Below are 256,023 nucleotides of genomic sequence, written 5' to 3' on the forward strand. Positions count from 1 at the left end.
CAAAAGGCAGCACAAGTTAAAAGTGTCATCTATGTTTGAGCTGTTCCGGCTAAAAGTTGGAAACTCAGCTGCTCACATGATAAGGGGCTGTTAATGTGTTACATATCGATTTGTGACATACATTCCTGTAAAACACAAACTTTGGATGGGACTCTTATTAAAAAGTTTGATGTCTATCAAACAAACTCTTCAGAAACATGAATTTCACATTGTTAAATGGAGAAATACCTTCTGAACTGACTTAAATACCACATCTCTGGAGAGTGGTCGTGTTAACATGTGAATTTATTCCTTAACTGTGTATCATTACAAACTGAACAAACCCAGGACATGTATTAGAGATATTCAGCCGGGAAAGCCTGACAGTATAATGTAATGCAGAGCAGCACCTTGACCTATGGCCTTATAAACTAGCTTAAACAGACCATTACAAGCTTATAAAAGCTGGTATTTATTGTGTCAGATTGTGTTGTTCCCCCTGTTGTGCCTGTTATTTTGTCCACCCCGTGAAGCTGCACAGGTTGATCAGCGCAGTGGGAGAGACCCATGGAAAAAGGGTGCCTCAGTGGCCGTGTTTCTGGATGCAAAGCACTGAGAGAACCCGCTCGGGTGAGGCTGAGGACTTACTGTGCTGCGGTGTCTGTCCTCAGGGGAGGCGTTTGTGTGGCTTTGTGGTTGGAAAGTTGGCGAGCCCAGCTGGAACACCTACCTGTTGCAGACTTATTTCCTCGACTGTGAGCTGGGTCACGTGGGTGAGGCCTGCGGCGTCTGTCGACAGGTCGCGCCGTTGGATCTCTTTGACTGCAGTGTCCTGGCTCCTTTGCATACAGGGATTCCATGGAAGCGCAGGCTCATTTTAAAGCACAGTGGAAAACTAACCAGGCACCGTGGATATATAGTCAAATTAGTTTTGTTTTTCCAAGCTCCATGAGGAAGGCTGAAATTGTTGTTCCTTGCTGTTGGCTCAAGAGCTGGAAAAATAAAATGTTGCCAAATATACCAACAGGTACTTTGCATTCTATATTTTACATAACTTTTTAAAGCTAATGCCTTCATTGTTATTATAATCATGTGTACTGAGAAATACCCTCCAATCAGGCCTAAAAAACCCACATAATGATCCAAAAAAAGACCTCGTATCTCCAAATTATGAGTTTTTCAAGCACTACCAGCATTTTATTTAAGATTATCAGCAACAAATAGTGACAGCATACAGTGGTGAATCTGCTTTAAACTGCTTGATAGAAAGGTTACGTGTGATCACATCATCCATAAAGGCATGTTTATGTAGTTTTACAAACACAGTATTCTTACAATTGGGTTCAAACTGAACATCATTAAGCCTGTGCCCCGTCGCTGCTATCTTCTGCATATGTGCAGAGTCTCATTTATCAGTTAACAGAGGAGATAAAACGTGTATTTAAGTCACAAGGCCAGCGCAGACACCTTGGAAAAACTGCACCTTTTCCAGGTCAAACGGTTGTAGGCGTTTAACAGAGCCTAAAAATAAGGACATCCGTGTGGATCTCTTCAGATGCAGGATTCAAATCTCCAGGTGCAGCAAATAACACTGAATCTCTGCAGTCCGATTTGCAGAACAATACCAGTCTGCCGGGGTCAAACGGACAGAAAATAAATGCTGCAAAGCGGTCAGCAGTCCGTACTGTTGACATGCACCGAACAGACGTTTCACCACTGCTCCAAACGAGTGACGAACTGCACAAATTCTCCAGTGAAACGCGTCTCCTGCACCTCCTCAGCAGCAGATAGCAAAGAAAAAAGGAGACTCAAGTCATCATATGCATATTAGATCACTTAGTGCCGGTTAGGCAATTGAATTGATTATACAAATTCCTTTTAATTAATGTAAGTTTGAATACATTAAGAAAATATTAAATGCCTTTCCCATATCGTCAGGGGATGTGAGAAGTTATTTTTTTCACAGAAGGCAATATACTGTGCAGTGTTGAACTACAGCTGTCAGTTTTTCTTAATCAGAATATTTCAACTCTCCTGACATTTGGAGTAAAAATAAACACATTCAAGGAAGCTGAGTGGCAAAACCCAGCTGTTTTGGCAGAATATCTCCAAGATATAAAGGAGAGAAAAAAATGCACAGTGTATTTGGAAGTACAAATCTTGGCATTTCAATGGTGCACTGATGGATTCAAGTAGGTGGTTTTTTGGAAGAATGCTCTCCCACTTGGCATGCTTCACAATGAGTGTGGAATTACACTCCACTTGCCAATTGTTAAAAATGTGATTTAATAAGTCAAATAAGATGGGTAAATCAAGGTCAAGAGCGATATTCCAACTGACGGATACTTAACATTTGCTTCAAAGCAGCGGACCGTCTGTCTAACTGTGTGCTCATGTGCATTTCTTTGCTTGTTTGGTTTGTGGACGCGGCGGCTTTGACTGCTAAGTCGGAGAAACAAACAAAGCAGAGGCAGGACAATTTGATCAATGATCTCCGAGAGTTCATCGAGGGGGCACATAGGGGTTTACCAAGGCTGGCTTAACCACCAAAGGAACAAAAACCTCCATTACCTACTCCTGCCTAGCCCGCTGATGAGACACCAAATCAGGGTCAATGAAACCACCAACTAAAGATTGATCATCAGAACATCAAAGTCCCTCATGTAAATCCAGCCTTTTTCAGACATCTGGGGTATTGATACAAACCCCTCCCAGAGGAGAGTTGCTGGTTAGAAACCAATATTCCTCATGGGGGGTACTCTGACCCACCCTCTACAAAGACTCGTGAAGTCTGAAAAATATCTCCTCGTGAAAGGGTTGAAAAGTTTATCCTCGCCATCCTCTGCAGACGGCCAGGTGGGCCTCTTACGCAAGTGTCCAAAGTTCAAAACGGGTTCATCGTCCCAAAGTTACATTCAAGGACACTTCAGCATGTGTTAGAGCAGCTTTCACTTCAGAAAAAAAGATCAATGAAAGACCTGAAAGAAGCTCAATGTTTCCAGCTGGGGTGAGAGTGGTCAATGGAAATATGATAAACAATTACAGCAACTTCCCTTCACCCAATACAGCACAGGCCCTGCAGCCCCTCCCCCTGCCCTGTCACTCTGTTGAGTATTTTGGTTCAAGTTCCACTGCGGCATCCGGCTGTGTTGCGGTCTCGGTTTCACCTCCTACTTCCTTTTTTTGGCCCTGACGTGTTTCCGTCCCTGAATTAGAATCAACTCTTTCCACACTGAGTTGTGATATCAGGCCGTCTTCCTTCTCTTGCCGACAGTGTTCGGAAACTAATAAGAAATCCCCAATGAGGTCAAAATCTATCTCCCAAATCCTTCGCTGCAGACCACGTGACAGAGATACAGAGCAACATCAAAACCCAGCAGCTGGCGTAACACAAAGAGGAAATCTCTTTCTAACTCAGCGATAAGATAGATGCAAAGAGGGCTGACCTGTTGCAAGCTTTGAAGAACTGATGCTGTTTAATTCAGGGAAAGTCTTTTTTCTATCTATGTACTGACGGACTCCTCTTCCACAACACCATTCAGGCATCTTCAGTCTTTGTAGTTTTGGGTGAGAAACTGGAGTGTGGCCACAGGTTCTCCCAGATGAAACCTCCTGATGAAGGCCTCAAGATCCCATTTACCTGTGGGAGCGGGATGACACACAGACAGAAATCTATCACTGTTCAGAGATATTTGCAGGTGGAATGAACTTAAAACCCAGGTTTGTTTTCAGTCTGATGCATGACCTGTTTTGCAGATAGATCCAAATAACTAAAAGCATTGAAATCTCACAGGTTTATTACATGATATTTGTTTATCCTAACAATATCCTACATAAATTTAGTCCAGTCTGAGCGCAATCTCTGGTGCATTACACGAGTATTTCTCATGACCGCTCAGCCCATGTTCAAGGGATCTGAGGCCTAACTGAGCAGCACATGGCTCTGGGATGTGAGTCACTGAGAACAGCACTGCTGAAAATAAAACATGTTGCTGTAATGATGGAGGTGGGAACGCAAGGACGTATTGGCAAGAAGATATGATTCAATCGCCTGGACTGTTTTTTTTTTCTTCCCTCCCCTTTTAAACAAACACCAGACGGCCATCCGGCTGGTATGACAATATCACTTCTTCGATTTTGACAACCGCTGATTCCCTGCAGCTTCCCCTCCCTTTAGAAAAAAAAAAAAAAAAGAGAGAGAGAGAGAGAGAGAGAGACAAATTCACAATTATCATTCCAAGGCAACAAAACCCTGCATGCTTTAAACTTGCAAACTTCAACAGATTCTAGAGAGAATGTTTGGGTGTACATAAGACAATACCATGCTCCGTAATCCAGGGAATGGCTGACATTCTGGTATTTCCGTATGTGGAGTAATTACATTAACAGATGCTCAAGAATAGGGTAGGAAAGTTAATCTTTTGAAAAGAAAGCCAACTATTGAAATGGTCCAAATCTGTAGAGAGAATGGTCTCACAGTTAGGGTTCAAGTCTGACTCTGGCTGGATAGAAACATTACTGCTTTTCACCTCTGGCTGCAGATGCTTTATAGGCCTTCGCTGTGTCTGTTTTCACCATCAAGGAGCCACATTTTGTATCCTCCGTCATCGTGGAGGAGAGCTGGGAGAAGAAATACACTTCGCCGCTGCCAAGCACATCAAGTGCACTCACCTTCCATCAATGCAGGAACAAATCAGAGGGATTCATTTACATTTCAGACAAAATGTCTTATTCAAGGCTCTGATTTTTAAGGCTTTTTACAGGTGACTGTCTTCAACTCTTATCAAATCTCAGAGCATTTATTTGCACATGTTCAAACTGGAAAGTTTTCCATAAAAATACCAAATTATTACTCAACTTCTTTTGGGCCGACGCACCCTTCCACATCCTCTCTACATGTTTAGTTTATGAGACTGACACCTCTGTGTGTCCAGGCTTTGCCATGAGGTAAGGTCAGGTTCTGAGCTCAGCTGGGGAAGATGATGAATAATAACCGGAAGACGAGCAGATGAGTACCTGAATCTTGCCAGGTCTTCTCTGTGAATGAGGACTGCCTGCAGAAAGGGCTCCAATAATCAAGTGAGGGCAATGGAGTCAAGTGACCTGTCTGTATGGTAGGGCATGGCCCCAGTGGCCCCTCTGGCCTGTGCTTCAGTGGGAGATAATGCACCGCCTCTGCAGATCCCCAAACTCCCCTGCATGTCCAGAACAAGGTCCCTCACCCCTTAGAGGTAGTACTTAGTGGAGGGGTGAGGCAGCTGGGGGACAGCAAACTTTACACTATATGGAGATATACTTCACGAGTCATGTGGCAGATTTGACTCTCGTGACAGTCATGCATTAATAAGTCAAACTTTCTCTTTCCTTTTCTGAGGAAGAACCTGCCTTACAGTGGTATTAGGCAACATTTCCTCAAACGGAGAATGTCACACTGAAGATCATTTTATTGTAGACTAACGATCAGACGGAGAGTCAAAACCAGGCGCTGCTTGTAAGGCTTTACACACATAATCCTGTCTAAAGCTGTGCAATCATTGGGCGCAATCCAAAATGAGGCGAATTCACAATATCTGGTGCTATCACGCTGGCTGGTACCCTGCAAATGCCTAGACTTACAAGTGACCTTAAAATAGGCTGGTGTGTGTTTGTAGTGCAGAGACGTGTTTCCACCTCTCCCATCTGCCTGCTCATGGAAAGGACAGATAGTGTGGGACCTGAGGGCGATGTTAAAGTCTTCCTGCCTTCCCTTTTGTTTCCACCTTGCATCTCCGTCTGGGTATGGCAGGAAAATCAGGACTGCTGTGAGGTGACACAGAACTGCTACATTTAGTGGTGTGGGCGGTGTCCCTGTTAAACCTCTTATAGTCTCTCAAAAATACTCAAAACCAAGTGATCCTGTTCATCGCTGTAGAGTAAGAGGAGCCATATCAGGCTAAGAGCTGCAGCGAGCTTTATCACATCAAACTCATAGTCGTGATAATACGATGTTAATATCACGAGGAGGAATTTCTTTGTGCGCGTCAGAGGTCAGGGGTCACACACAGAACGGTCTTGTCTTGCTCGGAGATGCTGATGACCTGGGTCGAGGATCGGTCTCACACTGTTTGGCGGCCCATTTCAGCTCTCAGCGTGCCGCCATTATAGCCGCCGCCATTGTTAACGAATGCTGTCGCCTTGCCGGGGACGCCAAGGGATGTGTCACATGTTGGATTAAATTTGGTTAATATTCTTCAAATAGTCACGTTGCAGGAAAAATGTTTTGTTTTTGTCCTTCGATTGCCGCTTCGCTCAATAAACGACCCCCAAAAATGAATCAGTTATCAGAATAGTTGCTCATTAGTAACTAACTAATTAATCGACGAACCGTTTCAGCTCTTCCGGTAACAAATTGTTATGTTCATTTCAGATTAATTTGTGATTATTTTCTTGATTAACTGACTAACCAACTGGTCTATAAACTGTGAGAAAATAGTGAAAATGCTCATTACAATTTCCTACAGTCCAAAGTGACGTGATCGGATTCCATGTTTTATTTGTCCCAAGCGTCCAAAACCAAAACAATATTCAGTTTATCACATATGACAAAGAAAAGCAGTAAATCCATCTTCTCAAAGGATTTGAGATGCTGGAACGAGGGAATATTTGGCATTTCCCTTAAAAAATGATTAAAGAATGATTAACTGGTCATTTTCCTGTGGATCGACAAACTGATTAATTTTTCTGCTGTACTTTGAGTATCAATTCCAGGAAATAATTAATATCATGAAGCTATTTATGGATGAGTGGAGTTGAGGAAAAATCTAGAAACTTTTACCCCGAATCTGACGAGCGTCTGTTATAAAAAAAAAACAAAAAAAAAACGAAACACAACCAGCCAAAAATTTGAAACGTCAAAGTGTTCCTTTAAGGCAGCCGACTCCTGGCTGAAACTCAGGCCTGCTGTAGCAACCAAATCCTGGCTCTCTTGACTCCACGCAGCTCTGATTAATGGTAGAGGCTGTGGGTGGGTGGTAGACATGGATCTGCCCATTACCACACTGCAACATTGCAAATGGCTTCAATTACTGTGGAGTGTGCTGAGCTGGCAGTCGGGGTTCTAGGAGGCAAGATGAGCAACGTGCACCATCCAGCAGCTAACTCCACTGTGATCCATTCATTCACACAACACGCTCGTCACGTACGTCCTCTCCCTTGTAATTTACTGGGGGGAAAATTACGAGAATTGATCAATTTTCAATTTTCAACTTTTCCCTCAGTTTTTGTTTCTGATCAATCTGAAGTGTCTGTTGAGGTCCCAGTCCTGGCACGGGGGGCTGGATGTGCGAACAGTGGATGTGCAAACCACCGTGTAGGCTGAAACAACACCAGATAGCCTCTCTCAAGGCCTCGGCGGCTCCCTCCCCGGCCTTGTAACACTGTTTCCCTTGACAAACTGACTCGGCGGCACAAAACAGTAGCAGGACATATTGAGGGCTTGCCAAGCGGCTAACAAGTATCACGAGGGCCTGTGTGCCCACGCTTGCCCCCCACCCTGGCACAGGGGCAGCCTCCAGTCAGGGACAGCCTTCCTGAGCCAGAGCGAAGGGGATTCCCTACGATCACGCCCCTGTGCCCGGTGCCAAGAGCGCAGCCCCCCTGTAGTTCGTCGTGTAACAAACCAGCTGTCTCCATCAGTTCACTGACCCACATTCATAACCTTAACACAGGAGGCGCAGCAGACTCCCACGGTTCCTCACAACAGCCCTGCTCCACCTCTCATTGTTCACCCCCGCTACTGCTCAAGTGATGGTCAGAGATGAAAAGAAAAAAGACAACAAATTTGCGATAAAATTGAGTCAACGACTGCGCTACTGGAAGTGGAAAACGATCATTAGGAGTCTCCCACCCACGACTAAATGCTCTCCCTTCGCAAATCACATCAATTAATGTCATGGGCTATGAAAAATGCTCTCTGTGTCATACCACATGGAGGGAGGACAGACGCTAATAAGTGAACATACTTAACGGAGGAGGTGGGGAGACATGGGATTCCCTCTGCTCCTCTTGTCTGTGCGGGAATACCGTGCTGATCGTGGCCAAGCAGAGGCCGATAATAATGCAGCAGGTACACCGCTGATTTCAGCCAAAGCGATGATAACTGTGAAAATCAAACATTTTTCTATTCATAAACCATGACCGGGCTTTCATTCTTAATATGTCACGCAGAATCTATTTCCATTACCCTCTTTACAAGGGCAGTTATCCTCTCCAGAATTGACCCATCAAATGAGACATTTGATTATCCAAGAGTGAATTTCTTAATTTAATTTCCCTTGAATATAGAGAACAGTTTGCAGGAGAGAGGAAGTACGACAGCGGGAGTTAAACTCATCCAGTAGATTAAGGATGGGTGGATCCACTCAGTTCAATCGCTTCATAATGTGGGGGCAACTACTGAATCGGATCTGGAAGCAGAAAATGAGCGCGCTCCAGTTTATTTTGCACAAAAAATATATTCAAATATTCTAAATAGCAGGCTATTATTCATGCTATTATTTTCTTCAGCTTAACCAGCTCTGACACAGTGAATACCCTTTCAATGTGATACGAGTTCATCTCAACCTCCCCAAATGTGAGTCTGAATACATAAAATACTCCAAAGTACATCTCTTTTGACATTTCTTTTTCCAGAGGTTTCAACATCAAACAGACCTCAGCCTAATGTGCCTGGATTGTTTGCTGACATAGCTGTCAAAACTTCAAACAGCGCAGACTGGCAGCTCCACTCATTCACGGCCGCAGCGGCTTCAAGTCTCAAACCGCCCTGATCTCCCCTCAAATCACCGGCTGTGACCCGAGTAGAACAGACAGGCGGGCACGCCTCCTGCGACGTACCGTACTGTACATCCAAGTGCAGTTGCCCACCTTCACGAGACGTTTCTTCAGGGGGAGGAAAAGTCTGAAAACCCAAAGTATAAACAAAACAACAACTCTGCTTTCTGCAAGACAAACACGGCTGTCTTCTCAGAGGCAAACTAAGAAAATGATCTGCCGATAATATGAACAGAAATCAAGGTTGTGAGGAAATCTGCACTGTTCACGTGTGCAGCCACGGCTGATAGGGTTTCGTGTTTGGCTGAGGTTAACAAGACGTGGTCAGGCAGACTCGTGCAGGTGTGTGTGGGAGCCAGCAGTACTTGTCTTGACCCTGCAGGCATTAACACTGCAGCAGACTCACTCACTAACCTCATTAACATTTCCCTTTTTAAGTTCAAGCACTTGGAGTAAAAGATCTTTCTAAAGCAACTCCGAATGCTTCCATTAAATGCTCATAATTGTTTGTGGATTATGCGTAATGATTTGTGTCCAGATGAAACACAGCCACAGACCCAAACCTGCGCTTAAAGAGGGTTAGATTATATAATAAATCAAATCACTAATAATAGCAGCTTCAGTAGTGTCACGGATCCATTTGTCGAAACCTAATATGCAAACATTTCACCCTAAATAAAGGATTAAGCCCACTCAAACAAATGATGCAATGCCTAAATCAATCTAATGTTGTAAAATGACACAACTTCCTACTGTATGCCAGGAAATAGAATAATCTACTCGCTAATGCTTAAAAATATAACTACCGTAGCCTGTAAAGGTTCCTAAAACACAAAACCTACATCCACAAAAACATCTCATGTGGTTAATTTGAGAGGAAATGTTTGGGCCTCGAGTTTTAACGCCTTGGTGCAATCTTTCTATTGCTGATTCAACAACTGTTGGCAGGTGTGTTGATCAGTGTTGGTATATGATAGATGATACCGCAGAGGCCAACAGTGCTGTGGAGTCATTACCGCGGGACGACTTCTCCCGCTCGGTGAGTGACACTGGTGCGTCTGGAAGCTGCTCAAACAACATGAACTGGTAGCGGTGAAAACCAGACTTCTGTGGCGGGGTTAGAGGAGCGTATTCTGCATGGACAAACAAAGAGTCTGAATAAGGAGCACTGATATCACACAGCAATGTTACACAGCAGTATGCTGTATATGATCATCACAGTGAAGCAACTGAAATGTAACGCTGGGCTGAATCCCAATTGTTGTCATTGTAAAAGGTTTTTAAGCGACCCCAAAACCTCTTCATGCATGTGGATTTTTTTTAGGTTACAATAAACCAGTGGGAGCTGTAGATCCATAAAACCGTAACCCTGAATTAGCATTCTTCAGTCACTCTGGGCTGTTTTTTCTTTGGATGAACGTTTTCGTAGCGTTTCAACATAAATGTGTGTCCCCGGTGTGTCTAGAGACCCACAGAACAACAGAGAAGAGCTTCCTCTTCCTTTTTTTCTTGCTCCATCTATCAGGAACTGTGTGTTCCAAAAAGTCAGGCTTTGCCTCTCCATGTGACGTCCTGTGGGGCTTGTTTAGCATAGCACCACCTCCAGCTAGGTGTCCATCGGCGCCCACGTAATTCTTAGTGAATCTACCTCGCTGTCCGCCATTGTTTCATTTCATGGCCACTGCAGGCTTCATTCAATCTTCATGTCTTCCCATCATCACAGAATGTGAAGACCCAGTGGGTTAAGTGTATTTTTGATGGAAATGTTGGAAAACTCCTTCTCATCGAGGGACAGAACAAAGGTTTAAAACTGAAGCTCGAGGATGAATCGATACCGACTGTCCACGATCCAAGTTCAGATTTGAAAGCTGTTCTGTATGTTTGTCCATTATTTATGTTCTATTGTCCATTTTGCAGGTTAGCCTGTTGTATGTTAGCATATTGCACGTGTGGCTAGCTTCGACTGTGCCAGAGCAGTGTCGGAGTATGTAAAACTGAGGTAATGTCCAAGAGAAACTGTGTGAATGTGAACTGTTTTCCAGGCTGCTTTTTGTGGGACACTGTAGTGTAAAGCATGCTCAGCTGGCTTTGTTGTAACATGAAAGCTCCTTCTGCTCCATGATCCTCGCCAGTAACTGTGTGTATTTACTTCATAGACACGCGATGAAGATACACGTGACAAAAAAAATCATCAAACTGCAAAGAATGTCGGAAACAGTAATTCCTTTGCTTGGCAATGTTGTGCAGCTTTGATTAGCACCAAGTCGCTAACAACACCAACATCGAGAACACTGCAAGACAGTGAACACAACCAACTTCACTCTCTCTGGGTTCACATCCGACTCTCAACTTAAATTTTACACGACAGTAAAGTTAGTTTAAACCTGGAGTGTGACTTTTGCCAGAGTTTTGTCATGGCGGCGCCTTTACCGTCATTAGCGAGTCAACAGTGTTTGTGTAATTACCCTCACTGCCAGAAGGGGGAGACAAAAGTTGCGCACTGCAGGTTAAAGTTAAATTGCTGTTAAATCCAAAATAATATTCCAACTAAAAAATATAATTTACCAAAGTACATTGTACAGCTTACACAACATAGATAACATGCAATGAGTGAAGTGACGATGGTTACAAAATGAATGGTCAACTGAAAACCATACTTACCTGTGAGTGTCGTCCCTTTCATATGTCCTTTCTTCAGTGCGCTGCCCTGGTAATTCAAGCACAGAGTCAGTCAGGCAAAGTCGTTTGAGAGATTTAAATCTGAAATGACAAACTAACTAACAATTTGACAAGAAAGGCAGTACAGTGGGCCATTACATTGCTTCCTACAACACCAACATAATGCCACTCTTCCTTAGTTTTGTGCTCTCGCAGCCAAGTATTTGCTTAGCTCAGCGGTCAGTCCTTGAATTAGCACCCACTGTACCAACCAGAGAGAGGCTGGAGACGCTATGTACTTCCCAAGCCAATTTCATTCACAGCCAATTTTGTTATAGTCTAATTAGACATATATTGTGATAGCAAGTGATTGTAGCATTCATAGATGCAATAAACATTGAGACTTAAGTTCAGATTGGGAAAAGACAATCATTTGTCAGTAATAATTAAAAAAATCAACCTTACAGGAAGCTGCACTACATCAAAACTGTTGGTTAAAATACGTCAATGTTAAATATATAAAAAGCCCATAATATTAATATCTGAAGACAAGACACAATTCTCAGCCAAGAGACAGGTCCTAAGCAAATTAAACCACTGAGTGGATTTCAAGCAGCAATTTCCCATATTATTAATTGTATATTAATTTCCTGTTGCCTAGAAACAGACATCATGTAACCCAATGTGAAGCGTAGATATTTTTCATCAGCGTTTTCTACTGTATATTTGTCAGGTTAAACTCCCTCATCCCCAGGAAGCACACAGTCAGGCACCTCGCACTGCAAATTGCACACAGGGATGTTTGTTTAATAGACTTGGCTGCTTACTGCAAGACGGCTGCATCCTTGAGTGGGAGGAAAAAGGACTAAATATGTTGTCTGTGAAATGGCCCAAAACCCACTTGAGGTAAGCATGGAAGTCCCCATCACAGGCATCAAATATCTGGTCTCAGCACCTATTTCTGTCCTCTGTTCTCCACACACAGGCTCCCCCCACAGGGTGACAAAGGTACTGTGTCACTAGACAGCATGTGAGGACAAAAGACGGGCAGGACGAGAGGCTTTTTTATAGAAAAACACCAAGCAGAACAGTTTACAGCCGTAGAGATTTTAATCCACATCTATTATTTAAGGATGTGGATTTAACAGACGCAGAACTAATATCTTATACAACTTGGGAACAGTGCGAACAGATTTTTTAAAAGGTGATGAAGCTTCACACTGCTGGAAAGAAACCTGATGGCCATATTTCAGAAATCTAATAAATATCTACAGTGTTTGTGTTTAGTTTTCAAGGAACGGAAAGATTTTGTTTACTTTCTAGTCAAATGTGGAACAAAAGACCAGCAAGCTGATCACAGTCTGACTTTTTCTGATGGCTCCTGTCACCCGGCAGCTGATTGGAGGTGACCGTGGTGCATAATGTTAAACATCTCTAACTGAGATACACTTTGTAATGACTCATTTCTTCATATTAATATACCATTTATATTGTACTCTTTCAGTAAAAACATGTAGCAGTAGCAAAGCATGTGTCCTCTGTTGAGCATCATCTCATCTATAATCCTGTGACTGCTGTTCAGGAGGTTTAGCGCTAAGCATTAGCGCGCAGAGCATCAGTGTTTACACAGACTGCTAAAATTCAGTAGATTAGTTTCAACTGTGAGTATCTTCATCCACTGATCAGTGAGAAAAAAAGCTTTATTTAGAAATAGCAAGAGTCCTGCAGCCTGCAGGATCCAAACCCATTGCCATAGCAACAGGTAGTCAACATTTGAGCGTGCAACGTTTTCCCACATCTTAATGCTCGGCGCTCGCTCGCTCTCCACGGCACCCTCTGCCCTTTTAATTTCATTATAATACGTCGAGTAAAAACAACAGCAAATGAATGCAATATTGAAAATCCAGCCAAACAATAAAAGACAGTCAATCATATATAGAGCTCACATAGAAAAACATTCATTTTCACAGGACGACACTGGTTTGTCTACTCCTGCGCTGGTATCACGGTAGTTATGACAGGGCAGGGCGGTGCTGAGGTCGCTGACTCCTGATGCTCAGTGGGGGGTTACGGACTCGCTCACACTAATCTACAGGACATTCTCACATGGTGGGCGGCCTCCCTTAGGGACCCTGCTGTGGGGGCGGGGCACAGAGCGTGAAAAGTTCTGACCGCTAAATGATTGACAGCCGCGCGCTGTGTTAATTGTGTGTATTAAGAAAGGTTAGGCTTAAAGCACGGGCTTTCATGTGTGCATCACGGTATTATTGCTGCGTTTTATACCATTAGAAACACACATGCTAAGTCTCTAATCAATGTTCAGTTTTATGGCTAAATCTGTGGGAAAATGAAATGCAGCGATGACACATAGAATAAAATTGAAACGATGACTCCAGTGAGTCAAGCGTTACTTGATAGGTTGGAAATCAGTGTATTTTGACTGAAATAAATTCACCTCGACCCTGTTGAACGTCATGAATGAGATATTTTGTATTGATTACAAGCTCACACAATGAGCTGGTGAATAAGAACTAGATCTCTCTCATTCTTTGCAAGCACAGCTTTGCTGCATGGATGATAATGTTATGACTGCTACATGTTTTTACTGAAAGAGCAGAATATAAATCATATATAAATATTAATAACTCATTGCAGTGTGCATCTCGGCCAGTCTGGCAGACACAACCCTAGCCCAATGCGCTCGTGACTATAGAGTTGTAATATTTTAACACCATGTACCACAGTCACCTCCAGACAGCTGCCAGGTGACAGCTTCAGTCAAAAAAAAGACCCACTGTAGCTTGGAGAAAGTTTCTCATACAGTAAATTCATTACAGCTTTGTTAGGAGGAATCAAAAGCCACACAGTGCATTGATGAGGTTAATCTTGGATCAATGATACCCTCAGCTAGGCTGATACCCTGAGATCAGGGTTAGAAAAGTCAAAAGCATTGAGACTCCACACCTCAGATGCTGCAAAGCTCCCCAATAAAGTGAGGAGTATGTTTGTCATACTATGGTCCACAAGCATTTTACATCAATTTTACAAAATCTCAAACATAAACAGTGAAAATAAATGGTGTAACTCTCCTGCAGCACAATACTGACCAAGTGCAAACAGTTTTATTTTTGGTTTAGCTGTGCCGGCTTCAAGCTGGGGATAAAAGTTTCATTACATAATGCAGACGTCAGAGAAAACAGTAGCTCGGACAGACGTAATTGTGTGTTTACGCATAATGCTCAACCACGGCCGTACTGTCACGCCTTTTAATCATAAACATTAACATACAGATCCACCGGTCACTGGTTGCTTAATCTGAAGCAAAGCATTCAAAATGTGCATCTTTACCACGGGAGCCCAACAGAACACTCGACGCTGCTGTGTCAGTGTTTCAACTGTTGGAAATTTGCAAGTTATGTCATTTCAACAGCTGAAAGTCGAAAACGACCAAGAACTGCTTCATTATCTATGCAGTTACCAAGGAACACACCGTCAGAGTTTCTTCTCATCGAGGCGTGCCACGTTTTAAATTCACATGTTCACGAAAAGTCATCCCTTCTTCAATATTCAACAGAGCTGAATACACGAAATACAACCTAATGTTAAGTCATACTGTAGATTTCTCACTGCCCTGCACACAAATATCTATACTGATTGATTTACATTTAAGTAATATTTGTACCATTTACAAGAGTTGAACGCATGCTGTTTAAACTCCTCCTGTGTGGCAGGTATAAAAGCTGCAATTAATTAGACAGAGAGAAGATCTGTAGTTTAAAATCCGTCGCAATGACAGAAATACTACACTTAATTAACCTAAATAATATATAAATCACTACAAATCACTGTGATGAGATGAAATAAATAATGAATAACTCCTGACACCAAACCTTAAACCCTGACAATCATCAAGCTGTCATCTATCACAGCAGTCATGATAACAGCATGGAGGTTTGGTGATCATCTGACAGCGCTTGAAGAAATGACTCAGTCATTTAATGTATAGTTACCACAAAGTAATACTCATTTCATTCAAATGCTGATGAAACAGAGGATTACCTTGAGCACTGAGTTTATGTGAGAGTTATCAAGTCAAACAAAATGCGACTACGCTTTGCATCCTCTTGCTAGGGGAATACCCATTCTTGTAGCTGTGATGGTGAATCACACGCTGAGCCGTGTGGGAGAGGCAGAAGCTGATAGAGAGATAAAAACTGAGTGTCAAAATGGCTGTTGACTATTTTATATACTTAACAGAAAAGACAGCAGCCTCTGAGGCTTAAAGGTGTGTCAAACTTTCAAGAGGAGAGCTTTATATCTGAGGTAAGAGAGTAAGACGCGGGAAAGAAACGATGGCTGCTGAGTGAGGGGAGGCCTGGATTTGACTGGGTGTAATGCTTTGTCTCAGCTGTCAATTCACTCCTATACATCAAATTGAAAAGTAAATATGAGCAACACCAGTGGAATATCTGGCAGCAACAGATTTATGGCTTGTAATTAAAACTCACCGAAGCAATGAGATGTCTTGAAAATGTCCCCACGGTTGTTAATCCAGTCACGGGGATCATCGATCAGCTGAATATTTGCTGTACTGTGTTGACATTGCTGGAGACCATCCAGACATCCACTGATGGATTTGTGGCAGCAGGGGGTGCAGTGAGTAGGGACACCACCCTTCAAATGGAGGGTTCATGACTCAGTAACAGGAAGCATGTGGCCTGGTGAATGGGCCATGAAAAAGACAGAGTCACTACAAGCTGTTGTACAGCTGACCCTGATCTCTGATCTGCCTGTGGAGGGCAATCATGGGAAACTGCACTGTGGATTTAAATATGACAATTAACATAAGAAGAACTGGTTAAAAGTATTATCCAAAAACCAATTTGGTAACACTTAACAAGGTACACATATTCACAATTAACTTCTGGTATATTAGCATCATATTAGTAGCATATTGACACTTTATTAGTCATTATAAAGCACTTATTAATGCCTTAAAACAAAAAGGTTTTCCCTGAATAAGCTCATAATTAGTTTATTGGTAGTAAGCAAGAAAGTTATTGTACTTGAAATACAATCTAAATAACATAACTTATTAACCCAAACCCTCAGAATGAGACATTATAATGACTAATAAACAGCCAGTATGCTACTAATATGCATGCTAATAAGCAACTAGTTATTGGTGAATGTGTGTATCTCAGTATAAAGTGTACAGATGTCTTCTATTCAAGTGTAAGAGTCAGTTACATCTTTAGATACCAGATGTAACTAATATTAGTCCAGCTGTGGTGTTACGGACGCTTCATCCTGCCTCTCCCTGTTGTTCATCGTGGCCCAGCTTGCCTTCATGTTTTACTGACTCCATTTCACACTCTGACTCAGACAAAAGCAGAAAGGATCCCGAACTGCCTACACGTTATGAGCAATGAATAATTCTGAAAAATCTGGAAAAAGCAACGCAGCAGAGCTTTTTCTGTGGGTCACGTAATAGCCTGATGCTCCAACCACCAAAATTCAGCGCAACGATTCTGGCTCTCTCTTCCAAGTGAAGCACAATCACGGCTGATCCAGACCAACTAATTTATCATGATCCACACAATGAATCTGAACTAGTTCACTGTTGAAGACAAGACAATTCATCACGAAATTCCTGAAAATGACTACTGATGGGATGCCACTGCACCTCCTGCAGCTCTGAAAGTGGCGAACTAAAACAGGTGCCTCAGGTATCACCAGGCTAAACTTGCTAAACATTTTGAAATTAAACTCAACATTTACACACGAACTGCTAACTCCCCCAGGCCTTAGAAGAGAAGATGAGCAGTGTGTTTGTATAACGTGTCTACATAACTTCCGCTAGGAATCCTCTGACAAGACCCAATAGGTAGGAGTCCGTGAGGAGGTGGTGGGTGGGTGCAGGGGTGCGGTTTCATCAGGAATACCCACTTGCCCAACAACCCTTCTCCTTCTCTGTGTGGGTGAGTGCTTCCCTTTGTCGGTTACTCATGCACCTCCTTGTATATCCACCGCTTCCCTCCCCCTCCCTTGCACACCCTGTAAACCCACACCTACGACAATCAGCACCCACGTCCTTCTAAAGCAGTTCTGAGAGCAGCATTCTCCCTTTTACTTGCAGTCAGGCTAACAGACGGGGAGAGAGAGCATGACAGATGGTGTTCACAGCTCTATTTCTGAGGCTGGACTTGTACCGCCACAGCCACCCCTCCCCTCCCCCTCCCGCCTATTCCACTCAAGCCAAGTGCTTATGACTGCCTCCTCATCTTCGCCTCAGTAATCAGCCCATTCATTTGCAGGGTGATTGTGAATTAAAAGTCTGTGTCTCACAAGGAACCTCACCGTTTACAGGTTAAACAGTATTTTTTTTTTTCCCAAAGTGGAAGAGAGAATTCACATGACTGCTCAACTCGGGGACTTAGTTATCTCAAGGTAGTAAGAAATGGACAGTTTCAGACTACAATCTGTCACTTCTGAATTCAAAATGCCCGGGTGACAAGATTCTCTGTATATTGAGTGAAATGATTCCAGTGAGATCACCTGATTTTTCAGTTTACTGACATCGTAGGCAACAATTTACTGACAAAAGCCAGTCAGTCCCTGCTCAAGCCCAACATACGTGGTCATCCAAACACATGTGCTACTGCTGACCTTCAGAAGAGGATAGAAACAGACATAATTAAGCAATTTCTCTAGATTTGGTGGCCAGGAAGAATCCAGACATTTGGCTTCCACCACCACAGCCACACTGTGTATCTCCTGTGTTCAGCCCTTCCAGTCTTATAACCACATCAGGCGCCAGCACAGTCCACTCAGGATTCATTGCCGGTTATTAAGGCTTCTTCACTCCCATGTCACTCCTCATCCATCCATAATTTTAGTCCCAGACACAACTAACTTAGACACCATGCAGATGCTCTTCTCTCCACTTTAAAGTTACTCTTTCTCTCCACCACTTCCAACTCATCTTTGAACAGGACCCTATTCTGTCCTAGCTTTGCAAGGTGGCCCTCAAAGATCTGAAAAGAGCGAGTCAACTTCTGTCCAGTTCAGGTGTTCAATCACTGAAGGAAAATCTGCACAGGTAGTCTGCGCCACTGATGCAGCTGCAGACAAGCATGCATTCTCGTCATGGCTGACGAGGATCACCGTGCCAAGGCCATCGTGAGGAACCACTTTCCCACCAGCCAGGACCTGGAAGCACATCTGGGATCACATCTAAAGGGAGCTCTATGGTGCAACATACCATCAATGCGTGTGGTGGTCTATATCTTTCATTCACAGAGGGGATAGAGGGTCTCGGTGGAGTCTATTACAACCTGCTTCCGAGAGTTGCTCTTTGCTCTATGGTTTATATTACCATAGACAATGGCCTACAGTTCATCCCAGTGAAATTCACTGAAGAAAGCGGCATCTAACCTATAAATATGGCTCTATAACTGTGGAGTGTGAAGAGACTGAACCAGGTGCTGAGGAAGGGCAGCTAACAGATGGCTTCACCTTTTCAACTGCACTGCAAGCTCAAGCTACTCTATATTCCTCTACTGGAAGCTTTCCGACGCTCTTCAAAAGCTGGTGTGTATGGCCTATGCAGGTCACAATCTTCTTCTTCTCAGATAGAACAAGATGGCATACAAACAGACCTTGGCAAAGCCCAGTGCTGCTTGAACTGGGAGTAATGCCAGCCTTGCTTCTTGGTTGAGCAGTTGGTAGAGGTGTATGGCAGTTACAGCATGTGCAAGGTATGTTTTACTGTTTTTATTCATGTTTTCCAAAGTACAAGCAGAGATGTAGTTGTAGTTACTCCCACCCCTCATCAAAACAGAGAGAATGCAAGCATACCAATAAATCAGTTAACACATGAAGTGAATAATACTGTATTGGTTAAATTTTCACAGATTTTTTTCATGCATTTTTTTTTAATCATCAACATAAACAGCTACATTTTTAATAAAATGGAAAATAATGACCCTGTTAAATAAAACACAACCCCAACAATCATTTTCTCTGGAGTCCCCAGTAATGGTAAATGCGTCTGTGTGAGTCTAATGGGCTTGAGTCTGGGGTGACTGGTTGGTAGAGCAACCTAATGGTGATCAGCCTAGCGGGATGGATTGGCCTCAGCAGGACAGGGTGAAAGCCAGTGGGGGAGTCACCCACGATCTGCCTCAGTGCATCGACAAATTAACCCACTTAGCAATAGCTAATGGCTTTAGTAACGAAACTCATTTGGCTTTGGTAATGAACTGAGTTGGAAACATAAACAGTCCAGTTATTAAGTGAACTCCAGACATCAGTGACACCACCCGACACACTGTGATGTATAAAACCTACACTACATTGGCCCTGCTCATTAGCAGGGAAGCATACTATTACTCAAATCACTGACTTAGGAAACTGGCCACCCAAACTCATTATCACGCTCATCTATTCAGTCTTAATTTGCATACATTACAAATTCGCCTTAACAAAGTGGCCGTGTTGGGGTGGTCATCTGATGCTCAGAGAGCAGATTGGGCCTAACAGGGCAGAGTACAGGACAAAGTGAGACTCTTTTAATGAGGTAATTTCATCCAACCTGGGTGCTGCTTCCGAGCCCTTACAGCTCCTGTGTGTGTGTTCGTGAGTATGGGTGCTGATGAGTCTGTACTTAACTACTGTTGAGGGAAGCCCAAGCCTGAGTTCCCAAGGTAACAGCCAGTTTGAGTGGGGGCTGGCTGACTCATTTCAAGGGAATCCTGGAACCTGAACAAGGCTGCCCACTCGCCCCACCCCCAGCTTCATCAGCACAACAAGCAAACAAGGCGCTGACATGTCCCCATATAGGGCTTCCCACTGACGGGGGTGGCACTGGAAAATCCCAGCCTGAGCTTGCCTACAAGTAGCATCAGAAGACACACACACACAAACACGAGGCCTCACTGCACAATGGCTACAGCGGTTTCCGGCTGTAAGACCAGAAATCCATGGAGATAGTAAACTGATAGGTATAACAGAGCTGTATTAATGTATGCCAACAGATACATCCAGGCACGTGCTGGATTTTGATTAATACATGAGAGAAAGGGGGTGGGAGAGAAGAGGAAGATTAAGCTTATTAAAACAGTCAATGGCATAGAATTAAAATAGTTTTTGAAGTGTGAACGGTGACACAAAATAAATGAGTATAGAAACCTTGTGGGCCTGGGCGTGGAGGAGGAGGAGGAGGAGGAGGAGGAGGAGAAAAAGACGTGCGACGAAGAAGTGGAGGATGAAGGAGTAGGTGGACAAGAGAACGAACTCTTTGCCCACACAATTAATGTAATTATTAGGAAATTAAAAGCGATCAACAGGCGTGTAATTGACCACTTAATTAGTTCAAGGTCAGCCTATTCTTTTGACTTTGGAAGGATGGCGGGCCATGGCGCGAGTAGATGTGACATTTTTGGTGAAATATCCTGCAATTACCAATGATTAATAAACAGCCACAAGTGTTTCCACACAGATGTGTTCTCCAACTCAATAATTACTGTTGTATGTACTATTAATCCAATACTGTGTGATTTGCAGAAAACAAAGGCAAGCTAGCATTTAAAAAGCAAATAATAATTTTTACAAACACTAAAATATGGTCATCGAACAAAAACTGCACATGCCTAGTCAGTAATCCTGCTGTTAAGAGTAGCCATTTGATATGCCTCTGTCCGCGGTTATATCTGTTGATAACTCTATAGTTCATTCAGTGTCTTTAGTCATTAACAACCGAGAGCTGGTACAAAGGGATTTAAGAGGCAGCATTACTGTTTTGAATCACTGGATGTTTAATTCTTCTATTATAATTGAGGTAGGAGCGAGACAGAGGTTATGGTAACTGCTGGAAACCTGTCCCACTTCACAGAAAGGTTAATGAACCTTACAAGTCCTATGGGAGATGGAGTATGCTGTTAATTTGACAAACGTGGGAAATAAATGCTTTTATGCTTTTATTGACGGTGACCAATAGCGGCCTTTGCTGAAATGAAAGGTTTTAGTCTTTTGGGTGCTTTGCTATGAGGCAAAACAATAATGTGGAATGCATTTGTTGGAAGAAACTAAGTACATAATTGTTTGAATAGCAATTTCAGGCCAAAAAGCATCTTCATTATTAATTCCTACTTTTGGGGAACATATACTGTGAAAAATGTACAGTAACCTGATGTTATGAAACATCTGCCTTTATTCTGAATACATTTGTGGGAATGAGGGATTTTAAAAAGCTGTACTTTAAAATCTACATATTTCCACATTCGATTTTATGCACCATTGGTCTGGGTTTCATTTTAACAGGGCACCGAGGGTATAATGTACTGACAGCTGGAGAGGAACATGTGTAACAGTGTCAGCGCTAACCTGAATTAGTCTGTGGGTTTGAGGGAATCATCGCAAAAGGTGGCTTTGATACATCTGATCAGGACAGAGGTTTTAGGCACAGGACCAACTATGTATACAGTGCACATGATTAAGAGATTAAATGGATAATCTCCTTCCCATTCAAAGAGCCCGACGGAGGAAGGGATCTGGTTTCACAAAGATAGACTTTCACTATGGCTTAAATCTCACCAGCAGTCAGAGTTCAGACAGACTTCCAAGTTCATCAGCTTCTCAAAAATGTGGATTTTTCGACGATTTCTCTGTATATGGTTGGATCTGGGTGAATTAAGTCTTCAGTTTAGGACATCTTACAATTAAAAGGACATTTTACAACAATAAATGTATTCTTAAATTAATTTCCAAGCATCTTGAACGACTCTATTTCTTGTTAGCCTGTGACATTGACTACATTTACATGAACACTCATTTTCCGCTATTATTCAGATTATGTCGATATTCCAGATTTGATACAGGTCATGTAAACAGCATATTCCATTTGGATATTCTGAAATGGGCTTTATTCCAAAAGGAGAATTTTCCAATTAATGCATGTGGAATACGCTGATATTTTTCGGGTTTTCAAAGCGATCTTTGTGTCTCAATTTGGGTTTTTACCACAGTTTGCAACACAGAGCCCCTGATTCGAACTCTTACTATCAGATGAGAAAACTCCACAGGTCAGTTAAGTTCAGACTTGGGAAAGACTGCTTTCATGGCTAACGGACACCTTCACCTTTTTACTTACAAGACCAGCAATCAGGTTGAAACACCTTCCATCCTGTTAGTTTTTGTGCTCATTGAAGGAGGTCACACAAACATGGGTCATTTTAACTGGTTTGAACAAACCACCAGTGCTGCCATTTTCAGTCTCAGGTTGTCAGCCGGTGTTATTGTTACAGCTCTTTTTAAGCTTAATATATCTGTCTTTATTTTTGTGCAGCTGTCTAACTGGTATGAGACTAGTCTACGAGCAAAACGAAGACCGTCTTAACCTTATAGACCAGTCCAACATCTTCATGAAACCGACCCTGGTCTTGCTTGTTTTGATACCCCCTCTCTGCCGAGCCAACTCGCTCTCTCTGTCTCTCACTCTTTCTGTCTCCCAGCAATACTATGGGCACTGTTTCCTGTGCCTGTGTGCACAATGTTTGCCAGAGGAACACACAAGAATCCGAGCTCCACAATCCCTCTTAACCTTTGACCTTGGCTTATTGTTACCTGTGAGCAGCACTGTGGCAAACATGTTGTACAAGTACTGTACAGCCCTGCAAGCTGTTTGTGTTCTGCAAGTATGGAGGGCAGGGGAGGAGGGAAGGAAGAGAGGGAGCTATTTAATCCCCCCCAAAGGAACTCCCCTCTCAACCCGTATCGTGAACTCACAGGCAAATCGCGTTGCTGGAAGGCACACCACACACACACTGCTGTCTTTTTAATTTCATCAGCTGAAAGAAATCTATACAGTGCTTTGGAATCCGACTGAGCTGCAGAGAGAAGTGAACTATACAGCACCCTGGAATGTAAACAGGTTTCTCACCAACTGTAGCATAAAAATACCACATTGTAACAAACCTCTTGGCTATGATAATGGTCAATAGTACAGATCAGAGGTCTTAGTAGATTTTATGGTTGTTAGTCCTACAGCATATCAATAAGAACAAGTTGAACAAATCCAGAGAACAATTCAGAGGAAATGCAGCAATCGTACACAAATTATTCAAGTCTAACACGGATAAAATATTGGCTTCTACTGAACACATTGTATTGATGGTGGCTTTTCGCTTGCCATTATGAAAAGCATTATCCTCTGAGCATATTAGGAACGCTGTCATTAAATCCCATGCAGTCAGTTGCTTGGTTAGGAACAGACATGGGCTATAATCTGCACAGAATGGACAATTTTTGTAATTGTCAAGTACTCAAAAATACTCACAAAAATAGGAGCAATTATTTAATATTCATCAAGCATAAGGCTCTGTTCTCCAATTTCTATCCACAGTCATCGACAGATAACTGTCAAACCTCCATGAGCAAGCTTTGCTAACAATGATGGATAGACTTCACATTTTGTTTAGAAAATCATGGGATTCATGTTTCTGCCATGTGAGTGCAATTAATTTTATTATACACGATTTCTCTCATACCACTTCTAATTATTTGTTCATTATACAGTATAGCTCTTTGCCCTATACTGCAGCTTTCTAATTTTATAGTTTAGTATAACTTTTGGAATACAATCATAATCAGTATGTAGAGTTAGACAGGCCACTATAATATCTGCCAACTTTGCATTCATAGCTGTCACACTTAATTATCATGCCAAAATACAAGAAAATACATTGGCTGCAGGAGGTCTTTTGTGAAGTCTTTGTTTTTGTGTACAATTAACTGGCAAGCATGCTATATACTTAAGTAAGGGCTATTTTAGGTGAGCATAATTGTTAGTGAGTTGTTTTTATCAGCATGCCTCACTCCCCTTCACCGTACCCTATCAGGAGACACCCCTGAGAGGAAGCATTTTCCACAGCCGCGGCCCCAGCAACCCCCCACTAACCCTGACATTTGTTCATTTACCCGCCCCTCTCTCCCCCCTTCTGGTTTCCATGCTCGTTCCATCCACGTCTGTCAAAAATTGACCAGTTTGCAGTGGAACAGGTAGGCAGACTCCAGCGAGCCCCCCACCTGTACCCTGAAACACACGAATTCGCACGCGGGGCCGACTGCCAGAGATCCTGCTTTACTGACTGAAGTGGAGAGGGGGGGGTATGACAAAGACGACAGCTTGTGTGGGGGAACATTGTCTGCGGCTGCGACTAGAAATCTTTTCAGGAAAAACAGGATTTTATACACAATGGTCGTGGGTGTGAAGAAAGGGGGCACATATTAAAAGAAGCGCCTTTATGTGTGCAGAGCTACTGGTTTTTAAACTGCATTTGCATGGAGAAGGTCCAATCTGTTCTTTTTTTTCCCCTGCTAGGCTATAGTGTGACAGACTGGATCAAAAGGGGCTTTCCAGGTTGTCCTTGTTTTCTTAGAGTAATCGTGATACATCCAGGACAGCGTGCAGGGAAAAAATGAATGTAGCACACTGACACACAGCAGGCCTACGTCCTTAAATTAATAAGAAATGTAATATAAATGTCTTTCTCTGGAATTTGGTTTTCCTAGAAAGAGACAACATGTGAAAAAGTCTAATTTATGGATGGTTATTCCCAAACAGCATTCGCGGCTTCTGATAGGAAACCATAGCAGCTCATGTTCTTCATGCAGTGAAACCTCCTCAATCATCTCACCACGGCAACCAAAGCAGGGAGGTCAGTTGTTATAGAGATGGCAAGAGGCTTGGTAGGTTATCAGCTACAGTACTGCGTGTCTGTGTCTATGTGTGTGTGTGTTTGTTGTATGTGGACGGGGGATGGAGCTGACAATTGAGCGGAGGATTCTTATGTAATTCTCCCTTTAGGTGGCGGAGAACAGTGAGAGCAGCAGCCCACACTGAAGAAGAACCTGTTTGTTAATAAGCTGCAAGTAAGATAAGATCAATAGTGTTATTACAGGCTGTTTGTGCACAAGACCGGGGGGGTCCGGGTGTGGCAGAGTGATGGGGAAAAGAGCCAGAGTGGCAGGTATGAAGTGGCCGTGTCCCGCAGGTCACCGGTTCATGATCTATTAGCCTCTTTTTAACTCTTTCAAACATGCACATGAGTCCATGCAGCACAAACATACAGACACACATGATGAAAGTGTGTAAGCTTTGGAAAGGCCACGCTCCAAAAGCTTAAAAAAAAAAAAAAAAAAAAAAAAAAAAGCCAAACTAAAGCTAAAAAAAAACGGCAAACTAACAAACACTAACATCCTAATCTGGCTGAGAGGCTGTGAGGAGAGTCTGATGAGATTTAGTGAGGGAATGACTTCCAAAAGCTGAACTCCATGTAGTACCACCTCTGACATTTGTCTGGCTGTAGCTGACAGCAGGATGAGCACCGCTCTAAATGTTAAGCACCTCCAGCTGGGCCTCCATGTTAAGGGCTATTGTTGACTTGTACCAAGGGAGGTTTTGGATTGCTATGAAAAAAGATGAATGACCTGCATGTACACTTTATCAGGGTCAAGCTAATTCAAGCCGCAATATAAAATATACACTGCGAAACACAATATTGTTTTCTTCTTCTTCTAAAACCTAAAAAAAATCTTTAAGTTGCAGCATAACTCTTAATCATGTACAGTAGACAGGTGCTTAGTTTACTTACTTTTCACGTATATATCATCGACAGCAATCTGTTCACATTCTTTAAGGCACTTCACACAAAGAACATGTGTTTATGCTGTCAGTTTAGGTTTAAACAAAGGATGACAACAGGTGCACCGAGTGGAGTTTAGATTGGATAAAGTTGCTTCACATGACTCGGAGCCAGGAGGCATTTCTGTGTAAAAGTTTGTGAAACCATAAACAAGCAAACTGTTAACCTGGGTTATGAGCATGTTTAGCAACTTTGGAGGGAAAAAAAAAAAATCACATTAAAAAGGAAAATTGTTCAATTCCTTTGCGCCCACCCCCTTATCATAAGATATGGATGTCCCGTAAGGTTATTTGTGTTTGCTGGGAAATGAAGTGCTCAACTGGATTAAAAACATACTGCATATGTTTGGAAATCTGTTTCCCTGGGCGTATGAGTGGAGTGAGCGAGCGTGAAGCAGCAGCTTGCGTCTCCTCCAAGAGAGAGGGCAGACACTCTCATCATTAGCTGGGCTACAATGTGCTCCTCTACCTGCTCCAATCTGCACAGCCAGGCTCCACTCTGACGCCAGACAGATGTTCCCAGCACGAGGTGCAAAGTACCGAGAGGGGAAACGAGAGTGAGCAGGAGAGACGCACAAGAATGGAAATATTCAGCACAGTACACAATAAGAGTTTAATTATGAATAATACCAATGGTTCTTTGTTCTCACAATGAAGCTAGCTATGGTTCGCCTGGCCTTTGGGAAATTGTTTTTGGCTTCCATATGGGGGCAGCTGTCTGTCAAAAATAAACGCTTAAAATCATAACATGCCACAGCAGGGATAATTACAGGATAAAGAACAATGCAATTATGTATGTTTATTTGCAATATTGGATAGGTATTTTGCTAAAACAAACTCTGAGGCTATTGCAGAGGTTAAAAACGTAATTTCAACACTCAGTACTGTCATTTGCTGCTGCTCAGATACTAATGATTGGTGACTGAGACCGTTTTTTACAAAATGACATCGACTGTAACTCAAAATAAAGACAGACTGTATACTCTAGTCACTCATTGTGTATGCAGAAATGTTCCTGTGACAGGACAAAGAGGGAGCGTTGATCGTTTTATTACCGGTGTTATTCAAAAAATAAACTCATTTATCTTATTTGCAAGTACTGCCTGTGCAACCACAATGTCACATAGCTTACTGCTCTGTGACATGAACAGTTGGAATGCTAATGAAAGAGCCATATCATTACAGTGCTTGACACACAACTTAAACAAAGCAATATGTTTTGGGTTTTAGCCTGTTGAGGTGAGCGGCTGATAAAGAGACAAAAAAACACCAGTATCATCCTTTTTGAATGAAATGCAGTAAGGAGTTAACACGCCTAATAGTTTGCAGTTAAAGGACATCTTGAGGTGTGGAGCAGACGATCTCTGCAGGCCACAGAACTCACAAACACAAAGCCAGCTGGTCTGATACAGTCACAATACTTCACTGTTTGTATTTGCCTGACCAGCAGTGAACACAGGCTCTGTCCACCTTTGGGAGCTGCTACAAAAGAGATGGATGCTAAAGCATTCGTATCCCTCGTGCCCCATAATAATGAGCACAGCATGCTATGTGCTGAACTGTCCAACTGGCTTTCAATTATCCAGGGAGAGGAAGTTAACAAACATATGATGGCTTCCAATCCAAAGGCCTCAATGAAGTGAATCTGGAAAGAACTATACTGACCTAATAGGACACTGAATGACCACAGCTGGAACAGATCACGATGGGTCATGATTCCCATGTAGCTTGTTGATATGAAAACTGCGATTCAAACAACAAAGCTGACAGCCTTCATGCTTCAGCTTCTCGTGAATATGCGCAGTACTTGCACAACTGACTAGAATCACTGTACAAATAAATATAATTTGACACAGAAAATCCAATAATTACAACAGTCAGTAGAGGAAAAAGTTAAGTATTTCAGACTACAGCCACCTTTCATGAAGACAAACCCTCAGCAGAGAAACTTCATAGCTACATTATAAAAAGTAAGAAAAAAATCCATAAAAACCCAAGGCTATATATCGCTGTTTAAATGGGATTTTACAGCGATAATGAACACCTTGGCTTTTCTCAGAGTAGGAAAGAGCCTTAAGTGAAGCACTCTTTTGCAAGTTCATATTGCATCATGTTGACTCACAAACCGCCAAAACTATAATGAGAGAATAAGTATTAACAAGTAAACACCCAGTGCTGTATTTATATAAGCTGCCTCTATTCACATACTAATGATTTGCTTGTTACAGTAATTATCGCTGCGAGACCATACCGGAACATCTGCATTGATTTACACTCTGGGAGAGCAGAGAGAGGGAGGGAGAGGCTCACAATCTGGAATTCGACTTCGAGAGCTAGACAACAATCTGTTGATGGTTATTTTGGTAATTGTCCATAATTGATGTAAAACACAGAGAGTGTTGCAGAAGATTCTAAATTACGGATTCTGTAGCTCGGGGGGTCATTGAAAATGGGCAGTTGCAATGAAAATGCACATACAGCATCTAATAATGTGAGTCCTAAAAGAAACTGGACAGCTGGTGGGAGAAGACGAGGTACCCAGGCACACAGCTTTCACTTGACTGCTGGAGTAAATTGTTCTTGGCAGTCAAAAGTAATGATGTGATAAATGATACAGTCAGTTAAATAAAAGAACTGACACCTGACATGAAAATTAAAATACGATTGTCTTACACAGCCATTTGGGCGTTTATTCTGCATATTTCTAAATGTGTGTTGGTGCTTAGTGGATGAAGTAAAGTACACATGTAGTCAGTTAGTTTTGCTTTTTACTGCACCGTGCACATGCAAGCACCCAGCACCCATACACTGATAACACACCAAAAAATACTGTTATAGTAGGGAAACATTTCTTGCTTAGAAAGCCAAAATGTTAAGAATAAGTCTGCCTTGTTGACATTTGTTCTAACATATGATTATCTTTCTGCCGCAGAAAAGCATGAAAAGAAAACAGCTAAAAAACAAACAAATCAAGAAGCAAAGTCCAGTAAGTGTTGATGGAGAAACAGACGAGAGCAGCACATCATCATGACCCAGCTCCTCTGTGTTGACTGGTGGAAAATGCTAATTCCAAGGTCTTTGCCAATTTAATTGCTTAAATGAGAACACTGTGTTACTTTTTAAACATTAAGATCCAGTCAGGATAGAAATGATGTCATTGCCGATCAATGATTGGTGTTGTTATATAGAAAAAATTAAAGCTACAGGGTTGATGAGCGTCCTTTCAGTTTGCCTCATCAAAGCAAACAAACCTGACATACACCACCTGACTGAATCTCCAGGTAACGTATTTCTTTTGTTTTGGTTTAATGTGACGTTACTGCAAGCTAATTACAACCGTACTAATTGTGCCTATTACTGGAGAAGAAGGAGAAAACAGGTCGGTTCCAGCCCCACTTCCTACTTTACTTTATGCTGTTTACGCTCATTATTTGAAGATAGGTCAGTTCAATTTATGCAGCATTAAAAGACCCCCTGCCCCCTGTGGTCTTTCAAGTGCTCAGACTGCTGAGCCAAACTCCACTCTGAAAACAGGTCTATTATGGTTGGGTCATATTTTCCTCAGTAAAAACTTTATTTACACCATCACTCTGGCTCTTTCTGATTCGGTTCGATCTACAGGCACAGTCAGTGCACATATCATTTACTGAGTGACATCATCTAACCTGTGATGAAGTGTCTGCCACAGACATACACGTATTGACTGGCCGGGTCCCCCGTTTTGCCATTTTCATCCTCTCTGCGAATGACCCGCAGCCACATATCTCCTCTGTTAGTGTCCAATGCACCAAATGATTTTTGTTGCAAAGTAATCAGTCAATACGTAAAATGACAGTATTCCATCCTATGCAGCCTGGAAACTTTCTCTCTAGCTCTAGTTGCTCTCTGTATTTCTAAGGGCCAACACCATAACTTATTCAATATACCATAAAAATGCAAAAGAAAAACACAATTCAAGTTTTTACAATCATCCATCCAGAAGAACTCATCAGAAATTAAGTGTAACAAACCTTTTTCTCCTCTGGAAGACCATTAAATCTGCCTGATTATACATACATATATATATATATATATATATGTATTATATAGCTAATGCTAAATTCTGCTTCAGATAAGGCTTCACACTGTAGCTGGTGATGAATGCTGCATGTATGTGAGGCACCGCACTGTACAAATATCAGGCTCTCAAACACCTCTCTCTGTGGTTCAAGAGGGTTTTGGCGTGGCTGACACACAGTGAGGAGATCCTCAGCACGTGTTTTGACAAGTGAAGAGCTCGCTACATAATGCAGCTCAAAGCAAGGTGAGCGGTGAGTCTGCAACACACGGGGTAGTCCAGCGCGTCCTTGTTCTGCTACCACCGCATCTCTAATGAGACCCGAACAATCAGCGTAAATCTACGGCGCCGCGTTGCTCAGTCCAGCCTGACCTCACTTCACTCTCGGCTGAATTAAGGGAAATCTTTTACCTTCATAGCTGTGGATAAAGAATACACACTAATTATGGAAACATCTACGAACTAGGGCAAGCCTGCATGACCTTGGACTAATGAATATATATGAAAAGAATATGGCTGCTGCGGCTCGTACTGTTTGACGAGTGCGGATAAAAACACTGATCCATTTGACATTTGAAAGCATGACCTCTGACTTCAGCTAAAGAAACTACTTTGCTTTACAAAACAATCTACCATCAAACACATTGCCAGAGAGAGCAGTTTAAATGCCAGACATGTTATAGTAGAGTACTTCACTCTCTTTACCTTATATAAAGACGAAACAAACTGACAGCGAACAAATGAAGCACTTCTCAATCAGATTTCCTCCATAGTTTCATCTTTCCGGCTGAATTATATATATTTAAGTGCATTAATGCATAAATTGGCCTTCTTTGCTGTCAAAATCACAACGGCGCTGTAACAAAATCCAACACATGCACATCAACACTTGAAAAAACAAAGGTTGTGTGATGTCACCTAGCCACCCTGGTCAATTAAACACCTCCCACTACGGGTTGGCATCACTCAAAAGGCTCATTAACCCTTCTGACCAACCACCAGTCACAATCAGAAAAGCATCCCGTCACATTGGCCAATCCCTACATGGGCAACGCAGGTCAACACCCACACAAGTGACAGGAAATTGAATTGCTGGAGAGAATGTGGTCTGTCTGAGCACTTGAAAGACATTTGTTTATTCACAGCTGGTCACACGGCCAGACAGACTTTATGGGCTTAAAAATAAAAGCAAAGGTGATGCCTAATGTAATTTTATCAAGTGGAAATTACTTGTTTTTTGTACATCAGTAATGTATGAGAGTGATATGAGGTAAATATTCTTCCAGGCGGTGGTTGCATAAATCATCTCGAAAGCGCAGCACCGATGAGCTGAATCACAAAATTCAGAATTTCTACCCATTGAAAGATTGAGAGATTTACTGAAATATATATCCCAGATACATCACATTTGGATCTTTGAATCAATGTGGCATTAACTTGAGCGTACGAGCACGCCTCATAAAATGAAACCGGAGCGGCGATACATTGCTGAAGCGTCTTTGTGTGCTTGTTTTTCAGACCACTAGTCTTAATCTACTGGGTTGATCTCCCAGTTCCCGCGGGATTATAAAATGTCTGCAAACCTCCAAATATTTGAGGCAATCAACAACTCAACACGCATTTGGCGTTAGAATGCAAGACTGTGAAAACACACAAACGAATGGATAAAAAGGAGTGAAATATGAAGAGAAATAAGGGGATCGGAGCCGTGCCCATTTCGGGGGTGTAAAATATGGAGAAGTGTGGATCATTGGGGGAGCTGCTCTGCCTGGGGGAACAGATGAAGGGAGGACACTCTGCCAAGATCTCTCCACTGGAGGGGGAGCTGAGGGACTGGAGCTCTATGGGAGAAAGAGTGTGCGCCTCGCATGCTGCTCTCCTCAATCTCAGTCTCACACGCCTGCATTGACACGTCCCAGGCTCTCTGCAGCGGAGGGAAATTGCTGCTGACAGGGCCTTGCAAACTTTCACAGCCATTTAGAAAGACTTACTCCCACACTTTTGTCACAGGCATTTATTGCACAAGATACATGATATGAAAAATTAACATTTTTTGAACTTGGCATCCTTTTTTTCACCAAGTTAGGCTTAAAAACCATTCATAATTTTTCAGCCTTGCGATCGGCCCCAGTGCAGATGTAAACACAAGACATGCCAAGTGAGACCCTGAGATTATGAAAATGCACAATTTTCAAGAAAAAAAAAAATCAAACACTACTTCATAAATTCGTACCATATGAGTTCTTAATCCAATAACAAATGCTGCCCGTGTCGCCATCGCCAAAACACACAGTGCTGTTTCTAAGCGCGAGCAGAGGTTACTGCAGACTTACTGTACCTGCACGTCCACGACCAGCCAGTGCCTCCAGTGAGCAGATGTTGGTTTGGTGCGGCTTGGAGCATCAGGATCAACCATGACCAGAACATACATCTTTTTCTGCAAAACGAGGGAAATCCATATATTATTACTTTTAATACAAGTGCGTTACTACAGCACCTCACACGCTGTGATTGGCCCAGAGGCAGTTCCAGTAACAGCGGAACCTGATCCCTTTCGCTTTCTAAATGCAGCCATGAGCTGTTTGTGCATCACATTGCCCAAGGCTTGACAGCCATCTCTGCAGCTCACAATACTCAGTTTAAATACTAAAAAACAGATGCTTCACTTTGCTTTTTGGCTTTAACTTATTGTACCTAAAAATGCTGCAAAGTGTGAACGTTATTGTCGTCGTAAAACGTGTGGCTTTGTTTATTACAGACACTTGATTCGTTGACTGCACAAAGCTGACAAACCCAGTTCATACCAGAAGGTTGCGTTTGCCTTTTGTTGGCTTGACACATAATCTTAACACAGCCGTACTTCAGCTGTCAAGGCTAAAATGACATGAGACAATATTGTTGTAAAATAGCGTGAAATAAAACAGTTATAAAAAGACATGAGAACATGTTCTGCAGCCATGCTAATCACCAACACACACACAGCAAAAGTACAGCTCTGTCTGTTATTCCTTCAACTTAAAATCATTACTGTGACATCAATAAAATGACAACATTTTGGATTCGATACCAAATCCTCTCGTTAACATATTCACAGTAACTTTCTGCCACTTACCCAGTATCTTTGTACCCCTCAATCTGTCAATAGATAAAGTGAGAGAAAAAGCATCCTAACTAACACTTGATCACAGTTATTGGACGTTGACTTGGCGGCTTAACTGCCGGAAAATTTTTCATTCTGTCTGTCCCTAAAAGTTAGAGAATTATGAGAGCAGATTGAATTATTGCGAGAGCACATTTGTCATCCCTGGTCTTGTGCCCAAAATCTGCCAGACCATATGATGGGCTTTTTTTATTTTGTTCACTTCCTCTACAAACAGAGACATTAATCGAGGCTGCTTCAATCCACGATGTCCTCTTACTGTATATGTACTTTCAAGTGAAGCAAGACCATAATGATATCGGCTTTAATACGTATAAAACAGATGCAGCGTTTCTTACATCCTTACACTGACTGCCAAACAACGCTGTCTGTGGTGCAGCTTCATATCAAATCAAACGCTCGCATGTAAACATAAACCTTAAATTTCTGTTTGTTGGGTCCTATCAAGACATTCTTAAAGGCCTCTGAAAATTATCGTAAGCCGATGTACTTGAATGAGATAAAGAGGTAGTCATGTATTTTTCTGCAGATGCTCATTTTCAGAAGGATTCTCTGCCTACCTGACAAGCAGTAATAAGCGTAAACAACTAAGCCTAATAATAGGATAATACTGTAGTCTCAGCGATAGTGCCTGCAGGTAACATCCAGACACACCAGCAACAATAGAGCCTCCTCCACAGCCTGTCAAAAGTGACTCTATATCAGTGACCCCCCCGGGCAGCTTACCAACCATGACCTGTTGCCTTCTGAAGAGTTGTAATCCTCATTTGTACATGTTTGCTACCAGGCAAAGACACTGTGATAATGTAGTTACACTAATATTTAAGTCAGACCCTGATGCATTCACAAATAACATGGTTGCAAACAACAGCATGCGCACACACTCACACACACGCATATACACACACACACACAGACTAAAAGGCAATTTAAAGCATTTAAATTAAAAATGACCTCCAGTCACAATTATCACTGAAAGGAATAGCACTTTATTGGATATTTCACGAAAGTTACCATGGATAGAGATACAGTGTATAGGACGAGCTTGATTTTCCCAAAGCCAAATTTAGAACAACATTAAGAGCATTTCACATTCATTTCCAACTGTAACAACAAATAACATGGCCTACTTATGGTGGGCACTGAATTTCAATGATTTCTGCACATATTTACTGCTTGAATTTCTACCTGTAAGAATGTGGTTGGTCCAGCTGGCACGGGCAGCAAATAATACAAGAGGCTCCCTCCATGGTTGCACTTCACACATTGTGGCATGTACCCTTCTCTCTTACAAGGACATTTTTTTCTCCATCTGTCAAAATCCACATTAATTACACACAGATATGTGTGAAAGACTCCAGGGAAAAACAGATGCATATTCTGCCATCTGAAATAATTTATCAGGGCTCGAACAAACTAAATGTATATCAAAACATGTTTTAATGGGGCTAATTCTTGTCACTGGATACTGGAAGGCACACGTTTTCCAAAAATATGTTATCAGTGGTAATAAGTAGCACTAATGAGGAAACTTAACATTTGAGCCTTGATGGTAATTTGAAATTTAGATTTACTTCTACGCTGCAGCCACTCAAATCTGTCACTGATTGACAGTTCATGTATTTCGGAGGACACACAAAGCTATCGGTAAATTGTTTTAATGTTCCTTTGTTTAATCTCATGAATCTAATTCATTTAGATTATTGTAAAGGTGAAAAGTCATCTGCCCACTCTGGTACGCTCTGTAATGTGTCTACAGGATATTAAAAATGTCATAGAATCTCAGGGCGCAGAGCAGAAGTGAAATCTGGGTAGGTGTCGACCACAGACCACAGAGCTCCATGAGGCCATTATACAGGGGGGGATGCGAGGCTCCTGGGTGTGGGCTGGAGGTGGGGGGAGATTGAGCCTGCATTCTCTTGGGATTAACCTCCCACTGCCTGCTGTGATCACAGCAAAACGGCCCACTGGGACCACACCTCAGACGCCGGGCGGCTGGAATAAACCCTGCAGCCGGCTGGCCGCCTTTGTCACGGCTGCTGGTCAGCGGTGGAGAGGAAAGAGGGAGGCGCACTCTTCTGTGGCACCTATGGAGACTGAGTGGGGGAGTCATTTACTGAACACATGAACTCAATAGCTCTGTATTATTATATATCATAGAAATGCAGATGTATCTTTTAAAATACATTTTATATTGTTGTATTTTCAAGTGATGACATGAAACTCCCACTCCATGCCAATAGCATCGCAGATACAGTATTTGCAAAACAGAAGACAGTGAAGAACAAAGGCAGAGGAAGACGAGTGTCTCTGAGGACGTAAACTACTGGCTTACCTTTGAGTGAACTCTGCTGGGGATGAGAATCAGAGAGATGTCTAATCGCTGCTCTCGTAGAGCTGCCTGGGCTATCGAGCCCGGCTCTGCTAACTGATGACACCACGAAGGGCGAGAGTGAGTTAGCGAGAGGGAGGGAGGGAGGGAGGAGAGGCCCCACTGTGAGTTTACAAGTTCAGGCTTTATCCCTGACCCAATACCCAAACAGTGTCGTCCGTGCAGCTGCCTATTAATATACCCATTGCTTTATCCTCCCAGTTCTTCATCTCCTTCAACCTCTGTGCACAGAACCCACAATGATTCATTAAATGGTCAACTGCGCTCACCGCCCGACCCGGGGCAAAGCAACGCCTCGATCTCAAATCCCTGTGTAAGTAGCAAAAACACTTGAACTCGCTCGGTAATTAACAGGTATCTGTGTTGTGATTAAGAGACGGTGATGGCTTAACAACCATCGACTGCAGCTTAGAGCAAGGTTGAAAGATCGATCCATAAGTGCAGAAAAATAAAAACTGTAAGAAAACAGCAGTGGATTTTTCCTGATGATGAAAAAAAAATCTAATTTCTCTCATTTCATTGTTTTTGCATCCAAACGGTATTAAAAAAGACTTCAAATTAAGCCGATTATATAATCTAGTATCAAGTGATTTTGTAGAACATATGTGTGGACATTTATATGAAGGATACAGCAAGAGAAGCAGAAGAGCGAGTGATGCAGAGGGTTAACAGTGGCACCGCTGTCAGGGTCAGATAAGGAGGTTCATCCTGGTGGAGGGGAGGTCAGGGGTCAGCCAGGCAGGAGTAATTGAATCCTGACCAGAGAGTGGGGGGGGGGCGTGGACCCAAAGATGAGATGGAGACAGAAGGGGGCTATGGCACCCACCTAGAGGTCACCAACCTTACAGGTGAGAAGGTCCTGGTTGTCATTAATAACAGCTGCCCCCCACCTCTCATCCGCAGAAGCTTTGAAACCTCATTGTTTCTCACTGCAAGCAGCATTAGAAAACCTCCTTCATAAAGGCCAGATCGGTAATCTGCCACAGGGGAATTGGGTGAGGGAAAAAACTACGAATTTTGGGGAATACTGATGCACAGTATCTTGTCCCATGTACAATACAAATAAAACAGGGACCCATTTGTAAAAACACTGCTCCGTAGTGCTACCAGTGGTCAGAACATGTAAAGGTTTAAGGTCATGACTCATCGCACAAAGCACTTGGTTAAATGTAGGGAAAGTTAAAGGTCTTGATTAAATACTTGGTTACTTCCTTAACATTTAACTGAAGCTTTCCAAGGCCTAACCTTAACCAGAGGCTTTTGTTGCCTCAACCTAAACAGCCTCCTTTATTTTAACCAGTCTCTTGCACGTTCCCCTATATTATTTAAAAAAAAAAAAAAAAAAAAGCGCCATTAAGATAGAATATTAGAGAAATGTAGATATTAGGGAAGCACACTGTACATTTCAAACACATGCACATAAGGTCAATCAGCTAAAGGTGGTGTTTCGTAGCTGAAGCAACATGACGTTTTAGATGTTGTATTTCAGCAGAGAGCAGAGTAGCATCTATTATTAAATTCCATAACACACAATCTTAGTGCGCCTTGCCACTCTGGCGCAACTTGAGTGCTACTGATGCTTCTGAGACTATTAAATAAGACGATTTGGGGTACTACAGCTACTGGTTTAACATTCAGATTGATTATTGACACATATAAATGATATGCAAAGAGAATGCCAATACTCCTCAGTGTGTTCTTAAGCGCCTCACACAGTGCGGGCTGCTCACTACCTCCAAACCTGCCTATTTTTAACTCAGCCTCCCTCCCACACAGGAGTGGAGTGTGAAGTGGCTTATAAATCCACACTTCGAGGAGCCACATGGTCAAAGGAAAGTCACATGTGGATAGAAATGCATAGTCTAGGCCTAAAGACAACACAGCTACTAGATTCCCGCTGGGTAGCCAAACACAGGAGTGAGCTACAGCATGAGGAGGCAGCGGTTCAAGAGGAATCACAGCGGAATATGAAGCACAAGTTTACATAATTACATAATCACATTAACACTTTTTCTGTTTAAACATAAAAACATGTACTACAATGCTACATTTTAATCAAATTAACACATGACGGAAGGTAAGACGAGACCAGGCAATATTGTATTAGCCTATGGATTCTGCACGTTCAATGTAAATGTTGTCTGTCTGTGTGCCAGTAGCAGTTTCTCGACACACACATTCGTTTTGGCCTCTAAAACCACAAATAAACAGCTCTCTGATACACTGATAAAACGTCTGAATGCAGTCTGTCCTGAACTCTGTTTATAAAGCCTTGTACTTTCATATTGCAGTTTGGAACTGCCATGAAGCCACAGCTAACAGTAAGATGGTTCACAGTCTGATTGAAGCTTGAGGGGGGTGAAGGAATTAGTAGCAGCCTAGGGAACCATTTCTGCATTTCTCTCAACATTGAGGACTTCTTTCACTGCACCATGCTTGCGAACACAGCCGTGCTCATGTTAAGCTTATTAGTCACCCTGGATGCGATCTTGCTAGCTGAGGCTTTCAACACTTTCTAGTTGTGGCTTTACACACATACACCTACTCACTGCCATGAAAGCATTTCTGCAAATGCACATGCTCAAACACAGTAACTACCACTAACAGGTACTCTGAAGTAACATGCAGCCAGGCGCTGGAATATGAGCCTCAGATCCAGCCCGTGCTAAATGAGGCAAGAGGGAAATATTTTTGTCATGTAGTTTGGCTGCTGAGAACACAACACAGTCAAACAGGGCAAATTACAGCACTGGACTCATATCCATAATTAGTCTGTCAAGCATGTCACACACTGAAAAACATAGATCTGCTATTTTACCACCAAGTGCAGCCTATAAAAGTTAATGGTGAGCACATTCTAATTACTTCACCAGGATTTGGGAATCTAAATCAACTATTTTGATTCTAAAAGTACTAAGGGGAATTTGGAGAAAAAGAGAGGAAAGCAATAAAGATCTACTGGGATTAGAGGATGTTTTGTTATTGTACTATATGTGCAACTGAAAAGAGCGAGTTTATACGGGGCATGACATGAAATTTCAAAGCTGTAAACACCTAAAGCTCATATATATATACCTAAAGCCATTTTTCTTCCCATTTGTGCTTTATTTTTGCGACAGTGACAGGTGGAGAGATGAGAAAGGCAGGAGAGGCAGAGGGGATGACATGCAGCAAAGGGCCTCAGGCTGGAACTGAACCTGGGACTTGGTCCGTCCTCTTCCAGGTGAGCTACTGGGGCGCGATAAAGCTCATATTTAACATGTGTTCTAAAAATGAAAATTATCTGGGCCATCAGATTGTATTTTGGCAGCTATTTCGTTCTTATGGAAACCAACTGTTCCATTTTCTTATTTGGAATGAGAAGGGTGATAGCTTGAGCAAAATGATCAGTCTTGTTTATTTTAATAGGAGAATAACTGCTATTGTTGCATCTATTTTGAGACACATTTTTAAGGACCCAAGACTTTATTTAAATGAAATATATGAAAGGCTTACAACAGGTCCACTTAGAATCATCACACAGCCGACACAATTCTGAAGACGATGGGATGCATGCTGCCATGAAGGGAGCTTAGTTGTAAGCACTCTGACACCCATTCCTATTTGGCCATCAGAGCTGTTAAAGGTGTCAGGCCTGTTCACAGGCACTGTGTGTTTCACCAGCCAAGATGGCTTCCACATTTTTTCTATCATGATTAATTATGGTTTCTGATGGTAGTACAGTGAGAAAGTGTAAATTATTCCCACATTTTCTTGTGCCCTCCGTTCAGTCACTGTTGTGTAGGAAGATGCTATTGACGCCATCCATGGATGGCGACCAAAAGGCATCTACATGGGGTGGCAAACTCTAGTGCCTATTAAGGGGTGGAAGTGGTGGTGGGGGGTGCTTGGCGTGTGGGCTGAACCTAGTCAAGACTGCCAGTTGACAGGGCCAGATTTTCCAGTATGGAAGAGTCTTGTTTCAGTGGGCGATGCTGGGTGTTGGGAGACTGGGAGAGAGGACTGCCCAGGGCTTGGAAGCTTGAAACAGAATATTTCAAACAGACAAGCACCGTCTGTGTTCCAGTGTCACCAGCCCACCCGTCTGACAATCAGGGCCATGTCATCACACGGGCTCTGAGTAATTCAGGGAGCATTCTTATCACCTTAGAAGATGTGGCAATCTTAGACGTCAGAGCAGTCAGAGGTCCCAGCAGCAGAAATAGCATTGAACGAAATACAGCGCATGGTATGGAGGACAAAAAAAGAGGTACAGTAAAAATGTTCAGCTACGGGCAAAACATTAAGAGCATGAATAGCAAAGCTTGGTGAAATGCAGCCACAATACTGTGCTTTGCTTTGAATCCTTTACAAAATCCACAATATGTCTTTAAAAACACACACTGCGCATGCAGCACTGAAAATCCTTAGTTTTGGAGAACTGGTTGAAATAAATGATTCGTCTGACAGATCATTTTGTGTATGTTGATATATTTAGCGCTGTCAGAGAGGACATCACAGAGAATGGCACTTATATCACAATGCAAAAACTGTTATCAGAGGAGGTACAGGTTTATGGTTCAAGGGCTCGTCCATTCATAGAGAACAAGCTCAGCCTCTCTGCCTGACACACTGATAAAGACAGCACAAATGAAACAGCTCCACAGCTCCATCTTTGCCTCTCCCCAAGGGAATAATATATCACCCATCTGAATGTGGCACATATTGAATCATTTCCAGCGTTGATGATTCATTTGAATAAATCAGCCTTTTTTATTTTGCCAACTTGAACTGATACTGAAATAAGGAAAACTGAAGTCACATTGTTAGATATGAGGAAGGACAGGTGTTAGAGTGTTCTATAGGACTGCTAATCCTAATCCCCTTTCAAGCAACAATTAATGACTACAGCAATAATCTTCCCGTATATGTTGTTGCAATTCCTTTTTGACTGTCAACCATAACCTGCCTAACTCACATAGACCAAATCCAGGGGGATATGTCGCTGCAGGCAGATAGGATCTTATCCTGGATTTGCATAGATAAATGCACAGCAATAATTCAAGAAGCACATGGGACAGACGTAGTTTTGACCTGAGATATATTCTCGACCTGACCATACACTATTGACAAGACCTGCTCTCAAGAGCTTAATTTTCAAATCCGGCTGATCCACAGAAAGAGGTCAACATGTTATCTGCATTAACTCGTAACAAATATCAAATATTTAAGGAGAAAAACATTAAATATGGAAGCTTCCTAAACAAAAACTTTCAATGTCTTCCACAAAAAGCTACGGATGCACAGGATCAGCCTATCGGCAAAAATGAAAAATCAGCAGCTTGTGCAATGAAAGGGTTATATCCGCATTCAAGCTAAGAGACATACTCTAACATACACAGACACAAATCCTGTTGAGCTGAGCCGAGCAGAGATACCCTACCAGCCCTCCAAGGCACAATTAGGATTTCACGGGGGGAAGAAATCTACATTCCTGCACACATGAAAAAAGTCCTTTCTCCCTCCCCACAACAATATCAACTTTTTACTCAAGGAAAAACCTGAAGCACCACTCGATAGGATTTGGACAAAGAAATAAAAAACAAAGCCAGAAAAAAATCTAAATTTAAGCTGCAGTTGTTAAAGAAAAAATATTATGGTTGAGGAAAATCCAGTCCTAAGCCTCCCAGTTCCAATCAATTTCTCCTATTCTCTGTGATATGAAGAGAAGCAACCACTCATAGTTTGTTTGAAGTGCTCGTCTGTGTGGAGCTGTGCTATGTTCAACAACATTTTGTATGGACAGCCTCAGTGTATGATTTTAACACCTGTCAGACATTCATAGAAGTACGAGAGGTCAAGTACCTGCCAGTCTGAATAAAGGAAGGGACAGAGAAAAACACTACATTTCATTTCATGATGTACCCCAATAAGTGAACACATTTACAGAAACACATCCTAGTTAAATCATTATGCCACAACACGTATAGGACAATGATTATATGTTCTCTGCAGGAGAGGGAGGGAGGAGTAATCACTGTGTTGTCACTCTTTCGCAGGTTAATTGCATTGAGCGTTACAATAATTTCTATCATAAATCTAATACAATAATATTCTCTACTTTGCAGCAGAAACATTTCCTGCAAACTGTACTTGTATGTTATGCAAACTTTCCGATGCAGAGTAAATTATCTCATTATCTTCTAAGGTTTGGGACATTACAGATAATAACAAACTGTGTTAATTCAGTGATACAAAGGCAGATTTAAACTCTTTTTTCCGTGTATAGGGAAAACATTCAATTTTTTTTTTTTATATTATTGTGCATCATGTTTTATATTGTCATCTAGTTTAATCATTGCGTAGTAAAACAACTTTGTTTAGTCAGAGGACAACAACCTTACATTCTTTTGATGTATGTATTACCAAAACAGCTTATGTAATGTTCATTTCACTCATAAAGAAGTTGGACCCATATGCAGCAGACAAATGATGGCAGTCAAAATCACAGAACTTGTACTGGATCAAGTATTGGAGGCCAGACAGTCCAAGTGCTGCTGAACCCAGTAAATAAGGTTCCGGAGGAGAAACAAAGGCAGGGGACAAAGGGCAATAATGCACAGGTTTCAGCAAGGAACCTGAAAATTTGGACAAACCAAGTCTGTAGGTTACCAGATTGATGTATTTGGCAATCCTGAAAGGACCAATGAAGCAAAGGGCAAGCTATTATGACTGTACAATTGTCACAATTAAATGGTGAAATACCGGTGGAAGAGATCATGAATGTACTGTGTACAAATTTGGTTCATGTGAACCACTTATCTCCCTCACAGGGGTGGTGTCAAAGTCCGCTGGAAACGTCCATGGGTTTTGAACACATCCCTCATCATCATCTTTGCTGTCAGCTTCACAGTGAGTACCTTACCCCTGGCTTCATGGTTGGCCACCAGAACACTTTGATGAACTTTGGTGCATGACATGCCTGGGTGTACAGTCAGTGTCTGGGGTGGACCAGGAGTGATGCTGCTGACAATTTACTTTACAGATGGTCAAATGCTTTCTGCACCTCTGGAGTCCATTGTAAGTTCCTGAGAGAACCTTGAGTCAAAGTTGCAATGGGTGCTGCATCAGAACTGAAATTTCATATGAATTAGCAATTGAGACTGATGAACCTCAAAGACTGTTGCACATTTTAGTGGGGTAGGTTGAGACCACTCCTACACTGTTTTCATTTAGCCTGAATCCAGCTGAATGCTTGAAGAGAAGATGATATAGGCCAGAAAAAGGCACACTGGTGGTGTGGAAGTGACATTTCTCCAGCTTCACTGCAAGATGATGCATCTGGACATGATGCAAATGTTCCTCAAGTTTCCTTGAATTCCTTGAGATTTCATCCAGGTAGACAAGCACAAATCTGTTAAGCATATCCCTTAGAATAGTATACAAAGCCCTGAAAGACAGCTGAGCATTTACTAACCTGAAAATTATTATTCCACTCTCTTGTATATACTTATTGTTTTTAATTTGCATACACTTATTACACTACTCTATCCGCTTTATCAGTGCTGCTGTAAACTGGAATTTCCCCTTGCAGGACTAATAAAAGGAATATTGAATTGAATGACCAGATACTTATAATGGCCACTTGAGATGTTGGAGTTGTCTACATTGTGCAAATCCAGATTAGTGAACACTGTGGGTTTATGGAAATAAGAGGTAAAGGGTACCTGTTCTTGACTGTAACCTTGTTGAGTCCATAATAGTTAATGCAGGGACACAGTCCTCAGTCCTTTTTTTCCACAAAGAAAAACCCAGCTCCAGCAGGTGAAGTGGAAGGATGGATGGAAACTATATTGGAGAGCCTCCTTGATGTAAGTTTCTATGGCTTTAGACTCTGGCTTAGAGAGGGACAACAATTTAACTCTTGGTGGCAGGGCTCCAGGGAGGAGGTCGATGGCACAGTGTGAAGGCCATTGTGGTGGCAGAATGGTAGCTCCCTGCTTGTCAAAGAGATCGGCCAGGTGTTGGTATTGTGGAGGTAACCTGGAGAGCTCAGAGAGATCCTTGGAAACAACAAATGTAGACTGGCTTGTTATGACTGTTGAGATAGAGACTGGAGGGTAAACACAGCAGGTAAGAAAGAAAAAAGACTCTAGACAGGCCTGGATCACCAGCATACCGTTAGGGAGTTCGAATCAAGGGTTTGTGAAACCTGGGATTGGCCCCAGGTGTAAGAGAAGCAACTAGCCACGACAGTGTTGGGTCTCCAGGAGGAGAGACTGCAGGTGCTGAGCTGAAATGCTCTAAAAGTCTGTAAAACTGTACTTTCTGTGGTAAGGCATGGTGCATCCCAAGCATGGCTCCTTGATTGGCAATTGCTTCACATTATCTCTCATGATTGGCTTGTTTTTGTTGTATTGTTCATTTCACTCAAAAGAAGAAGTTTGAGTGAATGCAGGAGACAGAAGACTGCAGTCAAAATCACAAGGTCTTTACTTGAAAAGTTTGGAGGCAGTAATAGAAATTAAGTAAAGTTCTCAGGAGCAAAATAAACAGAGGCAAGGCTATAAAAACTAAAAAGGCAACAGAGCACGTGTGAATAGAGTGACACAGTGTCACCAAGCAGAATCAAAACCAAGCACTGAGCAACAAAAACTAGGGCTTCAAATTCAAGGCTGAACAAGACTGGGTTGAGATGATGTGGGGACTTCTCCATTCTCTGTGATGCTGGTCAGCCCCACTACCTGCTGCCACCCTCTGTTCTGGCTGACCCATGACAAGTCCGGGACAGAGCGTAGTAAATGAAGTCAGAAAAACATAACTGCAGTTAGTTAGTGCAAGAAACTAGAGTTGAAATAATCAATTGATTATTTGATTTAGCACAAAATGAATCAATGAATCCATTTGAAAACCTGTTATTGTTTAAGTTTTCAAGCATGAGTAACAAAAATTCTCAAGCTCTCCCTCTCAGCTCTGACAATTTCCTGCATTTCTTTATCCTGTGTGATTGTAATTGAATAATTTTTGATTTTGGATTGGTTGAACAAAACATAAATTGTTATAGACATCTTAATCATTTTATGATATTTTGTCACTATGTAGGGCCATAGTGGACTAATGTACATGCCTGTTTTCAAGATGTAAAAAAAAAATGTTTCAGTAACAATTGAGCCAAAGATTGTGAAAAAGTGAGAAAACCTGCTATGAACAGCACAGTGGCAAGTAAGCTACTGAGTACAGGCATTATGTTACAAAGGAAAACCTAAACCAAAGCAAGGCACACAACACATTTAAGATAAACTTGAAAACAGAACAGACTTTTAAAGGTTTTGTGGTGGTCAAGCCTAAGTGTTGATGTCCTTGACAAAAGTGGTACATTGCTGTTGCTTTGGCTGCCTTAATTTGGTGACTAATATAACAATCCTTCACCAAAAACTCTGTTTATCATAAAAAAAGATATTTATCCATGAAAAGGACATTTTTTTAAAAAAATGCCTTTATATTTCAGGCAACTCTTTAAGCTCTTATAATAAAATTAATTATGCTTGTAGCACAGCCACATTTACTTTGACCCCATCATGTCTGATTTAACTTTGACAGACATGAAGCTAAATACCACGAAGACAATAAATGGACTCAGGCTTCAGCTACAATGAATTTCTCCAAGTTTAAAATTACAGTTCTACTGATGTGATGTGGCAAGACTAATGCCCTAAAGCACATCCATAGAGCATTATGCCAAATAAGGACATTAGCGGTACTTGAGTTTGACCAAGACCTTTTAGCTGCCCGGCCTGTGAAGTGGTGTTTTAAGGAAAAACACATTGTAACCGTCACTACTGATTCTCAGATTTGTGTCGCGTCTGAAGAAAAGGTTAAGCACATCGTCTATCTGAAAATGCCCAGATCTGCAGTCAGGCATAAAGTTGGCACCCAGATAAATCATGCCATCACTGTGCTTCAGTTTTCTCATTATCCATACCTCTCATGACATTCACAGAAAGAAACAAAGCATCCTGCCAACACCTACTCTGTGAGAGAGCTCTTTCAGTTCAGCTCAAAAGCTGAGAGCTCCAAACCTCCACACCACAGTGTGGGCAGTTCTGGCAGAGCCATGTGCCTAAGAACACTGACTGAGTGCAACAGTTGGACTAATAACAGAACAAAAAAAAATAAAATGGACGCACAGCGGGGACAGCCACAGCTCCACAGCTGAGAAGCAGGTTGACTTCTGCCCACCTCTCTCTTATTCAAGAGCGTAAAGATGTCCACAATGCGTCTCAGGTCTTAGTGCCATGAGGGGCGGTGAGCTCGCAGCTTCAGCCACTTCAGGGTAAAGCAAATCACTTTAATATGTTAAGAAGATTAAGCTGGATAAATGTCTAGATACATTTTTTGAAAAGCCACGTAAATCTGTAGTGTTTTTATTTGGGGAGGGGCGGGATGTGAGTCAGTTGAGACGATCAACACAAACCCACCAAAATGCAACGCGATTGGCTAGGGAAAATTGGGCTTATTTGAGATTTTGCATTTTAAGCTTCTTGAATCTAAGACCATCCCACCTCTTTCTTATTATTTTTAACACCAACCTTTGGGACAACAAAACTATAGAAAAAAAAACACTGGTCACATGTGCCACTGCTCTCTCGGCTTAGACTTAAGTCTCGTACACAAAGAAGAAGAGAAAGAGGTTAAAGTTGAAGGTATCTAAAGTGAAGTACTTCAAGGGCTTTCAGGATCTCTGTGCATTTTTCAGGTAAATCATTCAAGTCAAATTAATTAATTGAATCAAGTATATTCTAAATACAAAATGGGTGGCTGACTTCTTTTTTCTATCTTAAGAATTAGCAATCTGAGGGTGTCCGCCTGTCAGCTCGCTGTGCTAGAAATTGAGTGTGAAAACGAAAGGGAGAAATGGAACAAATAACGTAAAGGGATTAACAAATCATTTGCATAACATTTTCTCTGCTTCCAAACTACAGGATCAGGAAAATGACAAGGAAGGCAGTTTTATCATCCCCTGTTCTCAGATCAATCAACACATCAATGGACCCCTGATTGCTGCTACCATTAGCGACAGCCTTTTAATGTCAAAAGCAAAATGAATCACTGGTAATATATCTTAAAAACCAGGCCGACGAGGGAACTAAACAAGTTGGGAGAAAAAGGAATCATCTGATGGAAAAACATTCTCCAAAGAAGAACTTGAATAGAGTGCATCTTTGAAAAGATACTTTACTTTCAGTGTGCCAAACGTGTATTAACCTGTTTTTCTTAACACTGTTTCTCCATCCAGAGTTAAGACAATAAGACCACTGGGGAGATGAAGGGGATGGCATTATGGAGAGTTAAGCATTGTGAGCAGCCCTGAAGCTGTTCCTAAAGAAGGTGAATCAGAGGATTGGGACACAACTGTAACTAAACCCTGTGCCTGACCACAAATGAGAAGCACAAAACATTTTGGGCAAAATGCCACTAAGCCAAGCATCTGGGTCTTAAGTAAACTTCACGTGATCACTTTTAACTTTGTGATTACTTAGTTCTAAAAGAAAAGAGGCTGTCAAAGAAAAAAAGTCAATTACCTCAGTTTCAAACATAAGCACCACAGTAATCCTGTCTGTAAAGTCCTGAGGAGTGTCTACATTAAAACACTTTTTATTTCATTTAAATTACTGAACAGCTAAGAATCCAAATGGAAGTTTATATTTCAATATCTGTCCTCAAACATCAAGAGATGGAAGGCCGGGAGATTCCTTGAGATCACAAAAAACACAAGGTAAGACGGCAAAATAGAAAAAGCTCAAAGGAGCTGAAGATTTTTTCAGGTTGAAATTTTTGGGATCGCGAGGCTGCAGACATCTCCCCACTGGACAGATCACATTAATAAAAGGTACAAGTTTCTTACTGTGCCAAAGTGCGACCCAGTCGTCTCCAGATCTTACAATGATTCCCTGGTAAATGTTAGGTTTCTGTGGCTCATATAAATAGAAATTTAATCTTGTATGTTTGTCTTAGTATCCACAGCAGCAGATGCACTTCCCATGCAGATTATGAATGTCTGTTTGAACAGATCTTGCCGTCAATGTATATGAACTGACAAGATAGAATTTCTGTGTGAATACTGAATAATAATCAGGAGGCACAGGTTCAGGCGGTATTTTTATTAAAGACCCGTTTCTTCTCTAAGTCTTTGCTATTGCCTCTGTGCTGAAGCCTCCTTGCAAATTTAGATCTAATTAATGAATTTCATAATTGTCACGTGTAGTGCCAGGTGGGAAATTTGCACATGATTCTAACGTGGAAATTAACTTGCACATTTTTTAATAATGGATGGTTGCATATTTACTACTTTAGTTTGCTATGTAAAAAAAGTTGACCTCTCTATCAGCACTAGAACAGTTCCGATGTATTAAAGCAAATAGCCTTGTCTTAAACATATCAGGGTCGGTTGAGTAGGCTTTACACGTTGAACCACCTCCTTTCCACAGAGCTTTTGTGAAACGGTGAAAATCTATCATTTCCTCCAATACCGCTGCTTGCATAGAAACCTGACCATTGTCATCTGTAAGAGCATCCCAGAGCTTCCTTAATCTGTTCTTATCCTCCCATTGATAACACAATACATTTTCATGGTAATTGAAATCATATTTTACTCATAGCCACAGAGTAAAAGTATTGCTGCCTACGCTCTTAGACCAAATGTAAGGTGAAGGAATACCATGCTACTGCAACAACAGGGTACAAAAGGGTAGCTTCAAAATACAAAATAGGCTGTCAGTATACAAGTGAAGGCATGGGTGAGTCGAGGGAAGAAGAAAACAGGAAAGGGAGGTGAGAGAAAAAAGAAAATATATAAATACTGGTTATGAGACATAAATGTGTCAGGTGCAATCTCACTTATGCATGAGAGACATCTGCACATATCCTTCAGTCCTGCCAACTGAGGGCAAAACTGAAACCTTGTGGCGCACCAGCCTGTAAGAGTACTTGTGCACCTGTAGTGGTCTGCATGCCACACACATGCTTCACAAGGTGCAAATTATTCTTCGTCTGTGCGGAAAGGTGGCTTAGGAGGTTTATTGCCTCACTTCATTCCACTGTATATGCATAATCAATCCAGTGCTCCTGGTAGCAGAAGGTTGTAATTCTTGCCTCTTCAGAAGCCTGCATGAATCATATATGTTGTGTAGTAATGGGCAATGACTGAATGGAGAGGGACACGGGTCAGCTTAACAGGGTGTTATGATGACAAAGGGGAACATTAGCTAAGGAAATAAACTCTCTGAATCTCGGCCAAACGCGCTCATTTAATCCAGCAGAGCCAAAAACACCCACCTGATGACACTGAATATGCAATTAGATGGATATTACAGAACATGTTTCACTTGTTGACCCTTGCTGTCAAATGAAGGCTCAAGGAAGTGCCTTGTCTTTTCATCTAAATATACATCCTTGACTCTTCGCTGAATGAAGGCGATCGCCTACTGAGAAAAAAAATCCCTATCTTTGCGCTCTCACATCCCCAACATGAAGACCTATCAGGAATCCTGCATGGGTGGACATGTAGGCTTTCCTAGGAATGACAGGGTCTGCTAAAGAGGAACCCCACCCTCGCTTTCTCCGGCATGCCAACACAGAGGAGAGTGGGCAGCGCTGAGACGGCAGCCTGCCGTGGGCACTGCCAGGCTTAAAGCTGCCCTGTCGTCATCAGAGGCTTGCAGAAAAGAACGCTGAGATTCACCAAAAAAAAGAGGAGGGGGATCGTTGCATTTAAATCCTCTCTCAACGCCCCCACATGTTTTAGCAAAGCATAAAAATCATTCACAGAGAGAGAGAATGCGAAAAAGAAAAAAGATAGAGGGAAATAGAGAGGTAACAGCTATTAGCAGCAGTAAGCAAGCTCAAGAGATCATAGTGAGGCAGCTCTAATCGCAGTAATGGTTTAAACCCTCATTCCATCCACCAGATGCAAGAAATGTCTACCCAAAAACAAGGCTTTGAAATCCCCCATGTCTAAGAATGTGCCCTGTGGCTATGGTCCTTACTGAAAAAAAAAAAAAAAACTCCAAAACTGTCTCCACTTTTGGAATAACTATAAGGTTAAGATAGCTCCAGTGGCCTGCGCTGTTTACACCGGCTGCATTGAGCAAAAACAAACATGCTCATATCAAAATAAAGGTAATTATTTGAAATAATATGTCGGATGGATTAATCTCAGTGAGCTCAGCTGAGAAATCAAAGGAAAGAATACTCTCAAAGATGGACATGAGACCCAACTCTCTGCCCTCTATGATAAATATGTTAATCAGATAATTGAAAAAGACCAGGGGCATCGCTTTTCATTGAGGTGGCTTCATTCGGTTAAATGTGTACCGATGTGAAGGGAAATTTATCCTGGAGTAATACAGGTATTAGTGATAAATATATATACCTCTAAATAACTGTACAGCCAAGTTACTCTGTGTGCATTATTAGTAGGAAACTACTCTGCAAATAAAAAAAACAAATATTGCTCACAAAATGCATTAAAAGCTCAATTAAACACAAAGTTTATGATGGTTTAAGAAGGTGGAAACCTGCCAAAAGCACACCTGGATGAACTGCCACGTATCCAAATACATACACAGCTTTTAATCCTTTCTAGTTCGGAGGTCTTTGGTTATTTTGGGAGTCGTCTTAATTTTCACTATTCTTTTCTGCAGGCAAAGCTTGATCTGACAGGCTTTCTTTACTTTGGCCAAGTTTGCTGGTTTTCCAAAGAGCCTCTATCAACATGAAAAACTTGTGTTCTCCGAAAACAAAATTCCTAAAAGCATTTTGGCATTTAAAGCAGATAATGCTGAACTAAGACCCTGAGAGTCTGGATTTTAAACAGGACACGGGGGTTGATACAACTTTTGACCTTTAGAAACTATTTTCAGCTGTCCATAATCAATCTGCGCCGTTATTAAACAATTGATAATTAACACAGAAATGCTGTTGCAGTCTAATGTATAAAAAGATCTTTTGTACAGGTACTAGGATTTTATTAAAAGTGAAATTTGACTGTGATCAGTGCCAAGCATTTTTTATTGATATAATTCAAGAGTGAGCTGACCTCTTGACCTCTGAGACCCCATTTTAACAACACAATAAGACGATTTTAAAAGTTGAATCTTTCAATTACAGCTTGGCTTGGTGTCGTCAAAGACACTGTATGCAGCCAGGTGTCAGTGAAGATCAAATATAAGAGCTGTTCGGAAAACCACGATTGATGACAGCTTTGCACAGGCTCTCATGTTAAACCTGCTGAGCTACTTTCCTAATCCAAGTGTAACTCCCAGAGGTCAAATTCTGATTGGGATCCTTGTTATGTGGCTGTGTCAGGAGTCATTCCTACAGTATACATGTCAAACATGATATAGTTTTGGTAGTTTGGTTTATACAAACAGGACACTCTTAAATTAGCATATTAGAGTCTTTTCTGTCTGTCATTCTAATTGTTTGACAGTTATTCTTGATATCACTAAAGCTAACAGATCCTTCTGGTTCCTACTACAACCTCAATTCCAAAAAAAGTTGGGACAACAGTTTTAGTGTTCCTGAGCCCATATTGTAATCTCTTTCATCCAATCATGTGTTCACAAAGTGGTGAACCTCGCTTCATCCTCACTTGTGAACGACTGAGCCTTTCCAGGATGGCCCTTTTCTACCCAATCATGATACTGTCACCTGTTACCAATGAACCTGTTTACCTGTGGAATGTTCCAAACAGGTGTTTTTGGAGCGTTCCACAACAAATGATCACCATCATTTGTAGCTCTGTGTGGGTATAACCCATTTAACATGGTGTTGTTTAACATTTAGTGGAACTAAATTCTAATCGGACTCATAATCTGTAATAACTCCCCTTGAAACACCGGCTTTGTCCTGAAGGGCAAAACTTTTCTTTCTATATATTGTGAAATCATGGTACAGTATTTGAAATCCATCAACAGGAAGTGAAGCAGATGACAGTTTCAATTTCTACTGTTTTTCTTCGTAGAGATCAGAGGTTAATTCATAAAAGTCTGTGTATTTTGAAACTTACATCCCGACCTTCAACAATCTGTACCTCAAACTTATTACAATAATTTCTAAACATGTACCCATGAAAGAACATTGTCAGGTCTGTTTAATTTCCAATGCTTGTTATCACTTTGCACTAACTTTATTTATGAAACTGTAACCAAGTCACATTGTTATAGTTTCGTCCCATTAGCCAGAACATATCCCACTTGCTTCAAACTGTAGATGCTTTTGAGGCTTTTGAATGTAATTAGGATTTCTAAAAATGCTTCATCAACACACATGCCAGGTTTTGCTAACACATAAGTTCAAGTGGTGAATCGCTGCTCTGAAGTTTGAACACAGAAATCTACAGTTTCTGTGGCCCTTTGCTTTTGTTTTTGGTCATGAGCACCTATTTAGAGGCGGGTTTATGGGACTACTGCCCATTGCGCTCCATTACAATTACTCAGCAGGCATGCATCCCGTCCCAGTAATGAAGTGGGTGTTACTGTGGGTGGATTTGAGCAAGAGCGGCCACCGTTCTGTATTCCTACTACTGGGTACAAGGGCTGAGTGGCAGAGAATAGCAGCAGTGCTGGCAGCATGGCACGGTGACAGAAAGCGTGGTGGACCAGCAGACCAACCACAGAACCACAGGCAACAATCTGATCCTTCAATAGTGCGTGTTTACTTAAGTGTCAAGAGAAATGGAGAATTACATTTCAAAGCCCAGTAAATAAAGTTTGTATTGATTTAATCCAACATGTAATCTGTTTTGCTGTCTGACACTGATTCTGGCAATAAAAGAGAATCATGTAAGACAGCATTATAGATAATACGACCATAGATCAAATGGAGTTTGGGCAAGAGGAGGGCAATAGATCATGTTCAAGCTAGACTGCTTAGCTGTGGAATTCATAAACTAGCTCCTAAATCGAGGTGGCGTTCAATTTAAGTTTTCAATTTACAGATATAGGATTTGCTGTGCGCTTGATGTAATTTCATTGTCAACTTCAGCAGGGGTTCTGTGGATATGGAACTCTCTCAATTTGTCGCTCAACAAGAAAACCACACTGAACATGATCCACTTAAAAATACACACAGAAATAAAGGAATACTACACAGATCATCTGAATAAGCCTTTGTGATGATGTTCTATCTGGCACGACAAGAGGAAGTATTTTAAGAGGAACATACAATACGTCATTTAAGGCCTACTTCATGTACTATCAACCCATTTTCTAAACTTGCTTTTCACTTCAGTTTATGTGCTGTAGAAGTTATTTAAGGGCTGTAACATTAATGTCATTCTTTGTTTTATCATCAGCACTTCATTTAAATCATATTTAACACAAGCACAGTATGAATGCATCTAATATCATAACGCAACACACAAACTTCAAACTGTAGTTTTACTGCATTATTTTCAATTACAGACTAATCTTTTAGAGAAATGATTTCCATTAATAATCGATTTAATCGATTTCAGTCTTAGGGTGATGGTTTGAGTTTTTACATAAACATTATTAATATCAAACATGAGTTACCATTAAAAAATACTGGTTCTTACTCTGGTGCTCTAACGCACACACAGCTTTCTGTCCTGTCTCCTGAAATTCAATTTAATAACTGGAATGACACCTGACTGAGCAGGGATTTCTTCTTCGTAGTGTCACAAGGATGAAACAGAGATGAGAGCATTTACCCGTCAAAATCAGTGACTGAATTAAGGACGTCAATGGCAGTATTACCTACCTAACAATTTATGATTTCTGACATTCTGAATAGTATAAAGTGTAGACGGGGCATTACCTTGAGTAAACACAATTGTTCACACAGGGGCTTACAAGTATGATGTGCTAGCACCACTCTCTGGTGACAAAGAGTATTGCAGCGTATCAGTTGTCAGTACAGGCAATGTAGATAATACAAAGTGGCATAGAAGCTCAAAACTGGAAAGCAGTCACCCATTTTTTAAATATGAGTGAATTTTAATGTCAGAAAATTCTTCAAAATATTGTGAAACGTTTGCTTCTTGTGAAAATAACTTAAATTTCGTTCTGCTTAGGTGGAGAGGCAGCTTGTCTTATCTATTACTGCACTCTAGTGTTACAAATGAGCATGTGCATGACAACGTTTCACACACACAGTACAATGTACACAATGTTCCCATGAATACACAACAACAAAAAAAACATAATTCAGACCTCTTTGTCTGAGGTATGAGGAAGATGCTTTTGTTCAGTGAGAGACGAAACACAGACATGAACAGAAAAACCTGCAGTACATAGCTTTAGTATTCAAAAGATACGAATGTAAAAATGCAGTTAAGAACATGTAAAATACTTGTAGTTTGCACATGTAAATACAGGCTTACCAGAACTATTTGATTAGTCAGGAACCTGCTGAAACAACATGAGCACAGTGTCTGACACACACCCACACACCTCTTACCTTTTGTGCTCCGGAGAAGTAAATCTGTGGGCTCTTCCAAACTGTGCTGACCTTTTCTCTGAGTTTCAGGTCCTTTGGAATTATGAGGCATTTGTCAATGTCCAGTCCTGGATAGATCACTTCTAGTCCACCACTTTATTGTAGAGAGATAAAAGATGAGATTCACTCTGCACAATTTTGTATTATATTCTGAACTCAGAGAAAGGTGAACGGGCTCACATCCTGATATTAACACAGGCAACTTTCTTAAAAATGTTCTTATACTATAAAAGAGCAAATTACGCTTCAGTTTAGACTCTTCTGACTTTACCATGTTTTGTGTATTCTTTAGCTGTCATTGCAAGTACACTATGACCACAGCCCAGTGAGGTGTTATGGGATACTTACTGACAGAAAGAAGAATCCTGAAAACTCAGGGTGTCTGGTGTTGCTTCCACATGGTAAAACCCCAAAACACAAGCACATAAGACCAGAAACGATGCCGGCATAGTCTGCAGAACAACAGACAAATACGCTTTATACAGGAATTGTTTTATTTCTAGACCTGTTAGTTTGATTTTAGTATTGTTCTTTCACCAAGCAATAAAGGCTGACTGAAATACAGCCAATTATGTCCTGACAGTCAAGGTCAAAGGAGGCCTGCCCATGCTGACCGCTTGTCATTTCTAATAAATGACAGCTCAGTAGCAGGTTAGGTTGCATGTCATTCATCTGTCATTCACCTGTCAAGTCGTACAGCTCTTAAAAAGTAAATAAAAGATGTGTTTGTCAGTGGTGGAAAGTGACTGTAACTCCAGCATCTCTAATTTACAGCTTTAATGCAGGCCAGCAACTAACTAACTTATCATTACTAACAACAGTCTGCCAAACTTCAAATCATTTGATCCATAAATTGTCAATATAATTTAAAATGCCACTTCCCAGAGCAAAAGATGACTTCCGCGAAATCTTGTTTAGTCCAAAAAAGACTTTAAAAAATTAGTTTGCTCTAAAGAAAGAAGGTAAAGAGAAAAATTTAAATGAAAATTAAAGTAATATAAAAATGAAGTGTGAATAATTCCAAACCTAATCATATTCAGTGTGATATCAGACAAAGAAAAGCAGGAAGTCTTCACACTTCAGAGGCTGGATGCTGAAGATTTTGGGCATTTTTTCTTCAAAAAATACTCAAAATGTCTAAACTCTAATTCACCTGCTGCTCAGTCAGACTTCGCTGAGAAACACCAGCAGCACCCTGGTTTACCTTAAAACACTGGTCACAATCAGTACTTCCCAATTTCAGTATTAAAGTATGTGTCACGCCCGTCAACTGCTCAAACTGGACGGTGCACGCGGCACACTGTAAGAAATGTATGGCGTGCAGCTGAAGCGTTTCTCTATTTAAACTTCTTAGCTTCATTTGGCGACATCCTGCCTCAAGGCGGATACAGCCGGCATTACTTCCAGTTGTTTCCTGATAACAAACGTACCTATACATACATTAAAATGACTTTCACGTGACTCGTGAGGGCAATTTTAGTTGAATTTGCGGTACAATACTCACATCAGCGCGAAGTTAGCTTTGACGTGTTTAAGCTAGTTTATATTTAAGCTGTTTATCAAACTGAAGGCTAACGTTTCACGTCGACCCGGTTCAACGTATCAGGTGTCTGCCTGCTGAGACAGAAAACAGACTTTAAATATCACTGCGCTCAAACTGAAGTGTCCGCAGGTCAGCTATATTAATTTGTGGTAAACATTACCATCTCTGAAGTTGTTCACTTGCGTTTAGCGGCGGGTTACTTCTTCTTCTTCTTCGTCTCTCCCGGTTCAGGTCGGGGTTGTGACTGCCGCCTCTGCACACGGCACCGTCCTGCTGACCTGTGCGCTGCGAAAAGTTTCATATGTCACCTTAAAAAAAAGAGGGCTTTAAAAGAGGACTGGCGCCGTACCCAAACTGTACTCATCTTCTTTTTTATTTAGTAAATATTATTTACACATTTGCAAGAACACATGCTACAGAATTTCAGATTTACAGCTCCCAAACAATAAAAACAGCTCTTGAGAACAAAAATACCTGATGACTAAGGAAAATGTCATCTAGGCTTTGAACACTGAGAAAACATTCAAGTTTTTTTCTTTCAATTTGTTGTTTTTTTATACGTAATTTTCAACCATATCTGAACAAGGCCTCTTAAACTATGCAGTAGTGATTGTGCAGCATATATATATTCCTGGTGCTGCTAAAGCTCCCTTTGGTTTGTGCTTCTCTGCAGCGGTGATATTAGCACCCAAACATATGGAAAAGGGCCCAGTGACAACTTCTTTGTAATTTACGATCTAATCTGTTTTTTTTTTTTCTGTTTTTTTTTTTATTATTATTTTTTTACCTGATGTTGTCTAGTATCTAATGATGTTGCTATACCCTCTGATGCAATTTGAATTGAACCTGGTGCTACAAAGCAGTGCAAGTTTGTAGTTTCAAAGTCAGACATTTCAGTATGCATAGTACAAAAAACAGTATCTATGTTAAACTATGCAATAGCTCGTATCAATTGCTATGCCAAGTTTGAATTGCAAGTCATCACACAATTACTATTTACATGTTTGAGTAACAATACAACTTCCAATGGCTGCAATGTCTCAGCATCTTTTAATTATGCAGACTCCAAAATCGGAGTTCATCAGCATAAAGCAACTTTAAAATAATAAAACGAATTTGAAATCCCTGCATTCATTTCATGGTTAATGTCACGAATTGATGGTTTGTCATCATGTTAGTCTAGTGTGGCCTTGATAGTCTTAATTAGTTTTGTGTTTACGGCTTTAAAGGAACATAAAACCTACGCAGTGTTCAAACTAAAACACACACCGAACTCCCCGAATCATACGTCGACTGCTTTACATCCAAGTGATGAATTATGTACATTTACGAATACACACACAACCTAGAGAGCACCATGGTAACTGAACATATAGCAAATAAACAAGTAACCACAGTAAAACTACTTTACATTCGATACCAGACACTACACTGTACATTAAGGCATGAGGTGTTGTTGATGCAAAACATCAGCAGAAGATTCATTGATAAATGCAATGTACTGAGCAATGAAATGCATGTGTATGAAATTCATCAATCACACCACCAAGGCAAATTAGAACAATACTGACCCTCCTGCTGTCAAACTATTATAATAAAGTGGATTTTGAGTGAAAACTGGACATCCAATGAATTAAAACTTTCAGAATTAGGATAAAGATGGCTCTTAAAGAGTGCCATACTCCCGGAGGCCCATCCCTCAGGCTAATGTCTGACCATGTGTGCCAAAATATTGATCAATTAATATATTCAAAATGGCAGGTCTTATGTTTACTGAGCAATAGACAAAAGGTAATGTAATTGAGAACAATTTAAAGCTACTGCTTAGAGCACCAGTACCACTACTAATCTATATCTTACGCTTTAAATGACAGTGAATAAACTTCATCTATTTCGGCGAGCCCTGTTCATGCAGTGTGGTTATTAAGTCAGGAGTTAATGCAAGCAGGAAATTGGTTTTGTCACTGAATCGATTGATACCACTTTGTGGGGCTCTAAATATCTGTCTAGTCAAAAAGTGTATGGAAAAGAAGAACCAATCATACGCAGGATTAAAGCAAGCCTTTGTTGAACATATACTGCAAAAGCAAATGCTGCAATCAGAATTTACCTTTTTTAGATAACAATGGCATGTTTTTTTTTTTTTTTTGGATGCACCATAAGTAATTAATGTAATTTATATAAACATGTGTCTACTTTGAACTGTAATCCTATTTTATTATTAGTCCACTGTTCATTTGAACTGCCCGTAATTTGCATGTATACTACAGTATATAATAGATGTAACTGGAGGTCAGCACAATGAGTATTCAGGTATTTTCAACAACAGTTTGTAGCTGCACAGTAACTAAATGCAAGTCGGATAAGTCAAGTCTATATTAAGTATATGTATTACTCAGTAATACTGTATGATTCTGCTCACTGCCTGCAGTGCACAATATTAGGTAACTGCACATTAGAGTGATGCAAGTTACTTGCAGTTCATCTGATATTCTGTACAATTTACAATACTACCCATCTTCACTGAGCACCACGCTTATAAGTCCAACCTACAATCAAGTACAACAGTAGATGACAATCTTGAACATATACTGTGAGGTATGCAACACAAATCATGGAAAATGATTTGATCTAAACCTCTTCACGGCATTTCTTGAAACATTTAAATATCACAGTCTTGGATCCACACCAGTTCCTTTCTTTAATTTGCCACAGTGCCTCATGACACCATACTGTCTTTAGTGCCGTTCACCAGGATGCTGCAACTGGAGGTTCTTGTGTGTGTCTCTGTGGAGGAGCGTCCAGAAAGTGCTCGAGGTGTGGAGAAGAGTATGGATGACTTCACCCAGGCACGAGGAAGCCTCCTGCATGTACAAGTCTTACATAGCCAACTGCAGACAGTCAGGGGGCATCCTCTGATCAACTACGTTAAATCTCTAAAGGCCAAATCACCACCGGTGGCAGATGCATCAAACACACCATCAGAGAGGGAAGCTAATGTACATGTGGTCACTTCAGCTCTGGAAATGTTGCTATTGGCTCTGAGATGCATCATGTGTTGTTTGACAGTGATCGAGCTGATGGAACCATTCAAGGTGAACCTGAAGGATTCAGGGAAAGTGTGCTAACAAGCCTCATCAAGCAACACATAGGAAATAATACTGATCTGGTTTGTTTTTTGCTGGCATTTTTACAGAAAAATACATTTATTTTCCTTGATTTGGGATCTCTTGTGTCTCAGGACACTGAATGCATTGATGTAAACTAAAGCCCTTTTGTGACAAGAGGCCACAGATCACACGATCACAATACGTAAATGCTGAGTGTGGCCAGACTCACATCGCTTTAACTGAGCAAGCCGTACACAAACATTCAGAAATAGAGTGACTGAACAAAAACAAACAGGATTGGAACGTTACAGTATTTTCATTTTTGCAATCATGATCAGCATGGTTTGGGTGAATGTCTTCAATAACTGATTCCTGGCAGGCTATATCACTGTTACATCCTGTTGATGAGATCGTACTGTACACATAGTTTGGTAGATTGTACAAACACTTAAGGGCAAAGTGTTATATCTCTGAGACTGAGAAGTTCTGTGTTGAATTGCTGGTTGTTGCAGCTGATAAGCAGCACTTGGTTATCAGTTCAGGTTAATTGATGATAACTATGATCATAGGTGGAAAATTCTGTGCCAGCAGAGTCCTATTTTTAAAACATAAAACTTAGTGGAACACATAACAATCGATATGAGTTGTTATTTGCGCCAGTTACACTGTGCCATTTGTCAGTGAGGTTCTTATCACTGAGGTTTGAGTCTCATGTACACCAAGCTAAAAATCTAAGGAACAAAACTCATTTCTTTAACTGCCAGATTGAGCTGACCTTGCAAACCTGGAGGAGTGCCGTTTGACTGCAGAGGCAAACAAACAGGAGGAGAAACTGTGCCTGAATAATTGGGGCATACCAAGCCAGCAGTGCTTATCTTCTACTGTATCTTTTACAAGTCGCATCCACACTGATGTTCTTCACTCCAGAGTGGACCTGGCCTTACCACTTGGTCAGATGACAGCGGACGAGCCAGAAGAAGGAGAGTTTGAGTTTGGGGAGGAAGGAAGGTTCCAGAAGAGCCACTTGCGTTTGCATTGGCGTCTCTGGTACAGGTAGTCCTCCTTGTCGCGCTCTTTGCGTGCTCTTTGGTAGTGGTCGTCCTCTTTCAGGTACCACACAGGTGGCCAGCGGTGTTTCTCAAAGTACTCTTGGTTCTCTGCATCGGAATAAACTGTTTTAGGAATTTCAAAATGCTATGTTGGATTTAAGTGACATTTGCACATTTTTCTCACAATTACAATTGTGCTAGCAATACATCACTGAGTAAATTTTATATACTGCATAAACTGTTGCACTAAACCGACAAGCAATAACCAGCAACACATGACACACTGTATTGTTTCCAATTCCAGTTTCCAAACAATCAACACCACTTTGGAAATAAGAGAGAGGAAAGAAACACGTTCACTGAAGGACTAAAGCGAAATTGTCAAAATTTTATATGGAGTAATAACATAGTGTGACTACAGCAGGGGTTGGCGTTGGGATGGAGGAGGAGGCCGTAGTAGAAAAGGGTGAGTTCATTCATTCATTCATTGAGTCTATAATGGAGACATGAAAGCAGACAGAAATGGTGCCAGCCTGACTGGGTCACCAATCAGCCTTCATTTCCCGAGAGATCCTACCAGACAGAGCTGCGTAGTGAAATCAAGGCTTACAGGAAACCAATTTAAACGCTGATGGTGTCATTATCTTATAGCTATTACACTGTACAATCAGCATTTACTTCATAATGATACGTTAAAGCAAAAAATGTTTTCCAGTTAACTATAAAAAAACTGCCTGAATTCCCATCATGTATGGCAGTGAAAATAATAGCATCCATAAAGGAAAGTTAAGAAGCTATTGTACAAGAGTACTGTAATTACTGATTTTGCAGCACTATAAACTGGCTGCACAGTACAGTAATGGACAATTTTAGACAGCGGTGCAATGTAAAAACCAGATGATACAATCATCTTTCTGGATTATTGATGAAACAGTATAGTGTGGGCAATGATGACTCAGTTTTCGGTGTCCTTGATGATATACTGAAATAATTATTTTGCTTCTGAAGTGCTAAAAACTGCACTGAACTCTGACTGAAGTGGACTGGGTCCCCTGAGGTTTATCTGCTTTTACAAATTTTATTTAAAATGGCAAATTTTCGCTAAAGCCCATTAAACATCTTTATTTCATGCTGTTATGATCCAAACGGCCAAATGGCAAAAAAACAGTGTGCCAGGTTAGTGTTTGATATGAATGAGAGGGCATTAAAATTTGCTGGCGTGTCACCAGATCACAGTGTGTTACCTGTAGACTTGGCCTTCATGTCTCGGGGAAACTTGCGGCAGACACTGTTGTAGTTGGTGCAGATGTGGTGAAGACACCAGCCGGTGAGCTGCTGGGCGCCGTGAAACTGTCAAAATAAAAATGTGTTAATGGTCATTTTTGCATTTGTGAACTGTTTTTGTACATGCTAAGCATTGTTGTTGTGGAGTTTTATTTTCACTTTGGATGCAGACACCTCATTATTTGAGCTAAACCTAAAAGGGCAGAACTAAAAAGTCGAGGTCATTAATACATGAATGAAAATTGTTCTTTTATTCATATGTGACAGCAGTGCAGCGGCCATTTTATATGACCTCAGGTTCAGATCGTCATGTTTACATCTGCTCTGCTGGGCTTGGCTTTAGCTTTATACATATTTTGTGAGAGTTCAAGAGTTTAAGTTGTTGCTCATCAGCTGTCCTCAATTATACTTTAACCTTAATACTTACATTATCATATTAGAATTAGCAGGCTAATTTTAGCATGCTGACATTAGTATGGCAACTAAGAAAGTGCAGCTGAAGGTGACAAAGTATGCTTGAGCTTGACCCAGTAGCTACATAGGACCAGGGCAGCGTTGACCACCCTGCTCCTCTAAAAGACTGGGCCTCAAGATTAGCTACAAAATGCATGAAACAAGCTAATTCACATTTTACTTTTGCCCTTTAGAGGTGCACATTAACGATATAAGCAGCAATTAATCAAACTGCCACAAGATGAGCATGTGGCCTCTGAGGGTCTTTGCCCGGTTGGTAATCCAGCCTTGCATATGACGCTGATGAGGTCGAGCTGAGGCGAAAATACAGCTGAAGCAGAAGCACATCTGAGTCTGAATGATGAGATGAACTTAAGTGCTGAGCCTGCACGCTGACACTCCCATGTCCTAAATGCCCACTGCCCCAAAGATGCCTTTCATTTCGCCAAACAGCTGACTTGCACTCTGAGAAACTCTTTGGCTCCACCTACTAGGTGTAAAGATTATTTCAGCCTGCAGAGCAGTTTTCCATGAGAAATGCCCTCATTAATAAAAATCCAATTTGCCGAAGCATTATATAACAGCTCTAAGTGCCGTCCCTGTTTAGTGATGACTGTCAGGTCACACTACCTGGGCCATATCCAAGTACACCAGCACATCTCCATCAATGTCAGCCCCCATCATCGCTGCCTCCGTCAATACTGTCACTGTGTAGAGCTCTGAAAGAAACACAGAGGCAAGTCAGCACAGGAATCACACAAAATGACTTTATGTAATACAATCCTCTGGTTTAATAATATGCCAAATGTAATACCTGTAAGCGCAACCAGGTGGGGGAGGCAAAGACGATTGGCAAGAACAATAAGCTCCATTGCATCCAGGTCAGGCCGGGAGCAAAACCGCCCCGTGTACAGATATTCCAGCACAGCCCTCATACAGCTGCGAGTTGTGTTGGGAAACAGCACCTTACAAACAGGAACACGTGACACAGTCATGACTTCAGGGGTGTTTTGCATGCACTAGGAAAGCGAGAGGAAAATTTCACTTCTGTGTTTATATGACGTAATGAAAATAAAATTGTTCCTCCTCTTTGTCAGTTCTGCTTTGGCTTGGTCAGAACATCTAAAAATAGTCATGAAGAGCCATATGATATTCCACAGTTTGAAATGAAAGTATCTAAATCTCAAACTACCCGCAGGTGTACTTACTCTATCCTCTTTTAGCAGTATTATTATCTGTTTTGATAGAAAAACAAAGTACTTGAGCTCACATGACTACAGTACGTTTGAGCTTGTGTAATTGTTACAGAAAAGACTTGAAATCCTTGAATTAAATTATCTTTTGTGCACAGACCACATTCATATCATTGGCACTCTGCTTGGGTCAGTACACGTATTGATCTTTGCTGCGCTAGTGTGCTTTGTGTAATTATAAAGTAATTAAATTTTAAATGGAATCGCTTTATAAATCTACCGGTAATAAGAATGCCACTGAAATTATGAGCAACGTAGAATAAATGTTCCACCCAGTGCTGACTCTGGTCTGAACTTGAGCTCTGCTGGTCTTATTTCACAGCCAAACAAGCCAGTGATGCAGGCTCACTTACCTCTTTGGTGCAGCTCTCCACAAAAGGCCCACCAAACATAGCTGCCATCCAGTCACAACTAGAGATGAGTAACGGCTTGTGGGCCATGATCGTCCCATCGTCTAGCTTGAATACTACATCTGCAACACAGAGGTGAGACCCTGATGACACCTCACGTCCACCTGCATCCACTATATGTGAAGAACACATGAACAAACGTGCACTAATGATTTCCACTCACCAGAAAAGGTGCCTTTGGCCAAGCACTCTTTGACTCTGTTTGTGCGGCGTACATGGAAGGCTTTGGTGATTTCTTGGTTCATGAAGGCTTCATTGTTAAGTATGTTTGCCACCATCATCCGCAGGTCAAAAACCTCCAGCAGCTCAGCAATGTGTGCAATGTGCATTAGCTCTTTCTCATTCTCGTCAAGCTGACCTGTGTACAGGTAGCGAAGCACAGCTCGGAAAGGGCCAAGCTGCATGGACTGGTCCATGTGCACTACAGTCATGGGCCTGGGACTGTAGGTAACAGGGTCATCTACCAGCTCCTCCTGGATGCTGACGAAAGCTCGGCTCCACGAGGAGAGCATTCTGCCCCGTCTGCCGCCCTCGGAGTCCTTCAGGGTCCCATCGCTAGTGCAGGCCCTCAGGTTGGCCCTGTCTCCATCATCGCTGCTCTCACAAACATCAAAGCTAGCAGCACGCATCAGCAGCTCTCGACCGGACAGAGGACCACGAGCGGGCCTTTCAGTCTCCTCAGTTTGTGTGTCCATAATAAAGAGGTCGTAGAACTTTGAAGAGGATGTCGCTAAGTATATCTTGTGTGCAAAGATTTTCTGACGCTCCTGCAGGACCAGGATGACATCAGCACAGTGTGGGTCCTCCAGAAGCCCGACTGGATGCTCCTCTGTGGTGGTAGGGGGAGGAGGCACAGTGATTATAGGTGGGGGAGGTTTTGGTGGCAGGAAGGGCGCCTGAAGGAGAGGCCGCTGCACATTTCTGAGGTGAGATTTCCAAAACTGCAGGTGGCGGCGTGAGATGAGTGCAGCTCGGATAGCATTATCAAAGACGTCCTTGACTCCAAATTGAGCAACAACACTGGTTTCATAATATGGCACTCCCAACTCTTTGGCCACCTCCCGGCCTCTCTCTGGAGGCAGAATCTCATTGGACTTAATGGGTCTGAAAAACAACAGAATACATCAAAGACAATTCTGGCTCTGGAAAAGAGTAAATCAAAACAAATATCAAACAATCACTGAATCTCAGTTAAAAATTCTTGTGTTCAAGCAGAAGTCTCACTACCTTGCTAAAGGCCTCCGTGCCCTGTTCACTGCCTCCAGGTCTGCATATCGCAGGTCCAGCTGACAGCCCACCAAGATGACAGGAGCACGGGGGCAGAAGTGCTTGATCTCTGGATACCACATGGTCTTCACATGGTATAGAGAGTTGGGGTTGGCGATTGAGAAGCACAGCACCACCACATCAGACCTGACGGGAAGGCGCAGGACAAACTATGTCAGCTCAGGTAACATCAGGACAAGCGTCGGTAAACTTACCTTTACAACACCTCACCTGCCATATGCAAAACGCCGGTCCTTGTGATGGTCTCCGAATGTGTCCCAGAGGCGAAGGGACACACTAACGTCATCCACAACATCTCTGGAGCGCTCTAATACCTAAAAGATGACACATTCAGGGATGTGCAATCATCAGTTTCTATAACACTTATGAGGCACATTTAGTGTGTTTTGAGTTTTATCCATGCATAGATTTATTTTATATTTAGAGATTTAAATCCTCAAAAACATTCACATTTTGAAAACATGCTGGTAAAATATTATGAGCTTGCACACTCACCTCCTGGCATACTCTGTACTGGTCAATAGCCCAGACTGTGGGCACATGTGTAGCGAGTAATTGGTACTGAGTCAGTGTGGCATTGCAGGCCCGGGCGCAGATAAGGCGGGTCTTTCCAACGGCATTGTCTCCGACCACCACACACTTGATAGTTTCAACGTTTGGCCTCTCATAGTCCATATCAGAATCTGTCAACTGGGACCTGTCCAAGCACAAAGAAGCACAGAAAGCTGCATCAGTGCCTGAAATCCTAAACTATTGTCCCGAACAGTACAGGAACATGGATCAATACGGATATTAGACACTGACTACTCCTCATCTGCACTGCTTGTTCTGCCTGCAGAGCTATCAATGGATGGTCTCGTGACTTCCCCGTGCCCATTCACAAGTTCCCTGTCCTTGTTCCTGATATAGAACAAAATTTAAAGGGACAAGCAAGCAAAAAGGGGGCGATGTTTAGGGGGGAGGGGATCCACAGAGTTTACAACATGTCCAGTACAAAAATAGTCACAAATAAACCAAAGCAATTATTTCAAAAGAAAAGCGGTCTCTTTGTTAATAAAGGTTGATATATCCAGATATTTCTGTAATCCTTTCAACCATCTGCAAGCCTAAAATACCTTTCCCTATTTATGGTTCCTGCATCACAATCCAAACAGCCTTACTGTGAAGCGTCAGTCATCAGAGGCCTAATTCAAAAAAATGAGCACAAGAAATCTGGCATCCACAAATAAACCCTAATTAAATGAAATGGAGGGAATAGGTAGATAGACTATTTCTGTCTGTTGAAAATGGTGGCTGATGAATATCTTAGCCAGACTGGTTTCCAAGGGAACTGTAGCCTGTGTGTCACAGCCTATATCAGACAATCCATGACACTGATGCATTTTTTTCTTATTCAGAAAAAACATCAGCAGCAGATTCAAACGCCATCAGGCCACTGTCATGCTTGCGTAGTCCAGCTCCATTTCTAGTTCTTACATGTGCCACCACAGCACACGAGATCCCCAGGTCCACAGTCTGTATACTCAAACACTAGACCAGCTTTGACCCTGACAGAGAATCACAACCTTTAATCAGAAGAGTCATTCATATTCAGACTCCCAGACAAAGCTAACTCCTCATGAATGAGGTCAGATACCCCTGGTGTTCCTGCTGTAAGGACACAACTGCCTCCCCTTCCTCCAGCATCACTTCTGCACTTCAACCATGTTTCTGCTTCTAGAGGATGACGATCAGAAAACAGTATTTATCTGTTAGAGCAAGAGTTTGATGTTGGATGTGCAGCTTCTCTACAGATTACTATAACGGATTACTATGATGTCTTTCCTCACGGTCACCTGCCGTTTGCAGTCATTCATGAAATCAGCCTTTCATTGACTGCCCAATCTGCATCCCTATAGGCTCTTCTCAGCTCCATGAAGTCATATGCACAAACACATCTGACAGTGTGACCTTAGGCTGGGCCTGCATGACACTATGGAGATACACCTCTAATACTGCTCATTCATATCCCTTTCCCGTTACAGTCTACACTGCGCAACTCCCGAATTAATTAATCATTTTTTCTTATGGGCAGATGTTGTACACAACCCCAAACAGCGCCGCCAGACTATCCCCCGACACAAATTACGGTGAAATAAGCTCGCAGCCTCAGTTATCATCCACAACAAAGATGATCAAATTGTGTATATCCTACCAGAAGGACCGAACAGTCCCTCCACCACCGAGACACTAGTCATGAGGCTCTGCTGCATTACGCGTTATGTAACACCCCGTCACCGACTCTTGAACCTGCTTTTCTGGCTTCGCATTCAAAAAACAGCGATTATAAGATAAAAACCAGTTTTATTCTCTTGCAGGAAACATGTCATTACCGCAACATAAGGAAGTGCTGCATGGACTTGGTCGACGAACGAGACAAAAAGCAGGGCTCCATCGGATGCGGCTTGCACCTGACGGCAGCTCGCGTTTAACTTCATCTTCAAGGTAAGGTGATCGAGGCTTGGAAATAGACCGGCCGAGCGCAGATGTTTCAGGAGAGGTCCTCTGGATCAGTGCGACGAGTCCGAATGCATTGCTCAAAATACGACCGCTGATCTGAAGCCTGTCGGCGCGTTGCAGAGCTGCAGCTCTGACCGTCATGGAACCACCTCCACTTACTGTAAGGCCTCCGTAGCTAATAATAGGCAGGCGCACCGACGAAAAAAAAAAAAAAAAAAAAAACCCATTCATTACAAAACACTGATCCACTTTAAAGTCGCACAAATCTCATTCCGCAGCTCCTTAGCAGCTCAGATAAACCGGCTTGCAGTCCAGCACATGCTTTTACCTCTCCTCTAAAAGAATCTGGATTGCACTGTGCACAGTTTACAGCGTGTTCATGTGAGCTTAATAAAATACTTTATCCCCCCCCCCCACCCCCCCATGCAGTCAGGGTGGGTGAAATAAAGCGTGCACGGTGTTTCACTACAGACTTCAGCATGAACGATCAGCTCCTTTAAGCGTTAGGGATGGTCAGCTTCATAAGGACAGGAGGGACTCATTCAGCACTGATTCATTTGTGCATGTGTGGGTCTATGTATGGTGTATCACAGTGTATAAGCTATTCACTGTATATGTACACAGTATGGTTGCAGGTATGGCAGGTGCATGACACAGATTCAAGAAACAAGGACATGGCTGGCACACAAATAACAATATTGTTTGTTTGGATCCATGTATCATTGTATTATTCAAGAGCACTCCAAAAGGGAAAAAATGTGCATGAGTCATCATAGCTGTGGAGCTTTATATAAACGATCTATTGTTCCCTGGTACTAAATTAACTCCTCTGGTTCTTTTAAACTGTGCATTATGACTGTGCATGAGATCCTCTAAATTCTTTTTTCCCACTATCATAAAGCTGCAGGACTGGTGACAAATTTTAGACAAAATGTTGCCGATGTGGAGAAAAAGTATGATTGGAATTTAACTAGCGGCTGAGATATCTTATGTCAAGCTCAAGAGATAATCACTCCTTTACCCCTAATTATGCAACCGACCAGCACCTCTCTGTTAGACCCTCCCTGTCTGGTAGATGCTTATTAAAGCATTTAATCTACTGCAGTATATCAGAAGGCAGTTACTGCACTTTTTTTTTTTTAACAGTAAATGTTATTTCTTGCATATGAGCACAATCTCAAACCATTGTTTTGGCTAATAATGCAGCTTCTTACTCCATATGTAAGACCAACAAGGTACAGTTTTTGTAACAATAAGCATGTCCCCAATACTATAAATGTGCTTTCAAATTCTGTCAGTGCCACCTTACAATTACTGAGCAGGATACTGAGATCAATGTACTCAGTGGCATTCAGGTTAGTTGCTGTTTACCACTTTGGGACAATGCAGTTACTGGTCAGATAACTCATGGATAGCCCGAGGCTGATTGTCATGTTTGGTCTGTGATAGGTAAAAGCTACTTACCACTCACAGGTACTGACAGCCATGGTGCACAGACGGGAGGTTTTCACCGCTAAACAGACGTTATTTCCAGCCTAGTTTAACCCAGTAATTCTGTCCTCACAGTCGATGCAGTTCAGGAAAGACTTTAAATACACAATAAACCAGATTCTCATGAGTCAGTTTATCTTTTACTTCTGTCATTCCGTCACGCCACTCACATGACCCGGCATCCAGTGTTTGTAATCTTAACTTTGTTCCAGGACCAAGAAGATCAAATTACAGGTGACCTTTAGAGTTTGAGGAAGCATGAGATTGTTAAGCTTGTTAAAGCTGGTTAACACATGCATCATCCTGTGAAAACAATTTTGCAGATTTATATCCTACTGCATTCCTATTTCATTGAATAAATTGCCAAAGTTAGCACAGCACGTCAGCTTTCCAGAATCACACCAAACAGCTCAGGCAGTAAAATGCAATTTTGGTGTTGTGCTGGAGGACTGACTGATACCGATTCCCCTTCGCTTTGGTGTACAGCCCTTTTCACTGTAACTCCTGCAGTGTTCAGTGTGCTCCACCAGGTGAGGCTGACAGTCTAACTTTATGTAATCCTCTCTTCAATACTGAGCCACAACGTAGACAGAGCAGAGGGTGGAACATGTTCCTTCTAAACAAAAATCTGCAGAAACTAAAGTAATGCGTTGTACTGCAACACATATTATATGTAGCTTTGTGCATAACATAAATAAAATGGTGAACTTAAAATGAGGCATGAATGAAACCATGTATTTGGTGTCAGTATGTGGACAGAGAGGAGGACATAAAGTGGGACTGGATTTGTAAGGCGGAGATAACCTTTGATATTTATCTTTTACCTGTGTTCCTAGAATTGAAGGTTTTTTTTGTGTGTGTGTTTTGGTCTTTCAGCCACTTTTCACTTCTGTCTGTTGTCCACATACTGTTTATATGAAGCAGCATGCTTTAACCACTGTAAAAGCAACTAAAGATTGATTGATTGCTATTTTTATACATGCAGCATTATTGCACATTCATACCTGCCTGATACATTGAAAAAGTGGTGAAATAAGAGTGCAGCATTTCACATAGACAGCACAGAAATGATCATTCCTGTCATTTTCATTGTATAATGTCCACATAATGAATTAATTCATGCGACAAAAAAAAGAACACAGAGCAGCACAGCAGTATAATTGAACAGGAGCTGGTCAAATGCAGCTATAATCTTATCTGATGTGCATTTTCTTCTCATCAAGTCTGCAGTTCACAGAGCACCCAGCTGTGGGAACTGCAGACTTGATAACCCTAAACTTAATGATTCACTAAGTGAAGCATATAGATACAGATTTGCCAAACATTAATTAGAATTGTGCAATAGCTGACAATAACTGAGAGCTGTTGTGTCAGCAATTGTGAACATTCCTGACAACAGCTTTAAAGTGAACTCTGTGCCGGAGTCCAGACACAGGGTTTCTTGAACAACTCAGATAGTCGGACAGTCATCGCTGGGTTTCCGCCGCATTCACAATGGCTGCTGCTGATTCAGGCTCCAAATCTCTTTTCTCTCTGGATGCTTACCATGTCTCTGAGGAGCTAGGCTTCATCCTCCCTGATCCTCTGGTGGGTGGAACGCTTTTTACATTTTACCTTATGCATACTATGTCTATGCAGTCCTAATGAAATATCCGATTATCAGGACCTCGATCTTGGAAATGTATTATAAACATGAGTTCAAGTGAAGTGAAGTCTTACATATGCAGTCATTTAACTGAAGCTAAATTTAAGCCACGTTAGATGAAAATGGTGCACATAGCTTAGCAGTTATAACTGCTGAAAGTGACTGGAGGTATTGATTGAGACCAATTGATTGGTGGAAGCTGAAATTTGGCTTTGTTCCTGTTTGTTTTGTGTAATGAACTTTATTCCTACAGTTGTGTGTTTTTGCTAAATCACATTTTGTTTAAACACTCTGCCAGGTCCAAAGCTACTGTGCATGTAGCAACATTAAACACTGAAAGAAAAATTAGGGAAGAGCTCTTCAAACTAAAAATGAAAAGGCTTCAGCCTGTTCCATCATGTTGCACCTTCACATCTGTCGTGCACAGATGAGCTGTTTCATTTTCATTTGCTGTGATGATCAACATTTTTCACTGATAAACACGGTGCTTCCACTTTACTTTCAAAGAAAGAGCTTCCATCTTACTACCAGCCATGGATGGATATTGCCCTGCGAGTCCCAGAACTTGTGCAGTCTCATGAGTTGCGCTCCCATATTAACAAGGTCAGTGCGAACAACGGCAGGTCACTGTGTTTATGGAGCCACGGCTCAGTGTTGATCTTCTATCTGTCCAGATGCCGCTGCTGAGCACAGAGTTTCTGCAGAAACACCGTGAGTTACGGCTGGCCCACCTGGCCCTCAGCATGATGACCATGGGCTACACCTGGCAGGAGGGAGAGAGCAATACAGTCAAGGTATCGCTGTCTTTCAGGTTTCATTTATGTCATACTGACATGACCCTTTTCCCTGATATCAGCTTCTCTACAGTCTACTCATTTTATATGAAAGACTTTCCACCTTTGATAATCTTCCTCTAAGATGTTGCCACATAACCTGGCTGTCCCATACTGGGAGGTGTCACAACGTTTAGGACTCCCTCCAATCCTCACCCATGCAGATGCAGTGCTGGCTAACTGGAAGAAGAAGGATCCAGAGGGGTAAGGCCATCTATCTTCTGCATGTGCTTTGGTTGCCTCCTAAACAAATGTCAGGTATAAATCTATTCTCTTTCTTTTCCATGTCCACCTTTATGACAGACCTTTTAACATTGAGTAAGTGCATTTTCATTTGAATTCTCATCATTGACACATACTGAAGCATAATATTCTTGTGTACACAAAAGTTACAGATTTACTTGTGTCATTCAGGAACCTGGAGCTGCTGGTCAGCCTTCCAGGCGGAGACAATGTGCGAGGTTTCTTCATAGTTACTTTGCTGGTGGAAATGGCAGCAGTCCCTGCACTGAGGGTGAAGATATGTTCAAAAATAAGTCGATTCTTCTCTGCATGTGAAGATAACAATGCAAGGATTCATTCTGTTGGAGATGTTGACTGAAAATCAATTCAACTGAGGAAATTTCTGAAAAGTCTGTAACCGGACCTGTGTTGCAGAACATTGCCACTGTGATCAATGGCGTCAGGAGTGGTGACACTCAGGCTGTGGCCGGAGCCCTGGAGGGTATCAGCCAGTCTATACAGGACATGACAGATGCACTCAAACTGATGCATGGTAATCACTCAAACATAAGTTTTAAGTTTTCTTTTTTCCCTGTCAACAAGGATTTTGATGGATGTGGTTTTTCTCTAGTGTACGTGGAACCTTCGGTCTTCTATGGCATTATGAGGATATACCTGTCTGGGTACAGAACTCTGTTTTTATTTGACTTATTGTTCATGTATTTGTGAAGTGAAACATGTTTTTGAAATGGTTGTGTGTGTTTGTGTCCATGCAAACATGCATAGGTGGAAAGACAACCCCTGTATGCCAAACGGGCTGATATATGAAGGAGTCCAGAAGGAACCAATGGAGTTTTCAGGAGGGAGCGCTGCACAGAGCAGCCTGCTGCACTGCTTTGATGAACTTCTTGGAGTCAAGCATGAAGGAAAAAGTGGTAAGATGGCTGATTTTTTTTTTCCCTTTGATTGATTACAAAAGTGCCAGAGAGGAATGAGAAGAACTCAATGTGATGATAACACCCTTATGTAGGTGCCTTTCTAACCCGCATGAGGGACTACATGCCACCTGCACACAAGCAACTGATCCAGGACATCTCGTTGGAATCCTCCCTAAAGAGCTTTGTCCAGCAGCAGGCAGACGAGCGGCTAAACCAGGCCTTTCAGCACTGCGTCACAAAACTGCTGGAGTTACGCAGCTACCACATCAACATCGTCAGCCGCTTCATCACTGTACCCGCTGCCCGCGCCCGACAACTGCGTAACCAGAGCCAGAACTTGCAGGCGGAGATGATCAGCAGAGCACCCACAGCATTAGAGGAGAGGGGCACCGGCGGCTCCGGCATCATGAGCTTCCTTAAAACTGTGAGGGACCAAACAAAAGATATCTTACTGCCTGAGACGAAGCTGAACTGATGCGGACTGTCATCACTCAAGTGTCAACCATCACATAAAACAGTCAGTAAATCACCTCTGATAACTTAGCACACTACTTTATATGTCTCTCAAAGGATGCTTTTTGGCAGTATGAGAGTGAGAGGCCTTAATCGCTTGTCTTACACGTTGCTTTGTTGTGTCTGTAAACAAACCTCAGCTTAATAGACATGAGTGATACCCATCATTCAGTCCAAACCAAAATTCAAACCATTACTTTTACTCTCCATTAAGTTTGACCACTAATTCCTTCTTTAATCTGAACTGGAATGCAAAAAATGCATCAGACATCTGCTCCAGGCCCATGTATCTACAGGACATTTGGACATCAGACAGCTTAAGTCATTACTAAACACTCTTTGAGAAAGTGATTTTGAGATTCAGGTCAAGCAGTTTAGAAATAACAAAGATGGTTTGTCTTTCTGTAACTTGAACATGCAGCTGTTGTTGTTTTGTTTTTTTTTTTTTTTCAGTTTCTCAAACTGAGGTTACTGGAACTGGTTTAAAAAGCAAAAATAGTAGCTGAGAGATGTTTTCAGCTGTCAGAATTTTAAAAACTTCAATACTGCAATACTTAATGAAACCACGGCAGGGCACTAAAGGGCAGCATTATAATCCACACCAAAGGATTTCACAGGGTTTGCCTTTAAAAAACTGAAACAATCAGCTGTAAGTGAGTGCACCAAAGGCATGCAGGCCACTGATTTAGCCTCACCACAAACAAAACTGTCCTGATGTAGCAATGTATTATTCATCATTAATAGTAGTCATTCGAAGAGGTGTGAAATCCACACGATCTAAAATCCTCCTGACACACTAAAGCATCGGCAGGCTGGAACCTGACCTTTCCCCCTCAGAAAATAATCAGCCTTTGTTGCGTTTTTACTCCACAGCGTGTCCTCACAATGGGGTTGTCATATCGAAGCACAATGCACAATGCAGTGCAGAGATGCATCACTTATCAGAGTGGTTACCTCAGCACTCCTGCCGTCCTCCTCCAGCCCACATCCAGCCCTCACATGCCCCACTATACTGTACTTCCTGGACTGAGAGTGTGGAAAACCCAGAGCAATGAAGGGATGGATTGTGCCATGAATGGCTCACCCTGTGTAATCTTCACCTTTCCTGGCTCATCTCCGCTGGTGTTTTATTACAATAGCAGCCTTGCAAGATCAGATAAGAAGGCCGATGTGGCAATTAGACATGACAATTCCCTCCAACCTGAGCAATATACTTCACCTCTTTTTTTTCACATGCAAGGCAGAAGGCAGTTGTGGCAAGTAACTACATACATTCAATCCGTGTTGAATTTAAGCACAGTTTTGAGGAACTTGTGCTTTATTTGAGTATTTCCAGTCTACTACTACCACTCTACTATATTTTAAATGCAATTATTGTACTTTTACCCCACTACATTTATTTAAAAGCTTTAATTACTATTTGCGTTGCATTCAGATTATTAATACAGAACAAAATTAGCAAATCAGTGATGCGATGTTATCATAGATTAAAGTGTCTTGAGCCATTAAAATGAGCACCACTTTTACCAGCTGCAACATTAAAGAAATAAACAAATTAATACATACTTTAACATTTTGAGTGCAAAACTTTTACTTGAACAGCATTTCTATAATGTAGTTTTAGTACTTTTACTTGAGTGAAATATCTGAGTACTTCTTCAAGCACTAGTAGCAGGAAAGACAACGAAAATGAGAGAGAAAAGAGGTACACAGTTTTAACTCATTGCATTCTGAGTGATGTACAATAAATACATTAAAAGTGTATATATGAGCAATCATTGGACTTTTGGTCATCCACGCTGTTGTCCACTGCAAACCGTGCACTCACACATGTTTCACAACTTGCATGTAAAACATGAAAGGACGACCTGAGGTGAGGAGGCGAAAGGTGAACAGAAACTACGCAGGGATGGAGAGAGATGGGTGGTGAGGAGCACAGTGTGTTCACATGTCACAGAGATCTGATTAGAAGCTTTTTCCTCAGCCAAAGCAAATAATACCCTTCCTTATTGCCGGAGTGCGGAGGACTCCCTGACAACCCGGCTGTAAACACAGGTCATCTCTAAGGATGTCTTCATTGTGTAGTCGGGGCCGGGCCTGCTCGGCCACTGAAGTTTCACCTCGTGTCACAACAGTGGCTGATTTCAGTGTAGGACATGACACACACACACACACACACACACACATCCATGCACACACCCACTTACGAATCGTTTGTGTTGTAATGACCATGCTGTGAGATGTATTACAAAACAAACTGTGTAAGGGTCAGTTTTTATCTTTATATACTTATATGTTGGCTTAAATGTTCCAAAGTAATCAACTTAAGCCAAACTTGCCAAGCAAGGAGTCGACTCTGAAAGCTAAATCAGTGATTTTCCTCAGAGCAGAGGGCATCTGGAGTCACTCTTGTTTTCATGAAATCTACTCAAACATCCATATTCCATCTATCAGAGCCGACAGGATTACAGGCGTGGGTTAGACAATCGGATATCTTGCCTTGGTGGTTAACCACAGGATATCCTGGATTCTGTTATTTCAAAATTGAATTTATGATGCTGCTGCTTACCTCAAGCCAAGCAAAGCCAGGACCTTTTCTCACCCTGCGAGCGAGCAGCCACGATGGCAGCAGCTCGGGATTGATTGTCTTTGGCGTGCACATGACGGGCGTAGCTGGGAATTATGGGCTGCACAGTACAGTAGGTGACTCTGGGCGTTTGACCATTTTCTACTCATCTGGACCTCACTAGCTTTATCAACCACACCCACAGGTCACACACGTCATCGTGATTCAGTTACCGATCAGTTTGGACACACCCTGAGTAAAATTCGAGCTCTATATATGCTAACAATCATCTGTCATCAGCCCCACGGGATGTCCAATTAGTGGCCTGAGTAAAAGAATTTAAAGAAATGTGTGACAGTTCACCCCAGGGGCAAGCTTTCTCTACCTACTCTCCTAATGCCACGATCACCTCCAGACTGGTGAATCATCCTTTCTATAGTACCTCCGTTTGGAAGGTTTCCATAGAAGCCCCTCTAAACACAACCACACGTAGCCGACATGCTCTGTGTTGTGGCTTTCCAGACTTCACTTTCCGGCCTACTAGTCACCTTTAAACAACACATCAAGCTCATCTTTCACTCACTCCGTCTTTCAAATCTTTTTTTTTTAACCCTGGCTCCTCTTTGTACATCACTTGTGCGGTCTGTTAGAGCAGGTTAAAGGCTTTTGATGTAGTCATCTCACAGCAACTTTATCACTTCCTCCCCGGTGACTCGACTGAAACGGCGTGCCCACATGAAAAATGAAAAGAAGCTGTCACAGGCAGCTTGAAAGGCTGCTTTTTCAGGTGTAGAATTACTGTTGCTGCCGGTGTTGATGATCCAGCCCAGATGATGTCACTGACTTGACAGGAAAGCACACGTCACACTGCAGCCTTTGTTCTTCCAGGGAAAACTTGTGACATTTTGGTGATCAAGATACTGCATCATGCTGTGCTGTACGTCATAGATATCCGGCTCTGCAACTGATGGATAGTTATGCTCCAGTCCTCCAGTCAGTTGCAGCCCTCTGAGTTATAGTGTTAAACTGGATAAAGGCAGGAGATTGTCAGCACGTGTTTGCTCAAATGACTCTGCTGTGCCCATTTCGATGAGTCACCTGTGATGCTCTCTGAGCCCACAGCCATGCTAGTGGCTCTACTTAAACACAGTGGTGCTTTGAGCTAAATGTTAGCATTTTTAGCATGTATAATGTGCACCATCATCACCATCTTAGTTTAGCATGTGGGCATGATAACATCAGCTCTTTGGCACTAAACACAAAGCACAGGTGAGGCAGGTGGGAATGTCTTTAGTTTTGCAGGTCATACAACAAAGTATTGGACAAATTGAGATTTTAACCTGATGATAATACTAAATGGAAAATGATTCACAATTCTTCCTGAGCCACGAATGTCTGAACCAACAGTCAAGACATTTCACCAAAACCCACAAATGTGAACCAGTGTGAGTCAGAAGATCATTGAAGTTGTTAGGATACATTATCAGAGGACCACAAATTTCTGTATAAAATTTCTTGGTAATAGAACCAGCAGTTTTGTAGATATTTCATTTTGGACCAAAATGAACCAACCGACTGATCAACATTTCCATTCCTGAAGGATGCTGCAAGTTTGGCTAGAAAATGTCGGCTTAATTGACTGAATCAAAGTTTTCTCCTCTCTGAGAAAGTTGTTCTTTTCTTCTTTGGGCTTCTCTTTGTCTTCAGCACTTAAGCATGGCACTTTTGTCTGTGCTCAAAAACTGTCCTGCAAGGCACTTGGACCGTAGTGACCTCCAGCACAGCCAGCTTATTGACCTGTACCCGTTTCCCTCATGTTTGTGGCAAAGATTTGGCCTGTTTCAAGTGAATGCACTTATGCAATAGAACTGTAAAAACTCTTGTGTTTTTCTCTTTTGTATAAACTGTGAAATATGCTTTGACAAGGTTAATGAAACAAAGTAATGTGGCCACCACAAACTATAACTACAGTGATCTGCTTCATGCTTTCATTGTCTTCTTGCTTTGTAGTGGCTGCTGGCCAGACGGTGAATTCAAGGGCAATATATATTTTAACACATTATCGAAATCTGTAGAGCACTGCACACTTTTGGCACTGTCAGTCTTATCTTGCTTAAAGTCTGTAAAGTAGATAAGTGAGAAGTTGAAAATAAGTCAAAAGAGATGTTAAAAGCACAGATGAGTATGATTCTCACTCATAATTATTTCAGTGTTTGTAATTTGTTCCCGTGCAGTTTGTTTTCAGATTTTTAGCTGCGTGTCCTGCAACAAACAGTCTCAAAACTCGAGGAAACTCAGAGCAACACTTTGCAGGAGGACTCACCGTGACCAACATGCCCTTACAATTCAGTTAGACTTGCTGAATGGTTTCCTCAGAGACCTCAACCACACATTTTAAATCAGATTTTGATGGCAGCTAGAAGAATACATGACATTCAGATGGCTTTCCTCACAGGATCAGCAGAAGCCCACACACGTCATAGCCTTTTGTCTTAAAGGTTAACACAACTTTGAGCTGTGTGACAGGGAATACAGCTCAACCTCTCACCACTGCTGACTCACTACTGGCCCGGCCAGGTGCGAAACAGACAACTGTGTGATCCCACACACACACACACACACACTCATGCTCCCACACGCGCATGCACGCAGGCACACACACACACACACACACACATGCAAATGCACTTAAGTGCACAGACACACGCCATGCCCAAATGAGAACGCATGCATGCACGTGTAGATGCAGCTCCTCGTTCCCTCTGACCTGCAGACAGAGATACCTCGTGTGTGTGTTTACTCCCACTTTCCCCACTTGGCTTTCCTCTCATGCCACACAGCTATTGTCCTCCTCCCTCTCGCTCTGCTGATTGACTTCCTCTTCCTCTGAGTTGTCGCTAATGTCACCTTCCCCGCTGGCGCCCACACACTCATGTTATCAACAGCTTCTCATCCGGGTTACAAAAATACAGGAAGTTCCCCGGGGGTCTCCTGCATGGAAAAGAAGTGTCCATCTCTCCCCGTCACACTCTCACGTGTTCCATGCTAAATACAGGGACGTTGTGCATGATAAGGAGGCAATGAATGAGCTCAGGGGTAGATTACACAGTAGGTGTTCGAAGATAATGCCAATAACCTCAGGAGCTGGAGATAATATCTGCACTGAGATGTGCACACATCCAACACAGCTTTGCCACAGGTTGACTGACATGTCAGATCTGAAGCAGAATTGATATATTTTGTGGTTATACACTGTAAAAGGAACAAGCACTGGCAGATCAGATTTCACTGATTAACAAAGGCTTACAAGCATTGAAAAAGTCACTACAAAATTGTTTTATGGCAGATAATCAATGGGCAGCAGAGAGAGACGGGTCTGGGAATAACCCAGACTCTGCTGCAGTTCAGTCATGGACACTCTGTACTGCAATTTTTGGACACACAGTCTAGTTTGCTTTTTCTGCATGGGATAAAGCTCATTAATCCACATTGGCGATGGCTTACTTATGTAAGAAAAAAAAGGGGGGGCTTCCTTTGGAGTGCAGCTACCGAGAGATGGAATGAAAATCCTGCAATGGTCGTCTAATCCCAAACTTCCCAGTAAAAACATTCCACTTCCTCCCAGGCGAGATCCGGACTTGTTCGCATGCAGAGCTGAGGCAGGCAGAGGGTGGGCTGCTCAGACCAGGGGACAAGCTGGAGACAGACAGGGTCAGGCAGATGGGAGGAGCGGTCAGGTGCAACTTACAGGCCTGGGAAGACCACTGACGTGAGGCGCTGCGCTGATCTCACGTGGACCGGAAGAAGTATGAAGTGACTTCTTCTGACAGCTAAAGAGCTTCAAATTGGTCAAAGTGGAGGACAGGATAACTCGAGATCAAAGGTCAGATCTTCAGAGAATCATAGCAGTAATAGTTTCGGCAGACATCTCTCACTGTCAGTGATTATGCCCGGAGCACTTCAAGAAGGCCAAAGACCGCTAGCATCTCAGAGACTGAAGGAAACCATATCTGTTCTGTCACGCATGATCACTTTACAGGCATTAGGAAGGCTTTAGTGGCAACACATGCTGTAAGACCTGTTTAACCCCCTGTCAGAAAAACTGTAGTCTGGTGTCCTTGAAAAGCTTCTGGTTGGCTGTTCTAAAAGGCAGCGTTGGAAACATTTAGTCGAGAGGCCGCGGTTGTCCAAGTATGTCTCTTCTTTGCAGCATCACATGAAACTGATGTTTTTTACAGACTTGTTTCAAAGTAATGTTGTTTTATTCACTGTTTTGTGAGTTCTCTTTGCTTCTGCTGTTGTTTATTTCATTAATTTGTGCTTTGGGAATGGCTGTCCCTTTATGGCTGGAGGTTATTAAAAATGCATGTCTGTATGCTAACATGCTGATGTTTAGCAGGCCTGTTCAGTATGTTTGCCATCTTAGCATTAGTTAGCTTTGATAATTAGCACCAAAGACAGATTACAGCTGAGGCTGATGGAAATGTCACTATTTTTCCAGGGATTTGGTCATAAACAAAAGTACTAAAGGTCTGACCTGATGATGGCACCAGAGGAAAAACTGAGGTATCACCAAAGCTCCAGCTAAATTCCAATTCCCCCTGAGGAGGACATCAATTTTAATACCAAATTTAATGGCAATCTATCAAGTAGTAGTTGAGATATTTCAGTCTGGACCAAAGTTTTGGACCAGCCGACAGACATCATCATCATCATCATCATCATCATCATTTGTGGCTAAAAAGCAATGATCTGGTTTGGTTGTCTTGGAAACTAACATCACTATAGATATAATTTCATGTGCAAATTGTGTGAGGACAATATTTAAGAATGAAGTGAACAGAAATATCAGCTGATTAACATCACAGTCAGTAAATAGCTGGACTGAAAGGCTTCATGCACTGGTTCATGTAAGACATTTTGTCCCATCCGGAGGTCAGCTCTGTGCTGCCCACACAGCATGAGCTTACTTTGCTCGTCTCTGCTCCCAAGGCACCGTGTCCTGAAAAACTGTATTCATAAAACAAACTATTACAGTTTGTTCTGCCAAAACATGTTCACCTAAGCCAACAACAACCAAATTTAGATTTAAGACCTTTTACTTTCTGCCATGTAATTTACAAAATTGGGGAAGCCAGTATTGTTAGTTTCCGCAGTGGGCTTAATGCAAAACATACAAACAGATGCTTGCCAAATGTACTTGTTCAGTATTTTCGTGGATAAAATTAGTTTCTCAGAACTAAAATATTTTTCATTGCAAAAATCAGGAAACCCCAAAAATATTCTTTCAGCTCTGGGAACCTCTCATGTGGTGTCATCTGGATTACTACTGTGGAGAGCAAATATACAGTAGCAGAGTGAAAAGTTCTTTCTCAGTTCTGTTGTGTAATTATATAATCGAGTTTGCTGCTATATAAGCAAATAGCTCAGCTTGTTTTACATACTCTGAGAGGGTCTTTGTGCTCAGATATTTATATTACCCATTATATTGCAGAGCTGACACACAGGGCCACAGTGAACCAAGTCTGGTAGGGAGAAAAAAGTGTTTGGGACTGCACAGATTCAGCCATTTCAACCTCAGCTGCCTGACTAGTCACACATCCATGTTAAAAAAAAAAAGTCACATTTTGTTTACTTAAATAAATTGCTCTACAATTGTTCAGGAATCAGGTTGCACCTTGGCAGCTTTGTGCGCTCACTCACGCTTTTTTCAGCATTTGTTTTCATTCTTACTCATTCTTACTCATCTGTATGTCAGTAACTTCCAGGAGTTTCATTCTGGCTTCCCATGTCTACAATGTCTCCATACACCATTTTCATTCTTCCTCCCATCGTCTGCATTGCGCACTAACGGTTATTACTCTCCACTAAATGAAACCTTTCTCCAAAAATAATTCAGTGAAATGATTCTCTTCTGTGTCAAGACAGTGTGTCTGGCCAAAGCTAATTCAATAACTTTAAATTGACTTGACTGTAAAAATTAGTTGACAAATTGCAGTGTTTGGCATTTTCTCTTTTTCTTATTCCGAGACGTATATTAAAATCAGCTGTGCAAGCACCAACAGACATGAAAGTGAAGGGTGAAGAGTGTTTTTTGGCACGCACATGCATACACACACGCACACACACTCACACAGGAAGTAAATCCCTCACAGCAGGGCTGAATCTTCACTTTTCAACACCAGTCTCTAAGCAAGAGAGGTCCATAAAAAGTAATTACCCTGAACAGACTGTGGTAACACTGCAGTTCCCTGTGACCTGTTTAACACATCCAAATATTCAAGATTACTGTAGTAACATAAAATGACTGTGATGTAACCTGCGAGTAGCATTACTGGTAGTAATTCTACATAGACGAGGGGTTGTAGTGTAGCTGTCTGGCGCTGGAGGTGAGTGAAATGGCTCAGCAGGCAGAAGTCCATGCAAAAAAAGGCAGCGTTTTATCAACCAAAAATTACAATGAAAAAGAGGAGAAAAACAAAAGTCCCAGGAAAATAAAACAAGGAGTAAATAAACTAAATAAATAAATAAATAAATAAAAAATAAGTGAAATACCACAAGCTCACAGCAAGCTGCTACCAAACAACAACTCTCCCACGGTCAATTCCTAAGTGGCTTTATATACCCCCCCCCCCCTCCCTGGTCCTACCCTAATTGGACTAAACCACTGCATGGGGTAAACCAGAGGGGGAAATCCCCTCTGAAACCTTAAAGTATCATAGCAAACAGTTGAGACATAGCAAACATTTAAACAATACAACAATAATTCAAGGTGGGCGATCATTAATAAACACTTCCCCCTTGGATGAATCTACGCTCCCCCACCCTTATGGCCGACAGTGTCTGGTCACACACAAAGAGGAAGAGACTCCTAGGCCCTCCCCTTCCTCTTCAGCCCAGTTTAACAATGACCACAACTCACTCGCAGAAAAAGGAAAAATCACAATTAGAAGAGAAAACAAGGGTAACACACACTGCAGTGACTGGTTTCATTTTGTCTCTCACTAATTAAATTTGAATTAAACCAACTAATTGATGGCTCCACCCTGTGCCTCCTGGCCTCACCAAGCCTGGCAGATGGTGATTACTTTAGGAAATGAAGGAAATGTGAAAAGTATGCAGAGGGGACCTTTTCACAGTGTGATCGTACAGATTTTCTTTGTAAATAGCGAAAAACTATGACTGATCAAACCTGAGAGAGGTATTATACTGATGTTTGTGTTTTGAATGTAAAGGTTCATTATTGATTGGATCCACTTCTGACCCTTATCAATGGGTGAAGTTTGCTCAGTTGTCATGACTGAAACAGCTGAAATGCATGTTTTTAATGTCAATTTGATTCAACAGACACAAGATATTAAAGGCTATTAATTCACTACCCTCTCAAGTTTTATCAACCAATAATGCTCAACAAGCCGGATCCCCAAGCTGAGGAGCACCAGAGGGACACTTTAAACACTGACCAGCACTCGGCTGTAATGTGATAAAACACACAGGGAGGAAGATTTAACTTGTCTTCTTGTGCTGATGAAGGCCAAAAGATGCAAGCAACAGCTATTTCTTTAAAATTAAAACTGTGACAGTACAAACTGTTTACACACAAGTTAAATGCTCATCAATAAAATAATTTTTCATAAAAGAGGCAAAACTGTGCAGGACAGCAAACATAATTTCTTCCAAATCTCTGAAATACACTTGGCTTTTCCCTCCAGCGAACCCAGCGCTGAGCACCATCCCAGGAGAATAGTCTCATGTACAGAGGGGTTAGATTAATGTTCACCCTCTAGCATGAAATTATTTGTCAAGAGGAGCGAAGTATAAAAAAACAACGGGACATTGTGTCCCTGTGCAGTGCCTGTATACAGCAGTGAGAAAGGCAGATGTACTTTTATTGAGCTGATTATCCTCGAGCACATTGTCCCGCTGTGAGGAATGCTTGTGCCTCAGCTCCACTAAAGAGTGTCGGCACTGTAGCAGTATGCTGAGTGATGTTTATGAGGTTCAGTGACTTTTTGTCTCCCTCTTGGTTCAGCACATACTGTACCGTGTACCAGCGCAGTGGTGAGTTTGATTCCGGCTGACAACCTTTGTTACATCGTTTTTCGTCTTCTACATCTGCTGCAGAAGGGCTGCAGAATGCATTTTTTAAAAACATGACGATTTTATGGGATTGTGATATATAAGATACAACAATGCAACACAGTTTTGTTGCTTTTGTTTAAAATCTGAAACACAAGCCACCGTTTTATCCTGTTTAATCCAGCTGCCCAGAATTTCAACAAAAATCACAAACAGACTTAATAGCTGTATGTTTTCTTTATGAATAGAAATAAATGAAATCCATACTACCTGTGTGTTCTGACAAATGAGCCAAATTATAAAAGAAAATGTTGTGGGAACCAGAGTCGAGGTCCTCTGTGGATAATGGGGCAGGATGCTCTGGCTGTGTAGTCCTCACCTGCTGGCCTGGCACCAAGCAGGCCCACAAGAAATTATCACACAGCAACGTGAATTAAAAGGTCTCATGCAGACAAGCTTGTTCCATTAACAGAGAACCACGGAGACAGGCATGTTCCACCATCCTCCTGTTGTGTCTGAAGTTTTAGGGTGCAATGCTGGATGCCAATTAGAGGCTTTGTAATATGATTTAGGTGGAAAGGATCTGGCGTTTGAGGTGAAGTGTGGCGCTGCACAGAGCGGCATAAAATTCATTAAAAGCAATGGAAATTATGCAACTGGTTTCAAGTATTTTTTTTAGTTAGCTAATCTCAGCTTTCTTTGCCAGCTTCTACATCAGTTTGATGTCCCACAATGCCTTGTGACAATCATGAGAAATTTCCAGAATTGCACAGAATATCATAAGTAATAGCGTCATGAATATAAGGTAGATCCTTTGTAAAGCTGCAATGCATTCAATGCATTCAACACAACTCCCGTAAAACAAAACTGAATACATTTCAGTTATATTTCAGTCTGTGGCTCAGTTGTTTTAGCTCAAGCAATCTCATTTCTTACAATATTCAGAGCAACAGTTCAGTTATTAGTTGAATTTCTTTACAATATGACCACCGTATAAAGTAGCCGACATAGCAACAGTAGTTTTCATCTGGACTCCAATATATACTCTCCTTTTAGCTCAGTTTCAGTTTCATCCAACTCCTGAACACCACTGGCTGCTTTGGCTGGAAAAATGCAGGACAGAGCGGAGAAAGTGATCCAAAAAGAGAAGTTAAAAGACGTGAAAACGCTCTGTGAGTCTGTGCATTCACACAGTAATTTGATGTAGAGTCAATACAAAACTGCTAACAAATACATGTATGTATTTAACGCTGTTAGAAGGGAATCCAAGCAGCCCACTGAGCACTGAAACGCAGGTATCTCCTACTGTCCTCTCATACTGTGTATAATTTCCACTTTAGTGTTTTTCTGCCTAATGCAAGCCATGAGAACATCCGACAATACACATGTGAGATAAAACCCAGACCCCGAGGAGCCAGTCCAGGTACATACGGCTCAAACAAGCACCAACATGTACAAGCAAAGAGGTCCGGGCTGATGATTAAGTTCTTGAGGATGACGTGATGATGTCAGTTTTTCCCGCAACGATCCTCCATCCTCACACAGTCAGATTACATGTAAAGACTGAGCTGTAAAAATAAATCGATATCTCTGCAGGGGAGGTGGAATGGATGCCGAAAACCTTGATGTGAACCGAGAGTGTAAAGGTCTGTAAAAACCTGAGACCTTGGAGATAATCTGCATGATAAAACACTATTCTCGTTTGTCACAGTCACTTTATGACTGGGTTTTTGTATCCGCGCCTGAAGAGCTGAGCTTGCTCTTCTGCCACAGAAGCAGTGAATGGACTCATACTGAAAATGGAGTCATTGAATCTCGCAGCTGATGTCAAGAGTAAGATAGAAGGCTATTAAATCTCTCAAGGGAAAATAATGCAAGTAAAGAGTCTGCAGCACTGAGGGAGCTGATAGCATTTTTCCTGTGGATAGGAAAATGGAGCAGCCTCTGTCCTACACCGCTGGTGGGAACGTCTGTCAGCAAGCCACAGCCGGGTCACATTAACTACCAGTTTTCCCACAATCTGGCCTTTATTAGAAGGGCTAATAGCAAGCCTTGAATCAGGTAGATCTGAACTGCCCCACAGAGAGAACACTGAACACTGCCTAATTCATACAGGACGGCCTAAAAATATCTCCCTGTGTGTGACATGATGCCAAGGAAAGCAGTCAGTTCCTCAACTATCACAAAGGATGTTGTTGATCTTCAGTGCACGGAAGGTGGTGGGGCAGCAATCTCCAGTTAGTGTCAGCCAGGTTAATAAAAGGCTTGACTTCTTTAAGCTGGAAGCGCTGATGCAGAGCTGATCCCAGCAATGAGGTGATACAGAGCTGCAAGGTGGGCCAGAGCGAGCCTTTGAATCTCATGTGTGCAGCAGTTTTAAGATGTAACGTGGCCTCGGTCCAGTTTGGTTTGGAAACGGATCTGTGACTCAACAAGAACACACACCAAACTTTTGCACTCATAACCCAGAGGAAAGCACCGTTCCCTGTTGCCTTGTACCGCTTCCACCTTATTCATGTTGAGTCACAAAGCAGCAGCAGGGAAGGATATTTCCCACTTTACAAATAACTCATTGTAGTTTTCTTGGAAGCAGTGTCTGAATAAGATAAAGTGAGGCCCAAACTGTGTCACTTCCACACTTCCTTTATATGAGGCGCCAGTTGTAAAGTGGTGAATGCTCAAATTAACAGCTCCACGTTGCCACATTACGACTCTGAACAGCTTTTAAAAAACCCTGACATCTACCCACTGCCACAGCGTGAGTTTGATGGAGATGTAACGAACAACTGAGACTGGACTTTTCACAGTCTGAAGTGAAGTGCACTGCTCTGTGGAGTTAGCATGTTAGCATGGCCCAGACGCCATTAAATATATCCTAATATTTGGATTCGTGTTTTGTAATCAAATTGAATATTTATAATATATCATCTGTTTAAGACTGAGTTTTAACACAACGACAAGAAAAAATATCAGCTACACAAAGTTCAAATTTCTGTACAAAGTCATTGTTTTTGATGGTGGTTTGGAACGAAATGTGGCCAAATGGAGCTGTTTATTTCAGCATTCAGGACTTAGCAAATAGTGACTAACAGTTTACAATTACGGTACACAAAATGCTGAGGTGGTAACCAGGGAATGAGTAAGTAAGAAATCAGAAAAATCTGATAACTGGCTTGACTTGAAACTTTGTGCAGTGCAGACATTTTTAAATTCAGGACCTACTGACATGCATCTCATTACAAAACCTCAAAACAAAGGCTATTTTTTTAAGAATTGTGCAGTCATGCAACTGATCCCTTTGGCTTCTATCAGCTGCACGCTCAGTCAACAAGACGGTCAGTATAGTGAAAGGCTTGATTTGTTAATTTTGAGCATTTTAGAGCACATAACAATGTCAGCTTATATTTCTCACGGATCTCATTCCTTCCCTGCAGTTACACCCATGGAGTCACTGTGCAGGTAGAACTGTGTTATCCTTCATCTTTGAGGGAATCCTACGCCCTTTACACTGTCTGCCTGTAACCATGACTCTGAGCCACCAGGGACCCTGACTGCTCCACATACAATGGTTCAGTTTTCAGCATTGAGTAAACAGGGGATGTAGCTAATATTATCTGCACAGAAATAGACTTTCCAGCTAGTGGAGCGCGAAAAGCAGCTGCGCGTCCTGGGAAGACTGGAGAGAGAGTTTCTGGGATGCTGATGTGTCCCAGTATGAGCAAGTGAGGATTGAATGGCTCTCCAAACACATGGGAACCGACTTCAGCGTGCAAGACTGAAGGCGGGCGAGTCGTTTGAAGCGTTCGTGATGGATAGACGCGTAAAGGAAGAAGCACAGGATAAACAACACAGTAACAGCAACAGGAGGAAATGCAGTCAAGTGAACAGGAAACTGGTCCAGCTTCCCGTTCAAGATGTGAATAATTGGTGTTAATGATTTGGAGTGCTGAGAGGGCAGTCGTTCACAGCTTCTCGGTACATTTATCAGCAATGCTCTCAAACATAACAATGCAACACTACGTCATTTAAGCCTCTTTCACACATAATCGACACGCTGACTGTTTCATAAGGAAGGGTGGGCTGCTGCTACGCTTTGTTTCCTCACCTACACTTTTGCTGTTATTTCTCCTTCTTCTTCTGCCATTGGATTTTTTTTTTTTTTTCTTTTTTTGCAGGAATCATCTTTATTCTCCATCATAAAAGCCCAGACTTTCCACAGAACACAAATAAAGTGTATGAGAGGTACTAAAGTGAGTAACAGCAGGCCTCATATTTAGCAAAATAACCAATACGTTCCAGGAAGGTTAACATGAAAACCTCTGGCACCACATATGGCGATGGGGGAACACAAAATGAATGCCAGACTTTTGCACCCAATTAAAGGTATAAAAAAAGAAATAAAATATAGTATAAAAAAATATCCACTAGAATAAGTAATTACTGTGTAACGCAGACTGGTTTTGGTTCCAGAGTATGGCCTTGTGTTATCATGCTTTATAGAGCTATATTTCTAATGGGCCAACATGGCATTTGTTAGTAATAACTTTCAGTGCAGGCTATAAGCATGAAGACATGGTAAGACCTATTTAGGCTTTTTCATTGACTACCATTTTCTTGTCAATTAGCTTTATTTTACGCCTGGCACTTTGCTCCATTTAGTTGTATTTTTAATTAATTTAATTATTCTCCACCTGAATCAAATTCTGACGAGCTCATTTTACATCTCAAATTTCTAATCTATTGCGTGCAAGCCCTGAAGACGTCACCCAGGGGCGAGGGGATTTTCACTGTTAGCATCAGTCACAGCGAGCAGTGTCAAAGAAAGAGACATGAGAAATCTGCTCAGCATGGCAAAATGATGTGACTCAGCACACGCCGGGTCGGCACAATGGCAGCTTTATGGCTGCTCACAGGTGGCCCTTTAAAGTTTACAAACATCCCCTATAAAGCTGCTAAGTGACTTTGTACTGACTCATCTTCACCAGAGCAGCTCTGTGTGCACCTGCATGCTCACACGCAGGCAGAGGTTGCCAAGCACTGAAAGAAAAGCAGCCATGAACACACACAGTAACACTCCCTTAATCTATAATCTACTCAGGAAAGGTTTGAAAAAGATGTAAAAATGTTGGAGCGGAGGTAGAGGCCAGGAGCATCTACACAGTTTCCTACAAGATTAGTGTCGGGCTTATTGCAAAGTGAGCCGGGAGCTATTCTTGTGCAGAAAAACAGAAAAGTGTATGTCAGTGAAAACAAAATGAGCGGTAGTATTTCTCCAAACAGGCTGGTTATCATCCCAGATGTAACCGTGCTTCCCAGGACCTGAGCTGTTTACAAGCTCATGAATTTCTTAATGGAAAATATTCGCCCCCAACAAAGTCACCGCCAGTGTTGTTGGACGTGTTGCTGAGTGCACGCCTCTCCTTTTCCACATAAAACCAACGTCTCTAAATTGTGCAGATTTCAGTTAAACCTCTTTTTGAATTATCATGTCTCCTCCCCAGTCAGGGCACTTGGGAGGTGCAGAGGAGAGAGGAAGAGGTGAAGAAGAAGAAAAACAGGAGAAAAAAAAAATGCTTCTCTTCTTCTGAATTCCCCAAAAAAACAAACATTGCTTGACTTCTTAGGTTGCATGACTTCATTTTGTACCCGTATTAAGCTGTTTGAGAGAGAATGTAAGTCTTTTTCTTTAAGACAACAGTATCATTAAATCTTTTACCAGTAGTTTGAACATCAGGAGGGTAATTCGCAAAGTTTTGTGGGACTTTATGTTCAGAATCCTCTTTTCCTTTCCTGAGTTGATTCAACAGAGTTACAACCACTAAAGAGAGGGCCAAACTGAAACAACTGCACCACTAATTTGCCTGGGCTACTAATCAAAAGCTTATTATATGCTATTTGAATTAAATACTTTCACATTAACCTCTACAAGGTCTTTTTTCACAACATTTCAAAAGAGACAAACAAAAATAGACACGGATGAATATCCTCTTCTGACAGTCTCAGTCTGCTTTTTTTGGTATTCAGATTATGTGATACATATTATAAAATCTCTGTTAACCCCCACACTGCTGGAAATGAGGAATCAGATTTATGGTGGCTGTAAAATCTGTTTGCTTACTTACATGATAATTATTTCACCAGCACAAATATTGTGGGAAGATGTTCTCCTGATCAGAATTTGTGCCAGATGTGTCCCACATGCAACATGGTGAGCCTTAATAAAAGTGCTGAAAAATCAAAATGTGTTTATTTCCTCTCTGGTCTGCTACACATACTATAGGCTGCAGGGTGAAAGTATAAATGTTTGACAATCCTGATATTTAGAACAGTGGTATAAACCCTTGCTGTCAGAAACGCAAAGAGATTATTATCATTATACCATAAATACCAAAGCCTCCAGCCAAAAACAGCCATGTATAAATAACATGAAGAAAATATACTTGCCTCAAATCAAATATAACTATGAATGATGGCCCGCTGCGCTGCCAGCTGTGTATGTAAACCATTACATCTTGAAACTGCAGGGACCTCACCGGGGTCCAGTGAGGACATTTGCAGACACTGTGGTTTACGCATTCCCCACTGTGCACAAAGCCATTCTTCAATTCTGCTGTCCATGCAAGCAAAGCTGGTTTATCTGTCATCCTAGACAAGAATGCAAACACACTCGCTAACAAATACCAGGAGAGAACGCCATGAACATTACTGCTGGAGCCTGTTGAACTCTAATAATTAACCCAGGATTTTGAATGCACTCAGAGTTTGGTCCGAGTTAAGACCCTTTCTGGACACGTTTGGCACGAAGGAGCAAAGGAAGCACACACACCTGCCTAATGCTGGCTCAAACACACCTAACAATGCAGAACGTATGATTAGGAATATTAAAGCACACTGACAATAGCGCTACCCACGTGCTCCTGAGCAATCTGTGTGCATCACAGCTCCAGCCCTTTCAAGATTGGCAGCTGAAATTTTAAATGTCTCAGGGAAGTGGACATGGATTTGCCAAGAATGCTCACATGAAAGGTTACAAGGATCCGTCTTGTTTTCGTTATTCGTCCCACTCACTGTGAGCGTTCGATGTGGTTTATACTCCAAAGTTATATAAACCCACGGGACCAAAGTGCTACAGAGAAGGAGTCATAAAAACAGCACTCATTTACTTTCCCTTTGACTCACACGTATACACCAGCCACGCAAGAAAATACCTTCAGCAAGACTTTCTTGTCCCCTTTCTTCTAAATCTAATGACTGTGGACAGTAAGGAGTAAACTGGTCTCAAACTTTCCAAAACAGGTCTAATGAAACCACTGAAAGATGTTGTGAATATGAGCCAAAGCCAGTGGACTCTGGTTTTAACTCCCCGATCGAGCACGTCTGCTGGACACGGCACGTCTGACTGAGAGATGATAAATCTCTAAACAATGAGACGTTCGCTAATTATGACTGTGTGTGCAGAACCTTTCACCATTCAACAGACGACCCTGCATGTTGATCTAAACACTGAAAGCTGCTCTAATAAATAAATCTCCAGCTCTGAGGACGCAACGTCTGTTGCTTCAACACTTGGGTCCAAACTTTAACATCTCAACAGCTGTTGGATTATGAAATTTGGTGCTTGCATTCATTCATCCACAGGTCAAAAACACAAAGTTCAACACTTTCGTTTATGACCAAATACCTGCAAAACTTGCCATCAGCCTCACCTGTATTTTGTGTTTGGGGGGTAATTAGCAAATGTTAGCATGCTAACGCTCTTGACTTAGTTGGTGAACATGGTAGATATTTTCCTGCTGCAAGTTTCTTCAAATATACACTTGAAGGTCTCTGCGGACCTATGGAGAGAAAGGTGTTATGGGTAACTGTAGGTCGCAGAGGCTCGCAGAAGAGCTGGCGTGCATGACTCCCAAAACTCAACAAGATGTCGTGCGGAGCTTTTTAGCGTTAGCAGCATCACTGTTTTGGTTCAGTCTCATCAAAGCTCTGGTAAACCCACTGTACTTTACACCAACACCAAACATCAGACAGAAAAAGTTAGCAACTAGGTGGTGAACATAGTGGAGCATTTAGCTGCTAAACATCCAGATATTTTCTCAGGAGCTGGTGGAGACCAAAAAAGAGCTGAAAGCTGAGTTGATAGTGAACATTCTTCAGGTAGAGAGTAGAGAGATACATGTACAAATGAACGCTAATGCTCCTCTGTGTTTGCTGGATATGTAAATAGATAACTTCCTCTAACATGTTTGAATCAGCTTTATAAAGTACGAGCACATCAGTGTGGCACAAATCAATAGCACTGCTCAGCACCATCGCAGCTGACTCAAAATGCAGCAGCGATATGTGCTTAAACAACTCTTATCAGCATGCATGCAATAATGTGTGGAGACGATGCTTCATTTTGACGCCCCGGAAAATATTCCACCGCTTCAACAATGGATATTAATCTCGTTTAAGAGTAATTGTTTTCACAGAGATGAGTGATAAGAGAAAAAATAACCGAGCGTGTCTTTCCTGGATGTATCTTTTCTCTTTCTGTCACCTTTTAATTTATCTGCCTTATCTCCTATTTGTGGATTAATATCCGCCTTCCTGCTAACAGAGACAAAGAGGAGAGGCTGTGACCCGGCCTTGTCTTGTTTGCACATCCCTGCCCCGCACAGTTTGATGCAGTTCTTGATGGATCAGTGGAAAATGCACGGCAACTTCACCATCTTTGCCAATTGCACAGAGATGCAGGATATATTTGGAAGTTGTTAATGGCATTTCTGTCAGTGGACTTGACACTGAATATACTGAGGAAAACTCCCCATACTGTCCACAGACAGCAGCCATTACGTTTGAGGCTTTTAGCTGACTTAGCTTATACGGATGGATCTACGAAGAGAGGAAAAGCACTGTCTGGCTCTAAAAGACAGTTTGACAGGACACGTGGTCGTTGATGGACACAGTGCTGGCTCCTGCAGGGATTAAGCCTGCACCTTCTTGGATTTATCTCTCAACTTCATCCATTTACAAGGGGACAATTTCATAATATCTTCTCCCCATATGACTCTAAGGATTAACAGATGTTTTGTTGAACATTGCTTTCACTGTGTGCCTTTGAGACAATGCACAACTGTCCCTCCCCATAAACCCCCAGAAGAATCTGTCCATCCATATCACTGATGTGGCAAATCTGCGTTTGTGTGACGTCAAGTAGAAATTTAACTTGTGTGTATGAATCTTACATAAATGTGTTGATGGATTTGCAGTTCTGGGATCACCTCAGACCCATACTTTATATTATCTACAGAGTTCAGAATGGAACTCAAGTGAAAGCATACGGTAGACAGATAAAATACATAGATATAAATGGATGACGAGGTTAGTTAGTGAGACAGCAGCGAGCAGTAATAGGTGGCATTGTACAGCAGAGCCTTGGATAAGAGAGAGAAAAATGTTTCTATTGAAAGATTTTATTTATAGACTAGGGAATGAAAGTCGATGATATAAAAGATAAAAAATAATTTTAACCAAGTATGCTAAATTAAAAGGCTTTTGATGGGGATTAATAGATGTTAGATCAGTTCCTTTTTCTACTGAATAAAATCTTTATTAAGGACAGTGAATGGAAATTACATAACGCCTGAAAAGCTAAAAGTGAGAAATTTACATTTTATAGTTTTGCATCAATTCGTTGAAATATCGCTCTGGCATCCATCTACGAAGATGGAGACTTTAGTCTGATTCAGCCGATCAAATCTTGCATAAAGCAGTAATCACACACAGCAGCCTGCTACAAAACACAAGCGCTCTGAACATTAGCATTGCTGCTAAAACTTCCTTCTTATCTAACGTACCAACACGAACACGTCTTGTTGTTGTTGAACGAGCCGCCAAGCAAATATTCACTGCGGAAAAGTGCACCGCTTACGTTTGCAAGCTAATTACCTGCTCAGCAGCAGCACATTAAACAGCATGTAAACATACCTGCAAATGTCACTTTGTTCGGGTTTGATGCTGCAGTGGTCCTGAATCTTCAGCACCAGTACAACAACACACCGTCTGCCCAGGACTTGTAGCCCCTCCGGCCTGTTGAGATGAAAAAGATCAGTTCCAACAGTTCCTCAAAGACCTTTTTCGCTTAAATAAAACAAATGCAGACTAAATATGATTTCTGTTGGACATGAAGAAAAAGTTGATGAGCTTACTGAGGAGAAAGTGTTGGGCTGGTCGGACAAAGGCTGAGCAGGCGACACTTTCTGTCAAATATTAGATAGGAAATTACATAAAGATCTATTACATTAGTTCAAACTGCAAATGTTTGTGGAGGGGCATGTGGAGGAATCTAAATCAATGGGTCCAATATTCAGTCTACTCTTAACTCTGTTATGGTCTCCACCAGCTCTTTCTAGAGCTTAAGCTGCTATTTTCACCTGGCAGCTAAATTTGTCTTTATGCTGCAGGTCATTTTTCTGCTTTTCAAAACAGACACATGACACAAATCAGCAGTTGTAGTTTACATGTTGCTCATGAGACGCGGCACCCATCTGTTAGCAAAGGTGACAGTAAAACATCCAACTCAAGACTCGTAAACAACAGCAACTGCTTGGAGGCATTATCCTTGAAATAAACAGAAAATCAATATCAGGTAAGAGTTGCACACAACCTTGAACAGCTGGGAAATATATTGGTGAGCTGAAATTCTGAACTGAACAGCTGATGCCGAACATCAGTCATGTAGCTCGAGAAAAACACAACTGCTGTGTCTCTTCTGTAGCAAAAAATAAAGCATGAGTCTTCAGCCTTTTTCTCCTGACTCCGTCAAGGACATTGAATGCAGATGCAACTCAATCCACAATAGACAAGCTTGGGCCGCTGCCATTCTCAACTAAGCATCTAATTTTCCTGATATGGTACTTAGTACCTCAGGGCCTAACCTGTAACATGGCGTATCAGCTTTCTGACTGCTCCCAGGAGGGGCTGTATGGTGAGGGAGTGGACTGCCATGAGCCCACAGAGGGCCAACAGAGCTCCTGGATCTAGGCAAGCTTCCAGCCCCCAGCACGCACACCAGCCCATCTTCCTACCCCCGGGGCATTCTCACTGATGGCTTAGACTGGCTTTTCACTGTGCCATGATGCTTTCATTAAGCTAGTTTATTCCCCCGTTTTCCACTGCTGGGCATCTCTCCCATCTGCGTTCACTCACAGCGATCGGCCAAGCTGCTGAGGCTCTGGAAGACATGGACGCTGTGTTTCAGTGAGGATGCACAGCGCTTTTACTACAAATCCCATTGCTTTCTCCATTATCCATCGCGGTGGTTGTGTGGTTAGGGTGTCTGCCATGAAACTAGTGGGCTGTGGCTTGGTAAGACGCTTCTTGCTTTTCTTTTTGCTTCGAGCACAAGTCAAGGCTGTGCTGTACAGGCCCAGATCACTGTGGCAGTGTATACAAGTAGTTTATGTTGCCGTTGAGTGAATAATTGCCCTTTTGTAATTACTAGCATTGTTGCTATCAAATTCTCCTCTCATAAGCACTTTGCATAATCCAAAATGTGTTATGTAATCAATATTAATTGAGCATTGGGAAAGTGAAACCCACACATTTAGCTCAAGCAATTCAGACACATAAACAGAACAATGAGAATAAATTGATAATGGCAACAGTTTGAAAAACAACTGGGTGCAGAGGTGGCTGCAGAGTCAGTTCATGTGGGTGCAGGATTGGTATACGCTGGTTTCGGAACGACGTGTTCCTTATGTTCTGTGTCCAGCTCGCTTGTCCCTGTTTGTGAAAAGTTTGCTTGTGTTGATTGTTTTATGTTTTTGCTTATGCTGCATTGATCACTGCAGGCCCTCACTGGTCACAGTCTAATTACATGTGATGTCTGCACTTTGACTGCAGCGATGTTGGTTTGATTTGTGGTTGTCGCGGTGGTTGCACACACTTGATGGTAGTTTACACAACAGGCTGCATGAATTATTTTGCACCAAACTAAAACCTATTATTTCTTATTATGATTTTTGATTCAGACTATGTACATACTGATATAAGTAGTTAAATCCAGGTAAGGTCTATTTCACCTTGTCTATTACTGAGTAGGGGACTACTCTCATGCATACTTTCATTTATGCACTGTGAGAGAGAGAGCAGTGAGTGCAGCGAGCAGACGTTCGCAGTGGAGAATGTTCGGCTTCATGAGTGTTTCTGAAAAGAAGAAGGTCACTGCTTCCTTGATGTTATTTACATCAACAAAAAACAACAAGCAGACAGTCACAGTTTTTGCCCTTCCCCCTTACATTTTTGAGGAAGCACATTTTTATGTCCAGTGTTTTTACTATTCTTGCTTTTTACAATATCTGCATTTGGAAACCACAATATGGTTGAGATTAGGGAAAGTGCATGCAAACTCCAGCAGTCAACACGCTCACTCTCTGCCTACATGAAGGACACTACTTCCTGCACTGACACTGAGCGTTGGTATTGGACATACATCGCGATAATACGTATGTAATTCCTAGAAACACCAGGCTTGTCTCAGTAAGGTGCTGGACCACCAGGAGCCTCCAGAACAGCTCTGGTGTTGTTTGGCACAGTTTGTACAACACTGTAACTCCACTGTACACCATTCTTCCAAAACATATTCCCTCTTTTGGTGTTTTGATGATGATGTTTCGCATCTTTTTCATACTCATCAAACTAGTCACTGACCCTCATGCCTTGCAGCGAGTCATCTGCATTCATTATATGCAGATTTTTTTCCCCCTTTAATTTGTCTGTAGAAGATAGCACATTTGAGCTACAACAGTGATCAATCATGCTTTCTTTGCCAGCATCTGGCACAGTGCAGTAATGAATGTACATGATGCATATCACCGCCAACACCAAGTTCATTGCTATACATTACTCAAGATGTTTTTGACCATAAGGATGCACTGGGCATGGAAAATTTGGCTGCAGCGAGAGACAGAGGTTGTGTACACTGCTGCCCACAAAGCAACAACGCCATAAACATCCTGGCATCTGGCTTATGTTCCCATCATAGGCTACGCTCAAATTCAATTACCAAGTCAACATTCTCTGAGCGATGTTGAAGGGCTCTTGATGGAGTGCTATGTACATAACCCTGATTAGGGATTACGCATAGATGTGATGAATACCGCAAGACCATTGAGAAACACTCCAGCATCATAAATCAAAACCACAACGATCCTCCAGATTTCAAGCTCTGTTCAGTTCTGGTCATTAGAATAAAAGCTGTATATAAAACACATTTAACAACATGGGAATTAGTGTAATGGTGAGAATTATGGCTTGTTGGTGCATGTGTGGATTTTTAAGACTTTATTTACTTTTTCAGCAGCACACACACACACACATACTCAAACTAGACCACAAGCGCTCCACAATAAATTTCTATAACTTTCAAACTCATGCATTAACTTTGTCTTATCTGTTTTTCCCACAAAACTGTTGGTTCTTAATGAAAAGCTCTGCAGAGTAGCTAAAGACCTCACCGAGGGTGCATAGAGGAGCAGCTTTTGGCTCTGGCTGAGGAGGAAGGACAGGAAGTGGGGTCCATCGAACAAGTAGGGCAGCTGCAGGAGGTGGTGGGGAGACTTCCCTGCCACTGCTCTGCCACCAGGAGATGTACTGGGGTTAAAGGAGCAAAACATCAATTAGCAGTGGACCCGGCTCACAATCCTGCAGCTGACCCTTTGGTGCAGTGGGGGTGCAGTAACACCCACCTGTACAGTCCACTGATTCTTAATGGAAATCAATTTACCCACAGAGGAGAGACTGTAAACAACAACACCCATGCATATGCAGACACGGTTCATATTGATCCATTATAGAACATGAGGCTTGATGCAATTGAGCAACACTACAGCTACATTTTGGAAATGAGCTGTTGGGTGAATGATGTCTGCACAGCATGTGTGTATATGTATGAGTGTTGGATTCAAATAAGGCTCATTTTTTCTGCTCATATTTCATTATTTATTTTTAGACAGTGTACCATAAGTTAGATGAATGAAATAGAAAATAATAGAAAATAACGCTAATATAGATAAATTAACCATCCGAATGGTTGGAAGAGTCTTTAAGGCATCTGGAAACACTTTCAGAATAAAGGGGAGTGTTGCTAAATGACCTCTGTTCAGTTGGCCCACTATGGCCCAGACTATAATATATTATATAACTACTGAATGGACTGCTATGAAATTTCATGGTTCCCATATGATGATTCTTGGCAATCTGTTTTATCTCCCAGCACCACCATGAGATTGACATTTGGTTACTTTGAGTAAAAAGACTTACAGACTATTGGATGGATTCCCATGCCAGTTGGTAAAGACATTCATGTTCTGAATTGTTCTAACTTTGATGATCCTTTAACTTTTCCTTTAGCACCAATATTAGGTCAGAAATGTGATTTGACATTCCCATCAGCCTCAGCTGTACTTTGTGTTTGCTAATTAACACGTGTTAGCATGCTAACATGCTGAACTAGATAGTGAATGTGGTAAACATTACACAGTCTTGACATCAGCATGTTAGCATTGTTTTTGTGAGTATCAGGGCAAATGTTAGCATTCAGCTCAAAGGTTACTGACAACCCTGGTTTTGAAAAAGTTGGGACTCTGCATGAAATGCTGATTCAAGTAAAATGCAGTCATTTACAAATGGACTGTGTTGACTTACAACAGTTTTACAAAGTCTTCTTGAGCCCATGTAGTAATCTCCTTCATCCAATCATGTGTTCACAAAGTGGTGAACCTCGTTCCATCCTCGCTTGTGAACGATTGAGCCTTCCCAGGATGCCCCTTTCATACCTAATCATGATACTATCACCTGTTACCAATCAACCTGTTTACCTGTGGAATGATCCAAACAGGTGTTTTTGGAGCGTTCCACATCTTTCCCTGTCTTTAGTTGCTCCTGTCCCAACTTGTTTGGAACATGTTGCTGCATCAGATTCACAATAAGCAGATATTTAGAAAAATCAGTGAAGTCAATGAGGTCAAACATTAAATGTGTTGTCTTTGTACTGTTTTCAATTGAGAATATGTCAGAAAGGATTAGCAAATTATCACATTCTGTTTTATTTACACAGCGTCCCAACTTTATTGGAATCAAGGTTGTAAATACAGCCTCACAGAGCTAATGGCATGGCTGTAGACTTGTTTTAAAAAGAGCCATATTTATTTTAAAACGCTTTGTTTATATTTGATTGGCCAACAAAGTGCATTGCTGGATGACATCGCACTGTGCTCGCAAAAGTTGAGCCAGAGTCAACTTTTTTTCCTCCTCTGGACGGCTCTTCATTTTTCTTTTTCTCTTCTTTCTTTCTTTTTTTTTTCTTTTGCAGGCCCCTCTCTATGACAATGCAGGAATCTCATTGAAATGAATGAGGAGGCTACATTTTTGACGCAGTGCTATTGTCGGTCTGAAGGAGGCTTTACAACATTAGACAAAGAATAGGGAGCTGCTGCAGGACTGGATGCCTGATGGGGACTTATATGAGGGCTACCACTGTGCAGCTCATATCAGATAAAATCTGCAATGGTATTAGCATGCAAATTGAAAAAGGGGCAGTATTTCCTTTGGATTAACTGCCACTGCCTGTGACAATGTATAAGTGCTACACTATAGCCCTTATCGCACAGCCATGTGAAATACTGTAGCTGTATGAGTACATGCCCATGGGCATCCTGAGGAAGGTCTCCACTGGTTTAGTCATAGAAGTCATTAAAATGTGCTGTTGGTCACAATTTAAAATAGATTCAGGTACAAGCATCAGTCTGACACAGCAGAATTCATCAGGATGGATTAATGTATGAGGATGTGACGCGCACGCACATACACACACACACACACACACACACACACACACACACACACACACACACACAACTCTAAGAGAAAAGGGAAAGTTCTTTGTCAGTGACAGACAATGCAGCTGACTAAGATGCATATGAACTGATCTCTGCATGTCAGAAAAATTACACAAAGCACTTTAAACTACACAAGGACAGAACCAAAACATGTTTTATCCAATTTCTGATTGTATGAACGCAGCACACTCGAATAAGCAATGGCTATAAATTATGATTAAGAAATGGGTAACATGCATCAGAAATTCATCAATACTGACTAATGTGAGCCCAGGGCCTGTATAAATTTGATAAACTGCTACAGTATAAACCTAAAATCTCCTCTGTTTTCCATGATACAAACCTCAACTACACATAAAGCTAGCTCATGACTTTTGTTGTGGGGGCTTGTGGGATCATCCTGTCAGTTACAATATGAGATGAGCTCTTTGCATGGTTCTCTTCTCGCCTCCCTAGTTGCTTCATGTTGGCTGAGAGGATATTTGCGGTAGCTCTGAAATCAGCAAACAAGTATGTGTTGTGATCCTGGAGTCTGTGGGCCGTGGTTGCGTTTCGGCTCGCAGTGTTAAGCGGTGACATGCTGCTGCCAGTCATCAAGGTGTAACTCAATCGACGTCTTGCGCGCTGGTCAGCCATCTCCCTTTGAAGCAGCTCTTTTAAAGTAGTGTTTACCACCACTGCCGCCTTAAAGAAAAAAAAGCCCAATCACTTGTGTTTTAGAGACATTTAAAATTGAGTAATTGAAAACACTTGTCTGTGTGAACGGATGTGGGCACCCCTCCAAAATGTATTCCTGAGATGCCTGAGCTGGAGACAGATCCAGATGGGTCTGAACTGAAACCAGATGGCTGGGTGAAGGGAACATAGCCTAGGTACTACTGCATGCTGCATACAGACGGACTCCTTCTGAGGTACAGGCACTCTGATTTTGCTTGGAGTGTGTGTACGTACATGCGTGTGTGTGTGAGTATGTGGGTGTTTGATGCATGAATGCTTCAATTGGGCAGTGGAATGTACAGAGGAATAACACTAATTATCTAAAATCCATAAGAGGAAAAAGTTAATTTGTTGGCATTTATTGAAGTATTACACTCCGTCTATTGCCTTATTCAACCAGTTCATCTTAGTGTTTATGCCAAAGCTGTAATGTAGCTTACTTATAGCTTTATGAGGCGGCTTACAAGCCAAAGAAGCCACCGTGTAACTCTGGTGCTTAAATATTATCCTGCACAATTCTTGGTCAGGTCATTTTGGCTGCAACAGACACTTTGGCATGTAAACATTGGACAGATCCACAAGCATTCGATGTTCAACTGAGGAGCCATGACATTAGATTTAAAAGGTCTGACACAAAGAATAAATCATTGAAAAAGTTGCAAATATCAAAATGTGGTTTTCATATTTCATTGGGCTCTTCAAGCCCACATTCCAGAGATCACTTGCCAGACACATCTGTACTGCCTCTATAGCACTGTGGTACTATAAGCTTCCTTACATCGTCTGATTATGAAGTCAGAGTATAAAAACGTGTCAGCCTTCTGTGTCTTCAACCTTGATTCCAAAAAAAATGGGACGCTGTGTGAATAAAAGCAGAATGCAATTATTTGCAAATGAACTGTGTTTACTTACAGCAGATTTACAAAGTACCCCTGAGCCCAGAAATCTCCTTTATCCAATCATGTGTTCACAAAGGGGTGAACCTCGCTCCATCCTCGCTTGTGAACGACTGAGTCTTTCCAGGATGCCCCTTTCATACCCAAGCATGATACTATCACCTGTTACCAATCAACCTGTTTACCTGTGGAATGTTCAAACAGGTGTTTTTGGAGCACTCCGCAACTTTCGCAGTTTGCTCCTGTTCCAACTTGATGAGGTCAAACATGAAATATCTTGTCTTTCTACTGTTTTCAATTGCAAACTACAAATCAATGTTGCTGCTGTTGGAAACACTCCTGTGCACCTGAGGTTACCACAACCACCACAAAAATCCAGCCAGACTGCAGGTGTTCGAACAACAAATGCAAAAAGCGCCACGCCAAGATTAGGAACGATGAAGCTCTGGGGATGATACCGTGCAGTCAGTGATTTCTGAGTTCAGAGTTCTGTGAATGACGCTGCCCTTTGGGAAACAGTGTGGGTCTGATAAATTAATGCATTTCAAATATATTTTCAACAGCATGCCTCACGCAAGTAGACAATACTGATTTCCACCATCTTACTTCAAAAGCGTTCTCATTAAAAATGTTTCCAATCAGAATGAGCCGCTTGCAGCAGAAAACTGGAGCGAGACACACACACAACAAGCACACACAATACCAAAACCGCACTTTTTGTCCTTGTGAAATGTCTTTGGGCTCCTGATATGGGTGAGCAACATCCTTTTAATTCTCCGAGGAGAAATTAGTCATTTCAGTTGTCTTACAGGGAGGTAAAGTGCACGAGGAGCTACAGGAGAGCACAGATGGAGCTGCGAGCTGAGTACATTGCTCAAGGACACTTCAGCAGCACAGATGCTTGTATGTGACTACAGAACATCGCGTCTTGCTGATGATGGATAGACGTGCGAAGCCATAGATGAACTCTGATAAAGGAAACTCAGCAGGACAAAACATCAATTCAGGATTTGGATAAGAAACACAAAATACTCCCTGATGTAACCAGAAGCATGTGATGAAAATATATCACTCAAATAGTCTGTGTGATAAATAAAAGTTAATCCGTCATGTTTTAGTCATGAACTGGTTACTATCTAGATATTTATTATCTTGACTTGAAATGAAATCTTTGCCATTTTCATTCCTTCAGCTGCAGCTGCAGACTTGAGTCTGTCCATCACTATGTTGTAATTTCTACTGGTTGTTCCTTTTAAAGCGAAATTTGGCTGTAAAACCGTAAAAATGTGCGAAAGTACACAAACTTCAACACGGTGCCTCCGATCCACGTCATTACATTTAACTGTAAATCATTGTTTGAACTTTAACACTAGAGCTGATAGTGATTGTCTGAGCTTCACACGTTTTTAACATCAATACAACTTTATTTAATTTGGTGTTAATATCTATGAGTATTTGGAATCACTTAAAGAACAGCAGGTCTGTGTAGAGTTAAGATACAAGCATGAATTCAGTGTTAAATTTGTGGTTTTGTTGCACTGAGGATAACCCTAACCCTTAACAGCGACTCCCCACCACTGCACAAAAGACAATGTACAGTGACAAGGTAGCTTTGCATTGAAAAAAAATCACACTGTGTAAAGTTCATAGAAAGAAATTTTAATCTTCTTTATTCGTATTCCCTTTGCAGAGCAGTGAATGAAGTAAGTCCACATCTCGCACCAGCATTTCTACCGTAACTTTTTTTTTTTTTTTAACATAATGTTTTGGCCCCAATGTTTCATGCTGCAGAGCTGCAGTGTGTTTTCATTCCACTCTCCAGATGTATAGCCCTGCTATGCTATTCGTACTGGATACACGTTCAGGAATGCAGATCCCCTGAGTTTTTGCGTTATGTTCAAGTCATGCAGACATCTGTTTGAGGAAAAACACCATCCATTCCTACTACTGATTCTGAGGAAGAAATGAATTTAACGCTCCTACGAAAATAAACTGAAACATTACTGCCTCCATTTTGGTGATGTGACAGTGAGTATTTTGTCAGTCAAAATTACACTTTTTCTGCGAATTGTGAATTCCACAGGGCCACAATAAAATGAGAGATCTGTACACGGCGGTGTCTGCTAATTTCAGATTTTCTGAGTGGTAAAAACCACTTATAATGGTAAATGGGTTTAGCTGCTCAGTGTGCCCACAGAAACCAAATCTTCTGGTGTTCCAATAGACTTTCCCTGAACATTACAGATTATGACTGTGGTTGCAACAGCACTGGGCAGGATCTTTTGATTTATGGAAGCAGCTTTAAAGGCTTTTTAACATTTTTTTATAATTAGTCATGTTTCACAGCATCCTGGGAGCTTTATAGCTGGATGTTACTTCAAATCTTGGGATTTAAAAGTGTCTCTCGTCACCGCCTCAGTTTTCTGATGGCGCTGCTGGGTGCCGTGTCTTAATGGGCAGATTCCTGATTCTGTCTGTCATTCCTGTGCTGAGCTGCTGCCCACAGCCCACCTCCTGCTCGAAACGCTTCCTCAAAAATTATGTGTTATTCTCATGTGAACACCGCAAGCGCCTGCCACTAGAAAGCACAATGCATCATCCTCCTGACCAAACATCACACACACCAAAACACACAGAAAATCCTAAATGCAGGTGCAAACACAGCAGCACTGACTGGTTTTACATGTGGGTCATTTGGCACCACTTCTCATATCCGGTTTCCTCTCCATCCCCTCAGAGACAGTGAGAAGGTGATGCTGCACAGTAATAGCTCATGAAAGTCAGTGACATCTCACAAAAGTCCCTCTTGTGGTCACAGGTAGACTAACACTGTCCTTCAGGTGACATCTTGTAAGTGCTTTTACATAACTCATTATATAAACTCGCTAAAAAGCTTTAGCGCAGACATTAGCAATATTTGTGATTAATTTGCTTGCACTTGATAAAAGCTGAACCTCCCATTTATGACACTAATTTCAAATCTCTTGCTCATAATGAACAATCTCATAATCTTATAATTATAGAGGAAGCTGCTGTCAGGCAAACAGCAATAAGCTTAGGGCAAAATTCAACTTAGATGCAAAGTGACCTCTAATCAGAGAATCAGTTCATCCACCTCAATGTAAATGAATGCAAAACTCTCACGCTGCAGCAGGCGTTTCGTTTTCTCTCTCTCTTTTTTTTTTTTACTCTATGTTCATTCTCTGTAACAGATTTGTCCTTTCAGTGAACTCTGCCCTCTGTCTCCATCACCATGCCAATGTTGTCTGTTATATTTCAGAAAACAAGGTGAATCACCTCCTTCTACCTGACAAAGGAATTCATTATCCTTTCCCCCAGAGGACGCAGAAGTGGTCTTCTCAAATGTGTTTGTGGTGTGGCTACGCTCCAGAAAGGAAGAGTCCGCAGTGATGTGCCAACAAGGACGAGACCAACTTCCAAACTCATGAATAAACTCTCAGTTCACGTCTTCAGTTTCAGCTGAGGCACACCGACCCCCACCCACCTGAGAGAAAAAGCATAGGGAAGCAATAAATGCAAGAGCAGCAACATATTCATGGAAAGCATGAATATCAGCTCAACATCTGACTCAAATCTTACATTGTTCAGAACGTTGTTTTCTTTGGGTTTTTTAGGAGTGCTGACATAACCAATAAGCAAGCAGGCTGGTCTTTGACATACTGTTTTCCTCACCTAATTTGCAGGGAGGAGAACCAGTCATCACTCTGGAAACTCCTTTGCTGTAGCAGAAAGAGATGCTAAAAGTAAAAAATTGCATTGGACAGTTAAATTTAGCATTGGAAATATGGACAAAAAAAGACTAAGACTGTCTAAATAGTGCCACCAAAGGGCAGTAAGATCACAGACCTCAGTTCTGTGGTCGCATTTGAAAGAGTACTCAGTGTACAAACTGAGTCTGAACTGTCCAAATTCTCAAAAATCACATGTCTGGCATGTAACTTATGCCCTTCAAGGACTGTGGTGTTGATAATGATTGATTGTGACAGCAGATGATGGCTCATTCATTAGGTTGTTACATTCATATTATCTTTCCATTACAAAGGCTGTCGGTGCAGCTGGCAGGGGGCCATATTTGGATTCCCCAGCAGAGATAAGGTGCCAACAGCTTGACATCATGCCCAACTGACAACCCTCTGGGAGAAATTAGGGTTACAGCACAGTGATTGCCAAAGACAACCAGAACACAGAGGAGAGACACAAAGAGGCCTTTTCTGCGCTCTGAAACACCACAGGAAAAGTGACTTGACATAACATGCAAGGAAAATATCATAAATCTTTTACTAATGGGAAAACTAATGGGGTGATTTATGCTTGGCACACATTGACACCTGTAATGAACTTGTATATCTGATGGCAGGGGGACAGGCATGAATCATTTTAGAAGTTCGCCTGCTCACTTGATCGAGTGTAGCTCAATATTTAAAAGCTATTTCTGTAAATAAAGAAGTTTATACGTCTAAGTCAAACAAAGATTTGCAGATAGCCGTTAAACATTTCCTTTTATTCCACGTTCTTATTATGTGATACTGTCTGTAACAGTCAAGCATTGCTCTGGGTGAAGGGGCGTGAGGCCTCCATGATTAATGATAGCTTAGAGTCCCACACATCATCCTCTGTATGCCGGCACGTGCAGCTGCAAGTTAGTGGACTCCGAGCCAACATTTCACTGACTTGAGGAGAAGAGAATGGAGAATTAGGTCAGCAGCAATCATTACCCTCACTTTACGTCAACAGCGCAGGTAGTTTATCTCCATGTTAAGTATTCCCTTAAGTTAAAGCAACAATGATGTCATCATCAAGCACGGGTCAGGAAAATGCCAGAGTGATAAAAAAAATACGCCATTTGAATATTCTGGTTTGATATTTGGACAAAGGCGTTCAAGTCTGGCAAAAGTACGAGCCACATTTGACTAACAGGTTGGTCAAATGCACGTTGGTCTATTAGTGTGGAAATGGGCTTTGGATTTGTTGATGTTAGGGAGTGTGGAAAAATTTTGGGCTGAATCATAAAGAAGCAAGACCCTCCTCAGTGTTATTCATTTTCTTTTGACCCTCCGCTTGAATAAGAAAAACATGCACCACCCTGCCACCAATACCTCAAAATAACTGAGAACTAAAAGAAGCAAAACACAGAAAATGTAAATGCTGTACATACAAATTTATGACAAAACGAGGTGAAATGTATAAACAAAGTTCTAGTTTGGTTGACTGGGAAAGAACATACGCTAAAATCTGAGTGTGTGTGTTCAGACTGAAGAAAAGGTGGAAATTAAAGGTGCACTGTCTGAGATATGGCCAGATTTTTAGTTCAAAACACTCAAAAATTAAGTAACGTTATCAAGAAAACATGAGGAAATAATAATTCTGAGAGTATGTCAAAGACATCTGTGTATTGTGTTGCAGAGATATCCACGGACGTTAGCATGCTAACCAGCTAGCTGTGGCCCTTCCTGTCCTGTAATGCCGCTTTGTACCTGGCCTTCGACAGGTGTTCAGTTCTTACGCGTTACACCTTTAATGATCTGATGATATTGGTAAAATGCAAACAAAACAACGAAAACAAATTTTTACTTCCAAATTTATCAGTCCAAATGTTAACAAACTGGGCAAACAAGTCAGCAACATTTCATGCTAATTTTTTTTTTTATTATGGATTATATTATAGACAAACTTAATGTAAAATATGTTTGTCTGTAATAATAAAAAGACCTTCATGAATTCTGTGTTTTTCTAAATACAATATGGCAACACTCGCCAGCTACTTAAGATTTTTTCCAATAAATTTGACAAGAAATCTCAGAAAGGATGCCTGAAATTAAATATTTCTTAAAAGAAATAAAGAAAAGACCCTCCCCTACACTGCCAAAAAGCTAGACTCTGCACCTTTCAGGTAAGATTAACATGTGGTCAACAGACATGGTTTGCAGTATGTTCACAATATGGACAGTCTGAAAATATACGACTCCCATAAATTCTTTAAGAGACAACTCGTGCATTTATTTCATAAATTGGATGCTAGCTGTTGAAATGTGTAAGTCATAATCGGTGTCCATAGAGGTGAAGTGAATAAATCAGCCTCAGTAATGAAGCGAAGTGTGGCTCAAACTGAAGTGACGGGTGAGATGAAATCAGTGGAAACAGCCTGTAACATACAGTGATGTCGAAAGAAATCCAAATATTTTTATTTATTGCTGTTTCTTCGGACCATTTGAAGAAATAATGCTGAAATTCTTCCTTATGAGATGTGAGATCCACAGTATTGGCCGCTGTTAAATGATTTTATCAATTAGTAGTGGAAAGACCAGGACCACGGTCTTGAATCCTGCGTTCTGATTGGTCCAAACGCAGAACTCGTAATCTTCAGCGCTCCCATATAAACCCATGCAGACTTGACATCGGTTCTATCTGTCATGCAAGTCAAAAGGATAGTGAGGAGTCCAATGTAAAGAAATAGCTGGCAGCTTACTTGTAATAGCCTACATCTGTTGTGTTTTCGGCGCTGCAGAAGCTTTTGGAGCGTTATTCTTATGAATTACACAGAAAGCAGGAGGCGTCTCTTTACATTTAGTTGTATAATCTGTGTTGAGAGGACGATGCCTTTGAGGACCGGACTTTTTCTCCTGATGGTGCTCAACGCATCTGCATATGAACTGGATCAAAACGAGTCTTATTCGCCCAGGAGAGCACGCTTTTCTGCCAATAGCCCTTGTAAGTAACACGCTGCCTCCATCTGCATATCTCAGAGTGCACTGCTTGCTTTTTACACACCATTTCCACAATGCACAGCCTTACCTTTGCTCGCTTACTATGAGGAGGTTTTTTCTCATAATTTCTTTCTTTCTTTCTTTTTTTCTTTCTTTTTTTTCTTGGCCTATGCAGCCTTTTCTGTCTAAACGAGCGCGTTGATTCATGGAGAAGGCTGCGGGATTAGCGCTTTGGTTTTTGCCGGTGTCCTGCCGGCAACAGATGAGCACGGAGCTTGGTGCTGACACCTGAGTGCAGGCTGTGTCATGCTGATAGTCTCTTTCTCATGGCTTTGCCTTCTGCATAGGTCCCACTCTTCAGCGTTACAGTGGACTTGAGGGGCTTTGCAGTGCGTGAAACATAAAGCTTCCTGTGCAGCCTTCATGTGTAGCCTTGAAGTCAGTAAAAGAAGTAGGCTACACCATTTTATTTTCTTGTCAGTATGCCTGAGAAAGAGCTGTTTGTCACTGGGGCTGTGCCTTTTGGACAGATACATGCAACCCTATTAGTTGGCATTTCTTATCTGTCAAAGAAAAGAAAGGCCTGAGTCAAAATCCCCCATAATAACCATCAAGAAATGACACTGCAAAGCATAAAATCTGCATGGCTTCATTCAAATGTGGACTTCACCTTTTTAACACAAAGGTACAGCCCAGTGATAAAAGGCAGTGGGTGACAGGGATGCTGATTCGCTTCTGCAGGAATTGCTTCATCATCATAAGATTTGCAGCTCACTCTCTGTATTTTGAGAACAATCTCTGGTCCCTGATGGCAGGCAGACTTTATCTGACTGTGCAGGTCAACATGGGGCCCCAGATTCGAAGTCTGCCAAGTAGGCTTAGGCTCTGCGGTGACATTTCTTAATGGTTATTACAAAGGATTTGAGTTAGGCTGCTTGCCATCACTGTGGATTCTTGGATGAAGAAGAAGGAAATCCAACTATCTGGATACACTGATTTACAGATTATGTTTTATAGCTCTGTCATGGTGTAAAAATTTCAAGTCGGTTGCATGGACTTAGAGCTGAGCTCCTTGTGGACAGCATCAGTTTTTGGAAAATGGACCGAAGGACTGCTGCAGGGTAGCTGTTTCATAGGTTTTACAAAGATGGGGATCAGGGTTACTCGTGGGTTAATCAGCCTAATAACTATTCCAGTCATGTGACACTCCTGAAATAAATATGGCAGCATTCTCTGAGTGTGTTCTTCATTATGTAGATGTTCATGGGATCAGTTCTGGATGTGTAACTGGACTGTGACATGTTCTTAGTCAATAGTTAAGAATATTAAAGTGGTTTGGAGGCAGAGTGCTCAAATTCAGCTTGACGATTACAGCTTGTGTAAAAATTGAACACAGAGTCCGGTGGCAGTGTGTGTGTTTGTATGTGCGTGCGTGAGTGTGTGTGCGTGTGTGTGTGTGTGTGTGTGTGTGTGCCAGCGGTACAAGTGTATGTTTGTGTGTGTCGACAGGCACGCCAACAATTTTCAGGAAACTCTTTGGTATTTCTGGTGCTGTTCATCCAAGCTCTGCTGAAAAGAACCAAACAGTGGAATATAGGTCCCTGCCAAGAGAAAAGTGCGGTTGTGCCAAATAGTGTCTGAGACTCTCCGAGTTGTAAGGTGTCCAATCTCCAGTCAAGTCACTGTTTGCCCTGAGTGACTGTATGTCTTTTGTGAATCACCAAAGTATGAAAATTCTCTTTTGTTCACCACATTTTTTAGCTGAAACCCTGGCAACCCTTGTGCAATGAGCTCAGTGAGTGTGCAGTGATTCCCAGTGAACCCACTGTTGGCTCCCCTGCTGATGGTCCATTCTCTGTGCCCACAGCAGATGTGGCACGCTGTCTCAACAGTGCCCTCCAAGTTGGCTGCGGAGCCTTCGCCTGCCTGGAAAACTCAACTTGTGACACAGATGGCATGCATGACATCTGCAAGTCCTTCCTATACAGTGCTGCTAAATTTGACACTCAGGTACACACTTGTATTCATTTCACAAAGACTGCACACAGTATGCCATTCTCTCTGTTTCTACGTGCACATGAGCCGTGTAGGATTATGTGGGTGTAACTGTCAGGGCAAGAATGTGTGAAGCACTGCTGTTTTTTGCAGGGTAAAGCATTTGTGAAGGAGAGCCTTAAGTGCATTGCCAATGGCATCACCTCGAAGGCATTCCCCACTATCCGCCGCTGCTCCACCTTCCAAAGAATGATATCTGAAGTCCAAGAGGAGTGTTACAGCAAGCTGGATATCTGCACTGTTGCCCGATCGAATCCAGATGCTATTGGTGAAGTGGCACAGTTACCAAGTCACTTCCCCAATAGGTGAGCTCTTCCTCTCCTGTATGTGCTTCACAAAAACAGGCTATGGTGTGCTGACAGTAGTACACTTTGCACATGGCTCATTAAGTGGCATTCTGAAAAAAATAACAGCTATTACAGTTAGCTTGAAGCTTGTGATGTTCAACAGGCTCTTTGACCACATGGTACATTTAAAAACACAAGTTTATGTCTCCAGTAAAGGACAATCAGACTGCTGTTCTGCAAGCTTTTGGCATGTGTTTGAATCATTCTAAAAATTACAAATATACATGCCTGACATGTTTCAAATACCCCTTTGACCCTGATTAATGCAGCACAGCAGATGGCTAAATTTGTATTGATTTCCATGCTTTGGTTACCATCTGCTTCATACATTCTTTCATACAATGAATGAAAATGAAACAGGAATATCAAGTTTGCATGTTTTTGTTCCTATTGTTGTTGTAATTCATGCAGGATTGCAGTTTGAAAGTGGATACAAAAGGGCTAGGAGGGCGGAGAAGGGATGACATCAGACTAGAATCCATAGAAATACCTATGAAGATTTGAACCGTTAGAGGCTGCAGCAGGAACATTTTGTGGCCATGCAGTACATTTTTGTCAGCTTGGGCTTTGAGCTCTTAAAATGACATTCTGTGACGCTCTGTTTTGTTGTCTTAGGTTTTATGGTAAGCTGCTACAGAGCCTGATGGACTGCGATGAGGACACGGTGGACCGCGTTAGGACCAGCATGGTGTCGCGGCTGGGCCCAGAGATGACCATGCTTATTCAGCTGCTGCAGAACAAGCCCTGCCCATCCACTGCTGTGGCTGCAGCTGCCGCCATCCCAACTGGAGTGGAGGGCCGTGGGAGCTGGCGCTGGTCCATGGGTCCCCATATGTACAAGATCCAGCCTAATCTGCGAAACAGAGACTCTGCCAGTCATTTTGGCAAAAAGCGCTCTGCCAGTGACAGCTCCTAACTTCCACTCAGATTCAGAAACTCCACACACTCCTCAAAATATCATGAAAGCTCCTCTATTCCCTAGGGGTGATAAAATACATTCCTCCGCTAGACTGGAAGTTACAGAAATATGCACCTCTAGGGAATGCCGGAACGCCCATAGAGTCGATATCAGAGTTTGATTGTTGTTATATTGTATATCCTACACTTTAGGCTTGAGAGACCCCCCTTCCATCGACTGTTTTCAAACGTGTCCGCTCACAGTTAGTGTTGAACATGTGGCTCGTTGCATCTGTGCAACATGGTCCTGCTCACTCCTCCTCACCTCCTCCGACAGAGATGAATCCTTAAGATGTCTTTTGATGCCAAGCAAAAAAGAAAAAAAAAAAGAAAAAGAAAAGAACAGCCATAGTGGTTCACGCCTCTAGAGCACAAGTCCCTATTTTAAAAGACAGAATTCTCATAATCCAGACATTTGTTCATGAATAGAAATCAGTAGTTGGATTATTATTAGTTCATTGAAAGGAATGGGAAATTATCAATAGATGTATTTAATATTTCAGCAGTGAGACCAGTCAAATTGTGAGCATGTGGAAATGAGTTACATATCTATTTTCTGACACTAACATAACAGTTAAACGTACTGTATACTGAGTTATCTGAGACAGCCATAGCTAGCCCTCTAAAGGAGAGAGCTCGTACGGAGTGAGGTCTGCAGAGGTTTCATGATAACCTTTGAGAGGTTACCTTAAACTGACCAAAAAACTACAAACTGCCCTGAATGCTATTCATGAAATACCAAAATAGTGTATAGCTATAGCACTTATAATTGTTTTTTTTTTTGTTTTGTTTTTTTCTGACGGCAGATGTAGCCATGGTCACGCGTGTCAAATCACCATCCTGCACATAAGGATTGTCCAGGTCATGGCCAAGTCTAACGATCAGAAAAAGTCCATTTTGCATATCTTGTATCCAGACACTTGTAATGCATATGACTGTTGAGCTCTGCAGTTTATGTGGGACCATGTTTAGTGGAATCTGTATCCATGTTCTTAAGTGAGCGTGAAGCAGTAGTGTATGTGCAGTAGCTGATTAGCACGTTCACCGATGAGACTGAGAGCAGCCATCTTCTTGGACTGATGATCATCATTCTCTGAGGTGAATAACGTGACATACACACTGGCTTCCAGTGTCGAGATTGAGAGTGACTATTTAAAAAAGCCTTGTTGGAATGATATTTATTTTCCTACTATATTATTTAAAGTTTTTTTTTATTTTAATGCATTATTGTAGTTTTAATTAGTTTACAGATTTAACAAGCAGTTCAGTCATGGCTCCTATTTGAACATGAGCTCTATGCCAAAAAAAAAAGAAAAAAAAAAGGAAAAAAAAAAAAAAGTGAGCTGACACTCCGGTGACTGAATGGGACCCATGTCATGACTCTGTGCTGGCCATAGGGGAACAAAGGTTGGTCATTCAGGTCAGGTGATCTACTTTATGGGTGTTACAAGGGACCGCAAACAAATCGATAGCTTCATTTTGACACACGTTCTGGTTTATAGAAAGGTTGTCATTGCAGCTGCTAGATGCGCTTGTTCAGTGCTGGGGGTTTGTGCATATTATTAAATATTGACCAGGTATAATCGCAGTGAAACAAACTCCAGCATCACGTTTCCTCACAGGGAAGTCTTTCATGCTTCTGCCCCAGTTTGCAGAGCTTCTCTTCTCACAGGCTGAAATGCATTTTCCTCAAGTTTCCTTAATGTGGCTGCAGATAGATAAATCCTAATAGTAGCTAGTGTCAGCAATGATCCCGAGCATTTCCTTTATGTATTTTTGTTGATTCTGATATTAAACAGTGGAGAAAGAGGTGGGAAAGATGCAAGAGAAGTGCATCATGGGAGCACAGCCTGTAGTATCTGTGTCTGCTGTAGCCCTCAGTCTTTCTTTAAGATCCCCTGAAAACTTGTTTTTATAATGACATTAAATATTAACTAAATAAGCAATATCAAAGTTAATGTTCAAGGAAAAATATCCTTTTATTATTTTACCAACCAAGAAGTGGAATAACCTGCTCAATCAGGACTGGGTGCGGATTGACAGTATTTCATTCATTGACAGCAACCTGACACTGCCAGCAGACAAACCCTGCAACCGTTATCTGATTCTGACTCAGATGTTGGACTTACGTGACATCACACTTTTCCATCTGAGCCCCACCGATATCACAGCACAGACAGAAATCCCTCCTGCGGAAAAACCAAAACATCACTTGTAGCTAGAAGTTGACTGAGAAAATAAGAGAGTGATGTTTCCCAGGATGGCAGTGCTGCAGCCGACAAGACAGCCATTAGGTTAAAGGTGCAATATGTAAGAATTTGAACATTACAAAATTAACTAAAATTATCAACAGAATGTGAAGAAATAGCTGTTTTCTGGCCAGATTCAGTCAGCCAATAAGGCCACTAGCTGCTCAGCTAACTGAGCTAACTAGCTAATGGCAGCTATCTATGGCTGTGCCTGCCATAGATAGCTACAGCAGAGGGTGCAGTGAGCAGCAGCTAATCTGGGGATATGCTGCCCCCTATTTGTTTGGAGTGACCTTCGACACTCCTTGGTCAATTCTTACATATTTCGCCTTTAAAGAGACCAAACTGCGTCTCTTTGTCACATCATGACAATGAGGGGAGAAACTGTGCAGAATCCAGTATCTAAGGTCCTGAAGCTTCATACACTTGGTTTATTTTCAGATAAAGGATTTTTTGCTAAGACCGCACTGGGATTTAGCAACAAACAAGCAGCACAAGTGAGAAAGCTGCCAGCGAGCTGTTCGCAGTAGGTAAAAAGCACATGTTAGGTTTTGTATATTAGGAGAAAATGTATCTGTACATCAGAGAGATCTCCGTCCAAAAACCGACATATGGAATCTGGACATTTTTGCAGACAAGACTGTTTGTTTCATGGCCTTCAGAGATCGAGACAATCATTGAGGATCAGTAGATTAGCACAGAGCCACAGTCTTCATGCTGGTGTTTGTTTCATGTATACCTGGGAGATAGATGGCGGTTTACTGCCATTATCTTCAATGAGATAATCAATGGCTTGAGTTAGTTTCTGTTTGGGAGTCAATTGCAAATGTTTGTGCACATTAAAAATGCAATATAGAGATTAACATGGAACCAGGGCTGGGTTCAGTTCACCACGAAGCAGTTAAAGCAGTTAAATGTCCTCTTTGGAAACTCAAACCTCGCAAATCTTAAAAACTGCTTTATAACAAAATTATAGAGGATTACTGAGTGAAAAGGTTCTGCTTCCCTGAGTTTGATTGCCATTACAGTTTGTACTTTGACTCCATGAAAGGAACTGAACCCAGTCCTGTTTGGAAAAAAAGTGAATTTATATATTGTCCTGTACTGATGAGAGTGAAGCACAGACCAGAAAAACAGATGTCAGTGTCAATTTAATAGCTATGTTAAGAATTCAAAACTATGCAATAATCTCACATACAAAGGATTCACAGCAACACAGAAATTGACCTTTATTTCATCCAGTGCCAGCCGATGCTGTGTGAATAAAGCAGCAGCATGTATGCTCTCACACTCACAGTGTGACGGCGTTGCTCCTCTGTATTGCTTTCTGTTCCTGTGGTTTTTGTAAACTGGTGTTTCTTTTTGTTTTGTGAATATGATCGTTTCTTTTGTGTCATTTGGTGCGAAAGGACAGCAGTTCTGAAGGAATCACTTGGGAAGTTAAGAGCTATAGTCACACTGTAATATATCCTAGCTTACTATTTTATGTTAAATATGCACTTTGCATCTTAACCACTATAAAGGGCATTGAAACATTCAGCACATGTGCAACTGAGACATGTTTTATTTACCCAGTGAATGGAAATCAGTTTGAATATTTCGCATCCTGAAGGGTCAGGGCTTCTTCATGTACTATTGATACATATGTCTGTATCTTTGTTGTCCATGGGTAAATCCAAAATCCTACAGCTGCTACTTAACTGTTACTTCCCTGTATGATGCTGTCCAGATGCCCCTCCACTGTGGCCGCTCTGATCTGTCAACACACAGTGAGCTCAGCATCAGTCCACATTCGCATTTAAGCATCTTAGTGTCCATCCGTGTCTTCATATTTATTTTCTATGAACATTCCTTGTGTCAAACATATTTGGCAAGGGCAAATTGACTGTTTCCTCACCAAGTCAAATGTAGTGGTAATTTCAGAGAATGTACATGTATACTGAATGTCTGTTTTGACGAGGACACGCCCAAGTTTGGTGACCCATGAAGGCTGTTTGGAAAAGCAAAGAAAAGTTTAAGTTCACATACGTTTTGTTTTTTAATTCAAGCATAGGGTGCTTAAGGTGGTACTGGAGCATTATTAAATCGACCCATGGTGACTTTTGTGAAACTGTTTTCTCCTGTCGACACTAGAGACTAAAGACTCCCTCACTTCTGGCACTTCATGGTACTCTTTCCTCTCAAGACTTGAAATAGATTGATAAATGTTGTGCTTAAACAAAATCAAAAAGCTTCAGTGACTAGTAAAGTTTATTTTGTATTCATATATAAGTGACAGTTATTTTACTATCAGATTCAAAAAGTTATCGAGGATTTAAGGAGATTACTGAAGTTCCTGATGCTATGTAACGCATGATTGACCCTTGTGAATCACTTGCACTTTAAAATATACCCATATACATATATACCCATACTGTGTATATGTTTGGGTTTTTCCTCTGTACTGAAAAGTCACGAAAGATACAAATGCATCAATTGTGTGTCTTTTGCTGATCAGAAATAAAATATTTATCATATCTGGCATATGGTATGAAATATGTTTCTTTGCTCTTGTTTCACTTGTTTGGATCCATCGACACTTGCAGAGTCGTCCTTTGGGTCTCTACGTTGCTCTCCACCAGGTGCCCTAAAACATCCAGAAAAGTGCTTTAACTTTGGTTCATCTGGCAGCAAACCCCAAAATGTGTTGTTTGATGGATGAAGCTGATGAAAATAGAGTAAAGTTCCCCCTCCCACCCTCGTTAGATAAGCTAAGAGAAATGTGTTCTGGCTGTATGGTTCACAGCAATGGCAGCACAAATACAACTCCCTCTAAAAGATGTCTGGGAATATGTTCATGGGTCTCCTCAAAAACCACAAAAGACATCAAGATAGACGAAGCAAACTTCCATGACCTCCCGGATATTTGGGAAAGTGTCAAATGTTGTGTGACCAAGACACAGAGTTTGTTTTCTAAAACACTTTTGCTGCATTTCCTGGATCACTGATTTCCTTCATCCCGCCCCTTCCACCAGACCGCAAAGTCTACAATAAATGTGTCGCCCATGACACCATGATAATATCCAGAGCCATTAGCATTTCTAATTTCCTCAGCAACATGAAAAATAGAAGCAGGCTCAGTCCTCGGGTTGCCATCATCCCAAACACTTGGCACCAGCTTTTAAAGAGCTGCATCGATCTGTTTTAGCTTCAGCTCTCAGCCCTGTTATGCAACTCAAGGAAAAGATGGAAATTTTAAATGAAGCAATCAACAGGTATTCCAGGGATATTTGGTGTGTAGGCTCTCGGAAAGAAACACCAAGCTCAGATCAGCAGGGATTTGGGCGTGACAATAACTTCCCCCGAACAGAGTCCCCGACCCCGAGCCTGCAGTGCATGCTGGGGTCTAGGTGAAGCTCCCTGTGCGTCCAGTAGCTGCAGCGGTGGCAGTAGCAGCGGGGCATAGCTTAGCTTTCAGGTGAGCAGTATGGCTGCAGGCATGGCAGTGGAAAAGTAAGCACTGACATATTAAACCTGCAATTACAATTGATTTTAAACAAGCTATGAATACACAACCAACATATAATTCAACTTGATGTGGTGCACTTATTAGACTTTGACACATCCAACAGATATGGAGCAACATTAGCATTCTCTGTCTTTTTGTCCACCTCACGAGTGTGGAGTGTGAAGGCTTTTAGCTCCATCTTAGGTCTCCAGCAACTCCTGAGAAAAAACATCTGCACAGTGTTCACCAGCTAGTCACTAATTTTGCCTGTCTGCAGTTCGGTGCAGGCGAGGTGGTGTGCACTGGGATTCTGGGTCCAGCCAAAATAGTAAAGCTGCTGGCCAGAAAACCAAAACAATGAGCTGAACGAAGCCATAAAGCTCCACAGAGCTGAGGGAACTGCAGCGCTGCTGATCATTCTCTGTGGGTTCATCACTATGAACGACCCCTTTGACACTACACATAGCTCTCAGCTCTGCTCCCATTTGGTCCCTATATCCTATAGAGTTACAGACTGCACAGTATAGGGACCTCCTTTGTTCTGAAGGTTTATGATTTTCCACTTGGTGACATTAGAGTGGTTTCTTCGTTTCCCTCCTCAGACTGTGACTTTACTTCAGTGTGACTGAGCCTGTGAGCCACATGTGAATTCAAATCTATAATTAAGCTTTCCATAAAGATTTTTTTATGTATCAGTTTCTTTGAGATTCCCTTGGGGGAAAAAAGTTCTGTACAATGTATTGTGTCCCCTGAAACTCACAGTGAATCGAATTCTTTCCAGTGAATGATAAAGTGGCTGCTCTATTAAACAGAAATCATCAGCACATAGCATTGCTATGGTTTACCACATCCCGCCAGTATATGTGACAAATCATGCAGGACCCACAAAGGAGGATGGGGGACATAGAGAGCACCTCCTGATGAAAATGAACTTTCTTAAACTTGAGCACAAACGAGCTGAAACTGCAAAGTGCCTGTTTGGTTGGAGAGCCTGAGGAAAAGAGGGGGCAGAACGCAAGAGGCTCCATGGACGCTAATCTCAGTCAGAGGGAGATATAATTTCATGCCTATTTAGAGAAGAGTCCTGAAGGGCTTTCTCATCAGCCGCTCTCCAGTCTCATGGATAGGTGATGCAGCAGCTCTGCACACAGATTCTATCATCCCCTCTCTTTAAAGAGACATTCACTCTCAACTCATCAATGAATTTAGCACAAGCATGATGGACAGGGCAAAATGCTTTTGAATCTTTCCATATGGTCAGTTTGAAAACGTGTCTCTCGCTCAGGCTTTTTGCCCAGTTACATCAGCAGTTATGTAGTGGGCAACTTTTAAAAGCAGTTGGGATGGAATTACTGCTTTCAACACACAGAAACATCTTGTTGCCAGGAAACATTTGAACAGATTTTTGACCCTGTCTATTCACTTTGTTGCCTGTTGCTTGGACTGCTGCCGAGTGTATCACCGCCCTGACAATCACAACCAGAGTAATAATGAATAATGGCGAAATTAGAATATAATTATGCAGATGCAATTCATACCATCTGCTTGTGTTTTTTTTAATTCGCTGTTAAGGCTTTTTAAAGCTGGCAGTGGAACCGTGCTCCATTTAAGCCATCAGATACAACATTATGGTATCTTATGCCTTGAAACAATGCGATGTAAATCTTCTGCACATGCACATCTGTACTATTCATCATTCTGCAATGCTCACAGTCTCACTCGAATATGGGCAATGCATGCGTGCATTTTTTAACTGGGGTGCACAGTGTTAAAGGGTTCTCCTCCGACAAACAGTGACCCTGTAGTCAATGATCATTAATGAGCATGGAGCTTCTGCCTACAAGCTGCAGGCAAGCAACAAACCCACTGTTGTTTGTCATTGTTTTAACCTCTTGATCAATTCTGAGGGAGGAAAGCAATGTATCCATAGTGCATGCGTAGTGTCAGCAATTTGATGGGACAAATGAACAATGCAATGTGGTTAGTGCGGTACGGCAATTGCCTCTCCCCTCTCCCAGTGTGTTTTATATTCATTATGTCCTTCTCTTTCCCATGAAACTTGTGGCATATTCATCAGCAGTGTGACAAATTAGATGTGCAGTGAAATCGAGTATGACTGAGAGCAGTGGAAGATTAGATCCACTCCAATCTTACCCAGCAATCACTATCCCTTCATTTCTGTGGGGAAATACCCAAGGACGGGAAAGAAAATTAGATCAAATTTTACTGAAGAAAGCGCTGGAGTGGCAGGGGAAAGAGATGAAACAGAGCATTTTTCATTTCTGCCAAAGCATCTCTAGATTTGTCCTGGAATCAAATGCAATGCAGTTTTTGGTTCTGGATATGCTGAATTCATTAAAGATAAACAATTACTGCACAGTGAAAAATATAGGAACATAGATAAATAGTAAGTAATAGCTTTGCTGCATTTTGTCACCATCCATTTTCTTTGAATTTGCACAAAACTATGCTATTTGTGCACCCAACATCGGCCTGAGCCAATCACATTGATGGAGCCAATTGAGCATGATGTTCAGTTGCTTCACTCGTGCAGCTTAAATGCTCTTGAACGCTCTCCAATATTGCTTTCTCTTGCAGCACCTGACTATTTTAACAGCTCTCCAACTGAACACTGAACATTTGAAAAGATGGGCAGGTTTCACTGATATGGATGAAGTTGTGTTGCACACGGTGTTGAGCAGAGATCATTGATGACCTTACCTTTCCACAAAACATGGAGGGAATGCTAAGACTTATAGGAACCTTATTAGAACCTTGCATGTAGGATCCAAGAGAAAGTATCAAGGAAAAGACAACTGAAGATGATAAATGTATATATGTACTTGCTTTTGTGTTGGTCTGTAAAGAAGCTCCCAATCTTAAAGAGACAATGAATTGGAATCAAATTTGCAGTCACATCAGTGTGTCCTATAAATTGTGAACTGAACATAAAGTGCAAATTCCGCAGCAGAACATAAAATGACAATAAATTAATGATATTCTCTCACTTATTGATCATCAAGCATGGATAAATTCATCCTTTCGTTGAAGCCTTTGGAATTCGCACAGTGTGGCAGAGACATCTAGTGGCTGAAACTGGTTACACCAATTTCTTTCCTCCTACAGGACGCACAGCCTATTTATGGATCAATGGCACATATGTTGAAACACAAGTGAGGCAATAATGGTTTAGATAAGATGTCACCGTAATCTGAAACGCTGGAACAATTTGGCTGTAATTATGCTGAAACATGACAAAGACAAAGTACGTGTTACCACAGGTGCACAGAGTTAAAGCAAATCATCTTTCGGGGTTAATGAATTAAGAAGTGTAGAATTACAGACAACATATGTTTACCTACATCATGGCTCACTGTAAACCCTTCAACAAGCAGTAATACAAATGATGAAAGTGAGAATTTTAAATCCGCCGTAGTGTTGAGGAGCAGAGGATGATACACAGACAGGCTGCATCCACATGTATCTGTTTGTTTGACAGCTGGTGCAGGTGATTTGATAAAATGACTAAGATAACATATTCTTATTCTTATTCTAGGTCCTCTCTTACCACTTGCTGCCTCAGCTAGCATCTCTCATCTTCAGAGTTGATGTATAAACCACAAAGCACGCCTGGAGAATATAATGAAACGCTCCCATATCTCATGACTACTGAAATGTCAGTTGCATGTTGAACCATAGGAAGGCTGGTTTCAGTTTCACTCAGAGCAAGACAACTCTATCTCCTCTTTCAGCTGCTATCAGCCTCCTATTTTGCTGCATGATGAATTAGGGGTATTTTGTGGTAAACTGTACTTAGCTAGCTTCTTATGTTACAGTGAGAGGACAAATGGTGGAATCAATAGGAAAGGCTTTGATTTGAAGGCACAGGAGTCACAGAAACCCAAAGAGAGCATTGCTTGGAGCCCTCAGAGAACACTGCTGCGGTGATTAAGTAATTTACCCATCAAACTGGACACCCTGAGATCCCCTAAGTGTCAAACAATTCACATTTGAGTTTTTCTCCCTGCCTCTGCTTTTTGAAGTTCAGGTTTCAGGTGAGCTTGTTTCAGGAATATCACTGTTGAGAGTCTAAGTGCTGCATTGTTTAACCATTATTAAAAACAAAACTGAGAGAGCAGGTCCACGGAGCAGCTAAAGCAGCATCACCAGAGGATCCAGACGCTGAAGACCACTTAGAACAATCCACAAAATGCAAGTGCATTCATCTATTTCAGTGTAAGTCTTTCCTAAAGAAGTGAAAATTGAGTTTCAAGAATGACGAGCCATAGCTGATAATAGCCGACCATCAACACATGGGTAAAAACGCTGAATGTCCATGCTTTAGTATTTTATATCTCACATCATAAGTCATTATTTGTTACCTAAATGGTTATTTAATTGTGTAACTATTGAAATGGGTTAAACCATTATGCTTATGGTGGATCTTTAACCTCATTTTGAGGGAACTTTAACGTAATTACAGGTTATTTATAACACCAAAGACCTGAAATCACATCAAGTTATATCATTCAGAATCACAATTTGGGGAAAAACGTGAATGTGTTTCCCAAGGGCAACTTTCATGTTGTTGCCCCTATGTTACTGAAGATGATATTATATTGAGTTGGTGACACTTCATAGAAATGTTTACGACTTAAGTTAAGCAATGCATAGCTAATGAATGGCTCATAAAGATTAATTGATTAATCAATGCAGAATGTATCACAAATTTCTGTTGCTCACTACTGAGAAATGATCAAGACACCATGAGTTTATGTCATCACAGTAGTTTAGACTTAATGGATCTATTCATGCTGTGGTTCTCAAACTGGGGTGGGGGCCCCTGTGGGGGGCAGAGTGCTACCACAGTGGGGGCATAGACGGCCAGGGATAAAATATGGAGTCAAACTAAATTGAATGGATATGATTTATGCTGGATAAATAAACAAACAAGAGCTTGCTGATGCTATCATGTTGACCTTTACTCCACCAAAATTCAACTTGGATCCTTTTTTGTTAGTTATCATTTGCCACATTTCCAACAAAGTACACAGAACTTTTGGTTCCATTAACTACTTTTCATGGAACTTAAAGGTTCCTTCAGCCCATTGCTGTTTTCCACTGTGGTCTAAAAACCAGAGAATATTTGGCAAATTTATCCACTTATCTACAGAAATGTGACGGCTGTTTTAATACATCATGACTACACATTTGTATCATCACTGGTCCATCTGTCGTATGCTTTCTTCTGTAACTCCAAGTTGACACGTTGAAGGACAATACAAACAAAAATAAACTACTTTGTGGCTGCAGATTTTCAAAAATGGTGTCTTCAACAAAATGCTGCAAGCACTCAACCAATCAGAAATGTTCACTGCACATGGTGTTATATGTTGTTCTCTGCGCTCTCTCTGTCAGACTGTCTTAGCAGTCGCTCGTTTCACCAAACACCACCAAGTTGTTCAGTCGGCCTGCATTCACCAGCTGGAGTTTAGAGTTAGAGATATGACGACGTCAGCACCTTTTTTGAGGTTGATTGTTAAAAGATACTGTTGCAGCAGAGAAGTTTGCTCTTCTTTATCGTTTTGATGAGTCTCCTCAAGTCTGTCGGCCTTGAGATTCATCACTGCAGGGATTTCTAGGGTCAGCTGTGAAGTCAGTGTTCATTGTTGTTCAGGAAGTTGTGAAAAGATACCTAACAACCAACTAAACCACGTCTTCATCTGCTAGACATGAGATTTATGGCTGCAGAGGTTTGAGGCAACAAGCAGCAGAGGTCAGCGTCTGGACGAGAACCTGAGGTGTCACCTGGTACTGCTGCTGCTGCTGCTGCTGTGGACAGGTGCAGACCAGCAGCTCACACTGCTTACAGGCATTGGTGTTACTTTTTCTACCACTAAAGCAGCTGTTGCAGTGATGATAGCAGGAGCTGCCATCAGCTGCTCAACAGTTACTGCTGCTGTTTTATTGACTTGTTGGTAGTCTCTCTCCAGACCTGCCACGGTTTTTAAGCCGATAACCAGAACAGCCGTTGTTTCCGCCAATGATACAGGCAGGCGGCCGTACCGGGTTTGCCGTGGCAGGAGCAGGTGTGTTCCATGTTTCAAGCCTTGCACTAGCAGGGATATCATCTATTTTCACCATGGCCCAAACAGTAATTTGGACTGTGGTTGCCATGGCCAGAGCAGAATTTGTCACTGTTCTCTGATTTTGACATGAGCCAAGCAGCAGCAGCCGCGGTAATTAATAAGCTTCACAGCAGCTGTGGTCAGACTGGTCAGCTGCTTGGTTTTTCATTTGTGTATCAGTTACTTTTTCTTCTTCCTTCAATTATTCATAGGAAACAGTCGAGCGGTCATTTTGACAAACTGCCAGCATCAGCGACCCTGGTTGGACCGCTCTGACTACTCGCTGCTGTCATCGTTTTTCTTTTTTTTTTTTTTTTTGTTTTCTGGCTTGCATTATTTGACTGATTTCTGCAGGATGCATGAACTGGGTTTACTGGTGTCAATGAAACCACAGATGCAGCTTCAGCAGCATCTGAGCGTGTACAGTGGCAGTGATGTTGATCTTTTTTCAGACACCAAACTTAATGACAGAGCAGTGACAACAATGGTTCACTCATGCAGGTGTTTGGCTTCCTCTCGAAACTGTGTGGATGTATACTGTCTGTGGGAGATGGAAACTAAACAGGTTGCAGTGGTGCAGTGAGCGAGCAGATGGTACTTAAACCTAACCAGCAGAGCTGTGAGGTTGAGGGTTTGAGTCTTGTGTTTTTGCTGGAGTTTTAGAAGAAGATGAAGAAAAAGATTCTTTTTACTGCACATACAATCAGTACTTTATTACTGGAGTTAAGTAAAAACAATAAGTCACTGAGTTATCTAGTTAGTTAGCATTCATTCATTAATTATCCATTAAGTTGTTAACTAATCACCTCAATTCATAGTGATTTCTAAGTAATGAGAAACAGGATTCATGACCCAAATCCTGCATTAAATCTGTGTGGAATAAGCTTGTGTTTTGTAGCCTTGTCATAAAGTGTTACCGTTCATGCCATCTGTTATTACTCCAGCTGTCCCAAAATAAAGGACCTATCAACCATCTCAATCACAGCTCAGAGCTATGAGTGGCCTCCATCTATCTCCCTGTGTCCTGCAGTGGGACAGCCCGTGTCTGTCCTTGTTCCTGTCTGCGTGGACGCGCGTCTCGGCCTCAGTCAAGCATCGCAGGCTGGCGCCGCCGCCTCTCAACTTCCACAACATCAGGTATAATGTTACTGTTTGTTGTGGCCTCAGAACACTAATAACGCGGCAGGAAAACAATGTTGATGGTAAGGCTGTTCAACATCACCTAAGATCACTCAACCCCCGAGGACCTGCGTGCTGATTAAGCGGCTTTACTTGGCTGACCAGACGCGTGGTTTTAGGTATGCGCTGAATGAATGAGCCGCGTTTAAAACAGGTTCATTAATCAGGCAGAATTTCACTTTTTTCAACCACAAGCTATCTTTTCTTTCTGCTGGCAGAATGTTTGGAAATCCATAAAATAGTGGAAAAGGAATAAAGTTTAGTCGAAATCTTTCATGATTACTTAAAAATAAAACAAATCATTACTTTTTTCCCCAAAAGTTTATAACTGATAGTTTTGTAGGAGGCCATAGTGCAATTAAAAACTCAGGCCAGTCTTATTTCTTAATGAACCCTCTTAATTAGAGACGCAGTGAGCAGGGTGGCTGTGATGTGAGGTGTTCCTGTGTAAGGTGAGAAGAAAAGGAGCTGTGCGCGCGAGCTGGGTGTTGGCCAGTGTTCTGGAGAGGGGTGACAGACAGATCTCGCTCTTCGGCTGGACTCTTGACTGATTTAAATCTCCACAGGCCTTCAGTCATCAGTCAGAGGAGGAACGTCCGGCAGCATCACCAGCGACTCGAAAACAGCGCGTAAAAAGGATCCAAATCATTTTACAGCCAACCCAAAATGTTGGGGATGCATCCCAGCTCAGCCACCACGACGCCCTTTTCAGTGAAGGATATTTTGAAGCTGGAGCACCACTTTGAAAATGACTTCTTGATGACCGATCAAGTTGTTCCGATGCGTTATCAGGACGTGGACGGTGCGTCCCGGATCAGGCACATTTACGAGTGCCAGCCTGAGCCGTGCGTCTCTGGGATGCAGGAGAAGCTGGATACTCCTAACTCAGTAACAGAGGAGGAGATGAATGAACACGGTGAGATGATGCAAACGTGATCAACAGTCAGCTCCAGGTGTGCCCAGTCTGCTGATGGTTGACCAGGTTTAGGCCGTCCTTGGGCGCGTGACAGCAAGGACAGAACATGGCCCACCACGACCTGCCACATGCTCCTATTTGCCTAAAATCTCTGCATCAGAAAACCAAAAGAAAAAATATTAGGAAGAATTACTCATCAATAAGCACAAAGGCACGAGGAAGAAGATGTATTTGGAATGTTTTACCCCCAAAGATCCAAAAGTGATCAGCTGACTGCAGTGATCAACATGTCAATTATTACAATCTTTGTATATAATCAGGCGCACACAGAAAAGTTTTCACAGGTCTTTTATTAACTATAATATGATTTTAACTTTTAACTTTAAAAGTGTGGCAAATAACTAACAAACTGTAATCTGTTTTGATTTTAGTGAAGTTTTGAGCTATGTCGTCTTTAAAACTTGAAATTATTAAAGTTAATTTCCAATTCACTCCAATTTTATTCAATGCATATTTGTTGTTTTTAATTTTACTTTTTTCAAGTAAGTGGCAGAAGTAAAAATGTGGTGTTTTTCTTTCTAATTTTAAAGCAAAAATATCTGAATATGATACAGCAGACCTGATGACATGTGATCTTCTTTAAAAAAAAAAATAATAATTCAAATAATTCACATTTACCTTTGCTCGAGAAAATGCTGGAGTAGAAACACATGACATGTTGCAGATTTATAAGTTTATTTTAGAAAATAAGGTATTATTAAAATTCCTTTGTTATTTCATATGTAGATTTTAAACGTATATAATGCAGAATATAGTTTTTGGAAGCCAAATCGCTTACAGATTGAAAATTCAGTAATTGAGTTTTACAAAGTTTGCATTTATCTGACTGTTTTCTCGTATGGTGTGCAGAGATCAGCGGTCTCGACAGTTCACCTGACTGTGACAAAAACTCAAACAGCAGACCGAGGCAGCGCAGGAAGCCCCGGGTCCTCTTCTCCCAGTCCCAGGTGTCGGAGCTGGAGAGGCGCTTCAGACAGCAGCGCTACCTGTCCGCCCCGGAGAGGGACCACCTGGCCCACATCCTCAAACTCACCTCCACACAGGTCAAAATCTGGTTTCAGAACAGGAGGTACAAATGCAAGCGCCAAAGGCAGGACAAGTCTCTGGAGCTGGCGGGGTATCCGCCTGCACCGAGGAGGGTGGCGGTGCCGGTGCTGGTGCGGGACGGGAAGCTGTGCGGCGCAGGTTCGCCTTCAGCATCTTACAATGTGACTCTGGGACATTATAACCCCGTGTTTGGATATGCAAACAGCAGCGTGTATGGCTGCAGCTACCACAGTGTGTCTCCTTCAGCCGGCAGTAACCAGCTGGTTGAGCTGACAGGGAACAGCGAGGGGCCCTTCAACCACGGACACTTCCAGGCGTCATTACAGGGAGTCAGAGGCTGGTGATTAAAGAAAGACAAATAATCTGTATAGTAGAATGTCAAGATTTTTTATTGTATGTTTGCTATGAATCTGTTTCTGTTTCCACTTGTTGGAAAAGTCAAATTAAAAATGAGCTGATTGCATAACAGACTCTGAAGAGTAAATTCTTTACTACCATTTGGATTTTTCTTTAAATATTTCACACTTTAAATAGTTACAAATTCTGAATTTAAGATGTAAAAGTTTATGTTGTTCAACTAATCAACAAAACACTTTAAATTACATTAAATCATGTGGTTATTCTCTTTCTATGACTGTACTTTAATTTATGTATTTTTAAACAATTTATTAGCCTACTGTGGCGTCAGGGGAGACACTTTTACAAGCACTAACGTTAAAAAAAAAAAAAAAAAAAAAAAAAAAACCTTTTAAATGGCATTTAAGTACAAGCTCTCGCTAAACAACATCAAATTTGACAAAACGTCTGATCCATCACTCCCAGTTCAAATGTGTAATGTCCCTCTTAGCAGCCCATTAAAACCAGCACACCTGAGTAGAAACCTTTGGTAACTGGTTCTGGAGCTGTCCTCTGTGCACTTTATCAGAGAGCCATCAAAAAGCTAATGGATGAAGTGACATCTGACCTGACGGGGCTGCTCTATCAAACTGAGCTCATTATTGTCCCATTCACAAATCCGCTGATAAGGCTGGAGAGCTCGTCCCGTCCCGCAGCTTTGCTTGGTAAACAAACCCGCAGACAGAGTGGCTCTTTAACTTTTTCAAACTTTCAATCAAACGGGAAGCAGTTCCTGTCTGACCTGTCACTCCCCTCAGAGAGGACTGAACAAATATTTCTCAGTTTCATGTCATTCCGTGCTGCTGGTTGGTTGTTAAATGTATAATCCAGCACCTGAAAGTGATCTAGTATATGGCAACTTGGAAAAAATGGGGATAAAAGTTTAGAAAACAAGGTTAAAAAGAAGTCGCACGAATTCTAACAAGTCTATCCATCCTGGGGTGCACGTGCCCCACATTCACAAACTAAATGAGTGAATGAGCAAAAAATGAGTGTTTGTCACTCTTTAATGGACGCTGAGGAGAAACACCTCCGGCAGGAGAGAGGAGCTGCAGGAGCATCTCTGCGCAGATAAGGACGAGGCTGCAGACAGAGAGGAGACCAGAGACACTTCAAGAGATCAGATAATGCTCCTGTGTGTGTGTGTGTGTGTGTGTGTGTGTGTGTGTGTGTGTGTGTGTGTGTGTGTGTGTGAGACAGAGAAAAAGAAAACTTTGCAGAGGTTATGTTAATGGTGGGCGTGTTGTGCAAAGTGGCTTTAATGCTGTTTATTCATGAAGCAAGAAATACCTTAAACTGATAACATTTTCGGACACAAATATGCAATAAAATAAAATAAAATAAATCAATGGGAAAAAAAATCGAATTAAAAACTTTTACAAACTAAAATCTGGAGACACGAGACAATATCAGGTTGTATTTTCATGGAATTTTAACCTAACCGAATTCTAACCCGAACACAAAGTGTCTCCACATAATACAAATAATAAGCCCCCTCCCATCCACACATTAACCAATGAGGAAGAACAGGAACTGAGGCGAGGCTGCTTAACTAAAATACATACTTAAAAAGGCAAATAAATAAAATTCATCTTTGATTTTAAAAATCGAAAAACTCTCAGCTGGAAAGGGTAAAACAGGAATTGTGGATAATGACGGAAAAGGGGTCGAGGCTCGTGGACAGATGATCAACGGCCGTGTACGGAGGTAGGCTGGGCAGAGACGCTGGAGCTGGACATCAGTGCAAGAGAACTCAGTGAGCACAAACAAAAGATACAGGAGATCGAGCACTGGTCATCGACACGAGAGAAACAAAGACTAAATCTAAACTTCTACTCGCAGGTACAGCGACCAACTCTACCACCGCAGCGGAAATAATGAGGAAACGAGTCCTCTGCCGTCCACAGCCTTTATGCTGTGCTCGATTGTGATGAGTCCCAGCTGTGTTGGCGCCAGCTCCCAATACACCTGGAGAACCACGCCCAGCTTCTGCCAAAAAAAGGACACACAGGCAACAAAGCCCACACCTCTCCACAGTGCACAAGAAAATACCAGAATTTCCCAAACCACCACATATATACAGTATGCATATGATAAAGAATTACACGTGTTTCTAGTTCACTTTCATACTTTTACTAAAGCCTTATCAAATCTATTTTAAGTGGGGAAAATGAGCTCCTGTGGGGGTTTATTGTGTGATTTTTGATCAAATTTGAGGGTTTGGTCAGATATTAAATTACAGAGCAGGCAAGTGAGCTGCTGGAGGTGGGCTGAGAGAGATGTATTAACAGGTGTGTGTGTGTGTGTGTGTGAGAGAGAGAGAGAGAGAGAGAGAGAGAGAGAGAGAGAGAGAGAGAGATGTGATAGAGATATGCATGAATGAAAGCAGGATCCCAAACTAAAGATGCTTGATTACACTGTTGTGATGAGGGTCAGTTTAAATAGAGGATGACGTGATTCTGGCCATCAGTGAAAGACCCATTATGGTTTACTCAACAACGGTTTTAACTCATGCTGCCGTTACGTCAGACATGTCTCTGACTATGTAGTAAAGCCAGCCTGATAATCCGGTGTTTATGAGATGATTCACAAACTCAGGATCCACCCTGCAGCAACATCTAAATCGTGTAGCCTGATAAGTATTGACGGTGCATAATCAGACTCTCTTCAAACTAATCCTCTAGTGAAATGGCTCATTGTGAGGTTGTTGCTGTAGGCTGAAGTGGCTGCAGGCTTTGTTAGTCTGTGAGGAGCTGATGCGTGGTTTAAAGCTCCCTCTAGTGGAAGGCATTTCATATGCACATTTATCACGTGATGAAAAAGTTATTTATGCCAATGTGACATCACAAAAATAGGTGCATCTTGTAACTATATAAAACACCAAATATATTTAACCCACATTAATTAGATTACAGCAATTAATGAAAGATACTCAACTAACTGAACAGTTTTTCCTGCAAGGAGAGAGTGTGAATTAGCATAAATCTCATATATTCAGAAGGATTAAACCATTTAATGTTCACATTCACTAAATGCAACCCAAAAATGAAGTAAACCTCTGCTGACCAGGTGAATTTGAAAACTGCAGGTTTTTTAGCTCAACATCCCTTTAAGCAAAAAGCAGTGAAAAGATTTAGAAGGAAGGAGGAGGATTAATTCTGTCATGATTAGAGGTTTGTCTGCAAACCTCAGACTAACCCTTCCAAACCGATGACATATCTGTTTTGTCACACAACACGTGAAGTGAAAAACTTGTGCAATATCACAGGTGTAGGCTACAACATAAGACGACACCGACGATACAAATCTACAGTTACAACAAAGGCTCGCGTCTCGTCATCTCAGACAAAGAAATAGCAGGAAAACAACAGAAGATTGATGGCACAACAACTTTCAGCGAGTCAAAGAAAACATCGTCAGCGCAGAGCAGGGACTGTGGAAGACAAATGTCTACCCCTGGCTGAAAGGTCAGAGGTGCGACTGTGTCACGTCTGATGCAGAACTATGCAGCCAAATACCTGTGCACTGAATGCTCAGGACACAATAGACAGAGAGGAAATGTCAGTGTTTTCAGCTGAGAGCAATCATGCGGATTGTCTCAGAATAAGGGCAGAGGATGACAGCATAGATGGTAGAGCCTCAGAAAGGCTGCTGGCTTTGTTTATACTCTTGTCATTGAAATGAGCGCATGTGTTTTCTTATTTGACCAAGTGAATATGCTTTCGAAGACAATTAAACATGTGTTTGATGTATTTTTGAAGCGATCAATGCTTGAAATAAAGCTCTGAATTTCCAGTGGAATCAGAAAGTTGCTAATACTTCATTTTTCTTCCATTTCTCTTGTTCTCTTTTTACATTTAATTGCACATTCAGTGTTGTATGATCCAAACATACACAAAAGGGGGTTTAAAAAGTGAAAGAACTGTGTCTAGACAGAGGGCTAAAAGCTTTTTGAGCTTACAGTTCAACATGCTCTTGTAGACAGACGGTCACAAACAAAGAATTCAAGGTGAAACATATCATGCTGATGATCTTAATACCATGTTGACAAGACAGCAGCTAATGCACTTTAATCAAATGAAAGCACTCGTCTGTATGACAGTCTGGTGTTGGTGACTTCTCGGTGTGTGGTTGGTGCCAAGGTAGCTGGAGGAGTCAGCAGGGCCAGGGGGCACGGAGAGGATGATGTTTATCATACCTGCATTCATGCATTTCCAAATGAAGCATGAACTCCCAGAGGAGCACAAACGCTGCCAGTAAACGTCTCATCCTCTGGAGAAAGTCAGACAGAGCCACGGAGAACGACAAATAAACAGCCACCGAGCAATGGCTGTGTCCTTTCAGGAGCCGGCCTCAATGTGTCCAAGTCATTAGTGCTCCAGCGGGTATGACCACCCACTCTGACCCCCTCCTCCCTCCCTCCTAATGCTTTCTCTCTGCAGATGCAGACAACTGGGTTGGGAGCACGAGAAGACATACATCCACTGAACTACACCCAATGAGAGATTATCCACCATATATTCATATAGAGTTCATCACCTCATCCTGTGTGTAATACAGCCCATTTAGATATTGCAACATACAGTCATGACTGAATACTGTATGTCTTCGCAGAATAAACCAGCATCACAAACTACAGATTTGAGTCAACACTTCTCCAAAATAGTTTTAACAAGATCTGAACATTGAACTTTCATGAAGGGAGGATTTATTGTATTTGACCGTAGAAGTATTAGGTATTATTGCATAAAATCTGTAAAAAAGGAACTGTTATCATACAAGACAAAATGTACATCTACTGTATAGGTATATGCAGTTTAAAGTATAGAAATTGTGCATTTTACATGGGCATGATTTAAAAAAAAACATTAAAACTGTAAGTACAATGGTTCATTTTGATAAGCATTGTTATTGTTTGATCTCAACACTGCCATCGAGTTGATATGAGGAGGCCAACAAATGAAAGTTCCTGAAGGCAGAAGCAGAGTTTCACACTTGGTCCGCCTCCCTCCCTCGCAGGACACCCGCCCCTGCTCCTGTATAAATTCAGGCGGTGTGAGTGTGTGATGAGACACACTGCTTCAACTACTCCCGCAGCCCTCTGGCACTGAGAGGCCTCTGATTTGTGGATTACTGGATGGAAATGTCTGACGCAGTCAAACCTCTGACTTCCTTCCTCATAGAGGACATCCTCTCCATCAAGGACGGCACGAGGTTTAATGGCAAATGCTGTCCACAGAAGATGGAGAGGTGTTCACAGTGGGAAGAAGAATCTGACACGTTTTCAGAGCAGCTCTGCCCTCAGGAGACAGCGTTTAGAGTGCAGACAGGTGAGCGCCTGCAGGTGTTTAATAGCAGGAATGTGATGATGGATAACCCAGTAATGTTTTAGAAGATCAGACAAATGTATGTGAGATAAATTATGTCTGCATCATGACATGTTATAGGACTGTGAAATTTTAATTCACCGTCTGTGGTTGTTTTTCCCTAATGATGATGAAGAAGCTCTTTTTGAACCATCTCTTCACAGCCTGATATGCAGACTAAACCGCACTGACTGTTACAGAGTAATGAGCTGATCATCTGTACTTCACAGAGTCTCTGGACACGTCCTGTCCCAGCACTTCAGAATCCAGCAGTTTTTCCTCCACAGGGAAACAGAAGCGCTCCAGAGCTGCGTTTACACACCTGCAAGTGCTTGAACTGGAGAAGAAATTTAACCACCAGAAATACCTGTCGGCCCCAGAGAGGGCTCACCTGGCCAGCAGCTTAAGACTCACCGAGACCCAAGTGAAAATCTGGTTTCAGAACCGGAGGTACAAGACGAAACGAAAGCAGCAGACATCAGAGTTCTGTAAGGACATGTACAAAGCAGAGGGACTGGGCCTGAGAGACGATGTGGTCCGATCATCGCTAATCGCCTCCTTCTGCAGAGCTTATCAATACAGGCCCTACCTGTGGGACTACAGTGGCCCCTGGGGGCCAACATTATGGTGAAACTGATGATGTATGAAGCTATGATTTCTAATCATAAACTTATCTTTAGCATCCCTGATATTTCGGCTCTTTGTTCACTATCAAAGTATCTTGAACCCATGTGTTTCCTTCACCAGTCGCCACCTAAAAGGATTTTGTTCATGGAAACATTGTGCAGTTTTTTCATGCTTTAAAAAAATTGATGTCATACAAAATCATAATGTCTGGACATGATGTGGGTTTGCACAGTGAAACAGTTGATCATTGAAGTCAGTTAAGTCATTATTAAATCGATGTTGACGTCTGTGTTGAATTTTGGACAATGCAGCACCTCAGTTATAACACAAGCTGAACTTTTGATCATATTTTCAGCAAACTTAAACATAGCCTTTTGTGCAAATTATAGTACAGCAACACATAAAGAAAGTGTGAAAAGAAAAACTACTCCTGAGAAGGTCAACCACAAAAAAAAAGCATACGGTCAAACTAATACTGACAGTTTCAGTGTTTTATACTGGTGACATTTGAGCTATCGGTGTGGAGTTAAACTCTGATAATACAGTAAAACTGCATGAGAAGATAAGACGAGACAGAGATGGGGGTGATATTGTAAATGAGGGCCAAAGAATGAGATCTGATTCCTTTAAAGAGCCCCTGACCCGATGAAAACACGGAGATAAACTGCAACTCTACCTGAGGTGACGTCATGAGGAAAGCTGCTGTGTTCAACTAAGAAACCGCAACTTATTGTCCAAGACGTTTTGTTTCAAAAAAGAATTTTCCTTAAAATCATGATCATGACTGAAGCTGTGAAAATAGGATGCAACAGAGAAAACAATCCAAAAAAAACCCAGAAATATACAGCAAGAAGGCAATACTGCACTTCAGGAACGCATGAGAACAACCACTTCAAAGTCATAACCTCCAGATGATCAGAAAACTGGTTTAAAGCACATTGTTTCTGAAACCAAAGGCAGACTCCGTTGTCTCAGGTTCAATCAGTTTTGCTTGAGGCTCATGAATGTGATCATTATAGTAACAGAACCTGTTTGTTAGCATGTTGTTGGCATCTGTGGGACAGGCAGAGGGTAAGAGAAGATGATGGCATAAGAAATTGGAATGTCATCTGACGCTGTAATAAAAGGCTCAGCGGCCGGCATTGATTTTTCATGGAAATATCACAAAATCTATGAATTATATAAACAATTGTGCATTTAAAGCAAATGTATTTTATTAAACACTTTTCATTAGAGCTTGTCAGAACTTATTCAGATGACACCATTGTGAAATATGAGACAGAAAATCACACGTAGAGCTACATTTGGTTGATTTTTTTTTTCGTTTTAATTATATGGTTGTAGGCTTTCTCCAATGTGTGCCACAATGGGCATAAAATTCTGAATGTAAGATGGAGGAAAGTCTCCAGTTTTACCAATAAAAGTCTCCAGTTTTACCAATAAAAAGTGCTGCTGAACAAAGATTTAAATGCACTGCAACTTGCAACTTTTCAATGCAATCTAGTTATGAGGATAATTCTACATATAATGCAGAATTTATGCTATAATTCTCATCCTAAAACATTCTTAAATCTCTCTTCTGCACCCACGGCTCGACTTGTGACTATGGAGCTATCTGCGTAATCTGGTCCGATGGCAGTTGCATTTAGCCTTTACCTTAAAGGGCATCTTTCATCTGCAGGTGTATGACCGAGTCGGTCCAGGACATCACACAGGTAGATATAGAAGGCAGCTTGTTATCTTCAAGTGTGCTGATATTCTTCATGCCCTGAATATAGAAGACATCTCCTTTTGCTCTCACGTGGCCTCATGTACAGTGACTATGTTGGCCTCCACAGGTGAGGTCACCGCCTCCTTCATCACGAGGCTCAACCTTCAGGTGCATTTTTGTGATCAGGCTGTTACTGTATCTGCTGATATGAGTGATACTGTTTTCAGCGTCCAGTGAATAAATAACAAATAATATAGGCCACTTGTGTTTCAGCCTCAACTTTCCGAGCACGGAGAAACGATGTGCATCAGATTAAAGGACCTGCATATTAATTATATTACCAAAATGATGGATTGTAGGCATAACTACATGGCAGAAAAGCTAAAAAGTCGATGAAAAGCATCAGTTCAGTGGCAGAGGTGTATCCCATTTTGTTGTACTGTAATGTTTGTCATTAAAATATACTGACATTCAAGTTGCACTGATTTTTCAAATTACAGTTTACATTTGAAGCGTTGCAGGGCACGGGCCTTTTTTAACGGCACATTTCTCTCCGTCAAAGTGTCTCTGGGGTAATTGGAGAGAATCTCTCAATCGCTAACCTCACGACTGCCAAGTGTGTCGCCTTGAACAAACATAAGGGTGTAAAATATTCCCTCTAGCGATTTCTATCACTTCCTCAAATGAACAACCAGAGCTCTCCTCTGCTGTCATCTGTGACTTGTCTGCAAAAATTATTCAAGTAAATCGCCAGAAGTAGGAGGAACTGAACTATTTATATAAAAGCTGAACATGAACAATGTGGCCTAAGAAGTAGCGTCATGCAGGCTGGCATGCTGGGCTGACTCAGTGCGCTGCTTTACAGTGCTGATAAGATGGCATGCAGGATTTAGAGCTTTACATATTTAAGAAGGGTAAGTTTGTAGTACCATAACCAAAGTGTGAGCAGAGGACTGATGGAATTGATAGAGGCAGACTTGAGAGCTCTCAGGCCAGTAACCTGTCTGACTTGGACCTATGGGAAACAAATGTAAAAAGATTAGAATTAACTTCTTATTCCTTACTGAGTCATGTGTTATTTACCTATAATAATATCATTCCTCTAACTTTTTAAATCTTTCTGTGGAGAGTTTTCATAAAAGCCTAAAGTGTACCAGCCCTTTCAAACAAGCATCACATACTCTGAAATATCAACTTAAGAAACACAGAGAAAGTTGCACACGCTGTCAAATATCACAGAATATAAAAGCTGAAAAAAATGTAATCAAATGTGAATCTTAAATCTTAATCATTTCCTTAAACTGAAGTGAGTTGTTATCAACAGCACCATTCATTCTCGGCCCTTGGAGTAAACAGGTAATTAGACATGAAGAGGGCAGATAGCATCTGTTTTGACGGCGCTGAATATCTGACAGTCTCTCTCTCAGAGTCTCAGGCCGTAAAACGAACACGCTCATCAGATAAAGGAGCTTGTTGAAGGATGAAGCTGAAGGTTAGAAGAACTATTATTTTCCGCACTTGCCATTGTAATGCGTGCACTTCCGAAGGCTCAGAGAGACACGGTACATTGATTCACAAACACGGAGGACTTAAAAACAACATCCTCGTGTCTGTTTCCTTCTCTCTGCTTCTTCTGAATCTGTCTCTGCAGCACCTGGATCAACTGGATTTGGCGAGTGAATGATGAAAAGCAGCGAGGAGGAGTTCATAACAATAGCCTCTTATCTCCTCCTCCTCCTCCTCCAAGATTTTGCCATCACACTGCCACATAAAGATTGCCTGGGATATTGAAATAAAGCATGTAAAATGTGAGTTTATCTTCCTTGTCTATGTGTTTAGGGATGTGACTCAGTGTGGTCGTGGAGCGTGCTCTTCAAGGTGGCCAATGATGCTTTGAAAAATAAGCAGATCTTCATAACAGATGAGGAGAAAACCAAACCTCCGCCACAAAGGCAGCCTTTGTCAGTGCTCCAATATGCCGTGACTGCCTGACAAACTTGTTGGAGTTGATAAGGAGGTTTAAAACAGCCCTGATCTTTTCACATGGGAACACTCGTAAACTTCCTCGGATAGTGTAACTGGATCCCTCATGTTACGGTACCAGTAGAGCAGCTGCCTTTCTTCTCCCATCAGCAGATACACTGCTGCATCCAATTTAACCGATGGTTAACATTGATTGTGTGGCTGCCACCAGCGTGTGAGTGTGTGTGTGTGTGTGTGTGTGTGTGTGTGTGTGTGTGTGAGAAAGAGAGAAAGAAACAGGGGGAAGACGAGCAGACAGAGAGGGAAGAGTAAGTTTCCAGTGCTCTTATCTGTGGGATAAAGGCATAAAGTAGTGGGACAGTTTACTGCAGATTAAAGCGATTATGACATGGACAGAGGACATGGGCTGAGGGGGGCGTTCATTGTGAGTTTCAGATAAACAACCTGCTCGTGGACAAGGGCGAAAACTAAACACATCAGGGACAACGACGGTGCAGCACAAGTGTACGTGTCCGGAGGCATGTTGGTCTGGAATAAAGCTCCGCGCTGTTTGCATCTCAATGCAAAATCAGATCAGCGTTGTTTTTCTGTTATTACGTGCTGTATTGTGTGCAGGACGCACATTTGAAACACAGCTTTTATCTTTATATAAACAGTAGAATAAATGAGAGTCAGGAACAAAACTGTTATAATTACAACACAGATAACTGTATGAGGTCAGTGAGGGCGTGCAGAAAGTGAAATACGTATGCATACAGTCCTGTACTTAAATGCAGTGTGAAGTGTTGTGTGACCGCTTCCACTAATGATTGGGCATATTGTCCTAACATTTACCTGCACATACAGGCATGATAGACATTGTCATGTCTATGTTGTCATACAACAGCCTAAATCACTATGAACCGGGTGGCATCCATGACCTTGATAATGACCCCACCGTAGGTTAAATACCTGGGACTCCCCACCAGTCAGTTAAAACTGAAGGTCTCACTCAGATGAGAGATGAAACGCTTTCAAGTGTCGGCGAGCAAGTCCAGCTGTCCTTTATTCAGCCCACCGTCACCTGGATGACTGAGAAGTTTCAGACATGTCCATCAAGAATTAAAAAAAAAAAAAAAAAAGGGATTTTTTATGCAAAATAACAAGAATGGAGTTTGCAATCAAACATTTTGCTCTCGAGGTGCAGACTCTGTTGTCCCTGTAATGTGAGGTGTAACTGTTATTTTGTTCACAGTATAAAAGGATATGAGCGAAGCCTGAGGTGAATCCAGGTAAAAATTATTCATAAATTCAGTGATTTTTTCATAAATCACAATGAGATGTAGAAGAAACACAGTAATTTAAAAACCTGCATCTGATCTGGAATAAATACTCCTAATGTCAGGGCATTGTGACGTCATCACGGACCTGAGGATTGGCCAGCGGATCCACACACATGTAAAAAATCATCTCTGCCTTTGTGGATTGACTGCCATGTCTCTGTGGTGAAAACCCTTTAAATGATACTATACTGCCCTCTACTGGAACTGTGTAACTCCTACAGGATACTTACTTTAAAGGGCTGGTTCACATATTTCAAACACATACATATTACTGGTATTTAGCCATGCAGATTTAGTTTTGAGTCTCTGCGAGGTCTGCCTCCATCCCAGTGCAACTGAGGTGAGGGGATCTTGGCTTGTGGTGCTCACACCACCATCTGAACCACTTTCTAGCCAAGAAACAGCCCCATGAGTGTTGATGGTGTATTCTGTGGACAATGACTATGGAAAAATAAGCTGCTGTTGGATTTTTTAATGTGATTTTTCAATGGATCAAATATTACTCATTATTCTACCTTAAAATTGTGTTCAGTGTGAACATGAATCAGGTAGAAATATTGGATAAATACACTGGAAAGAGGCTAATTTCAAACTAAAGCCCATTAACTTACTAACTTAACCTACATCAACTTTAAAACTCTTCAATTAATTAATTCAATGCAGAGAGAATAAAAACAAACAGGCATCTTCCCCCGACATCTAAAAGACTGACTGAGACAGGACATAGAGTCTCAAAGCAAATATTTAGAGCAAGAAAAATAAAACACAGCATTCCTCACTTGCATGTTTATTTCAGCTCCAGTGTTACATACTGTAGCAGCATCATCACAATCATTTCATATTTGCATGGTCAAATTTCCAAGCCTTCCTGTTCTGGAGATGGCACTCGACAACAAAAATCAACCCAACTCCCATTTCAATCATTTGTGCGTTACTAGCATAAAAATATTTACATCATGGAAATACCCACGTGGAATATCAGCCTTCCTGTCTTCTTTAAAATGTAAGCATCTATTAGAAACACGACTTTGACACATTAAAAGTTCAGAGTACACAGTTTGGGAGGCATGATTCACTATTATGAATCGACACATCACAGTAATGATGGTGGAGGGCAAGCAGTGTTATAATGCAATAAATCAAACACAAGTCCGACTGTCTTCATTTTACTTCTGTTAAGGTTCAGACACACAGGATCCATTCAACGAGGTGAAGCCGGCTGAGTTCAGAGTCCACTTCAGATGAAACCACGCCTACTTCCGGGTGACGAACAAGCATGGAGGCCTGACACAGCCAAACAGGTGTGTTTACCGGGGAAACTATGGCTCACAGTCCGCTCTCTCAGCACCGCAGCTGGCTGTTTGCTTCATAAGCGGCAATAAACGCAGACACAACCACAGTAACACATAACTTAGCCTCCATGCTAAACGTTTCCCATTCAATTCCGGAGAAGCGACCCGCGTGAGCACAGCTTCCATGTAGCATTCGTCATACGGAAGTAGGCGTGGCTTTGTCCGCACTGGGTTGGAAAAACTTTACACTAATGAGTCCGCCGCACCAGGCTCGCAAACTAGGCAGCGCTGATCAAATTTGACTCACACTTCTGTTTCCACACTTCCTGTGTTTTAAGAAACACATTGTAGTGTACTGTTAAGCTGCGATATGCGAAAGTTCGTCACCCGACCACGCTGGAAAACGGACGAACTTTTACTAAGCACCGCCCAAATCGCCTACGTCATCCGCAGAGGGCGCTTTCAGTGGTGCGTTATTGGCGTTGTGGTGCGTTATTGGCGTTGTGGTGCGTTCAAATACGTCCTCGCCGGATTCTGTGCGTCTGTACCTTAAATCATAGGATTAGTTTACAATCAGAGGAGTGAAGTTTTGTCTGTGGATCCCACTTGGACGAACACAACGTGGGCAACAGACTAACTTCACTGTGATTACATTTACATTAAAACAACACATCTGTGTGAATCTGTGCTAATTTAAGTCACTTATTATTCAAGCTGACAAAACATCGTATCCATTCATTTTAAATCCATATTGCATTCAATATAACTAGCTTATATAGTCTAAACCAACTGATCAGTAAGTAAAATATAGATTACAATGACCAAAATATTCATATTAACGTAGAATTTCCACTTTTAACTGCTTTTGCTCAAGTACTTTAGGAGTCAATGGAAGTTTTTGTAAAAGTAAATGAGGCAGCGAAGACTTTTCTGACACCGATTTTCCAAAAACAAACAGAAAAGAAGCCTCTAGCGCTAAAAGAGAGATACTGAAGAATTCAAGTGATTAGGCAAAATTAACAGGAGGAAACTGTGGGGCAAAAAGGTGGGATGATAATTCACAGCAGGCAGGCAAAGAGCATCATAATTACAGGTTAAAAGTAAGATGCATAGAATATAATGCAGGTCTTTGGTATATTAACAATTATTTTACTGTATCAGCACGATGAATCTGTTGCTAACGGGTCTGTGAGACCACTGGAATCCGATGAACTCTCTGAACTGCACCAAAGGAAAAGAAAAAAAACCCTCCATAATTAAAAACAAATAAATCTGGCTGCTTGCTGGATTACATCAATATCTGGAGGAATGTCTTGACTACCGAATGGAAAATAGTCAAGAGGCTGGAAAGAGTAGTGAGCACACAGGAAACGTGTAAGTACAACAGGATGAGTGAAAATAAAAGAAATAACATTAGCGGCTGCTTTTATCAGGCTTCTTCTGGTCTCATGGTAACAAAAGTGACCAAGACCACCGGTCAGTTTCAAAACAGAACCATGTTACCTTTCGCATCACAGAAAGTCTGCAGCTAAAGTTTCAGCCAAACACTCTGAAATATCTTAAAGACACAATCTTCAACCTTTAGGTTCAAGATCAGTATGACACACATAAACAAAACAGGCCACTCAAAAGCTAAACTTCACACCAGAACAAATGCATGAAGGTTAAGAAATGGCCATCATGTCAAGTAACAGCCTTTATCTGATCCATCGCTGGACCTGCATAATGAAGTTTCTCAGAAAGTCACTCTCAAAATATATATTCATGTTTCTGATCACACATAAACAAGCTGCCTTCTTTCTGCAACAGGTGGGGTTCTTTAAATTAGACTATGATTGTGCATGATTCAGGAACAAAGTAGTGCTGCGCTTCAACAAGGCAAATAAGTGGACCATTACAACCTACACACCTCCAGACTGAGAGAAAAAGAGGGTCCCTCGGGCAAGAAAAACTGTAATTTGCACTTAAAGCAAAAAACTGAGGCAAAAATAAAATCGCTGCAACTTGACCATTTGGTGCAGAGATTATTGAAAGACGAAAATTACATTCAGTTTAGTAAGTTTAAATGTGACATATGTGACCAGTTATGACATAAAGAGCCACTATAAGATTCAGTCTTATAACGAAATAGTACACTTTGCTAGAATTTGGACCAAAAAAAAAGAGAAATGGAAATACAGATTTACTGTGTCAAAAACCAGAGGGCCAAAGAGAAGAAAAGGTGAAGCAGCATTTAATATTTATGAGGCACTTGGAAAGCACAACTGTTCCGTTCGCAGTGGAGTGAAAGTAAGGAATGTGCTGTGATGGTTTTTTATAAATACACAATGAAATAAAAAAACAAACAGCATTGTGTTTCTTCCGTATCCATAAAATACAAGCCTCGGAAAGCTAACAAAATAAATAAAATGTTCCAATATTAATAACTATAAACATCAGTCAAGACAACTTATTTATACTCTCACCACATGTAGAAAAGAGAGCTTGAAGAGTTGTATTTGAAGTGTGTGTGGAGTGGAGGAGGAAGAGGGCGACCATTCAGCTCTTCTACGTGAATCTGTCCTTTCAATCGTCATTGTGTTGCGTACTGCGGTTGTGCAACATCATCTTAACTTGTAAAAACACAGACTTGGGTAAGTGAACAATAAGGAGTGCCGTGCTCGGCCACTCCTCCACCAGGACGACTTCCTTGTGAGACAATAACTGAAGTTACTTCCTCAAACAGCGCAGGGCGAGCTCACGCAGCTTCAGGCTGGAGCCTTCATTCATCCATTCCAGTCTAGGTGTGGTTTGCTCAAGCGCACTTTCAACTATATCTTTCTGGGTCCCGCCTGCGAATCCAGCTGCTGCTTTGTCAGGAAGTACTTGAAGAACTCGTACACTGACCAGGCAATGGCAGTGGAGGGCATCTGGTATATAACCCGAGCTTGGACCCCTTTAAAGAAGGCCGCCAGACCGCCAAGCCGGTACACTGTCCTGAAGGCGTTAGCCATTCCCGTTAAGTGACCGCTGATGTTCATGGAGTTGAGTGCTACATTCTCTTGCGTGTTGAGCAGAGTTTTACAAACGTCGAGTGGAGTGGTTACTGCAGCGGAAATGGCTCCTGCTGCTGCTCCCGACACTATGTGGCTGCCAGGGTGGTAATGTCTGTGGGGGTTTAACTGTTCCTGCATCAGCTCGTAGGTGATGAAGTGAACGGCCTGGAAAGGGATGTTCATGGTCAGCTGTGTGCTGTAGCTGCGGTAGAAGGCTCCTATACCCTCAGTACGCGTTACTGTTCGAACACAGTCCCAAAGTCCTCGATATGGCGAGTTGTACATTTGCATCCTCTGCTTTATCACTTCGCCATGGAAGGAAACAAGGAACCGCATTAGCATGCATTACCACATCCAATCTATCTGCATTCTATACAAAAACCTCAAACAAAATGCCAAAGACATGATTTCACAAGGCCAAAAAACAAGTGTTTGACATGACAAGTATCTTGACATCTTAAATAGGATAAACAGGCGCGCCGGACAGTTAGTAATGATCACTGGACTTGATGAAAGAACAAAACTTAACTCTGCAGGCTGCCAAAAGCTTTTTGAATGATGTCAAGGTTTATCTAATTGACAAGTTACAACCAAATCAATAATTTCATTCGTTATGTTGTGCTGAGCAGTACAGTCAAAACACAGTGTTGATCTCTCGAGCTGCAATGATTAATCGATCAGGTGTCGACTGCTAAATTAACTGCTAACTATTTTGCTGACTCAATTGCTCAAAAACAGCTAAAACTTGCTAGCAGCAACAATTCATTGTTCTTTTCATGGAGTTTGTCGACAATGACAAAGTGATAGAATATTAATGCCTTAAAGGGTAAGGAGGAGCTTTTTTCTTACCTTCAGCTGGGTTCATGACTGCATCATGGAGGACAGTGGCCACACTTCCTGCCATACCTGTTACAACATAAACAGATCATGTTAACAATGATTCTAACATCTAATTAACTTTTTTTCTAAATGTTTACATGCTAAAAAACACTGGTTTGTATTGATTTCTCCCAGAGAGCATGTTTGGATTTTTCATGTTTGGAGTATGGATTCATCCCGGCCTTTGTAAACAGGATATGGCATTAAAATGACTTATCCCTACTACACTCCTCCGGGCCATGTCGTGTAGCCCAGTGTGAAAGCGGTCGGTGTGACAATCAAGTGATTTGTGCTGAGATGTGGGAACTTGCTGTACCATTGGCTAAATGGCTGTTGCCTCCGCTCTGAATGACGTCACTTAGCGAGCGTTTGACCCGTTCATAGCAGGCGAAGTAGAGCGCATGGGCGGGTCCCGCTCCAATCATGGTGACGTTGAGGCCTCTCAGCGGTCTGAACATCCCCTCAGTCTGGATGATCCTTTTCAGAGCCTCATACACACCCCTGTACTGTGCTTTTGGGTCTGGCTGCAGGCTCTGCATCCTTGTCTGAAAAAATAAAGACATATATTTCAACTCTGAGCCTGAGCGGCTTTAAAGTGGGCACCTGGCGTCGGCCAAATCACGATTCCTTGATGCACTGTTCCCTGTAACGCTGTCACATTGTCCTGACAGTAAGTGTTCTTGGCAGCTGACTGAGTGATGTGTGTCTCTCCCAAGGCTGCTGTGGGAGGCTGTGGCAGCTCTTTGTTTTACTCCACCATGCCAAGTTATCTGGACACCACAAAGCATGTTTTTATTTGTGAAGAGATCTGCGGCTGCTTCAGGAGATAGGCCAAGTCTATCTTCCTCAGCATGTTCCCATGTGTTTCCTTCCTCTGGCTCAACAATAATATATCAATTACATTTCCGTTTGATACAGAATTGGGAATTTGGGGCACACAGAACTTGGTAGCACACTTTACATTTAAGTCTGCGACTGAATTTATGTACTAAAAAATCACACTGTTCTGCAGAGGGCAGAGGCAAGATGGTGATTTTTTAATATTTAGGCCACCTGATACATAAAACTTGTCATCTACTACAATGTCAGTTTGCTCTAGAGATAATCTGAAGGGTAAAATATGCTGAGTATGAAGCAAACCACCGACATCTCAAACTGTATCCTATGACTGTGCGACGTACATACATCTTCAGTCTAGAAATGAATCAATGGTGAAGTTACAGAAAAGTTTAAACATATCAAACTTGGCTATGGTAAACCAACGACGCTTTCTGGTTTCAGACAGGATGCGAAAGCTGGATGTGAATGTTGGACGAGTTCACATCCAGCAGACATGTGGCACACTGCACTGAAACTGAACACCAGAGGACAATGACAAGTTCACATTTCGACTAAATACCATGATCAGAAGTTCATTATTTATTATCAGAGCTCAAAGACTGATATCAGTACTGTTGTTATAATTGCAATGTCACATGCCGTGCAAACAAAAGTGTGTCAAATGTAACAGGTATCTGAGTGTGCAATGAAGCAGTAACAGTTTAATTGCTCAAAATGCTACGCTAACAACATGCAAGTGTTAAAACACTGTGGACTGTTAAGACAGAAGATGAAAAGTCCAGCAGTTTCAAGATTAACTGTAGAACCAGCATGCAGATTAGATCATCAATATGACAGTCCTCATAATGTGAAACAGCTCATAACAGGACTAAAATAAACGTGTGCTGTCTGCATGAAGATGCTGTTAGCGTCCAACTGAGGGTAACTGACCCATTCAAGCATACAGCACTTCCGTTCACTACTTTACACCATTTCACATCTTTGTAATTTATAAGCAGCAATTCAGCATTTGGCAGTCCAGTCTCTGCGGCAGTTTACTAATCAACACTGCAGAAGAACAATTGCATACACACACCCTTTACTGCATGAGGCTGATTCCAAATGTGCGCAACACCGATAAGGTCCCCCTCCTCGCCTTAACACAGGCGACTCCCCGAGTCTTAGCCGTGTCTCGTTTACTGGGAGGGTGAAACCTGTATTATGCCGACAGGCTCAGTGGATGGTAACACTGTATAATATACCAAGTCTTACTTAAAAACATTCTGCTAAACTCATGTCAAGTGTGATGTGAGCCAGCAATGCATTTCTTCATCAAACAGGCTCCTAATTTAGAATCCTTGACGGGAAATGAATGCCCGTCTTTGATGGTGAGCTGTTTCTCCTGTACTGTACACTGCAGCTGCGACAGGACAAAATATGAACCACCGCTGGTTCTTTCATCAGTTTGAATCACTGAAATTTCAAAACTCTTCGTCCACTCCAGACACTGATCAAACTGAATGGGAACCACATCTACAGCTGGAAGGTGCTTGTGAAACCTCAGGAGGAAATGGCAACAGTGTTTTGTGTAATAAAGGCTCATGGGTAAATTTGGAAAGATGTCAAGGCTATGACACTGAAGCAAAGAGGATATAAGGACTTTTTTTTCTTGCAGTATGTTAATGAAGTTGTCTGTGCCACATTAAGATTATCGTTAGGGTAAAGCAGCACGCCGAATTATCAAAAACAACACTACATTGTTGTAAAACAATAGCTGAGCAGAAGAGGAGGATTGCAAGGGCAAAGTTCACAATCAAACAAACACTTTGCAAGTTGCTTTGCAGACACAAGCCAAATTTAACAAGCTCAAAACGAGCCAATAAGGTCGTTCAGTGCCTCAACATAGGTTTTACCCCCAAGACGGCACTTGTTACTAAACAAATTTGTTTCTCACTTAGCCAAATGCAAGTCATACATAGTGCTGAGGTGAGGGGGGGGTCTTTGCAAACTCATGTGTTGCCTGCAGCGTTTGTATTACCAAATCCGGTTTAACATTTTCAAATCTACATGTCTACTCCTCTCTGACAGCCGCTGTGTTTGACCTGTGACAATCACCTGAGCAACTTAAGGCCTAATTACAAATGCATAAATAATGTTAAACCAACAAAGTTGTCACAAAAAGCCCCAAAACACACTTAGGCAATGACGTGTTTGTGCCACTTGATGTGTAACTCTTTTTTTAAGCAAGCTTTAGTCAACATGTCAGTCATGTGAGTGTAACTGAAGTCAGAGGATTAAATATAGTACGCTCATTGACTTCCTACCTATACAATATGTGGGAACCACATAACATCTGAAGGAAGGAAAAATGAGCTCCTCAATAACAAAATGTATGAATTACATTTTGTTTGACTGACGGCTGATGTTTGTGGCATCTGGTTGGATGCTGAACTGCATTATGCTGCACTGGTAGTTACTGTGAGGGATGACAATACAGTTAGATATATTCCAATAACAATAACAATTGATCACATTAGTGAATAGACAGAGACGATGCAAATACAGTGTCAATTTAAAGTCTTAATCCTGGACATTGAAGTTTTCTACTGAAACTGATATCCTACAGTTACTTCTGTGCAACTGCACTACAGAGATCAGCAACACTGTTTACCCTTTGACTTAGTTAAACTTTATCCCAATATGTCTAATTTTCTGTTTCAAGGCAGTTTGACGTATTTTAGAGTCAAACCAGATACTTGACCTTCACCTATCCTACGGGACAAGAATGGATCACTTCTTTCGATTCACTGAATGGGGGGAAAAAACTGTAACCCTGAAATAGCATGAAAACAAGTTTACACACAGTCAAACCAGCTCATGGTTAAAACTACGATAACTTTGAACCTTAACCTTGATAAAATGTGACTTTGGTAAATTAAGGTTACACTGGGTGTTCAGCAAGCTTGCTATGTTAGCAAAGTTAATGGATATATGGAGAAAGAAGCGAAAAAATACTAACTATTTGCTGCTAGGTTTAGCTAACATATGGTACCGTTATTACGGTTTAATTTAAGCTAGCATGCTTAACTATGTTCAGTCTACTTGTCGCGAGCTGTCGTGCTTAAATTAGCTAACGCGGAGGCTAACTAAGGATGTGAAGCTTCAACATTTCAAAGCTAACGCTCGTTAGCAACGCACAACGAGCTGTTTGTGCTGTTAGCGGTGGTTTGTAGCTAGTTAGTGAATGAGCTGCAGCCGCAAAACAAGTGTGATCTGCCGCCTCTGTGTGCGTTACCTTGACAGAGTCCACGGGGTACATCACCGTGTGCTCCAGGATGCCAGCCACGGCTCCTGCTGTCATGTGGGTCGCCACTGAGACATGAGGTGGCAAGCTCTCGTAGTCACCGTCAGCGTCAAAAGGCTCATCGTCTTTGCTTTTGATCTGCGACATCTCCAGTGTTGCCACCGCACGGTCCGAGCTCAACTCCATGCGTGGTGAGCTTTCCCAGTTGGTCTTCTGTGCGAGACAACACTCACGGAGGTGTCGGCGGCATGGACAACCACAACACCATCGCTACTTAGTGGAGTTCCAGCGCCCGTGTGACGTAAGCGGCTGGAGGCGTAGCTAAGATGGAGGTGCACCAATCAGTTTTCAGTTCCCCATGAATAGGGCGGGCTCTTACTGTAGGCGGCCAATGAGAAGTTTTCGTGGTAGATTCCTCTGACACTTCACAGGCCTGCTTATGCATCCCTGAAATGTGTGCGGCTTAGAGAGAGTTTTTGAATGGGTTTGACGAGAAGTGCAGTCGCACGGGTCTGCTTGATAAAAGATAAGCAGGTCTGGTCTCTTTATCAGGAGGCATCTGTTCATTAATACTGCAGAGAAACACAAGGACATGCCTGACATGTCTGGTTTCCTCGCAGTGAATATGGTTCAACCAGTGGTGGAAGAAATTTCAGGTCCTTACTTTATTTAAGCAAAACCGGCAATAATCTACTACAGTATAAATTTCTCAAGAGTCCATCAAAAATGTCAACAGAACAAAATACCTAAAGTTAAAAAGTCAAAAAGTGGAAAAAATTGTAAAGTACAATAACTAAGTGTGTCAAGGTTATGTTGAGTTTCCACCACTGGAGGTTCTATAGTATTTTTGTTGTTTTTGCTCATAATCTTTAAGTTTTATGCAATATAGAGTCATATGAAGTTTAAAATAAATGGAAAAAGATTCACTACAATGAATGATATTGCTTTCTAAATGACAAACTTGAAGAAAAAGGTAGATTCAAGATTTAACTCTCTTAAATTTAACATACTGATCTGCACGACATCCCTCTCAGAAAAGAGGTTCTCCACATCCATGCTATAGTTTCAGCTCCTGAATTAGAGTATGACTTTGTGGTCAACACTTTCAGACGTGCACATGAGACCATGCTGCCGTACAGGTTCAGATTAATTACTTAATAAATTAAATTAGTCCAAGGAGCCTGATGAGACTAATCATCTTAATGAGGCTAAAAGAACGCTTGAACATTTTTTCTCATTGCATCTCTTATTCTTAATAATTCATCATTTGTTTTTGGCTGTGTCATCCTGTCTCCTGTTGCAGGCCAGAAGTTTAAATTTCACCTTGTTATCCAACTGGATGCCAGATAATGTTTAAGACCTCACCTGATTCTACTGAACATACTGAAAATTCAGTGTTTCTCTGTCAATCCACTCTTCTTTTTACACCAGAGAGAGTTGAACATTTAGGTATATCTGTTAAAATATCCCATTTCTAAGACGTATTATTCTACTAAAGTCAGATACACCATATTAATTATCTGAGTTGGTCTTGATCAATTAGCTATTCCGTGTCAGTCACCATAGGCTGAAACATAAGCTCCACACACGAAGCACACTGCAGCACCAGGCGGGTGTGTCTGCAAAGCAGTGTGACATATGAGTGACTCAGCATTATAGGAGCCTGCATCTTCAAGAAACACTTGTTCAAACAATGCTGTCCCAGCTGGTTTTCACGCCTTTGGTAAGGAAACAACAGCCAGAGCTGCAGGGCTGGCTGCCTCCTTTTAATGTCTGGACACCGTCGCTTTCTGAAGCACAGTTTGACACACTTAAAGAGTTAATTCTTAAACTCTGCTCTGCATTGTTAACTACAAGGCTCAATATGACCTTTAACTAGACCATATAATCAGTCTGATTTATAAGGGACCAAAGTTCTTATATTATGGATGCTGTAATAATGAAGGGTACTAATGGCAGCTAGCAGAGACAACACAGGATGGTCTGGTGTGTCCCACATGCAGAGGGCATCAAGTATGAACACTTCTCACTGGTGACCCTCACATGTGTGCAGTGTAAATTATTCCTATCTCATTTGTCCCTTTTCAATCACCAGCAGCCTTGCTGTGGGTCACATCTATAAGCAAGGCGTAACAACACTCATCTTGGACTGCGTCTGCACAGCTACAACACACCACCGCTCCATGCAGATTATCACAATTTAGCGATGCTCTTATGCAGCACTAAAACTCAAATCCACCGAAATCTTTAGTCAGCTGGGACATACTGTTGCCTCTTCAGTGACACAGGGGTTGGTGTTTATATTACACAGCACCCTTAAAACACCCACCGATTTCAGATTCACTGCAGGGAGGTCTGATCTCCTCCTGAAATAAACAGCCAGACAAAGTATACCATAAAACTTTTATTACTGAATTGCAATGTGACATTTATTTTGCATTCATCTGTGCAAACATTTCACTTGACCATTTTCATATAAATAATGGGGCATGTGCTCTCATTTACAATCCCCTCACAGCAGTGATATGGCAGCTTCGGAAAATGAAGCCCAACATAAATATATGCAGCGGTATCCGACTTAAAAGTCGGACGACCCAACACAAGAATTTCAGCAGGGCTTCAAGAGAGACCGATACTCTCAACAAAAGAGCAGATGTGTTTGAGGGAGTTTCCCCAACAGTGACAAGACATGTATTGCACTAGTATAGCCAGTTAAAGGCTACTTGTCAGGTTGAGGCAGAACAATTTGGGAAAGACACAAACAAACAAACAAACAAACAAAGACCATTCCAGCTGGGAAAAGCATCTCGACTGCATTTCAAAGTGCTCCTTCCACTAATCAGAAATCGTATTGCGTTTGAGGTTTCTGTAGAAACAGCGAGTGCTTGTACCATTTCACAACTAAAAAAACAAAAAAGATGTGATCACACACATATAAAAGGCATAAAGAAAGGCAAATGCCCAATAAACTTCCACCATGATATATCTGCCCAATATGAGAAAATTCAAAATATAGACTACGTGTTTATTTGGGTATCGAAGATTATCTAGCATGTAAAGTACCGCTGTGTTTGTCTTTTCCTTGGAAATAAAACAGAAGACACATGGAGGCAGTTGCCGTTTGATTCTGAAGATGTAGTACGTTGGCAGGCAAGAACATGAGTTTTAAAAAAGACAATATCAACAACACTTTCATGGGCTCAGACAAGCCTTCGGACTCTTCCTCATTTGTCCAATTCTCCCATCTCTGGTTCAACTGGTCGCAGGGAGCAGCCTTGTTTCCAGGGTAGCAGCCTTCAAAAGCTCTCTGAGCAAGCAGAGAGAAAAGGAGTGAAGATGGGCTTCAGAAAGTCCGACATGCCGTCCAGACTATGTGCTCGACAAAATTTAGAGGTTGACAGGGAGTGTGGGTGAGCGAAGGCCCTCTTCCAACCACGGCACAGAGGAGGGGGTGCAGCGCTGGGCTGTGCGCCGATGGATGCGGCGGAGTCGCAGTAAGTACAGCATGATAGACAACAACACAATGAAGAAACAAGCCAGGAATAAATAGTGGTTGTTGACAAAGGAGAAGCTGTGTCGCCAGTGAGAGTGCACTCCTTTCAGACTTTCCTGCTGGATGTCCCTGGAAGAGGCCAAGAAAACAAATAAATGTCCAAAAAAACTGGCAGACATATTAGCCAGGATTTGAACAGAGATGACACGCATACATAAGTTCAGCCCAGGGCTCTGTTCATTATGTAAAGACCTAAGGAAGTTTGAGTAAATAGATGAGTCAACAAGAATCCTGATGTTTAAGATCCTGGAAGCTTGCTTTAACTGTCTACAGACCAGAAAGGAGGCATTTCTTGTCTGAGCAACATGTCCTCAGGCTCAAACAGACATGTTACACAAAGGATCAGGATGAGCTCTTTTTTTTTTTTTTTTTTTTTTTTTTTTTTTGAAGGTTACGCCACATGTGAACGTATTTTCAGATAGGAATAGTTGTTTTTTTAAATCCATTAATTAATCACCAACACCCTGAGATTGAAAGACACCGATTTGTTGAATAATTACTTTCAGTTTCATTTCTCTCGTCTATAACTTGTCTTTTCTTAGAGGCTTTTACAGAGTTCATTTCACATTTAGGACTCAGCTTTAAATGCCTTTCTTCTGATAAATGCAGTACAAAGACGCCATCTCTGTAAGCCTTAGTGCTACAGTGTTTAGCAGCCAATGTGATGTCCTGAATATTGTTTAAACTCTTCTCCCATGTTCAAGATGGAAGTGTGCTGCTGTCAAAGAAAGCTGTGAGGATTAACCCATCACTCCTCCACATATTTTATATCTAAGACTGAAGGCTCGATTAGTAAAGTGATTAATAATGGGGCGAGTGTGAGAGGAAAATCTTACCTCAAAGGCAGAAACCGTGTTCTGTAAAGAATAGCTCCAAGAGTCCACTGGACCTCCTTATCGTAGACTAACAGGGCAGTCTTCAGGTTTTTATAATTGGCCGGGAAAGAGAAGCCCGAGTGCAGCACTTCATACATCCACGCTGATTTAAAACACTGGTACCTGCAGACGGAAACATAAAGCCATCGATAAGCATTCTTGTCCGGACTTAGCCGGCATCTTATGTGGAATGTGACCGACTGCTTCGCTGAGCTTTAGGAGCCGTTTCATGATCCTGTGCCACTTACTTCAGTCTGTGAAGATCGGCGTGTGAGGCATACAAGCCCGAGTCAAAGCGCTCCCTCAGAGTCTTCCACTGGGTCGCACAGTAACTCTGTGAATGTTAAACTGGAGCATTAGGAACGTTTGCACTGATAAGACATCAGTAAATACACCACTCATCTCCGTTGCTCTAAAATTATTCTACTATTAAAACAGCAGAATACTAACAGGAGCCAATAAGGGATCAAATTAGCCAAATTCATGGCTTCATTCAACGTCCATGCTGATCCTAAATCAGATGCTGTACCTGCCTCTTACATCAAAGCAAGCAAACAAAGAACTTTTTGAACACTAAAAGAGTGGTGGTCTTAAAATCCTTGTTTCAAGTGGTAAGTGAAACAGGCAGCGCTGGTGTGATGATTAGCTATTAGATAAATTTTAACTGTGCGTAAATACAATGGTGCTTAGAAGTGAGATGAGTCAATGTGAAGACTGCAGGGAGTAATAGGTCACTTATTGGGGTGAGGGGGGAGGTGGCCGCATGAGAGCAGATGTGACTTTGCTATCTTGCTTTCACCTTGGCAGCCCGGGCGTATTTGGAAGCGTTATAATCGCCGCCCATGCGCAGCACATCCTCCGTGCAGTAGTAGAACTCGGAGAAGCCGTAGAACTGACTGTTGCTGTAGTCAATGGCTGGCTGGTAGATGCCGCTGAGGGAGGTCTGGTTCTCGTTGGTACGGTTGAGGAACGGCTGCAGAATCTGTCTGCACTGGTCGAAGTCTCCTGTGCCTCGCAGGTGGAGCTTCTGCGTAGCTAGGCCGATCTCATCCTGCAGGTCTGCGGGCAGACAAGGGTCCAGCAGGGGGGACTCTGCGGTCTCACCGATGTGCTGATCTAAGAGCCTGGAGCAATCGGTGACGCAGAGTAAAGACAAAGTGCAAAGAATAAACGGACTGAAAAATCAAATCAAGCCAATTCGATCGGACTGTGGATCTCACTTGTTTCGAGTGGCAGTATTTCTGATGAGGCTCTCCTCGTATCTTTGGCGTGCTGCATTTCCTCCAAAACCCAGGAAGGTGGACACATAAACACGATAAACATGCTCTGTGCGATGTGCGTCACACCCCAAGTTGAACTCGGCCAGTAAGTTCTTGGCAACTTCCTCCTAGAGAACAAACAAAATATGAGCCTGGGAGTGATGACACCCGCAAAATATACTGCACTCGTACATACCCTGATGCGTTTAACACGTCTAGTCTAACGAATCACAACACATCAAAGAACAGAAGCTGAAACTATCTACGAGGATGGAAATTAAACATTACATGGTGTAAAGAAAAAACAATGGGAGCGAAAAGGGGCAAGCAGCGTGGGCCAGACCTGCTACTGGACATGAATCACTACAACACAAACAAAGAGTTCTTGATATGGACAACTTCTATTACATTTGGCAGTCTCTACATAAATGACCTAATGAGTCCAAAAATCCTGCTATGGAGTCATGCAGCAGGCTTACAGTGTGCCTTCAATAGTGATGAATGGAGAGCAGACCATCTCCACGGGACAAAAATGGTGCATAGAGGTTTAACCAGGGAATGACAGAGGTTGGAAGGAGGAAGAAGAACAAAGGGTGAGTGACAAAAACCAAAGACAGCACAAAAACAGAATAGGTTGTGGATAATAACCTGCTGTGGAGAAGCAAAGCTTACAGTTTTGGGCACTTCGTATGCGATCTGTGTGGAGACGCCGCCCATGTCCAGGACACCGGCAGTCCTTTTCCTCACCAGCGCCTCCTGCTGATCGCTGCCTGGGACATTCACCTCCACTACAGCTTCGCCATCTTAAAAGATTCATCGCAGAGAGGTGACATTTTTTTTATGTAAACTGATTACATCAGCGATTTAATAACTGTTATAATTCGCTTGGGTACTTACCATTGTGCACATGGTTAAACCTTCCGAGGACAAAGTTGATTCCGATCCACGCGTAGACACCTAAAGCCAAAGATGACAAACTGTAAAGCTAACATAAAACCATTTACCAGCAGACAATGCAGTAGTCTTTCACCGCTGGTGAAGTGATGAATCAGAACAAATGTTTTATAAAGTCTCTACAACTGCAGTATATTTCAGTTGAGCGTGCTGCTTTTCATTCTGGTCTGTTCTGATTACTCCGTCACTTACCTTCCTGTTTTCCAGAAATCACTTCCACGTGGGAATCGGAGAAGAGGAAGTTGAAGTGGACCGGGATGTCTGTTCTCAGATCTTCAAGAAGAGCCTCTTGTTGACTGAGATGAAACAATCACAGAAATGTCATCATAACATGTTTAACACTGATGTTTTTAACTTTCCGCTGTAACTCGGTGCGCTTCATTTAACTATAAGACGATGCACGTTAAGTCCAACTGTACCTTTCAGGAAGGATTCTCATTCCAGCTGTGCACAGGATGTACAAGGGTGTTTCTTGGTGCTTATTTTTTGGAATGTGCTGTGCTGCAAAGCTCAGCAGTGGATAGATATAATCACTGGCTTTCTCAGGTGTTTTGGCCAATTCAGAGATACCTACAAGGAAAAACATCAGGATCGAAAATACTGTAAATAGCATCTGTCTTACAAGGGTTTGTACTGCCTAAATACTTCATCATTTGAGTCCTGTTTTGACTAATCTTATCTTACCTGGTTTGATTTTCATCACTACCGGCTTGCGGTGTTGATCTCTCATTTGCTGAATGTCCAGCAACTCGTGTGGGTTACCGTTGTGCCGGGGCCAGCAGTACACAAACACCCTGGAGCCACTGCTGCCACAGTCCACCACTAGGCCGTAGTTCAGGTTGGGGTTGCTTGTATCTGTTGCATCCACATCAGTCACCCTCGCCAAGTGCCTTTTGGACAACAAAGAACTGTTAAGACCACATCGCCTGTGTTCATGATAGGATGAGCACCTGGCGAGCTGGCGTTACTTCACCTGTGGAAGTGATTTTCCTTTCTGGTCCAGCTGGCGTGCCCCTTTCCAGTGACGAGCAGCAGGTAGACAAGCCCGATGAGGCAGAGCACCAGGCCGATGAAGAGCAGCTGTCTGAGCGAAGGTATCAGGAGCCGGGGAAGAACCTGGGATGACAGGCTGAAATGCCACGAGGCTGGAAAAAGGCACGAAAAGCTGATCCTGTCCAAAAATAAAAAATAAAATAAAGGAGAGCCTGACTTCAGGATGTCACAGATACTTCATCACATTGTATGTATAAGGACTAAACACACTGATCAACATTTCAGCAGACAAGGGGCTTCACAACCCAACCAACCTCCCCATGATGCAGATTGTCTTCTGGTTGGTGGTTTACTTCAAATCAAGAATCAGTCAGCTGAAGGAGGGACGCTGGGCTTGTTCCAAGGCTCCATCCCGTTTTCCTTACTTGTCACCATGACCTTTGGAGGGAAAATGTCTTACATTTTAACACTATGCGGCAGATATCTGTGAGGCAACTTCTGAGCTGTTGTATGAGAAAGGCCTAACGTCAGTGAAGTGAGCACGACGGTGTGTTGTCGCGTCGTTGTAACGGCCAACTTCAACGTATTTAAAGTGTAAACAGGAACGAGCCAAATTGGAGGAAGACAGAGAAGCACTATCACTAAAAATTAAGCAGGTAACGTTAGCTAACGTGTTTTCGTATGTCTGTAATGGGTGTCTATCGTCACCGTGTTTGGACGTAGCAGCGAGCTAAAATCCCTCAATTTGGCATATTTGTACGAATCGTCAGCGTCAACACATCAAACTTATACGCTCGCGGTCTTTGGATGATTTCATACTTACTAACAAAAAGCTTAAATTCCCTCCTTTTCCTAAAAAAAAATCACATTGCTGAGCAGCCAGATGCGAACCGCTGGCTAATGTTAAGCGAGTATGTGGCAGGTCTCCAGTGAGTGACGTGGTGACGTCCTGACTACGGTGTGTTTGATTTTCATCTCCGCGTTGGCCGGAGAGTAAGCAACGTAATAAGTAAACCCGCCCGACATCAGTCTTCTTCTTTTAGATCCAATAGTGGGTTGCAACCAGGATTTAGCCAGCATTACCTCCACCTAGCTGCTAGAATGTGGAACGGGATTAAAATTAGCTAACGAAGTAAACTGTAGATTACTTAAATTTATTTTTTCTTTCTGTCTTATATGTCTGTTTCCATGAAGGGTGGTTTCGTTAAACTAAATCTCAAATTATCATATATATATATATTTTTTTAATTATGTGTTCATACTGCTTTGCTTTTCTTAAATTAAAGTTTACTATGTGGTATAATAATAGTGTATAGTGTGGCTACTGATGTGCACATCATTTGTCGTTTCTTTTCTCTTACATTCACCTTTGGTACCAGTACTAATCTTACCTGCTTACCTGGATGCAGTTTCATTCAGTCTGGTGTGCAAATTTCTGCAAGAGCATTTAAAGATAGAGCAATCTTGGTACCTATGTTCAGTCCCCATTAGTCTTTAAATGAACAGTGAACAATTTGAAATCTGCAGATGCATTTTCATATGTGATTTTATACTGATGATGTGTGTGAAACAAAACACAACACACACTACGCTGTTCCTCATGCATATGTTACATGTTGCCTTTCCAATTTACCATCGGACACACATGATAGTCAAAAGATTCATTAAAAATACCATACAAAAGACACAGTGTGTAATTCAGTCAAGGCACTGTCGGGAATATGTCCCATGTGTTTTTGACATGAGACCAACATTAAAGACATACTGTAATCTGTTAGTCAATCAATCTGTGTCTGTAGGAATTCAGCGAAAAAAATGGAAAAGTTATAGAGTTGTAGTCATACAAGCTGAGATACTAATGCAATCACTGTAAAAAGTGCAGTGTATTTTTATTTGAGTCATTTAAAGCATTTTGATCCTGTAGTGGAGTCCTGCATTGGAGGCCGCCCATCTCTTCACATCCACACAATTTCGGCTTTACTGATCCTCTTGATGTCCCACCTCTCATGATCACTGATCTGCCAGCAATAACTCAAATTCACATACTTGAGTGTCTTGCTCCGTTGTATTACACGTTTCACTGTTATGATCGTCACATCCGTCCGCGACAGGTCAATGTGTCGCACCCGTCCAAGTGGAATGGGAGGTAAGCCTGTGGAATCTGCAGAGAGATGCGGGTCCGAGGCCTCTGTGTGCATTACATCCTGTAAAACGTCGGACAGAGGGCACGGCAGGGAGACCAGTGAGAGCTTCTCCAGTAAAGGAGAACCGGCCAGGAGACACTTGAGCACCATCCTTAAAGACATCCAGGACATGACAGGCTTCATTTGGCTGTGCTCGTAGGAGAATCTTCAGACAGATGGGAGACACATAGAAGATGTATAGGGGGAAAACATCCATCATTCATTTTAAAATCTGATTATTACACCCTCATAAATTTGAATGTTCTAATAGTCACACAAAAAGTCAATACAAGCATCCCTAATCTTTGCTGTGCTCATAAAAATAGCATTGTGACACCACAGTAATGTTAAACTATGGATTCTGTTAAAACGGCTATTATCCAAGGAGACCAATGAGGCAAACTGCACATCTGCATTCCTCCCATTTTGTAAAGATGGGTAAACAAAATGAAAACACACCGATGCATGACCCCTCTGCTTGGAAAAAAACATCCTACAAGCCTTCAAATAACACCTAAGATCCGAAGAAATAAAAGTATATCAGCAGATTAGTAGCAATATTAGTAAATTACATAAAGACAGCCATGAAAAAAGGGACTTTACTGTTGGGGTGTAAAGAGAATTTCAACAAATATAACAAGAAAGATTATAAAATATTTTTTCTCTGTGGCTTTAACATTTGTATTAGGGATATGAAAAACATATGCAATGCAATGCACATCATAGCTGCGGCAAACATACATGACTACATGTGCCGTCTTTATCATGAACAAACAGTAAATCCACTTAGGTGGTCAATTTCTTATGTGGACTCTCAAACAAGGGTCAATAGATCCAGTTTACCTGAGCAGCAGCCTTACCTGAGTGTGAGAGAGCATAGGTTAGGCAGCCGTGGAAGATCCCAGTTGACCCACTGATCCTCGTTTCTCAGTTCCAGTTGCGTGGCAGGAGGCTCAGCACAGATGACCAGGTCTCTGAGTTCTGGACATGCCTTGATGACCTCCAGCAGAGGAGTGTGAGGGCTGGTTTTCACCCCCTCCAGGGTGAGAGAGAGCAAGGACGAGCCTGCTACTTGCAAGGCAGGAAGGAGGTCTTCCAGAGGGCCTGAGTAGTGTAGTGAGAGGCTCTGCAGCTGGCCTGACCACGGCTGGAGGCCTGCAGCTAAGAGGGACCCCGTGCTTCTTCCTCTAGCATTGTCACAATCATCAGCATTCACAGATACGGAGTAGATGTTTGGACATAAACTGCTTAAACTGTCCAGAGAGTCACATGATAAGCCCTGGACGTCCTTCAGGCGCAGGATCACACGTTCATCACCTGAGAGAGACGAAACTCTTCCTCGCCTTTCTTCCTCTGCTTGGTCCTGACAACAGCTAGGCCCTTCATCTCTGCTTGCATCTTCCTCACTCTCACTACCACACCCCTCCCACAAGAACCTCTCCTCATCCTCATTTTCTTCATCTGCTGCTGCTCCTTCTCTCTTTTTCCTCCAACTGTCCCCGCCCTGTCTGTGCCTCCACCCCCCCCACACCTCCCCCAGCCTGGGAACTCCTTCTCTGTCAGTGAACCCATTGGTCTGGTCAAACTCACTGTGCTGGATGAGACGGCAGGCCTGTGTAAGGCCTTCCATGGCCACTTTCTCCAGGAAGGGCAGGGAGAGGAGGAGGAAGGCTGCTGCCGCCACAGAGTCTCCCTCTTGTCCCCCAGGGCCAATATCCAGAGCCAGGAGTGTGCTGAGGGGCAGAGGTGCAGAGCAAGAAGGGGGAAAAACAGATTGGGATGTGGCGGTGCAGTGACAAGATGACTTAGAAGAACAGCCAGACGATGAAAGGGAAGCCCCAATTCCAAGAGGAAGTAGTGCAGCAGGAGAGAGGAGAAGACAGCGGGATACGTCTAGATAGCGCAGCAAACGACAGTGGCGGGTAATCGTGCTGATGACACTTCTGTCACAAGGTGCACCAGCCAGAGAGAGCGAGCGCAGGGCAGGTAGACAGCAGAGGGTCTCACACAGGACCTTTGAAGGCAGCTTCTGAATTCCAGATAGGTCCAGACTCCACAGACCCTGAGACGAAAAGGAGGAAATATTAAGACAGTAAGCAATTACAGGCCTGACAATATGAACATACTGATTACATACATGCTCATATGCAAAATCTGAAGGAGCTTGTGTTTTTCATGAAATAAGCTGATAAAAAAGCCATTATCTCTGATTCCCTTTCTCCATACGCATGCTTCTGACAAAGGAAAGGGAAAAAGAAGGATTACAGAGGGATTTTTAAGATCAGATGCACATAAGGTGTGGCTTGTGCAAACGGGGTCCCACTCAACTTTGGGGAAATGTCCTGAATATTTCTGCACGTTCACACATCCAACAGTTAAAAACAACTCTTCCAGTACAAAAACTTTCATTTACAATCAGTAGCTAATGAGGACAGAGACATGGAGACTGGTTTGCCTCTGACCTGACAGCGTGCAGCAATGTGGCCACAGAGAGTGGAGTTGACCAGACTGGGATCGCTTTTCAGAGACAGGTGACGGAGCTGGGGGACCAGCAGGAGGTGGAGGGCTGCTCGGGACAACAGCCTTCTGGTGCACAGCAGCGACGTCAGCTCCTGCACCATCTCACCCGCTACAGGAAGAGACACACCACATGGTTAATGGACATGTTACCTGTGAGAGAGGGACAAAACATGCGATCACGGTCTGTTACATAAACCCTCACAGACTCACACAGTACGTTGAAAGGCCCCATGATGTGTCTGAAGTTGTAATGATCCAGGTAGTTGTCGTCATAGTCTTTCACCCACATCCTGATGTTGTTAGAAATGCTCAACAGACACAGCCGTGCCAGTGAAAGGACGGAGCCGTGCTCGTCTGTCCTCCCGCAGATCCCCATCCACTCCACAGTCATAATCCTCGCCCTCCTCTGCATCCTCATCAGGCGGGATCGAGCCACCCTTCCACCTCCTGACATATCCCGAAACAGAGACATTGCTGGACAGCAGCGGCTGGCTTCAGTGTTGATGTGGATGCTGGGTCTATGTGAGGGGGAGAAAGCGGAAAGTTTGGGAATCACTGGTGTGACACATTATAAATATCATATCATTTATATGCCATTATTAGTTCTTGTCATCTTTATCACAAAAATGTGATTAAAAAAATGAACTATCAAAGACAAAGTGTGAGTTTAAAAGTACTTGTGTTGGGAAAAGGAGAATAGGAAGGACCCCATATAAATCCAAACTATCTGCCTCTCCTGAAGATCAATGTTCAGATATTCTAAATTAATAAATCCCGTTTTAGTTGTACTGTTTCTATTGTTTTAACTTAAGAAGAGGCGCTGTAAGCAAATAATCCTACTTGCAGTAAGGGACAACAGAGGGACATATTAATGTGTACACCGTAATATCCAGTAAAGGTAAATCTCTACTTGAATGAGACCTACCTGTACCTGCCAAATCAATTAGAAGATGTTCATGTCCGATAAGAAAGAAGACAGCGGTGTAAAATAAAAGAAACGTATATCAACCCTTGCCCTGAAGTACTACGGGCTTAACAGCAGCACTTCCTGACCTCGTGACCGGGATCGCCCTCAGTTTGGTCTGTCAGGCACAACCTCCTCCAGGCTGTGCGGGCTGCCGCCAGCTGATCAAGGTACAGCCAACTAAATCAAGTACTTATAATCAGTTTGTACTTAGTGACAGTTTGATTGCTGAAGTGCACAGCCTGAGTGGTAATGTCTTCCTTCCGCACACAATTTAGGTTTCACTTTTCACCTTATTACGCAGATTATAATGTTATAAGAAATGTACATGTAAAATAATGACATTTAAAACTGAAAACAAATCATCGGTGATTCCCTAAAGCTTGAAAGGTGTTTAAATAAATGACACATTTAAAGAAATAACAATAAATACCTATTTTCTCACCTGCCTCGCTGATGTCAGTCCACTCTTTGCTCTTATGTTTTAACCAAAACAAAAACAAACGAATAACAGACTTGGCTGCCATGGAAACACATAATGTCATGCATAATGGCTAACTGGAATGATGTGGGTTACTTTCACATTTTCAGAGAAACGGATGTGTGCCTCATTGAGATCTCTCTGCCAAAACTTATCAACATAAAATTTATAGAAATATCTGCAGATTGTAGCACCACTGAAAGAAAGCTGGTCCTGCCAGGACTCCAAAATTTCACATTAAGACAACTGCAGTGTCTCCCTCTAGTGGCTGTGACTGGTTGCGACTTCTGCTCTACACAGGCGGTGTCGGTGTACTTGAGGTGGAGCAGAGGTCGTGCTGTCAGTAGGACATGACAATAGACACCTCACCTTCTCAGCTGTCGGGCCCAGATGGCGGGTTTAATCCTTGATTAGCTGGTTCTTCAAGTACTGCACATCAGACATAAACAGCATTTAAAAAAAAAAAAAATCAAAGCAGACTTGTTGGTACACTTTATTTTAAGCTCTTGTGATGTAATATGTAATAGCTCAAAGAGTATCTTTGACATATAGAATTTGCTGCTGTCATGGTGACATGCTGCGATCTGATCGCTTCTTGAGTCCCTAGACTTCAAAAAAAATGTCCAATGAAAACCAAGTCAAGTCTAATTTAACCATCCTTTGCTATTTAAAACACCCGAGTGGAGTGTTCAGTGTAAAAACTGAATAAGTTACGATCTTAACTCAAATAACCTCCAGTCATCTGACCATTAAAGCATTTTCTTGCTACACAAGCATGAAAGTCAGATCATCAAGCTGCACCCAGTTCAGCTCCACTGAGCACCCAACAGCTTCACATCACCAGCACAAAGTCTTGCATTAATATGTCATTTACCTTCATGGACAATTGTCCAGTTCAAATTTCCTGAGGTGACACAATGTGATATCAATATGCAACAGAAAACATGCTATAATTAACACAATACAGAGTCTACCATGAGCACTGCTGGTATATGTGTTAGTTTAGGTAGTCTACAGGAATGTGTACACGAATAAAGAGAATATAAAAAGTGGCTTGTTAATCAGCAAGTGCTGGTGCATGAATGTTTTAGTGCACAAAAACGTATTGTTTCTCTCAGATATACATGCATTTTAGTCGTTAAAGGTTCCCTCCTCTGAAAGTTTGTAACCCTGTTAACATCCATATGGTGTTTTTTATATGCTACAAGTCATATCATGAGCGAAACAAGCAGTCAGCGCCATGATTGAGCATTTCAGCCTCCGAGCTGCAGGGGTAAATGACAGTCTGACAAACGAGAACTCAGACACCCGGGCTTCCACACCCAAGGAACCTGTCCCGTCAGCTTGCAGGATGGGGCAAAGGTGTAGAGTTACATCTAATTAAGGTGGCGTGAAGGGATTTTCTTTTCATGGAAAAAGCTTCTAATTGAAATGAGTTTTTAGCGGTTGAATCAATGCCTGGAGAGGAACTTTAAAATCTTCAAAAATCTTGAAGCTGACTTTCCCAGAGGGCCTTGGGCCATGAGATGAGCGAAGGCATGTGGAGGACTGAAGCGTTTACTCGGGCGTTGGCTCTGTGAATGGTACCACCTTCCTCCCGGCGACAAACACCTCTACTATGTTTCGATCATCACCTGTCAAAGATGACATAACAGAGACACACATGAGGCAAACAGAGAGACGCATGTTAGCGTGTGAAAAGTTTGGACAGACAAACTGAAACTGACACTCACCCAAATTCAAGAACTTTTCGAAAAGAGTCTGAAATTGAAGCGAAGACAAATTAGAGCTAAAATCAGCTTTCGCTAATTTGCGTGTAAATGTGTGAGAATAGATTAAGACACTGCCCCATTTCTGACCTTTGGTCCGTCGTCATGCTGGATCAGGTCGATGGGTCCACCAGGAGCAGCTACATTCACCCTGAGGGCATCAAAGTCTTTTCCCACTTCAAAGTTCCCAGTGTGGTCATCCATGGACAAGGCTGCGGACAAAACACACCACAAAAGAAGCTGTTGTATTCTAAACCCTCCTGTGAAATTGCCATCAGTCAGCATTAAAATATCTTCCCATAGCTATGTGTGCACTGCTGCAGCGCTCTGATAAAGAACGACTCAGCAGGAAAAGCACTTCAGCAAGAAAAACCACCGTTAGTGGAGAGGAAGACTAACAAAGACACAGAACACTTGATGTCTTAATTGGAACTGCTGCACAATGCGAACTCTGATTCGGAGGGACAGCTGAGGTGTGTGCGTCTTACCTTGGCTGCCTCCCAGTGTGGCCAGCCTGAACGCCTCCTCAAAAGTGAGCGCCTTGTTTTCAGGGTCCTGGACGGCCAAGATTTTGGACAAATCCAGAGCTCTCCTCACTGCATCCAGCATGGAGGCCGAGTAGCCGCCCGCCACGTCTGATGCAGCAGCACAAACACAAACCAGACGGGTCAAATGAACGCAAGCATGCAGGCACAAACACTCGCTAACATGTTAAAAGCAGCATGTCGGATTACATTTTTCAGATTTCTGCTACTTTTATCAAAAGTGAAAATGTGCAGAGCGGCTCTGCTCCCACCTGTGCCCAGGCCCAGCTTCACTTTGTGTTTGAGGACATTGCGGACATTCAACAGTCCACTGCACAACCTGAGCAGATGGAGAGAGAGCGAGAGGTGACCAACACAATGAAACAATGATCAAAATCAAAACGCATTGTTTTTCTGTCGAGTGACAGATTCAGGACTATTCATAACATTGTGCTGCAACCACCTAATGTCAGCACATGGATCAATAAAGTTTAAGTGAAAACTATGAGAGACTTACGAAATGTTGGAATTGGGACAGTGAGACAAAGAGGTTCCCGTCTCTCTGAACAGAGTCAACTCTTCATTACTGAGGTGGCAGCCGTGGGCCATCACCGTCTGTGAATCGTCACCAGCATCACGAATAAGATAAGCCACGCTCAGCACTTTAATCAGCATTTATATTTTCCTACAAAGTGCAGCACCGCCTGTGCGCGTGACCGTGCCCTCACCTTGTCAGTGAGCAGGTTGTGTCTGTGATAGACGTGCGTGTAGGACTGTGAGTCAGGAAACAGCCCCATCACGAGCTTCACTTCCTCGAGGTTTTCACTGATATGACTCTGGGAGTAAACACACATATGTCAGACATTAAACTGTTAGTCTAAGAGAGACAAAGCAACAGTTACCTGGATGGAGAGCCTGAGGTGTGGCTGCTCTCCTGTACTTGTTTTTCATTCTTCCCTGCCACTGAAAATTGTGTGTGTGTGTGCTTATTGCTCAAAAATCCCACAGGGCCCGCACTAACAGGCCTCTCTGACAACAGTCCCCCTGTGGATACAGCCTGGTTCTGTTGCCACAGTGAGCTCACCTGAATGTGCAGGTTGTTATTCTTAGCGATCTCTCCCAGCTGTCCCAGCAAGGCGTCTGTGCAGGTTGGAGCGAAGCGGGGCGTCACCACTGGCTTCACGAGAGGGTACTACCCCCCCACCCCAAAAAAGGAAATAAAGATTGGAGGAAAATCTTGAATGCAAAGCAGACCCTTGAATTAACCCTTGTATTATAGAATCTTACCTTTTTGCTCAAGAGCTCTGCAATGAACCTGGTCGGGACAAAACAAAGACTGGGACTCATTACTGGGACTCATATACCTGTAAATGTTTATCAACAAGAACAGAGTTTTTGAAGCTATTATCACTTCAGAATCAGATGCACACTCTCTGCTCACTCAGAGCAATTTCGGAAGCCTGAAGGCAATTTAGCCAATGTTCCAAGCAGGGCTACCTGTATATCTAGCATATATCCACATACCAGATAACAAATATTAAGACTTGCCCTCCCATGTGCCATCTGTTTGCTGTCCAAATAGCATCTTCACTCTCAAACTCAACAAAAACATTTTCAGCAAGTCTCTATGAACACAACTGTTCATGAATGCAGATAAATTCAAACAAAGCTAATAGAAAGTTAAATTGTCATCAGACAATGGCTGACGGACCATTTACCTGCATGCAAACAAAGCCTGCTCAAATGTGATTGGTCTGTAAAACATTCATTCATAGAGATTACACTCCAGAGACATATCTCACGCACCATGACAACATATCACACATTGGATGCTTTCAGTGTCACTAAAGTCTTCGCCACAGGGGATGTTTCTTAATCTGCCTGCTCTCCCTCAGCATTATACTGCTGAATGATTATCAGCATTACACACATAAGCCTTGTATCCTGTTTGATGCAGTTTAAAAAACAGCTGATTTCAATGTGATTTCACTAATTCAAATGCACAATAAGGGCCAACACTCGCATAAAGGCTTTCCAACATATACTGCATTAAACAGTTGATACCCACCGACGGGTTTCCTCTTGGCACTCCTGTAAGGTCTCACGGTAATATTTGGCAGAATTATTCATGTCCATGCACACTTTGCCCACTAATGCACGCTGCCCAAAGTCATCTGCAAGAAAAGTAAGGATTACTGAGTAACAAGAATAGGAATGCTACAGTCTGTTGCCCAAAGTCATCTGCAAGAAAAATAAGGATTACTGAGTAACAAGAATAAGAACACAGCAGGTTCTTTTTATCATGATGATAAAGTGGGACGAATGTGAGAGGTGTTTGATATAAATGAGATCCCATTGCAGGTGTAATGGAGTGCTTCATACAAATGGTTCCTTAGCTAAATGTAGACCTATCTGTACATTATATCTCTTTCTTTGTATATTGTGTGTGTGTTCCCTGACATCAAGTAACATCAGATACAGAGCAGATGCAGAAACTGACAGTAGGAATTTTGCTTGGGACTAAGTTCACCAATAGTCCAATTGGTTTGTGGTATTTTAATCAACACATTTATTGATCTTGCATGTGCTCACAGAAGAGAGGCTTCTGCTCAGGCTGCATGTGGAGCTGATAAGAACTATGGAGGTGTCCCGCAGGAGCAGGTGCAACAAAACTAACAGGGGAGTGAGGCATAGATCAAGCACAAGGTCTAATCAGACAGAGTAAGTGAAGACACGTGTGTGTGGAGGTGGATGTTAATGGTGGAACTTCTTCAGTTCTTATTGTGCTTATTTGGGCACAATCTTAATCAAATTTTCATTGAAATAAATTGCCAGATTAACAAAGTAATTGACAGACAGTGAGACTTTAGTGGCCCTCTTTGCCAGGCTTTTAGAGCAGTTTTGGGAAGAGGAGGAACAGGAAGTTTGGAGCTTTGAGGTGCCAACTAAAGTTCAGCAGGAAGTACATGATGCTTTCAAGACAATATGAAATGCAGCAGTAATATTAACCCAAAAATATCTGACGGGGACCATCTTTGTGCAGAATGAGCACTTTCCCTTTTTAGAGTTTGCTGAGAATTATTACCCACTTTTACATAAGTAAGCTTTGAGTGCAGGACTTGTGCTTGCAGTGGAGTGCTTACACAGTGTTGTATTAATTTTACTTCAGCAAAGGATTGCACCAATGCACCGTAATTAAGGCCTGTTTCAACACGTGTTACAGACACCGTACATGATCAGACATTCAAGGACTGTGAGAGAGCATTGGGCTACTGTGACCTAACATTTCCAGTCAAATCAGGCAGTAAATGTGCGTCTATATCAGATTTCCATGGGACCTTGAACTCTGGACTCTATAAGATTCTTGCCTGAGAAAATACAGCGCATTAGATTCATGCATATATGCCTTTTGGACTAATAAATTCAACACATGCAAGCAGGAATGAAGAATTAGTGCTGGAAATACTCAAACATGCGCGTGCACACACATATGCTTACTTTGAATAACACTTTTCTACACATGGAACAGCTGCGCAGCACAGGACAAAGGTGTAGGTTCAACAACCCTGATGACACAAAATGACTACGCAAAGCTGCCAGCGCTCAATTCAATACTGTTGAATCATTACACGTGTGTGTGTGTGTGTGTGTGTGTGTGTGTGTGTGTGTGTGTGTGTGTGTGTTCAGGATTGCATAACATGATAAGAGCAGGGCACAGAGGTGAACAAATAAATGTGTTTCTAACTCATCTGAGACTACGAAGGAAAACAGGAACCTTCTGTCTATACGGAGAAAAACATTCCATCTGACTGGAGTCAATTTAACTAACATGAAAGTTACACATTTCAATCACTGGGCTTAATCTGATGGATTAGGGTCTCGCGTTGTAGTCTTCACCAGAGTCACACGAGGCACATGGAAGCATTATCACACATGCGACGCATGCATTTTTCATGTATGCATGCATATTTCGCATATTTCAGACGAGACGGTGCCGACTTATCAGCTCTCTCTTTATGTTTCACATTAGCATGAAAATAGTGTGTTGAGAGGCTTACGTTACAAGAGTTTTCCTTATCTTTAGGGGCAGAGCCTTCAGTCACCTCCATCTTACTGTACCAGCTGCGAATACATATGTATGTATGAAGTGACAACCTCACAGGCCACCCACTGCTCTCGGGTGATCACAGTGGGCTGGATATTTTACAGTATTGTGGCCTATAAGACTCTTCTACTTACTTGACTTAAATTGTGTCACAACAGGACACACTTCAGTTTCTAACTTCCCAATACATACTCCATATTACAGACAGCGTGTAAGACATCTTACTTGCAATCTGGCCCAGCAGGAGAGAGGCATCTGTATGTATGGTAGCAAAGTAACATGCAGTGGTTGTCCCGTTTCGCAGGGTTCTTTTCTGCAAAGCACACGGATCACATTACAGAACAGTTTGTGTTTTTTCTATTTGTTGTTAAGCCACTAAGCTGTACACACCCTTCTTAAATCTCAGGCTATGTGACAGTAAAGACCTCACATAAGCACTACTGTTGCACTTATGGTGCGCCACAAAGCTATGACTGTAATTCACAAGGCACGGTGTGCGACAGATGCACAGCAATTCCAATTTGGTGGCTGCCTATTTCAAACTCACCACTACTTGAGTGTAGACCCTGCGGGCAAACTCTAAGTCTTTGAAGCGGTACTCCACAGGAAAGGTGTACGTATTGAGCCACTGCAGTAAGGGCATGTCCAGGGCTGTGCCGGCGAAGCTATACTGGGATGCATGGATGTGGGTGTCCACCATTCCTGGCATGAAGAACTCACTGTAGTGCAGCAAGACATGGAAATGGTTCAAACATACAGAACTGATGCAATGATGCACGCTCGTGTTTTACAGCCACATGGTTGAATTAATATATATAATTGCTGATGACCAAACACAGTGTTACTCTCTGACAAACTGAAGTCATTTACCATCACAAAACTCAATATATTCAGTAATTCATTTAAATATTCATCTTACTGTTGGGCCAGTTGAGTGATTTCAGACAGACTGAATCCAAAGGTCTGAGACAGCCTGTCTCGCTCTGCGCCTTTCCCAATGAAGGCAATCTGGTGGCAAAATTAACATCTGTTAAGAGTTAGAGGAATTTAAAAAAAAAGAGTTTGCATGTACAAACATGTCCACTTTTTTATGCGCAGGACAGTGTAGTTAGGAGGAGGGAAACTTAACAAGCAAGTGTGTTATATACGCAAAAATCGTATTCATTAACAACATCTTTAACAGTGTGTTCCCTGTGAGATCCTGTGAACAGCACCCCTGTGTACATGTGCACGGTTGTTGCCATAGCTCTATTTGATCCACCTCCTTAATAAAAGCATGTGACTCCCACAATGTCCACATATATATTTCATTATTGATAACAACAGAGTAAGAGAGATTGTATTTTTCTCGCGATGGTTTAAAGACTGTTGTATGAATTTTAATCCCACTTGTTGTATTTGAAGAAGCTACTTCAAGCTGTCATCGACGTTTTTGTCTGTGAGAGCTTAGTGAGGGACAAATCCTTAAAGTTGCTCAGCAACAGCTCACTGTACGTGACATAAGTATGAAAACACGTCTTTTGTACCAGAGTTCCAAATTAAAGCTTTACGCGCTGCGGAGTAACAATCCTAAACCTGCTACCTGTTAACGTTTGATATTCATCACTTCATTAAAAACAACCAAACGCATATGCCGACGTATGAATCTATGGTTTTGATGTAAAAAGCACGATTAGTTAAGTGTTTTAGTGCTTCAAATTCCGACCAAAAGCTGCAGATATTCTACAGTTTGACCAACCTTCCCTTCTGTATCCACTCCCAGGAGCGCATCTTCCAAAATCAGCAGCGCTGTTTGCTCGGTTGAATGGATAAATGTTCCCCTGTAGACGTGTGCAATTTCAGTGGTGGGTCTATTAAAGTTTGCCATCCCTTCAACAGATCAGTCGGAGTCGATCAGTGAGATACCTGCAGCAGCGCACGGGCTTTTATCCACAGGAACCTCTGATCACCAAGACGCACCAGGACGCACGGCTCACCTGACTGCAAAGAAAATCTGCAACCAATGAGAAGATGGGGTGTGTGTGTGTGTTCACGTGTGTTTTGGTGTCAGTCTGATCGCCTAGTTGTAAAATAGTCATAGAGTTAGTGAGTCAGCCGCAGAGTACTTCTCCTGATCTGGCTTTGGTTTACAGCTGATTCCACATGATGATGATTGTGAATCAGGCGCAGCACTCATTAGCGCCTTTGAACCCGTTTAATATTTCATCCCAGTGACCCTGAGCAGTGGGAAGAGGCTGTAAATTGGGGTGCTGTGGTGGGAAATGCATTTTCTAGGGTAATTTCAACAAGGGGCTAAAGCAACATAGACTACTATTTGTCGCCTCAACTTCTACCAGCCTCCGTTCGTTAACTGCGCTATTTTAGTGGGAGATGACGGTGGGACTGAGAGGAGAACCGTTCCAAAAATGATATTTCTCTTTAAAACAGGGGCTGCTTGGTGGATCAGATACACGCCGAATTAAACACCGACTCACAACACTGTTAATTCATTGTGAAGCATGAGGTGTTTGCGTCCCCTGAACGCGTTGATACTGAGTTTACTGCGTAATTTCGGATTTTAACGCAGGGCGAAAACCCATGAACGTCACTGGAAATCAATTACTGACAGTTGTATACAGATGAGTTCAAGTCAGATTTCACTTACAAACTCTAAGTATGTTCGTAGGTAGTTAATACTATGCAGCAACGCGCGCGTAAACTTTAAATCTCACCTGTTTTAATACTTCAATACAGTGTTAAGATGCTCGTACTGATCACACAATGTGGACTGTTGGTATAGCGACCGCTAACGAGAGCCAAAGGTGACAATCAGCGGTGAATGTCAAAGCCCTACAGGTGAGCAGTAACTACGCTCATGTTCCAACTACCGGAAATTTCAGTGACCAAAAAAGGTTAAGTAAACATCAAAAATACGCATCTGTGGCTCCTGCACTGACATATAAATAGTGAATGTCTCTCAGTCTGGTTAGGTGGGTGTCGGTCTGTCTGTTAAAACTACCTTTTGGATATTTGTCATAAGACCTCAGTAGGCCTTCAGTGAGGGCCCCTTGCATATGATACACATATGACATGAGCAGGATGTGAATAATTCAGCAGCTTCACAACATAGACACGAGAGAGAGGGTCGATGACCCTGAAAAATACATCTATCTATGTATCTATAAGGACCTGTGAGTTCACACTGAGTCATCACACTGCATTTTGGGTAGTAAGCTGCACAGGCTATATATAGATACCACGAAAGAGGACATTCTGTACCATCTGTCTGTGAAGAGTGACAGCAGCAGGTCCATGTCCAAACAAACGTGAGGCTACTCCAAATAATATGAACATTTTCTCCCTAGAGTGAATTTTTACATAACAGTGCCATAAATGTGGGGCATCACATGACAGTCGTCTTATGTACTTGTCCGTACTCTCTTTGGTTAACGGCTTGGGTAACTCAATGAGTGGTTATTGGTAATAACTTTGTAATAATGGGGAGAATAAAGACATAATATGTCGGTAATAACAGCTCACACTTACCAGTGAAATCATCATGAAGACAAACCTCGACTTTGACCCTTGATGCTCATTATGTGTGTTAAACAACATACAGAAGCACAATATGTCATAATCATTAGATCTGCAAGGGCTGACAGTTTAATTAATACAGCATATCAATGAGGGTATACAACAAAACCTGAACATCACAGCCCTCATTAAGGTAGAATTTATTGCATTAGTTGTATTAGACTGGTTTAGCTGTAGTTATCTTGCACCTGAGTGTAGGTTTATTGTTGATATGAACTAACTTAAACTGTCACTTGATATAGCACCAGTGCTGGAAAGTAGCCAAGTACAAATCTGAGGTATGTGTGCTTTATTTGAGTATTTCCATTTTATGCTGCTTTCAGACTCTACAGCACATCTCAGAGGGAAATATTGTACTTTTTACTCCAACATATTTGTGTGAAACCGTGTATGGATCCAGATTTAGTGATTTTGAATGTGAATGTTTCTGGTAAACTGAAGGATTAAATGTTCTTTTATGGATTCTTAAGATAAATAAAGTCTTGGATTAGCTGTAAAATGCACTGTCTGTCTTTTTCCCAGATAGTTCTCACAGGACGCTCCAAACACATGATAAAATATGATGCACAACTGTAGACTATCCAACAGTAGATTACATTCATACACATTACTGCAATAGTAATATTAATCCAAACACATAATACCGTATAATAGTAAAAGACTGACAGGGAACATTTAACTGCAAGATGAATCCTTTTACTTTTCGCACTTTAAGCATGTTTTGCTGATAATACTTACCTATTTTTCCTTAAGGTTTTGAATGCAGGACTTTTACTTGTTACTTGTTAATCTAGACAGAATGCCGATTATGTCATGTGGATAATTTTGGCTCAGCGAAGTTACTCTGATAGTTCAGTAAACCCGTTTGGACAAAATGTTCAACTCTTGGCCACGTGTATAAGCAGAAAAAAGCCATGTGAGAAAAATGTCAGGTGCTACATAACAGGGAATCCCACGAGTCTGCGGTTAATCCATCCATTTGTCCTGATGTCCCACCTCCTAAAGAGGAAGTGAGGTCTGAAATATTGCTACATACTTTTAATTTTATCAACCACACATGATGAATGACAACACTTACTAACTTCCGCTGACACCCGCATGCACGAAAGCGTCCGTCAGTGTAACTGCAGGTTATTCAGTGACGGGAAGTGTGAAGGAGAGAAATATAAAAACATAGGTGTGATGACTGCCAAATAAATGAATGGCTGCAGAGCTTCAGAGTGAAGAAGAAATACTTTTTTTGTGTGAAATCTGAACAGAGTTGAAAGTTGTAATTACTTTGACAGATTTTGGTGAAAGTTGAGAAGCTGCAGCAGATTTCTATTGAACTTCTAAAGTTTTGGCACCACCGTCACAATTATCCCCATGAAGCACAACAGAGTATGTTGATTATATTGTGTGGAAATTACTGCATCTTTCCAAAGTTTGGGCATTTAAATGTTGTTTTCTAAACTTTATTTCACCTTTGCAGTTTAATTAAAAAGTAAAAATGACAGTTATTTGGGATAACCTATTTACACATTTATAATTATTCATTTATTATTCTGAGGAAAATCAATATTTTTAATGTTAGATTTTTATTCTAGAGAAGGTAGAAATGTAGATGGGGATGACACAAAAACAGCAAATTTCTGGTACATCCAGTATTTCAACACATTTAAAATGCCCAACTACGCAATTTCTTTTCTTTGTTGTGCTGGGATGTGTTTTTAATGGCCAAAATATTAGAAACACTTCTCATTATAACACACCATCACAAACTCCAGCCTCCAAAAAAGTTAAATCGTTAAATCAACACCTCTGTAAAAAAGTTTCAACAAAAACTGAACATTATAAGCTTCATGAAGGATTTACAGCAGTTTTATTGGACTGCATTTGTTTTAGCTAGGTGGATATAATAAAGTTGCAGTTGAGTGTAAATCTATGAAATTACCTGACAGTCAGTTCCTGATATCCTGGCAAAGCCTGTACTTCTGCTTTTAGTGCTTCTGATACTTCAAGACCTCTATTCGTTTTTTAGGTTTTTACAGTACAATCAAATGCACAGTGTATATATAAGAAATTTGCAAAAAATATATTTAAGGCCCTTTTTTTAATTAAAAAAAAAAAAAAAAAAAGCTAAACAACCATCTGAAATCTTCCTGAATCATCTGGTAGCTTTTCTCATTAAAAAGCTTGTTTTTGTCCATATGGCACATGAGTGGTCTGTCTTCAGTCTTTAACCTCGACTCGAGAAACATCTGGAAGCACATTGAACTTGCTCTGTGTCTTCTGTGGTTCTGAGTCATTACTGAAATCCTCTTCCTCATTATCATCTCCGAGGTCACTGAAGTCATCATCATCATAATCATCATCACTGTCCAAGTCACCCATGTCCCTCTTCCCTCGTCCACGTCCTTTCTTTGTCTGTTCACCATCTTCCTCTTCCTCTTTCTTGTCCACTTCAGAGTTTATTCTACACAGTGAGAGTAAAACAAAATAAGGCCGCGTCAACTTCTATCATGTTTGTTTGTACTACAACGCGGAGATCTCTCAGGCCTCATTTTCAATGTCATAATCCAACCAAAGAAATTGATTAAATGATACATGGGAATAAACTGATGCCAAAATGCTGAATGAGAACAATTTGTGCTGCTTTGTCAATGAACCAAGAGATTTCCATGATCAGTTGTAATGTAGCTCAAAGTCCACAAGATGGCAGACTTGCAATAGAATTTGCTATATGAAAAATATAAAGATGAACATCATAAAAAATACTTGCTCCTGCCTGAAGATAAAAACATATCTGCCAAATTTCCTACAATTATTTACTTTACACACATTGTGAGGACACACGATATGGCGGGCTTCTTTATGAGTCACTGATGAAATGTGGGCAAGATAACACAGTGTGCATCTGTGTGTGTGTCAGGTCTACAGTGTGTGTGTAATGAAAAAAAACAACTGAGGGATTAATAAAGTGCTTCTGCTTCTTCTTCTTCTTAATCCTTCGTATGTATGAATCTGCACAGACAAACAAACAAACAAACACACACACTCTCTAAAAATCCAGGCCCACTCACGGAATAACGATGTCCTCTTTCTTCCCACACTTGCAGCAGATGTCTAGCTGAAGAGAACAGGGTTTGCAAATGATGTGATACGCATCCTTCACAGTCTTTTGAGCACACTTGACACTGGAAGAAGAAAACATGGGGGCACAAATGCCATCAATTATCACACTGGAACCAATTACGACAGGCAGTCCCATCTTTTGCCTCGTCAATAATTAAAGCATAAATAACACATGTGAAACACAACACTGCACACCTGCAAGGCTGGGTGAGTCTGACTCATACTAGCAGGACATGAGTGGACATTTGCAGGACATCAGGAAGTTTTCCTGAGTGCCAGCTGACCTGTGGATCCACAGTGAGCCCAGCAACACCAGAACAACATGCTGTCTGATCGCCCTGCACTTAACTTGCCATCTGGTTTGCCTCAAGCATGTATGTGGCAGACAAATCCATCCAGTCAGTGTGGTTCAGATTGCCAAAGGCCCCTTTTAAGCAACATTTCTTGGCTTGTTTATGGTTTACAGATCAGACCACAGATGCCTGCAGTCATGAGCAGTTGTAGCAGTGCAGATACTTTTCAGTAATGAACTTAATGTCAGGGGTTGTACCCAGTGTACTCACCATTTTCGGGCTTGTGTTAGCGACTTGTATTTGTTGTACTTCACTTTCCACTCGAGGACACCCTTACAGTGTTGACAGAGCCCATCATGGGTCTTTGACTTTGCCTTCTACAATTATGATCACATAAGCAGAGACATGGTGGAAATGGTATTATTATTATTATAACGCCATAACACGGCACTGACGAAAAAACACATTGTAAAGTTTGCTTGAACAACAACATCTTACCACGCTTACAACGCTTCAACAGTATCGTTTCAGGGTGGCTACTGAACAAAAGTTTAACTAAAGTTCACAGTGAGAGCACATTGTTAACCTTAAAACAATATAAAACGTGACGGTAATTCAAAACATCGTAGCTCCTTTAGCTAAGCTCAGTACCTCCCAGGCTAGCTAGCTAACCTCCACACATTTCCATACCTTCACTTGTACACTCGCTCCGTACTTGTCGTTTCTGAAGGCAGTGGCGTTTTGATGCTTCTGGCCCCGCGACCGAGATACATTGCCTTTCTGAGAACTCATCTTAGTTTATTCTTAGTTAATTTTCACTTAGACATGTTGTGTACGCACACAAATCCCAAACCCACGCCAGGAGATAACCTTAACCCGGAAGAAGTACGCGTCACGTCATGAAGCGTCATCGAGGTCAAATCACGAAACGTACACTTTCTCAAAAGTGGTTGAAATAAATCAAGACAAAGAGCTGCTTCTTGGAACAAACGTTTAAAAAACTTTGTTTGTTTAAATTGACAAATGCGCGAATCAATAGAGTTACGGTTCAATGACGTCACTTATTTGAACGTAAGAAACACCTCGGTCGATGCTGATTGGATTGTGCTTCGCAATAGTAATCTCCGATTGGTTCTCCTAAACGTCAATCAAAACATTAGGTCACGACTCTGCGGCGTCGCCAGGGAACGCCCATAGTTTTTCACCCTTTGTACCATTGGTGGGTTGGTTTTATGAAGCCCTTTGCCATTGGTCCATGAACCTGTCAATCACATCGTATCCTTCCTCAGGAGCTAAGATAACAAGCAGAGCGATATTCATAACGAAAGTGGTGATGTTTCGGAGGCGAGTGAAACCGCGGTGAACTGTTTGACTAATCACTACGGACGTGTGACAGATATTTAGTTAATTTTAGACCTTTATCGAACTCACCCATGTCGCTGCTGAGCTGTACAGACTTTAACGTTTTGAATGAATCAATCTCGTTGTCATTCAGGACCATATGTTGAGAAAAGCGAGCGGAGGAAAAAAGAAACGACAGTTTCGGAGGGTGTCTGGACCGGGAGGACTCACAGCTGTGGTGCCAAGAGGAATATACACACGCAAAGTGACATCGCTTACAAATAGGACACGGAACAGCGGATAATCTGGCCGAGGATCACCTCAATCTCCTGGCGTCGAGAGGAAGATAAATTAGTTGGTTTGTTGCGGAGATAACGCCTGACCACGGCGACGTTGGCCAATTCTGTCACCCTCAAAATAGAAAGAACAACAAACCAGCGTCCAGCCGCCGTCCAGGTAAAGATCACGTCTCCTCTCTGTGTGAATCAGGACCACACGCACATTTGCATGTCTAGTGTTGCTAACTAACCGGCCCATCACACCTGGCAATAAAGTGTGGACATTAAACCTCCACAAACCAGCCCACAAATGCCTCCACCACCATTTTACAGTAAATCGCTGCACTGGAGATTAGGGACTATTTTGGGGAATATGGGAAGCAAATAGCCTCCACTATGTATTTTGCTGCTGCTTCCTCCTTTTGGATGCCATAGCATCATGCAAAGGCACCATTCATAGATTACAAGTGGCTATAAGAAGCGTTCACCCTGGATCAGCTCTGGCACTGCCAGGTCTTTAAATAAGTGGCCTACAGGTAGTGAAGCTGAACTGAAGTCACCTGTGTGTAATCAAGAAGGGATTTGCAGCTTTAAAACAGGTATATCTGGAAGGTGTAACAACTGGGCTGCAACTTTTCTTGTAAAACTACTACAGATGAAGACAAAAGATCATTTCAAACAAATCCAGCACAAGGAAGTTGAACATACCAATCAGGGGAATGATGCACAAGGCGGTGAATATCGCTCAAATTAAAGTATATGGACAGGTGCAAATGAGAGGATGGACCGAGAGGCCCATTGAAAATCTGGAGTTTATGGATCAGATGGGAGACGGGCGATATTTGCCGTCTATGTGCTTCATCATTCATAATTTTACAGGAGGAAGCTGCATCCCAGCAGCATCAAACAGCATTATGCTGCAGGGATGCTGCTCTAACCAGGACCTGCAAAGCTCTAATAACAGGGTGGGATTTCTTATTTCTCCCACCTTAACTGGAAATACAATCCACAACTACTGTCATAACCAGCAAGTGATCAGCTTCACCTATTCAGGAGGCCGCATGTGGTTATGTGGAGTCAAATTACAAAGCCCCCCATCTCTGGTGCTGACCACTGCTGTTGAAAAGCACCTGGAATATCTAAAAGGAGCCTTAGGTGGGGGTCCAGGTGCAGGGTGAAACAAGAAAGCCTTTTCCATTAGTTCTGTCTGAGTGGTTGTGGAGATGATGAAGGTCAGGGCTGGTAGTGTATTTTTAAAAAACAGGACATCAGCCTGGCTTCAGCCTTCAGTCCTGGAAACCCCCTGCTTTTTCCACACAAAGATACGTATTTATATTCTTGGAGAAAACATCATTCAAGAGTTCTGTGACACACTTCTGTTCTTACGGTGTTTCAGCTGTGATCAATCAGATGCGTTGGCAAATTAGTGCTTCAGTTCTTTGGGAGAGCCCAGATGCTCTTGTTTGCTGAGGTTATATCTGTTTTTTCCTCATTCTTGGATCTCAAAGGCAGTTCTTATGTTTAATCCACTGTTCAGATGTATTTGTTTCTATTTTAACCATCCTCCTTGTCCCTGTCACAGTGTTTTGAGAATGAACCACTTATCCCTCAGCGAGCTATGTTGCCTGTTCTGCTGTCCGCCGTGCCCCAGCAAGATCGCCTCTAAGCTGGCCTTCCTGCCCCCAGAGCCCACCTACAGCCTCATGTGCGATGAGAGCGGCAGCCGATGGACGCTGCACCTGTCCGAGCGCGCCGACTGGCAGTACTCGTCCCGTGAGAAGGACGCCATCGAGTGCTTCATGACGCGCACCTCGAGAGGGAACCGCATCGCCTGCATGTTTGTCCGCTGCTCACCCAGCGCCCGATACACGCTATTATTCTCCCATGGAAACGCAGTGGACTTGGGCCAGATGAGCAGCTTCTACATTGGCCTGGGTTCACGCATCAACTGCAACGTCTTCTCCTATGACTACTCGGGTTACGGTGCCAGTTCTGGGAAACCCTCGGAGAAGAACCTGTACGCTGACGTAGACGCTGCCTGGCAGGCACTCCGGTCACGGTAAGGAGAAATGATGATGGATGGAGGGAAGATGGGAGAATCTGTACAGAGATGTCGGCAGAGCCTGAAGGGAAAGGATGCAGTAATTGCTTCCTGGTGATCAATGCGTCGATATTAGACTAACTGAATAGCACACAGATCATAAACTGAATCCTGGTTGCAAAATGAAGCGTAAATGGAAAAGTCAAGGCTTGACAAACACTCAAAGAATGAGAGTGAACCAAATTCCCACACCTGAAACTCGCTTCCAGTAAATGGTGTTACATCCCAGATCACAAGTGGAACAGGAAGTAAAATAACACAGGTGTAAACATAAGGAAACAAAGTCATCGTAGATTACGATGTTATCTGTGTACACGGTGAGGACAATAATGTAATATGTAGTTACAGATGTGGTAAATCGCAGTTCTATTCTGTCCTTCTCATTGACAGCTTTGCATTGACAGAGAGAAATAATGCCGTGAATAGGAACAATGGCAGCCGTCCTTGGCTTTCTTACGCTGTGACTGTCGAGCGGTGGGGAAGTTGAGCAAAGTAAATGGAGGCTATTGAAATAAAATCTGAAGAAAGCGGGCTGATGTATGCAGATTGATAGGGAAAATCACAGAGACATGAAGGCATAACAAAGAGAGTTGAAGATGTGACGAGTCCTCAGAAGGAGCTGGGTGGAGCGATGGTTGGATTGGGCCTGATAAAATCATGGGTGGAGATGAAGAGGAGTGGTTCAGTACAGATGACATGATGTTCTCGTGGGCGATAATAAGGAGCATGTTTTCTATGATTATGCTGGCCAGCCACATGTAGGTGTGAGTGGGTGCTCTGCTGCATCTTTTTGCTCTGCAGGCTATGAATAGACTGATATTTATTGGCCGATATTCGACCTCGGCTGATTTGCAGTCTGTATCAGTGCTTCTCCAGCTGATAAAAATGTTCTTATTCAGTGCTTCTTGGTCATGCTGTCTGCTCTGATCTGTATCACGGCTTTGATAACCAAACCGTTCTTATTTTTCCATTCTGACTCTCTTTTCATGGCGTGCAAACCTGAATAAACTTCTCATATAAGTGGCAACAAAAAAAGACATTGCAGCAGATAAATATTACTCTCTTAGATTCTAAATTGGTGTCTGTCCAAAATCCCATACTGTCTATCGCTGCTTACTGCAGCAGGGACTCCTCTCTCAGCTTAAGACCCTTCCCACATATGCAGCTGTTCTTTGTGAGCATTGTTCATCAGTCTGTCTTTTTAACTCCACGGCCTTCACTTCCTTCCATCCACATTTAACCCTCCCGTCATCTCCTTCTTTTGTCCTCTTTGCCAGGAGAGGAGCCACATTTCTTGCCTCTCTATTGGGGTCCCACGGACATTCAGAACACAAACACATGAAGCTTTTAGTCAAGTAATCAGTTTGTCTTTGGGTTTTGGTTTGTTGATTGGACAAAACAAGCAATTTGAAGATGGCACTTAAGGTTTGGGGAAATTGTGAAGATATTTTTAACACTCTTCTGACATTTTATAGAGAATTAATGGATTTAATGGAGGAAATGAATCACCAGTGAAGTAACTGTTAGTTGCAGCCCTGTACACATACATACAAGACAGATGTTCTCTCTCTGCACGCAAGCAAGAAAGCCCACAGTCCAGTGCCTCTTCTTACAGAGAGCAGGATGTGGAGGTGGACTGTGTGTGTGAAAATGATGTGTCCATCATATTTTTGCCTTTTTGTTTATGTGGATGAGGGGGAAATAGAAGTTCATGCAGCAGGCCTGGTTGTTTTTTTGTATACTTCCTGCTGGAAGACAAACAAATGACTAAGAGAGGAGATGGGGGGGACGCTGGATCAGGAAAACGAAAAGGGGGTCGTGTAAATGAAGCATGAGAGAAAAACTAGGCTTCCAGTGTGGAGCGCTGGTCCCGTGTCAGTGCTGATGTGGGTGTACTTTCTGTGGTAAATGAGCGCGTTGGCACTGCAGAGCTTTGAAGGTGCTGATGGATAACACTGGTTGGGCCGCTGACCTCAAAAAGTTTACATTTTGCACCGTCCACCAGTTCACAGAATACATCGAGCGCTCCTCTGTAAATAAGGGACTTTAAATAAGGAAGCTGACAAGTTAAACAGGAAACTCTTGATCATAAAGGTTCTGCGTAAAGGAAATAGGCCACTGCTGAGAAGAAGAACCTGCTTTTCTGGTGGCCACACATTTTGTTGGTGTGTTTGTGTAATGTTGAAACCTCTCTGTCACTTGTGTTTTTAAGTTTCATTTTCTTTTACCAAAGCCTTCGTCGCAACCTTGAATGTGATCAAAAAGAGAGAAAAGCAGCTTTATGAGGGTCTTCTGAAGCCCGTCCTTTCTTTTTTCTTTCTGTACGCGGCACCAGGCGACTTGAAAGAAAAAGAGCACTCTCTGTTTCTGCTCCTTGTGTTTTTCCCCCCATTTTATTCTTATTTTCCAGCTCATTTACACATTTGTGACCTGTGCAGAAATTAGCTTCAAGATTTCAGTTAATCTGATCGAGGCAGATGCTCCAAACATCAAATACAAAGACCCAAATCGAATTACGATGTGGGACAGGTGGCAGTACCTGCACTTGTTGGCATAAATACAAAACCTGTTAGCTACTCCTTTTGTATGTGAGCTCAGTTATGTAATTGAGATAAATATTCGCATGGTGTAACTTATTACTGCTGCACCCAGGCTCTGTTTTCATTGTCTGTGGAGATCCACTGTTGATGTTGAAATCCCAGCGCATCCTGCACATGTGACCCCAGTGGGCAAAGTATTCCCTGAAAGTCTGAATAAGCTAAATTTGTCCTTGAATAACAGCACTGAGGTCAAAGTCCAAGTCCTCAGTGGCACCAGCTAATTTGCTTAGGTTGACTGAACTTTTATACCTTGATCAGATGAGGTGGCTGCGTGCCTGCGAGTGTTACTGGAGGCACCGTGTACTGGCTTTGACATGCTAACATGATGTTAATCATGTTTGTTGATCATACAGAATCTCAGACATGTATCACAGTTTTGTAGGTTAATCAGGGAAGGAGTGACGTAACTTGATATTCAAGAAGCCTCAGCTTGCACGCTCTTTCGTCAGCGCAGTTAGACAGACTTCTGTCTTTTCATGACTGTTGGCTTGTTCTTTCTTGGCAGAGCTTTGTTATGCAATCACACAGCTGTAATTAAGCTGTCTGTCACTTTTGATAATGCACAGACTCAGACAGTCATTATGTACGACACAGGCCACGGTTTAGGAACAGGTCATGAGATACTGGGGAAATCTTAAGTCTTAGAGTTTAGAGTCAGTTTCTTTGTGACTGTGGGCCACTAAGAAGAGCTGCAGGACACTGAGTTCGATTCATTTTTAGTTTGTTTTCTCATCCATGTCAAAAGGCAAAATAGACGTTGAAGTTCACTGTCACGTTTATAGAATGTTATATTTGAAAAGCACAGCGTCGTATCAGCTGTGCCGCCCTGTTTTGTCGTTGCCGCGTGAGTAATAAAGCGTCGGCGAGACTAAATCATCGCATATTCTAACACTCTCCAAAGTCAAAGCATCAGTCTGAATGCTAGCAAGAGAGTTTAAAACAAAAAACACGTCTGAATGATCCTCCTCTTTTGGACGAAACAATGCAGCATCACTTTTAATGCAAAGATGAGAATAATGCGTAACGTTAGAATATACCTTTTAAACAAATCTATACGCTTAATGATGAGTCCAACATGGACCCTGTCCTGGTCACCTTTTACATCAATGAACTTATCCCTCTCATGCATCGTTGTCCAGTTCATCTTTATGCAGACGATACTGTTTCGTACTGCGCCGCTGATTCTGTTCAGCCACGAGAAATGGCAACTCTCCTCCACTGTTTTCTCCGACATAGACTGCAGTAATCTGCATATCTCTGCTGTGAATAGTTAAATATTGAAAGGGTTACAGAACACGAGCATCCCGGCATCTGGCTTGATGTCATCAGGAACCTTGTTGGCAAATTCTGATTGATAAGATTGTGTTTTTCTAAGAGATGAAACCAGCTTTCCTTTGATTTGCAGGAAGAGGATTGTTGAATTGACTTTGCTGTCAGCTCTGTCCTGTGGGGATATGAGTTACAGACACACTGCTGCATCCACACTGAGGCCTCTAGACGCTGTTTACCGCTCAGCTCTGAGGTTTATTCCTGCAGTCGTCACCACTGTATCCTCTGTGATAATCATTGGTGTCTGTAGGTCCATGAAGCCCTGGTCGGAAAATTACCATCATACATTACATCTATGTTACAGTGAAACCCATTTTTAACTCGCTGCAGCGCCTGGCTGGTTCTTCAGGTACTTTATGCCAGGACTGAGTGGAACGTGTGTTTAGTATTAGTGCAGCAGACTCGTGGGCTCTCTTGTAATGTATTCTTATACCTCTTAGGTACTTTAGAAATGCTCTAAATAACCATCCATTACCTATTTTAGCCGAATATGTTTGCTGCTTGTATTTTCCGTGGTGTAATCTCATCAATATAAATGATGGTCAGGCTTTATTATTTCCCCTGAGAAATGAATAAATAAAGTTTGAATTGGACTGACAGACTGTCACAAAGACCTCCTGCTCTGCATGTTTTACAACTAAAGCATCGACAGTTAAAATAGGACCAGAAGTGAGTGCTCGGGTCCATTTTGCATGCTTTTTTTGGCTCAACCAAATGACTCACATCAATGTAAAATTTGTGGTTTGGATACCTCTCAACAATCTCCTTTATTGCCATGTTGGTGTCCCTCTTTGTGTCTGTGAGAGCTCTGCTGCTCTTCAGTTACACTACATATTATGTTAATGCCTCGGCCGTCAGGACTGTCAACACTCACTGTTTATGTCGCCGTGCATCAGACTTTCTTGGTTGGTGATAGTCTGCTTAAGGCCTCCAAACCTCCAGCTGTGCGTCAGCTCTGCAGACACTTCAGTTTCACATGAATCCCGCACTGCAAAGACAATGAAATCATGGCGGTTTTTAAGGATCCTTCACAGCCATTCAGGGCTAATTGCCAGCTAATCACTGGATTAATGTGGGACGTCAAATCTCATTCATGGGCACTAAATTACAAGTTAAGAGGGATTCATGAGCAGAAAACATGATGGAGATATCATGCATCATTTTATAGTACTTATGGCCTTGCATGTTTCTCTGCCTTTGTGTGCACACAGTCTTTTAGTGTGGAGTCTTCAAAGCTGAGTGTAAATGAGGCCCCTAGTTTCATATTATCCGCCTTTTTGACTCAGCTGTCTGATGGTTTGAGGATTGTGCCAGATTCATAATTGACTGTCTGTGCGACAGAAAGAGGGTACGACGGAGCCTTTTGACCCCGCTGAACATGAATCAACTAGATTGTGTTTATCACATCAAAAGGCCTCTCTGCACGGCCTCGCATTAGTCGGCCGCATACATCCCTCATGCACGTCTCTCATGTCAGATCAGACGCGCAAGCCGAAGAAGACAGCGGCCCTCGAGTCTCTCTGGCTTTCTCTGCTTGTTGCGCTGCGTCAGTGTCTCTTTCTTTTTCTGATTATTTGACATTTTGAACACACCAGATCTCTTTCTGCCCACGATTCAGCAGTCAGCAAATTCAGCCTTCTCTTGAGCGTCGGCGCCCTCGCGTAGGCCGCGTTCACTTTACTCCGCAGTCATGTGACAGAGGGCGGCCACCTGTCGCTTTGCTGACAGGCTAACCACCAATCTGCTGTGCTGCTCCTGTGTTCTTTTGTTCAGCCGCCGCGGATGAGGCACTCCTTCACCTGAGCAGGCATGACTCTGTTCGCATGAGTCAGCGGGTTTGCTCTGCCTCCATTATCACACTAATAGAGGAATGTGTCAGATGTGCCGTTTGTTGCGCCACATTAGAATAAATCGTGCGTGAGAGAAACGTGGGATTTGTTGAGTAAAGAGTGACCGAGTGCTACAGAATGACACCGTTTCATTTCCTTTTCCCTCTGAGGTGGAGGCGGGCCAGCAGTCAATCTTGCTAGTCTAATATTGAGCCGTAGCCTAGCAACCGATTTCCAATGAGCTTTCAGACCGAGGTCTTCCCACACTATGTCCAGTGAAGACAAACAGGAAAAACTCAACTTCCTGGTCCATCATCTTATATTGATCAGAACGCCATCCGTCTAAGCGGCGAGGAGTTCTCACAAACATGGACACAGAGAGGCAACTAGCCGTGTCTGTGAAGTGTTTACTTTTCTTAACTTGAAAGATCAGTGGCGGTTAGGCTGATGGGGCCTGTAGACAAAGGCTGCTGTGTCTGTGAAGTCAGGTGGGTGGAGTGCGATCGCTCACCTGACTGTCGTTACCACAGAGCAGCAGGACCAGCACTTAGTGAAGGTACTTGTTAATTACATACGTATTATCCCCGTATTTTAATCTCTAATTCACTCTGAGTTTTTTTTAAACGTGTGAGCCACAAACGGAGTCAGCATCTGTTTTTTTTTCTAAGACAAATCTGAACAAGCAAGTACACAATGGAAGCAAATCAGGGAAAAGGTGCTAAATGTAATAACAGATCAGTGGAGTGCGTCAGTGAAGGATCCCCCTGCTGCAGTGCAGATGGTACTCTAATCTGTTAAAAATGCCCGTACATATGTTCAGGATATCCTAAAATATCTATTAGTCATAGCGACTGCTATGGGATGAGAATATTTTTGGTCTTCAGGGAGCGAGAGGTGGGCAGCCAAGAGGGAGCGAGAGACAGAAGAGGGGAACGGGGAGGATGTGATGCATAATAGATTGGATTTGTGTCAGAAGGCTAAATTGATGAAGGTCTGGGGGAGGGGTGTAACCATGGAGCAAGGCTGGCTATGGCTTGCCGAGGTCTATTCAAGCTGAAATGCAATGGAGTAAATTGTAGGCTAGTGTTGTGCCGGTCCGGTGGGGGGGCGGGTTGCGTCTCAGCCTGTCACAGTGGCGTTTTAACCCGAGCGCAGCTGCAGATCTGCGCCGTGATCGCCGTCCTCTTTGCACAGCCTTCCCTGAATGTGTGAGCAAAAGCCACAGCGGTCCGTCTCACAGTGCCAAGATAGCAGCGTGGGTCAGTGGTTGGAGCGACCTTGTTGTAAAGGGAAGGTCACAGGTTCAAGCCTTTGCATTATTCATTATGCTTTCATGAACAAAATCACTCCTACTTCCACAGTGTCGGCGTAAAGGTAAAAACAAAGCACGGCGAGCTGGATCTGGGGAACGCCTTGCTGTTCTTACCCTCATACCTCCTTTCACCTGATGACTAAGCTGTCAGGTGGTTTCAGTCTACCCTCTGTGTATTGACGGTGCATACGCTTTACATTGTATGGACACGCATGTGGTGAGTGTTTATGCGTCTTAGGCTCGGTCAGGCTTTAGTGGTCTGATACGGCAAAGAACGCTGACTAGCAACGCATGAACAGCATGAGATAAGGATAAGTAAATTGCCGTAACAGATAATGGGCTACACTGATAAAACTGTTCATCACAGTAAACAAATACCAGACTGTTATGACAACACGACACACCTACAGGCATCGCTGTTCACCGCTCCGCAATGTGACGGAGGTATGAGGTCTAATTAAACCCTCATTCAGAACTTCTTATGGTCAGACGTTCCCTGTGAGCCATTATTAGCCAGACAAGTAAGTGACCAGACGTCCCCTTTGTACCAAGCCATTTTCTTTCACCTCTCCTGGGAGGAGTTAATATTAGATATCTATTCCGAAATCAACGGCGTGGCAGTCATCTCGCTTGCTTGACGTGGTCTGTTGCTTGTCTGTCAAGAGCGATGAACTGTGTCCTTAAAGGAGACAGAGGACTGGGTTTGGCTGAGAGTACCTTGCCCTGGAGCTCAGTTATTATCTGCTGTCCCGCATGTCATCGTCTGTTAGCTGAGCTTAAGCCCTGCAAGGAAAACCTCACTTTACTGAATGTGGCCTTGACAAAAAGGGTCAATTATGACTTTTTTCTACCTGTTATTGTTTTTGTCAAACTAACACTGAACCTGGTGTAAGAAGGACTCTCGCTTGTTACTCATCACTGGGAGTGTGGGTTGTCGTTGGGCCTCCTGCAGTCATAACTCTTTGTTTTAAAACGTCAAAACTTTCAAAGCTTTAAAGGTTTGATTTTGATGACAAATCATTTGGATTGTACTGAGCACTTCAGAAAGGTCGGCGTCAGTTCTGATACAGTTCGTAAAGAGACTTCGTCGTCCTCCTCCTCCTCCTCCTCACTATCCTTCAGCTCCCTTAAAGCTCCATGATGTTGTATAGTTGAGATAAGCTTTCAGTGCATGAATTGTGTGTATCATGGTCAGCCAACCTTGAGAGTTAATGGCGCTGTTAGCACCACAGCACCCGTGCCGTGCCAGTATGTTCACCCCTATTTATACTCCACAGTTCCTGCATTGCTGCTAATGACTGTCTGCAAACTGGACTGTGTCTGTCTGCATGTTTCCATGTGCTGCCTGAGGTGGATGAGCCTGCACTTAAGTCTATTGACCCTTTCAGAGCAGCCGGACGACATTAATGCAGACTTGGTCTTTGCAAAGGTTGTGTGAGACTTGTGTCTGTGCAGCTCCTAATTATAATAATCCATCAGAGCGGGGTAGAGCGGTGTCAGACGCTGCTGTTCACGTATTGTTCGTCTCTGTGTATTATAGGAGCGCAGTGGCAGAGGCTGCAGTGTTAAGCCTGTAATGTTGGTGCTCCCAATTTTCATAATAGAGTAGAGCAGAGATTGTGTCAGGCTGGTTGTGGCTGGTTACTCTGTGCTCTCCGGCAGTGCAGCAGCACAGACAGCGATGCAGTGTTCTCACACTCGGCTTCAGGTTGTCAGCTGACTGCCTGCCTGCTCGAGTGGGTCACGTTCTCTGTAATCAGCTGTGGAATGTCTTCTCTTCCATGTCCCCCCTCCCTCTCTCCCTCTCCCGGTTTCTCCCTCAGCCTCCATCCGGTATCACTGTCTCTTTTGCTGCCTTTCTGCCCGCTTCGCCCTCGTTCCCCCTCCTCCCGTCTGAATCACGAGACCGCAGCGGTGGTCCTCTCTGTTCGGCTGCTTTGAAAAGCCACTCGACCCTGGCTGTTTCCCATCTTTGTGTGCTTGTTTTAGGAGACGGTGTAATCACTGACTCACTGTGGCGTGACGTTTCAGCCGATAATAGAGCGTGAGTAAGTCTCAGTTAGCACACAGGTGTGTGTTTGCTTATGGAGCAGCGTGTGGGGGACATACGAGGGGAGGCTAATTTGGCCGTCCAAGTGTATTCATTATGTGATGTGTAAAAAGCAGACTTTAGGCAGAGAATTTGGATGGTGAAGTTGCACTATGAAAAGCACTTTAATCAACAGAAACTCTCAGTAGAAAATGCAAATGTTGTATTTTGGACTCCACTGTGTTGCCAGCCGAGCTGCTTTTCATAATTAACAAAAGGCCGAACTGGACGCCTGCCAGAGTCTGGTAGAGTACACAAAGTATACTTGAATATGTCTGGCTACTAGCGGTGTAAATATCCTCTTCATCATCAGCAAAACACTCAGATATTCTGTGTCCTTCTCGCAGGTATGGCATCCGGCCAGAGAATGTGATCGTGTACGGCCAGAGCATTGGCACCGTGCCCTCCGTGGACCTGGCTTCTCGCTACGAGAGCGCTGCCGTCATCCTCCACTCGCCCCTCACGTCTGGCATGAGGGTGGCCTTCCCCGACACCAAGAAGACCTACTGCTTTGACGCCTTCCCAAAGTGAGCGAGCTGTATGGACAGATGGCATGTGCGAAAGCCAAGCTAAATGCATCACAAACATCCACAGAGCGGCACGCGGCCTCCCAGCACAGACGGTCAAATAACAAGAGCACACATGCTTTTAGGCGCAGTATTGTATGAATCAGGAAAACACACACGCACCAAAGCTTGCAAACACAGACTTATAAATTTAGATGTATCAAATCAAATCAGGATGTGTTTCTCCTCTGAATGAGTCACAGTGATTAGAAATGTGCTCAGTAGCTCCCTCTGGTGGTCAGCCGTCAGAGTAGCTCTGCTCTGTTTCTCTGAATTTTTAATCATGTTTGCTGGCATGTTTGTATTTTTCATCCCTACCTCACTCTCGCTCTCTTCTTCTTCTTCTCCCAAAGCATCGATAAGATTTCGAAGGTAACGTCACCGGTGCTGGTGATCCACGGCACGGAGGACGAGGTCATCGACTTCTCCCACGGCCTGGCGCTGTATGAACGCTGTCAGCGCCCCGTGGAGCCGCTGTGGGTGGAGGGGGCCGGACACAATGACGTGGAGCTCTACGGACAATACCTGGAGAGACTCAAGCAGTTTGTCGCACATGAGCTGGTCAACTTGTAGAGGAGCTGGAAAAAAGGGAGGAGAGGGAAGGAGAGAAGGCAGCAGGAGAGGTGGGATGATGGAGGAAGGCGTGCAGCAGCTTGTTTTTCTTTCTTTGTGTGAAGTGATGCAGGTAGAAGTGATGTTTGTCCGTTTAGCTCCTGAAGTTTTGGTGGCAGTCTCCTCTCCTTATCGAGCACCTCTCCCCCTTGGAGCTCCAGTTTGCTGGCGCCCGTCAGCGCCGTCAGCTCCGTCCGATCCACATGCCGCAGCTGTGAACTTACCCATGGTTTTGTTTTGCTTTTAGATTTTCTTTTTATCATGTTGAAAATTGCACATGGTGAAAGTGCGTGAATGGAAGCGGAAGTAGACGTGTGCACAGACGACATGCTGAGTGCACATGCAGTTTACCAGGGAGTGTGTGTGTGTGTGCGTGTGTGTGCATGTGTGTGTGTGTGTGTGTGTGTGTGTGTTACATTTTTGCTGCCTTTTCACACGGTCCGCGGTTCCTAATGGAGACCTCTGGTCAGCTCTCGAGGCTTTTGAGGTTCTGAGAAACAGCCTTGCTGCAAACTGGACCAGAAGGGGACCAGACTCTCTCTAATCCACCTGAACTCCGTCTGACTTCGAGGTCAGGTTTGGCCCCACACACTGCAGTCACCATGAATTTCTGTTTTTGGATTACTGTTTATAATATTTTTTTTATATTATACATGATATTTGCACGCATCAGCTGTCACTGAAGAACTGTACAAGACAAACTGAGATATTAGTTAGCTGTACCAGTGTTGCCAAATGTTTAGTATAATATATTGCAGAGATTTAAACACAAAGAACGCAGTACTTTGTACTTCTAGACACTCCCCCAAAGCTCTATTAGCTGTACTCTCCACTTCTCTGTTTAGTCTTAAAATGGTACAATTTAATGTTACAGTTACAATATTATGATGCAAGACGGGGCTCAGACAGCAGCTCGTGTAGCCAGTTCAACGGCTGGGGCTGCAGATAATCGACCAATAGAGCGCGGGTCATTTCCTCACACGTTCCCACAGCTCTTACCTCGGAGCTCACCTCCAAGTGTTGTTGCTGTAAGATCAGCATCACTGCGCTGTAGTCTGTGAGCTCGATGTGTTCAGATGCTGGTGGACAAAATATCTGACCCCCCTCTTTGGAAGTAATAAATTTTGGCCTTGATATCTATTATGAAGCCCAGACAGTGTATTCTGTCTTTGGGTCTGAAGTTGAACAATGTATGTAGTTATTACAGATCTAATGTACCTGAATCTGATCTTTCTAGATGTATCTTTTTTTATATATATATATATGATATAAATTTAAGTACTGTGACAGCAGATAACAGTCTGTGCTCTGAGTAAGACTTATACCACTAATGCCAACCCAGACTGGACGTTGAACGCTATTAACACAGCTGATGTCGACTCATTTTCAGTTCAGGAAGTTGTTAAAAAATGAAAATGTTGTACTTTAAGTTATCGACAAGCATTTACTTCAGTGCTTTTGAGCCGAAAGATGACTCCAACCTTTGCTACTCAGTCAGAAATGCGCACTGGGACAGTGGGTTATGTCAGCGTCAGTGGCTCAGCATGAAAGGCCTCCATCATGGACAGAATGTCTTGTTTTTGTCTTAACTTTATCTTTACGTCTGCACGGCAATTTTTAGACTCATTGTTGTCTGTTGATTTGCCCTTTAATGCTGAGTGAGGCGAAACAGAGCGTTAGCCCACTGAAGACGCTGTCAGAGCCCTGAAAAGCAAATGTCAAAGTGCAACTGCATGCCACGAACGGCTACTTTCTCTTTTGTTTTTGGCCTGTATAACAAACACAGAAATGAGAAATCTCCATTTTCTCATGGGTATTTTTAATACCTGTATTACACTTGAGCCTGTGTTCACTAAAGGGGTCAAATACATTCGGTAAGTGACAACTAACCAATAAGCCAATGGGTGCTACTGTAAACCTTCAGGTCTGATTACTTCGAGGTTGAGAGGAAGCAAAGATGGCCTGACGTTTGTCAGACTGACCAGGATCCAGATCAGGATTAGGTCGTTGTTATGAAAACTACTTTTTTTTTCACAACTCATTTGTCTTACAAACAAGGTTATGCTTTCTTTGGTTTTCACTGTGTAAATAATATTTGTACTGGACATGTTGTCATTTTTTCTTTTACAAGCTTCTGTCATCATCCTTGAAATCTTACTTCTCTAACTCTTGATATGACAACTATTAGACCAAGGCAGGCCATCGTTTCGGCTTTGCGGATGACCTTTGTACTGGTCACTTTGACTAATGTCATCTCTGATTTGATTAGATTAATTTTGTACAGCATATTTCAATACGGAAGGAACTTATATGTAATAACAATATTAATATAGTAATTCTAACATGGATGAAGAAAATAAAATGGTATTTGAGAAGCAACCAGATTTGTGACTGATTTTGAGGGAGTTTTTTTATTTTATGCTTGATGTATGTTCTGTGTTATAGAGATGTGTCGCCTCACGCTGTGGAAACAAGCACCTGCATGCTCTTGCATGTGATGAAGACGGTACAGAGTATAATGAAGTCTTTTTCCATAAGTTATGGAGCCTTGCTCTTATTATGAAGGGGGTGAGTTGAAGTTCTCAGGACAAGAGAGAGCTTCTGTTATGGAGGAGGTTTGATGTGGCTGCGCCACAATAAAGCAAGTTGGTATTTACTGTCAACACACTCTGCACTTGCAAACAAGACATTTTTAATCTCACAGGGACCGCCATGTGTTGGTGATCTCTTGCTTTTGTCGTGGACATCTTCAAATCTGTAAAATGTGGATTTCTGTCTCTTTAAGTTGAGGCTGTAACAGGGGAGTAAACATTATCAACCTGTACAAATGATTGAAATACAACACAACAGCCCTGCATCAAGTATTACCTTTGTGGTTTAGAAACAGGGTGTATGTTGTGATTATACTGCACCGTATTTGTTCAGATAGTATAACAGAGATGATCGTATTCTGCACAGTGTGTTGTGTCCTGGCACACAGCTTGGTACTTTCCCCAGGTCCAACTGAGAGATGATATTTCAAAGGAGACTCCACTGAAAGGCAAAAATGTCAACTTGATACTGCTTGGGGTCAAGAGGTCAACTTTGCTGCTTAGACTCAGGGACAGGAACAGAATATGGATGAGGAGACGAGTGGAAGATTAGAGGTTAACGGAAAGGGTGTGGAGGAAATCCTACAGTGTGACTGCAATGAAAATGAGTTGTGCTCTCTTTCTCTGACACGGCATTCTCTTTCTGTATTTATGGCATCATCCGTATTTAATATTTCAGAATTCATTACTTTCACTGTTTGTCCACCTGTATGCCTCTAACATTGGAGGGTGGTATTAGAGTATTTCCTCTTTCATGCCGGCAGGCGGCAGTGTGACGCAGGTTGAAGCCCCTCCCCTCGGTTCACGCAGCTCAAGCGCCCCTGCTGAACCGTTCAGGACCCTCGGAAACCCCGGTTTCCTTAAGTCTTTAAATAGGAGCCTGTCCCACATTCAAACGCCTCTGCAGACGTACATGTGTGCTCGTTCAGGAATATACCGATTCTGTCACAGTGTCTTCACACTAAAATGTTAATTTCACAGCTTTTTTCATGCTTGTTAACAGGGTATCAATCACTCACAGCAGCAGAGATAAACCACTGTCAGTTTGTAAGATAAAGTGCTGTAACATAAACATTTGGTTTATACAAACATATCGCGTGAACAACGCTCAACCTGCCACTATGGACACACTAAATATCAGGACACTAGCACAGGATTCTACTCGGCTGCTGGTGGTGTACCTGACTCCTGCACCAAAGTCTAAGGCCAGTAAGAACTATAATAATAATAACAACAATAATAATAATAATATCAATATCATAATGAATAAGATCGTTTAATATCATAAATGAAACAATTAAATCTTTTGAAACAGCACTTAGACCTTAATAGACCTCAAATAACAAAACATTATGAAAAACCGAAATAAATAATCTAATAATAATGATAATAAAAAAATCTAAATCTATTTTTGGTATCTGGCCAAAAGGGTGGGTGGAGGGATGTGACTTACAGTTGTGGCCCTAGTATTTATAAGTATGGCGAAGTATGAGTACACATTGAAGGAATGTAACTAAGTGGCTCTCATTGTACTTACACACAAGTCCCATATTCTGGATTTTTCCAACAACGCAGGAACGCACCATCACTTCCTCTCTTCGAAGCCGCGCCTGGTTCTCCCTCGGTGGGACAGGGGGCTGACCGAAGGACGGACGACAGCCCATCAGCAGAAAAAAACACCATGTGAAGAAAAAGTATATAAAAAGGGACACGGAAAGCAAACTTGCGAGGGCGACAAGTCGACCATTCGTCTCACCGACACCAGCTCAGCTCGTTTAACGGCTCGGCAGAGAGCGAATGGACAGAGCGCGAGAGCAGCAGGACAGTCTCCGACGGTACGAGCTCACCGCCGGTCCGACCCTTCACACCGTGGCTGTCCGTCAACCGCGGGGGGTGATAGAGGACGCGCCGGGTGAAGCTTTGAGTTTGGGGTCGTTTTCTTGTCAAGAGGCTTTCGAATGAACGTTAGCTAATAAGCTAGTAAAAAAGCGACGGCTAGTGCTTTTTGTGTGGGCAAGCTAACGGTTGTAAAAGTTGTTTGCGGTGTGTTGCTAACGTTACGTGTGGTGTCCGTACCTTTAACTGTCAAAGTGGAGAAAAAAACACTGTAACGTTAAAAGAAACGAAAATTTGTTGTCATATGAGAATATTATATATACTATAACAGCTAACTTAAACTACCTCGCGGTTTTTCCCAAGTGTTTTCCTCTATGTTCTTCTTCTGTGGTGGTATGTTGCTAACAGACCACCCAGTACCCATTTTTAAGTGCAGTAACTTTAGCTAGTGTTCCTACTTGGCCAAAACAAGCCCATAAATCATCATAAGTAATGAAATCCTTCCATTTAACATAGTCGATTTTGCTCAGTGTGGGCCAATGCAGTCGCTGCACTCACTGTAAGTGTGGTGGTCCAGGAGTGAGAGCTGTGACAGGGCTGTTCGGGCTCAACTGTAGTTTTGAGTTAACTAATACAGTCAACACGTGGCTCACTGTTTGTCCCACTGCCAGTGTCGATATCCAAAGCAAAGATTTTACAGCTGAAGAATGTGTGATGGTCTATCCCCCACATCTGTTTGATATATAGTAGCTCTTAAATCAGGAAAATATGAGAGTGAGCGGAGGGAGTGAGGTTATTAGGAAATGCATGAGGTCCACAAGAAGCAGTGCAGCCTAGTGATTAGTGTTTTCCAGAAGTTGAATAGCCCTAAGGTGAGTAAGCCCACCACTCTTTATGCCCTGACAGGTCAGTTAGTAGCAGGGGAGCACGAGTTGGCTGGTCCTTTTATGGTGAGGAATGTGAATAAAAGCATAGCCTGAGATAGGGTTATAAACACTGATGCCTTCGGGGGTCATCCCCATCACAGGGCTCCCGCTGAGTCCGTCTAATGCAGGGCAGGGCACAGACTGTGAGAAAAAGAGAGCGTAATCAGCATGCCTGTCTTCATGGCATCCCAGCTTACACGGAGAATTATCATCTAAAGTCTTGGGCAGACTGGTGCAGACACACTGTAATGGGATACTTCAAGTGGAGTGGGTGAAACGCTCACATGGATGACTGAGCCCTTGTTGAGCAGTCCTTGATTGTACATTGCTTTGTTTATGAGTTGAAGAGGCTTGTTGTGCTCTGGGCTAAAATGATGACTAATTGGCTTGGCAAGACAATGTTCAGTGTGTGTGTCCGTGGGATGGTACGGGAGTGTGTGAAGCACTGATACACTCTCGGATGATTTAAAGACTGAAAGTCATCGCTTTCAGGGTGTCTTTGGTTTGAGTGAGCCTGTCTTGGACAGTTGTTGCAGTCCTGAAGTTTTAACAGCCTCTTAAACAGCCTGGGTCATTCATCAAGTCTTGCTGTCAGAATCTGATGTGTGAAAGCTTGAATTTGCTGATGTTTTGTTTGATGAAGCCCTACAGCAGTAAGCTGGGATGTCGTTACTGTGATACAGGGTGTTTGTGAAAAGAAAAGTGCAAGTGAAGCCTTTTTTCTGCAGCGTCATTTCCCTTACCCCAGTGTGGTTGTGTGTGCAGGTGTGTGCCCATATGACCTTTCTGTGCTTGTGTGTGTGTGTCCATGGCACAAGTTCACTTTGTGCTACCCTCACCGTTTGTGTGAAATAACAGGAGCGCACACTCAAGCTTGAGCACTCTCCTCCTTCTCTACTGTAATTGGTGCCATCTGTTTTGGCTGTGTTAACATAGTCTCAGGAATGTTTAGATCCATTATTCACGACCTCCTTTGTTACTGTGGACAAGAGCGGCCTAATGTCACTCTGTCTGAGCCAAACTATCCGGGGGACAAGCTGACTGTTTTTGAATAATAGGTTTGTAGTACTTTCAAGGCCGAAACCCAGGATCTGTACTTGGAGGTCCATGAGTGACAAGCTCAAGTGTTATTGACTGGTTTCCCCAGAGTCAGCCCTTTTTCTTTCTTCACCTCCTACTGCTTTTACTTGCTCATTTAGTGTCTTCTTCCTCTTTCTTAACTTTTTCTGTCTGTCCTCTTTTTTATTCAGCTCTTCATGTCACATCCATTCATACTTCCTTTCACTAATTTACCAGCTTATGGCACTGTTGTACTTACAATTTAGTGGTCTTTACGAGAGAACACTCTCGGAGAACACAGACGTCCGTCAAGGCAGTCAAACTGATTAATCAATAATCAAAATAGTTGCAAGTTAATTTGATTGGTGACAACTAATCGCCGTCTTCTCGCAATGTTAATGAAACTTTTAGATTTTTTGTAATTCTGCTGACAAACAAACAAACTGAGCCAAAAACAGAGCCTCCTTGGTGGAGGTTAAAGTCTTCGTGACATCCACATTATTAATTTATCGTTTCTTTTTCCCTCTTTTCCCATTTTCCTCCTCTCAGGTAGCAGACACGTATACCATGCCGACGAGTGATGGCCCCAGCCGCTTCCCGGTCTTCGTGGCGCCGCCCCACGCCAACCACCAGAGGTCTCCAGGTTATGTTCCAGGGCGGGTGGCCCCAGTCCGCTCGCCGCCACCTGCCAAAGCTCCGCCACCTCCACCGATTAAACCCCACGGACCCCCACCGGAGCGACGAGCCACTTTCAACGTATCAGAGGAGAACCAACGCAGGGAGCGTGCGCAGAACCTCCAGCAAAGAAAGAACACATTTATCTGTTTTGGAGTCTCGCTCGGGGCTTTCTTCCTCACCCTCATCCTCATCCTCAGTCTCACAAGTGGAGATGTGTTAGATGGTCAGTATTACAAATTTCTCAACTTGCTGCATTCGGTCTCTCCTGTGTATACAGTCTGTGTTTATTTTTGGATGTCCTTGTCTAAGTGAGAAGAGTAAGGAGAAGTATGAGGTTCGCTGATTTGTTACTGATTGCTTGTGTTTGCAGAGAATTGTCCGGACCACAACCCATCTCTCAGTAGCTGGAACCCAGGCCACCAACCAGAGAAGGCTGTTGTTGTCAGGAGGGGACATTTGTTTAGATTGGATGCTTCTGCTACCTTCCAGTCACTAACCATCCAGTCAGGAGGTAAGCACAGGAAGATGCATGGTTTGTTAAGTAGGACTTTGAGCTGTAACCTTATCATATTAAACAACATTCAGCAGATCAAATTCAATTTGTGGATGTGTAGATCTAACATGAAGCACCTAAGAACTCGTGTTTGTCTCTTCCTTTTAACAGGTCGGGTGGTTTTTGCAGACAATGCTGACGGCTCCAAAAACATAACCTTGAGAACACGTTACATCCTCATAGAAGACGGTGCAGCCCTTCACATCGGTGCTCCCAAATGCCGCTACCGATCACGTGCCACCATCGTACTTGTAGGCCGCTCTGACAGCAAGGCAGTCCCTGAAGTGCCCGGCCTGGGCCGCAAGTTCATAGGCGTCATGAGCGGTGGAACTCTGGAGCTACATGGCCCCGAGAGCATTTCGTGGACTCTGCTGACCCGAAGCGTAGCAGCCTCGGGTCTGGCCACAGGGGGTTACGCCTTTCAGCGGAACTTCAGCCGAGGCATCAACTTGCGCGTAGTGGACCAGGACACGGCCGCTGTGCTGTTTTCTGAGCGCTACGACACCCATGACTCTCGTAATGACAGTCGACGGCTCACCCAGCTGCTGCGGTCACTGCCAGCAGGCCGCATCGTCACGCTGGCTGTAGGAGACTCGGCTGTCAAAAGTCTTCTGGATGAAACCAAGAAGGCCTTCGAAGAGAAGCTCGGCAGCACCTTTGTCTATGATCTCAAATACAGGTAAATTGTGCCAATTTATAAATATGAGAGACGTTTGCTTGCTTACTGTTTTTCAAATCACATACCAACGAAAATACACATGCATTGTTTGTTGATGTTGCCCAGGTGACGTTGTCTGTTGTTTCAGTAAATGAAAATATGTGTGGGTTTGTGTCAGCTGTGTTGCAGAATGTGCCAGCTCTTGGAGAGTTTGTATTGGTTCTCCATGGTGTGTTGTCTTTGCAAGTCTTTGGGAGTGTTAGTGTTTACTCTTGGTCTCCCTGGGCTGATAAAGAAGGTTAATGTGTTTTTGTTTGACCACTAAAGTAAGACCCCTCACCTTTCAAACCTCATTACTTGGACTGATAATCCCAGCGCTTTGTTCCATGTCCGTCCTCCCTGGAAAAACGTCCTCTTTCATGTGCCTTTCTTTTCATTTGGGATGTTCCCTTGAATTGTTCCTAGTTATTCATCTTCCTGTTTCCTCTGTGTTTCTGCCATATTGTGCTCTGCCAGACAAGGAAGCCCAGACCGGATAATGGACAGAGAGTTTCCAGGATTTGTGCAAAATGTGGCCATTCAGGAGATTTTACGTCCATCTTGTTTGCTCAGGACAGATACTAGAGGTTTGGTATAGAGTTTAATCCTGTTCATGTGGTCGAGTGCTTTCTTTACACTCATAGTGAGGGAACTGGGTTTTTCCTTTATGTGACATTAGATCCTCTGTTACTGTCACTCAAACACATGTATGCACACATGTGTTTTCAGTGGAAAGTCTAAGCACAGCATTTCACTGTAAGTTATTTGTAGCTTGGCTTGGTTTGGTCCTTGGTTGACTGAAAAGCCAAGTGCCTCGCCAGATTCTCCAGTGTCACATTTCACCTCGGCGGGAGGGGGTGCAAGGCAGCACATAGTCTTTAAACAGACCCCCCCCAAATCCACAGCACAATGGTTTAAATGGATCAGACAATAGAGAACTGCTTATGTTCAGAGGTGTGTGTGCATGCGTGCGTGCGTGCATTCTCTTCTGATGCTTTCACCATTTATTGGAGTGGGGATTTTTATCTCAGCTCTGTGTGTGTTTGCTTGTGGTAGGAGGAAACCTATGGCACACGTTTATGAGAGAGCATGCAGTTTAATGTCTCATTAAAGTCACACTATGTTAGGCTGACTGATTTCAGGCTGTAAGTGTGGGGTGGTAAAGGTACATGAGCTGTAGGATTGAGTGTAATGATGAAGTGCAGATCAGTTTATGATGTGAAATGGTGTGTTGCAAAGCAACAGCAGGGAATGTAGCTGGACATACACGGAAACCAACTGTGGTGCTTGTTTTGCAATTTGTTGTTCTGCATCAGTGCTGAAACACCATGCATACCTGGGTGCCCAAGGGTGTGTTTTATGAATCTCTTTAACCCCTTCTGACCTCCAACTTACACTGGATTTAATATGAACAATGACAAACAAGCACATTATCCAAGGACCTTTGAATTTCTGTAGGTTGATCTCTGTGGCGTCAACCATCCTTCCTGGCAGAGATACATGAATGTGTTGGCTCCTGCCTCATGCCTGATGACCCCTCTGTCTTTAATCTTTGTCTCTCAGTACACGTAAGCACACGCTTATGACGAACTCTCGTCTATTCACCTCTGGCCTCCACACATTCGCTTTTCCCCGTCAAACAATGAGGTTGTTAAAACACTGATGAACGAGGATGTGGCTTCAGGAAACAGTGAAACAGCCACTTGTTTTTATCCTCTCTGTTTGATTTGTAAAGTGCACACTCACACAGCGTATCAGCAGCCTCAGGACAGAAAGAGGGCTTTCCTTGATTTTTTCCCATCAGGAGAAAGGCACACACTGGCACTGGAAGGCAGAACAGGATGGCTCCCCAGATGGATTCTGTTTGTGTATCACTGGGATGCACAATGATGCAGCTCAGGGGCTCTTTCATCTACAAGTAGACATGTTTAGCTTGTTATCATGCCAATGGGAACAATTATAATGAACAGGGACAGATATCAACACACAGAGGCATGTTGATAGCATCACAGGCAGCAGCTAATATTCGGGGCGGCTTTGTAGGTAAACGTTGGCATTCTGAACTCGCTTTGGTCGTGGTGTGATTTAATTATCCCAACGATAGTTCTCAAAGGAGTAGATTGAGGGTTTTACTGCTTCTCTTTGGTGTTCAGATGTGCAGTGAGTTGCAGGCTTTACTGCAGATCCGTCATCGTACTTGATGAAATTGAGCTGGAAGGCTAAATGTAAAGGTGACTGTATGTGGAGCAGGCCAAACAATGCCTCAGTGGAAAACTAGACTTCCACTGAGATAACTTTCCATTAGTCTGTCAGAATGTACAACTGCCAGACATGATCGCATCTTTTTAAAAATCGGCTTCTGAATGGATAAATGGTTTGAGAAGGTCATATTGGTCAGGGTCACTTTGTGCTGATAAACTGTTTAAAGGTCATGCCATATTTTGAAACAATAGTCAGTGATCTTTCAATATTATTCTACCCACAAATTGCAAAAAGACTTTAAGCTTGTTTGGACTCCTTCAGCTAATGCTGGACAACGAAAAAGCACAGCCTCATTCTTCAGTATGACATTTGAAGCATCCAAGGCTGTAAGTCCAGTGTACTGTCTCATTTTAGGTCCTACGCCCTCAAGCACGCCCAATCCCTTTCGTGATCCACACCCTCAAGCTCCTCCGCTCAAATGATTCAGCCTCTCCTTCTTATTTAATCATCATAATCTCATTTAAAAATAATTTTCTTGGCATTCCTGCTTCATAAGATAGTGTGTAACAGATCGGGAGGAAGAAAAGTTGGATTTGAATGAAGTTTTGGACATGCCAGGTACACCCATTATTCCCCTGAGCCTTATGACCACCCTTTCTGAAATCCTTTCTCCTCATTTTAATAATCCCTCGACTTCTCTGATATCCTTTCTTTACTTTTCTGCCTCTCGCACGGCCTTTTTATTATTACATGACATTCACGCTGATATTCAGTCCCCTGCTCTTCTCTCACCTCCTGTGCTCCTTCAGGCTTTCTACCTTCGAAGCTTTACACTAGCGACTAGTTTAATCTCTTTCTCAGACATATCTCTTAAGTGTCTGTATGTTATGATCTGTATTATCTGTGGTCTGGAAGAGGTTTGTGTGTGATCGACACATCCTGACCCTGATGCCACACCCAGACAGACACTCAAACTCAGAGAAACTTTATAATGCAGTTCAGGTCACACCCTTTATCTGATTAGCTGCCACATCTGTGAGATGTTACATAAACTTACTTTTAATGTCATGTTGACATTTTCACTGGAAATCTCCTACACTGAGACTGCTCTGCTAACCCTGCTGCTGCCTGTAGCTGCTGCAGCTACCTTTCAGTGGCTTAACATGTTGGTTAGGCTCATGTATCACAAATATTGAGTCATGTTTGATGTTAAGCAATATTCTCATTAATAGCACTTGACATAAAATTGCAACACTATGATTGAATTGGTCTTTAAAGGATTAAATCACTGTTGTTTGTGTGTCTGAGTCTGAGTCTGTGTGTGCCAATATACAAATGTGAGCAAGGTAAAAGATGAAATGAGAGATATAATGAACCAGTAATGAGAGTAGATGGATTTGCAGTAACTCTCAGTTGCACTTCAAAGTCATTTTCATCATCCAAAGACTGTCAACGCCAAGAACTACTTACTGTCATGTTTGAAAATGACTCCTTCACCTTGTCCTCCCTTCATCCTTCTGGTCTCTCCAGACAGGCGTGGGCTTTGGTCTCAGTGGTGGGTGGTGGAAATGCTTCGTGCACAGAGGACGTTAGGGAACATGAAAACCACAACACAGGGGGGAGAGCTCTGGCAAGACGAAACTTCACCACCGTGGACGGCGTAGGCTTCTCTGTCACCGCCTACAGCGAGTGGAAGAATGGTGAGAAACAGCTTGTGATGGCGTCAATTTCAGTTTCTATTGACAGCAGGCCTCAGTGTCATGGAGGCTGTTCAGGTGAGATGGGTTTCTCTAGCTTTGAAGAGGTAAAGGTTTGGATGAAGGTGACAGGGTGAGGGATGAGGGTTACCACATGCCAACTGCTTTACAGATCAATCATCTGAACATGAAAGACATTCCTGTGACTGAGTGGGTGACTGTTTTTGTGACCATGCCGTTATGACAAATGGCAGGTTTTAAGACAGATGTAATTGTGCATGGTGGTGTGTGTGTGTGGTTTTGGTGAGGCACTAGCACACCCGCTGTCTTTATGTATTGCGGCTGTGGATGTTGACACCTTGTGAGATACATTTAGACAGTGATTCACTTTTGCTATGGAACATAAAATGTAAAATAACGGATTATCTCTCTCTCTTTACATATTTATTTTGTTTCATATTGCCCACAGCTGAACAGTATTAATAACTGTGTAACTATTCAGAAGCCAGGAAATGTTTTACTTGTTTTTACTTGAATAGAGCCTTCGCAAGATCTTTTATGCCTAGTATTGGATTAAACTGTCAAAATCCATGCCTGTTATCTTTAATTATGGTTTTTAAAAGTATATTATTACATCTACATTTAAGATAATTAAAAGGCATCACAATTCTGCTCTGTACTATTTTATTTTCTTGTACCTCCTGTGTCTTTTAACAAAGTCCTATGTCCTCCTCCAGGTTTCCCCATCTCAGGCTTCCAGGTAGATGCTGTTGACCAGGTGGTACTGAACCTGCAGGATGAAGTGCAGCCGACCTGGCAACCCGGGGATCAGATTGTAGTTGCCAGCACAGACTACTCCATGCACCAGGCCGAGGAGTTTACACTGCTGCCCTGCTCTCACTGCACCAGCCGGCAGGTCCGGATACAAGGTGAGAGAGGACAGTGGAGTGTGTGCGGTGAGAGAGTAGGTTTGGTTGCCCCGGCTGCAAACTGAAACAGGCTTCTTCTGTGTTAGTCTTTTTCCTCCGAGGGCCTCACTCCTTTCTTGTGCGTGGCTTGTATTGTAGGTTCCATTTTCAGCTGTGCAGTTCCTATGAAATATGCTGGACAGAAAGAAAAGGGAAGGAAGAGATATGGGAAGTACAGTACAGACCTGTTTCATTTTAGAAAGCTTATGAGAGGACTCACTGCTAATATTGTGCCAGCAGCAGAAGACGCCATCGAAGATCTTCCAGGAATTCCTCAATGTAGTCAATAAATTTGATCAGCAGATGTAGTGCTACTAATCCTGAGGTCCAGAGAGATCTAATTTCCTGTTCAGCTGTTACAGTGATGTAAGATTACTGGCAGAGGCTAAAAAGACATTTTCCGCTTATGTTTTGATAGAAAAGATTTACAGTAACATGGTTTATAACCGCAGTGGTTGTATGGATTTAGATCGCCTCTGCTTCACATCCTCCTCACCTCCTCTGCTCCTCTAATGTCGTTCCTTAACAGTCTGTTTGTCCACATCTCTATCAGACATGTTTCCTGATCTCATTCCTCTGTTGTCAACAAACACTAGCCAGCTCCCTTCCTGAGGAGAAGGGTGTGTTTGTGTGTCAGCGTTTGTGTGCACGTCTTTTGTGTGTGTGCGTGTGTGTGTGCGTGTGTGTGCGTGTGTGTGTGCGTGTGCCTCGTTTATGTGTTGCTGCCTTGAGGAAGGGCTGAGCAGCTGGAGTTCTGCTGTGCCTTGTCATTGGCAGCTGCACCCTGTTGGCAAGGGTACTTTCTGCCTCGTCGAAGAGCTGATTATTTCGTGCTTCATATGAATTTGTTTGCTTTTGCTTTTACGTGTCTTATTATGTAGGTGGGTTAGATTTGGGGTGTGGGTAGTACTTGTTTGTGTTTGAGTGTGCACTGCTCGGCATACTTCCTGTGGTTGAGAGTTGGAAACTCGCCATTTTCAGAAATAAAATGGTGTAGTTCAGTTTAAATGCCACTACTTGTTTGTTTCCTCATTTTATATTAAGCTGTTACTTTAGTGAAAAGGTTTGAGTCTCAGTATGTCTTGCGCTGCCTGAGAAATGTTCCACAAGAATCTGAAGCCAAATTTTGTTGTTATGTTATTCAGTAAAATGTTTCTGCTTTCTTTAGATGTGATGGAATGCAGTGATTGACGTTTGTAATCATACAAAGTGATGACTTGCACCTTTTCCAGGCTTTGTTCAACTGTGCACCAGATTTTTTTCTTTAAAATGTTGACCTAGTTGTAGCATAAGACCAAGCATCTACCTGTCTGTTGTGCCCAGGGAGGCCTCAGTATAACCACGTTGGAGAGATCGTAGATGGAGTCGACATGCGTGCTGAAGTGGCTCTGCTCTCCAGAAACATTCTCATCTATGGAGAAATGGAAAACTCCTGCTACGGAAACATGTGCCAGTTCTACAGCCACGACACCTATGGAGGCCACATCAAGGTGTGTCTCGTGTGATTTTATGGCACAGCCCCTTGTTTAAACTGTGCTTTATGCTTGTATTTGCTGTTTGCCACAAGTTTTCAGAATGACTGTTTGCCTGCAGTAATGTGCATGACGGTTTCCATACTGCAGAGCTGAAGAATTCATACATTCTGGATGAATATGCCTAAATGAGAGGGATCATTCATGTTCCCAGTTCAGTTCATGTACACCTCTCACTCCCATTCTCTGTTTCCCTCCTTTCTGCCTCTGCATGTCAAGCTTTTTTTTTTGAGGCTGTGACACTTCCTCGTCAGAAAATACAGTCTATGAATCTAAACATGTTATGAAGACATTAGGGAGCGAGTATTTCTGATGTCCAAAGACAGATTAAGGTCAAACATGGCAATAACTGGAGCATCATATCCTCTCTCCTCTACATGGATCTCTATAGAAGCAATGAATTCACTGTAATTTGGATAATGATTGTACGATTTCATTCGATTTGGTGGCAAATACACAATAACATTCCTCAGGCTTGATGTAACTGCCCCCCCTTGTGAAAAAAAACTAAACACTTTCAGATTTTTTTTTACCACTTTAGCTGTCTCTAACAAAAAGGCATTCACTTGTGTTACACAATCTGCCTCTAAAATGATTGACCTTCCACCCCCAAAGCTAAAGACCTCAGCAGTAGAGCTATCACACACACCACTGCATATTTTCTCAATCCATTTTTCTTCTGACACTATCAGCCGTCCTGTCACTCTGTCGTGTGAATATGTTCTCTATGTACTGTCAAGTATTTATGTCTTGAGGCATCATGTAGAGCTTGTATACAATATAGACAATAACTTAACTAATAACAATACACAGCAATTAGTTTGTTATCTAAGTGTGCTTTTGTGAGTGTGGGTGAGCTACAGTTGGCTGGAGGGATTGGCCAATACCCTCTTAACAGGAACCAGACTGTGTGTATTATGCCATACCCACAAAAGACCTCCTAGGGAGCATTACACTGCATATTTGTACTGGATTACTTGTTGACGTTCATGCTTAACTGTACTTGCTCCTCAGTTCATTTGTGTTTTGCATGTGTGCATCCCTATGTGTGTTTCATTTTTCATTTGTGCGTCTATAACTCATATCTCTTATTCATCAAGAGGGACCTCAGCGGTTTTAGCCCAGTTTGACTCACTGGAGCAGGATTCCAGAGGAGCTTTGGTTCATATCCCTGTGGGATCATAGACAAACACAGAAAATTATACCGTAGACCTAAACCTTTAATTGGACCAAAGTGGGTAGACAGTTAACCTACTTTTGTGGCATAATACAAATCTTGTGTTACCCTCCACAAGGCCAGCGTAAGTTACTTTAGCGGCATATAATAGCTCATTGTTCTTGCTTGATCGATTTTGAAATCACCCTCTTTTGTGACTTATCCTCCACTCTGGCCTGTTTTTGTTCTCTCTCTCTCTCCCGCACCGGCAGATTTTTGGTAACTTCTCATCAGTACATCTGTCCCACGTGGAGCTGAAGAACATGGGCCAGCAGGGCGAGAAAGGCCGCTACCCCCTCCACTTCCACATGTGCGGGGATGTGGATCAGAGGGGAGGATACAGGGACCCCACCTATGTGGACGGACTCTCCATACATCACTCCTTCTCCCGCTGCCTCACCATCCACGCCACCAACGGTTTGCTGGTGAGTAAAGTGTGAGTGATCAGTTCAGTCTGTAATGTATCTGAAGACAAAGAAAAGACAGCTGTAGGCACATGAAAACATCCGTATGTTTGGAGGATGTGTGAGAGAGCGCTCACTAATAAGTACCATGTGATGCTTGCTGTTGAATACTCATCAATTACAGCCTCCATCACTGGATTACTGTAATGGCTTGTTTCCTTCTTTCTTTTCCTTTCTCTCCCTCGACTTCTGTTCCTTAAACTCTCTCTTCAAACCCTCCAGTCCATTATTTTCCTCCATTGTAGAATGATCTGTCTCTTGCAAAGAAGAACAATAGTTTACAGTTAGTCCTCTATAATTAGATCCTTACTTTGGACAAATTTAAATGTTTTTATACACTTGCTGGACAACGATAATCATATCTCTGTGAACTGTAAAATCAGTCTTTAGTATGTGTGTGTGTGAGAGTTATTTTCCCTCTTGACATCAAACAGAGATGGGTTAACTTTTACTCAGGCCTGTAGGATTGAAAGCATTCTTCCCAGCTGCATCAGAGAAATTGAAGTAACAGCTTCGGATAACATTGTTTAACTCTGCTGTTTTTTCTGTCTCCCTTTTGACTCAATGACTACGTGAATATTTTCTTGTGGCGTATCTTCTTCGACAGCCCCCTCGATACCATCATCCTCTGTACAGCTTCAGATGGGTTTATTAAAAAAAAAAGGTCTTGTTTCAGGAATTTGAAGTATTTAAGGAGGCAGGAACATCCAGCATTTGGAACGTACAGTATTTTTCTGTGGGTTGCTTTCTTCTTGTTTACCAGAATTTTTTCTGCATATTTCCATGAGGTGTAAACTACCTTTTCCTTGGAAAGGGGAAGATTGCCATGAGTGGGATATAAAGCTGTATTTATTTTTCTCTCCTCTCAAGAGCTCTAAAATCTCTAAAAATCCTCACTTGGCTCTTCATCCTTTTTAATATTTTTTCTTTGTCTTTAATGCAGGTGAAGAACACCATAGGCTATGACACCTTGGGTCACTGTTTCTTCCTCGAGGATGGGATTGAGCAGCGCAACACTTTCTACCACAACCTTGGCCTCCTCACTCGACCTGGGACTCTGCTGCCCACTGACCGCAATGAGACCCTCTGCACCACCATCAAGGACAAAGTCTACAAGGGCTACAGTCCCTCACCCAGCACAGAGTGCAAGTAAGAGATTTGGGTAGTGACTGTGTCTCTGGTTAGAGTTCTGAGTGCAGAGCAAACTGATAAAGACAACATGAGTTTTTTACTGCTGCTACACGTGGATGTCAATTTTTCATTTATAGCACCAAAGAGGAAGAGGCTACTTCTACATAGCTCTACTTTTTATCCTTTTTATATAAAATGCCTAATCCATCCACCAGCAACAGCTGCATTTCAGGGAGCCTGGGATCTTGTTAAGCATAAGACTGAGGATAATTGTAATGACAGATAATAGTAGGGACACTGCAGAGGCACTTGCCAAGCCCTGAGAGCTGTGAATAAGCCAACATCTTGATTCTAAAGGAGCCTCATATTTAGGAAGAGAAGTCTAGTAGACGCTGAGCATCTACCCCTCTGAAACACTGAACAGTGGGGCCAAATCAACACAAGTGATTTGTGCCCACACTGACACTGAAGTCTTTGACTGTCAGGAAACCTGTCGAGATAGTGCAGACATACCCTGAGAGAAGACAGAGGGTCCATATCCATGTGAAAGAGATACTGTGGTTAGTAATAGTGTGTGCGAGAGATATTGGCAGGATGGTTTTATCCATGCAATAACAACCTCTTCTCTCCATGGGATGTTTTGGTGTCATAGCAAGAGCAAGAAAAGCTCCTCTTTGAGAAAAGCAGCAAGGCCTTTTTCCAGGAGTGTGTGTGTGTGCATGTGTGTGTGTTGGCAGAGCTGTGCCGGTCCAGGGTTTATGTTGGAGAGGTGGATTATTGTGGGAGATCAGAGGATTCTTTGATCTGTCTTCTGCTTATTAGTCACAGTCTCTGTTATGCCAAGGTACTGCCTTTTTAATATCTTTTTGTGCATGCATCCTGTGTGTGTTTGTGTGTGTGTGTGTGTGTGTGTGTGTGTGTGCGCGCACTGTCTGTCTTTTCCAGGGCGGTTTCAACATTCTGGATCGCCAACCCCAACAACAATCTCATCAGCAACGCAGCTGCTGGTTCTCAGGTAATAACATGAGAGTTATATAAGAAAACAGCTTCAGAATAACATTTTGCAAAGGATTAATAAAACTGAATGGCCAACAAGAAGAGCCCCTTATTGATGAATGAACTGTGGTGTATTATGTGAAGCTTTACTGTTCCTTTTGAATTAACACAATTAAATGAAAGAGCTTCATGCTCATAACAAAGTGATCCGTCAATAAAATAGGATTTAACGGCTTTAGTGTCTGATAGAATTGTGAGACCTCTAATGTCAGAAGACGAGTTCATATGAACTCCTACACCCCCACACGTCGCATAACATCCCGTCTAGTTCTGCCCAATGGTTTTATATTTTGCTTCAACCCTCCTCCTATGGGTGATGTGTGTATGAGCCCAAATAATGAAATTCCTGTTGTTGAGCAGCTGTACTGGGAACGTGATTTGTCTCACCTTGTTTCTCTGCTCTTCCTTCCTGATCCAGGATGCTGGCATATGGTTTGTGTTCCACAGCTCATCCACCGGAGATTCTCACGGGCTGGTACCAGAGACCAAGGCAGAGCTCACTCCGCTGGGGATTTTCTACAACAACCGTGTACACTCCAACTTCAAGGTATCAGCAGTGTTGCATATATTTTTTTTTTATTACTGGTGTAGGCTCATCTCGGTGTGTGCTTTCCCCCCGTACACAGGTTGTGCCACATCTCTTGTCATTGAGAAATACACTGTTTATAACTTATGAAGAAGGATTGCATATCATTCTCTGCTTACTCACTCGGCTCTTGCCAAAAAAAGGCATCGACACACACACACACATACACACACGAGCAGGCTCTACAACAGTGCTCTGTTGTGTCGGGACAGAAGTCGGGCAGGTGAACTGTAAGTTCTTTGTTCAGTGTGACCACAGCAGCCTCTCTTATAGAGGAAGGAGCCCCGACGTTTCAGACTATACCTCGCTTATACCACAGGACCAACTCAGAGCACAGGTTTCCATATACATAACATACACACACACACACACACACACACACACACACACACACACACACACACACACACACACACACACGGACATATTACATTTTTCCCTTAATTTGTTTTACAATTCATTTTGTAAACAAACAAAACTAAACCTTATGAAACGGTGTATGTAAATATACATTACACGTGCATGCACATTATAAATTAGGAATTCTGTTTACCACTTTTCCTACTTTCTGCTTTAGCCTGAAGTCTGACATCAACTCTGAGTGTCTTTTCACCCAGGATTTAGATTTAGTGCATTTACTATTGCCTCTGGTCCCTCACTGTGAAATATACTAGCAGTCTTGTTTATGTCAGTCCAGCAGAAATAGACCGTCTCGGATCTCTAACCATAATTCCAGAGAAAATCTGGCTTTTTAATGTAATCATAGTTTCATCTTCCTAGGCAGGACTGTTCATTGACAAAGGAGTGAAGACCACCAATGCCAGCGCTACAGACCCCCGAGAATACCTGTGTCTAGACAACAGTGCCAGGTGTGTATGTGTGTGCTATGGCATTTTACATCAGCATTGTACTTTGTAAAAACATATTAATTACTCTCGAGGGTTCTTTTAATATATTTTGGACATTGAGTAGTTGAGTGTATATAAATTGCTAGTGACTGCACAAATCAGCACTATTAGAGGTTTATAGTGATCATATGCATCATGGTGTACGGTTACACTATATAAATATTAAGGTATTTGTGGTTTACAAATGTATTTTGAATGCCACTGTCAGTAACTGTGAATGAAGTTATTTATAGCTGTATCCAGTAGGATACGACTGGGATAGATGGATGGCCTTATACTCTCTTACTGCATTTTAGTGGAAGGTCTGTCAGGTTTGTGTTGACAGAGAAAACAAGGCTTCACAGATAGAGTTTCCTCTCTGCAGCTCCTTACCCAAATACAGCCCTCAACTAGACGGAAAAAATCTTACGTGTCCACCGAGACTGCTGGCCAAGCTGTGTGTGTGTGTGTGTGTGTGTGTGTGTGTGTGTGTGTGTGTGTGTGTGTGTGTGTGTGTGTGTGTGTGTGTGTGCGCAGACGTATGAGGGAGAGCATTTTAAATGTTAAAATGTGTGCTAAGTATTAATCTTACGTGAAGGAGAGGCATAGTTGTGTTGTATGATTGTAAGAAGCTCTCGGAAAAGGGCATTAGACATTAATGGTTCCAGAGAATGATTCCCTCTGACCTTTCTTCTTGCGCCACATTCAGGTTAATATTTCCCCTCGACCAACACTTGAATCCATGACAAGGTATTTTGAAAAGGAACAGCCAGGTTTCCATAAAATCTGTGGCTATTCATGGCATCCAGAGCATAAATACTGGCACTGAAGGTGAGCTCTGATCTGAATTGAGCACCACCATTAGGCTGAGAAAGGGGATGAGCCCCGTGCAGTTTTTGAGATATTTCCCAATCAAATGGGCAGATGACCACAAACTTTCTCAGCATATTCATGTTTCCAAAGCCATTTCATATTTAATGACACGGTGTCCCCCTCTGCAATAGTGCGCATTGTGGGAGGCAATGAGTATTACAGCCTGCACTCTGTAGAGTTCAACAGTGGAGCTTTAGACGTTTAGTGTGGTTATAAATTACGTCTGCACAGATTTATAGCATGATGACGTTATGATTATCAGGTCCGTGAGTCACTCATAACCCCCCCAAAAGTTAAATTGATTCAATGTAGCTCATGTTTTTGTCAGAGTGTGTGTGTTGTCTTGTGCATTAACCTACACAAAGACCACATGTCCAGAAAAATATTGGTTTTGAAATTGTGGTTAGGGTGAAAGCTTGACAGGGAATGAATGAGGACAGTGGAAAAACACAGTGATTAAAAAAAATGGAAATGTGTGTGTGTGTGTGTTTACATGTGTTTTTCAGGTTTCGACCGCACCAGAACGCCGACCCCAGCCGTCCTCGGGTGGCGGCCGTCATCGACACTCTGATTTCCTTCAAGAACAATGACTTAGGAGCGTGGATACGGGGAGGCGACATCGTCATCCAGAGCTCCGGGTGAGACGGCTCATTGGATCTGAAGTGATAAATGTAATGTCTCCAGGAGAGCTGATGACTGAGGATGTTTCCAATGAACCTGGGATGTTGACAGCGTGTGCTAGTAGTCTGTTGCAATCCTACCGCAGCTCCCTGTGATGGCCTCCTCCACTGTTTCCAACAAAGTCTGCTTTTTCTCACTTTCACTCTTTGACCCAACTTTATGTTCAGCCTCGGATTGATTCCTGTAGTTTTGAAGTGGCAGCAGTGAACAGACAGCAGTCATTTCAAAATACTTTCACTTCATGTTATTTCATTAACTGACATTTTATAAGACTGACAAGTATCTCTGTTCTTTCTCAACAGCTTTGCAGACAATGGAGTGGGATTATCCTTTGCCAGGTGTGTACTTATCTAAATCACTCATGCTCATTCAGTCTCATGAGTTTATTCAGCATATTTGTCTTTTTTTCTCTCTCCCTCCCGCTGAACTTGCCAAAAACCCCTCATGACTGATAAATACTAAGCAAAAAGCAGATACTTTAAACTTCTGTGTGGTCACAAGCATCTTTTTCTTTCTTTCTGAAAAAGCATAAACCACTATAAACATGTTTATGTATGATATTTTCAGTTTGGGTATTCCCTTATCTCCTTCTCATTTTCCAGTGATGGCAGCTACCCTAAAGATGAAGGCTCCAGCCAGGAGGTGAGGCAGTCGCTGTTTGTGGGTGAAAGCCGAAACAGAGGGACCAACGGAGGACAGAATAAATACTGGGGCCCAGGAGGAGCTGATGCAAAGATGAGGACGCTGCCGAGAAACAGGTGAGGGGGAGCAAACAGGGGAGGAGGAGAAATATTTGAGAGGAACTCGGGGGAAAAATCCAAATTAGGCCGAGTCCTCTCAGGAATTGCAGGGGATGGTGGCGGAGGAGTTGGCAATGAAAAAATATGCTGGGAAAAACAAACAAGGAAGAGCGAGCCAGCGAGGTAATCAGGTCGCTGGACAGATGGACAGATGAGGCTGCTGCAGCTGCTTCAAGCAGGAGGTGGACGTGTGAAAGGAAGTTCTGTCTTGACTGACTTCCCTCCAGCAATATTTTGGGCAGTTAATGGAAATGTGTGGTGGCAACACTTGCGCAGTTTTTGTAGAAAATTATTACTCATTGTAGTGTTTGATTACTTAAGAACCATGAATTTTTTTTTCTTCTCTGACTCAGAGCTGCCATTTATTTCTACTGTTTCTATCATTTTGATCTTCTTTGAAAAATGAATGTATGAAGACGTCACTAATTGCGCTCCCACTGAAAACTAAAGTGTTACTTCACTGATATTTGCCTTACATTGGACTTCCATTACGAGGAAGTTAATAGACTCTCTGCGTGCTGTAATGCCATGTTGGAGTAAGTGGACAGTCCTAACGAGCAGAGTTTTGAGCTTTATGTCCCCTCTGGGTCTTCTTACAGTTCTCTCTGTTTTTCTTGCTCTCTCATTACAGAGATTGTTATCCAGGAGGAGAGCAACATAAACAAGAGAGTGGCAAATAGCTGCCTTTTTTAGTTTCAAGAGCGAGGCTTTATGTCAGTTTGTGACCACTGTCACCACCGTGTACAGCTTTATAGGCGTTTTACAGGCTTCCTGACCGCACTGTGACATCTGGCTCGGTCAGTTTGTCTGTCGTCATCATAGTTGCTGCCAGAGCTGTGACACTTTTTTTTTTTTCTTGCCAGAGAGAAGATAGTTCCACTAAAATGGGTGGATAATTTGATCCTTTAATTAAAACACCAAGTCAGTAAGGTTTCATGAATAGCAATTATGTACGGCTGCCATGTTTAATTCTTTATTTGTTTGACTTTTGCAATCGCTTTGCAACACCCACATGATGAAAACAAATGGAATCAGCAGTTCAACCTTAGATCCTCGTCTGAAGGCAGGTAATAAAACCACAACTGGATTAAACAGCGATGCATGAAAAAATGGATGATTCTTCTCCAGCACAGGGTGCAGATATACAGACGTACAGTGGCTGTTGTTTGTGTGACACACTGTTTGCATGGGGAAACGTTTTCTTTTTGATCTATGATTCTCTTTACGAAGACCATGTGCTCTGTTTTTCTTATGATTTTTTTTTACAAACATGTGTTCAAGCAACATTTATCACTGTGCTACATTACACAGACCATAATGTCTACATTATTACTAACGTTGATGTAGTTGGAGTCATGTTCGGGGGAACCCTTGGAATTGTAAAATCAACTCAGGTCCCGTATGACTAAGAATTATGGAGCGTGTCATGTGTGAGGCGTTTGATGTCCTGCTCCCTTGTGAGCTCATGTCTGGCTGAAACATGTTGGACGTTTTAATAACATGTTCCTCTGAAACTCTGAAAGTTTTGGGTTTTAGCCAGTCCATGACGAAAACCTGTGGTCATCCATTTGAGTGATGGTCTCTTTATTCTGTTTAGCTCATCTGCATTCTCTCCCTTGTATTTATTGCTTCCAGTCATCTTGATATACGGATTCTTCCTTCTCTCTGTCTGCTGTAGGACGTTCCCAATCCGAGGTTTCCAGATCTATGATGGTCCGGTGCGGCTTACAGAGAGCACATTTCGTGGATTCATCCCCACGCCTGAGCGTTATACTAGCGCAGTGGGATTCAGCCTGAAGAACACCTGGCAGCTCACCCCTCGAAACAACCTGTCCCAGCTCAGCTTCCACTCCACTGTGAGTAAAGACTGAGAGCTCATGCTGTAAGCATGCTTTACAGCTGCTGGTTTAATAGTGGAGCTGCATAGACAAACTAATACATGGCCCTATTAACAGTGAGACTGAGGGTCGGTATGGAGCTGTCCATAGGAAGCAGTCCAATACTTCCATGTGACTCTTGGGGTCCTGTTGTCATCCTTGTATTTCAGTCAGCTCTATTTCGTTCTCTCTTCCTCTTTATCACTCTTCATTCCTCTGTTGCTTCTTACTTTCTCACTATGTGGTGTTTTTCCTGGTCTGCAGATTCACTGTAGTTCAGATTCACAGTAGTTGTGAGCAATCCTTTGATTGACAGATTTCAAGTCTTTTCTCTAACTTTTCTCCCCATCTCAGTTTGTGTCCATCCTCTTGGTACTCTGGGTCCGACTGTTTCCTCTTTGGCCCTTTGCCCCGTCAGACAGATCAGATCACCACTCAGCTCAGACTCATGGAGTTGACAGTTAAAACATTAGTTAGACAGAAGAGAGAACAAGAAAAGAGGGACCCCTTTTGGAGTCAGACTGTTCAGAAACCATTGTAGAGCACTGGTGCCCTCATGTGGTGGAACAGTGCAGTGCAATGCCTTTTACTTATGTGTGACACTGAATTTCTAATTTTCTATAGGAATTTTCAACTCAAATATGATACCGTAAACCGTAATCTCATTGCTATGCTCATGCTAAACATACAGTAAACATTTCCAGTCCCATAAATCTAATCCCCCCCAAAAAAACAGTAGCTCCCAAAACCCTCTAAAATAAAAAGGTAGACTGGTGGTTGCAAGCTAGAAAAGATAATAGAGAGATGAAATTACCCGTGGAAGAGGAATCTGAAGTCTTTTTCGATTAGGAACAGCTGTAAAAATGCAGCCATCAGAGAGCAATGCGTGTCACAGCTCAGCCTCCACTCTACTGTGAGCAAACATTTAGGGCTGATAAGACTTCACTGGAGACATCATCAGCACACTGCAGCGCTTGTAAAATCCTTTGTTTGTGAGAAGTTTAGATGAAATATGAGGCTGGGTTTTGTATTTCTCTCTCCCAGGAGGACAGAGATCATCATTATTGAATAGGTACATTATGTTGATGAAAAGTAATTACTGAGTAAATAGCAGCTGCGTTGGAGAGAGCACTCCCAAACAAACATTTACCAAACTCGGCACTTAAGCAAAGCAGTGATTCCCTGAATTGATAAATAGTGCTAAAATGTATACAATGGCATTCACAAATATCATCCTCAGGTGGGTCTGCGGGCATTCTTCGGTCGTCCTGGGCAGTGGTTCGAAGAGAACGACCTTGATGGGGACAAAAACTCCATCTTTCACGACGTGGACGGGTCAGTCACAGGCTACAGAGACTCCTACGTCGGCAGAGCGGACAATTACCTGATCCAGCATCCTGGCTGTGTGAACGTGTCCCAGTGGAGTGGAGTGATCTGCAGCGGCCGCTACTCTCAGGTACCTCAGGGGTCTGCACGCCTCGGCGTTGTTGTTCTCTCCCTCTAATGGAAAATGTGCACTCTTCCTGACCCTTGCACTCCACCACATCCTCCCTCAGGTGTACATCCAGACCCAGGGAGCCCCCAGCCTCAGTTTATCCATCAGCAGAGATGAATATCCCGATGCTCCTCTGGTACTGAGGGGCATTAACAGCCAGGGGGCGCTATCTCAGCAGTACCAGCCCGTCCTGATGATGAGCAAGAGCTACACTCTGCACTGGAGTGGACCTGCGCCCAGAGAGGTCGTGCTCTCTCTCATCAACTTTGACAAGTGAGTAACGAGTCCGCTGCATGTTCTGAGGGTGTATGTGTGTGATGGAGCCTGCGGCAAGCAATAGGATTTCTGTAATGCACTTAGAATGAGGATATATTAATCGCTCTGATTGCATTAAGTTGTCTTTTCAGCAGTGTTTGTGCGTCATCTCGATCACATTAGAACTATTCTGAGCTGAAAAACCTCATTATCAAACCAGCATGTCACAACATTTTTCAGTCGCTCTAAACTGTCTTGGGGGAAGCTTTGTGTCGTGTAATGTTTCCCTCAATCTTTCTCTTACTCAGAGACGATTGGGTGCTGGTGGGACTCTGTTACCCGTCGGACACCACATTTCAGATCATGGCCGACATCAACGACAGGCAGAGCAACACCTTCGATGACCTCACGGACTACGGCACCGTGTCGTCCCTGGCAGAGCTGGAGAAGAGACCGATGGAGAGGAAGTACTTCTTTGACCGAGCTGTTGGGTGAGAGAGCAAAAATCCAATCGTCTCAGTTTCTGTCTTTGACCTACATGAGTCAACCTCCTCTCTGAGGCTCCTTAGTTTATAAAGTCTCTTAATTAAACTCCTCCTGTTCTCCCATCACGCCCAGCTTGTTGTGGCTCTACCTTCGGTCCCGGCACGGTCGGGACGGTCACAGCTACTGTTCAGTAAAAGGCTGCGAAAGAGTGAAAGTCATGGCCACCACGTCTTCCAAACAGACCTGCAACTGCTCAGCCAAGGCCTACCCCAAGTACTCCAAGACACCTTCAGCAGTGGTGCCCATGCCGGCTCTAAACACACAGCCCTGCAAAGGCTGCGGTGCCAAACAGGTTCGTGTTGCTGCATTTAACATCGCTTTCATTCAGCTGCTTCAGTCACCACTGCTGACCCATGTGTTTGTGTCTCAGCTTGTGTTTTCCAGTGAGCCATGGACCTCCTACCTCCAGACACAAGTCAAGTCTCTCTGCAGCAAAGAGCTGCAGAGAAGAGATAACAGCTCCTTTATCACTGTGAGCATGCCATGCCTCAAGCACAAAAACAAACCCAGACACGTGATCTTACCTGTGTGACTTCAACATGTGAATCAGCGTTTATTTAACCTGTTTTTTTTTTTCTATCACCTGCCAGGTGAATGAGGTGACCATGCCCTTCTCTCAGCCGGGGTATTTCCTGGTCTCAGTGGATGCCTGTTCTGGGAAAGTCACCAAGAAAACCTCATTTGCCAAGATGGATGCCAAGATGGAACAGTACCTAAAAAGTGGAATACCAAAGAGGTGAGCCAGGGAAAATAAGATAGCACTGCTCATTTACATGTCGAACGTGGACATATTGCAGTATCAAAATCTGCAACAAGCTTTCCTGGTTAGTGTAAGTATACAGCAGCGCATTGCAGTGGAATTATGCACATTCTTGCTTCATTTACTGATGTGTTTCCTCAACAGGTCAATAGTGCTCATGGCAACACGAGGTCAGCCAGAAGGCCTGGCTGCTGTAGCACCGTATCTGGTCTCCTTTGGCGTGGCCAAAGCTGCTGAGCTGCACAGTAAAGGTCAGTCACACACTTAGAAATAGTTTCCCTTTCTTTCTCTGTCTTGTTGCTGTGTTTTGGGGTTCACTCTCATACGTTCTTATTGGTACCTCTCACGGCAGAGAGTCTGGCACTTTGGGGCTTCCTGGGTGGTTCTTCACCTCCTCCTTGGGTCTCGCTACAAGCTGGGCAGGGGGATGAGTTCCTGGGGCTGCAGGAGCGGTACTTGCCCCTGGGTTTGGAGTCATACGGCTGTACGCCACCTGCAGCTCAAACGCGCAAAGACCTGGAGCTGCTCAAAAAAGCCACGGGACTACAATGACCAATGTGAACGATACAACTTAACTACCCAAAACACTCTTGCACACAGATGCACAAACACACACAACTAGCTGATGAATGTGAACTGCTGAACCTTTAATTTATTAACAGTGGCAAAGATGTCATGGAGAGAAGGTATTTTATTATGAGCGGGATGAGTACTTTTGTGATTTTTGTGTGTGTGCGTGTGTACGTGTAAGTATGCCTTGGGGCCGTTGAGTCAATGCACTTTCCTTGAAAGACACAACTTGCCTTATCAGCCAAAGCGATTTACAGCATCTCAGCGGTCAGTCTTGGACAAAGCAACCTTTAACATCTACCTTCCAATCTTATTATTTATTATGTAGTAAACGAGACGAGAATGGATCGGATTGAGTCTGCAAACAGAGCACAATGCATTAGATACACACAGGCCAGGAGGAAATTATGAAAATAAATTGCATTGTCCCTGAAATGAGACCATGTTCGATTAGAATTGACAGTGAATGAGATGGATTAGATGTGCTCAGGTCAAAGGGAAATAATGAAAATAAATGCCGTTGCGTCTGAGAATTAAACAGCAATGTTAAGCCAAAAATTGACAGAATAAAAACAGAGCCAGTGGATTAGCCCTGTTAGCTATTAAGATTATTTGATGCACAAAGTCATCACAAGCCATATTCATATTAATATTTAAATGGTTATATAGACATATGGTAGTTTGCAGTAAAATGAATCTGGCTATCTTGCCTTTCTAACTTACAGAAATGCTATTAAATAAGTTACTAATATATACTCTGTGCACCAAACCTCACTCACATCTTTTAGCTTTTTACTTGATGTCTGTAACGCCTGATTCTCTGACTGGAAAACCTCCTCTGATCATCGTGCAGCTGTACAACTGAAGACTTTAAGCACCTTTTTAAGGATTCCTTCATGGACTTACTGGATCTTTTTATCTCTTAGTTTTATTTATCTCTTCACAGCGATGGTGTCTCAATTGCTGGCCACACGTGCAGCACAAAAAACACACAGTCGTATATTATTACTTGTTTTTGTTTGCTCAAACCGAGTTGAATGTTTTACCTTTCATCTGCCTCATTCGTGATATTTTCATGTGCATTAATGCCAAAACCGTGTTTCGATACAACACAGGGTTCCTTTTTAGAGCTGGTACCCTGACGAGCAGTGAGCAGCACAATGCACACAGATGCTAAACCAGCTGTGAGGTAAAAGGCTTTACGTTGAGAAAAAGGGTGTTTGGATGTGAGCAGGGCTCCCCCACTGAGCAATGATAAATACCTATCTGTGACTGCGTGTGTGTGCGTGTGCATGTGTGCGTGTGCGTGTGTGACTGACCATGTGAGATCCTCTGGAGGACATTTACCTTGTTGCCTTTTAACCACTCTACTGTTAAAACGAGCAAAAGAACGAAAGAGAAATGTTTTCAGCCTTTGCCTTTTGTTTGATTGATGCTTTGAAGATGCACAACCAGAGAGTTCTTAATGTTTTAATGGAGGTGAGGTTTGTAAATATGGTGTTCAATGTTATAACTCAAACTGCTCATGTAATGGAAATGTCAAACAGGTTGTCAATAGTGCGTGTATTTTACTGTGTTTTTGTGTTTCGTCATTTGGAAAAATGATTCTTTCAACATGGAAACTCGGCATTTGTTATGAAATTGCCAATTAAATAAACATTTATGCTTTGTGATAAAATCATATTTCATCATTTGCTCACAGCAGTAGCTTGAAGAGACCGACATCTCCTGAGCTACGCAACACTGATTCCAAAGAAGTTTGGACGCTGTGTAAAACATAAATAAAACAAAGTGCAGTCATTCACAATGAACTGTGTTTACCTGCAACAGTTTAATCAAGTCTTCCTGAGTCCATGTAGTAGCATCCTTCATCCAATCATGTGTTCACAAAGTGGTGAACCTCACTCCATCCTCCCTGTTTACCTGAGGAATGTTCCAAACAGGTGTTTTTGGAGCATCCCACATCTTTCCCAGTCTTTAGTTGCTCCTGTCCCAATGTGTTTGAAACAAACAAACAAAACAAACAAACAAATTCAGAATAAGCAGATATTTACAAAAATCAATTAGTTAATGAGGTAAAACACTGAATATATTGTCTTTGTGCTGTTATGTCAGAATTGTGGTTGTAGGCCAGAAAAGTGCAATTGAGGCTTCACATTCGATGCGTCCTTTATACAACTTCACCACTTGGGGGCAGCCTAGTATTTTTGAGGAATTCCTGCCTTTTACTTTGAAATTTATCTTTTACACAAATCCACATTTTCTTATCTGACAGGGGTGTAGCTTTGGCAGGACGTCTGGCCAGACATATGGTACATTGTAAGCGTACTCCAAACATTCAAATGTGTGAGGACTACATAAACGTATTGTAATTTATTAATCCTGTCTGAGATGCTGAAACAAAGTGAATTGAATTGTATCCAAGTGACTGTACATGAAAAACGTGTTGCAAAGACTTATTAATGTCTAGTACTGTATGTATTTCTGGAATAATATCAAAATTGTCTGCTCTAAAGCTACGATAGCTTTGTGTACACTAACAAAATCCCCATCAAACTGCAGTCTGAAAATAACCATCACTGCTTCTTTCACCACAACAGTTGCCAGCACAGAGGGTGCTAGTGGCCGGAGGGATATCGTGAAGTTTTAATGAGCCTCTGGAGATCAAAGATAACATCTTCTATCAAACATGTAAAACTATTAGTTGGAGCAAGATGGAGTGCAACAGTCGCTTTTGCAACCTATAGGCCTGAATTACGGAAGAGGGGCAAGTTATAGCTAAAAAATGAAAGCGAAAAACAAACACCAACATCTGCAAAGAAACTGGATAAATAAAAGTTCAAAGATTCAGGGAGCTGTGTCATCAAAGCCGACAAACTCCTGGCATACTCCTGCTGACGATGTGCCAGTGAGGCTGATTCTGGCTGAAGATTTTGACAAGAAAAGGATAGAAAAGCTCACTGTCAACAGAAGTATTTAGTCTTAACAGACCACAGCCCACCATATGGCTCAGATAGCAAATGCACTTGTCCATAAAATGGTGCCTGACCATGAAGACTGAGCGCTCCCACACACTTCACACCATTCTGGAAATGAGAGAGGACAGATTGGTGTGACACAGTTTATAGGCAAAACGATGCACATGAGGACAGCAGCTCCCTCTGACACCCGGGCATCTGCCATTACGACACAAAGCACAGTGGTGGGTTTACACTTCTTTTCTCTCATTAATAGTTTGTACAGAATCCAGTGTTTTCGGTAGGCCAGGGCACTCTGAGACATCATCAGTGCAGGGAACGACAGTCGGCCATCGCACAACACGATTCAAAATCCTTTAATGATCATGTCTCTATATCACATGGATGCAACATAGCTTTACAGCTGAGTTTTAATTATGTAACACTCAGGCGTTTGAACTGTGCAAATACAATTAGAGAAATGCCAAGGATAAAAATATGACACTGTAGAGCCTCCTGTGTGTGCTGAGTGTGGGCGGAAGCCTTCAGCGATATACTGTACATTGTTTTCATGAGACGGGTAGAGCTAACATGCAGTAGCAACACGCAGTCTGCATTGTAACACATCAGTACTTACTGCATCTTTTTTGTGCTTTTCTAGTTTTTGACACTGCCTTTCTAGCACTTCTTCTAAAGGCTAAACGAGGAGAGAAAAAAGAAATTGTGGAAAAAAGAGAAACCAGAGACAAATCGGCCGCACAAAGGCAGAAAACATGAAAATGGGAAGGCTGAAAGTTGAAAATAATGAGGGTTTAGCATTTTCAGGTTGACTGTAAACTGTGTAACACATGGAAGGGATGCTCATTTGATGTCTGCTTGACTGATTTATTATTTTACAACAGAAAATCACCAACAAAATGATCTGGACCGCATCTAAAAGATGAAGAAAACACAGAATCGACACACAAATATGTTCTTCAGCTTCAACAGTCATTTGTTAAAACAGAGCTTCAAACTAATATTTTAACCATTAATTTACCATTCAATACAGTTAATTATGTTGTCTGATTTAGAGGTAGCATAGCCGCTCCAAAGATGGCCGTTTATGCTACTCTGTGAAGCTATAGGCTAGTTTTAGCAGACTGATTCACCATGACCTAATTTATGTGGGATAAAAAAAATAAAAATAAATGACCAACATGTTCGTCCATCATCTTTGATATTCGATCACAAGAAACAGCTTGGAGAAAAAAGCTTTAGCTTTAGCAAAAGCTAGCTGTTGCTGTCTTACCAGCTAGCTTTAGCTGGGTTTAGCACGCTAACTTTGACTGCCTTTTGTTGGAGCTACACTTTTGTAACTTGCTGTTTTTATGGAAATCCCATAAAAAGTAAACATCAAAACATCTGGTCTTCACTGAATTTTGACTACATAGCCTGTGCAGTGAACTTGCTTTTGTTCCTGCATGTAAAGCATGTTAGCGGAGGCTCATCTCTTTTTTTTTTTTTTTTCTATGCGCCTGTGCAAACCTCTATTCAACGCCACACACACCTGTAGCAAAAACAGGCACAGGCTGACACAAGAATAGCTTCCTGCCTGCGTTAGATTAGTGGATTACTGGTGTGAGCATGTGCATGTTTGCATAGAAATTAAGTGTGTGTGCAGAGCAGCAAATACTCATTAGCCGAGTCCACCCAGGAGCTTTGTGGCTCAACAGTTTAGTTTATTCAAAGTAAGTTTATCTGGATTCCCCAACTCACCACGTTGTGTAATTTTTTAATCTCACCATTCAGTCGGTTCAGCGGTTCCAGTTGATTCCCCGCTGATGTTCAGTGATGGTGGTCCTGAATAATTAAACAATCCTGACAGCCGTGTAGGGGTTCGTTTCCATGACAACCCCTCCACCAGTGTCCTGGCTGCCCTGAGGAGTAATGTAAATCTCCTGTCTGCTTAATGTCACAGTAAGAGCAGCTCAGTGGCACAGAAAGACGCGCAGCTCGGGGTCAGTGGGAGCTTTCGATGACACGTCCGGCCTCGGTTCCCTCTCTGCTCGGTGTCGTCACGCAGGGAAGGTGTGGCGGACCGCCGGAGACCACGTGAGGAAGAGGTTCTGGTGTTAATCGTGACTCTGAAATTGATTATCGAGGGCCAGATGAGACAAGATGGAACATAATCAAACAGCACAGCTGGAAGAAGCCAAACACAGTCTTTGTTTATCCTTCTCCGTGTGTTGACTCTGCACCAGCAGCGTTTTTAAAGCAGGTGTTCGACAGTGTTTCATATCATGTCCTGAAGATTAGAAATGCATCTCTGCAAACAGGCACCTTCTCAGATGCCTTCGAAACAGCTGTTATAAAGCTCTTACCAAAGAAACCCGACCCTGAAGGTAATGCACTCACCAACTACAGGCTGATGTCCAACCTTCCGTTCAACAGTGAGATACTGGAAACGATCGTTTCAGTGCAAATTAACTCATGAACAAACCACAGCACTGAAACTGCTCTGATTAAAATAATCAGCGACCTCAGTTGTCTGATGAAAATAAGGTCTCCGTTCTTGTCTTAGATCTAAGTGCAGCGTTTGGTACATTTGACTATGATAACTTAACCTTGCCCTCGATATCTTCAAGCAGCTCGATTACTGTTACGTAGCATTGATCTCCTGGAAAAAAAAAACAAACCACTGAGCGACTTCAGCTCAAAACTCTGCAGCTCAGCTATTAACCAGAACCAAGAGGGGAGAGCACATCAGTCCAGTTTTAGCTGCTCTGCACTTCCTGTAGCATGTAGAAGTGACTTTAAGGTTCTCCTCCTTGCACACAAACGAAGCTCCCTCGTTCTCTTTTGGCCTTCAAGAACACTGTGATCATCTGCTGCTGGTTTTGTTCGAGGTTTCCATCAACAGCCAAAAGAAAATACTGTTCTTCAGTGGGTTTTATTCTTTTCATCTTATTTCACTTAAATTTTCTATCCCTGTTTTTATGTGAAGCATGTACAGTCATCCCTTTGTTGTAAAGCACTTTGAGCTGCATTTCTTGTCTGAAAGCTGCTACACAAATACACTACATTATTATTATTTTTATTAGTATTGTTATTATTATCATTATGAGTGTGTATAGCAATCCAGGCAGGATACAACTTGACCACAAACAGCATCAGAATGTAGTGATGAGTCAGTGCAGAGGAGGGTGGGATCGCTTTAAGGTCACAGAGCAAATATTTTAATGATGTCTGTAATCTTTTCTGACAGTATGTTGACACATCTGTGCTTCTGAGAGTGATACTCCCTCCACAACACACACACACACACACACACACACACACACACACACACACACACACACACACACAGTCCTGATCTCCCCTCACACACACACAGCACTACTCAGACATAGTCAATTACCCTTTAACATCAAATGGTTCATCAGTTCCCCAGCCCATTAGACAGTGAATTAACCTTATCTACCTGTAGATGAAGAGGTATGGGTGTGACGGTTATAGCCTTGTCCCAGTCAGAGTTGTTACTAGAAAATATGCCGTGTACTTTCCACGCAGCAGGATACTGGCTAATCAGGCCCTGAGAAATGCAATAAAAAAAGGATTATGATGCAGTTTTTTATTGTCAAAAGTGCTTATACCTTATTTTAATCATTCACTCACTTAATATGTGGCTACGTGTTGTGTTTGGGGACTCGAAGGGGCTGTGAGATGTTTAAATGCTAAAACCCAGCGTGGGATTTTTAAAGCCAAACGTCCAAATTCAGCGGGTCTCAGCTGATTTGTACATGAGTCATTGGGTGATTCAGAGAAAGGGAAATTGCTCTGTGTGTGTAACAAACATTAAAAGATGCTTTCATTTGGTTAAATGTAATGTTCATTCTGCTGAGCTGTAAAGAGGCCTTGTGGAAGCTGTTAACGCGCAAATGTGTTGCTTTCAACGGAGTCACAGTGTCATAGCTGAGGGCTTTCTGGAGGCTTTTTTTCGCAGCTGATGTTTATTGGTTTGTACAAAATCTGCACTTACGAGGCCACCAAAACGTTCACGGAAATATGAGACCATTAGTGTTTGGCAATCACTACAGTGACTGCGAAAACGATGGTAATGATGGCAGCAATCACGCCTGATGTTCCGTCCTCAACCTCCAACTTAGCTAATTCTTGCTGTGAAACCCATCGCCTGTTGAGATGAATCAAGTTGAGACATGAAGTGTGGTTACCAGTCCAAGGTAATCATCGCTCCCCTGGAGAAGTGGTACCAGATTCGATTCTGCTGTGTCTGACCAAACGCCAAGGCCTGCTGCTCTGCTGAGAGCTGCTGCTCCAGGCTGCCACTGATACATCTGATATTGCAACTGAGCTAAAAAACCAACTTCTGTCAACCCCCAAGGGTCCGGGCTCAAGCACAGAGGGATCACAGGGTAAATCCTCTGCGACGCTCGCTCAGTATTTAGCCAGAGGACAGCCTAAAGACATACAGTTGGCCAGCAGGAACCTACTTACTCTGATAACCTTTTCATCTGACTGGCTCAATGTGTAATGCAATCGCTCGGAATACCATATGTGTTTCTGTACCGGGGATTGAGGGCACGCTGTGCCCTGAGCCAGACCAAAAGCATTGCCACACCCTCTGATTAGATATAGATTTTGTGCGTCCTTAAGTGAGACGAAGAGAAAGCCCTCAATATTTTCTGCTTTTGCGCCCTTTTTGTTCAGTTTATAATGCCCTTGCCCTTCAATCACATATAAAACCCTACGCAATTTAAACATCTATTAAAGCCACGCTGATATGGATCGACTCGTCAGCTCAATGTGTGTGTTCTGTCACCTGTCTTGGAGTAGTTTAGTCGAAGAAACACAGCACAAAAAAACATATGAAGTTTCTGCTAATGCTCAGAAAAGTTCTCCGCTGTCTCCTGCTCTGTGCTTGTCCTTGCTCTTTTTTAGTGCTAATAAGGTAGCCATTATCGGCACAGGTGAAATTAGATGAAGATGAAAATGGCTTTGTCTCCCATTAAAGTTAAAAGCCTTGTCCAGCTGTCAGCTAATGCAAAACACTCAATCCTTTGTTGTACAACTTTAGGCCACTTTAGCGTTTAACATCACCTCCATGCCTTCACTTCACTGTCCTCCTCCTCATCTTCCAGCGCCTTTCCCACAGTTATTGTCTCCTCTTATTTGGTCCCTTTGCTGAGTTTTTGTAATAACCAGCTTGTTGAAGAGAACCACCCACCCACTGTTGCCCACAGCCGGGTAATTGATTGCTAATTGCGCCGCTGTTATGTGGACCTATTGTGAAAAATACAACGCCTCTCTTAATTGCTTCATCTTGCTCACACGCTCCTCTTAGACCTGTCTCTCCTCTCTGATTTGAGCATGTTTTAAGGCTTATGTAACGCTTGAGGAGGCTTGTGTTTTTGTGTGTGTGTGCAGCAGGTGTGTGGTTTCATGATGGAGCGGCGTGGAAATGAACGAGGCCTGAAACAGCGCCGGTTTGTACCAGATGTGGCACACCGCAATTGGATGAGCCATTTTACAATCTCACCGCTGCATTGGCACAGACAGGCCATGACGGGAGAAGGGACAAAATAAAGGAGGAGGGAGGCCGGGGTGGGGCGCGTGGATGGAAGGAGAAGGAAGGTGAAGAAAGCAAAACTGAGATTTCAAAAAACACAAAGCAAACGAGGGTTTGAGTCGGGAAGTAAAAGCAGGAGAGTAGATTGGCCGTGGATGGAACATGTGGACCAAAGTGAGATGAAATGTCATACTCACGTTTCCAGACAACAGAGAGGCATCTCAGGGCCCTAAAGTGATCAGGGGCCCCTCACTGCCGTCCCACAAGACAACTCCTCCCCTCTGTTGCTGTGGCATCCGAGTGATCTCTTCATTAATTCATAGCGGAGCGCCGAACTAAATTAGCACTTGTTAGCCACCCGCTGTTTACTTTTCTTTATTTGCTATCATTAACCCTCCTCCCCTCAAACTGTGCATTCTGTGTGTGTGCGTGTGTGTGTCGTCATGTGTGTGTGAGGGGGTTTGGGTGGGCATCATAACACCCTCACCTAGCAACCCGCCCCGGGGAGATGCTCAAAGGGTCTGGATCACTGGGGGTGACGCTCACACTGAGTCTCCCACCCCGCAGCCCCGCAGAGTAACTGTGACTCAGGTGTTTTTGCTGATGACGTTCCACCTGCCAGATGCTCATCAGGCCCAGACAGCAGCCAGATCTGCAGGAACAGGTCTTCCCTGACACCCCAGCTTTCATCCTCTGCTGAAAGACGAGGCCCTGCCAGCTTATGACAGGAAACAAAGCGCCGACGGATCAGCCAATGAGGAAGAGCGGAGGAGAGCGTCACTGGAGGAATAAGGGACGCCATTGCTTCATCTTCGTCACCTTGGACATTTGTTCAATCTTCATGGCTGCCAGATGAGAGAGGTTTCGCGTAGAGGTGCAGCAGAAGAAGAGTTCTTTTTCTTCTTCCTCTTTCTGACTTTTTCAGGCTCAAACACAGACACGGCTTGACATAACAAACAAATCAGCAAAGCCAATCAGAGCGTGGCGAGGAGTTTTAGATTACCTGTAATGATAATAACTGGAGGTTTGGCTGGTCGAGGCTGAAACGAGATGATTGTGGAATATCTGGATCCTCGTCATCCCAGCGTTTCTCCTGGACCTGCAGATGTGTTTTAATAGAGACTGACAGTGTCTCACACACACACACACACACACACACACACGTGCACATGCGCCTTGCCCTGTCCTCCAGCACGCCTCCACTAGCAGAGGGACGTCTTGCCCACCTGTGGCTCCTGACTCCTGGAGCCAGCCATCTTCTCTCAGCCACCATTTCTCTCTCCTTCCAATCATCTGGCTCGTTTCCTCTGTCCTCATCTGGTTGTGAAATTGCTCAGCTTTACGCCGCTCTGTCTAAAGTTTTAGGTTTTTTCAAGGAAACAAGGACCTTTGTTTAGAAGAGGATTCAGAAGTTCCAGACTCAAGTGAAGTAAAGGGGAGAGGAGAGCGATTCCCAGAGGAGCCTCGGACACCTTGACAGTGGTAAGACATCGGCCATTTTGAACCTGAATGCTCTCTCGGTGATGAAGTTTGGGTTAAGTGTGTGAAAAATGTAACAACGACGATGATGATTTCACACACACGCAGAAAGTTTGATGAAATGGTAGCTGAGGAAAAGCAGTCTAAACGAGGGCACTGCGATTTGGCGAATAACAAACGTGTTACATTGGAGGTGACTGTCGTTTGGAGTCGCGGGTTGAATTTTCATTGGGCGATGATAAAAAATGCATTATGTAAGCCGTGGTAGCAGATCAATGCTGGGAAGTGGTCGGCTGCTGGTGTGCTAAATAAATGATAATCGTCTCCCCATATTCCCTCTCCTTCTTGCTTTGCGCCTCCATCTGTCGGCCGTTGGACACTGAAGCAACCATATGCTCTCTATGTATAAATCATCCACAGTAGGCTGCTCCCTGTTAGTCTGATAAAACATGGATTTAGCACATTTCTCCAGAACAAGCCTTTGAGGGATTCTCTGTCCTCCAAATGGAGTGATCATCTTTTGTCTTCCCTTAAATCTTTAAGTTAAGTTTGGACTTCTTCGGAGAGCAGATTCATGTAATCATCATGTCATATGTGATGGTCACCGTTCTCTTTATAGCTTTAAAGCCTAAACACTATTTACTTTGACAACTGAGGGCCAAGCTTAGTTTTAAAATTGCTTAAATCTTCATTTTCTTTGAGCTCTGTGTTGCCAAAGACAGTCAGAGTAGTTCTCCCTCAGCAGAGGATCGTTACAGAGGGAATCTGTGTGTGTTTTATGTGTGAGCGTGCACAATCTTTGGTCTCTTCTCCATGATTCAGTGATTAGCGGCTTGTCTCCAAGCCGGTGCGCGGCTGTCGTTCAGACGCAGATGAGCTGTCCCTCATTAGTGTATGTGCGCCTTGGATGGAAAGCCAATGCTAGTGAGTCACTGAAACCCACACGCACACACCAACACGCATGAAATTTACAAATGCATCGGTTTGGTGAGCATATTGAGAATATCATGGGTGTGCTGGCTGTCATTTAGACTGTTGTCAAACAGCCTGTGAGTTGTGTAGGAGTTTCAGCAGCAGTGAGGACAGTTTTGGTGACACTTCTCTGCAGGAGGCTGCGTTTGCTTTTGGCTCGTCTACTATTACAGCTTGACGGCTAGTTGAGTCTTTCCCAGAATCACTGCAAGCACGTTGAAACAACAGAAGCCAGCACATGGTTTAATCTTACCATGTGTCTTTGTTGATAAGTTTATTGATTTTCGTAGTCGGACCTCTGCTGCAGGGTGGCCACAAACGATAACTCAGTGCATATTGAAGCTGCAGTGTTGATTTTGCACATCTCTTCCTCTTTGGCGCGGTGATGCTAATTATCTGTAAATATGTACCTGATGCACAAAGCAGGCGCACTTGGAGAGAAATTCACAAAATCTGCCAAACAGAAACACACATATTGTTTGTGGATGCTGCGTGTGAATAATTGATGGCATCAGCCTGCTTAAAAATGCATCCCCAACCTTTCTGTCGCACAGAGAGGAGGCAGTAATTAGCGTTAGGACATGAGAAGAGACAGAGGCTAATTATCAGAGGGGTAAACACAGCAGCTTCAAACTCTTTTCAGATTAAACTTTCTTTTTATTTCCAACAGATTCAGCAGGTGCAGAAAAGATAAACTGCTGTATTGTTGATTATTAATTCCTGTCACATGATCCAGCTTGTTTCAAAGGGTATGAGAGGAAGGGAAGATGAGGGAAGGTGAAAGATTTTTTCCTTTTGTTCAAACGTACAGTAAAGTGAAAAAAAGAGGCGGTGTCTGATTATGAAAAGATAAACGCAGAGATGGAGGAGAGCCACTTATCACAGACAAGGACGAGACCGTCCTGAATTCATTACGTCAATTTCCTCCATTGATTTGCTCATCTGAGTGAGGTGGCCACATGCCAGACTCCGAGTACAGCACTCACAGCTGAATGGATAAAAAAACTCTCAAGTCTCGTCGGCTGCAATGAAGCTCGAGAAGCTGATGGTGACAGGTGAGAGCTGAAACTGTCACACCTGCCTGCCTGCCTGCCGCCATTAAAACCTCTGATTATGTGCTGCAGCTCCTGAACGCATCAACTGTGTAGCCTCCCTCTTTTTACTTTTAGCAGTAAAATATATTCCACAACCCAATTTCAAAATGCAAATGGCTATATTTATTTATCTCTCTTTTTTTCCGCTTTAGTGAACACTCCCCCCCGTGTCTGTCGGTGTGTACGGTCAGTATAAAGATGAGACAAGAGATTTATAGCAGCAGTAATCAGATCTTCAGCACCATAGAAATGAATAAAAATCACCATGAAATCAGATTAGAAAATTCTATTAAATCAAACAAAGAGGGAGTAAAGCTTCGCATACCAAAGATCTTCTCATTTTCTTTGATTTTCGTTCCTTTTTTGTTTTTCCAGCACTTCTATCTTTGTGGCCAATAACCATTAAATCCACATTGTGCCGTTTGCCTCCTTCTATAATCTTTCTCGCTAACTTGCACCTGTGATTCGGCGTCTTGGTAACACTTTGACTTAACGGAGGCTGGAATACTTTTCATAAAACCTGAACCTGAAATGTCTTGAGAGCTAATCCTCTTCAGTTTTTTTTTTGTTTGTTTTCATCTAATACAATTTGAGACTGGGGGCAAACTTCAGGATGAGGATTTTTAAAATCCTCTGGGCAACTAACAGACCAACAAAACAGACCTTCAGTTCAGCCTTGAAAACACTGTTTTTAACTTCATATGATGTAGATTTTTATGAACTTAAGCCATCCTAAAAAAAAAAAACAACTAACTGGTAAATTTAGTTAATGCATTTAAAACAACAGCTATAAAAGCCAAGAAAGGAGTTCACTGATGGAAGGAATGAGTCTGCTGAGTGTAAATAAGATACCAAGAATAGTCTTATGCAACCGTATTCAGTGTGCCTGTTTTCAACACGTTGCATCATGCTTACAGTATGAGGGCTGTGGAATCAACAGATCCTTTGTGCAAGATGTACATGACAACACCTAATGACTGCACTTTGGAAAAAAAAATCATCTGTGGTGGAAAACTACATATGTGAATTTTGGATGTATTGTTTGAAAGATTTCAAGTTCAAGGCGATCAAAGCAGTAAGAGTAGAGATGCAGTAATTAACCAAACAGCCTCCATTCATATCACTGTGAAGGACGACAGATGTTCTCTTACTTTCTGTCTCTATCTGTCTCTGATTTTGTCCTTCAGAGGAAAATGACGAGGAAATCTCACACTAGAAGAGTTCTGACCCCGCTGTGCACAGAGATTAAGGTAGGAAACACACTTCCTGTTCGGGATCTGCGACACAACGGACAGAGACAGGTTTTTATGATGAGTTGATGATTTCACATGTGCTGACTGTATATTTACATTCGTTTATTTCCATACACAATATAAGTTGATTAGGACCTGACATGATTTCAGAAGCTCGTCTGCAAAATTGTGTAAACAGCTGTTTTTACTGCCGCTCATTAATTTCAGAAGGCTGCTTGCTCATATAATTAATTGCCAACATTTCAAGGGGAAAAACATTTACCAGACTGCAGGATTCTGTCCATTTCTGAAGATGAAGTTTTAGTGCATCTGTGCATCAAACTTGGCAGAGAAGCTGCTTTTTCTGTTGCTGACAACCATTGTGGAGATGATTTTATGTGCAATGATTTCAAAGCTCAGATTTAGACAAGAGCCGAAGCTCTGGATGTTCGAACCCTGGATAGATTGAAATTCAGCAGCAATTTGTTCCACAAGCTCAATTAATGTATGAAACGAGAACAGAACTTCCTCTAATGTTTCCTTTGCGGTGGTGACATACAGCACTTCAGGTTTAGAAATCAAAGCCTCTCTTATCATTGCGGTTATGGTTTGGGAAAGGAGACGCACTTTGATGGTCAATAAACTCCAAGATCAAAAAGTGACGCCTTATTGAGGAAGTCTTACAAGAATTGTATTTGTTTTGCAGATTAGAAACTAACTGAGCAATTTTCTCAAGTATTTTGTTGTTCCTTTAGCTAATGGCAGCTCATTCTGCAGGAGCATGCTTTGCTCTTTTCTTTCATTTTGCCTGTAACTTGTTAGAGTCGGAGCTTGACACTCGACAAAACCCCGGGAAGAATAGGCCGCTAATCAGACGGCCAATTAAAGAGCCTCTCCAAAAAAAGCTTCTCGTTTCATCAGATGACCTGAAATTAACAGCCATATTTTGATCAGGCAAGAAACTCTGTGGGTTTTTTTTTTTTAATCTATCTATTTATCTGGTGTTGACCATGTTCGTCTCACACTAGCTGGAACAGAACAAGATATATGATAATTAGCTGGACTCAGCGTGCGGCTTTATTATGTTTGTTATTTCTTGGAAAGTCCACGCAAATGGAAAACGTTTCTGGCAATTTAGGACACCAGTAATTGATCCTGTAAGATGATTAGATATTAGTGTGCACTTCTGTGTGTGTGTGTGTGTGTGTGTGTGTATTTATAAGAAACAGAAAACATGAATTTTTCTGCAGGTGGTTGGTTGTGTGTCTGGTGTGGAAATGTGTGTTTTCATGGATGTAATTGTGTGAAATTGTACACGAGTGCACATGGTGATACACAGGAGGATTATAATGAAGCACTGATGATGCAACATCTAAGTTTTCGGGTTGGTAACCATGGAAACCGCACGACCCTGTGTAGGTGGATCTTTGATGTTAAAGAAAGGGGGTGGTACTGGGAGACAAGAGCAAAGCACATGTCAGCGAGTACACGGAGACTTGTCCAAACTTTGAACACGCCATGTCAAATTTCCTAAAAGCTCCTTAGGTGAAACCTACAGCTCGTTTTTCATGTTCTGTCACTCTCTATCACACAGTTTCTCAACGATCTTGCTCTGTGTCCGCATTTTTCTCATGAACCCAATAAGTTGAAAGTAATATACTGTAAATTTGAGTTTGTCATGACGTTTGGTTTTCTGAAAGAATATGATATAACCTTAACATGTATTTAAAAAAAAGTACATCAGTCTCCTGTGTCCCTGTGTGTGTGTTCATATCTCACTGTCAAACTAATTTTGCACAAACTTTGGGAAAGCTGTATAAAACACCGTGCAGCTGTATGAGTGTGTGAATGTATATGTGTGTTACATAAGATGGACTACACTGAAGGAGGTTTCAGACCTTTCAGTGTTGAAGTCAGAATTCTCTCAGCCAACTCCAATTCATACATACTCAATAAAAACACACATTTCCATATCATACACAACACATATCATGTTTAGTACTTTACATTAATCAACATGGTGCCAGGCTCTGATAAACCAAAGTATCCTACCTGTTCAAGCTGACCATCAAGCAGTAAGACCTGGATATTTTTCTCCGGAGTTTATAGAAACCAAACCAGAGCTAAAACAAGAGTAAATACTGGATTAATGTTTTTTTGGCTGTGGGGTTAAAGTATTTTAGCTGAGGTGCGCCTCCTAGTGGTCGTGGTTAAAAAGACGGCGTGTCAGACGGCAGTTACGGACGTCGTGCTGGGAGGAAGTGGAGCGACTGTTAGCTCGTCGTCTTTGGTCTTCCACATTACCAACAGGTAATTAAAGATAAAGTCAACAATAAAGTAACTCACTTACACACACTGTACTTATGTTACGTAATATATTCATTGTTATGTTACGTAATATATTTATCGTAGTTGATTATATGTCTTTCGTTAGGCTGTTAGCTAACTTTTGCTGTCGGCAGCCATTAGCATGCTAGCTAGCTATGCTAAAAACGCAGCGTTATAAACCATATGGTTGACGTCCTGTGACAGAGAACCGCCAAACATAAGATTTCAATTAACCTGTTCTTCCAGTCCTTTATCCACATGAAGTAATACAGGTAAATAAAACACACATCTGGTTTTACATGTAAAGTTATAAACGGTTGGAGCAGTTAATAAGTGGCTAATTTCTAATGTGAGCTTGTTGCTAATAGATCACGTCTTTCCTTGTGTATGTTCAGGTACTTTTTTCGTTCACTCTTTTATCAGTTGAATTTACAAAAATATAACATTCAAAGATAATGTGGACTATTTACATTATTTATTTAAGTATATGAAAAGTTAACCAAATAGTCAAAAGTGATTAATTATTGGATAAAGTTTTGATTTTGCTCTTTAGTCTCAGACAAGCTGAGCTATGCTCATTCGAGTCAATATATGCATTTGTATTTTTGCACCAGATTACCACTGTATAATGCAAACTTATACTTACCTATATTAATGTCCTCCAGGTAACAATTTACAATGTCCCCTTGAGCTGCAAATAACATTTATTTACATTGTTATTTATTGATTAATCTGCTGAATATTTAATTCTTCATGAGTAATTCTAATAATTTCCCAGAGCCTAAGATGACATCTTTAAAGGTCTTGCTTGACAGAGACATTCATATTTGCTGACATTTTCCAACTCGAGCTATAACACTTTGTATTTTGCCGTTTCGATTCAGCTTTTCTGATGAAATGCATTATAATTGCTGAAGGTTAATTCCTGTATCAGTGGTTCAGTACAGCAGTGAGGGCTGATTCTGAAGTCCCCGTGGTGTCGTTCTATGTTTGATCAAACGTTGTGATTATGTGTTTTTACTCCCACTGCCTCTCCATCTCCCTCCTTCTCATCCTTCAGGGAATATCTGTCTTTTTCACTTTTTCTGTCTCTCACATGCTCAGTAATCCAATCTCTCTCTCTCTCTCTCTCTCTCTCTCTCTCTCTCTCTCTCTCTCTCTCTCTCTCTCTCACGCACACACATGCACACACGCACACACCATGCATGCAGGAGCTACTCCCAGGTGGTGAGCAGTTGCTGGGAGCGACGACAGCACTGTCCCTGGTGTTCAGACACTGTCAGCTCTCCTTACTTTGTCTCCATGTCTATATCCCACTGTCTCACACACTCTCTATCTCTCTCATTTTATTGTCCCAGAATATTTTTTTTCTCATTTTCTTTGGCCAAAATCGAGTCAGAAGCATTTTAGAGTGTCATAGAATATTTTTTTTTCTTTACAACTGCATCTGAAGAACTTACTCACCTTCTGTCAACTCCACAACTCCACAGCGTGGCATGCCTTTTAGCACAGCTGAAGACTTTGGAGTTGAGAGCGAAAGGAGAAGATGACCTGTGAATGCAGCGGGGGACTGAAAAAGCGGAGATGATCACAAGTGCCAGTTTTATTTGGTATTATCCTTTATTCTTCAACTGCAACAGAGAAACTGAGGATCAGATGGCTTAACTCATGAACTGTGAAGCATGCACATCAAAGAGGAAGAGGAGAAAGAAGACGGGGAGACGTGTACCCCGCACAGAAAAGAGCGACAGAGCGAAATTGTGAGTGAAAGCTCGGGGAGCAGGAGGCAGAGGAGAGGGAGGAGATGGAGGTTTTGTAGCTGTGGGTATTCAAAGCACAGTGTCCACAGTGAGAGAGTGACTTACTGAACAGGGTGTCTGTCTCTGTGCCTCTCAGTCAGCTTAAAGCAGCTCTGCTCAACACTCAAAAAGAACTCTTCACCCAGAGACTCTTGTCTCATCGTTTTTCTTGTCTTTTAATGTTTTTACCTCTCTCCACCTGTCTCGCTGTCATTTGCTCTTGTTTCCTGTTCTCTTTCTACCCACTCTGTGAGTTCTTTGCTATTATTTTGTCTGTCCTGAAGCCCCTTTCACCCGGATCTGAATATCGTACCCCCCTCCTCCTCCTCCTACTGCTCCATCACCCCTCCTTCCCTCTCTCTTTCCCTAGCCTTGTTTCCCAGTCTCTCTCTCTCTCTCTCTCTCTCTCTCTCTCTCTCTCGCTCTCTCTCCCTCTCCCTCCCTGTGAGGAGGGAAAACAGCATCAACGGCCGAGCCACAGTAACAGCACATGCAACAGGGTGCAGACAGCACCTCCTGCTTTTGCCACCTCTCCTCTCTGACTCTCGTCCCTCCCAAAGGAAGATTACAGCGAAGAAAAGAAGCGCGCAGGAGTGCAGCCAAGCAGGTGAAAATCTGTTGTCCTGCTCCTTTTGATCAAGAGATCAGAAGAGGGAAAAAGTAAAAGAAACAGGGAGAAAGGAGTCGGAAATTTCTCTTGCACTATCATTAGAAGTGAAAAATTAGACTTGAAGACAGAGAGGAGACACAGAGACTGAGCGATCAGGGTAGTTGTGTTGGCAGCAGAGTTAAGAATGAAGTGAAGATGCCACCTGTAGCACGAGTTTGATTAAAGAACAGCCTCCTCGACTCAGCGTGGCTGCCCTGCCTCTCGCATCTCTTTGACCACATTTTCAACACCAATGGCTTCCAAGAAGAAGTGGGCTGAGCGGAGGGAGTTGCGCAGGGACCGTCCGTTCTCCACCCGGGATGATTCATCTGTTGCCTCTGGGACATCTGGGCCGGGGCGTCCCACCGCCAGGGGGCGTTTCTCAGAGTCGTGGAAGAGGCTCAGCTCCAGAGGGGGGTCCACCAAGAGGGGGGTGCTCAACTCTCAGCAGCCACCGGTAAGATGTTTGGAGGATACAAAGGTCCCCTCTACATGTTCCCCCAAAGATTAATCAATGACCTAGGTGTGGGGGGGTGGGGTGATAAAAGGCACCAAGCTTTACCCGAAGTAAGATGCTTTTTTGCCACTGTGCAGTTGTTTTAGCTTCACACTGTTATCCATCACCTGCTACCTTGGAAACGAGGTACAACGAGGTCAAAACAGAGTATTTTATTTATATTTGGGTTTCTTTTATATATATTATGCTCTGTGTTGTAAACTTTACTACATAATCAGATTAGCATTTAAAGCTGCTACATGTTCTCATTTTCTAACTTTTGAGATGATGCTAGGTAAACTGTGCTAGTCGCCCACCTACTGGAGCACCATGACATGTTATCTGCCAAAGATTATTGGTGATTATGTGTCTGTGCTCCCTGTATATAATGAGTAAATTGGGCATATGGCCAGTCTGTCTAAAACCCTCAGCTCCCAGTCATTATTTAATGGACAGAAAAAAAAAAAAAAATTAAAAAAAAATGGCACAACTGTAGCATGCAACAGTGATTCAACCTATGCATTAACGCACACAGTGAATAAACCAAAAATGAGCTCGCCCTGAGGAAAAATATGTGCCATTTGCAAGTTAGTCATCTTTTTAAAGGCAGCTGTTGGTTTTATGGCTTTTTAATCCAGTGCAAAATGAACAGCGTTTGTGTGGCTTACCATCTTTAAGGACGCTTGGGGATCAGCTCAAATTCTGTCATCACAGAATTTCTAAAACCTTTATAAAAGAAGCCACTCTCTTCCCCCTTTAGTGTCTCTCCAGCTGCACTATCAAATAAAGGCAAAAAGCAACAATGTGGTGTAACGTTAAAGCAGATAAATATATGATTCTTGAGGATCATTACAGTCAAATATACATTACCTACCCAAAGGGGTAATAAAGGAACATGAATTAAATATGAACAGAACAAACAGCAGCCGGGAGGCTTTGAATAACTTTGGCTCATTTCTCCAATGAAGCTGTCGTGCACGGTGTAAAATCACATTTGGAGTATTCTAGTGTAGTTGTAGTAGTTTGAGGACACCTGAAAGATTGGCAGAGAATGATGAACATGAAGACACAGTACAGCTGTTCGTATTTGTTACCTTAGGTTTTCAGTATTTTGGAAACTAGTTGCACACTCAGACTCTGTCTTGCTATCTGTTTCTGTTTTTTGTTATTTCAATGCATTCCCATCTTTTTGCTTGGTCCCTGCACCTCCTTCAGGGTACTGGGGGGCTTGTCATGCTTCAAAATTGATGTATACCCCTGGTCTTTTGGCAGCATCTGTCAGGCTCATAGGAAAAACTGCCTCCACAGTCATTGTGTCGACGAAAAAACTTCTTTGTGATGTGGATCTGATGGATCTGGGGTCCCGTCCACTCTATTTTTGAAATGTAGAACTTCACTGATGTTTATGCATCAAGGTCAGAATAACTAAAACTGGCTGCTAGCTGGTGCTCATGGACTATCACACTTAGCCAGTCTGTGGGGTGATATTTGGCAGCGATGTCTGAGCTGGGAGATGTGTGGGAGACAGAGATATGCACGGTTGGAGATACTAGATCCATTTCTGGTTTTTAAGTTGTGTCCCAGTAACCAGTGCTATTTTGTATTGCACACATACTGTATTGTGATCTAAAAATCTCAGAGGAAGTGATTTTTTTTAAAGCAGTATTTACTGTGAGGTAGTGGGCTGTCAGTCAGTTTGCGCATTGATGTGATGAAAGCTATGTAAATGTAAAGATATGATGTATTTTATAACAGTAGAACAAGTGTGTGTGCTTGTGTGTGTGTGTCCGTGTGTACAAAGAGAAGCTCAGCTTGGTTCTCTGGGATTTGTGTTGCTTGGATATGAACCACAGAGTGATACTAAAACAACATCACTGCTACTCTCAAATCATTAGACCCTTTGAATCATTAGTCATTTATAATGACCAGGTGTGTTTGTGTGCATGTGCTTGGTCATGCGTTTGTCACTGAGCGATCCCGTGTCGTAATCGCTGAATGAGTGCGACAGAGAGCGAAGGATGGAAATTGGACGAGAAAGTGAGTGAGAGATGGAGAATTACTCCACAGGTGCTTTGAGAATCCAATACTCGCTGATAGTGCTGAATGAGTGAAAGCCGTGGAGAATTACTGGCGAAGACAGATGGAAGAGTGAGAGAGAAAGGCTTTAAGAGAATTCAGGACTGTGCATTTAAGTCTGTCTCTTGAAAGCCACTTGGGTGTGAATGTACTGCTCCCAGAAACCTGCAAAACAAACCACTGAAACGCAGTATTTTTATTCATATTTTTTGCACATGAATGAAAGTCCTTGGGTTTTGATGGATTGTTCAGCAGCTGCAGTTGCTACCCAAGAATATTAATTTCTATACAATATGTATGAGAAAATAAAGCAGTGTTAATTCTGTTCTTAATTTTTGTTATTTTTTTCTCTTAAATAATAACAAAACGTGCAGGTAAGAGTACTATTGAAGTACAGGATTGATAAGCATTGTCGTTAAGAGTAGTAGTACCATTCAATGTAATACCAGACATATTGAAAACATTAACATTTTCAGGTACATAAGTTCTCAGTAATTCATTCCACTGAGTCATTACGCACGATACCACAACCCAGAAACTGGGACAACCAAACAAAGAGCAGCTGTTAATTAATAGTATTGATTACACCTGTGCTTTTCCTGCTGTGTCATGTTGAAATGTCTGCAGGGGAGGATGTCTGTGGGCTGTTAAACACAGAGCCTCCTTCCCTGAAACACTGCAGATGTGTTTAGTGTATTTCAGTTCCAGGGTCAGTATCATCCTTACATTACTGGTCCATAATGTTGCCACCAGTACAATATGCTATATTACACTTGTTTGGACACACTTTGCAACTCTTTTGTTGAGGTCTCCCTTATTGTTTTTGCGTAGTCCAAAGTTTGGACAGACGTTGAAGTCCTTGAACATTGTTTTGTCCTGTGTTGGATTTGTTGTGAATGGCTCAAAGTAAATTCTATATGCAACTAGAGGACATAGCAGGAGATGTTGGTCTCTCTCTATTTGTCACTCTCACACACAAAGACTTGAGACAAAGTTGTTAGTTATGCCCGAACTCAGCAGCCATATTGGGTTTTAACAGATTTTGATCTGTGGGTTTGAGTCAGTGTTAGTGATGTTTCTGAGTCTTGTGTTTATTTTGCAGTATTAGTTCATCTTCACACACCTGCTGCACCAAACTTCCCAATGTGTCTGTGAGTCTGTAGAGATCAAGTGTGTGATAAAGCATGTGCCTCACTTTGTGTCATCCTTTTTTTTTTTTTTTATTGCCATGTGAATGCCCTGCAGTTCATTAAGCCATCTGTGGATCACAGAGGCCTTCTGCTCAGTACAGCAAGAGAAATCCCCTGCCCCTTTTACAGCAAGATGAAGATGTTTTTCAGGTTTAAATTGAGTGTGTGATGTCTGTTTTTGTGGTTTTGTCTGCTTGGCTCTGTGTGTATTTTAATGCATGAAGCAGTATGTCTTGAGGATTCTCCCCCAGAGAATAAGGCAATATGAGATTGGATGGTGGTGTCAAAACCTTGCAGCTCACACCATCACCCTGATGCTTTTGCCCATAATGAGCCTCATCTTATGTCACAGTGGGACCACAATAGTCTTGAAAACAGACATTTTGCCCAGTATGATCACCCCTGCCTTCAGAGCACGACTTCAAAAAGCCCCCAGAGCCCATTTGTTCCCTTCTCAGTGGTCTGTAGTCTCTATGATTAGGCTCATTGGAGCTCACTGTGTCTTTCTCGAGATTTCTTTCATGTTGAAAAGAGAAAAAAAAACAATTTACAAGTTACATCGAACTGCATAGAGTTTTGTTAACTGAACTACAGCAGCTTGTAACGGTGCGCCGTCCATCAAATGTAAATCATCATAAGCTGGCAAAATGCTAATCTGTCACAGAGAAGAACAGTTACCACTGAAGAAAAGCCTCAAAGTACAGGGCGGATATGCCTGTGCTCCAGTATCACAGAGCATGTCACTGTGTCATTGTCAGTATTAGAGATGTCAGCTTTCGATAGTCTAACACCGTTAACCGGTAACTATGGCTTAATTTCTAAGAAATTGGCGCAATGTTTTGGCCATTTTTGTGGACACAGGCCAACACTCGGTCATTGAAGCACCACCCGTCCACCGCACCAGTCAGCTTCTTGGTGAGGTTATCTGACATGAGCTGGGTGGAGAAGCTCACTGGACCACATCTGTCAGTCAGCGCTGATGAAATGACTGATTGTTGTAATGTAGCTTTTGTTCGTGAGAGCTGTCCAGCTGTCGGTGATCAGAGCTAGCTTGTCAATATTTTTCAATGTGTTTAGTCACAGCAGCTCTGGATGGCATATGGCAGGTACTGAATTAGCTTTGAATGCTGCGCTCTCTACCATACTAATTGGCAGCATAATGCTCTCAGTCGTTCAGCGGGCCAACTGGGTGATGGCTTCGGGCCGAGGTGCATCACACTTTCACCCCCTGGCTAGCAGGGACATCATCTTTGGCTGCCAGCTGTCCTCAGACATGGCAGCCAGGTGTTTGTTCTTAATGTAGTACAGCATAGTGCTAGTACTACAACTCAACTGAAGAGTAGCATTGCAGAATGTACAGTTCTCTTTGTTGCCTTTCTGGAGGAAGTGTTCCCACATTGAGCTTTGTTTACCACACTTCATTTTTAAAAAAATCTCAGCTTTTTGCACTGCACTTAGCCCCAGGCTAAGAGAAGACATTAGTAGATGTGTGTGTGTGTGTGTGGGTGTGTGTGTGTGTGTGTGTGTGTGTGTGTGCGCATGCACGTGCGCGTGCGTGTGCGTGCGTGTGTGTACAAATTAACTTATAGACCAATATGCTTTACCAGTCAAAAATATTCTTGGTGGTTAACCAATTAACAGCTAACCACTGACATCCCGAGTCAGTATCAATAACAAACTGTATTGAAAGTGTCTATTTGCACTCTATTTGTTGCTGCACCAAGACTTCATACATCCCACTGAAACAACATTTCAGCATGTCATTATCTTATAATTAGAGTACAAATATAACAAGCTTTTCATCTGACCTTTGATCTTTCTTCATGCACAATACACATATGTGTACTTGTGTAAAAATGGCACAAAGTACTTCTGGTTTTCCACTGCTTGATTGGAAGAAAAAGGGCAGGTTTGGTTTTGTTACTGAGAATTCAATTTGTTTTTTTGGTTCTGCCGTACCCAGGGGGCGAAAAACTGAAATGTGTGAATGTTCATATTGGATTCCCATTACAATGAACCCAAGTGTGATATTACTTCATGAGACCGAGTTCGGAAAGAAGCAAAGCGTTTTGTCAGTTCCTGTCGAATGGCTGCATGCCTCAGCCATTTGTGTTGTTTTTATAAGGAATGATTTTGGGAGAAATATCACTGCTTGCATACTTCAGTGTTTTCTGTGTAAATCCAAGCAGCCCTTGGTACCACAATCAGCCAAAAGGCAACGTTTCAACACATTCTAGTTCTGAAGAACACTAATAATAGGTTCACAGCCCTGCTGGGTGCCCGAAAAATCTCTCTCCCACCACAAAGCCATTTTATCATGACAGCAACATATTTTCAAAATCAGAAAAAGTTTATTGGTGTGCGTTTTCAAACAAGGAATTTAACCAGGTCAGCCTCTGATGCAGCTCATCATCGTGCCATCTGCCAGACGGGTCCTCAGAGATGCAGTCACTGGTGGAGAGTCAGAGTAGTGGGCAGAGCACGTATTCCTGAGGTTTCCCCACTTCATTCTGCTTCATATCTGTCAAGAAGTTGCCGATTTATTGACGGCTGGAGTCAGACAGTTTCTAGCATTTGTTGGACAGTTGAGGTATTGCAGCATTTAGTGTTGTTCCATGCTGACTTCCTTGTGTACTGATCCTTTTGTATGCAAGGATTTCGGGACCAGTATGAGGAGTTTTCATGTACATTTTCAATTCGTACATAAAAACAGCTGGATGGACACAAAAACTTGAAATATCGCAGGTACGTTTGCCTGAGGTGGAAACATTTGAGTACTGATAAAAGCAAAATGCGCCAAAGTGCAATGAAAACAGACTTAGTGAGTAAATCGTTGCATTCATGAAGCATGTGACATAAACATAAATGCCGTATTTCAGAAGTTTTTGGCAGTTCAGTTTGCTGCAAAGAAATGCATTGCTAAATACAGCTAACAGTCAGACATCTTTGAGGTAATGGGCCAATCAGCAGGGTGAGCCATGAGTGTGCAACAAGTGAGGCTCTGATGTTGTATTCACAGCGGAGGGAAGGACATCTTGTGAGAGGCTTTTAAAGATATTGGACCTTGTAAGAGGGAGAATTGCTTTTAAACGTAGGTGTTGCTCAGGAAATGTTTGCCGCACAGCCCGGAGCTGTCCCTAATGACTTGTTTACTACAGTACAGTCTCATGCCTCGGAAAGCTCGCAGCACTGTAGCAAAGGATAAGCCGGTTGTTTAACTTGTTACGCTGAAAGATTTGACTGACAAACAAGGACACAGTAGGACTCTGATAATAGTAAGTGAATTCTGCGTTTCTAAAAATTGCATTGGAAATGAAAACAGCTATAATCACATAAGTTCACAGTAAGTCTCTCACTGTAAAAAGAAGACTAAAACAATTTCATTTCATAATGACTCAGTAATGACTGCATGATAATAGTTCCCTCTGCCTTACTCCAGTCAAGCAGCGCTTTCACATGTTCTCAATGAGGGGCAGAACATCGTACAAGTGAAGATAATCAACATGTCAAATGCTGTGTACTGGGGCACCACAGCGGCTTGCACCCACTCTGTATAGTATAGCACAGCCTGATTTGGGGACCATTTTTCAATTAAGACACAGTATCCAAATTTCCCCTCATTATTAAGTTCATTAATCGTGCAAGGAGTCAATTTACATTTCTTATTCAGTGTCTTCTATATACCTTTGAGTAAAAGCACATACAGTAACTATGATGAAGAACAGACACTGCTCTCTCTTCTTCACACTCTTTGTAGATGCTGCACTCAGTTTACAGTGAGTTATTCGCCTCATTGTCTCATGAATAATGTCCAGTATGTGACTGAGTGACTGTCCAGGATCTACTCCCCATACTGTATTTCTCCTCACTGCCAAACCAAATATAAACAGTGGTAAAGGTACAGCTACATCTATGCTTTCATCCAGTTTCATGCAAAATATGCTGCCTCTCTCACCTGCCTCTCTCACCTGCTCCAGAATTGAAATTGAAGAGTGGTACTGTATTCCTAGCAGCCTCATCACATTGAGTTCTCCAGGTTGTGTGTTTGGCAACAAGCAGTATGTGACAGTGCGGTTCCTTTGCAAAGACAGTATGATATGAAGATGACGACGAGGCCCACAGGGCTCCCTTTGCTGACTGAATGCAGTCGAGAGACTCTGTGGACGAGGTCAAGTCTCTCCCCTGCAGCTCCTTTTCTGTGCTGTGGTGAAGTTTTACTGAATGCAAATTAGCTGGATTCATCTTCAGGAATCATCCAGCTGCCTCACATATGCATTTTGAAGCCTGGCCACGGACCAGTGTCTTTTTATTACTTGTTTTTTCAGATACCATTTATCTTAGTGTAAATATAAACTAACTATTCGGTTCCCTAAATATCAACTTTAAAACTGTGAAGTTCACTGAAAATATATTTTTGAAGTTAACAGTTTTTGCAGTGCTGACAAGGGGCTTGTAGTGCCCCCTTGTGGCTCCCACTAAGAGACCCTTGAGCACACAATTGTTTTTCTAACGTGAACATGAAAGTGTGTTAAATCTCAGCTTTATTAGACAGAGAGACACTAACAATAGCTGGTGTACTGACGTACGTGGGTGATGTGGCTCGCCACTGCAAGGTAGTGCTAAAACCAAGTGTGAGGAAAGATGGACTGTACAGATGGTCTGCTGATGGCATTTGCTTGAATTCTACTATTATTGTCTCATAAAAACTTGTTTCTTTTCAGTTTTTTTGTTGAACTCCTTTTCGCTGGGGCTGGTAGCAGCATTTATATTTCATTGTGATAAAATTTTAACAAAGAAAATCCCACTGGCAATCAGCATCCATTGATGGTTGACTCACTTTCAAAAAAAAACTTTTTGTGACAGGGAACAATTTAGTACTTTCCAACAACAACGCTATCTACTTTGACCTGTCTGCTGGTTCTTATGAGACACAGTGACCTGATGACAGTGTCCAGGAAGGTGACAGCTCACTCTGCTAGAAAACTCTGGACCACAGAGTCTGCCACAGTATACATCTTTCAAATGAAAAAACTCTTTTCACAATGTAAGAAATATGAGGTGGGGTGTGAGTGTGCACGATAAGTCAACTGCAGGACACTTGGCAGGTAGTCAGACTGAAAAATGGCTCCAGGTTTAAGGTGACTACAGAGGTAGAGAATCGTAAGAAGATGAAATGTGACCTGAGGAGTCTAGTTTGGAAGTATCCATGAAGTTTAAAGCTTTATCACATCCCGTGGTCCAGTGGATGATGATGACTGTGGTGTTGGTACATTATTCTACACAATACAAAGTACATACATAACATTTGCTGATGTGTCTGCAGTAAGCTTGATAAAATCCATCTCCACCTAATGTTTCATTACTTAAATAAACGTTTGGCCACAGATTGCTGCGTAGCACACACCCTTCCTTGCTTTGCTCCACTGTCTGTCTCAGCCTGCTGGTGTTTCGGGGCTCCTTTCCTTTCCAACAGCCAGCAGTGTGAGCTTCACTGGTACTGAATGTGTGAGTTAAATTAGTGTGTGTGAATGTGAAAAGTGATTTGGCCACACTGGTGTGAATGACATCAAGATGGCTTCGCTCGGCTCTGACTCTCTCAATCTGGCAAGTTTCTCATTTTCAGTCATCACTGACTAACTTCACTGGTCAAAATGACAAATGCTGGCATGTCACATCTGCTGTCCCTGATTATTGTTGGGAACTGATGACCATGAGTAACTTGATAATAGGCCAAAATGTAATTTTGGCTGTTGTTGGATTGTGTGTCTGTAGTCAGCCAAAGATCCCTCTTCTTTCTAACATATCACGTTATGTCAGGTTCAGGACTCAGAGCCTCTCAGTTAAACCCAGTTTCTTGATTTTAGACTGACAGGGACTACAGCCTGTTTGCTAATTCTGACATATTTACAATAATGTTTATTGACATACACTGCATAAATAAAACTGTGAAATCTTAAAAATAATTTAATGATCAACTTCATAGTTTTGAGCCAAGAATTATCTCATTAAAATAAAGTACATCAAAATCAGAAGGCTGCGTTTTTATTTTAGTGTGCCAGACAGTTTTGTAATTGACATATCTTCCGCTGCTGTTTGTAGTTTCAGATCGAACTTGGTAATCGCAGATATTCAATGTTACGGGACTCACATCGGGATCAGGGCCAAAAAACTTCAATGGTTTTGGGGCATCCAAATGTATCAGTCCATTATAACTGTATTAATTCTAACTTTAGGTTTTGTATTTTGTCAAGTTACTTTTAAATACACTTTGATGCACATTGTTTTAATAGAGGCATTCATAGTTCATAGTGCTACACAGTCAGCAGTGTGGGTGGATAGGACCACACAGTCTATTTGTAAATCATTAGCCTATTGTAATACACCTCATGCTAATTAAAGAGAAATTAAATAGCAATGGGAGGAAAGAGAAAGATGAGAGAGCCATCTGGAGAAAGGGTACTGTGTGGCAGACAGACAAAGACAGATGTGTGGAAATACATCAATCCCCGAGCCACCCTGTAACCCCAGGGAGTGCCAGCAGCAAAACAAAAAGCCAGAATGATAAGAAGTTCTTCTGCTTTCATTTGAGAATAATAACAGTAGTAATTTGCCTCTCAGTCATGAGGCACTTGAGACTTTCATTTCACTTCCAGTGAGGCTGAGTCACAACAAACATGAGGCTGGCATGCCAACACAGCTAAGTCCTCAACGTTTTAATCTGCTTAACACACGTTGCAGACCGGTAGTACAAATAAGCCGGTTATTTGATGGCAGCGATGGTGTGTGTGTGCGGAGGGTGTTGACTGACATCCGTAGCAACAGTAGCTTAGAAACAGCCTGAAGTATCATGTAGAGTTTGCTTAAGCAGTGAGCGCGGTGGGAGGCGTTAGATAGTGGGAGAGCGTGCCGAGGAGACAAAGCATCTTTCGGGGGGATGAAAAAACTTATTTGTACGAGACTGTGTGTGCGTGCGTGTGTGAGACAGAGGAGGGCAGCGAGCGCGCAGTACAGATGGAGCTTTGAGTGCGAGGGCTGAGGAGGCATGGGTGTTTCGTCCAAGGGTGTCAGGTGTTACAAATGAAAGCGGCGCACTCTTCTTTCTCTCCACCTCTCTCTCAGACACACACAAACCTGAAGAGATCCTCTCCCCAGATACCACACACAGAGATGATGTGGACGGTGAACTTTTCAGGCAGGGGGATAGAAAGGGCAGAACGAACTCTGGCCATGAAAAGGAAAGGGGAGGGCAAAGGAAAGAAAGAGGACAGGGCTTGATAAGGTCGCATGGCAAACTTTTGTTGCTGTGGCAATGATTCCTCAACTCACCTTGCTGAGGTAATGACCACAGTTGACCTGACAGCCATCATCAGTGCGTGTGTGGTGTGATTGTGTGTGTGTGTGGAGTCATGGACTGCCTGATGGAAGGTGTACGCTGACCTTAAAAACACTTACCATCATCGCTGCAGTTTGACTCCAGTTGACTCTGTGCTGCAGCCTGCCAAGTTCCACGGAGCTATTAGTGAGTTAGCCGGCACTGTCTGCCTTTGTCTGGTTAAATGACTAAAAATAGCAAATAGAAGCCGGCAGATTTTCGTAGATGACACATCCAACACCACTAAGAGCTCCTCATTTTGTCTGGTAGTCTTGAAAATGCCATGCAGACAAAAACACGTGCGTGTGTGTGTCAGAAAATATGTGATCAGGCCTCATCAGAATTGTAGATTTAATTGGGCTTTTATTTATCGCCTCGTCTTTCGCTCTGTTTCATCTTCCCAATCTATGGATCCATTCACCCCCTGCTCTTTTCTCTCCATGTGATTTGGGGGGGGGGGGGGGGGTCGTATTATGACAGCTCTGTAATCCTTTCTCTCAGCAAGGCTTTTGAATCATTTGTTGAAGTGCAGGAGAACACTGTGAGGGGCTAATGAATTAAATTGAGAAGCTCTGTTTCATTATTTCACTGTGAGTGAAAGTGTGCTCTTGTACTTAGCTTTGTCTGCACTTTGTGCTCCTTGCCCTCCAGGCCAGTGCGCTAACTCTGAGTGGCAGGGATACCGACATGACATTGTTTGCTCATTTTTCGCGCCAAAGTGAAAGACGCCCTGAAATCCGCTCTACCTGGAGTGCTGGATTAAAAACGAGTGAATCACAGGGTTTCTCCCTCAGTGTTTGGATTACACACATGCACATGAACACATACTGTACACACACACAGAAACATGAACAAATAGATGCCAGCAAATAACCAAATCATAAATTAGGTGTGGAAATTTCCCAAATTACTGAAACAATTAATCAGAGACTTGTGTTCATTGTCACCAAGGCAGGATGGAGTAAAATTGCCAAAGCAATATATAGCCTCTTACAAAAGAACATGATTTGAGTTGCTCCCCTTATGGATTTGTCAGATTACTGGCATGGGTCCTGATCAAAGCTTTTTTAAACCCTCCTCTAAGCAGCCTTGCTCTGAATTCCTTCTGCTAATTTATCCTCACTCAGACAGAGGAGGAGAGGAACAGAAGTGGAGGGAGACGCAGACGGAAACCTTTCAGAGATGCTCAGTCATGCCTCAGCCAAAGCAGCTTCCATTAGAGGGTTCACATTAGATTACAGCTTTTTTGTACGCAGAAAGAAATGATAAGTCTTAGTTTTTCGCTTCCCTTATTCCTTTCAGAGAAACATTTTTGGTGCTGTGCGTAGATGTCACAAGGCTTCGCTGTGAGGCCTCTACTGGCCACACAGCCACGCTTTATATTCCTTTTTGTAGCCTGAGCTTTAGTCTTTTCTGCTTCTACGTTATAGTAGTTACAGAACATCTCTATTCAGGGATTCTTCTAGGAATTGTTAGTGGAGATGGCAAATGCTGCAGCGCGCCTACAATGATGCAAACACATCAGCATGCAGCTACTGATAAAACTGATATTTGGTTTAGAAAAGCGCAATAATTTCCTCTGACATCAGCAGAGGTGCTCTTTGTTTCACGTGAGGCGGCGTGCCTCCACTGTGGTATGCTGTGTGAAGTCCTGGTATTTTTAGTGCTGAAATGATCAATATTTCATGAGTAGAACGCAATCAGTTGTCATCCAGTGTATGTTCATTCCTGGCCTCCGAAAACCTGTTGCCAAACCTATAATTCAGAAACCCTATGATGGGGAGCTCTGTCTTTTTATGTAAATGCAGATATTCTTATTTATGTAAATGTAGACATCTTTGAATAGAGATGTGTTGATCTGAAGTGCGTGTGACACCCGCTCTTTGAACTGCGGCTTTGAAGCTCCTCTGTCGGAAGACATGAGCTGTGGTCTTTGAGGCCAAGCGCGTATTCCTGTGTGTTTCCTGGTGTAGCAGCGTGGCAATAATGATTGCCATAAAAGCCATTACCAGGGGCCCCGGGGCCACTGTGCTGTGGGTCTAGCTTTATTACACCGACCCGCAAGATGGTGATTACGCTGTATCTGTGTTGCTACGGCAACATGAAGGTTCTCAACGGCTAATGCAGAATTTATGTCAGGGGAGTTTGGCATTTTGGTTTCATACAGTGTTTCAGACAGGCGCTCAGTGCTCGTGTGTGTGTGTGTGTGCGCGCGCGTCAGTTTATGTAGCTGTACGTTTGTGTGTTTTTGTGCCGCCTTCTGGAGGGAGGCTCATGTTAAACACAGAGGGACAAAATGCAGGAGGTTGACCCATTAGTTGTACTGTCCACTGTTTCACCTGACTGGTTCCATCCACACATCTGAGCACTGAGGCCTGTTTTAGGACAACCTGGACACACAAGCTTCATCTAACTTTCAGGGCCCAGGAGCTTTCAGACTAGCCTGAACTAGACCAGTCCAAACAAACTCTTTGCCAGAGGGAAGTTATCTCATCAAAATCGCAGGAGCCTTATGGCTCGGGCTTGTCTTACATAAGCTAATATTGGCGTGTTTAGGATTAGTTTGGTAAAGTGGGTCATTTCTAAAGGTAGAAGTGTGATGAATAAAGTTACAATATTCTTTACCCAAATCCCTGAAAATCTTTCATTGTATTTCACTTTGTTCCACTTTGTTTCACTTAAAGTTTCTCAGCTTGATCCTGGGCAGAATTAATTAATGAAAAGTTAAGTAAAGCCACACAGTGTGCTCAAGAATAAGACTTTAGGTTTAAAGACGGCAGTCTGCAGTTTGGGGGAGAAATGAGTGACTGTTCATTATAGAGGCTTCTGACACTGAGCCATGTCTGCATTGCTCTGTTGACTCAGAAGATTAGATCGGCAAGGACTAAAGCTAATCTGGCACTTATAGATTTGTGTGTGTGTGTGTGTGTGTGTGTGTGTGTGTGTGTGTGTGTGTGTGCTTGCTCTGTTTCTCCACTGAGCACAGGACCGACAGGGACTTGGGGGGGGGGGGGGGGGGGGTGTTCAGGTATTATCAGATGGACACTGCATTGATCTCCCGTCTCCAGAGAGTGAGAGAGAGACAGTGTTCTTCTAAAGAGAGGGAGGCACCTCCACCACTTTTTCTGTATTTTATCAGAAATTGAAATAAACTACTCTAACAGTAGGTTTAACAAGCTGCAAATGAAGTCAGTGGATGGAGGTTCTCTCAACCCTGCAGGACATGAAATCACACTGCATCACAGGCTGTCGTCAAAACTGAAGATTCTTTAAATACTACCGAGGAAATTCAGAACAGAAGTCATTGAACAAATACAACAAACAATGAATAAACTGAACTGATGATGAAATGATGGTTAAAGGCTTTTGTCTCACAGTAGGTGGAAGCTTCGCGTGAATCGTAACTTTAAGAGCAGCTTTTTGACACAGTTGGCAGAAGTATTCTGATAAATCCAGCAGTGGGCCGGGATATTAGATATTTGACACAGCTTCTTAATGGTTTTCCTTCTTCCCGGCAAGAATTTCATCTCCAGTGGCCAACAATGACTCTGTCACAGCTCTTATAACCTCTGGAGTGCAGCAGTTTTCAATTTTCTGGCCCATGTTATTGTTCCCTGAGGCACATCATATGTAGACATGGCATTATTTTCCACTGTAAAGAAATTGACACTTCCTGCCGAGCCCTGTAGCCTCAGTCAGCTGTCGTCTTTAGTTAAATGTCCTGTACTGTAGATGTGAAAGACTCTCCAAGAAATTAGTCTAATTGAATTTTCAAATGTTTGCTGCCAGTGTTAAATGAGCCGTTCTCCTGTTTGAGTTGAACTAAAAAAAGTTTGCAGTCCTGCTTTTATCATCATATTTCCTTGTAGTTGGACTTCATTAATAGTCTTTTAGTTTGTTAGTTAGTTACTGTATATCTGTAAATCATTGTTATTGATTGGCTATCAATTGTTGTTGTTACATTTGGTCAGTCTATCTTAAGAAACAGTCATCTCATATGATCAGGACAGTTTTAAGAGCCGGGCTTCGCAGGTGCTCTGTGCTTACTGCAAAAGGTAAGGGAAACAACTGACTTTCCTCTTATTCCAGTGCTAATTGGCTCTGAGGTTTCACACCAGTACTTACTTTGTACTAAATATTATGCACAGGGGCAAATGTGGGGACTGGAGTTGCTTGTGAAATCCAGGCACAGTGTAGTGATTTTTGCAGAAGGATCTAGCAGGATGAATATATTATTAGTTGGAGGAATAGTTTCTCAGCAGGTGGAGTTAGGCAAGTTTCAGTCACGACCAATGAAATCATACGCATTTGACAGCAGCGCATTGCCTAACGGGCCAGAACGAGACTGTCGAACTTCCACACAGAGCAGAAAACTCAGGAGTCCTAAAGGAGACTTGTTTTTTACTCTCAGTCCTGCTTTTTAGCATAAGGGTGCACACAGAGGTATCTTAGAAATCAATAGTAATCAATGTTAAACTAAGCACATCATAACGCCACTACTGCAAATACAGTGAGAAAAGCAACCAGAGTTAAACATGCAGTATATTTTGATGTGGTCTTGAAGGGGCCAGTGTGAGCAGCACTGCAAAGCCATCACAAAGTGTTCTTTGCTCTTGTGTTTGTGACAAGAGGGGTGACATTATGTAACGACCCATAAGTGCTGATGCTTTCCTTTTTCCATTTGTGCTCCTGAAAGGCTTAACGATAGACACCGCGTATCAAATTGTGTTTTGTTTCAGCATATCCTTTGGTTTGGATATGATCTTAATTGCTCTCTCTGGCAGACAGTTGTTGTTAAACGAATGAAACGAAATCTCTGTCTCAGCCTCATTTCTGCTGAGAGATTCAGATGGAAAACTCAATGTGAGAGTTTGAATCGCTTGAGATGCTTTAATGCAGCCACATTATGCAAAAGAGCAATTCAGTGCTGGCATCCAACAATGATATGCATGGAGTGAGTGTGCCACAGTGTTTATCTTTAATGGCTGCGGCCCTTCGTTTCTCTCTTCCATGCCCTCTCTGCTTCCCTCTTTTCTCTATATTTTTGCCCATCTTTTTCACTCTTTTGGCTTCATTCTCTATTTAATTCTGCCCTCCCAGTCAGTGTCAGACTTGTGTGTCTCAGCGGGGACAGCAGGGATGTTCTCTTGCCATGGTTCTTAGTCACACTTCTCTGCTTCACCGGAAAGATGATGGAAACGGAAAAAAATGTTCCCTGAATGTACTTCTTGAGAAACTTGAAGCTTGGCGTGAACTCGCAAAAAGCTCAAACCACAGAGGCTCAAACAAAGGTGCGAATGTTTCGTTGAATGACTTTCTCTATTGTTATTCAACTGTTGAAAGGAAGATCTGATATTGTACAAAGGTCCATGATGATTTTAGTCAAAATTGAGCTGTATGATAGAAAAAGAGGCTGACAGTGACGCTCATACCAATACTGGACTGACTTCTTCTGTCTCCAGCCTTGATTTCACACTTTTTGACACTCTTGCCATGCTGATGTTTTGGGTTAACTGTTCATGGAAAACAGGGTGAATGCAGCACAGAGATAGTGTTTTCCATATACTCACGATTTTTTTTGTCTGTTATACATCAGAGGTTCAGTGTTAATTTGGAAACCATTGGCTTGTGGCAATCACCACATTCAACAATAACAATACTGGTATCAAGGGTGTGAAGTAACTAATTTTGAGTACCGATGCTCAATACACTGTAAAATCAGTATTTTGTCATTTAATTAGTTTTCTGCTCAGGTATTACGCTGGATTACAGAATAACAGCGTAATAGTTCCATTGTTTGCAATGAAGTTTGCTCCAATTAAGTGATCTTTGACAAAAGCTCTCTTATCAAGAAAGGCTGGTCATCATCAAAAACTCTGACTGTAGAGCCACTAGTTGGTAGGCCACATACATAATACATGGTTTCCCGTCATAAATAACATAAATAGTGAAAACGATTTTCACTGAAAACTGTTGTGTGTCAGTGAACCCTTGATCCTTGCAACCTGACTACTGAACTACTATACAGACAATATCAGTAAATTCTTAGTGGATGATTTATTTGAATCTATGTGTGTAGTTCACGGGCTAGGCGGCATAATACTACAAAATAATCTCTTCTCTGAGGACTGCCAGTAGTCCTTGTACATTATTCATTTCCAATTACAGGGACAGAGTTCCCATAATTGCACCATGCTGTGTGCTGTTTACGCCTTCCTCAGTTCTGGGGAAGTTTGAAGATGCTTTTCAGCTATGGCTAGAAAAGCACACACACACACACACACACACACACACACACACGCACGCACGCACGCACACACAGTCATACAAGTGAATGCTTCCAGGCAAATTGCATGCACCCCAACATGAACTGTACCTACTCTGCACTTAACTGTAATTGCCTTGTCTCTTGTGAACACTGTTTTGACCTTCACACATTTTAAATGTTTGTGTCGCTAAAAGATATTAGTTTAGTTTGCTCCCTTGTGGTTCATGATTTGCGTTTAAATACAAAGTAGTGCTTCTGGATGGATGGTGTCACCTTTTACCTCTTAGTTTACATATTAGTGTTCATATTGAGCCTTTAAGGAACGCTTTATTCATCTGTTTGCCTGACGTTCATCAGGTTGTAACACAAGACAAAGATGTGACATTCAGCTACGCTTACAAAGTCGCTTTGTTTAATCTTGTTTGCAGGAGCAGATGTCTTTAAGTCAGAGAGATGCAAATTAAGAGATGCATTTAATGTGGTTATAGTGAGCATAAGACCCAGCATCTCCACCATAAACCTAATGGTGTTTGTCCTTGTTCTACTGCAATTATGTAGTCTAGAGATATTTGCGGTTTTACTACTGTCTATTACGGGGAATGCCAAATGTCACATAAATAATTTCTACTGCAGAGAAAAGAGGATTGACTCTTGCTGTTCCTTTGTCAGACTCACAGCATGAAATAATATGTGCTAAGCTAAAAGGTTGAGTTTATCTGAAGGGAACGATTGTTGAGTTCTTCTTCCTTCCATGACTCCAAACTTTAATTGTTACATTTTCAGTTCCTTCTTCTCTCTTCTACCTCCTCATTACTCTTGTGTCAGTCTCATTTACCCTCGTCATATCTCCTGTATCTGCCCTAACTCTTACATTTGCCTGCCTGCAAATGTTGCTGTCCATCTCTCCTGCTGTCCTCTTACCTACCTACCTTCCACTCCTGTCCTGTTAGTGTCACTCTGTTGTCTCTTATCAGACTTTCAAACTCTTGTCCCCAGCTCTTCAGCAGGATTGTTAGATAGACATTCACACATAGAAAGGCAGAGAGCACATGCAGGTGAAATGGTAGGAGGAAAATAAGGGCTGCTAGCTGGAGAGCGGTGAAATGGTGCTGATAATGCCACAGAGGGATGTTTTCACAGAGGTGGTAACGCAGCCTCCTGATTACGCTGTACATTACTGTAATGCCACATGGTTGTATTATAGAACACAGAACACATCATCTACGATTAATTTAACTCAGAATTATTTTAACTCTTAAAATTTAAATTTTTGAGGTTCCAATGTCAAGGACCCGCAGACATTTTTCATTGTATTTAAGAAGATACTGGGCACTTTGATCCCCTCACATTAGGCTCTTTGCTCAGGTAAATTTGATTTGGTAGTCAAGAGGCTGTGGCTGATGGATCTTAGTAAAACAAACCTTTACTGATCTGAAATAACATTATGTTAAGCTGTGAGAAAGAGCAGCTTAAGTGACTGCTCCACAGAAAACCTCCGCAGGTCATTATTTTTAATTACTAACATCTTCTCAGTCTGTTACCTCTGTCTTAACTGATAAAGCTGCCGTTTGTCAACAGTCATTTGCACCTTGCTGCTAACATTTATGGACTTGATTTTAAGGATGTGAGGATAGATACTCCATGTGACAACTTGTGAGATATGAGTAACGAGTTTGAGTTTATTAAGGTAAATGCTCAGAAGCACGCAACTGCAATGGGTCATTGGTATATGAACACAACTCTGAATGGCTGCACAAGTCAGTGGCTGATATTGAGTAATGGCAAGTAGCAAAAAAAATGTGGAGAAAATGACACATTGTGAGACCGCGTGTGTGTGTGTGTATGTGTGTGTGTGTGTGTGTGTGTGTGTGTGTGTGTGTGCACCATTTTGTGTCTGTGTGTGCGTGCGCTTGTGGTTCCATCCCGCAGGCTAATAATCATTGCCTCTCTCCAGATGGAAGAGTGTTCCCGACTCAGCAGAGGCCTTCCTGCTTCCTCAGGGCAAGAGGCATAGGGGGTAGTACTCTGTGTATGTGTGTGTGTGTTTGAGTGCATACGGAGGGAGGTATTGAACTGTGACTTACCGAGAATCCTCCAGGGGATGAGCATCACACAGAGAGGAGGGAGATGAAGCCAAATTGGATAGAGACTTTTGGCCCCATCCATCTGCAACAGATAACTTTGTTATCACATACCTGCAGTCACTTGTTTTACTCAAATACTGTGTGTGTCCGTTTGGTGGACGCAGTCATCTGCAACACTTTATGGTAATATGTATACTTTTTTCACCAGGACCGACTGTGAGAGAGTTGAACCTCCAATCACAGCACTCGATCACAGAGGGAGAAAGAGTGTTACAGTTAACAAGATATAGGAGTGGATAGTTTGCTGTGAATGCCGTCCCTGGAGAAAACACTATTACAGGTGGTGTATATTAACTGTTGTGAGTCGCAACAAATAGGAATTGAATCAGGAGGAAACTCGTCATGAACTGAATCACAGCCTTTAAAGAGGATTCAAATGTTTGCTTTTCAGTTTGTGCAAAAACATCAGTTTAAACAAAGAGACAGTATCAAGAATCTTGGCAACTAATTAGGAAAGTCTTTCCAGGCACCTGAATTTGGATATCTGCAGATACTGACACGATACCAGAGTTATTTCTCTAACTTGTTATTGTTGTTGAATTTTCACCATCTGGAAAGCTTGTTTACTTTTCATTTTGCCAAGTTTGTACTCCAGCCTGTCCTGAAATTTCAGTTTTGCTTTGAGAACCTTGTTTTCGATGTTGCAGCTTGCCATCCTGAGACCAGCCCAGTTTATTCTTTATGCTTTATGCTTCTGTTTCAGGCTTAGTGTTGTTTGAGGAGTGGCAGTCTTGAGTCTGAGTGGTATGTATGAGTGGACACATCCAGGATGTTACCACATCTGGCAGAAACGTCCACATTCTGCTGGCAGAACATTGACCAGTCTGCAACTGTTATAATCCCCTCAAGTTAAACCCCAGAGCTCTTTGCCACCGTAATGTTAGAATCCTCAGCTACTAGCTAGAGAAGCAGAGACACACCTGCATCTCCAGGATGGGGCTGCATACCTAGAATCCATAGAACTATCAGACCATGAAATCTAGATTCGTAAATGGATCGGTGAGTCAGACCAAAGTCAATGAATGAATCACACTAGTATCTGCACCTGATATCAATGCTGGATCAGATCAGTCCCAACTCTTCTTTCAAGGCACCTGAGCTGGTGAGCTCTTCGCAAAATATTAGTTTTTTTTTAATCTTTCCTGTTTTATTGTTTTTCATAGCATAGTTTAAAGTCCACCTGTAGCCACATTTAGTCATCCCAAAGGAAGAAGAAGGGTCCCTGTGGAAATATCAGAAATGTTCCTTCTTGTCTCAGCCGGCTGGAGGGGCTACAGGTCATGAGCAGACAGTGTGTTAGAAGTTGTAATAAAAAGTAGGGACCACTCCAGCATCTAACTGGACCGTGGTGACATTTGCAGGTACGTTTACCTGCTTTGTAATGTGCCGCAGCTGAGCAGCTAATTACCTGTGGACCCTGCAAACTGACATTAGCTGTACACTTTTCCCTGGTGAATATTTGCTCGGTTGTTTGTTCAACAAACTAACGCTTGTTCCTTTTAATTGAAACAGAGCTTTAACTGCGGCCACTCATACATGCATTCTTTTAACCTCTCTTGCTTTCCCTTGCACAATTCTGTTGAGGTTATCCAGTTCAATTCAGTACTTATTTGACAATACTGTCAGCACTCCAATTAAAATGTTGTGTATGAAATACAACAGTAATCTCTCTTTTACTGGCAGACACTCTGATTTCTGATGTCCAAAGGCTTTTCTCACATGAATACCAGCACAGAGGATTCGCATTTTGAATGAGCAACCAGCTTCTTGGCATCCCTGGCTTTGCTTGAATGACAGGTGGAAATGGGTTTCTTTCTCACTTGTGTCACAGTGTGGAAGTCACAGGGTCCACCTGTAGTAGCAGACGTGTCTCAGAGAAGAAATGGGCTACAGAGAACACCCACTCAGTTTTATTAAACATAAATGTGCTCACACACACTCACTTGCGTGCATTCAGCGGATGATACATTGTAGGTTCCTCAAGACTACTTGTGGGTCGTAAATAAATTATTCATACATTCACTGATGCATGCACACACCTTTACACGTTCTTACATTTCCATAATACCTCATAAATCCACATCTGCAGGTACCAGAGTAAAGTGGCACCATAATCATGCTACGTGTTCAGGGCAGTATCTGTTCTAGTTAACTGTATTCTGCTGAGATTCATGTATAAAAATGCCATTCATCTTCATCTCAGCTTGCTCTGAGATAAATTACCATGCAACACTCCTTTTCCCACTTCATGTGAAAACATGAGTGAAAAAAACATTTTTAGATATTTATTGTTTTGCCTTCACCATCTGATACAAGCTCTCAGCACTGAAGCACTTTAGTAATTCACAGCAAATTGCCTTCCTCATCTGCCAAGTTAAGCTCCCATGGGGAGAGAAATGAATCACTGTGAGAGAATTAAATCTCATCTTG

The 256,023-nt window shown here is 42.3% G+C and overlaps 13 protein-coding genes across 19 annotated transcripts; 6 read left to right on the forward strand and 7 right to left on the reverse strand.

The window, feature by feature from the left end:
• Window positions 1-1,155: 1,155 nt before the first annotated feature.
• Window positions 1,156-56,056, reverse strand: pebp4 (phosphatidylethanolamine binding protein 4). Of its 4 annotated transcripts, XM_076731600.1 has the most exons (8): window positions 55,966-56,004; window positions 55,767-55,876; window positions 54,611-54,714; window positions 54,224-54,356; window positions 32,548-32,646; window positions 11,452-11,497; window positions 9,807-9,923; window positions 1,156-3,619 (listed from the first exon to the last, which is right to left on the reverse strand). In XM_076731600.1, the coding sequence occupies exons 3-8, from the start codon at window positions 54,709-54,711 to the stop codon at window positions 3,528-3,530; spliced, it is 588 nt and encodes a 195-aa protein (XP_076587715.1). In that variant the 5' UTR covers window positions 54,712-54,714; window positions 55,767-55,876; window positions 55,966-56,004; the 3' UTR covers window positions 1,156-3,527. The 4 variants fall into 4 exon arrangements, with proteins under 4 accessions (XP_076587715.1, XP_076587716.1, XP_076587718.1 ...); XM_076731601.1 differs by lacking the exon at window positions 55,767-55,876 and having other exon boundaries at window positions 55,966-56,056; XM_076731603.1 differs by lacking the exons at window positions 32,548-32,646; window positions 55,767-55,876 and having other exon boundaries at window positions 55,966-56,034.
• A 494-nt stretch (window positions 56,057-56,550) lies between these two features.
• Window positions 56,551-67,350, reverse strand: rhobtb2a (Rho related BTB domain containing 2a). The gene is made up of 10 exons (XM_076730081.1): window positions 67,024-67,350; window positions 65,147-65,348; window positions 64,862-64,965; window positions 64,592-64,777; window positions 63,528-64,468; window positions 63,308-63,426; window positions 62,516-62,666; window positions 62,332-62,420; window positions 61,209-61,314; window positions 56,551-60,072 (listed from the first exon to the last, which is right to left on the reverse strand). Exons 1-10 carry the CDS (start codon window positions 67,083-67,085, stop codon window positions 59,867-59,869), a joined length of 2,166 nt encoding a protein of 721 aa, XP_076586196.1. The 5' UTR covers window positions 67,086-67,350; the 3' UTR covers window positions 56,551-59,866.
• A 2,652-nt stretch (window positions 67,351-70,002) lies between these two features.
• On the forward strand, window positions 70,003-74,554 carry ido1 (indoleamine 2,3-dioxygenase 1). The gene is made up of 10 exons (XM_076730082.1): window positions 70,003-70,228; window positions 70,794-70,889; window positions 70,961-71,080; window positions 71,205-71,323; window positions 71,423-71,437; window positions 71,534-71,633; window positions 71,777-71,894; window positions 71,973-72,024; window positions 72,128-72,276; window positions 72,372-74,554. Exons 1-10 carry the CDS (start codon window positions 70,136-70,138, stop codon window positions 72,752-72,754), a joined length of 1,245 nt encoding a protein of 414 aa, XP_076586197.1. The 5' UTR covers window positions 70,003-70,135; the 3' UTR covers window positions 72,755-74,554.
• A 32,753-nt stretch (window positions 74,555-107,307) lies between these two features.
• Window positions 107,308-115,777, forward strand: stc1 (stanniocalcin 1). Of its 2 annotated transcripts, none has more exons than XM_076731888.1 (4): window positions 107,308-107,660; window positions 109,524-109,666; window positions 109,805-110,016; window positions 110,674-115,777. In XM_076731888.1, exons 1-4 carry the CDS (start codon window positions 107,480-107,482, stop codon window positions 110,972-110,974), a joined length of 837 nt encoding a protein of 278 aa, XP_076588003.1. In that variant the 5' UTR covers window positions 107,308-107,479; the 3' UTR covers window positions 110,975-115,777. The 2 variants fall into 2 exon arrangements, with proteins under 2 accessions (XP_076588003.1, XP_076588002.1); XM_076731887.1 differs by having other exon boundaries at window positions 107,383-107,660; window positions 109,527-109,666.
• An 8,947-nt stretch (window positions 115,778-124,724) lies between these two features.
• Window positions 124,725-126,425, forward strand: nkx2.7 (NK2 transcription factor related 7). The gene is made up of 2 exons (XM_076731727.1): window positions 124,725-124,974; window positions 125,884-126,425. Exons 1-2 carry the CDS (start codon window positions 124,725-124,727, stop codon window positions 126,423-126,425), a joined length of 792 nt encoding a protein of 263 aa, XP_076587842.1.
• Window positions 126,426-131,576: 5,151 nt separating this feature from the next.
• Window positions 131,577-132,630, forward strand: nkx3-1 (NK3 homeobox 1). The gene is made up of 2 exons (XM_076731485.1): window positions 131,577-131,807; window positions 132,074-132,630. The coding sequence occupies exons 1-2, from the start codon at window positions 131,615-131,617 to the stop codon at window positions 132,472-132,474; spliced, it is 594 nt and encodes a 197-aa protein (XP_076587600.1). The 5' UTR covers window positions 131,577-131,614; the 3' UTR covers window positions 132,475-132,630.
• Window positions 132,631-138,259: 5,629 nt separating this feature from the next.
• slc25a37 (solute carrier family 25 member 37) lies at window positions 138,260-147,111 on the reverse strand. The gene is made up of 4 exons (XM_076731876.1): window positions 146,807-147,111; window positions 143,009-143,237; window positions 142,663-142,719; window positions 138,260-142,118 (listed from the first exon to the last, which is right to left on the reverse strand). Exons 1-4 carry the CDS (start codon window positions 146,999-147,001, stop codon window positions 141,589-141,591), a joined length of 1,011 nt encoding a protein of 336 aa, XP_076587991.1. The 5' UTR covers window positions 147,002-147,111; the 3' UTR covers window positions 138,260-141,588.
• Window positions 147,112-149,204: 2,093 nt separating this feature from the next.
• On the reverse strand, window positions 149,205-155,415 carry entpd4 (ectonucleoside triphosphate diphosphohydrolase 4). 2 transcript variants are annotated; one of them, XM_076731542.1, is made up of 13 exons: window positions 155,273-155,415; window positions 154,764-154,887; window positions 154,430-154,627; window positions 154,141-154,346; window positions 153,876-154,026; window positions 153,649-153,752; window positions 153,400-153,459; window positions 153,151-153,305; window positions 152,464-152,630; window positions 152,043-152,367; window positions 151,492-151,577; window positions 151,205-151,366; window positions 149,205-150,437 (listed from the first exon to the last, which is right to left on the reverse strand). In XM_076731542.1, exons 2-13 carry the CDS (start codon window positions 154,769-154,771, stop codon window positions 150,203-150,205), a joined length of 1,857 nt encoding a protein of 618 aa, XP_076587657.1. In that variant the 5' UTR covers window positions 154,772-154,887; window positions 155,273-155,415; the 3' UTR covers window positions 149,205-150,202. The 2 variants fall into 2 exon arrangements, with proteins under 2 accessions (XP_076587657.1, XP_076587658.1); XM_076731543.1 differs by having other exon boundaries at window positions 153,175-153,305; window positions 155,273-155,404.
• An 891-nt stretch (window positions 155,416-156,306) lies between these two features.
• LOC143321186 (uncharacterized) lies at window positions 156,307-160,192 on the reverse strand. Its single transcript, XM_076731370.1, has 5 exons — window positions 160,078-160,192; window positions 159,363-159,670; window positions 159,095-159,261; window positions 157,493-158,694; window positions 156,307-156,798 (listed from the first exon to the last, which is right to left on the reverse strand). Exons 2-5 carry the CDS (start codon window positions 159,622-159,624, stop codon window positions 156,405-156,407), a joined length of 2,025 nt encoding a protein of 674 aa, XP_076587485.1. The 5' UTR covers window positions 159,625-159,670; window positions 160,078-160,192; the 3' UTR covers window positions 156,307-156,404.
• A 969-nt stretch (window positions 160,193-161,161) lies between these two features.
• gda (guanine deaminase) lies at window positions 161,162-168,864 on the reverse strand. Its single transcript, XM_076731235.1, has 14 exons — window positions 168,734-168,864; window positions 167,915-168,003; window positions 167,543-167,714; window positions 167,221-167,308; window positions 164,959-165,064; window positions 164,178-164,205; window positions 163,975-164,082; window positions 163,619-163,726; window positions 163,408-163,505; window positions 163,163-163,230; window positions 162,855-163,001; window positions 162,457-162,578; window positions 162,331-162,358; window positions 161,162-162,231 (listed from the first exon to the last, which is right to left on the reverse strand). The coding sequence occupies exons 1-14, from the start codon at window positions 168,860-168,862 to the stop codon at window positions 162,155-162,157; spliced, it is 1,368 nt and encodes a 455-aa protein (XP_076587350.1). The 5' UTR covers window positions 168,863-168,864; the 3' UTR covers window positions 161,162-162,154.
• A 1,979-nt stretch (window positions 168,865-170,843) lies between these two features.
• On the reverse strand, window positions 170,844-174,864 carry c5h9orf85 (chromosome 5 C9orf85 homolog). Its single transcript, XM_076729898.1, has 4 exons — window positions 174,666-174,864; window positions 174,246-174,352; window positions 173,631-173,744; window positions 170,844-173,023 (listed from the first exon to the last, which is right to left on the reverse strand). The coding sequence occupies exons 1-4, from the start codon at window positions 174,765-174,767 to the stop codon at window positions 172,780-172,782; spliced, it is 567 nt and encodes a 188-aa protein (XP_076586013.1). The 5' UTR covers window positions 174,768-174,864; the 3' UTR covers window positions 170,844-172,779.
• Window positions 174,865-175,281: 417 nt separating this feature from the next.
• On the forward strand, window positions 175,282-190,411 carry abhd17b (abhydrolase domain containing 17B, depalmitoylase). Its single transcript, XM_076731146.1, has 4 exons — window positions 175,282-175,772; window positions 177,177-177,653; window positions 187,202-187,381; window positions 187,774-190,411. Exons 2-4 carry the CDS (start codon window positions 177,187-177,189, stop codon window positions 187,991-187,993), a joined length of 867 nt encoding a protein of 288 aa, XP_076587261.1. The 5' UTR covers window positions 175,282-175,772; window positions 177,177-177,186; the 3' UTR covers window positions 187,994-190,411.
• Window positions 190,412-192,048: 1,637 nt separating this feature from the next.
• cemip2 (cell migration inducing hyaluronidase 2) lies at window positions 192,049-217,683 on the forward strand. 2 transcript variants are annotated; one of them, XM_076731330.1, is made up of 24 exons: window positions 192,049-192,458; window positions 194,994-195,345; window positions 195,493-195,633; window positions 195,787-196,354; window positions 200,105-200,274; window positions 201,009-201,200; window positions 202,563-202,729; window positions 204,200-204,412; window positions 205,395-205,600; window positions 206,528-206,597; window positions 207,057-207,185; window positions 208,005-208,093; window positions 209,491-209,622; window positions 209,968-210,003; window positions 210,268-210,423; window positions 212,144-212,321; window positions 213,583-213,798; window positions 213,899-214,110; window positions 214,401-214,583; window positions 214,711-214,930; window positions 215,009-215,110; window positions 215,229-215,374; window positions 215,543-215,649; window positions 215,751-217,683. In XM_076731330.1, exons 2-24 carry the CDS (start codon window positions 195,012-195,014, stop codon window positions 215,948-215,950), a joined length of 4,167 nt encoding a protein of 1,388 aa, XP_076587445.1. In that variant the 5' UTR covers window positions 192,049-192,458; window positions 194,994-195,011; the 3' UTR covers window positions 215,951-217,683. The 2 variants fall into 2 exon arrangements, with proteins under 2 accessions (XP_076587445.1, XP_076587446.1); XM_076731331.1 differs by lacking the exon at window positions 192,049-192,458 and having other exon boundaries at window positions 192,471-195,345.
• The last annotated feature ends 38,340 nt before the right edge of the window (window positions 217,684-256,023 follow it).

This window comes from Chaetodon auriga, chromosome 5 (genome assembly GCF_051107435.1).
Source record: "Chaetodon auriga isolate fChaAug3 chromosome 5, fChaAug3.hap1, whole genome shotgun sequence".
NCBI lineage: Eukaryota > Metazoa > Chordata > Actinopteri > Chaetodontiformes > Chaetodontidae > Chaetodon > Chaetodon auriga.

What these genes read in the sequence shown, in the direction of transcription:
- c5h9orf85 (XM_076729898.1), bottom strand. Translation starts at nt 174,767, where the DNA reads ATGAGTTCTCAGAAAGGCAATGTATCTCGGTCGCGGGGCCAGAAGCAT. An exon ending in GAGCGAGTGTACAAGTGAAG is followed by an intron (nt 174,353 to 174,665) that starts GTATGGAAATGT and finishes TCATAATTGTAG; the next exon opens with AAGGCAAAGTCAAAGACCCA. An exon ending in AAAGAGGACATCGTTATTCC is followed by an intron (nt 173,024 to 173,630) that starts GTGAGTGGGCCT and finishes CTCACTGTGTAG; the next exon opens with AATAAACTCTGAAGTGGACA.
- nkx3-1 (XM_076731485.1), top strand. Translation starts at nt 131,615, where the DNA reads ATGGAAATGTCTGACGCAGTCAAACCTCTGACTTCCTTCCTCATAGAG. An exon ending in AGCGTTTAGAGTGCAGACAG is followed by an intron (nt 131,808 to 132,073) that starts GTGAGCGCCTGC and finishes TGTACTTCACAG; the next exon opens with AGTCTCTGGACACGTCCTGT.
- rhobtb2a (XM_076730081.1), bottom strand. Translation starts at nt 67,085, where the DNA reads ATGGAGCCCTGCTTTTTGTCTCGTTCGTCGACCAAGTCCATGCAGCAC. An exon ending in CAGCACTTCCTTATGTTGCG is followed by an intron (nt 65,349 to 67,023) that starts GTAATGACATGT and finishes GTGCTTGGACAG; the next exon opens with GTCCCAGTTGACAGATTCTG. An exon ending in GGCCAAAGGCACCTTTTCTG is followed by an intron (nt 63,427 to 63,527) that starts GTGAGTGGAAAT and finishes TCTGTGTTGCAG; the next exon opens with ATGTAGTATTCAAGCTAGAC.
- stc1 (XM_076731888.1), top strand. Translation starts at nt 107,480, where the DNA reads ATGAATTACACAGAAAGCAGGAGGCGTCTCTTTACATTTAGTTGTATA. An exon ending in CTGCTAAATTTGACACTCAG is followed by an intron (nt 109,667 to 109,804) that starts GTACACACTTGT and finishes TGTTTTTTGCAG; the next exon opens with GGTAAAGCATTTGTGAAGGA. An exon ending in CCAAGTCACTTCCCCAATAG is followed by an intron (nt 110,017 to 110,673) that starts GTGAGCTCTTCC and finishes TTGTTGTCTTAG; the next exon opens with GTTTTATGGTAAGCTGCTAC.
- entpd4 (XM_076731542.1), bottom strand. An exon ending in AGTGATGAAAATCAAACCAG is followed by an intron (nt 154,027 to 154,140) that starts GTAAGATAAGAT and finishes TTTTCCTTGTAG; the next exon opens with GTATCTCTGAATTGGCCAAA. An exon ending in GATTTCTGGAAAACAGGAAG is followed by an intron (nt 153,460 to 153,648) that starts GTAAGTGACGGA and finishes CTTTGGCTTTAG; the next exon opens with GTGTCTACGCGTGGATCGGA.
- abhd17b (XM_076731146.1), top strand. Translation starts at nt 177,187, where the DNA reads ATGAACCACTTATCCCTCAGCGAGCTATGTTGCCTGTTCTGCTGTCCG. An exon ending in TGGCAGGCACTCCGGTCACG is followed by an intron (nt 177,654 to 187,201) that starts GTAAGGAGAAAT and finishes TCCTTCTCGCAG; the next exon opens with GTATGGCATCCGGCCAGAGA. An exon ending in TGCTTTGACGCCTTCCCAAA is followed by an intron (nt 187,382 to 187,773) that starts GTGAGCGAGCTG and finishes CTTCTCCCAAAG; the next exon opens with CATCGATAAGATTTCGAAGG.
- cemip2 (XM_076731330.1), top strand. Translation starts at nt 195,012, where the DNA reads ATGCCGACGAGTGATGGCCCCAGCCGCTTCCCGGTCTTCGTGGCGCCG. An exon ending in CCTATGGAGGCCACATCAAG is followed by an intron (nt 202,730 to 204,199) that starts GTGTGTCTCGTG and finishes CCGCACCGGCAG; the next exon opens with ATTTTTGGTAACTTCTCATC. An exon ending in AAAAGTGGAATACCAAAGAG is followed by an intron (nt 215,375 to 215,542) that starts GTGAGCCAGGGA and finishes TTTCCTCAACAG; the next exon opens with GTCAATAGTGCTCATGGCAA.
- gda (XM_076731235.1), bottom strand. Translation starts at nt 168,862, where the DNA reads ATGGCAAACTTTAATAGACCCACCACTGAAATTGCACACGTCTACAGG. An exon ending in ATCACTCAACTGGCCCAACA is followed by an intron (nt 167,715 to 167,914) that starts GTAAGATGAATA and finishes GCTGCACTACAG; the next exon opens with TGAGTTCTTCATGCCAGGAA. An exon ending in ACAACCTGCTCACTGACAAG is followed by an intron (nt 163,506 to 163,618) that starts GTGAGGGCACGG and finishes GACGATTCACAG; the next exon opens with ACGGTGATGGCCCACGGCTG.
- ido1 (XM_076730082.1), top strand. Translation starts at nt 70,136, where the DNA reads ATGGCTGCTGCTGATTCAGGCTCCAAATCTCTTTTCTCTCTGGATGCT. An exon ending in GAGAGAGCAATACAGTCAAG is followed by an intron (nt 71,081 to 71,204) that starts GTATCGCTGTCT and finishes TCTTCCTCTAAG; the next exon opens with ATGTTGCCACATAACCTGGC. An exon ending in CAAGCATGAAGGAAAAAGTG is followed by an intron (nt 72,277 to 72,371) that starts GTAAGATGGCTG and finishes ACCCTTATGTAG; the next exon opens with GTGCCTTTCTAACCCGCATG.
- pebp4 (XM_076731601.1), bottom strand. An exon ending in CAGGATTCTTCTTTCTGTCA is followed by an intron (nt 54,357 to 54,610) that starts GTAAGTATCCCA and finishes TCTACAATAAAG; the next exon opens with TGGTGGACTAGAAGTGATCT. An exon ending in GAAAGGGACGACACTCACAG is followed by an intron (nt 9,924 to 11,451) that starts GTAAGTATGGTT and finishes TTGTCCATGCAG; the next exon opens with AATACGCTCCTCTAACCCCG.
- LOC143321186 (XM_076731370.1), bottom strand. Translation starts at nt 159,624, where the DNA reads ATGTCTCTGTTTCGGGATATGTCAGGAGGTGGAAGGGTGGCTCGATCC. An exon ending in GGGGCCTTTCAACGTACTGT is followed by an intron (nt 159,262 to 159,362) that starts GTGAGTCTGTGA and finishes CTCTTCCTGTAG; the next exon opens with CGGGTGAGATGGTGCAGGAG. An exon ending in ACATTGCTGCACGCTGTCAG is followed by an intron (nt 158,695 to 159,094) that starts GTCAGAGGCAAA and finishes TTTTCGTCTCAG; the next exon opens with GGTCTGTGGAGTCTGGACCT.
- slc25a37 (XM_076731876.1), bottom strand. Translation starts at nt 147,001, where the DNA reads ATGGAGTTGAGCTCGGACCGTGCGGTGGCAACACTGGAGATGTCGCAG. An exon ending in ACCCCGTGGACTCTGTCAAG is followed by an intron (nt 143,238 to 146,806) that starts GTAACGCACACA and finishes TTATTTTTTCAG; the next exon opens with ACAAGGATGCAGAGCCTGCA. An exon ending in AGTCATGAACCCAGCTGAAG is followed by an intron (nt 142,119 to 142,662) that starts GTAAGAAAAAAG and finishes TCCATGGCGAAG; the next exon opens with TGATAAAGCAGAGGATGCAA.
- nkx2.7 (XM_076731727.1), top strand. Translation starts at nt 124,725, where the DNA reads ATGTTGGGGATGCATCCCAGCTCAGCCACCACGACGCCCTTTTCAGTG. An exon ending in GGAGGAGATGAATGAACACG is followed by an intron (nt 124,975 to 125,883) that starts GTGAGATGATGC and finishes TATGGTGTGCAG; the next exon opens with AGATCAGCGGTCTCGACAGT.